General features: G+C 42.1%; 1 protein-coding gene across 1 annotated transcript; it reads left to right on the top strand.

The window, feature by feature from the left end:
- Nucleotides 1–67,980: 67,980 nt before the first annotated feature.
- WNK2 (WNK lysine deficient protein kinase 2) lies at nt 67,981–244,381 on the top strand. The gene is made up of 28 exons (XM_065407824.1): nt 67,981–68,652; nt 127,675–127,847; nt 128,896–129,116; nt 136,035–136,192; nt 154,099–154,187; nt 155,089–155,308; nt 157,846–158,134; nt 168,126–168,322; nt 171,065–171,217; nt 178,623–178,811; nt 181,403–181,942; nt 187,506–187,811; nt 191,781–191,830; nt 193,772–193,937; nt 194,022–194,138; nt 196,395–196,562; nt 196,775–196,820; nt 198,136–198,249; nt 199,471–200,687; nt 203,713–203,764; nt 208,999–209,054; nt 209,134–209,816; nt 212,645–212,859; nt 215,309–215,524; nt 216,417–216,515; nt 224,230–224,274; nt 225,623–225,882; nt 244,031–244,381. Exons 1-28 carry the CDS (start codon nt 67,981–67,983, stop codon nt 244,379–244,381), a joined length of 7,062 nt encoding a protein of 2,353 aa, XP_065263896.1.
- Nucleotides 244,382–245,388: the final 1,007 nt, after the last annotated feature.

The raw sequence follows: 245,388 nt of genomic DNA, 5'->3' as shown, positions 1-245,388 counted from the left end.
GGTGGCTTGTCAGGGGTGGGCCTGGCCATTCTGCCTATAGGGTTGCAATGGTCAATAGGGGCCACTGCAGCAGGGTAATTATTGGGGCAGTTTGCTGCAAACTACATCACAGGCTGAGCCAGCTCCAGGGCACAGGGGAGGCATATTGCTTCCCGTCTTGGACCCTGTACTAGGCTGTGTGCTAGCGGCCTCTGCTGGTAGAGGCCAGCCTAGCTGAGCACGCGGTCAACCACTCCGTCAATTGCTTTATCAGTCATCACGACAATGCCTGATTAAAACCCCAATTTTCTTGGCCTGTAATAGCTAGAGCACCCTTAAGGAGTAACACTGGTGAGTAGAACTGGTCAAAATTCTCTGAATTTAAATTTTTCTGTGATACTTTTATCAAAAATTCTGTTTTTGATTACCCATTTACCCCCCTCTCCTTCCCCCTACACACTCTTTTTGATAGATTTGTTGAAAACATCAGGGGTCAACAAGTATTAATGATGTCTAGCATTCTGGCTGTAATTCTAAAAGGTTTGGGGAGGTGAACTTCAGCTCTGTGTGTGTGAGGTACAGCAGTTCTAGATGGTTCTGGCATTATGCTGCCTATGATGTTTGCATGGAGCTGCCATACAAACAGATTTGTGGGATGTAGCCTGTTTTTGTAGTTTTATGGGGAAAGAGTACGTATTAAGAAGCACTTTGGTCTCTGGAGTTTGACATAAAAGGGCTGGGAGCCAGGATTCAAATGCAGGCTGAAACACTCAGTGCAGCGTGTGACCTGGGGCAAAGCACATTCTCTTCTCATGCTTCAATCAGTCCAACTGTTAGTCTGTAAAAGCAGAACTTTTACTTCTTACCCAAAAAGGAGCATCTGAGTTGAGAGTTATTCTGAGTAAATTTAAAAAAAAAAAGTTTTCTAGTTGACTGCTTAATTTCTAACAATAAAGAAAAGACCCAGTGCTCCCTGTAACGTAATATTTACAAACCGTTAGTCCTGACTGCCCATGATGGGAGGAGAGGTCATCAAGCTCTGACACAGAATTATAGAAATACAGGGCTCAAAAGGACCTGAAGAGGTCATCTAGTCCAACCCCCAGCACTGAGGCAAAACCCAAATACTGTATACCTAGACATGATCAATAGGAAAACTAGTAATGAACTAGTCACTTAATACTGTACTGGAAGTCATTCCGTTTTGTTTAGGAACTGAAAGTACAGTCATTACAAAGTAATGAGAACCTGTGTGGTGTCTGGATTTCCTTACGTGAGATCACCAGTCTAAGGAGAGAGCATGTGAGTGAGTGAGTGAGTGAGTGTTATGAAGAAGGATGGTGAATGTTGTTAGGACTACCACTCAGATCAGCCAGTGAAACCTCAGTTGCAGCCTTCAAGAGGCGCTGACCCCATTGCCCTACATCCTGGCATCTGAGTGAAATTCACTTTCAGATTGCACTGGTCTCCCAAACCAGCAGTGGATCATAATTAACCAGTTCTCCCAAGATGCTTATTTGGCGAGCATAAAACAGCACTGGTTTCTTAGTTATGGAAAATGAATGATCTGACTGAGGAATTATCATCATTTTTTTTGCTAAAATCTCAAGTTTCAGATTTCTTTGTATCTAGCAATTCATTTTCTTTAACACAGTGCAGTTTATGGGGATGCAGAGAGTGTCTGAAGAGATTCCCAAAATAAAAAGTATGTGGTAAAGGCTGACATTTGTGGTCAGTACAAGAGTCTGGTGCTTCCTAGCCAGAGCACAAATTTAAAGCAATAGAACGTGGTACACTATAATCTCTGTGTGGGAAAGGAGGGCGTCACTCATTCCTGCCAAAGAATAAAATAGGGAAAGTTTTATTTAAGAAAAGACCCAAATGGGGAGGAGGGGATTGAAATATGAATGTCTGATAGAGTTATTGTACCTGGGAATAGAGGCTGCAATTCCAAAACCAACACTTGGTGTCAGTAATAGCTGTAATCCTGTTTATAATCTCCTGTCCCCACAGCACATCCTTCTTTATTGTATTTGCTCCTACATTTATTATTTAAAAGATGGCTTTGGCTGGCCGCTACATTTGGAGCAAAAAATTTTCAGCACCTCAGTGGTAAGGTGTGTGCGCAGTTTGTTCACTTGTTTCTTTTTAGGTCTACATCTTACCACTGTACCTCCTTTTAAAATGTTCAAACCATGTTGTTCCACACTCTGTGCCTTCCTTTTTGGGTTTCCTGCTACTCCTCCCAGCCATGCATTGTACCTTCCAACAAGTGTGTTTTCACCTTAAATGAGAAACTCAGAATTGCTTCGCCTGTTGCTCCAAATACCTGTCCTTTTTTACTCTGGATTGAAAATAGTCCCACCCCACCATAGATGAGTATATGCAGAGGAGTAATATGGGTGCAATTCAGAAAAGCTTTAGGTAAGCTTTAGGTAAGAAAATCATTGAAACCAAAATGATTTGAGATTTGGAAAGAAATTGGATCAGCCCTCCTAATATAAGCAGCACGGTCAAAGATTCAGATCATAAAACAATGCCTAGGAAAATATAGACTGCTTGTAGAGTCCAAAAATTAGTTGCATACTTTATATAGCAAGTGGCAGAAAGTCAGTCAGCTGTGTTGCAAAGAGGCAAGATGCCACCACTTGAGTATCTTTTATAATGCAAAATGTCTCATTTTCTAATTTGGGATTTGGAGTAAACCTGTGAACAAGAAACTACTATTCCACTGGAGTAGGGTTACAGCTCAAATAATAACAAAATATATTCGACAAAGTTTGCATGTTCTTCTGTCCATGATTTGTCTGAGCAGGTAATGATTTTCCTCAGATTAGCTGAAATGTTTGCAATATAGTTGAAACTTTTGCAGCATAGATTACTTCACAAGCCATTAATTGAGTAGTCAAAATACTTGGTTATTTTGACTGCTCACATAGGTCACCTTGGCTGTGATCCTCCAAACACTTGCATGCATAACTTTACTACTGTGAGCGGCCTTATTGATTTTACTGAGACTACTTGTGGTAGTAAAATTAAGTGTGTATGAGTGTTTGTAGGATTGGGGCTCTGCTATGTTTTTGACACTTGAATGAAGAACTTTTAGAATAAGGTTTCTGGAGCAATTACTGCAGTTTACAAATCTAAAAGTTGTTTTCTATAAATATTCTCCAATATTAGCTTAAAAGAATTTTCAAATGAGTATTTTTCCCCCTCAGCTATAATTAACCACATGATGCCCTCTTTAAAAGAAAAAAAATCCCAAACTATTGCCATTATAAGATTTGGTTTTATCCTTAAAGGTCTTAATGAGACCCACTTTGTGCCATTAAAAACTGTAAAGTGGTGATTATTCTCTGGCAACAAGCTTCCCTTCTACTATTACACCGGCTGCGCTAAGAGACAAGCTTTGCTGATGGATTAAACACCCCCATTCTATCCTGGAGGTCATGGTCAATGGGAGTTTTGTCACTGATTTCAGCAGGGGCCCAGTCTAGCGATTATGGAGATTTATGAAGAATGCAGTCGTTACAGGACTTCATTTATACTGCTGCAGAGAAAGGGTTACATTTCTGTGTGAACTAAGGTTAGAAATCCTATGTCCTAATCAGTTAAAATTAATTTCCTACTTCTTGTTTAGAACCAAACCAATTAGCAAACAATTATTGCTGTGTAACACATTGGTGAAGAGTGTGTCACATGCCACTCTCTCTGGTCCACTAGATAACTGCATATGACAGTTACCAGTTACTGGAGTTATTCCTTTACTTTGAGTTGTTAAACCTGTGCTGCTGTATTGAAGGGCCTGGGATCAAACCCTACTGAGGATACATATGGAGGGTTGTTAAGCCTTAATGCTCTCAGGGTCAGGCCAGTGTTCTATCTAAATGATCTCTGTGTGCCTTTAAATACAAACAGACACACTCAGAAGGTGGGGAGGAGGATTAGTTTGTCCCACCTTTGCAGTCAGTATATTCTGAAAAGAATTCAAATGTTTTGCCTGTTCAGAGACTAATATAAAAGTAGCTATAGGCTTGATGCAGGAAATAGTTGGTGAAATTTGATGGCCTGTATTATTCAAGAGGTCAGACTAGAGTCACTAGATAATCATAAAGGTCTCTTATGGCTTTAATATCTATGAAAATTTATGTAGGTTAAAAATCAGTCATTTTTATTTAGGAAAGAATATTGTTCTCTCACTCAAGGCAGAAAAACTCCCAGTAAAGTCTTTAAAGAAAATAGGGGAGAAAGCTCTTGGCTTCCCCCTCTCAGCTTTCTTTCATCGATACCCACCAAGACTAGCCTTTCAGGCAGCCTTGGGCCTCTGCCAGACTTATCTATCATACATGCTGAAACGAAACAAATAGAGTTGCATATTTTTAGACCTACATCTAGATGAATTCTCCAGCATTGACACATGGATGTCTGGAGCTCCTGACAGTCAGCTGACCCAGCAATTGCAGCTTAAGAATATTTTATTTGATTTATTTAACAAGGCACTGTAATGCAGTTAGTTTTCCCAGAGAGTAGCTGGCATTACCCTAGGAAGTTGTCCTTACATAAACGACTCTTCCAGACTGTAGTGCTTGCATGGCTAGTCCCTTTCCCTTGGGCTTGCTGCCCTTTAAGCAGTAACACATTTCTCTATATTGCATCCTGTTCACAGTACACATCAAAACAGCCATACATCCAGAGCAACTCTCTTGACTGCACTGTGTTCTGTTTTTCACCGAGCGTTGTTGTAGCCATGTTGTTCCCAAGATCAGAGGCGTAGCGAGCGCCCTCCGTACCCTCCGACCGGAGGGGGCCCCGCAAGGAAGGGGGCCCCTAAAAGTGGCAAAATAAATACCGCATTCCAGTTTCTGCATTGTAAGGGGCCCCGCCCGGACATATGTTCGGAGGTGGCCACCGTTCGGAGGGGGCCACGTTCTTTGTTGCTACGGCCCTGCCCAAGATATAAGAGAGAGAAGGTGAGTGAGGTAATATCTTTATTAGGCCAACTTTTGTTGAAGAGAGACAAGCTTTCGAGCTTAGAAGAGCTCGATGTAAGATCGAAAGCTTGTTTCTCTCACCAACAGAAGTTGGTCCAATAAAAGATATTACCTCACCCACCTTGTCTTTCTTTTTTACAGGCAGGTATGCACACTGGAAAAAAACACTTGATATTGCTAAGAAGTTTTCTGTGTGTGTATGTGTGTACATATATATATATATATATACACACATATATATACAGGCATCTAACATAGCAGTGTTTCAGAGACAAGATTTCAATGTTAGCTGGAGACACCCTGCATCAGCTAAGGCCTTGGCTACACTTGGGAATTCACAGTGCTGCCGTGGCAGCGCTGTGAAGCGCAAGTGTAGTCACGCCGCCAGCGCTGCGAGTGAGCGTGCAGCACTGCAGGCTCTGATCACACTGGCGCTTTACAGCGCTGCACTCGCTGCGCTCGGGGGGGGGGCGTTTTCACACCCCTGAGCGCAGCAAGTTGCAGCGCTGTACAGCGCCAGTGTAGCCAAGGCCTGAGGTTACTTTGCCCCCTCCTCCCATGAAAGGAGAAGGGAGGGATCAAGTTAGTTAGTCTTAAAACAGAGAACTCTTTCAGAATCCTGCCAACAGAACGCCACACCAGTAAAAGAGAATCTAAAACAAAACCCCACCCTGAGCAATGCTGGAAACCAGACAAAGGAATCTGTATAACGGGACTACATTTCACACACTGATGGTGCTGTTTAGTTATAAACAATAGACAAAGACACAAACAACCAGCTTCTTAGTCCAAACTACAGTTCTGCTTTATAGAGATTATTCATATTCCTCTCCAGAGAGCCTGCTACTCCACAACCTTCTGTTAGCTGATTCCAGGCAGCCAGGTTGTCAGATGGTTCCACTTTATTCCTGGTACAGATTTCATACGGGCGTCTGGCGGTGTACAGCAGGGCTTTCTGTTAACCCTGTCCCAGCAAAGTCCTGTATGAGGCCTATTCACCTCATCACATCCCCTGCTTTCCGTAAGATAATAGCACTCACTGTTTTCTAGGTGTTACCACACCTTGCCATCTCAGATACCACAATCTTAACCCTCTACTTAAAATAGGAAATAACTGTGCTAGTGGTTTGAGAATCCTCTGGCAATCAATAACTTTTTTATGGCGATGACTGGATTAGAAGAGTAGATCACTGACTGCTGCTGTTAAGGAAGCATAACACTTTCCATACTTTCCTTATTTTTTAGACACTCATAACGTTCACATTTTCAGGTTGATGTTTTCTAAGCATGATCTCTTCCGAAAATTCATTCTTATTTTTTTTTAAGTTTCAACAAAATCATATCAGCTGCGTGTCTCTCTCTCTCTCTCTGAGTACCATGACTACATATAATATTAATGTATAACTTAATACACTTTCTCCATTAGAGAAGAATGTTGCCTTTTCTTGTGGAAAAACTCTACAGCTGAACCCTGTGAGAGTAGAAAGTTGAAGTTCAACATGAATATTGCCCTTACTGAGTGTTCCAGTGAAATTTAATATTGACTTCATGGACTTACGATCATATGAAATATTAACGCACAAGCACAGCACATTTCACATCCAAGCTCATAAAGTGACCAGCTAAGGAAAGCTGTGTTTGTGCCCACATGTGACTATCTTAGCTGCATAGTGGAGAGTATGCTAAAGGCATGCACTGATAGAGAGGGCTGCCATGGCCTTTGTAAAGTATGCAGGAGACTGATTCATTTTAGGAGTGCCGTAGCACCATTCTGCTAAAGGATGTGGGGCTAGGAATTTTGGTTGTGTCTAAAGAATTCCCCATTATGGAATAGCCACACTTCATTGCCATTTTATGCTAGCCAGCAAAGCATTCTCCTGAGAGGTGGAGTTCCTCAACCTGTTTTACCTTTTGGTTAAATTAATAACTGACAAGGTGGGTGAGGTAATATCTTTTATGGGACCAACTTCTGTTGGTGAGAGAGACAAGCTTGTAAACTACACAGAGCTCTTCTTCAGGTTTTCTTCAGCTACGTGTGGCTCCCAAACTTGTCTCATTCACCAACAGAAAGTCGGTCCCATAAGAGATATTACTTCACTGTGGTGGGTTGTACTCCCCACACCAGCCCTGAAGGAGTTGAATTAGGCTAGATGGATGCAATCAGCTAATTAAGCTGCAAAGGGGAGAGAAGTATGCTGAGTGCAGGGAGCTAATTAGAAGGAAGCTCACCTGTGAAGGAACAGGTAGGGTTTCTGTGAAGCCAGGAGGCTGGCAACACATGTGGGGTAGTAGGGAGGAAGTCTGGAGTGTTTTTCTCTGGGGTAAGGGAGAAGGAAGGGGAGATAGGAGCTCATGAGGAAGGGTTTACCTAGTAGGTCTAAGAGAGAGGGGTTTGACTAGGGAGTCTGATGAAGGAGGAACTTAAAGAAGCATGGTAGGAAGTAGTCCAGGAAAGAGAGTAGTAAGGTTGGTTTAGTCTCCAACCTTAACTGCTTGCTATAGAGCTCTGGAGTGGAACCCAGTGTAGAAGGCAGGCCTGGTCTCCCCTACTAGCCTCTGCAGAGTGCTATTGCTTGGAGCAGTGATGGGAAGACAGCCTGAGTCACTGAGAGTGACATAGTCAGGGCAGTGGGCATGAGGACTGTCTGCCGCTGCTTGTGCAGGGAGTCTTTGAAAGATTCCCCTTGAAGGGAAAAATCACAGCTGCCCTGGTCGGCAGGCTTGAGTCACAAAGCAGCCATACTGCAACTCTGTGAGTGGGAGGAAAGCTGCAACAGTGGAAGAGAAGGAAGAGGGTGCTGAACCAGGCAGATCTAATCCCCAGATTTGCTAGAAAGGGGTGCCACCCAGCGGTGAGTAGAGAGCACCCTGTGATGCTTGCCCACAACACTGCAAACAACTAACTAGGAGACTATTAAATTCTCCATACAAAAAACTGCTATGATAAAACTGTGGGTCCATGGTTAGGCTGTCAGAAAGTAGGAAATACTGCCCTTATTGTAGAAAGCCCAATCTTAACCCTGCTCCTTTTTGCATATGAACTGTGATCGTCTTCAGTGTGTTGATCACATTCTGTTTCTCAAGTAATACAATGTAATATAGTTTTCCTATGTTATATACATGTGCAGCATCTTGTCCTGTGTAATACTTTGTACCCCAAAAAGTTCATTACAGCATAGGTGCTGGATCTAAGGGTGCTGGGAGTGCTGCTGCACCCCCTGGCCTGATGTGGTTTCCATCATATCCAGGGTTTACAGTTTGGTTCAATGGCTCTCAGCGCCTCCACTATAAAAATTTTCCCAGCACCTCTGCATAACAGGCTACTACAGGAGAAGTAGGCTGGCTTTAGTTAACAGCTGCGGTCAGTGGAAGTGCCTGAGCTGAACTCCCCTCATGATAAAAGAGTGGGGGTGACTAGCAGGGTGTTCTCTGTGAGGGCAGTGGCATAATAAGCCAGGCCCGGATTATCTTCTCACTTACATAGCAGTGAATCAGGAGTACCTCCCCTTAAATCTCTAGTGTAAGTAAGAGAAAAATCAGGCCCTAAAAATCCAACCTATTGACAATGTACCAGTTCAAGGAATAGATCCGTTAAATGACAAGGTTTCTGTGTACAGAGCAAAACCAAAACATAATCAAACAATGAACTCTATTAATCTAATAAAAAATAAATAGACTTGGTCAAAGAATTCTTTTGTACAATGAGATGATGCTTTTAGGAGTAGTGCCCAGCTCAGGAGCAACCCAGGGGACAGGAATGAATGCTCCACACAAGATCAGAGCTGCTCCATAGCTACTATCACAGTCCTCAGGCCCTAAAGCATCCCTTCCACTGAAGGAGAGAGGAAGGTAAGAACTGAAGGACCAAATATGAGGATTCGATAGGTTGCCTAAACCTGTCCCCTGGCCGCCCATGCCCCCAAATCCTTGTGCACTTAATTTATTTTGAAAGCTGTTATCAATATTCTCTCGTTGCGTATCATGGAGCTATGGCACTAACTCTAGGTAGCTATGGCCCTGATCTTGCAATGGGGCTCAATAGTACACACAAAGCAGGAGTGGAGCCTATGTTTGTATTATTTATTTTTTCTTTATAACTTTTGGATGGATGGAAGCACAGGTACTTATCATCTCAGAACATTATGAACTAACGGCTACGGATGCCAAGTAGTCTACACACGGTCACAAGATGGGTCCAAGACACGCACACAGTCCATGAATGGATTCGTATAGCATAACATAAAAGAGTATACTATTGTAACTAATATACGCAACAGGGAAGACTATATTTCTTTACTGTGGCAACTGGTGAAGGTCCTCCCATTGTTTAGGGGACAGAGTGAAGGTGAGTGGAGGAGCCTTAACTGAGTATTTCCAGACCTTCAGATACCTAGAATCTTTTTTTAAGCGTTTGGGTTTTTTAACTATAACATTCTAATAATTAAAATTAATAGATACAGCTGGGAATTGATAAGTCTGTCTGTACCAAGTCTTTTTGACTGGGATTTTTATGTGCAATATGCTGTAAATGGGCTCTGGAAACTCACAGGAATTCTTAGAATGCAAGTAGCATTTTTGGTTTGAGGAATCCACATGAAATGGTACCCCCAGTTTATCCACACAACAAGTACGCTCTAGGCCTTGCTGTTATGCATCCATCCCTAAGCTAACAGGTCTACCTCTAGTGGGGAGAGGGTAACTCAGTCTCTGGCCCCTCCAAACATAGATTCAGAGGTTTCTGAAAAGGCTATTTATGATCATCTAGTCTGCCCTCCTGCATACCACAGGTCCACAGAATCTCACCCAGTGATTCCTGCATCAATCCCAGTAACTTGCGGTTGAACTAGAGCACATAGTTTAGAAACTGACCCCATGAATTATTCATTCTCCTCTGCATCTCTGCTACGAGAACCCAGTTTGAAGCCTAAGCTTTGCCAATGTTATTGGCAAGTTGTAAGATGCAACATTGTCCTGGTGTTTCACAAGGCGTTTGTGGCAGTCTGTCAGTAAAGTTTTCTTTCAGGAATAAGAAACCAAATGTCTTTCCCCTCTTCTTTAATATATTGTGTAAGCTATACATTACAGAGAGCTTCTATTGTCCTAGTAAGAGAGTCTAAAAGAAGGCAGCGCCCTCTAGCTTTTTCTACTTTCTATTGACTGAATAAACTGAAAAGATTTGATACAGTATATTGGGAACATTTCCAATAATGCTATTCTTTTAGCATTATGTTACTGTATTTTCACTTATAAGTACATACACTTTGAAGTATTGCCAGATGTTGGGTTTGGGTTTTCTTGTATTTGTTTGGTGTCTGTTACATTATCATTAAATATTGATGGCTGCACTAACTAAACTGTGTTCCCTAACTAAGCATATAAGCCAAGAATTGAATTGACTCAGCCACTGAAAGGTCACAAAACTAACAACAAAGCTTGAAAAAAACCCTAATATCACATACAGAAATAACACTTTCCCCAAGAGTTGGTTGCAATACACTTTTGCTGGCTTTCCCTAAATTTAGTGAAACAAAGTGGGTCACATAACAGAAGTGCATCATCCCATTGAAAGTTATTGCTATAGTAATGCAATTCTTTGCATTTATTGGTTAAAATTTTCAGACGTGTCGAAGGAGCCTAGGTCACTTAGGCACTCTTGAAAATTTTTCCCAGCATGCCTGTTATCAGAAGACCTCTAAAGTGCATTATAAATATTGCTGCTTCAATCCTCACATCCCTCCTGTGATGTAGAAAAGTATAAATCCTCTCTTGTCCTCTGTGCCTCAATATCCCCATTTGTTGGTGATGTTCAGAAAGGCAGTCTGTGGCTGAGCTGGGAAAAGAATCCAGGTTTCCTGAGTCTCAGTCCCATGCTAACATCATGGCCCAAGAAGGTTCCCAAGAATCCTGTTTGTGTTAATTCATTACTGCACAGATGCAGGTAGGATTTAAACCAGGGGTTCTCAAACTGGCGGTTGCGCCGCTCAGGTTCAGGGCGCTGCGAGGTTATTACGTGGGGGGGTCGTGAGCTGTCAGCCTCCAGCCCCAAACCCCACTTCGCCTCCAGCATTTATAATAGTGTTAAATATAAAAAAGTGTTTTTCATTTATAAGGGGGGGAGGGTCACACTCAGAGGCTTGCTGTGTGAAAGGGGTCACCAGTACAAAAGTTTGAGAACAACTGATTTAAACGTTATGGTTAACGTAGGACCATATGCAAATGACTTCTGCAGTGTGGCTGGCTGCCAGGAGCCTGAGGTGTCAAGCTCTAAATCCCCCAACAGTGGTTCTCAGTCTGTGGGTCCAGACCCCAAAGTGGATTGCAACCATGGGGTCGCCAAGGCCATTGTTAGACTTGCTGGGGCCCGGAGCTGAAGCCAAAGCCCGAGGGCTTCAGCCCCGGCCAGTGGGGTTGAGGCTCCGTCCCTCCTCCTCCCCCACACCCAGGGCCATGTAGTAATTTTTGTTATCAGAAGGGGGTCACAATGCAATGACGTTTGAGAACCATTGCGAGTAGGTCAGTGTGATGGAGAGTTATGAGTCCACTCTCCAGTGAAAGCTAGAATGAGGAGGAAGTCATTAGTTCCCTTACTTCCTAGAGGAGTGCCTCCAATTCTTTTTCTGTTACTCCCCGTATGGTCAACAGAGGATACGCTGGATTTTATCTTTCAGGGTTGCATTCACTTTCTGCAGTGACTGAAATGCAAATGAGAGTTAATTGATAGTGATGGGAGGCAGGAAGCATCCTAGTGCTGGGAAAGCAGCGATTCTGCTTTGGAAACTTCTGCACTGCTGCAGTTCTAGGGTCTCAATCCTTATTTTAGAACAGGAAATCTAATAAGCCATAAAAATAATGAATGCTGATGCCAAAGCTCTTTGGGCAGTCTCAGTGCCATTTTAAAGGGACTTCTTGCAGACACTCAGGGTGCTGAACAGAAACTTGCACTTCTAGAAAGGTGTGAAAAGAGCTGGACCATATGGGATTATTATGAAAAAAGTGATGATGATGATGATCAGGTTTTGACTTTTAGGAGAAGGAAACTCATAATCTCAACCCAAATTGGAAATGCTGCTTCATTGTTTCACATGGAATTTGTAGCCTATAAAGAGGATGTGTATTCTACGGGTTAGAGAAGGAAGCCTGCAATCTGGACTCTTTAATCCTAGGTTCTATACCCCAGTTTAACACAGACTTGGGTAACGTTATTCCATAAGGCTTAATGAGAAATTAACTGAAATCTAGGTCTGTTTCCCCATCCATAAGATGGGAGTGGTAACAATACTTCCTTTCCATAAGTGTTGTGATGCTTAATTCATTAATATTCATGTAACATGTTTTGAGACTCTTCTTTAGAAAGTGTTCTAGACATTCAGAGTGTTGGTAATAAACATTAATCACTTCATTACTGAATGACATTCCAGGTCTGCCCAGCAAGCACTTCTGCAATGTAGCTGGCTGTACACAAGGAGAGGAGAAATGTTCTGTTCAGTTGATTATATGGTTTCATATAAAGCTGCTGCTAGGATACATGCATAATGTGTGAAGTTAAATTGCTCTAAAGTATTTATTTGTTACTGAGCCAGTCATCTATTTAAAGAGACAACGTGGGGGAGGTAATATGTTATTGAGCCAACTTCTGTAATAAAAGATATTCATAAAATAATATTAAATACATTAGTATTAAAGATTTCACCTCACCCACCTTGTCTCTCTAATATCCTGGAACCAACATGGCTACAACAACAGCACATACATCTACTTAAAGATGCATTATTCTAAGGACTCGTCTGAGCACAAAAGCAATCCAATACTTAAAACCCATTCTGCTTACTAACTAAAATATTCTAATTACTATGTGGAAAGTAGAGAGAAAACTCACTTAAATTTTCAGAATGGCTTAGTCTTGATTAGAAATGTACAAGCACTAAGATGAATCCTGCCCAAATACTTTAAACAAATCAGAATTTAAATTGCAGTTGAATTCCTCTCTGAGACCATTGCACCTATGTAGATCCAATTGCAGGATCAAGGCCAATATGAGGCAAAACATAAGCTGAGCATTAATACTTCTGTTGAGTAAAGCAATAAACACATGCTTAATAGCAAATATGTCCCTTACTGAATAGAGATGGACTTAAATGTGAAGTTGAATTGAGACCTAAAAGAGGCTATATAACTACTAAGATAGATAATTTAAAATATATTAGAACAAGAAGGAGTCACATGCATCTGTTCATGAACTCACTGGTAGGGGGCATAGGAGGAAGATGACAAGGTTGCAAGAAAGCTAAATGAGCTATTTGCCTCCATCGTCACTGTGGAAAATGAGACAATTCCTTTTCAGAAGCTGCTTTTCACTGACCGGGCAGTGACCTTAGTGTAAGTCTCTAAAGATGAAGTTAGGACGTTAGCCACTCAAACAGCCTGTGACCAAATGGTTATTTATTCAAGTCACCAAGGGAATAAAACGTGAAGTAGGGGAGAGACTAACATTAGTATTACATGTACGGAATTATTGAAACTTGGGTGATTTTTTTCTGTATCCACATTGAAAATATTGCATTTCAGTAAACAAAATATAATCCAATCAGTATATGAAGCCAATATAACGTTAAAAACCCTAACAAATCATCAACTAATAAATGAAAAGGAAACGGCAGTTTTTCTGCAGTGGTAAGAGCTGCCTTAGATGTGATGCTGTCCAGAAGCATTTGTATATCACCATGTTGTGCTAAATCTCCCCAGAACTGGATTTGCATTGTTTTACAAAGGTGTCCATCACTACAGACTGTCTTTCCTGAATTGACCCAATTGACTGAAAGTGTAACTAAGGAGAAAGTAACACAAGACTTGAATAAGTAGAACCGGATGGAGCCAAAGCAGCATGCCGTAACTAAGGGTACATTGTGCTGCTTTAACCTATTAAAACGAATTGAAAGGATTTGAAAACATCTGAGAGCTTACTGGTGGATGTAGCTACATTCTATCTTTTTTTTCAAAGGCTTTTAACAAGCTGGTTCTTAAAGTTAAGTTACCTAAATAATCAGAGCAAGAGGTAAAAATCCTATTGTGGATTAAGAACTGGTTAAGTGGTAGGAAATAGAGAATCGTTCTAAAAGGCTGCTCCTCTAAACTGTGTTAATAGATGGGCACTTTAGCCATCGGTGTTGGGACCAGTATCGCTCAAGCGGGATTTGCCAGCCCAAGCAGGATATTTGAGTAGGCTTTTCCTGCAAGCAGAGGTTGTTGGGTTTTTTTCCTCTTGTACATCTGCTTGAGTGCTGTTGCTACTGCAGAGCAGGGCCCAGTTCCACAACAAAGAACTGTTCTGCTTTGTAGAAGGAAAATAAGGAACAAGAGATGCAGCATCCTGTACAAAGCTTTCCCTACTGCAGAACCTTTTGTGCCATCGCTTCAGATGGATTATAGATAACAAGCACAATACACTGTTTTTATGCAGGGGCCATCTGATACACTCTGACACAACTTCTCCTGTTGAAGAGCCTTCAGCTACACTGAAACAAGAAGCCACTCTCAATCATTCCTGTATAAGTGAGAAGCCTGAAATCAAGAATACATTGAAAGCTGCCTTCAGCCATAACTCAAGAGACAAAAATTGGCTGCTTAATAGAAGTGGCCTTCCGTTATGAAGGTGGATCATAACTGTAGTCAATAAGTTTGGGGATATTTTGGGGTAATCTCTTAAGGCATTGAGGTTTCTTTTCATGGGGGCTGTCTTGTATAGTTTTCCCTGTACTTATTACAGTGTCAGCTGTTTAATTCAAAAAAGCAAAAGAGGATAAAAGTACTTCTCTTCTTCATGCACCCATTGGATGAAGACCACTTCTTTCCCTCCCAAACCCAGGGATCTATGGACAGCTCCTACTCAAATAAGCTCTCGGGTATAACTACATGATACAGAAAATATCAGCACCAAGAGTGAAGAAGAAAGGTCTGAGTAATTATGAATTCCTACCTGTGACATCATCTGTTCTCTGCTTCATCATAACCTCATGGTGCTAGTAAATCACAGGTATAAGAAACAACCAGGCAAACCATACAACCATGCTTACTTCTGGCCCCCTTTATCTCCATGATGTATGTAGTAAGAAATACAGAGGAAAATGGACCTAGACAGTCCAACAGCCCACAACATTCATATCTTATCTAGATTTACTTCTATGCAGCAAGTAGCTGCACATGCTTGGGGCTATATATGCCTCTCAACTACACTGGAAATCAATTGGAGGAAGGTCCTAACTATCTTTGTGAATCTGGGCTATAGTGTCTAGCGCCATGGGGTCCCATTCCTGGTTGGGATCTGTGGGTGTTATTGTATAATTAAAAAAAAAAAATACTGTTACCCAGATGTTGCTGCTGCTTCTCCCTCTTGGCAGTCTTAGGACCCCACCAAAAGAAAAACATTATATGAGCCACATGTCCCATGCTGTGTTACATTTTTTTCATTGATTAGAAAGGAAGAGAGCTCGGTTTTGTATTGCAGGGCTCCCATTTGTCACAGGATGATAACACTTACGTATTGTATCTTTCTAGCTACTGGCATCTCTCTTCCCCACGTCTCATTCTTTTGTCTGTTCTGCCTTCCTGTGATCTTCCCCTTTCTGTCCCCAGTGTGCTAACTACTCCCAAATCCTGTACCGCATATTGAACTGCTTTAGCTGTGCAGAGTGAACTTTCCCTTTTGTTGGCCGCATGCAAATGTTTCCATCATGTGTGCATGCGTGCACATGCTGTCCTGACTGTGGAGGACAGACTCCTTTATCCCTTACAAAGTGCTGGTCATCTTAAGGTTAATGACCCCTGGACTAACATGAAAAGGCGACTTTGCATGCATGTGACTTGTGCTGACAGTTCTATAGCTCTCTGTCAAGCCTTGGTTGCATTTGGCCGTTTGTATTCTGGAATATTTATTTCATGATTTTATGGCAAGCAACACATCACCTGTTCTTTCATAGCTGCATCAATGAGTAGTTGTGTAAATAGGCCTATGAAAAAGGATTCATTGTACTGAAGTAGAGAATAAAGGCTCTCTCTGGGAAAAGAAATGGCAAACGCTGCAGCCAACAGGTATATCATGTTTACTCGGCAGTGTCTAATGTAAACTAACTTTAATATTCCAATGACAAATAGAAGTACAGCTGATCTTCATCACTGGGAAACAGTCATAAAACGCAGCACAAAGCAGTATCATAACTCTGAACCCAACAGCGTTTGTCATTTTTTATTCTGTATAATAACGTGTAAGGTATATAATATTGACATAATTTTCTACACTGGCATTGGTGCAAATGAAATTTTAAATATCCTGGCCTGAAATGGGGAAGACAAAAGAGGAGAGATGCATCCTTTATTTGTATAGAAAAATCAGGAGAGAAGTACTGGGGGGGAAATGAACATGCTGTCTTTCAGATTCTGAACCAGTGATGCTAACCTATCGAGGGGCAAACAGAGGAGGTAGACGTACACCTCAGGCTTCCAGCTAAATAACGAGCATGATGCAGTCTGTGCTGATAGAATCTAAAACTGCAGAAGAGTCATGGAAATGTGTGGTCATAAGTGGCATCCCAATGTCATATGGTCTCAGCTCCATGAAATGATGGCAAGAAGCAGGTGAAGAGACAGCACCTACACAGGAAGACTTAACTGCCTCTAGAGAGCTTGAGAGAAAAAGCCTTGGGGGCTGGGAATAGGTAATGCCACTGATGCTGCAGGCACTCACTGTGACCTGCCAGCTTAAGTTCCAGTGGTGCCTGTCTCTCTCCCCAGGCTGAAGAGAAGTGAAGCTTCTGCCTCCTCCCTCTTCATCCTTTTCCTTCATCCCTCCTGCCCTACCCCCACTATAGCAGTGAGGGTGGTTCCTGGGTTTTGGCAAAAGGGAGTAAAGATTTCCTGCTGACAGGGCTCTCTAATTCACTGCCTCTCACTCCATTGGTGGGGAGAGAGTCCAGGAGCTTAGGCAGACTTGACTGTGTGTGTGTGTGTGTGTGTGTGTGTATACATGCACACATGCAGGAGTGATATGGGGAGTAGATGCAGGAAGGGTTGATTAGTGATGGGAGTGATACGCACAGGGGACTGGGTACGTCCACCCCGAGCAATTCTCTCACATTTGACAAATATGTGCATGAAAGGCTTTGATTCATAGTGGGGTTAGGATGAGGTTTGGTGTTCATCCCAACTAGGACTGGGGGTTCAGATTCAGCTGAACCAAAATCTCAAGAGCTGCTATCAAGAGATTTTGAGTTTGGGGTCAGTGCAAACTATATCCAGAAAACAAGACTCTTGTAGGTCTGGATTTGACGTGAACAAATCTGTTAGGGCAAACTTGGATTGTGGATTAAAATTTAACCCTTGGCAATTCAAGGGCAAGGCTTGGACCTAAGCTTTTAGTTCAGTCCTATAGTTAATGAAAGCCATAACCTGCCATGGTCACTATTTAAAAAATCAAGCTTTGCCAACAGATAATCATTTCCTATACTAAGAGTTAGTATCTTGGGTACCACTGTTTGGAAACAGTGGGTAAATGAAAACTCTTGTTTAAAAATATCTTCCACTGTAAGTTTTGTATTATAGAGAATTATGCTGGCTGGATAACAGAAATGAAATAACAGAGTACTGAACATAAATGGAAATGGCCAATCACTTAGCACAGTATTAAGTCATGGTATTTCATTCCACTTTGCAATTACAACTCTTTTGCCAGGCTTCACTGCCCCGCAGATGGCCACTTTTTCAGCTATCAGCAATAAACCGTCAAATTACCTAAACTCAAAACAGTAAACCAGTGAAGTTTGTACAGTAGCTACTTTACATGGTTTGTTTTTCTTAAAAAATAATCTTAGTTCACCATTCACTAGAATAGAAATTACAGCAGTCTCATCATGACTGTGTCAAGACAAGCCTAGAAAGATCACATTATTATGCTGTATGCAACACAACTTGATGTCGCATTTGTGGAGACTCCTAGTTTACTGTATAGTACTCTCATTCCATGGAGATGATGTTTTGATACCACAATATTATTGCAAGTCTGAAGGCCATTTCAGGGTAGGATGATACATTTATATATATTCAAGACAATGAATACCTTATGCTGTTAAAGATTATGGCATAATAATGTCTATGGCAAACTCACTATGTAAAATTTAATATAAATGGAAGCCAGAAAACCAGACTTTACAAACGTTATTTTAGTAAAAAGGATTTTAATGCAAGTCTTCAGAGACAGTGCCTCAACAAACAACAAAAACCAATAGTAGGACATAACATGAGTTAAAGGTTTAATTCATTCTAAATACCAGTTTTTAAATGAAGTAAATATTAAAACACGCCTGGAATTCAGCTGCTTGCTTATACTCAGATCTTCAGACTCATCCATGGAACAACGTGACAAAGCTAATTTGTTCCTTTGCCTAGCAACAAGCCTTCTGGGGCTTGATACCCTGAAGAGTGACGGTCTCATTAACAACAAGGATCACGAAAGTGCTTCCTTCTTAGGTTTCCTGTGTCAGGATTTGTTCTCCAATGCTGCTAACAGTGGGAGGGGGTGATGGGAAGAAAATGTTTAATCAATCAATAATCTGTCTAGATATGTACATACACACAGCATACGTGTGGGCACAAACACCACACGTGCCTGCGTACTGCTTTGACATGAATGCAGAATTTAACTCTTTCAATCCATTCAACAAAAAAGACCCAGGGTGAAATCCTGACCACATTGAAATCAATTGCCAGTGACTTTAGTGGGGCCCGGATTTCACCCCCGGCATTTTGGCCCTCCGGCCTCTGTCAAGGGGAGAATAAAACCAAAATAGCAGCTTAAATAGGAACTCAAAAAGGAGGTTTAATGGGATCAGTTCACAGTGATTCCAGCTGACTCGTCTCCATTTTATCATCCTGCATTGGACAACCTTTATGGGAAATGCTTTCTTCCTTTACAAAAAAGTCAAAATGTGGATGACATTCTAGTACAGGCTGAATTTTCTGGAAACCAAGCCACATTTATTCTCTTGCCAGTGTGGGCAATGACCACTCCAGTACTTGCTCTAGCATGTCTAATTCTACATAAAGAGACAATAAATCTCCTGGGCAGGTAGACAGTTCAATTAAATACAGAACAAACAGCAATATTGTTGAAATCTTAACGTAGAAAATTCTGTCCTTGAAGATAAACTAAACTGGGCATAGAAGTGTGACCAGGGTAAATGACGTTAATTCTGACATCTCTAGGCAATTTTAGGAAGATTTCTTTAATGTTTATATCATTTAGGTTAACGAAGATTCAACCTGTTTAGTCATGCAGCTAAGGAGGAAATAGTCTACAATCTATGTAGAACTGGGATAATAGCACTGCTTATTTATTTGCGGGGGGACAATGTATACACAAGTGCATGTATAAGAGACTATATTTGTATTTTCACACTTCAAGGAGTGTTTTCCAGAGCCATTTGGCTTACACATAGCTTTTTGTGTTTGCTTTGTTCAGTGGCATCAAGTAATTTTGAACACAATATTACTGCTGAAGCAAGTATCTGATGCTTGACAGTCATACTTGTGACATGTTTATATGCTACGATGTCCATTTTTAATGAACTAAATGAAATTAGGGGCAGGGTATTTTAGCATAATTTTGCTGCATTAAGCAGTAGGAATAGCACATATGAAAAGAGGATGCTAGGAAAATGTAGTCCTTTTTTTACATTATTTATGTGTTAGAGGATAGCCTGCTGGGTTGACGTAAAAGAAAAAGTTACTGTCCAAATAAATAGAGATGGGGTGGAGAACTTGTTTTGATATTGCCTAGGTCTCTTAAAGGTACAGTAAAAATATTGGCATTGGCAAAAGCAGGTGTGACATAAGATTCTGTGTGGGTGGAGGGCAAGGAATGGTTTGGCAACTGATAAAGAAATAACTCTTCTTAAAAGCGAAGGTTTTTTTTCCATCTAACAACTTTCTTTTTTTTTTTTTAAGAAAAAGATTTCCAGTAATTAGGAACCCATACTCTATCCTGTTGCTCCATCAACCAATGCAGCCATGAGTATTTTCCAGTAAATAGCAAGGAAAGAAAATTCCACTGACACCATATTTTTCTGTGCTATAGTTTATTTTAAAAATCCAAATAGTTCATACATTTTAATCTGTTTAGTTATACACTGTCTTCCGGCTAGGAAATGACTCTTCAGAAATAAAGTTCAGTACGACCATTAGTCTATTCTACTCCCAGTGTGTAAAGGACAAGGGCAAATTCTTAGCTGGTGTAAACACAACTCCCTTGAAGCCAATGGAGCTATAACCGCTTACACCAGCTGAGCATCTGCCTCTCTCCCTGCAATGTGGAATTAAATTACACTGCCCTGGTTTGATGCCACAGCATCCTTCTTCATTGGCAACTATTCTGTGTAGTGTTTATCAAAATGTGAGCCTGTGGTGCCATAGCAGGTAGAAAAAAAGTAAAAGCCCAGGAAACCTAGTTCACCACGATGCTGCCACACTGAGAATATTGAGGAGGGACAGAAAATGATGCATGTGTTGTCCATCTCTTGTGCATGTTAGAAGACACAGTGGGCGTGGCATTTTGAAAAGAAGGTCTGATCAGTGTGAATCTCTTCCTCCAGAAGCAAGGTGAGTAACTTAGAGCTGACTAAGGCAGAAATGAAAGGCTTATTTTCCCACCACCAAATGCAGCTGTTAGAGGTGGTGCTAGGAGATCCTCTGTAGTTTTTGGTGGATGGATGATAATGCATTTGTAAGTAATCTATTCACCTTCGAGTTAGGGATCAAGACAGTGCCCCAGTACTTATTATGGATTATGCATTTCACATTTGACTTCTTTCTCTGTTACAAGTCTCTTCCTATTAGGCTTGCTCTGTTTTCCATTCATTGTTCACATTCCACATTTAAGCTGATCCAGTCTCCTGAGTTGTTCCACCAGTGAGACACAGTGATACGCTGCACCAGATAACCGTGCAGCATCAGAGTTTCATACTCTGCCGTGAAGGGACATCACTTCGAGTGGTGGGAGGCATAGCCTTCAAACTCCTGTTTAGTACTGCCATGATCTATATTTGTTAGCCATCTTGACCTCCACCTTCCCAATATATTAATAAACGTAAGTAGTCTCTGATGATCCTGGGGAGCTGGGCAAAGAATCTACACCGTGCTGTTGGTTTTTCTGTATGTACTATTTTTATGCATGCCTGAGACAATATTATTTGCTGCTTTGTACTCTTTGCTTAATGGATATATCTCATGCCAAAGTTATTTGCCGTAGTTGCATGCGTTCAGCTGTGTGTTGGGCTCCCAGGAATCACATATAGATGAGTGGACAGCATTAAATGTTACTTTTTCCTTATTTCATACTTCTCTTTTTGAACAACCCCCACTGACTGCTGTCTCACATGAACAATTTGGCTAGAGTTGCTGGGGTACCACGTTGTTGATAGGCTGCCCTGCCCTGTTTGGTGCCCTGCTTTAATTTAAGTGAGTGGTTCTCAACCTATTTACCATTGTGGGCAGGGCCGGCTCCAGGTTTTCTGCCGCCCCAAGCGGCGGCGGCGGGGGAGTGGGGGGGGGGAGCCAATCGTCAGCGCTTTGGCGGCAGCTTAATTGCGCCGCTCCATTCTTCAGCGGCAGTTCGGCGGTGGGTCCTTCACTCCCTCTCTTCCTGTTCGGCGGCACTTCGGCGGCAGCTCAAAGAGGAAGAGAGGGACTGAGGGACCCACCACCGAATTCCTGCCGAAGACCCGGACGTGCCACCCCAATAGCGGACGGAGTGCCGCCCCTTTGTATTGGCCGCCCCAAACACCTGCTTCCTTCGCTGGTGCCTGGAGCCGACCCTGATTGTGGGCCGCATCCAATACTATCTCTATGGCCCTGAGGATGTCACATGGGCCACAGCTCTGTGCTGATCAGGCAGCAAGCAGCCTGCAGGACGCAGGTTGAGAACCACTGATCTAAGCCATAAGAACATAAGAACGGCCATATTGGGTCAGACCAAAGGTCCATCTAGCCCAGTATCCTGGCTTCCGACAGTGGCCAATGCCAGGTGCCCCAGAGGGAATGAACAGAACAGGTAATCGTCAAGTCATCCATTCCCTGCTGCCCATTCCCTACTTCTGGCAAACAGAGGCTAGGGACACCATCCCTGGCCATCCTGGCTAATAGCCATTGATGGACCTATCCTCCGTGAATTTATCTAGTTCTTTTTTGAACCCTGTTATAGTCTTGGTCTTCACAACATCCTCTGGCAAGGAGTTCCACAGGTTGACTGTGCGTTGTGTGAAGAAATACTTCCTTTTATTTGTTTTAAACAGCTGCCTATTAATTTCATTTGGTGACCCCTGGTTCTTGTATTATGAGAAGTAGTAAACAACACTTCCTTATTTACTTTCTCCACACCAGTCATGATTTTATAGACCTCTATCATATCCCCCCTTAGTCGTCTCTTTTCCAAGCTGAAAAGTCCCAGTCTTATTAATCTCTCCTCATACGGTAGCCATTCCATACCCCTAATCATTTTTGTTGCCCTTTTCTGAACCTTTGCCATGTGTCCAAAGTATGTATCTTCCACCCCACCTGTTGGATTCACAGGTGGCCTTTAGTCATAATACTACATACCAGTGATTCCCAAACTTTTTTGTATTGGTGACCCCTGTCACACAGCAAGCCTTTGAGTGTGACCCCATGCCTGGCAGGGCTGACACCTGGAGCCCTGCCAGGCATGGGGCTAACAGCTTACGACCCCCAGGTAATAACCTGTGACCCCCAGTTTGAAGATCCCTGTTTATATACTGTAATGTTTAGTGTAGACAGCACCTCCACCAGTAGATGGTGCTATATCCTTATCTTAATGTTAAGTAGTTGATCTGACCTGGGGGGTTAGCCACAAGTTCAGTCCTGCCTGTGTGTACTGGAGTTGGCACTTGGGCTGTTCTAATAAATCCCTGTGATTCCATAAGCAAGTATTACAATACTTTGGGCCACCTCATAGACTTTAAGATCAGAAGGAACCATTGTGATCATCTAGTCTGACCTCCTGCACATCACAGGCCACAGAACTTCACCCACCCACTCCTGTAATAGACCCATAACCTCTGGCTGAGTTACTGAAGTTCTCAAATCATGATTTAAAGACTTCAAGTTACAGATAATCCACCATTTACTCCGCTTTAAACCAGCAAGTGACCTGTGTCCCACATTGCAGAAGAAGGCAAAAACCCACACCCCAGGATCTGTGTCAATCTGACATGGGGGGGAAATTCTTTCCCGACCACAAATATGGTACTCAGTTAGACCCTGAGCATGTGGGCAAGACCCATCAGCCAGACACCTGGGAAAGAATTCTCTGTAATAACTCATCCCTCCCCACCGAGTGTCCCCTCACGGCCATTGGGAATATTTACTCCTAGCAGTCACAGATTGCCTACAATGTCATGTGGCACATCTCATCATACCATCCCCTCCATAAACTTATGAAGCTCAGTTTTAAAACAAGTTAGGTTTTTTACCCCCACTAATCCTCGTGAAAGGCTGTTCCAGAGCTTCATTCTTCTGATGGTTAGAAACCTTTGTCTAATTTCAAGCCTAAACTTGTTGATGGCCAGTTTATACCTACTTGTTCTTGTGTCAACATTGGTGCTTAACTTAAATAACTCTCCCTCCCTGGCATTTGCTGTCTCTAAATATATCAGAGGGATATTCATATCTCCCCTCAGCCTTCATTTGGTTAGGCTAAACAAGCCAAGCTCCTTGAGTCTACTTTCATAAGGTAGGTTTTCCATTCCTCTGATCATCTTAGTAGCTTTTCTTTGCACCTGTTCCAGTTTGAATTCATCTTTCTTAAACATGGGAGACCAGAATTGCACACAGTATTCCAGTTGAGGTTTCACCAGTGCCTTGTACAATGGCAATAACACTTATCTCTCTCTGCTGGAAATACCTAACTTGATGCATCCTAGGATTGCATTTGTCTTTTTTTTCACAGTGGTATCACATTGGTGGCTCATCATTATCCAGATATCAACCAATATACCCAGGTCTTTTTCTTCCTCTGTTGCTTCCAATTGATATGTTTCCAGCTTATAGCAAAAATTCTTGTTGTTAGTCCCTAAGTGTGTGACCTTTCACTTTGCATTATTAAATTTCATCCCATTTCTATTACTACCGTTTTCAAGATCCTCCAGATCTCCTAGGATATTCCCGTCGTCCTCCATATTGGCAATACCTCCCAACTTTTGTCATCCACAAATTTTATTAGTACATTCCCACTTCTTGTGCCAAGGTCATGAATGAAAATGTTAAATAAAATTGATCCCTGAGGAATTCCACCAGTAACCTCCCTCCAGCCTGAGAGGTCACCTTTCAGCATGACCCAATGTAGTCTCCCATTTAACTAGTTCCTTGTACACCTTTCAATTCTTGTATTAATCCCTATCTTCTCCAGTTTAACTAATAACTTCCCATGTGGAACTGAATCAAATGCCTTACTGAAATCCAGGTAGATTTAGATCGACTGCATTTCCTTAGTCTAAAAAATGGGTTATCTTCTCAAAGAAAGAGATCGGGTTGGTCTGGCATGATCTACCTTTTTGTAAAACCATGTTGTATTTTATTCCAATTGCCATTTACCTCTCTGTCCTTAACTACTTTTCTCTTTCAAAATTTGTTCCAAGACTTTGCATACAATTGCAGTCAAACAGGCCTGTAGTTTCCTGGATCACCTTTTCCTCTTTCTTAAAAATAGGTACTATATTAGCAATTCTCCAGTCATGGGGTGTGACGACCCCCCCACCCCCTAAATTTACAGATTAAAAATCCTTGCTATTGGGCTTACAATTTCATGTGCCAGTTCCTTTAATATTTTTGGATGGAGATTATCCAGCCCCTGCCCCCCGCCCAGTTTGGTTCCATTAAGCTGTTTGATTTTTGACTTCCGCCTCAGATGTGCGATCTTCTACTTCCATAGCCTCCTTTCCATTAGCCATATTACCACTACCCCTAAGCTCCTGATTGCCTTTATTAAAAGCTGAGGCTAAGTGTTCATTTAGCTGTTGAGCCGTGCCTAGATTAATTGATCTCCACCCTATCCTCAGTGCTTAGTGATATCACTTTTTTCCTTGTTTTCTTCTTTATATGGCTATTGAACCTTCTACTATTGGTTTTCATGTCCTTTGCAATGTCCAACTCCACTGGCTTTTGCCAGTTGTCACTTTTCCCTACACTTTGACCTCTACGAGGTAGCTTTCCTTGCTGATCCTTCCCATTTTTTATTCCTTATAGGCTTTCTGCTTTCTCTTAATAACCTGTCTGAGATGTTTGGTCTGTGACCCTTCCCTATGAATTTGTCCCCTTGCTTGGGATGCAGGCTTCAGATAGCTTCTGCAACTTTGATTTAAAGTAATTCCAAACCTCCTCCACATAGTTCATTGCACCAGCTGAGAATCTGATCCTTTTATTTGTATTTTTGGGGTATAAAAACATGAGGTCCTTGGAGCAGACTAGCCACAAATGGTTTGGGGTCCTTTCCTTCTTTACCAGCTGAGCATCTAAACAAATATAAGTAGGGCCCTACCAAATTTATGGTCCATTTTGGTCAATTTCATGGTCATAGGATTTTAAAAATCATAAATGTCATGATTTCAGATATTTAAATCTGAAATTTCACTGTGTTGTAACTGTAGGGGTCCTGAACCAAAAGGAGGCCATGGGGTGGGGGTCGCAAAGTTATTGTAAGGGGGTTGCCGTATTGCCACCCTTACGTCTGTGCTCCTGCCTTCAAAGCTGGGCCCTCGGTTTGCAGCTGCCGCTCTCTGGTGAGCCAGCTCTGAAGGCAGCGCAGAAGTAAGGGTAGCAATACCGCGAGCCCCCTACAATAGCCGTGTGACACCCCCCAGCCTCCTTTTGGGTTGGGACCCCCAGTTTGAGAAACACTTGTCTCCCCCGTGAACTCTGTATAGTATAGGGTAAAAGCACACAAACGACCAGATTTAACAGGGGGAGACCAGATTTCACTGTCTGTGATGCGTTTTTCACAGCCATGAATTTGGTAGGGCCCTAAATATACATTTTTTATTTATTTTTATTTTTTTTAATTTCTTCCGGTGACTCACATTTCTGTGAAGGATGATCTGTAATTATGTTCTCCCTTGGCTTTCACAGTGTTCTCATACTATTTCACCCACCTCTTTTTAATTTTTATTTTAAACCAATGACTAAGGGAAGCAATTTTTAAATTTATTACAGTATTGTCTCTTACAATGTGTCCATAAGAAAATAGCTTGTGGTATTTTCCTAGGATTGAAATTATGGGGCATCTTCAAAGCGTAGCTGAAAGAAACTAGCTGATGCCACAGGTATTGTATGCACCCTCTTGTATTTGCCTAAAAGGTGCCATTGTTGGAGTGAGGCTCTTATCCTCTAAGTTTAACCTCTGATCACTGGCAGGCATTGCTGCCTTTGTTTCCACAGGCAATTTAAACTAAAAGCAAACAAACAAACAAAAATTCCATGAGCAAGCTGAGAAACATGGCTTCCTGCCAGAGCCAAAGACTCTCCCAGAAAGTTAGTTTAATACTAATAAAATAAGCATATGCATTATTTTCTGCAGTGAAAAAGCATTCTAACCCGAAAGTAGAAGGATAAAGGAATGAACCGCCTTCTGTTCTCTCTGTGCACAAAGTACAGCAGGTTGTGCCTGAATTGTTCCCAACTAAAAAGATCAAAATGGCTCTGATGTCTGCAGGTGTGAAGTAACAGCAAATGGGCTCCTGGCCCAGGGCTGCCAGTAGGTTTTGTGGAGCTACATGGTGTTCAGGACCCTCCACAGATGAATGCATTTTAATAATACTGAAGCTGCAAGGATGTGTGCATGTGAATGCAGTGCCCAGATAGCTGGCATGGGTCTATGAAGAGCTGAATGCATAATTCATAGCTTAATAGAAATACGGTCTCAGTTTCTGTTTGTAGAATGTTTGAAGAGTGATTTTTTTTTAATTGAATAATTTTGAACAAATCCAAGATCTCATGTGAGCTCTGTGTCTGTTCAGAATTTGATCTGCTATGTGGTTGGGATTGGTCACAAACCATAAATCACATGGTATCATTTCTGCTCCCTGAGTGAATAAACATAACTTCTTTTTATAATTGGGTTACTGGTGTGAATGAGCAAGGAAAGCAATTTTAAATTCACTTTCTAGAATTATTTGTGTGCAAGAGAGCTTAAATTCACATTTTAAGGGCATTTGTAACTCAGCTATGTGAGTGATGACAGCAGGTAATGTGGGTGAAGGGAATTCATGTTGAAATCCCAATTAATTTTAGCGGGGAAACTAATCCATTATTTGCCCAGCTCTATGCCTAATGCATCCACTGATCATGTTCATGCAAAGACTGTGTGGAGGCTGGAAATGGAGCTTTAGAAAGCTTCAATGACTTAACTAAGATAAAAATCCAGCTTTATATTTGTGAGACCTCAAATAAAAAAAAATTCCGGCAAGTCATAGAAGTACATCCCAGTCATGGAATCATGGTACTCCATAGTGAGTTACCATTAGGCCCTGCAAAATCACATTTATTTTCACTTGTTCCTGGGAAGTCTTGGGTTTGACAGGGACTAGTCAACATACGGAAGTTGAACCAGTTTAAGTTAAATTAGTTTTAAATCTATCTAGATAAATCTTGTGTAGATACGTGTAAGTCTACTTAAATGTGATTTTGTATTGATGACTTAAGAGTATTTACATAAGTCTTAAACTGGATCAGTTTAAATCAATTTAAAAACAGACTTTTAAACACTTGTGCCTTTAATTGCAGCAGCTCCCTACAGAACTGGCTATGTGTTTCAGACAAAAACATAGGAAAGTTATTCAATTAAAAAAATCAAAGTTAGACTAAGTTAAATTTGCCCTAAACCGAATGAAACCCTTACGGAAAGATTGTTTTGAGGTTCCAATGAATGTGATTAAGTTCTTGTTTTTCATGGAAAATATAACCTGTGAAGTGTCCACTGTTGTGCTACTGCTGTAGTTTCTTGTTCATATACATTCTGACTTGGGTGAACCAGGTTTAGTTATGATGCATCGGTGGGGAGAGAGAGCTTTTCTTTCTTTTTGCCGTGAACCACAATCAGAACAAGTTTATCTACCAAAACCCTCTTAGCTTATATGGCTCTGTTTGTTCATGATGCAAGAATCTGTCAGCGGCAAAATGAGATAATTGATGCTAATGCAAAGGAATGCTCTGCTCATGAAGCTCCAGACTGTGTGTTCTCTGTATGGCCTCTCAAGGTTCAGAGAATTAGCATAATAAGAGACCCCCAACTTATGAAAACATGAGTTTCCATTTAAGGTCTAATTATCTAACGAAGGATTTTCTGGATCAAAATCAGACAGTACTGGATCTTTGATGTGGTAGGTTTAGCGGCAATTAATCTGTTTTATCTACTTTTCTTTCTTCTTTTAAGTTAATACTCCATGTAAGATACCAAATTGACAACGCTTTCTCCACAACATGAATGGGAAGGTCAACTAGAGTAGAAACTTCTCCATGCCACTCAGCCTCTATGTGCAAACTAAACTCTGTCAGGATTGAGAGAAGAGAGTTCAGGCTATTCAGTCTTTGGCCTCTCTGGATGGGGACTATTAACAAAGATTCCAATTAGTGCCCATTGTGGTGATGGTTCTTGTGACTAGGATGCAGGTCCACTAGGAATTGAACTGAGGCCAGCTGCCCATTTCACACAGGCCATCAAACTAGCTGCTTGGCCCTGGTTCAGATCAATGTCTGTTGTCAGTACACTTTCCTTATTTTAGGGGGAACCCAGCTTACCCTTAGAAGCTACATGGCTGACATGCTGTATTAGAACACTGACAGTATGTTCTAATTTTTTTTCTTTTTAGCTAAACTTAGAAACAACCGAATAGTATGGCTGATGCCAGAGATGTTTTCATTTATCAGTCTGCTGGAAAATACATAGGCCTAGATTAATACCTCATTGTCCAGCTTCCGCCTGTTTAGCCCCAGGGGACAACTCTTAGGATTTGAAGCTACAGGAAGGGAGATTGCCATGGCTGAGTGTGTCCATATCCTTCCTCCTTCTAAGGAGTTCACAGACAAAGCTAGGATGGGTTGGCCAGTTCTGCCCAAGGATGAGTAGTGGCCAACATGATGTCCTGATTCAACAGCTTTTCTGGAGAGGTTGCTCTGGAGTCCTGCCTGGAACTCACAATTGTTCTTCCCCCACTAGGAATCCCCGAAGGATGATCTGCAGTGGTAGAGATGTGCCGTTTACACCACCTTTGTTCCTACTGGGGTAAATTTAGCCCAGTGACTTTTTTTTGCCAATGCAGTTTTTAGTTAATAAGGATACCACAAGCAATAGAGTTTCCATCCAGAGCCCATCTCTTGACTCAATAGGAGTACCTTGGAAATGTCATACCATCTAGAAGAAGCTTCATACAATCCATAATATCCTCTACAGGGTGTCCCATTTTTGTTTTTAAAACAGTGGAAAATAATGAAACAAAAATAGACAGACTCTCTCTGCTAGCCTTTTATCAATTGTGACAGACCCAGACCAGTGGGGTACAGGAGTCTGGTAGAGGGCAAATATACTGGTCACTGGATGAATAGTTTTCTGTTCCCTGAGTGACCAGAGCAGGGGCTGCACTAGAGTAATCAGGAACCTGCTAGAACCAGTTAAGGCAGGCTAATTAGGACACCTGGAGCCAATTAAGAAGAAGCTGCTAGAATCAATTAAGGCAGGCTAATCAGGGCACCTGGGTTTTAAAAAGGAGCTCACTTCAGTTTGTGGGGCGAGTGTGAGGAGCTGGGAGCAAGAGGCGCAAGGAGCTGAGAGTGAGAGGGTGTGCTGCTGGAGGACTGAGGAGCACAAGCGTTATCAGACACCAGGAGGAAGGTCCTGTGGTGAGAATAAGGAAGGTGTTTGGAGGAGGCCATGGGGAAGTAGCCCAGGGAGTTGTAGCTGTCATGCAGCTGTTACAGGAGGCACTATAGACAGCTGCAGTCCACAGGGCCCTGGGCTGGAACCCGGAGTAGAGGGCGAGCCCGGGTTCCCCCCAAACCTCCCAATTGACCTGGACTGTGGGTTCTTCCAGAGGGGAAGGTCTCTGGGCTGTTTCCCAACCCACATGGTGAATCTCTGAGGCAAGAAAATCCGCCAATAAGCGCAGGACCCACCAAGATAGAGGAGGAACTTTGTCACACAATGTAATAAAACAATCCTCACTAGCTTGTTAATCGAGATCGTTTTGCTCTGCCTGTCTCAGACATGCCAACCTAGACTCTTTAATAATGCAAAAGGCAAGTATGTTTTAAATTAATTTTTTTTCAGCAGTTAGTTGGTTAGAGACACAATGCTTGGCACAGCATTATTGGTCACAAGAGCAATAAAAGAGCTCTTCCAGCTTTCTGCCTGAGAGCAGTAAAATTGAGCAACCAGCATTGTTACACTTCTTTTATCCTTACATTTTAGTAATTGGAGAGTCAGTCTCTCTCTCTCTCTCTCTCTCTCTCTCATTTGTGAATAAAATGTTTGGGGCTGAATTCAGAACCACTGTAAGCAGCCCAGCACACCTGAAGGGCTGTGGGATCAATTTGTCACTGATGTCATTTTACTCCTGGGGTGTAAGCGGAGAACATAGGCTACCTTCCTGTAACTTGCCCCAATGTATTATTCAATGGGTGTGCAACTTTCTTCCATCTATCCTCTGAGAGCATCTACTGGTAGCAGGAAACACAGCTACCAGGAACCCTCCTAAGAAGGCCTGCTTTACTCCTCAGATACAATTTATGCCAATGACTCATCTATGCATTTGGCCCATTGATTCTTCACTGAGGTTGGCATGTGAAGGAAGAATGTTTTTGTTTTATTGCAGAAACAAGCGGAGACAGATTGGCAGCGAATAACGTAGGCCCTAGTCACAATGTACAGTCAACAGGAGAGGGTCAGAAGAATGTGGTGTGCCATTAACTTTGTTTACATTATTGACATGTATTATAAATTGTCCTGTGACCAGGCAAAGTTCTTACCCAGCTCCAGCAGAGAAAGTGCACGCTCTGCGGTAGGCTCCAAAATGTATCCCCTTTCTTATGGTACATCATTTACTGATAACTGAAATAACAAAACATCAAGCTCAGCCCAAGCTTTCTTCCCCTGGGCTAGGCATGATTTCTCTACCCTAATTCCTAGTTTCTTCTCCCTGGAGCCACTCCCACCTCCCATAATCCAGTCTGGAGTGAACTAGCCATACCTGCCTGAGAGCCAGCAGGAATCAGTGTTTCCATGCAGAATTCCAACACATGTGAATGAAGTGAGTCAACATAAGCCCCTGCCACCTATCATCTTCCTTTAATTGATAGTTCCTAATTATTTTATGAAGCAGTGAATATCATTTATTTGAGTGTTGTGGATTTGACAGACTCCAAGTTAATGGTTGAGGGTCAGATTGTGCTTTACAAAGACCTAATCTCGTGGTAGTTGTGTAATGAGTGTAAATAAATGGAGAGAGAGCCAAAGCCAGTCCACAGGTGGAGAAAATATGTATGGTTATGTATTGCTTTATACAGGCACCTTGCATTTTCCAAACTCTCATTTCACGATAGCAAATTTTGCACCTCATTTTAAAGGGCACCGATTTTAAACAAACTGCCTGATGCTAAAGCAACGTGGCTTATTACCAGGCTCAATTCAACAGGATATTAATGTTCAACAAATCAAGACTACTTAAATGATACCTCACAAGGCATACTTTGTACAAAACACATCATAATCACATCACAATGGTGAATATGGGGGTTCCAGGGTGCTGTTTTGAGATAGTGTCACAATGGTATCTAGTGGCTTAAGAGGTCTGTCTTTTCAAATACGCTGTGTATCTAAAAGTGCCCAATTAATTTTCAGCAAGACAGTTCATTGGCTTTGGGAGGCTAAACTACTCCTACTGTATTGTAGATCCGCTTTAGCCTGCTCTATTCTGAACCATTTTACTGCAACCTTATTTATTTCTACTTAGATCACAATTAGCGACAGCTAAACATCAAATATTTTAGTCCTTCTACAAAAATCCTTGGTCTAGAAATCAGGCAGAAACTTCCTGAAAACAAGCCCTTACTAGATTTCCAGTGAGTCCTAGCTCCTCACTGGTTAAAAATGTACCGTTTTTTTGCTGTGATAGTTTGGTATTTCTGCTTCAGTTACCTCACCCATCTCTACCTGGCTTTAAATGCCTTCATGAGAATCTGAACACTCTTTATAGAAAAGATAGTGTATTCTAAATCTATAAGCTTCCATTTGAGACTGGTTACTAATTAACTTCATGAATGGAACAAAATAAACTCTATAGAAACATCCAAAGAAGGAACAGAAAGTTCTACTTTATTTATCTTGTGGTACTTAAGAGGAAGCTTCTGTTTGAAGATAAATAACACACTTATTTCTAGATTTCTAAAATATATTATCAGACACAGAGCACATATCTGTGAGGATACTCTATAGTTCATCAGCTGATGAACCCTTTTTCAAAGCGCCTCCCAAGAAGCTGTTAAAGATAGTCATAAGGTGACAGGTAGAGAGTGTCATGGATTGGCCAACAGGCAGAAAACAATGAACAGGAGAAAGTGCCAATATGGCAAAAGGCTAATAGCAGAGTGCTCTAATGTTCCAAGCTAGAACCAATGTTTAACATATGCGTTAATGATCTACAAAAGAAAGGTGAACAGTGAGGTAGCAAAACATGAGGATGACACAGTTACCTGAGTACCTCTGAAGTCTCTTTCAGCCGTCTGTAGTCTTGGCTAATCTAACAATGAAAGGGGTGTATGACGGCAGCTGAAGTTCACTGTTGACAAATGCAAAATAATGCACAGTGGAAGGAATAACTTGACCTGCACATAAACGCTGGGACTTCTAACTCAACTGTAACTATGACGGGAAAAGACGTGAGTGTCCTTGTGATCATTTAAATGGACAGAAACCCTCTGTTTAATGCGCAGCTGCAGTCAGAAGAGCAAACAAAATGTTAGGCTGCATAAAGAATGGGATGGGAAATAATAGTGAAAATATTATGCCTCCCCTGGAACACGGTGTTGATTCTAGTTGTAAAAGGACACAGTAAGAATAGGGGTGGGAGGAGGGGCTCCGAGATGAGCCAGAAAAATGACATGTGGCATGGAAAGAGTTGCATATGAAGAAATACTGGAAATCTTATGAGAGTTTAGTTAATAGAGGAGATGAATAAGAGGGGACATGGTGGAGGTATTGAAAATAATGAATGGTCTGGAAAAGGTACTTCTTGCAGTTCTCTGGACCCTGTCTCATAATAAGAGAACAAGGGGATGTTCAATTCTGTGAGGCAGAACATGGTGGACAAACTTAAAAGGCCCCCTCCGCTTCAGTAACAGCTCTTTCACTTATAATTTCGCTCTGTGGGGAGGCATTATTCAAGTGGTAAAATACTCTTCTTTCCCAGCCTGTCTGTGGCTAAACTTACTGTAGAAAAGCAAAATCTGAAGGAGGTCAGATTAAATAAGCATGATGGGCCCTTCTGGCCTTAAAGTCTAAGTCGTGGTTTTCAGAACGTCTTTTATCTTAAGAGTTTTAAAAATTATGTTGGCTTTTTATTGGAACCCAGTGCCTTAGTTATGAGTAGTGATGTACAGGATTCAGAGCCAGACACTAAAAATGGCCCCAAATAACTTGTCTATATGTGAAAAACATCAGTGTTTTTAAAGTACATCATCAAAGCCGGAAGCAAGTACTGACTGTCCCATTGGGAAGCCGAGGCTCCTCACTTTCCAGTGCCATCAAGCACCCATTTCTGGCCCTGCAGGGGCCAGGACAACAGATTCTAAAGTAGTACTATCACTTTTATGTATAGAAAAGCTGTAATTAAATCTTGCCCATATTTAAGCCATGGCAGTGAGGGAAGAGGGAATTCCACATTTTGCAGAAAAGGGGGAAATGTTACTCTGTCAGACTGATCCAAAAACCATGCCAGCTGTCTGAAACTGCTCAGCGGTGTAGGTATGTCAGAATAACTTCTTGGGTAAATGAATTAGTTGGCAGAGGGGCAGGTAAAGTGGTCAAAGAAATTTATCACATGGCTCTGGAATTTATTACGTGGTGATCACCTACATATTTATATATAGTGCAAAAATATAAAAAGTCTTTATGCATGTGTGTAATATAAAATATACATGTGGCATTTATATAAATGTCACGTAAGTAATAAAACCAGAGGTAACAATTGTGTGTGTGTGTGTGTGTGTGTGTGTATATATATATTTTATACACCTCTACCCCGATATAACGCGACCCGATATAACATGAATTCGGATATAACGCAGTAAAGCAGTGCTCCGGGGGGGCGGGGCTGCGCACTCCGGCGGATCAAAGCAAGTTCGATATAACGCAGTTTCACCTATAACGCGGTAAGATTTTTTGGCTCCCGAGGACAGCGTTATATCGGGGTAGAGGTGTGTATGTATATATATGAGATATAAGTACATTTCCTTACTTATAAGGCCAGAGATTTAAATATCCAAGATTTTTGGGGAAATGATATTTTATTTTCACTGCAGTTGTGTTATTCTGAATTTATCTATGTAACGGATAGCAGAGCTCGGTCCATGCTCTCTAGTTCAGACTGCTGTAGTTCAGTCCGCAGGAAGAGCTACCTTTAGTGGCCAAAGAGATAAAAGATGCTGTCCGAGTTCACTGAAGTACATGAAGATATATTTTTTGTTCCCTTATGGTTTCTACCGGGTATGTTCAATCTTGAGAACATCCATTCTAACATGACCATTTAAGTTTCGTATGTAAGCTGACCTTTATTATTAGAATTAGTATAACAAGCTCCTCATTTTAGAAAATATCAATGCTTAAAACAAAGTTTACAGGAGTCACTTCCGCGATATTATATTACTGCCCTACACAGAGAAGTAGTGCACTGCAAATTAGAGCAATGAAAGACCACGTTGTAGCTAACACCCAAAGTGGAGAAATGGGTTTTGCTATAAAATACAAATATTGAGTACTTTACAACAGCTTCTTGGTTTAAATTCCTAGCAGACATGTTATGCGAGGCCCTGTGATGAAGGTTAAAGTCAGACAGCAATACTGTTTGGAACTCTTGTACAAAAAATATTATTTTAAAAGTCTGTGCAACCATCTTAGGAAATGGACGAATTAAAGTGATGTGCCCTGTTATCAGAAGCTTCCAAAATTTTAATTATATACCCCTTCAGTTCTCTCCAATCTGAAAAACTGTATTGACTTATGATCGTTCCGTGCCTTAACTACCTTCCTTCTAATGAGAGCTTCAGTTTTGCTGCAGTATGGCCTTATTTACTGCAGTATTCAAGGAAAAAAGTTCCACTTCAAAAAAACAAAGTGGATCATTTATAAAGTGAAAAATAAGTTGATTTAAACCCATCCAGAAATTGGAATAGTAGAAGCATTAATTAATCTGCTTCCTGTAGATATCAAACTATAAAGCTTCATAAATAGCCCATCTATTAAAAGAGAAAGAAAATTGAAGGTCAGGAGGAAGTCAGAAATCTCATTTAAATCCAGCCTGTCCTTTAAATTAACAATTGTTCCCCACAATATCTTCTTCCATTCAGATAGATGACAAGCTTACTGTATTTATACCTGCCGCTTATATTGGTGCTTTTGATAGTTATATATGATAAAGTTCTTTAAATGGTATGATTTTAAACAGACTGGCTAATATGTGGGACAGTAAGGGCCCAGTTCTGTGAGCTGCTGAGCTCCCGTTTCCTCACAGAAGGAACTCAGCACCTCGCAGGATTGTGCCTTCACTCTGAAATTCCCTGTGGCTAGCTGTTGAAATTGCATTACCCACTGGAAAAAGCAGGGAGGTTTTTTTAAATGCTCAGCTCCTAGTATCAGCAATGGCCGTAGTGCTGAGCAATTTCTGGAGACAGATGGCCGGTTGAGGTTAGTGGCTCTTGGAGGCCCAGCTGCTTTTCTGACTTTTATATCCTCAGTTTGTTATTAATCCTCAGGATCAGGAACTAGCCTTTGGTTTGATTGTTCTTGCCTTTAAGGAACCACTCTACATGGGTGAAGAAATTCTCCTCCAGGTATGGGCCATCCTTTGCGTCATTTTATTTCCCCATGTTCTTGTATCTGACACTAGCTCAAACCCCATTCTATCATCTGTTCTCTCTAAAATGTTCTATACCCCAGAGAGGTCCACTCTCAGATGCTGGTTTCTCTGACATGTGGCCTAGTGGATAGAGCATTGGGCTGGCACTCAGGAGTCTTGGGTTCTATTTGCAGCTCTGCCACTGACCTGCTGAGTGACCTTGGGCAAGCAACTTCACTGCTCTGTGCCTCAGTTTCCCCATCTGTAAACTGGGGATAATGCTTTCTCCTTTGTACAGAGCTTTGATCTACTGATGAAAAGCACTATATACAAGCTAGGCATATCAGGTGTTTACAGGATCAGGGCCTGAATCTCCTCATTTCCAAAGAACACAGACCTAGAGTCTGACACATTCCTATGCACACGAGTAATTTTACGGATGCAGTGACTTCATTGTCTTCAGTGGTAGTACTTGTATGAGTAAAGATACTCAGTCATCAGTGCTAATAACATGAAGCCTTAGTTTCTTTAAGTGTTCTGAATAACTATCATGAGTCCTACACTAATATCTTCTCTACATTTCAATATCTTTTACCAGGTGCTGAGGGAAGAGTCTTGTGATGAGGCTGTAACTCAGGTGATCTGGGCTCAATTCCCAGCTCTGCCACAGATTCTCAGGCTCCCTGTGTAACCTTGAACAAGTCACTTCATCTCTCTCTCTCTCTCTCTCGTCTATTTAGATGTTAAGATCTTTAGGACATGGATTATCCCTGATGTATTTGTACAGGACTGAGCACGATAGAGCCTCGATCTATTAGTTTGAGCCTCTAGGCACTACCGAAATGCAAATAATATGTAATAATAAGGTGACCGGAACTGTGCTAAATTTTCCACGGGTAGCTTTGCCAACTTCTAATGCAATATTAGAATAATTAACTATAGTGTTATATTTGTTCCTGCTAGACCAGTCTCCTGGAAATCTTTTCTTTTGTTTACTGCACTTTATCATGTCAAAGGTTTTAGAGCTGTGTCATAGACTCCTCTGGCCCTTTTATATTTTAATTCCTGTGACTGTGTGTGTGTTAATCCCTAGCTCAACAGCAAATTATTTCTCCATAGTGAATTGATCGAGCCACTTATGTGCTTATGTTGTACTCAAACTATTCTGAAGTTTATTATCTTCCTGTTTATATTGACCATCCCATTAGTTTTGTGCTGTCAACAGATTTTACCCCACTGTTCTGCCTGTTCATTCTTCCAGGTTACTTTTACATACAGTTCCATCCACTGAAATCCACCAGCCTCTTGTGAATTTTCAATGATCCTAACAGGTTTCTGCACATTTTCCCAGTTTCTCTCTAGAATTTTCTGTTATATTAAACTCTGTTCCATTACAATCCTGTCTCCCCACCCCCACCCCCTTCCATTCCAGTAAGCTTTGTCTTTGATGTCCAGTTCATTATCCAGTCAAAAGGGCAGATCCTCAGCTGGTGCAAATTGTCATAACTCTAGTTGGGATTCTACACTAAATAGTGGGTATTATACTAAAAATGCATGGAATAACCTTTAAATCCTCTAGGCCTAGGGGGAAACCCATGTTGCTTTAGTACACAGTGGGTATGATCCTACTGACCAGCATAATGATACACCTCTACCCCGATATAACGCTGTCCTCGGGAGCCAAAAAATCTTACTGCGTTGTAGGTGAAACCGCGTTATATCGAACTTGCTTTGATCCGCCGGAGTGCGCAGCCCCGCCCCCGCGGAGCGCTGCTTTACTGCATTATATCCGAATTCATGTTATATCGGGTCGCGTTATATCGGGGTAGAGGTGTATTTCGATTATAGTAGCATTGAAGGGGGATTACAGTCTTAGATCCTGATCCCGCAAACATGCCCACACTTAACTTTCATCATGTGAGTAGGGACTACTTGGATGTTTAAGTGTTTGCAGGATCAGAGCCTTATCAGGCATTCTGTTCAAGTTCTTTTCATGACAGTTTGTCAAAGGTAAGCTCCATGACTCTTGTTTTTTGGCCAGGGGGTGGGTAACTGTGTGGGTGCATGTGACAGAGAGGGAGAGATCTTTGAATCTGACTCATTTGGGAAGGCAGCCACTCTTCTAGTCGGCGAATGATAAAATACTGTGTACAGCATTTGAAATAATCAATGACTCAGCAGCTTGACTTGTCCCAGGATGACGGGCTCGCAAGTCATTGATCTATCATCCAATATACAATTAGATGTTTCCCTTTCTCCCTGGGGTTCCACCCATGATTAATATCTATTGATTTTATTTTTTTACACTAACTTGGAGATTGGCCTCTTGGCATATTTTCATATTTCAGTGGGTCCAGATATTTTGGTTTTCTACAGTCTGGACTTTTTCAGTCTTTAATAGAAGAAAGGGGCATTAGAGACACTCATAAATTCTAAGGCCAGGAGGGACCATTGTGATCATCTTGTCTGACACATAAGTATAGAGGGTCAGATTCTGAACACTGGTGTTATTTCTAAATCTAATTAATTGTGTAACGAAGGGTTATTAAGGCATCCAAAGAACAATAAAAAGATATTGTATGCAGAATCTAGCCTGCCTCAGCCAAAGAATCTAACACCATGGTCTTATCGCTGACCTAACCTTCTGCTGTTCCCATTCCTGTCAAATTCATTGCTACACAACTTAAATCATTCTGTGCTACTTTTTATGCTGATATTATCTTTGTGTCTGGAATCTGTTATTGGAATTTCATTTTCTAATATATTCATTCTGTTATACTGGCATTGTGTACTCCTTATGACCTTTTCAATATTCTGTCATTTGAGTGACTGCCTATTCTTTCTGCTATTTAGAGGGTTTTGCTCTGTAGGGAAGGAATAACCACATGGACAACTAATGAAAATGCAGACACTGAAATGATCAAAACAGTTTCTTAAACAGCTATAATGCAGTAAATTTATTAAGCTCTACAATTTTGATATGGCAGCCTTGCTGCAAAGATAGCGTTCAGTCCTACTCACATTGAAGTCAATGGGAGTTTTGCCATTGCCCTATTAATTTGTAATGAGAGCAGAAAACAATATAGCAGGGTTTTTGTAGCAAAACCTGTATTAGAATTGGAAATTATGGCTGCAAGTTATATTGTCTTATACTCAGATTCACCTCATCTTAGACAGCTTCTTACAGAGTATGCTTAATAAGGAAAAGAAACCAAAGCCATATGGCTTAACCATACGGCTTAATAAGAAGCAAAAATTATGGTCCTTATACAGGTAAACTCCATTGATTTCAAACATATGAAAAAAAATTTAGTTTCTGGAAAGCACAGCTGGAGAAGGAAGAAGCACAAGACGTTTAGGCTCTATGTACTCTTTATTTTAGAGATGGATAGAATTAAGGGGTCTAGATCTGAGTTTATTTCCCTGACCAGTAAAACTGAACCCAGTAAGGTAGAAAGAAACTATGACATCTTGGGCACAATCCTTGGATCTGTCTAAACTGTATTTGGTACAGGACCTAGTGGGGAGGAAGAAGGGTTGCTTTATGCCCCTCCTAATGCTAGAGCAGATCAGTGGTCAGTTTAGCCCTCATTGCAATTTAGAGTAACATCAAGGTTGCTATAAACTATTCCCATCTGCAACAGCCCCCAAGGGTTGGTAGGCAGCCAGAGATCACTGCCACACAGAGGAGAAATGGTATAGGACCAGCTACACTGGCTCTATGGTACTGAAAGATTCCCCTATTCAAGGGGAATTTTCAGCTGGCCACTCAAGCCATGATTGTCTGCTATGTGCTGCTGAAAGTTCTGGCCTTTTATGATGATTATTTAAAGGCTAAATGGTAGAAGCGATTGGGTAATAACTCAAAGCACAACTGATGGCCAGGTTATGGAAGTAGAGTAGAACTTTAATTCGCATGAATGAAAACAGACAGGGGGTTCTGAAGAGGCATTTCAAATCTCCTAGCTTGTATGAAATAAGATGGTGCATGTACTCTCACACCTTCGTGAAGGGGGCGGTACAAAAACTTACACAGATTAGAATAGAATTCAGTTTTGCTACCAGTCTTCCATGGAGCTTTGAATAGAATGAGGGAAGTGACACTTTCTTTTTCATATAGCATACATGACATGAAACTTGTAGCTGACAAATCTGGACACTATATTTGGAGTAACTTAATATGAGAGCGAACTTGTGCATTGGATGATGAGAATAAAAAATGCTAATACTTTTTAGAACTCACCAGCAGTCCCCATCTAGTTAGACTGTAATCTCTTTGGGACTGTAATCATCTTTAACTGGGTTTGTATAGTATCTGGCACATTGGGGTCCCAATTCTGATTGGGAACATTATGTCCTACCATAATCGGAAGACAGGATACAGGGCTAGATGGACCTTTGGTCTGACCTAGTATGACCGTTCTTGTGTTTGTATTATGAAATGACTCCCATTGACCTTCAATAGCGTTGGATTATTACCTACATGAAGGAACATCTGAAAGATGATAGTTTAATAAAATATACTCCATTACTGATTTATTCCTAGAAATGTAACTACCAAGATGGGGTATGCAGTGTAGCTGTATCTGTGTCGGTCCCAGGATATTAGCGAGACAAGGTGGATGAGGTAATATCTTTTATTGGACCAACTTCTGTTGATGAGCGAGAGATGCTTTTGAGCCACACAGAGCTCTTCTTCAGGTCTGGGAAAGGTACTCCAAGCATAGAGTGATAGGTGTTAACAGGCCACTCTGCCTTGAATGTTCCCTTGGAATATGTGTTAACTACTTATGCTAAACAAGCTGTTCCACCTTGCATTTAGTTGTGACGCTCTGAATACCTTTCCTAGAGCTGAAGAAAAGCTCTGTGTGGCTCAAAAGCTTGTCTCTGTCACCAGCAGAAGTTGGTCCAATAAAAGATATTCCCTCTCCCACCTTGTCTCTTTAAGATGGGCATGAGTGATTCATCATTTGTTGTATGAACTGCTTTTAGTAAACTGACAGCATTGCACCGTATGGGAAAATTTTCAGACAACCTCACATTGGCCTGCAATTTTTGTATGTATGCCCTTGCATATGTAAGTGTGACTGCACCTGAAAAAGCAGACATGTGACTGACTGGATAGCTGTCTGCCCAGTTTTTGTACTGAAAAAGTTGTCTGTGCATGCGAAATCAATGATCCAGTCAATAGCACACAAATGGACATGCAAAATCATGGGCTGGGCCTGAAAATGTGACCCTTATGGTTAAATGTGTAAGTTAGTCACCAGGGCTGTCGATTAATTGCAGTTAACTCATGAGGTTAACTCAAAAATATTAATCACGATTAAAAACATTTATAGCGATTAATCGCACTTTTAATCACACTGTTAAACAACAGAATACCAATAGAAATTTATTAAATATTTGTGGATGTTTTTCTACATTTTCAACTATATTGATTTCAGTTACAACACAGAATACAAAGTGTACAGTGCTCACTTTATATTATTTTTATTACAGATATTTGCACTGTAAAAAAAGATAAACAAAAGAAATAATATTTTTCAATTCACCTTATACAAGTACTGTAGTACAATCTGTTTATCATGAAAGTACAACTTACAAATGTGGATTTTTTGTGTTTGTTACATAACTGCACTCAAAACAAAACAATGTAAAACTTTAGAGCCTACAAGTCCACTCAGTTCTACTTCTTATTCAGCCAGTCGCTCAGATGAACAAGTTTGTTTACATTTATGGGAGATAATGCTGCCCGCTTATTATTTACAATGTCACCTGAAAGTAAGAACAGGCATTCACATGGCACTTTTGTAGCTGGCATTGCAAGGTATTTATGTGCCAGATATGCTAAACATTCCTATACCCCTTCATACTTCAACCACCATTCCAGAAGACATGTTTCCATGCTGATGATGCTTGTTTAAAAAAAAAAAATGTGTTAATTAAATTTGTGACTGAACTCCTTGGGGGAGAATTGCATGTTTCCTGCTCTGTTTTACCCGCATTCAGCCATATATTTCATATTATAGCAGTCTCGGATGATGACCCAGCACATGTTGTTCATTTTAAGAACACTTTCACTGCAAATTTGACAAAACACAAAGAAGGTACCAATGTGAGATTTCTAAAGATAGCTACAGCACTCGACCCAAGGTTTAAGAATCTGAAGTGCCTTCCAAAATCTGAGAGGGACAGAGTTTGGAGCATGCTTTCAGAACTCTTAAAAGAGCAACATTCTGATGCGGAAACTACAGAACCCGAATCACCAAAAAAGAAAATCAACCTTCCGCTAGTGGCATCTGACTCAGATAATGAAAATGAACGTGCATCGGTCCACACCGCTTTGGATTGTTATCGAACAGACTCCGTCATTGGCATGGGAGCATGTCCTCTGGAATGACGGTTGAAGCATGAAGGGACATATGAATCTTTAGTGCATCTGGTATATAAATATCTTGCGACTCTGGCTACAACAGTGCCATGCGAACGTCTGTTCTCACTTTCAGGTGACATTGTGAACAAGAAGCGGGCAGCATTATCTCCTGCAAATGTAAACAAACTTGTTTGAGCGATTGGCTGAACAAGAAGTAGGACCGAGTGGACTTGTAGGCTCTAAAGTTTTATTTTGTTTTATTTTTGAGTGCAGTTATTTTTTTGTACATAATTCTACATTTGTAAGTTCAACTTTGATAAAGGGATTGCACTAGAGTACTTGTATGAGGGGAATTGAAAAATACTATTTCTTTTGTTTTTTACAGTGCAAATATTTATAATAAAAATAATATAAAGTGAGCACTGTACACTTTGTATTCTGTGTTGTAATTGAAATCAATATATTTGAAAATGTAGAAAATATCCAAAACTATTTAAATAAATGGTATTCTATTATTAAGTGTGATGAATCGCACGATTAATCACAATTAATTTTTTTAATCGCTTGACAGCCCTATTAGTCACATAAGAAGTACGTTAGCTCTATAGCTTGGAGTCTGGCTACAGGGCAGGAAATAGCAGTTAGAGCTAGATGGAGAACGTGCAGGATTCACTTTTGGCAAGATTTTTAATATTTTTTATAGAGACAACATGGAAGATGGTGTTGAAAGTAACTGCTAAATTTGTAATGGGAATTAACTTGGGAGGAGCACTCCATATTAAACAATGGCATTCAGATACAGAATGATTTAGATCAGTGGTTCTCAACCTTTTATTTCGCAGACCACTTGAAAATTGCTGAGGGTCTTGGCAGACCACTTAATGATCTTTCCAAATGTTGTTTGTACTGTTAGCTAACTATTATAAAGTGCTTTGGATAAAAGCGCTATATTTAAAAAACAAACAATAATAATTAACATTTTTTGTTCTACAGATAAAAGCACACAACCCATATTTTAATATCAGTAGTCTTACCTTTCTAATGCGATGGATATGCCCTCTCTACCCCACCGTGGCAGCCCCCAAGCTGGGGCTGGGAAGGAGGGGGTCTCTTCCCGGCAGCTGCAGCTCTGGAGCTGGGGAAAGTCGCCTCTTTCTCTGGCTCTGCACATCACAAATTCCCCCCCCCCTTCTCACCCCACTGCCCCCTCCCACCTACCCCTTATTCCCCACAAGGCCACCACCTCACCTTACATGTGCATCTTCTCAGGGGCCAGGCACCTAATTAGTGGAGCCATGCCTGTGTGGCTCCAATAATTAGGTGGGTGGCCCTTCATTCTCTTGTGTGCGGCCGCCCAGAAGCGCACCTTAGAGGGAACGATCCGCAGACCACCTGAATGGAGCTTGTGGACCACTGGTGATCCACGGACCACAGTTTGAGAATCTCTAATTTAGATCCTTCTGTATTTCTAATCCTAGGCCTGTTTGATCTAATGTATAATGCAGGGTGACAATTGCAAGTGGAAATAAGATCTAGCTAAGACACCTATTGCCTCAATATCTGAGTGTCCAAGACAGAGTATTTGAGTCCAAACTAAAAATGGTGTGTGTGTGTGTGTGTGTGTGTGTGTGTAAGTGGAAGGGGCTGTGTTTTTTGTTTGTTGGATTTTTTACAAGCAACAGGAAACACACAATATATCATATCACTGGACTCTGGGGAAGTCAACCATGCTTTAGGAACCTTATCACTATGTCCAGCTAAGCCATGGTGGTTCAAAATCTCACCAAACCTTCCATTCTCTAGCAGTCTCCATCCTGCAAGACTATAACCATGAACTTACCAAATCAGCTGTTCCAAGACTGCATCACGTATATAACTGCAGTTTGTGGAGTAAATGGAAATAATTGATTCCAGGCGTTCTGGCTGGATTTCTCATTTTTTGACTGATCTGATGAATTGCTAGTTCTAGATTAAAGCACACTATGGAAGAGAGTTTAACTTAAAATTTCTAAGTAGTGTATTTCAAATTTCCACAGTGACCAAATTATCTAAACCCTAAATTTTTACTGTCCAAAGTGAAAATAAGAAAAGCTGACTAAAACCCCAACTGTGTGGTAGAACTAGTAGTTTTACTGCAGCAACTTGCCCTGGACAGGTATTAAATATATAGAACACATACCTCGCTGGCTAGTTCTTAGTAGTCTAAACAGTTATAGTATAACTTAATATTCAGAAATGTAAACCTTTTACAAGCATCTACCTACAACAAGCATATTCAACATAGCCCTCTGTCTATCACTACAGAGCAGACTGGGACATCTAAAGGAATGTCAGATAGATTCACTGCTCTACAGCCAAAATGCTTCTGAAATAAATGTAGTCAAACTTTACTAATTCTGGGTCACTGAGAACGAAAATGATGCTTAAAATTGTTGATTGGCTCTAGTTTTCAAGATCTGCTATTGGGTCAGTATATACGACCCTTGACTTGGGAATAGCGGAGGATAAGTGAGTTATAAAGGGAAGGGATCTCAATTTAAACCAGAAATGACTAAAATACATCTTTGACTGGATCTATGAATAAATCTATGACTGGGTTTGGACAGTACTTGCTTTTTAGGCAAAACAATGAATGATGCAATCTGAAGCTGGTATTGCGTCATACATGATATGAATTGCATCATGTTATTCCTAGAAGTCATGGATGATGCAATCATAACGAAGCTTACATCACTCTGCTGAACAAATTGCCCTATATCAGCTCTAGAAATCCTACAGTGTCGTGCTCTCTTATTTGTCAGTGTTTGATTTTGCAAAGGGACACATTTCTGTTTAGCCAAAGTGAGCAGAGATGCCTCGTACTTGTGTGAACAGTGCAGATAACTTCTGCTATGTTTGTGGTGAAGTGACTTTTGCATCACAAAAGCGCAGTATAACCACTATGGTTAAGAAAGCCTATCACCTTTATTTTGGCTGCAAAATTGGAGATCAGGACAAGAGGTGGGCCCCACACATATGCTGCAACACTTGTGCAACAAATCTTCGCCAGTGGTTGAACAGGAAAAGGAAATCTATGCCTTTTGCAGTGCCAATGATTTGGAGAGAGCCAACAGATCATACCAGCAATTGTTACTTCTGCATGGTGCCTCCAGTTGGGAAAGGTGTGTCAAAGAAGAAAAAGTGGACTGTGCATTATCCAAACATTCCATCAGCTATACGCCCAGTACCCCACGGAGAAGGACTGCCGGTTCCTGATGCACCAGAATCATTCTCACTTGAGTCAGACGAGGAAGAGGATGAAACTTCTGGTCCTGAACCATCAATGTCACAGGACCCACATTTTCTCCCATCCTCCTCCTCTGAACCACACCTCATAACACAAGGTGAACTGAATGACCTTGTCAGGGATTTGGAACTACCCAAGAGTAAGGCAGAGCTGTTGGGCTCCAGACTACAGCAGTGGAATCTCCTGGCAGGTGATGTTAGGGTTTCCATGTTCTGTGACCATCCAAAGAATCTTGTCCCATTCTTCTTCGTGGAAGGTGATCTTGTAGCCTGCAACAACATCGATGGTGTGATGGCAGCCCTCAACATCGTTCACGATCCAGATGAGTGGAGACTGTTCATTGATTCATCGAAGACGAGTCTTAAAGCTGTTTTACTGCATAATGGCAATGTTTTGCCATCAATTCCAGTTGGTCATGCAGTCCATATGAAGGAAACCTATGACAACATGAAACAACTTTTGAGGTGCATAAACTATGACCAACATCAGTGGCAGCTTTGTGGCGATTTGAAGGTTGTTGCTCTCTTGCTTGGTCTGCAGACTGGATACACAAAGTACTGCTGTTTTCTCTGCGAATGGGATAGTCGTGCAAGAGATTCCCACTACATCAAGAAAGATTGGCCACTCCGACAGTCATTGGAGCCTGGGAGGAAAAGTGTTCAGCATCCACCACTTGTTGAATCAAGGAAGATTTTGTTACCACCCTTACACATCAAGCTGGGTCTGATGAAGAACTTTGTCAAGGCCATTGACAAAACACAAGCAGCTTTCAAGTACCTCCGTGGAAAATTTCCAAGGTTAAGTGAAGCTAAGATAAAGGAAGGTGTCTTTTTTGGTCCTCAGATTCGTGAACTTCTTCGAGATGATGCATTTGACCATGCACTGCGTGGCAAGGAAAAGACGGCATGGAAAGCCTTCCAGTTAGTGGCAATAAATTTTTCTCGGAAACAACAAGGCAGACAACTACAGGTTGTTGGTGGAAAACCTCCTCAAGGCATACAAAAGCCTTGGTTGCAACATGTCACTAAAGATACATTTTTTGCACTCTCATCTAGATTTTTTTCCACCGAACTGCGGAGCAGTGAGCGACGAGCACGGCGAGCGATTTCACCAGGACATTGCAACAATGGAGAAACGCTATCAGGGCAAATGGAGCCCATCAATGCTTGCAGACTATTGCTGGACAGTGACAAGAGATGCTCCATTTAATGAATACAAGAGACAAGCCAAGAAGCGCCGAGTAGACACTGAATAGGACTAAACTATGTACATAATAGTTTTTTGCCTTTTGTTTCATAATAAATTTTATTTATATAACCCTTTTGCTGATTTTTAAAATGTTACATAAACAGGACAGGTGAAATATTATCATGTAAAGCAACCATAAACACATGAAAAGACCTAGGTTTACAATTTATGATTAAAACTCTACTATCTACACAATATACATAGACATAAAATGTAAAAACTTAAATATCTTAGAAACAGTAGCTAATCAGTTGTTTTAATTGTCATATTTGAATTCAGCACATCAAAATACATAATAAATAGCACATTTTATCTCTGAAGCAGACGACTTCTCAAAAATTGTAGACCAGTGTTATTCAATGCTTACTTTATAAGATTCAATAGTCTATTTGTTAACCAGATTGTACTGTAACACTTAGGCTAGGTCTACACTGCAGCGGGGTTCCGACCTAAGATACGCAACTTCAGCTACGTGAATACCATAGCTGAAGTTGCGTATTTTAGGTCGGCTTACCTAGCGGTGAGGATGCGGGAAAGTCGACCGCTGCCGCGCTGCCGCCGACTCCGCTGCCGCCTCCTGCCGAGGTGGATTTCCGGAGTCGACGGCAGAGCGATCAGGGATCGATTTTACCGCGTCTTGACTAGACGCGGTAAGTCGATCCCCGAAAAACCGATTGCTACCCGCCGGATCGGCGGGTAGTGAAGACAAAGCCTCAGAGATCCTCTTCACTAACTCAGAATGTCTCTAGACTCGCATCTTCAACTATTTTGTTCAAGAATATTTCACATTTGCCTGTAAAATGCTGCACAGCTTTCATCCCTCTAGTAGCTACAGGGTTTGGATGAATTCTTGGATAAAGCTAGGTATCAAGACGGAATGGTGGTGTAATTGGTATCATTCACTTTCTGGTTGTCTTTGTTGAAGGGCAGTGAGCCCATGGAGTATAAGGTAAAGGGGCAAATGTTACTGCATTGGAGACAGATGGCTGGAGTTAAAGCTGCTGCAGGCATATGGCTTAGTGAGGCAGGTGTGCTAAATAAGGAGCTCAGAAGGTGTGGAATGAGGTACATGTAGAGGATGATGACAGTGTGAACAGGATACTCTGTAATCCAGATAAATACATGGTTTAAACTATAGTCCTGTATGCTACAGTTCTCATTGCCACAGGTTATAGATTTTTTTCCCTGCAAATCTTACTTTCCATACACAGAGCAAAGTATCCACCCTCAGGTCAGATGACACTACATTACCGAAGTAAGTCGACCTAAGTTACACAACTCCAGCTAGGTGAATGATGCATCTTAGGTTGACTTACTGCAGTGTCTACACTGCGGTGGGTTGACGGGGGAGACTCTTCCGTCGACTTACCTTACTCTTCTCATTCCAGGTGGAGTACCGGGGGTCTACTGGAGAGCGCTCTGCCGTCAATTTAGTGGTTCTTTATTAGACCCGCTAAATTGATCCCCGGTGCATTACCGGAGCATCAATCCAGTGGTAGTGTAAACATAGCCTCAGATTAAAGGAAACAAGAAAAAGAACAAATATAAAATCTCCATGATTCTTCTCGCACTCCTGCTCTCTACCAGATAAACATACTTCCTACATTTAAAGGTGTACAACCATGGAGTTGTAGCTATGTACACCACAGGCTGACAAAATCCATAGTCTTGCAAGTATTACTGGGATGGGTCTTTCATTATTTTGGTAGTCAATAATGAGTATCTGTACTGGAGCTGGCAAGCATCTAGAAATCTACTTCCCAATAGGTGATTTTGTAAATTTGGGGGGGAGGGGAATTCATAGATATCTCGTCTTCACTAGCAGTGAAGATGAAGGAAACCTTTTCCCAAAGTTATTAATACTTCATACATCTCACAATCAGAGAGAAAGATATTGCAGTGCCATTATATAGCAAACTGAACAAATTGCCTCCATCACTTAGGACTTCGAGTTCTCAAAATCATTTGAGTGGGTTTATGTATCTTCTCAAAGCGTTTTTTTTTTTCTTGAGCAATTTTGACTCCTCCGTGTGACATCTTTCACTACATGAAATAGAGGTATTTCATCTGCTGCAAGTAAGAACAGCAGTACTAGGTAATAGAGCCCATTACCATGAAAGCAGGCTAAAGCTTTGTGGTACGACAGTAAAGGTTGCATCTTTTCATTCGTTTTATGTATGTATTTCCTAATGCATTGGGACCTTCCAACTAGTAGTCTGTCCCTAGTAAGGTCTCCTACCTTTGAGATGGTATTAGAGGGTGCCCAGGTTATTTTGGTGGCCTTTGCACTGAGCCCTAGGCTTCTGTGATTTCCAATTTTACATTTTCTGCAGGGCTTAGTTAGTGGACTCTGGAGCATGTAGCTTAGAGTATGTGTGTGTGCGTATGCGCACGTGCGCTAATGAACACATGTCCAAATGTGCACTTTATTTAAATAAAGAAATTAAAAGTGGGAAAAGTACATAGTTGCAGCTGAGTTTGTAAAGCCAAAAAGTTAAGAAACCAAGGTGATGCTCTTTAGAGTAATTGTAACTCAGCCCTATACCACCATACTCTGTACAATCTGTTAAAGCACATACATATTACAACACTACTACACACTGTGCACGGTCAGTCAGGTTATGCTTGTCAGGACTGGGGTGCGGGCAGTCATGCCTAGTGGTCGGGGCAGGACTGGAACAAGGTTGGGAACCAGGCAGGCACAGAGCAATTACAGCGGCAGACATAAGCGTTGAACCACCAGCAACCTGCTAGTGCTGCGTGGCTTATGAATATGCCTGCTGGCTCCCTTCCACTAGACCAGGGGTAGGCAACCTATGGCACGCGTGCCAAAGGCAGCACGTGAGCTGATTTTCAGTGGCATTCACACTGCCCGGGTCCTGGCTACCGGTCCGGGGGGCTCTGCATTTTAATTTAATTTTAAATGAAGCTTCTTAAACATTTTTAAAACCTTGTTTACTCTACATACAGCAATAGTTTAGTTATATATTATAGACTTATAGAAAGAGACCTTCTAAAAACGTTAAAATGTATGACTGGCATGCGAAACCTTAAATCAGAGTGAATAAATGAAGACTCGGCACACCACTTCTGAAAGGTTGCCGACCCCTGCACTAGACAGTTCTGCTATAGCCCATCTGGACTCATTAGTCTGCCTGGAGACTGAACAAGGAAGTCCCAAGATCAGCTGCAGGCCCTCACTCCTGATAGCATTTGCTGTGTGAGGCATAATTTTGATTACTGTGACCCATGGATTCCACATCTTAACCATTGCATTGCAATTACCCTTTTATTTTATTGCATGTGACACAAAATAAACTATCCTAGTAGCTCTGATTGTGGTCATTGCAGCACTTAGATTCATAGATTCTAGGACTGGAAGGGACCTCGAGAGGTCATCGAGTCCAGTCCCCTGCCCGCATGGCAGGACCAAATACTGTCTAGACCATCCCTGATAGACATTTATCTAACCTACTCTTAAATATCTCCAGAGATGGAGATTCCACAACCTCCCTAGGCAATTTATTCCAGTGTTTAACCACCCTGACAGTTAGGAACTTTTTCCTAATGTCCAACCTAGACCTCCCTTGCTGCAGTTTAAGCCCATTGCTTCTTGTTCTATCCTCAGAGGCTAAGGTGAACAAGTTTTCTCCCTCCTCCTTATGACACCCTTTTAGATACCTGAAAACTGCTATCATGTCCCCTCTCAGTCTTCTCTTTTCCAAACTAAACAAACCCAATTCTTTCAGCCTTCCTTCATAGGTCATGTTCTCAAGACCTTTAATCATTCTTGTTGCTCTTCTCTGGACCCTTTCCAATTTCTCCACATCTTTCTTGAAATGCGGTGTCCAGAACTGGACACAATACTCCAGCTGAGGCCTAACCAGAGCAGAGTAGAGCAGAAGAATGACTTCTCGTGTCTTGCTCACAACACACCTGTTAATACATCCCAGAATCATGTTTGCTTTTTTTGCAACAGCATCACACTGTTGACTCATATTTAGCTTGTGGTCTACTATAACCCCTAGATCCCTTTCTGCCGTACTCCTTCCTAGACAGTCTCTTCCCATTCTGTATGTGTGAAACTGATTTTTTCTTCCTAAGTGGAGCACTTTGCATTTGTCTTTGTTAAACTTCATCCTGTTTAACTCAGACCATTTCTCCAATTTGTCCAGATCATTTTGAATTATGACCCTGTCCTCCAAAGCAGTTGCAATCCCTCCCAGTTTGGTATCATCCGCAAACTTAATAAGCGTACTTTCTATGCCAATATCTAAGTCGTTAATGAAGATATTGAACAGAGCCGGTCCCAAAACAGACCCCTGCGGAACCCTACTCGTTATGCCTTTCCAGCAGGATTGGGAACCATTAATAACAACTCTCTGAGTACGGTTATCCAGCCAGTTATGCACCCACCTTATAGTAGCCCCATCTAAATTGTATTTGCCTAGTTTGTCGATAAGAATATCATGCGAGACCGTATCAAATGCCTTACTAAAGTCTAGGTATACCACATCCACAGCTTCTCCCTTATCCACAAGACTCGTTATCCTATCAAAGAAAGCTATCAGCTATCAAGCTACCACTTGCAGGTGGTCCATAAAGAACTGGTTGGTCACATGGTTTTGGCTTTCCTCCTTTCTTCCAGATGCTAAATGGTATTAAAAGAAGCTTTAAAAAAATACACTGCATGGTTTCCTAATACTGCTTTTCCTTGTAAACAATTGCTATAGGAGTGGAAGTGGTCTGTATACTCACAAATGTAAGAGAAGGTGGTCCATGAGACGAGAGAGGCTATTAAGATCATTGCCTAAAAAAGTTAAGAATTCCTGAAGTTGCCTTGTCCAGCCCTCTCCCCTTTCAAGAGAGTTAAGGGCTAGTAAGTGTAGATCTGGGTGCACATTATTATACAACAGGATGCTGCTGTACATGTTTGCTCCAATTGGGGTAGAAGGGAAGGGGAACTGGGTGTGCGGCTGTCACTCCTAGGCTGTGTTTGCCCTCTGGGGTACCCTTAATATTGCAACCAATTCCTCTGATGCTTCATTGTTGTGTAATAAGTATTTGTGCTTCAAGAAACTCTGCCAATCCCTTCTGTTTCCTTTTGTTCTACCCTGAGGCCACGAGGAAAATGGCTTGACAAAGCTTTTGCTGCTCTTATTCCTCTGAGTGCAAGATATTGTTCCTGTTGCATAAGAAACCCCTGTTGGGCACAAAGCACATTGGACAAGATGATCCTGCAGACTCAGATTACTGTGTTACTATTGTAGCACTGTTAATTGGCACATCACTTCCTGAACCCAGATAAAACATGGCCCATGCTCTGAAGAATTTATAATCTGAATAAGACAAGCCACGGGACAACAGTCCAGGATGCTCTGGGGATTATTAATGAGAAAGAGGAAGGGGTGTCTACAGGGATTTGAAGGAAGACAGAAAAGACACTGGTAGATAAGGACAGGAAGATGGTTCTGTGCATAGGACTAAAGTGAGAGAGAATGCAAAGCTGAGACTGGGAAAAGGAGACTGATGCTTTATGTCAGACTGTGGGATGTGAAGGCAAATACAGAGTAATACAGCATAGTCACTGTGGTTTAAACACTGAGTTACAGTTACAATTCTGAGAGCATCACCATTTTTGGAATAAATTCTAGCTAAGGAACACACGTTGCTAGGAAACTTTTGTATTAAAAGGCATTCATCTTTGAACCTCTTATTTGGAAACATTGCAATAGTGGGGTGGCTTTTTTTCTGTGCTGAGGAAGTTGTTTTAATGTCATTCCTGTACTTATTTAGACAATATAGCAGAGGAAGAAAACCCTGAATTGTTCTGTGCAAAGATTAAAATCTGAATATAACATTTCCACTTTTGTTATGGGTTTCACTTTGCTTCATCACAATTTTGATGTGGTTTATCAACATATGAATCACAGAACTGGAAAAGACCTCAATAGGTCATCTAGTCCATTCCCCTGCATTGAGGCCAATTAAGTATTATCTAGACCACCCCACCAGGTGTTTGTCTAACCTGCTCTTTAAAACCTCCAATGACAGAGATTCAAAAATATCTCTAGCTAACGTGTTCCAGTGCTTAACTACCTTACAGTTAGGAAGTATTTTTTCCTCATGTCTAGCCTAAATCTCCCCTGCTGGAATTAAGACTTCTTCTCCTGTCCCCGGGGGTTAAGGAGAACAAACCAATAGGGGTGGGCTCCTTTCATTTTGAAAGGCAATCTGGGGATTGCCATGTGATATGCCATCAGCTGGAAGTGGAAGGTAGAAATACTCATGCGTGCATCCTTGCTCTGAAATATCCAACCTTTGCCAGCTGATTTTACCCAATTCTTCAAAAGTTACATGTCCTGATGAACAGGGTTTCGTGGAGTATTAAGTCAGCCCTTGGTGGGGAGAGATGGCCTGGTATTTCACAATGTACTTACATAAACATTCTGCAGTGGGGAGACCCACAAATAGATTAGACAAGTTAGCCAGACAAATTCAAATTAGAAATAAGGGACCATTTTTTTAAACAGTGAGGCTAATTAACCATTGGCAGAAACTATCATAGGAAGTGGAGGGATTCTTCTTTTCTTGATGTTTTCAAATCAGGACTGGATTCCTTTCTGGAAAATGCATTAGTTATTTACAAGTTACTGTGCTCAATTCAGGGGTAACAGAGTGAAACATAATGGCCTGTTTTATACAGGAGATCAGACTACATGATCTCATGGTCCTTTCTGGCCTTAAACTCTATGGGTCTATGAACATTTTAAAATTAAAGATGCTGTTGTCTAATGTGGAATTCATGAGCTATGTTATAAGGACTGAGGAGCATAATATAGACTGTACAGAGGGCCATCTGGGACAGATGGCCTGCTCATGCTAAAAATGGATCTGACTTCCATTTGCTGAAAAAATGCCATGCTAAATTCAGAATTCAAAACCTGTTATGTGGCATGTAATAGTATATCTTTTATATGATTGATGATATTGGCAAGAACATAGGAAGGGCCATTCTGGGTCAGACCAATGGTCTATCTAGCCCAGTATCCTGTCTTCCGACAGTGATCAATGCTAGATGCTTCAGAGGGAATGAACATATCAGGCAAATTATCAAGTGATCCATCCCCTGTCGTCCACTTCCAGCTTCTGGCAAACAGAGGCTAGGGACACCCAGAGCATGGGATTGCATCCCTGACCATCTTGGCTAATAGCCATTGATGGACCTATCCTCCATGAACTTATCTAAATCTTTTTTGAACCCTGTTAAACTTTTGGCCTTCACAACATCCCCTGGCAACGAGTTCCACAGGTTGACTGTGTTGTGTGAAGAAGTACTTTCTTTTGTTTGTTTTAAACCTGCTGCCCCTTAATTTCATTGTGTGATGGCTGGTTCTTGTGTTATGAGAAGGAGTAAACAACACTTCCTTATTCACTTTTTCCACACCACTCATGATTTTATAGACCTCTATCATATCCCCTCTTAGTCATCTCTTTTCCAAGCTGAACAGGCCCAGTCTTTTTAATCTCCCCTCATATGGAAGCTGTTCTATACCCTTAATCATTTTTGTTCCCCTTCTCTGTACCTTTTCCAATTCCAATATATCTTTTTTGAGACGGGGTGACCAGAACTGCATGCAGTATTCAAAGTGTGGGCGTACGATGGATTTATATAGTGCCATTATGATATTTTCTGCCTTATTATCTACCCCTTTCCTAATGCTTCCTAACATTTCTGTTAGCTCTTTTGATTGCTGACGCACATTGAGCGGATGTTTTCAGAGAACTATCCACAATGACTCCAAGATCTTTCTTGAGTAATAACAGGTAACTTGGATCCCATCATTTTGTATGTATAATTGGGATTGTTTTTCAATGTGCAATACTTTGCATTTATCAACATTGAATTGCATCTCCCATTTTGTTGCCGTCACCCAGTTATTCCTAATAAAGAACTGATTTTTTTGTTTTGTTTTTAATTGTAAAGCAATGTGTGTCTCAAGTTACTCTCAGCCTTGCCTTCATGTATTAAAACACTTGAAGCTTTATTGACTAGATCTCTGGGTCTATCTACAAATCTTCACAACTTCTAAAATTTTCTTGTACTATGTATGGTTCAGCATAGTCCTGATGGAGTACTCAAAACAAATAATCATCTGATAAACTATTAACAAATAGTGACATTCATTAAAAGATTCAATATGATGCAATGTGTAATAAATAGTATTTAACTAGTTCTAGTTCCATATTATACCCTGGGATAGATTTTTCCAGGAAATGTCTCTATTTCAAAAATTTCAAAGTTCTACTCAGCAATAGGGCAGAGACCATTCCAAGAAATTTCTTTCTGGAGTGTTAAACATCTACTACCCCAGGATCACTGGTGACTGATTACACCAGCTTAAAAGTGATCTGTGAAGCAAAACCACACAAAGAACACTTCAGAGTTTTAAACTGAGAGGGGGAGGGGAGGTTCTCCTTGCTTCTTAAGACATTCCAAAAACTAGAGGGCAGATTCTAAGCTCCAGTGAAGTGGAGAGAGATGACAGTTTACATCAGCTGAGAATCTGGCCCCAGGTCCTCACTTCTCTGGTTTTTGCCAGACAACCTTGGTAAGATCTTTGGGGGCCTGACTAACAACGAGGTGGGAACAGAATGTGCAGGAAACACTGAGTAAGGCCATTTATGCAGAACAGGTGACTCCTAAAACATTTACATTATGGCCACCGTGACCTCCTGATAGATCTTTTTTTTTAATTTGTGATTCCTTCTTGTAAATGGGAATAATTCAAATTATTCAGCTGTTTTACACATTTTAATGACAGATTTCCTAAAAATATAATATTTGACTGTCAAATAAGGAAAAAGCACAGTGGCTAACATAAATACTTAGAGCAGCGGTTCTCAAACTTTAGTAACCCAATTTTGCCACGGACCCTCAAGACCCCCTGCTTGGCCCCAGGTCCCACCCTACCTCTTCCTGCCCCCGCTTCACCTCTGCCCCTCCTCTTCCCCGCCTCTTTCTGCCCTCTCCCCCGAGCACCCCCATTCTCCCCCTCCCTCCCAGCGCCTTCTGCACATCAGGGAACAGCTGCTCTCAAGCCCATTCCAGCCCCTGCGACCCACTCCTGTTCCAGGGTCTGATCCCAGGCCTCAGGGTGGCTGCCCCAGCCGCTCCAGGTCCTGCTCTCACCTCTGCCCATCCCCCAGATGCATGTGAATTTACATAGGGGTGGAGCGCCCTCAATCCTCCCCCATCCCATTCCCCTCCCCCTAGCTAAAAGGTTGCTAGTGCGCATTAATGTAGTCTTGTTTCAAACAGTACTACGCTAATGTACGCTAGGGAACTTTTAGTGTGTGCCAGCAGGGTCCACACAGGCCAATTATAGCACAACATGCTGGTGCGCACTAGAATTTACACTTATCTAGAGCGGACTAATGCAGAGTGTAGACAAGCCCTAAGTCGTTGCATATTCATGGTCTTATTGACCATCCAGACCTGGCTAGTGGAGCAAGAAATTCTTTTTAAAGATAAATCATGACTTTGGGGCTTTTGTTTAGTAAATTTAGTGTTTGTGACGAGTGCTAGATTGACGGACCTGAGCAACGGAAGTCCATTTATACCAAGTATGGCAGCAGCAGTCCAGACGCTTCCATGCTGTCCGACCAATTTGCTTCAAATCTGATCTAATTAAAACAGTAGATATTGAGAAGGTAGTTTGGATTTATGCACAGTCAGACCTTGGTGTGTCTGCTAACACTGACAGTTTTTGCCAGTTAAGATGATAGGTGTTCATTGCTGTGTATCATAAGCATGGTCCACTGGGAAGCAGTCTGTCCACCAAATAACAGTCACATGGCAATAGCTCAAGAGAAGGATGCTATGGGGATGCTTGTGTGATGACTATTCTTTGAAAGGCTCCACATAAACTAGAATCTATTTATTTTTCACTCACTTCTGTCCTTTCATTTTACATTTGATTATTTTGAAAACCTAAAATCATGGAACAAAAATTAGGTCTGGGGGCCTCTGAAGTTAATTTCCACTGCCCAAGTTCTGGCACTTCCTTTTTATTTAATTATTATTTTGATTTTTAAACTATCTGTGTAGGTCTCTTCTGAAAACTGCTGTGACAGCTGCTTTTAATGTGACCTTGATACAGGGTCTCACAAACTCCTTACCTTTTATTTGGAAAATACACCCACTAAAAATTAGGTTGACCTTGTATTTAAGAGAGAAACTATCAACATGAATGTCATATGTTTTGAAACGGATGCTGCCAGACTGATGATAGCAAGCATTTATAAACTCTGCTTCAAAGTGCTTTACAAGCAATAAATGATTATGATTATCACTAATTTATTTAGGAGCCCCACTCATGAACCAGGATCCCATTGTGCTATGCATTGTACAAACACAGAACAAAAAAAGGTGCGAACATTAAAATATTCTTTTCAATGATTGAATCTGAAACTTGTAAAATTAAACTTTTTATACTCCACTTGGACAATGGGAATAGATTGATCACTTTCCCTTTTGTTTATAATTACCAGTCACTTATACTTTCTGGTTCTCGATTAGTCAGATGCTGCAGTGTCTAAGTAGCAAATACTGTAGGGGAATGTGAAATCCAAATAAACTATTTGCACCAAAATTCAGATTTTCTCTCTCTCTCTCTCTCTTTTCATTGAAACAGTTCTGCTAATATCATTTAAAATTAAACCTAAATATTTGGACCTCTGCTAAGTATCTTTAAATTCTTGTCTGTTTACTTATAATCACTTATTCAGATTACTAACACTGAAAGTTTGAAAATTCTAACTTTGCTTCTCACCATTTGTTTGTTTTCTGCACATTACTCATTTTAGCTGGTAAGACTAAAATGAATAATTTCATTTGTTTTGTGTTAGTCTCTGGCTGGCATGAAACAAACACTGAAGGGGAATAATTACATTTAAATTGCCTTCATTGTAAAGGAAAAACTTGTATTCACTGGGATTTGTGAAGCTCTTTAAATAATGGAGCCTAAAAATACTGTTGTTTGTAAGTTCAGTAAGGAAAAAAAATGTCCAGGGCAAAGCACTCTAAATGTGTAATCTATTTGCATGTGATCTACTTTTCCTTTATTCAGAATACAATTTAGATTCCTAATTACTTAGGCTACGTGTGCTCTATGCGCTGGGTGATATTCCCCTACTCTCATCAAGCTAGTGCAAGTATAAATATCACTGTAGCTATGGCAGCACAGGTAGTGGCAGTGGAAGCAAGGCTGAGCTGTGCAGAGTACATATCCACCAGTTTCAGGCAGGATTGTTCTTGGCATGCCTCAGCCGTTCCTCCATTGCCGCTACCTGTGCTACCACGGCTGCATGGCTATTTATACTCGGGCTAGCTCACTGAGAACTGGCCCAAGTATGTGTACACAAGCATGGGAATCACACCCCAGCTCCTAGTGTAGACATAGCCTTTGACTGCAAGATCTTTGGAGCAGAGACCATCTTCTTGTTCTGTGTGTACAGTGCCTAGCACAATGGGGTCGTGGTCCATGACTAGGGCTCTTAGGTGCTACCACAATGCACATAAATAATAAGATGGCCTTGTTTGGCCTAAATGCACGCTCTAAAGCTGGAAACAACGTATGTGAGTAAGTTCACCCACACAGATAGCATCATAGGCAAAGGGGCTAATCTCATGAGTAAAGTTATTCATCTTTGCAAGATGAGGGCTTAACATGTTGCATACTCAAATGTTATTGCAGGGCCTTTGTCCTCTGTTTCCTGACATTACTCACCCATCATTATTCATCCTTCCATGCTCAAGAGATATGGGTGGGGGCGGGGAAATCATTTGGTTAATAAACCAAGAGGACACACATGCTTCATTGTGTTAGCCTAGTGCAAAGAGCACAAAGAGCCACTCATGAAGTCATTCTAAAGCACTGGCTTCTTGTTTCTCCAAGTTACACATTCTCTACTCTGCCACTTGGTGGAGTTTAGTGATTTAGGCTCCGATGAATGTTCTTTTTCAAACCAGTGTATGGATTCTACTTGTAAAATGATAGATTGTCCCTGTAACCTGAGAACAAAGAAACAAAGCTGGCATGTTACCGTAATGTGAGAACTAAGGAAAAGACACATCAAAGATTCAAAAACAAGAGTTTACTTTAAACTAGGCCTGATGAAGAAGGTGTCAGATCCCAAATATTAATATAATCCCTCCCTCTGAAAGTAAAGAAATAAACAGTATGTGCTCATTTTTTAAATAAGTGATGTTTTGAGATGAATATCTTAATATTTGTCAGATCGTCAGATGGGAGGTGTTATAGCAGTCCAAAGTATTATGTTTCATCCTGCAGATTGGAATTAATTTTAACAAGGAAGAACTTTTTTTTTCTGTTGAATCCTGTATTCTAGATTTTGCTCTATATTACTCAAAATTTGTGAGGGATTTGTTATGCTGTTTTTCCTCTAAGTAAAGCTTTCTCCCCCCACCCCAAATGAAAGAATTAAATAATGAACAGCTAGACTCAAGCTCCTCATTTATTTGACAATCAAATCCTGATCCTGCTTCCATTGAAATCAATAGCAAGTCTCTTCAAAGACAGGTGAATCTGGTCTTAGGCTAGATACATTTTCATCTGGGAAACTTGAACTCAGAGCCTTTTCCTAAGATCAAGCCTTGTATACTGTTCTGACCCTGCGTACCCTCTACAGCAGGGGTGGCCAACCTAAGCCTGAGAAGGAGCCAGAATTTACCAATGTACATTGCCAAAGAGCCACAGTAATATGTCAGCAGCCCCCCGTCAGCTCCCCCACCCCCACCGCCTCCCATCCACCGGCAGCCCCGCTGATCAGCGCCTCCCCCTCCCTCCTCACACCTCCCGATCAGCTATTTTGTGACGTGCAGGAGGCTCTGAGAGGGATGGGGGAGGAGCGAGGGCACGGCAGGCTCAGGGGAGGGGGTGGGAAGGGGTGGAGTGGGAGCAGGGCCTGTGGCAGAGCCAGGGATTGAGCAGTGAGCACCCCCCAGCACATTGGAAAGTTGGCGCCTGTAGCTCTAGACCCGGAGTCGGTGCCTATACAAGGAGACGCATATTAACTTCTGAAGAGCCGCATGTGTCTCCGGAGCCACAGGTTGGCCACCCCTGGTCTACACCTTGTTGTGTAATGCAGACTAATTGCTCTACAGATCTTATTAACTCCTGAGCTCTGTAGCTCTCATTAATTTCTGGTTTCTAATGCCTACCTAACACTTTTTTATTTGTGCTAAATCAATAAACAAATTAACATCAGCTGAGTTCTAACTGATCTAAAGAGGCTTGACCCCTGAAACTTGGTCTCCCCCAGTCTGTAGGTCCTTTGTGGTGTGTTAATGTCTCATTGATAATCAATGACCAGTAGTGATGATCCTCTAAACTCATTCCTGATGCAGTACGCCATCTGCACCTATGTCTTCTCAGCACATTCCTAGAGAAATAGAGGTTTCTATGTGCAGCTCTCTGTCCCAGTGGTCAAATGGAGGTAGAGGGGAAACAAAATGGAAAACATTCTGCAAGCAGTTGTGTGTGGGTGCAGGTATCTCCCACACATTGAGCTCATGGCAGGATCAAGGCCTTATCAGGCTCCGTCTCAGAAAGCAGAAGCAGAAGCTTTGCGATTTCTTTTTCAATTAAATGTTTCCCAAATAATTTTTAGTCCCTTCCTACCATGGAACGTATGATACTGGAAGTAAATGAGATACATTTACATGACAATGTGTGTTTGCCACATGCTAAAAATGGATGTTACATATTTTAAAGAATATCCAGAGCTGGCTATAGGTATCTGCAACACATTGGCATCAATTCCCAGTCTTTTCATACTTGAAATTATTGCGAGAAAAAAATAAAGCATTCATCGCTTGTCCAGAAGCATTACGATGGCATTTGATACTTTCTTCTTCTGACGTACGTGAGAGGGAGACATTCGAGACACGTATATGATCATATGAAGCAGTGGTTTGTAGAAATATAAATACTGCACATAAATGTTGATATGTGCACATTAATTGTCTTGTATAATTCAAATTTCTCTCTCGCTCATTTCTTGCAGCGATAGAACTCTTTCATCTAGGTGATATGCTACATAATTGTCTTCCACAAATTCAGATTCACAGTGGTAAAACTGCATGGCAGAAGAGCGTTCTATGGAGATAAAATGATGTGACAGACTGTGATAAACTGGGATTTTACCACGCCACAACTGCATTCAGCATTGAAAAGCCAAAGGCCACGTACTTCAATCATCCTGGGGATGCTGAAACTCCATTTTTACTTTCTTTCTGAATGCTTAACTTGGCTCAGTATCTCAACGAGTTTCTGGGGTGTGAGGTCTCTGTGTCAGGAAGTGATGCTACTGTGTGTATCCTCAGCACAAACAGAAGAGTTAAAGATGAAACTTTAATTATGAGTCTAGATCTTCAAACAGTGTTGTGCTTACACTTCATTTGTTTTTGTTTTCAGTTTGTGCCACAGTAATGTTTTTACTTCATTGTTTGCCTATGAATGCGTGTTGTGTTTAGTTAACCAAATATTGTTGCGGAAGTGCCTGAAAGTTAAGACCATAGATCATAATGGCATGTTTACAGTCACTGTACCCTAATAGATACTCTCTGTATAGCACACCCCTGGTTCCTTTTTCTTCCTAAAACAATGGAGTTTACTCATATGAATATTTACAGTGGTAAAGGAATGTTTTTGTGGAACAAGTTTATACAGTCTCGTCTCCTCCGTAAATCCTAAGAAAATACAATATCAATAGGCTAAATACTATAAGCAATATTGTGTGGAGAAAATATAAGCTATTGCTAGTTTTTAATTAAACATAGTAGAAATTATGCCTCATTTTCTACACCTGTCACAGGCAAAGAAGAATGATGGCTAGTGCTATTATATTCCTAGACAACCCTGTCATTTTTGTTCCACAATGAACCTCATTTCTTTAAGGCAGATGGGCTTGCTGATAAAGTATAATTCCATGGTCTAAAATAGAAGAGGCTATTTCCCTGCTCAAAACAATATTAACATATTCTGAGAGTCTCAAGTAACATAAAGAAGGGCCAAATACTTGCCCGCATGTGAATTTTGCCATTGAGTTCAATTGTATTATTTATCATAGCTGTGTAGGGTTATAATAGACTGCAAAAGGAAAATTGGAACTTTTTTAAAACAGATGGATTTTTTTTTTAACCAGGAACTTTAAAAATGGCTCTTTCACATAATTTTCCATGATAATAAATTATCATAGTTGCATGGGGTTGAAATGGGAGGTATTCTTTCAAGCCATTTTATCCTGTACCAAAGTGATGAGAGAGACAAGATGGTGAGGTGAGGTGAGGTGGACCAACTTCTGTTGGGAAGAGAAACAAGGTTTTGAGTTTATTAGAAATTGGTCCAATAAAATATATTACCTCACAGATTTTTTTCTCTGTAATATCCTGGGTCTGACACAGCTATAACAACAGTGCATATACCAAAGTGCATGTGTAAGTGAAACTTATTTTTGGACTCTGCTAGGAATACAGGCCCTGCTCCTGCAGCTGGAACCAAACAGGCAGATGCTTATGTCCACATGTAGCCCTATTGAAGTCAGTTTGGTAACCCATTTGGGTTCAATTGCAGGATCAGGACCACAAAGTCTTTCAGCTGGAAATCAAGGCAGAAAAATAACTAAATAGAAACTTTAACCCTAGCTATCAATTATAGGATAACTTAATCAAGGAGCAGATTTGGCAGAAAGAAATGTGGTGGTACTCTTCCAAGCTCCGTCTTACAAGGTAAGCTCTGCCCAGGTGAGTTGGCAATATGAGATGTCACTCATTGCATCCGAAGAAGTGGGATGTAGCCCACAAAAGCTTATGCTCAAATAAATTTGTTAGTCTCTAAGGTGCCACAAGTACTCCTGTTCTTTTTACTCATTGTAGAGTGTGCAGATATTCAATATATGATCGTGTTCATTGTTTGGCTCTACAGAGCTCCTTCAACTATACTCTCCTTCAGTGTGGTTTGAATACAGCTTCCTTGGGCCAGGCTGCTTCTTTTATAGTGGGGGGAAATAAGTTGTGGTATCTCCCAAAAGCCACCCATGTGTTCTGCAACCACCTTCTTATCCGCTTGGCTCCTGCAAATTGAACAGAGCAGTTCCTTTAATGAGGATATCTCCACTGAAGTTCCAGACTGTCTGGGGAGCAGTGGAAAGTCCTTCTACATCTTACATTTACTCTCAGATCTGGAAGCTCTTCATGGTCTGGTGTGGCATCAGGAGCATTACTGTCTTATCTTGCTCACCCTAGTATGCTTTGCATTTCTTTGTCCCTGTTCAAGAAGGGTTTCAAAGGCAAGTGATTCATCGAGCAATCCCTCAGCAGGACTTGATCCTCCTCTCCCAGTTTCTGATGTATCCCAAATTTGAGCCTTTATGGAAGACTTCTTTCCTTTAAGATGGCCCTACTTATTGCAGTGACCTAAGCCAAACGAGTGAGTAAATCAAATTCTCATAATCTCTCTCCCTTATTCTTCTCTCTTTACAGAAGGGCATTTTTGTTGTTTTGGCTTTCTCCAGAACTTGTTCCCAAGTGGATAGTCAATTTCACCTGAACAATTTAGTCTTAGCACTCCCTTTCTCTATCCAAATCTGGTATTTTCCCCACCACACAATGCCAAGAGGCTGCATTTGGTGGATGTAAGCAGGTTCTCAAGTTTTATCATCCCTGTTCTCAGAACTTCAAAAAATTAAGGTAACTGTTTCCTTGCTTTGAGGGTTACAAGAACAAGTAGCTGTTGCTATGAGGGTCAGAGACTGCATTCTCACAGGGTTTGACCAGTCTGGTAGCCTGTCAGATGCTGTTTGGCTAGAGAAGCTGCCCCTTTATAGACTGCATGCTAAGGCACTAATTTCCAAGGTTTGTAAAGCAGTGACCATGATCATCTCTTCATTCCTTTTTATGTCACTATCAACTGGTCCCCTCTGCTTCTCAGGGTGCCTTCTTTGGCTGCAGGTTCTTGTCAGCAGCAGAATTTGGCAGTTTTGCCTCCCAGAATTACTATTTGCTAATACACTGTCTGTCCTTTTAATCCACTGTCATAGGAGGAAAGAAAAAAGTATGTACAACAAGAGAAAATTTACTTATCATTAATTGTTTGTCTCACTCTCTCTCTTCTACCCTACATCATACCATCCTCCTTGTTGGCTGGTGTGTTGCTGCTTATTTTATTTTCTTGTAGGCTGTTTCTTTCTATATTTCTCTAGCTGGAGAGATTGTTCTTGGTCAATCTTATAATAACCAGCAATAGGGTTTCAGAGCTTTTCACACTCCTTGCTTCTCTAGTGGTAGCATTATAATACTCTGTTCTGTAATCTGCTGTCCATAGAGAAGAGATTGTGACATACAGAATTACCAGTAAGTAATTTTTCCTTTTCTTATATACATTTGCAAACTTCCAGTTGTAACACAATTTTAAGTCCTTCAAATATAATTATAAGTAATAAGTCTGAGCACTTCAGTAAAAAATTACAATGCACCAATTAACACTGAAATTATAATTATCAAAAACATTAAGCATATTTCTTAAAATGAAAGCACCACCATTCTTACATCATTTAAATACCATCTGTTTTCTTATAAAATATTACATTTTTTATAATCTTTGTCTGTCTTTTAATTATCTGTGATTTCCTAGGTAACCAGGTTCTTCATATTCTGAAATAACACCTGTAGGAGACTTATTGCTGGACCTTCTTTCTTCTTAGTTTTTTTAACTTAATTGCTTTGTTTGTGTGTTAATGTGATCTGAAAGCTTGACAATGCTGGAGCCTGAAACCCTTTTATTTACTTACAGAACAGCACCACCACAGCTACTGCTCATGCAAGCTTTGCTATTGGCTGTGCTTGTGTCTCAAACGTGACTTAAAGGGACCTCTGCCAGAGGGGAGAAGAGTTTAGACTTCAGCTCTGTTCAGGGCTTTGTATCTCTCCTGCCACTACCACTGTCAGGAGTAGTGACCTAGTTATATGATGTGGACATTATTCGTGAGGACTGAGAACACCAACTTATTTTACAGTCGCTTCTGACTTGCCAACAGCACGTAGAGATTTCAGTCATTTTTGACAGGTGGTGAATTCAAACTAGCAGCTCTGAGCAGAAAGGCTCTCTATCCCATTATCTATCCCTTCCATAAACTCCCATTTTATTCCTAATTCTTTTTTAGACTTAATGTGGCTCAAATAATGGTAAATAGACCTGGAGGGGTGTTATGGTCTCTCTTATGTGTCTCAATTATACACCAGAGTGCAGGGCCCGGGACAAATCAGCCTGTATGGGCCCCCCTTAACATTTTTTATACAGGTGAAATCTGGTGTGGGGAGGGGACACCAGTGCTGGGGGGTGAGAGACAATGCAGAGTCACAGGGTGGCACCTGTCCTAGGGACAAGGGGGTCCCCTGTGCTGGGGGGTCCCAGAAACGGAAGGGCAATGGATGGGGTGAGCCTGGCACTGGTGTGTTCTGGCCACAGTGGGATGCTGGTGGCTGGTGTGTCGGCGGGCGGGCTGGGGTCACTGCTGCCGTTGCTGGAGGCTGAGCCCAAGGCCGCAAAAGAAATACAACACGCGCTTCCTGTCGCTGAGTGTGGGCCTGACCTCTGCTGCTGGTGTCAGGCCCTCTGCTAGCCACCTGGGCCGGCCTGGCCCCCTAACCCCAGCCCCTGGGCTGGCCTGGCCCCCCAGGCACCCCTAAGCCCACTCCCCCTGAGCTGGCCTAGCACCCCCTGCACAACACATGCTGAGGCACGAGGCCCAGAACAGTTGCCACGATTTGCCATACCCAAAGGCTGGCTCTGGATATAGGGCCCATTTCTTTGTGTTTATACAGGCCTGCCACTGTAGAGTCATAGTCTAGTGACTGGGGTCCTCATCCCTACTCTATCTAAATAAAAATAATTGCTACTCTTCCAGCGAGAGGGGGAAGCCACCCATCTAGGCTGCAGGTGTGTTTGTAATTCTACAGTCATCCACACACACTGCAGGGCAATGTAACAAAAGTGCTCATCTGTTCCTCCACCCTCCCTTGCACTACAGCCTCTTTTATTTCCATTATGCTGATTATTTCATACCGGGGACAGCAGTTCACCAGCCGATTCTTTGGTGGGTGGTTGGGTTTTTTAAGAGAGGGGGAAGCTGCAAGTGGTTTGAGACTTACATCTAACAGGCTCAGTCAAGAGAGAAAAAATTCATTGTCCCTAGAGGCGGAGAGTCGGGGGTTGGGAGCATCATGCTGTGCACACGCTGCAGCAAGTTCCAACTACCTCTAGGAGTAGGCTGCTGCCTTGAATATGCTTTGATCGGCTTCTCCATCCAGCCTGCTCCCCTCTTCCATCTGCTCCCTCGCCCCCTTGGGCACCCCAACCTGCTCCGGCACCCCCCAAGTTAATCCTCCATCCCTTACCTCCGATCTATTCCTTTATGCCCCCCACCTGCTCCTCAGCGTCCCACCCCCAATCTGATCCTCCCTGCCCCTGAACGCCCGACGTCCGCTCCCCCCACGCTCGGGATAAGGGCACCGGGCAGGGCCGCAGCTTCCCTGGGCGTCGCTTCTCCACGGGTGGGGAGGTGGGGGCGCTGGACACGTGCTGCTCGCGGCCGCCCCAGGAGCCCGGGGTGAAGCCGGCTGGGGCCGGGTAGACGCGAGCCCGCTCATTGTTCCCCGAGGCGGGTCTAGCTGGCGACCCACGCCCCCGGCCCTCCTCATTGGCTGGCGGAGGCGCCCGGAGCTCGGGCTGCTCAGCAAAGAGCGAGGTCCATTGACAAAAGCGCCGGGCGGCCGGGCTGGGGGCGGCCGCCTGCAGAGGGAAAGTGCCTGCTACTGCTCAGGAGTGGAGGGGGCGTAGGCTGCTGGGGCGGCTCCACGGCTCTGTAACCCTCCAGTGATTGTTAGCGGGGATCAGGGGGAGCCGGCCCCAGGCTGCGCTGGGCAGGTGGAGGCTCGAGGCAGCGGCTGTAGGGAGGCGAGGGCTGCAGCGCCCGGGCTGCGAAGAGGGGGCGGCGGCGGCGGCGCTAGGCTACTGGAGCCGGAGCCCTGCGGCCGGGCGCGCCCGGTCCCTTTCCATGGCTGCGAGGAGGGGCGGCCCCCCCTTGGAAGGTGAGTAGCCGGCTGTGCAGCGAGGGGGGGTTGGGCCCTGCAGGTGAGGCAGCAGTTCCATTGTGCAGCTGGGGCACCTGCACCCGGCTGGCGCATTCGGCACGCGGGGACTGTGCGGACCCAGCTGGCAGGCAACAGCCGCCGCCTCCTGTTTGATGCCCCCCTCCCCCCGCTGCAGATGCGGCGCTTGTGCCATGCATGCCCCCCGCCGCCAAGGCGAAGGATTAACGGCACGAACCCCCTCGCTCCGACTGCTGCGGCAGTCGCGGCCTCTGTGGGCTGGTTCGGCGGTATTGGTCTCTGCTCCAGCCCATCACCCTCTCGCTCTGTGGAGTCCCAATATGGCTTTGCGGCGAGGAGCTCTCTGCCTGCAGCATCGCTGATGAGAGAGCCACAGCGGCGGGGGAGGGAAAGGGGGCAAGTCCGTGGGGGGTTGCAGTGCGCGTGGAGACCTAGGCGAGAAGGAGGAGGGGTAGCGTGGCTGCGGAAAGGGGCCAGCCGGCTGGGAGGGCGGGGCTGCGGGGGGAAAGGGGGTGCGCGCGTGGGGTGAACAGGTTTCCCCAGGGCCGGGCTCAGCAGGGCTCTGGGGAGCGCGGGGGCGGGGTGCGGGGCCGGCGCTCGCGGCGTGGGCTCGGGGCGCTGGTGGCCGCGGGTGCGTCAGTGCGCTGCGCTCTGCCCCGCAGGTGACTGGGCCGGGGCCCCGCACGCGGACGGACCATGGTGACTTCCCCGCTCCGGGGACAGCGGCGGCGGCGGCAGGAGCCGGAACCTCAGCGCTAATGGAAACTGGGTGCGCTGCCAGCTCGGCACCTCCGCGGGGGGGAGGCGGCGCGTCTCCAGCTGCTGCCCGGCCCCCGCCAGCGGACGGGAGCGCGGCCGTCGGTGGGCTCGGCAGCCGGAGCGGGGCGGGCATGGAGACCGCTGCGGTGCCGGAGAGGGGCCCGGCGCCTGTCCCCCCTCCCCGCGGGCCCGGCGCCAGGGAGCCCAGAGCCGGCCACCTGCGGTTCCTGCGGAGGAGCGTGGTGGACTCGGACCAGGAGGAGCCGCCTCTCGAGCTCTCCGAGGCCGAGCCGCGCAGGATCGTCCTGATCTCCAAAACCAGGAGGATCATTGCGGAGAGGGCTAAGGAGCGGCACGGGGAGGCCGAGCTCGAGCCCGCTGCGCCCGAGCCCGCAGCCGAGCCCGCAGGGGCCGCCCCCGGGGTGCCGGCCGCGGCCGAGGAGCAGAAGGAGCCGGGCAGGGATGCGGAGAGGAAAGAGCCGTCGGACAAAGACCAGAGCAAGTCCAAGAAGGAGGAGCCCGAGGAGGAGGCCGACATGAAAGCCGTCTCCACCTCCCCCGATGGCCGGTTCCTGAAGTTTGACATCGAGCTCGGCAGGGGGTCCTTCAAAACTGTCTACAAGGGGCTGGACACAGAGACCTGGGTGGAGGTCGCTTGGTGTGAACTTCAGGTAAGTTGGGCTGGTCCTGGCCACCTCTCTGCTCTGAGCCCTCCTGGCAGCTAAGGACACAGCCTGTGCCATCCAACGACCTGCAAACGCAGCCTTTAGAATCCCCACTGCTGATCCTCCTGCGTCTAACTATAGCTCGAGGTTTTCATTGGCTCAGAATCTGCCACCTTATGTAGGCTCCTGCCTGCCTTAACCCCCTGAGCACTGGGCTTGATCATTGAAATTTCTGGCAATGTAATGGGCTAAGGATGAGACTGATGAGAAGGTCAGGAGTTCTTCCCTTGACTGCCCAAAGATTGTCAGAAGAGGCTTCAGTGGGTAGTTATGTCTCTCAAACTGACACTTGAGACATCCGTAACTTGATTTAGCAGGAGTCTAGCTGTAACTTAAAAAATACATAAAAGATCTTAAAATACAATTGCAGAAAATAGATTTACTTCCTTTACAAATCTGAACACGGGGGGTTGGAGGTCTTGGGTCTCTTCCCACTGAAACCTCCTATTTTGAAAGGGTTATTAAGCTGTCACAAACTCATTCTGAATTGAAACTTGGGAAGCACTTTCTAATCAAACATGGCTTATATTTTTTTTGGCCATATCTGAGTTAGTCTTTCAGCAAAGTCAAAAATTTGTGGATTTGGATGTTTTTTAGAACAAATGCAACTGAAGTCCCCCCCCCCCCCCCTATATCTCTATTTTTTTTTTTTAAGCCTTTGAGCCCTGTAGGGTGAAATAGTACATTAATACAACTAATTAAAGGCCTGAGACTCTTCAGTTTCTGGGCATAGACACTACATTCTTTTAACTATTCCTGTAATTCTTTATATTTTTCATACAAACTTATATGCACCACAGACAATGTGGGTTATACAAATTGCAACATGATGTACCCCAGTTTTTTTGGTGAAGTTTTTGGTATCTGTTTCCTGACTCCACCTAGGTTATTAATATACATTGACATGAGACCTAAGCTGTTGTGACTTTTTCGATCCTTAGGTTTTTTTTCTTTTAGTGAGATCTTCTTTCTAGACTACCTCTTAAACTAGGTTGTGTTGTATAGATTTTGCTGGGGCACTGACATCTGTACCTCAAATTGAGCCATGGCACTAATCCTGCATTCCTTGTGCACCCCAAACTCCCACTGAATACAGGATCAATCCTCCTACTATAATAGTGTTTAAGTACAATTAGTAAAGGATAGAGAATGGAAGCCCTGATTCTGAAAATCAATGTAAACTCTACTTTGTCTCCTGTGGTAGGCAGACGAGTGGACATACAGCCTTACCACTTTGGTTGATTTTATTGTATGGTATCTTGTAATCCATTGCAACCCCATATTGTTTAATTAAAAGTATAGGGAATACTTATCTCAATTTTTTTCATTTGAATTTCTGCTTTTAAGAGCCAGTAAAATAAAAGCAACTTGCTTTACTTGTATTGCTGGGTTTTTTAAAGGGCTGCAGAGCCAGTATTGTGGTATATTGCAGCAAGAGAAGTAGGAAAAAAGGCAAGATAGAAAAGGTCCCAGTAGCATGTGGGAGACTGTACAAGAAACAGGGGAGAAGCTGCATAATTGACAATTGGAGAATTTGTCAAGCTGCATGCTGCTGGGAGGAAAAGAGAAAGCATCATCCCAAGCCAGCTTTGTCATTCCGGTTTGGGTTAGGTTGGAGGGTGCAAAATATTAGTGTGTGTAAGTTTTTATTCTAATAACTAAAGGTTAATTTAAAAATATTTTCTAGATGTTCTCTTTAAGTGAATGTTTGGATATAATGAAAGGCCAAGATCTGACGATCTTATTGTGGCCCATGTTGTGCAAATTCTGTCACAACAGAACAGTCACAGCAGTTTGGAATTCATTTTACTGTCAACTTTGCTTTAACTCTGCTTTATTAGAGTAATATTTAAATCTATAATAGATTGACTATCCATAGCTGCTTAGAAAGGTCATTATGTCAGAAAATAGATACTTTACAAATTGTAATCGTCTGGTAATCTAAATCCTCCATGAATCTTTACAATTGGGTACAGTAAGCTACACTGTGAAATTTCACTAGTCTGTTTTTACCCCTCATTTTATTTGGGTAGGAGAGCTTGAATGTGCTTCTTTTTTGGAGAAGGTGTTAAGAGGGTTAAAAGCCAGATTACCCGTATAGCTCAAAATGTCTTTTATGGAAGAATGATATGTAATCATTACTTTGCCTTCCATTATAAACCAGAGGTACCACTTGTTTCAAATCTGATGGAGCCACTAAACATTGTTTCACCTTTTTCCACAGACTTCTTTCTATAATTGAGAGGTCTAATTTTTGGACTAGACAAATACAGGAAAGGTGATAAGAATTCATCAGGGTATTTCTGGCTGCCACGTCTAACAAATCAGTGTCAATTAGTTGTATAGATTTGACGGTAATGTTGGAGAAGGGTCAGCTTCCAGGAGATGTCAGATTTTCAAGTTACTTTTGAAACTAGTTTTGGATTACTGAAGTGTAACTGAGTGGTGGCTGCAGGGTTTTGTTAAATATATTTTTTTAGTGTCAGGCCTATGTTCTCAGCCTTTATTTGCAAGAGAAGCAAATAGCTAGCATTATACATTGATGGAGTTATGTATTACATTTATAATCCTGAGTTACATGCAGTTTATGTCTAAGATCGACATTTCTAAGTAGTCATGCTTATTTACAACATTTTGAACATTTCTACATGTACCTGGTCAATTATACTTGGTTCTGTTTTTACTTCTCTATAGAAACATGGTCAGTTGCAAGTGGCAACCATCAATGATACAAAACCATCATTACCCTACAGTTGAAAACATAAAATGTCTATCCTGATATTTTCATAGCGCAGAAAGCAATTTTTACATTGCTGAATTTGAATGTTACATCTGTAGATTTCTTTTAGGGGAAATGCACACGTGTACTTGTCTTTTTTTCCCCAGTGAGATACCTACATTTCCATGCTGATCAGTTGCACTCCTTCAATCTTGGTTACAATACGTACAGTCAAAATCATAAATACCGGGAGGTTTTTAAAGGTATGATCATATCACAATTATACATGAAGCTTAGAGAATGAGAGCCAATGGAACACCTCTGCTATATGTAACTTGATTAGCTTTCAATGAAGATAAAGTAGGAAAGAGAAAAGTTCTGCTTTGGCAAAGTGATGCAGTAAATGATACTCTTCATGTCTCTAACTTGATTTTTCTAAGGCTGACCCACAAGCATGTACCCCTAATATATTTCAGTTTATCTTCTCATAGATTGAGTTTCCAAGCAGCCATCACTCCTTTGTCCTTGCTCAGCTTTTTTTCAGTCCAATCATGGTTTGTTTGTTTTTAAATCTAGATGAAAGCTTTGTGAGCCATTTTTGAGATCTCTGTATACTACACCACTGGAAATGTTTTTCAAGAAGTTGATTTTAAGTGAACTTTAACTCCAAAGAATTATATATTTATTTTGTAGTGTAACTATGATTGAAGAGATGGGCTAAAGATGTAGAATTGGAATCCTGGATAGGTTCAGGTTAAAAGTTGAATTGAAACTAGGGTTTCAGTTTGCCTGAGCAAGATATTAAGATTTTAGCCAAATCTTAACTAGAAAATAGACTTCTTTACTATGTTGAATCTAGCCTGGAACTTAAGTATTGGCGATGGTATTTGTGTGCTTGCTGAAGTTTGAAAGGGTTCAGGTTCTTGTTTTTGCCCTCCTCTAGTTAACTGGTGGCACATTGCAGCTGTATACTGAGAATTCAGAATAGCCATATTTCAAAATGCTGTGCCTTCTAACTATAATCTCCGTGTATGAGCAAGGAATGTTACAGTTTGCCAATACGCAGGTTAAACATTCTTTTTGGATAGATGCATGCCGACGAGCTTGAAAATATAAGTCCCTTTTTGGGACTTGTAGAAAAATTCTGGGGGAGGCCATGTACAGACCTACATCACTGAGTAGTCCTCACTAGTGCTCTTCAGTTCCTATTTTGATTCTGATCACTGAGGTTTCTACGTAGAGCTTCTTTTGTTTGTTGTGCCACTGTTGCAAAATTAGTAGGGAAAGAGGACATCCTTTGCTTGTCCTTCTTTCAAAGATGAAAGGATCAGAGAAGTGGCTCCTTATCACCAGTGAACATTATTAAAGCACCCCCCTCCCACTTAAAATGGTTGTCCAAGGCCAAAATCTTATTTTGACTCCCCCCTCTTAATTACATTTTGAAGACCTCCTGTACCTATATAAAAAAGTCCACTAACAGGCTTGGCAAGCTGGTCAGATAATGTCAGTTGACTACCAAATATTCCAGCAAGAATCCCCTACTGTAGGTGTCAACAACCTACCATTTTGGTTGCATCATGGTGCCATCTGTAGCAAGCCTACTTAAATGTTGTGATCACTCACTTTACTACATGCTAATGCCACTTGTGGGGGGAGGAGGGAAGGTAAATAAATTAATTGCAAGTTGAACATCTTGATTGGCTGGAATTTTCTAGAACAAACATTGTATGTATGTTTATTTGGCCTGGTATACAAAGTACATTGCTGTTTACAAAGCATATTAAACAAGATAAAAGAATGTACCAGCCCCAAAGAGTTTACAATCTAAACCGACTAGACAAATATACAGAAATTAATTCAGAAGGGAGTGGGAGAGGGAGAAGAGGGTTCAATCATTAAACCTCCACCCCAACACAAAGAAGAGATTCGCAGCCATTAAGCTGCTTGAAGAGTTGGCCTAATTATCATAAGTGCATTTAAAAATGACTTTCTTCTTTTATAGTTGTTATGTGTTTAATTTCATTTTTCTGTAGCTGTTCAGTCTGGAATAACTTACGTTTAAATGCTAAAAAGTAATCATTCTTTCTCGTATAATTTTGTTGCATTTTCTGAGCTGAAATAGTTCAGATAAGTACACTGCTTTTTGTAACTAGGCATTAGGATCTATCAAAGGCTAAGCCTATTGGTGAGTATAAAGTCTTTTTCTTTTATGTCACTGTTCTAATAAACTAGTGCTTTAAAATATTTCACGTACGTGTGTGTGTGTGTGTGTATATATATGTATGTGTGTGTGTGTATGTATGTGTGTGTGTATGTATGTATGTATGTATGTATGTATGTGTATATATATGTATATATAAAATATAATTTTTTTTTTTTTGACCAGTCAAACGCCCAACCCTCTCCACCAATGTGTCTGGACTGCATTGGATATATTCTAAAGGCTGATACATGCCTTACTGAAATAATTGACTTGATTAGAAATGTTTCAGAGTAGCAGCCGTGTTAGTCTGTATCCGCAAAAAGAACAGGAGTACTTGTGGCACCTTAGAGACTAACAAATTTATTTGAGCATAATCCGAAGAAGTGGGCTGTAGCCCACGAAAGTTTATGCTCAAATAAATTTGTTAGTCTCTAAAGTGCCACAAGTACTCCTGTTCTTTTTGATTAGAAACGCAACTCAGGTGATTCATGTTACCCTGAAAGGAAAGTCATGGCATTAGTCTGAATTAAAGAACTGTAAGCACAAGTTGCAATATTTTGAGAACCAACAATGTTGATTTTCTTTTATACATTTGTACTCCTTTGATATATTCTTTCCATAAGAAGCTCATGCCAGGTTAGCTGATGACTAACTGATTTTAATATTGTGTTTTTCAATATACTACTGTTGCACATGAGATTAGGTTTAAGATTTTAATTCAAAGCATTAACTCTGGATCCATGTGCATTTGCTAATCTTTGTTTCCAAGGGTGATATTTGTCTTTAAAGCTCAGCTTACAATTTGGAAACTGAAAATTACTTAAATGGAACAAATCACCTACAAGAACGATCATGTATTAATACCAGCTTCTTACTTTTTAATGAAAGGAAGACATAGGGTTTATCTTTCATTTAATTAAACATTTAATGCTGAGTAGTAGAAAATATTCAGCATGATGCTAAATGGGACCACTCTTGAATTATTAAAATGTAAGAGGAAAAAAGTTCAATACATGCAACGAAATGTCAGTGTTCCAATTAGTCTTCCAAATGCTAACGAAGGCCTTGATCCTGCAAGGTGATCATGTGGGTGGAATCTTGTGTTTGTGAGGAGCCCTATTCAAGGGAGGAGGTCACTGAATGGGCAACTTTAATAGTTGCAAGGTAATTCTTGTTTGTATATCATTGAAGGTGTGTTTATGATATCTCCAATTAATGAGCAGCCACAGATATAACTCAACAAACTGTTACATTATCTGAAAAGTGGTTGAAGTGCAACTGTCTATTCTGGATAGAATAGTTTTTCGTTGTTGCATTAGCTTGGTGTTCGTACAGCTCATAAAGGCTGACATCTATTTCATTTATTGACTCGGGGGGAAAGGCTGTAGATACTTAATAGGCTAATACTATCCATTAAAATGACTTCATAGTCTGAATTAGCAGGACTAGTTTAGAAAATGTTCTTAGTGGAAGGTAGGGAAACCTGCATCTTGGGGTTCTAAATCTGTATTAAGACTTTCTCAATAACATTACAGTAACTTTCAACCAGACTAGCTTTATCTGAACTTCACAATAACTCTTGAAAGGGTGACTTCTATTAAGTTCTGATTGTTAGTTAATTTAATGGAACTTCATTTTTGAAAGAAATAAGTCTAAATTTTATTTAGTATGTTAATATGAAAACAACACTCGAACCTGTACAGCATAAAGTGTTCACATGTTGGTATAGCTGTCAGTGCCGTTAGAAAGCTAGGTAAAAATGTGGTATTAAAATACCAATAAATTAGATTGTCTGTCTTTGCTGGGTTTGAGAAGCATTTAAATTGAAACCCATAGCAAGTAGAGCTGAGCCAAATCTCAGATACTTACTTAGAATTTAATTAAATTTGACTTATTATTTTCAAGTGCAAAAATAATTTTATATATTTTAAACAGCTAGATATATAGAGAGTGTGATTGAGCTGGAAACTTAAATTCATAACTTTGCTAGACACTAAAATTCATGGGCTTAATAGAGACCCTGGATTTATGGCTGATTACAACAATCTGTAACCCACTAACCCTCCTTTTTGTCTTACGACCACGAGGGTATAAACGGGCCACTTCACTTTGCATGGTCCCTTAGAATATGTACTATCTTTTCAACCTTGTATTTAGCTGTGACACGGAGTACCTTTCCCAGACCTGAGGAAGAGCTCTGTGTAGCTCGAAATCTTGTCTCTCACCAACAGAAGTTGGTCCAATAAAAGATATTGCCTCATCCTCCTTGTCTCTCTAATATCCTGGGACTGATGTGGTTACAACACCCCTACATACAGCTATATATTTGTCTAGTAAAAACATACACTGTGGATGTATCTGAGATTTAGTCTGGTGAAATATAGATAAGAGGAAAATGGGTGAAAGTTACTACAATTTTGTCTGCAATGAACTCTGCCTCCTTTGCTCATGTATTGTCCATAGTTGGTAGAGAAACATTTTTAGGCCTAAAGCATAGCTGCAAGGCTTGTTCTGCTCTATGTAAACTTTTATGCAAATATTTAATGTGCTAATTTGCGTATTTACAAATCTGCATATGACCTTAAGCTTATGGTCAATATGCTCTTCCTTGAGCAGTGGTGAGGATGGGACATGGGAACAAATCTTTGTAGCTTGGGCTAGGATAGCTACTTAAAGCGGGTGAAAGGGTCAGTCTGGGGAGTAACTGGATGAGTAGCTACTGGAACAGCTGGAGGTTAAGGAGCTCTAGATGAGGCTGCTGCATGGGGGGGCAGTAAATGCAGGGACTCCTGGATGATTTGGTGGGAATAGAGGGTCCTGGGTGCTACTGGAGGGAATGGTAGAGCTCCTGGGGTGCAGTTGACTGCTCATTCAGGGGTTGTGGGTTGGGGAAAGCCTAGTGTAGCGGCCTTCAGGGATCAGTGAGAGGCAACTTGAGGCTAGTATTGGGAGAGGGGCGGAGGGTGTCACCATCTTCTCCAGGCACCTTCCCCTTTCTCTCCAGCTGCCATTGGCATCTCTGGTCTACTCCTTGCTGGCACCAGCAGGAGCAGGGTGCCTGGTTGTCTGCTCGGTAGGTGCCAGTAGCTTCTAGCATCCAAAAAAGCAGAACTGTGGATGGGTGATATCTGAGCTGGGCTGTGGGAGTATGGACATAGCTGCCAAATGCTTGACTGTCAGGCAGGATGTGATGCTGGGCAGCCCTGCAGAAGGAGTGAGCTTCAGTGCTCTGAAATGTGAGTGGTTCAGTCAGTCGGTGTGTGGAGAATACTGGAAGTGTCCATTCAGGAATGTGGAGTTAGTATCTTGTTTTCCGTTTAATAACTAAGTTTGGAGGTAAAAGTGAAGCTAGAGTTGCAGACCCATCACTGCTTGGAGTGCTGTGCATACAGCTCTGTAAAGAATACTAGGGTTAAACAAGCGTGAGTGTGGCTTCCTTCCTATCTACCCCCTAATGTCTGGGGGCCTCTACCAAAGTCTGGACGAAACGTGGCTGCAACATGGGTTGGAGGCCTCCAGAGTTAGAGGAAGAATAATCCTGTCCATCTCTTGCTGCTGCTACCCACCTCTGAGACTGAGTTATAGGGCGTAATGAACCTCTGGCCTGTTGCTCCTTGGGCAAGGTGGGTTGATTACAGAGCAATTTAAATTGTGATTTAAAGGAGCAAGCAAGAAACCTTGGTTTAAAAAAAAAAATCAATTTTAATTGTGTTTTGCATTTGTACTTTATTTTCTGAAAGAGGTGGATTCTCAGTGATTGGTAACCATTAAATTGTGTTGATTTACAACTAAACATAGCTTTGCACTAAAGTGATGCTTCTTTTTGCTAGCCAGGATTATGCACTATATCTACATTTTTTTCATTTTATTCAGACTCTTAATTTTTTGTTTTTGTTATGGTAGAAAATTGTGAATGATGCATTTTTTATTCACTAGATTAATTTTTTTACCTGTAATTTGTGTCAAGCCCTATTTGGATGGAAATTCAAATTCAATTAATAAAGCACAAAAACAGCATTTATTAAAATTATGTATCCAGCACCTTTTCTCAAAACATGTTTTGCTTTTAAAACATATATTAAGCAATGGAAGTATTATTGGTAGTTAATTAATTGAACTGATTATTTGTGATCAACATGTCTTTCAAGGTTTTAGAACTAGTAGATCTCATCCCCTTGCACCTATATTTTATTAGTACGTTGGAAGAGGAAAATAAGATTTCCTGCTTTTTCAAATCCCACTTGGTTTCTTAGCTTAGAATGAACTAGTCTTTGAACTGGAACTAGCTGAATAGACTGGAATGCATATTCTCTCTGCACCTGCAGAAGAGGCTACTGCTGTCCAAAGCTGGTTTAGTATTTCAATAAGCTCTGATTCCAGGTCATTAGCCAATGACTTCCCCCAGTTCAGTGATTTGACTTCAAAACTTGGCAGCAGGTACGTACTACTTAATTTAATTTCTTTGTATTTAGTGTAAATTATTTTAATATTTTATAATAAATATGAGCCTTAACCTAGGTTGTCAATTTCAAATTTAGTATTTAAAAGGTTTATTTAAAAAAAAAATCTGATTTAAAAATTTGTATCCATGTTGTCCCTAGGCCTAGTTTGGGGTTACCAAGGAGTGTAGATTCTTCAGTGTCCACTCCTGCAAACCATAAAAGGCTCATCCGGCCTCACCTTGAAGGATGAGGCTAGTGGTTAAGGCACTAGCTTCAGACTCAGGAGACTTAGGTTCAAGTCTCAACTCCACCATAGCCTTCCTCTATGACCTTGGACATGTTGCTTAGTTCATGTGCCTCAGTCTCCCTCTCTGAAATGGGGATAATAGCACTTCCCAACCTTACCAGGGGTGTTGTCAAAGATTGTGAGGAACTCAGATACTACCCTAATGGGGGGCCATATGAGTACCGCAGATAGCAATATCCTTCCCTACACCCCCAGGTGGGCACTGTGAAGCTCTCCTGGGGCCTCTCAAAGCCAAACTCTCATGTAAACCTTTGGAGGAGAAACTGACAGTCCTGTGAAGCATTAGGATATTTGGAGGTAGGGGGTGGGGCCCAGTCTTCGAGTTGAGAAACTGACTCCCCGCAGTCTGAATAAAATAGGCTTGTGTACCACTTTCAGTCTAGTCAGGTCTCTGAACCAAAATAGGTTAATGGTGACTAGCAGACTTTAAGGCTTGTGGGAGTTCAGGGGTGCTGAGCCTCAGGAAAGGGGCTTATGAGCCTTTCGGGGGCTTAAGAGAATTCTCTCCTCCTGCAGATTTGTAAACCCACAGGAAGTGGGGGAAGGCCTGCTGATGGTCCTGGGTTGTGCTCTTGCAGACCATTTCTTCCTGCAGACCTCAGGATATGCATAGAGAAAGAAAAATGGCAAAAGCATAAATCTTGGAAGGAATCACGGGGTCTTCCTTCCCCACTTCCCGTGAACCTCCTTTGGTTTGCATCATGGAAGAAGCCCAAGCCTCATGACCCTTAAGTAGCTGTGACCCAGCGACCTCTTGGTGCCAACTGGCAGAGGGGGTGCATGGGGTTTTACAGGGATCCCCATGGTCAGATATATGCATAATCACATTCACTAAAGCAGGGGTCGGCAACGTTTGGCACGCGGCTCGCCAGGGTAAGCACCCTAGCGGGCTGGGCCAGTTTATTTACCTGCTGACGCGGCAGGTTCGGCTGATCGCGGCCCCCACTGGCCGCGGTTTGCCGTCCCGGACCAATGGGGGCGGCGGGAAGCCGCGGCCAGCACATCCCTCGCCCGCGCCACTTCCCACCACCCCCATTGGCCCGGGACGGCGAACCGCGGCCAGTAGTGGCCGCGATCGGCCGAACCTGCCCGTCAGCAGGTAAATAAACTGGCCCGGCCCGCTAGGGTGCTTACCTTGGCGAGCCGCGTGCCAAACGTTGCCGACCCCTGGACTAAAGGGTGGCATGTGAGGTCTCTATTGAGAGCCAATAGCCCAGTAGTGGTCATAATCACTGCAAAAGCATGTACGGATAAGATTAAGGAGTTGGGTGTCTATACTGGAAATTATGGTCTTAAGGTCTTCCAGGTGAGGCAGGTCACCAGGAGATGACACACCTTGGACAGTCTCCTTTCAGACAGCAGGCAGGAGACGCTTCTCACTCTTGTTGGATTGTGTGTGTTGTGCATTGTCTCTCTCACACTAGGCATATTTGTATACTGAGCCAGATGCTGATTGCAAAATCTACAAGAAAGGAATAGACAGGAAAAAACAACTAGCAGGGGGGTGTCGTGCTTATGACTAAGATCAAAGAATTAGTCTGATATATCAGAGGGTGCAAACAGACACAAGATTTTTCTCCTGGGAGGCATGACTTGTCTGATGAATGGAAGATCACAGCCAAGTCTGTCTGGAAGGACTTTGGGTGAGCATTACTCTGTAAGACAGGAAAGTAACTAGTTAAGTAAGCCTAGGTTCTAGAATGTGTTATGATTTTACTTTATTTGTAACCATTTGTTTCCAATACTTGTGCTTGCTGTCACTGGAATCTCTATATTTTGTGTTATAAACTTTCGCTTGTTTTCGCTATAAACATATCTAAGTGCTGTGTGTCAAGCAGAGTGGTGATTTGAGGTGGAACTGGTAAGCTGGGGTATATTGCTTCTTTGGGAGAAGCAGATCTGTGAGCACTGCCAGTGCTCAGTGGAACAGGGGCTGGACCCTCCAGGGAGAAGACACTCAGAGAGCTCAAGGACTGGAATGTGCCTATTGCTAACTTGTAGAGAGAACAAGACCTGGGGAGGTCTAGAGAGGTGTGCTTGTGTTGCCTGTGGCCGATAGCGTTGGTGACCTGACCCTAGGTAGGCACAGACAAGGCTTCCTCACACTAAGGGCAGATGGTAACATGGTGCTTCACTGTCCTGGGTACCCCCCGGGAAGCATCACAGAAGTGCTCGGGAGGGTGGGAGGGGAAACTCCCGTACCATTCTCTAGGAGGCTAAAGCGGCTTGTTGCTTCCACACGTAAGCCATGGGAACTTCGTTGCTTCCTGCCCTGCTCTGGTGTCTTTTGTAGAAAAACAGCCACTAACAAGCCTCCCCAAGGATTGGTCTATGTTTTGAGGTCTGACTCATCAAGAACTTGGACTACAGACTTTTTTAAATGGCTATTTAGGTCTCTAGCAGTCACTTGATTTGCTCCAAATAAGCACAGCTTTGAAGTCAATGGAACTGTGCCCTCTTAAACTCTGCTTGCCATGTAAAAATAGTCTGAGCGTATATATGTTCAGATTTAAAATACAAGTGGTGTATATATGGTGACATGACTTACAATAAATTTATTGCGTGCTGAACTGTACACTGTAATGTACCTCTTGGATCCTGGTTATTCGTAGGAATAATGGAAGACTCCTTTGACAGCCATTGTTGTGGGGATACACGTGTTACGGATTAAGCTACCAAGGAGAGAGTAACTGAAGTCCTAATGCCATCTGTTCTTCAGCTGTTTGTGCTATAGAGGGATACAAAACACTTATTCAGGAACTCGAGGAAGATAAGAGAGAGATGGACTCAAATAACATATTTTTGTCTACTTTCTGTAAACTTAGTTTGATCCATGTCCAAATTTGTTTTTATATGGAAAATTATACATTCTTAAAAAGGTATTTGATCCTTAGTGTCTTGTGACTTCAAACAAACAAACAAAACAGGCTACCAGAGTTAGTTTACTTTTCTTTTGAGCAAGATAAACTAATTCCTTAACAGGTCTAGTTCTGAGCATTTTACTCTAAGAAAATGGTTAAATAAGATGTCAAAAGGAAATGGGGCATCCCTCTGTTAAACTGTATTCTTCTTGCAACACCTTAAATCCGTTAACAGATGTACAGTTAACACAATTTCTGCTAACTTGTCTTTAATCCTATATTTTGAATTCTGAAAAACAGCTTTAGTTCAAACTGTTCTGGAAACCAATTGGTTAGAACTAGTTCTTTCTTTACTTGGAATAATTTTAACCTTCATGGATTTTACTAGAAACATACAAGTAAACTTTAATCTGTTGTACTAAAAATATACATAGTATACAGATATCAAAAAGCAATGACTTTTTTTGTTGTATTTTGCCTTTTCATTACCTCTTTGTATGCTGATGGCCTTGACACGATGTGATTCCTCAGTGTAGGCAGTTTCTGTCACTGGCTGCTGATCACCATTGTTTGTGCATCTCAAATACATTAGAATTCATCATGTAGTAGTGATGAAAGGACAGTTGAAGGCATTTTTTGCTTTAGCCAAAAGCAGCAGATTACTTACACTTTATGAAACAGAGAGCTTTAATAAAAAGGAACAAATGCCAGTTTGCCACTTCAGAAATGCAGAGAACTAAATCTTTATTTCCATAAAAAATGTGAAATGAGTATTGCTGTAGCGTGTCCTTGAAATGGATGTATTCCTTGCTCTTCTGGCATATGCTTTGGGGCTTATAATTATGATATTTTGACATATGAAGCAACTTTTAGCAAGGCTTTTCCAATTTGTTTAAATCTTTCAATCAAAGCAGCGTTTTGAGTTGACCTCTGCACTTGATGGAGTTAATACAGCTGAACTGGGTCTGCTAAGCTGAATCAATTTTGTCTATTAAAATAGAACTGTGTAGGAGAAAAACATGAAAGTCAGAGTTGACATACTATATTGTGCTGCAGAACTATACTGGTTTATTCCTTGTTGAAATATTTGGTAATGTCTAGATCTTGTAAAAGTACGTTGATTCCAAATGTTTGTTTGCATTGTTTTTGCTCTTCATTACTGAATTAAGGAAAATTGCCATTTTGCATGAATTTGAACTTGCTTTTCTTCCATTTCATAACAATGCTTCCTTTTGTCTTGGAAATTGCATTGCAGACAAAGCAAGTGTTGCATCAGTAAAACAGACTTGCTTTTCTCTCAATCAATCGCTATAAAAGCCTATACTGCCCTTGACTTCTAATGGAGGACAAGAGCATGTATCTTTCTGGCAAACAAAGCAATTCTACACAATTATGTTAATGTTTTTGCCATGTTTCTTTTGGGAAATTTTAAGATTATATGTAAAAATATGCATTAAACATACCAACCACTATTCCTTTGCTTTTATGGATGTGATCATTTGTCTCAGTATAATACTAGGTATGATACAAACCAGAGTGTGTGGGGAGGAGTAAAATGAGCTGGCAAGAGCTAGCTGGACTGCACATTTGTAGCCTGTTGGTGGTCTTGGATCTTCATTCTGTGTTCTGCCTTCTTTGTTACGTCCCTTTTGATATACAGTAACTCCTCACTTAACGTTGTAGTTATGTTCCTGAAAAATGCGACTTTAAGTGAAACGATGTTAAGCGAATCCAATTTCCCCCTAAGAATTAATATAAATGAGGGGGTTAGGTTCCAGGGAATTTTTTTCACCAGACAAAAGACTATATTATATTATATTTTATTTATTTTTATTACACACACACACACACACACACACACACACACACTACAAGTGTTAAACAAACAATTTAATACTGGTACACAGTGATGATGATTGTGAAGCTTGGTTGAGGTGGAGGAGTCAGAGGGTGGGATATTTCCCAGGGAATGCCTTACTGCTAAATGATGAATTAGCAATTGGCTGAGCCCTCAAGGGTTAACTCACACTCTACAAGGCAGTAGGAATGGAGGGAGGAGAGGCAGCATCTCAGAGGCATTTCCCCTCTAAGTACACTGCCTTGTTAATTAGATCAGCTTGCTGAGACCTCAGCTGCTGCAAGCTCCCTCCGTCCTGAGCCCTGTTGTGTGTCCCCTGCTCTATGGAAGATGGGGTAAGTGGGGTGCAGGAGCAGGGGGGAGGGGGGACACCCTGACATTAGCCCCCCTTTGTCCCCCCCCACATCAAGTAGGAGTCTCGGGGAACGGCTCCAAGGCAGAGGGCAGGAACAGCACATGGCAGTGGGGGTGGGAGGGACAGCTGCAATTGCTAGCCTGCTGGGCAGCTGCTGCACAGGGAACTTAGGGAAGTGGGGAGCTGATGGGGCAGGGGGGTGCTGCCAGTCCACCCTGGTTCCAAGCCCCCACCAGCTAGCTGCAACGGGCTGCTCTTCCTGCAAGCAGTGGACAAAGCAGGCAGCTGCCAAAGATGTTAGAAGGGAGCATTGCACAACTTTAAACGAGCATGTTCCCTAATTGATTAACAACATAACAATGTTAACTGGGATGACTTTAAGTGAGGAGTTACTGTACAAACATTCTTCCGCCCTACCCCTTCCAGTGTGTAATATGCACAATAACTCCATGCACCATCTTTCATGGATGTGGTAAGATTCCTGGCAAGTTGCACTCAGGGCTAGTCATAGCACGAGAGCTGTAGGTTAGAAACTTAAACATGCAGTGAAAGGAGGGCAAAAAGCAAAACAGTCCATTTTTTAAAAGATGTTTAATCTAAGGTCCCATGGGAAACGTGTTTAATTTGACTTATAAAATTCCAATATCAACTTCACAGGAAAGAAATGCACCTTTCTAAATCCCCTCATTCAGACAAGAGAGGGCTCTCACTGAAATCTAGCTCTCTGGTTTGTAGCAAGCTCCTGAACTGGACTAAACTCTCATGCCAAACCAAGCTTCTAAGCAATATGAAACTTCAGAGTTACAGTGAGTTTCTGAGCTATCCTGGCCCTCCCAGGTTGAAATGATGCTGAGTTATACAAAACTCCAAAACTGGAATTTTGGTCTGCTTCAGCCCTTAGGAGCCTTCTGATTAGACTGGGTTCCTAAACTGGAGTGAGTAACTCAGTGCTGGAGCAGGCTTTTAGTCCTTTTATCTACCTTAATAGTTTCTGGCCAATTGGGTCCCTCTATCCACTGATCTAAAATGGTCCCATAGTGAGCCATAAATACTGCTGTCTTTCCTGGGTCAAGACACTCAGCAAACGTTATCTGCAGATAGAATTACCTTAGTCTGTCTTTCAAAAGAAGGGCCATTAGAATGAGGATAGGAGAAAACAATCCTGTTATATGTATCCAGCAGTTGAGTTGTTTTTTCCAGTCTCTCTTCTAGGACTCGAGAGAATTTAACAGAAATAGTACCCATTGAACCCTTTCAAAGACCAGTCCCTTAGTCTTCCATTCCCTGACTGCTCCATCATACTGCTCTGTGAACAAATAGACTACAAAACCATACTGAGCAGCAGTCCGTGCATCCCACCTATAAAGAAGAAAAAACTCTGGCCATAGTCAGAGCACAGAAGGGGGTCATGGAGTGCAAGATTTCACAATAATGCTGATAACATTTGGCCTGAGATGGATTAAACTATTATTTAAAAATCTGTATTAAAATAAAAATCTCGTAAGTGGCCATCTGTTGGCTGTCAACTTGCCTAAATGAGGTGTGCATTTTTGCTTTTAAAGCTGAAACCTTCTAACTCTGAATTTATTTTTTACATAAATTACAGAAATAGTTGGGCTCATCTGCCATTGAATGACCTGCACACTGGAAAGTTATAGGGAATCATTGACGAACGTGCCTTTTAGTTTTCTTAGTCACATCTTTCACAGAGGAATGGGGGGCAGGGAGGGGGAATCTACTCTGATGCAGTGTCAAGTTTCCATTCTCACCCATGATTTTCTTCATCTGGTTTAAGAGAATATTTCTTCTAATGTCTTTGTCTCCAGTCCTACAGACACTTAAGCTGGTGCTTCCCTTAGCACATGTGAATAATCTATTGACATCAATGATCTTACACATGTGCATAAACATCTGACTGTTGCAAGACTGGGACTATGCATTCATTACTATTCAATTCAGTAACCCACCCACGTTCCCCTCCACCAAGGTTGTTAAGTTACTGGACAGCAACTCGCTTGATAAAAATACCAGCCTTCATGTTAAAAGATAACTTGTAGGCAGGAGGCACAAGGAAAAATGGGCAAGAGGGAAAGACTCTCCTGGTATGGGGGATGCTGGTAAAAGACATGTGACCAGATCTAAGTTTTTGAGTGAGGAGCATTAGTGCCACACCCACTGAGCATCACAGCAAATACACGGCTTGCTAGCCTGTTAATGAAATCCCTGTGAGATGGATGGTGGAGCACAAATGCCTTTGCACACAGGTGTGGAGAGGAGTGTGGCTTTAGTGGTGCAGAGTTGGGTTTGTTACAGACTCTGAAAGGGTTCCATGGTGACTCCATAAAGAGTGCGGGAATTGAAAAATGCATTAACAGGAAGGCTTAATTAAAAAAATTTACACCCCCTCTGTAATCTTTAATGGACTTAGATATTCATTAAAGAAATAGTTTTTGATTTCGACCAATATGGACATACCTCGCTATCTAATAGCAAGCACAAAAATAAATAAATTTAAATAATATCCTAGAATTTCTACAAGAACAGTGTGGACTGCTACACCACTACTTTTCTAACGGTCTCTTATATTTGTCACTTGCCTGTCTGTAGGTTTTTAAAAATTCCTTTTTTTATAAGATTCTTCCTATAATTTCATGAACTAATCCAACAAGATATTGCTTCACGTAACTGTAAGGTGACCATGTTTTCCCTAAGGGAAAATGGGACACCGCATGGGGCCAGCCTGAAGCCCCCCGTGCAAGCCCCTCCCTTCCTGCCTAGAAGCTCCAGTCATGCATCAGAACCCTATTGTGCTAAGCACTGTACAAAGATGATAAAAAGAGAGTCCTTTCCCCAAATAGCTGAGAGAACTCATGTTGCAAACATAAATCCTGTTTCTTTGCTCTGCCAGGATCAACTTGGTACAGGATGTGCATGGAGAACATGAGGGAGGCTGCCTGATGGCTAGGCCTGATCTGCACCAGTCCAGGCCCAGGCTAAATCAGAGAATAAATAAAAAAAGACTGGTTTCTTGTATCCTGTACATAAAGATTGAACAGGTGGCAGAGCATGAAGCCAAGAACGCTCAGCCTCTGTGCCAACAGCTTCAGTTCAAAGACTCCCCACAGATTCTGAACTAGACACAGCAGAGCCAATTAAAGTAATTCTCCATTAGCTGGTCAGATTGACAAACAAGGCTCTTATTCTAGAAGCTGCTATCTTTGTTTTTACTGACTCAAGGAAAATCATTGTCAAGTGTCCACAGCGATCTGGAGGGTAGGACTAGGGATGAGCCAAAACCAGAACCTTGAATCCAAGATCCTTTGAATTTTGAGGGTGGGAGGGAAGAAAGTTAAGATTTGGATTCCTGCATCCAAATCAGCTACTCTTGTTTTGGGTCCAGACCTTAGCTAAAACTGAAAGGGGACTGCATTCTTGTGCAGAGCGTGTGTCACAGAATTCATGAGGTTTCTGGACTGAAATCTCATAAGAACAGCCTTGAGTTGGCCTTAATCTCTGGCCGAAACAGAAGTCCGATTCAAAGCACTGCCTCCCCAGTACATCTTCAGCTAAGACACTTAACTTGTTTCATTTAACCAATTTTATGATTCCACTTTGTAGATATAAGATTTCAGTCTCTGTCACGCAGCCTAATAGTTTGAATATCTATGATGCCAAAGTTAACCTAAGATTAGGGCTGGAATGTGCAGGGAATTAGGGGTAAACTAAATGTAATTTGGTGGTATGAGGGGAAAAAGTGTTTCATGGCATATTGTTATGCAGCGACAGTTAGATTGCAGTAATTAAGGATCATGGCTAATGCTTGTTATGTTTGACTGCTCTATGTTTGCTTAGTCACTCAAATCTTCAGATGTTGTGGTTCATAATTCAGTAATGCACAGGCTGAATTTTTTTTTTTATAAACCAGTTTTACCTCACTTATTTCCCCTATTGTAGCATATGTATGTTCTTGCTGGTATTAGTCTTTTAGTTATAAAAGTAAATGTGAAGTTTAAGCAAGCTAAACTGAAGGCACAAAAAAATAAAGTAGTAGTATTAATCCTTTCATGGTTTTCTGCAGATTTGCAGGACAGAAACTGGAAGTTTATCTGGTGAAACTTTCTCTGTGATGTAATTATCATGAAATGTCCACTTAGAGGAAGGAAACAAAGCCACTACATTATTTCCAATAAACTAGTTATTGTTTGCAATGGGAGAGATCTCTGCTTTTTCCCATCCTCAACCTTAACTCCTGTTCCTATTCAATTAGGCCCCACAGAGGTCATATGGCATACATGCATGTACATTTAATAAAACGAGCAAACAAAAAAACCCAAACCAAAACAAAAAGCCTTTAAAAGTTTGGTTTGACAATGGATAAAATGCCAAGTGTGACAAGTGACCCTAAGGGCATGGCTACACTTGCAGATGTAGAGCGCTGTGAGTTAAACCCGCCTTCGGAGCGCGCAGTAGGGAAGCGCTGCAGTCTGTCCACACTGACAGCTGCTTGCGTACTGGCGTAGCCACATTTGTGGCACTTGCAGCGGCATTGGGAGCGGTGCATTATGGGCAGCTATCCCAGCATGCAAGTGACTGCATTATGCTTTTCAAATGGGTGGGTGGGGTGGAGTGTGACAGGGAGTGTGTTGTGTGTATGTAGGGGCAGAGAGAGTGGGTTTTTGGGGGGCTGAGAACATGACAGCATGCTGTCTTGTAAGTTCAGACAGCAGCAGACCTCTCCCTCCCCCCCCCCCGCCTTTCTCTCTCTCACAAACAGCATTCCCCGCAGTCAGAAACAGAGCTTTCAAAGGGCATATCTGCATTCCTACAGTGATTCAAAACAATGACAAGAGTGGCCACTTGATTTAAGGGAATTATGGGACGTTTCCGGAGGCTGATCAGAGCTCAGTAATGCGACACCTCGTCCACACTGGCGCCGCGGCGCTCCAGCGGGGGCGCAGCAAACGTTATTCCACTTGCCGAGGTGGAGTACCAGGAGCGCTCTAGCTGCGGAGTCAGAGCGCTCTACGTGCCTTGCTAGTGTGGACGGGGAGTGAGCTATGGCGCCCGGGGCTCCTTTATTGCGCTGTAACTCGCAAGAGTAGCCAAGCCCTTAGTTTGTCTCTTTCTCAAAGTGAATTTAGTCATTGGAGGCTGTTGGACTCCAAGGATTGGAGACTGAAGTCTGTTAGCAACAGATCCGGTACAGCACTGGGAGCATGTCTCTCTCAATAACTCCCCCTAATAGGCTTCCTCCATGACTTGGCGTGACCACACCAGGTTCAAAGTAGCATGGATATAGGTGCACTTAATATGTAGCCCACCAATTCATGTTACATGGGCCAGAAAGCTACTGAATCAGTTATCTAGAGGTGAGACTGTTGTACAGCCCATTGCTAATCTATTGAGAGCCAGATCCTCCACTGTAAACATTTCTTGTGCATATAATTGTGTATTTTAGAGGGAATAGGGATGTGTTAAATAGAAATCGAAATGTTTTTACAGATATCTGGCTACCTCACGTGGATAAACTGTGACAATTTCTACTTAGTTCATCCTTCTCTTGGATCTATGCTTAGGTAATTTCTAAGGCCAAGATCAGAAATAGATATAACCTACATGAGATAAATCAGAACACGTTTAGCTTGATATTATAAAATGGCTGTACAAAGTGCAAAACGGAAGCACTGGTACAAAGTCTACCTGGTGTAGAGTGTAACCAAGTATGTTGATATGTAACGATAGATCCTTTTAACATCCTTACTCCTGTCCATTACTTGTAGTACAGTGGTGCATAGAATCCAAGCTTGGGGGCCATTGTGCTGGGCACTGTTTTAAAAAAAAAAAAAAAAAAAAAACCCCAAAAACCCAAACAGAAACAATCCCTGCCTCGAGAAGCTTATAAGCTAAATAGACAAGACAGACAAAGGCTGGGAGAAGGGATGATCATACTCCCTCTCCTTACAGATGGGGGACTGAGGAACAGCAAGCGATTTGCCCAAGGCCACACAGGGTATAGCCAGCAATTGAACCTAGATCTCCATAGTACTAGACCAGGGCCTTAATCACAGGGCCACCTTTCCACATTAACATTGATATTTTTGGCTCAAACCCTACCTGCATTAGGCTGATTTCACCCACGTGATCAGATCAAATACCATGCAGTATTTAGTATGATATTTCAAGATTCAGTGTCCATCAGTGGCATCTAGAGGTATGCTTTTGTTGATGGCTATACTGGGTATGGTTTTTATTTCTTCTTCTTAGGCTAGGTCTACACTACCCACCTGAATCGGCGGGTAGAAATCGACCTCTCGGGGATCGAATTATCGCGTCTCGTCGGGACGCGACAATCGATCCCCGAATCGACGCTCTTACTCCACCAGCGGAGGTGGGAGTAAGCGCCGTCGACGGGAAGCCGCGGAGGTCGATTTTGCCGCCTTCCTTACAGCGGGGTAAGTCGGCTGCGATACGTCTAATTCAGCTACGCTATTCGCGTAGCTGAATTTGCGTATCTTAAATCGACTCCCCCCTGTAGTGAAGACCTGCCCTAAGACTTGTTTTATTTGAAAGGGACTCAGTCAATTTAAAATGGTCACTTTTCCAAAATGACTAAAATGTCCCTTCCGGTACTAGGCCTGTCCAGAATCACCCGACCGTCTTTTGTGGCTTTTAAAATAAGTTTCCTATTTTATTTTAGTTTTCTCCACTATGTTGGATAAAAGACCAAAACAAATAAGAGGGGAAACTGACTGGCTTTAGAGGGGAAATGGTGAAAATGACCATAGATGCCGTTCTGTCAAATATACACAGTAAACACAAAGAACGTACAGAATACTGTAAATGCTATTTATAGTTGCTTTTTCTAAAACCTCCTTATTGCAGTAAGGTGGCGGGTTAAGTTGACCCCGTTTATCTTGGATGTACAAGTACGTAAGTATAAGCTGAGGTGTTTGCAGAGTAATGTAGAATTACTGGCTTTTTCTTTCAGAACATACTTTGATGTCTTAGTTTAAAGAACATTGCACATACCGTGTGGTTTCATTTATATAGCATTAAATCTTGCAGATGACTGAAATTTTAAGCATGACTCTGTAGGCTGAATAGAATGTACAGTAAGTAATGGATATGCTTTGATTTCAGAATTGTGGTTCTCTCACCTTTTGTTTTTTCTGCCAAGTTTTCATCATCATAGCAACACTTGCTACTGCAAGAAGCCCATGACCTTCTAGGCTTGCTTGTAGGTAAATACATCTCTAATACTAGCATCCATTAGAATCTTTTTTTAATGGATGAAGTAACTAAATTAAAATAGGAAGGATAAAACATCTGTGCCAGTAAAATACAATTCAACCAATTAAAATTCCTGGAGTGGGTTTACTTCTAGCAAATGAGTATTTCTTTGTTAAAAGCTATATTAAGCTTATAGATTTTTCAAAATTAAACTGAATACATGGCATTCATATAATGGAAGCTGTTCAGAATATATAATTTCTCACTAGGCAACACAGCATAGTTAATACAACGAGCTTTCCAGTTTCAGTTGTGAATTCTCAGGGGGCCCCCTTCCAAGGGTGTAGGGAGAAAGGTTAACTTTAAACAAGACTCAAAAAGCAATATGAAACCTTAAAATGACTTTTGCAAAGTGATGGATAAAGAGCCACTCTTGGAAGAAATAGGTTTTGAAGATTGTGCACTTGGCAGTTAATTTCTCCCCTTTCCCTTGGGTGTTTATAAAAGATTGCGTTGATGCTCAGCTATTGGTTCATGGCAGTTCTTATCGTTTGTGGATATCTATAGTGAAACCAGGCTCCCCTGAAGACTGTCAAAACTCTCATTGACTTATCTGGAGTCAGGATTTCACCTCTAGTATTATGTTGTGTTTTTCAAAAGAAATTCATACTAGCATCAGTTTTCTAAGAGTGGGTCTTGAAAAATGTTGCAAGGGGAAAAAATCACTTTGAACCTGCTTCATAAAAAAAAATAAAAAATACTCTTCAATTTTAACTGCTGCTTTAATATGAGACATGGAAAAATACACTGGGGGGTTGATCCAGTGCTACTTGAAATCAATAAAAGTCTTTCCATTGCCTTCAGTGGGGTTGGGTTGGTCCAATGATGAGAATAGCCAAACCTACACTTTTTTAGGAGTAGATCCAGAGCAGAAGAATTGTTCAGTAAATTCTTGCTAGAAGTCCAGAATTCAGATATGACTATTTGATATTAATTTAATTTAGAGAATTATACAGGTGGTAGTAGTGTTCATGGTTGATCACAAGGGAAAACTGGTAGTGGAATAACAATAGAAGAGCTTCTTGAAGTCTTTCCATGTGTAAGCAAGGGAATGGTCCCGCTATTGTGGGCAACTTTCCTGGCTTATGCACTACCCCGGTGAAGTGGGCTAGTGAAAGGATCTGAGTCCTCGCTCCTATTTCCTGTACCCAGAGGCCTGCCTGAGGGCTTCCCTTCCACTCTCCTGTGTGGTAATCCCAACAAGGCTGGGCCCAGGATTCCTGGGGGGCTCGACCCCCAATCTTGTGGTCACTTAGGACAGGGCCTAGGGTGTCCCCACTCCAGAGTGCTCTCTCTGTACTGGATGCTTCCCTAACTCACTGATCATTACATATAGTTCAAAGCAAATACAATTTATTAAACAACAATCAATTAAAAAAAAAATAAGGAAAAAATGGGAAAGGTTAAAGGAAAACACGTCACGCTGTTCTGTGGCATGGGGAGATCACAACCAGCCGTAGCTGGAATGTAAGGGAAGTTCAATCTGTTCCTCACAAGTCCCAGGCCTCCTTCTCAGGCCCTGGCTGTGCTGCAGGGATGCCGTGGGTCTGACACTTGTTCCCGTGTGTGGCCATTCTAGGTGGCAGGGCCCTACTTCCCAGGGTTAGCCCCCTCTGTCAGGGTTACAATCCCCCTCAAGTCTGGCCTGCAAGGCGTCTTGGCTGGGGGCGTCTCCCTGTGCTGGGTTCGCTGCCCAGGGTCCCCCTCGCTCTCCCCAGCTGCTCACCGCACCCGACTCCGGATGGCCCCAGCCCCAGTTCCACTCTGCTTCAGCACTGCTGGTGCTCTGCCTCCAGCCCAGCTCCCTGGGCTGCTTCTCTGGCCCCTCTGGCTCTGGTTGCTGCAGTTCTCCTCCCAGCACAGGTCTGCTTTCAGGGCTGCTTTTGTGGCTGTGCTACCAGCACTGTCCTGCTCTTTGGGCTGCTTCTCTGGCTTTTGTTGCTGCAGCCCTGCTCCCAGCATGGATCTGCTCCCTGGGCTGCTTCTCTGGTTCTCTCTGGCAGAGACGGCTCTACTCCCCGGCTCAGCTCGGGCCCCTGCTCTCTCCTTAGCTCGGCCCACTCATTCCAGGCAATTCCAGCTCACATGGAGGACGGACACCCCCCCCCCCCCCGGCCTCCTGACTCCCTCATTAGCCTGCCCGCCCTGTCAATCAGGCTGACCTGGAGCATTCGCTTCTCCCCATTGCTCCTGGGGACTGTCAGTCTCAGGGTCCTGATTTCCCATCGACCCTTCCCCTTTCTTTTGGTACTGGGAGCTGGCCAACCAACCCCCCCCCCCCACTAAGTTTTAGTAAGGGGCCAACAGTCCCCTTACACGTGCAAAAGCCTGGTTAGAACAAAACTTGTATCTGATGCTGATGCTCACTATCTATAAGATGTTTAACATGTATCCTCAGAGAGGTTGTCCATCATTGTTGTCACTTATGGTGTAGCAATAAAATTTCCTACTTTGGAAAGGAAAGTGAATGGAAGAGTGATACATTGCTAATTATCTGGATGAAATGCAGCACACTTAACAGATCAGAACTGATGATATGCAGTGGTAGAGCACTTTCCTTTCTGCAGCGGTAGAGACGAAAGTACCAATGCTAGTAGCCTGATTGTGTGATTTTTTTTGTTTTTGTTTTTGTTTTTTTGCTTGTTCTTGCAGACAAAAAAGCTAACAGTGTTAGGAACCATTAGAAAAGGGATAGATAATAAGGAAGAAAATATCATAATACCACTATATAAATCCATGGTATGCCCACACTTTGAATACTGCATGCGGTTCTGGTCACACCATCTCAAAAAAAGATATGTTAGAATTGGAAAAGGTACAGAGAAGGGCAACAAAAATGATTAAGGGTATGGAACAGCTTCCATATGAGGAGAGATTAAAAAGACACGGCTTGCTCAGCTTGGAAAAGAGACAACTCAGAGGAGATATGATAGAGGTCTATAAAATCACGACTGGTGTCGAGAAAGTGAATAAAGAGTATTGCTTCTTCTCATAACGCAAGAACTAGGGTCACCCAATGAAATTAATAGGCAGCAGGTTTAAAACAAACAAAAGGAAGTACTTCTTCACACAACACACAGTCAACTTGTGGAACTCGTTGCCAGAGGATGTTGTGAAGGCCAATACTATAACAGGGTTCAAAAAAGATTTAGATAAGTTCATGGAGGATAGGTCCATCAATGGCTACTAGCCAAGATGGTCAGGGAGGCAACCCCATGGTCATGGAGGCAACCCACATGCTCTGTCCCTAGCCTGAAGCTGCCAAAAGCTGGGCGTGGACGACGGGATGGATCACTCTACAGTTGTCTGTTCTATTCCCTCTGAAGCACCTAGCGTTGGCCACTGTTGGAGACGAGATACTGGGCTAGGTTCACCATTGGTCTGACCCAATATGGACATTCTTACATTTTTGCTGCCACACGCTATTGGCAAGTTTGAGGGTCACACTCTTTCAGCATATTCCTTAGGATTCTTAAGAAAAGAACCTAACTTGAATGAAGCTGCATGCAGAATAATTAGTTTAGATGTTCGCGGAATACATAACAAACCTGTTACTAACTTGCCACATTTCTGAAGTAGAAGGTGAAGTAGAAGAGCTTGAAGGGATGAGAAGAAGTTTCTGAACTAAATCAAATGGATAGGGTGTGGAAGGAGAATGTCAGAATGGTATATAGTGCAGTGTGCTGTTTTTCTGAATAGAATATGCATCTGCTGTAGCAGGGGCTAAAGTTAGTCTGCTGTTTATATAGAACACCAGAACTTTAAATGCAGTCTTAATACCATTCTAATGTGTATATAAGTGGGGTGGGGATTTGCTCTTCCCGCACAGAGATCTTATGGTGATAATGGCTTGATCTCTAGCAAAGCTTTCCCACGTTGTTATGTAGGGAGATGGCAGGGTTTGCTCTCCCCTTAAATTCCTGTGTTCAGGACAGCTAGGGTTTCTCTTGCTCCAGCAATGAGTAAATGCATTTGAAATGAAAGAATTGACACTAGTCCTTTCTTCCAAATCAAATAGTATTTTTTTACTTTCATTTCCCCCCCCCCCCTTACCTCTGCCCTTTCTGCCTTCATTCAAAAGTATCAAATTGTGCAGTCTGTTCTCATGGCATACATGGTCAAAACCAGAAAGTACTTTTTAAAAAAATCCCACAAAAGCCTGATCCCAGGAGACTTTCAGAGAGCTTCCAGTTATGAGGGGTAAACATCAAGGTAAATGTTGCCTGTATGTGAAAACATCCTATTATTTTATTACCCTACTTCCTGCTTGTTTGTTTTCATCCATCCGCTATCTCGCCTTTTTGCGATGTAAGCTCTTTGAGACACAGAGTGGTTATTTGCTATGTTTATGCCTAGCACAATGGGGCCCTGACCTGGTTGAGGCCTGTGGGTTCTGCCGCAGTACAAATGTCAAAGAATAACTTTTTGTGGTTTGCATGTCAGGAATGGATGGGGCTCAAACGTGTGCAAATCTCCTTGGAAACTAGTTCTGAGGTCTATAGAAACATAGTATGGAAACCTATAGCAAAGATGCAATTAAAAACCAAATTTATAGGGCATAGATCTTAATTCTGAAGTGTGCACATCCTACTCTGTTCATTATATTTGAAACTATCTTTCGTCAGGGTATTGTTCAGGATGTCTGAGATCTTGCCTAATGTAGTTAACAGACCTAAAAAACCTATAGGGAATGAAAGGTTATTGTAAAGCTTTTAATTTTGGAGACCAATCAAACAGACGCAGTCTTTAATCCCCATTTCTTTTGAACTGTGGCCAACACACAAAAGCTATAATAAACAGCAAATTATTAGCTGCATCCTCTTTTCTTTTATCTAATACAATATCCTTTAAATTAACATGTGACCCTTTGGATAAAAAGTGGTGGGTTTCTGAAATGTAATCCCTCTCTTCTGGTGGAGAATGACAAGATAGGTATTTCTTGGCATCCAAATAATAATTGCTATAATCTACTGATCTCCTAGCAATTAAAGGATGGATTAAATCCTTTCACTTATTAATGCAACATTTGCTCATATTTCCTAGTGTTTTAGACTAATGGCGGAATATGGTAAGGTCATTAGTCCTTAGCAGCCATACGTAGAAGCTGCTTCCTTGCCTTGATTTCTTGTGACAAAGTTCTTGTTAGGGTCTGGGTTCACTTTTATTCAGGGGCAAATTGTTGTTGATTGATGTATTCCATAGACTGATGAATCCACTGAATGGATTGCCCTGACAATCTCTGTTGGATCTGAAACATGGATTCAATTTGTGTAGTAGCTATATTAAAGATAAAGTAGGACATTTTCAGGGTTTCATGTGCATGTGGTGTGAGACTGGGTTAGTTAACTGTACTGAGTCAACATCTGTTTATCTTTAAACTGTATGTTCTCCAAGATGGGTCTTTTGTGTTGCAACTGAACTGTGCTTTACAAAGTCCTTAATTTTCTTCTAGTTTTGTTTTATCTAACTAATTTGCAGTCTTCTACACACTTCTCCCTTGTAGGTATGGGTTTGTTATTCTGTTAAGTGGGTTCCTGGTACTCTGAATAGCAAGGTTTCCCACATCTGTGGCGTTGGTGAACGCTTTCGGATTAAAATGTTTTTACAAATACCTTTGACCTTAATTATGTGTAGTACAAGCTTTATGACTTTAGTTATCCCAGGAAAAACTCATTATGAAGTCTCAGAGCAAAGTTTCACTATAATAAATGAGATAAAGCACTTACAATAACACTTTGTTCCTCTGTGATGCATGAGCCAATCTTGCTGATGAAAGATGTTCCACGTGAGGATGGAATGGGGAAATAGTCTTAAATAAATTTCAGTTGAGAAGAGAAGGAAAGGTTTGCAGTCAATCACGGCCATTGAAGAGGAACCTGACTAGCAGAGATACGAGGGTTCAAATACCAGTTCTTGTCCTCAGTGCATTGGCTGAGTGTCTGTCTTTCAGGGATGGTCAATATCTGCTGAATTCCTAGTGAGAGTGTCACTTCCAAAAGCTTGTCTTGGGTGGGACTGTCTCTCTGTCTTGCAATGGCCTAATCCGTACCTTGGGTGTAGGAGTTGGTTATCTGCCTCTTTGTCCTCTGTGGGTCATCAGGAAAATGGTGCCACAGCTGATTTCATAGTTGCCTTGTTGATGTTTAAAACAAAAGGAAATCATTTGACATTTATGGTTGGAATTGGAAGTGTCTACATTTTGTGATGAATGCATTCATGTTCTGTTCCCAAATATGTAGCAAGGCATGGTAAGTTAGCGAGAAGGGATTGTGGATCGTTCAGGGAAACCTGCACTTCTGCTCTTAAGTAGGTTAGGATCCACTTTGATTCAGTGTAAAAGCGGGGTTGCTGATGAAGAGGCCCCCATGTAAACATAGAGCAATGCAAAAAGACAAGACTTTACTGGATGGTTTCTTATGAAGTTCATTACTTTAAAAGCTTCAGGAAGGACCTAGTACAGATTTTCATTCACTTTCTTAGGGCTCATAAAGCTGCAAAGCCACAATGCAGTCAGTGTGGTGTGTTTGGATCCATATGACAAGGCCTTTTCTCCCCTGTTGCTGCATTGGCACCATCCAGACAGATTGCAATCAATCCTACACGTGGAAAGCTTTAATTTTCTGTTGGGAGGAAAAAAACGTTCCAACTGCCTGAACTTTCAAAGTAAGAGAATCTCAGAAAGGTTGTTAGAATGCCGCTTTCCGACTTCCTGGCCTAGTTCCCTATCACCAAGACTTTTTAAAACTTCATTTCAAGTGTACTGTATCCTGAAAGAGCCTATCACCTTGGTTTCTAAAAGCCAGGACCGGCAAAAACAGGGAATACTATAGACCAGGAATGAGGGATATTAAAGTGGCTGTGTGGGAATGCTGCATAGCATTGGCCCATATTGTTCTAGCTCCAGTCAGAGGAAGCAGTCACACGTTGTGCTCCCACACTTTTTTTTCTGTAGGAAAAAACAGATTTATTTTTTTTTGGTGTGTGTTTTTATATTGTTCCACCATTTACTGGCCTTGTGTTTTGAGAACCTTTGTCATCACCATCTATTATTTCTCTGCTACTTGTTTCATGTTGGTCAGTGCCTTTAGTTGTTGGGTAGGGATCCGAACAGCTGTGGTTGTAGGCAGCTCTTCAGCCCCTGCAGGTTTGTCAGGGCTCCTGAATGTGCCACTATTTTGACAGATCATTGACTTTATTGTGGCTTTGTGTATGATGCTAGAAATATTTTAACCTGTCTCCTAGGGGAAAACTTTAAATCTAAAATAATTTATAAAAAGTGTTTCCAAACTAACTGTAACACAGCTCTAATACTGATAAGCAACTAAAACAAGGTTGCACACACAATGCAAACACCTGTGTTTTCCGTAGTGAATAGCTAAGCTGTGCTGTATGATATATTTAATAGAATATAGCTTCATAGAGTATATAAAAAACTTGGAAGTCCATTTTTTTTCATTTGGTATAAACGTAATACAATCTAATAATTAAAGCAATCACAGATATGAATCTGATCTCCAGAAAAAGAAAAAATTGTGACACTGAGTCAAGATAATGAATGAAGTCTCTGGCATATGGGATATTACTTTCCATGCCTCCAGGAAAAAAAGCTGTTCAATGACAGTAGTTCATGAATTCCTAATGTGAATTTATAGAAATATTCTTGAGAACTGTTAAGTGGAACTTGGCAGAGACCTGTATCTATATATGCTCATGTGCCCGTGTTGTGTTTACTGTTGACTAGGATATAAAGCAGTGACGTTATTTTGTCATTTAATATTTAGAGTGCCACTGTTTATATCGTGGGAGAGGGGATACAGAAATGGAGCTGAAACTTGCAGTGTTACATGCTACATTAGCAGTAATTTTAAAACAGGCTTTTAATAAAATGGAAAGGAAATGTTTTTAATCTTTGGAATCGGGAAGCAGTCAGCAAAGCACTGTAATGGGAAGCGTGCTAGCTTCTACCATCTAGCTCTTCCACATACCGGATAGTAACCAACAAATCATTGCAGTGAATGGTGTACTGAAGTACCAGACAAGCCAATCAATACCATTGACTTTGCCCAATCCTTTCACAGTTCAGACTATTATTAGGAGCTGGCTTATTTTTATCTGAGGGTTGTTTCTTTTGACGCGGTCTCATTTCAGTGAGTGTGAGGATTCACATTTGGTGCATTCCGAAAACAAGGCCTCTCGCTGTATTAGAATCAAGACAATGGTTCACAAAAGGTATACCTAATGTCATCCCTCCCTCCACCCCCCTGAAAACGGCTGTAAAGTGCATGTTTGGAAAACGTTGATGCTGACAATAGAGATGCTGGTCAGAATGCAGAGGAGCAGTTATAGAATCTGAATATAAAGGATGATGACCCATTGCTGATCTTTAGTACACCCCACAGCATTTGCCATCGAATATTGGCGTTATTAAAATATGCCTACTTAGAAATGCTATATTAAATGTTTAGTGCCATTAGTAATGGCCCTTTTTGACAAGTTTATGGTCGGTTTTGTTTTGTTTTGTTTTGTTTTTTTGTCCTTCGTGACATAACAGTGCTGCTGCTATTCATTTTCTCTTTATACACTAGCATCATACTATTTATTCGTCACAGAATTTACATAGTAGCTGCATTTGTAGCCCATATGGTTTCTAAAATAAACTTCAGAAGCTGAACATATGCAATATCATCTTCCTGGTGGCCTAAAACAATAGCTCAGAGATTTGAACTGTCCCAGTGACTACAAAGGATTACTTGACCATTTTAAATTGTATCTAGCTTTCAGATTTAACATCAATTGATATGTTAAAATGCTAAATGTTCACTCCACTTCTACCCACAAGAGTTAGGGAAAGATGACATGCGAATTCTCCCCACAGCTAAAAACTAGGCTCCTGGTTGCCCTGTTCTGAGAGCCAGAAGCCTCATTGCCAAAACTACCAACTTTCTGCCGACAGCTGGTACAATCTTATTTCATTTGGCGACCAACTCCTTTTTGAAACTTCTCAAAGCTGCTACAGAACTTGTGTGGCGCACTGTAAAAACTGAGGGCACATGCTGGGAGACTGCTGCAGAATGTACGTCTGGTTTGCAGCTGGGTGAGTGGGTGGGGATCCAACATGCTTGTCAAAATTAAGAGTGAAGCTGTTTTTTTCTTAATGGCTTCCAATTTTCTAAATAACACTTCCTGTTTTAAAAGTAAAATGAAAAAGTCTCCCTTTGCTTATACCCAGTGAATTGAAGCCAGTCAGGTTAAGAGTTTTTGTCACTGACTTGGTGACGTAAATTTGCCTTATGACTTGTCAGGCAATTGTCAGCAAGCTGGAGTTCCAATCAGCCTTGGAAGACCAGTCATTTTGATTGACATCAGTAAAATATTGAACTTCGGCGCAAGGATAATCTGATATAACTCAATGGTCACCTTCCTAACAAGGACTAGGAATTTGTATGTTCAGTTTCCATGCAAAACGCTGTGTGATGTGGAAGCTTAGAGACCATGCGCCTTGCTCAGAAGGACACTTAGCACTGGAATAGGGCTCTTCAACAGCTGAGCTATTGAAGCCTGTGAACTCAAAATTTCTGATAAGAAAGCAGCAGGAATATGAGCAGAGCAGGTTCTGGGTGTCGGGAGTATATGTTGTACCTGTGCAAAGAGCATATCAGTTCCTGTGCTCCTTCTGGCCCTTGTTGTTAGTGTTGTGGATCATATGTAGAATACGGATTTTGGTCTGTCATCCTTTAGTTGACCCAGCCTCAATTATGACTGTGAAACTGGTGATAAATATTTTCTGTTAGATCTTCCTGCAGTCTTACTCTTTCAATTAAGAGAATCTGAATTATTTTTATAGCCTATAATCCAAGTTGACAACTTCTGTGGCAAGCTTTGAAATAACTAAGAAACTTTAAACCTTAGTTTCCAAGACTTCAGTGGAAATGTCAACTCTATGCTAAGTGTGTCAGAAGTAGCAGTGCCACAGGGTAATGGTACCACCCATCAAGACACTTCAGAATGAACGAGCCTTTTCTCAGGGCTTGTCTTTACTGGGCTAAATCGGTGGTGCTGCGATCAATGCAGCGGGCATTGATTTAGTGGGTCTGGTGAAGAGGCGATAAGTTGATGAGAGAGCATCTCCTGTCGACATAGTGCGTGATGTATACACCGTTGTAAGTCGATCTAAGCTACATCGACTTAAGCTATGTATCTTACGTAACTTAATTACCGTAACTTACACTGACTTACCTCGTTAGTGTAGACCAGGCCTATGTATCATCCTGATGTGTATGTAGAAGTATTTGGTTTTAAAAGAGCCAACTGTGTTGAGGATGGCATATGTTATTCTCAGCCTTACCTGAAAACTTGCATCTGATGTAGACTTCATCAGCCAGAGTGGAAGGTGTTTGGGGAGCTAGGATACGGAAGTGTACAAGACTAGCAGATAAAGCTAGCTGCAACATGAAATGCTAAAATTATGGTGGAAAGTATGGAATAGCTTTGGATGGGTGGGGTAAAATACTGGGGTTTATTTTTTATTTACATTAAGATTTAACTGGTCCTGAAAGTGTAGGTCCCTCATGACTTGTTGGATATGTACTCAGTGAAGCAATCAAGTACAGTATGTAGACCAGCAGACATAGTTGCATATTAACTTAAAGATGGTTAAGAGTTACCATAGTAATAGTAAAAGAGGAAGGAATCTGATTGTTAAAGTGCTAACTTAGTTCTAAACTGCTTTCTCAAATGTCCATGTATTGATGGAATTGTTGTTATATAAAGGATGAACACTTTATATGATCATTCTTGTTCCTTCCTAGGTTATCAGTGTTTTTATTGGGCATTATTTTAAAACCACAAAATGTTTCTGTAAGGATACAAAATGATCATGCGTTGGCCATCCTCCCATACAGAAGGGCTTGCTGTCAGAGTTCTCTAACTATATTTCTCTCTTCCAAAATTGCTACTGATCTCCATAAAATGTTGATATAGCATGAGAATAAATAGAAATAATGCTCTTGCTGTGGTTAAGAGGGCATATGTGCACCAGCACATGAACTGTCTTGGACACACCTGCTTTCCTCATAAATGTTTCCTATGCCAAGAACATCTGTTTAGGAAAATATCACCAATCCCCAAGGCATTATTTTCAATATGCTTCCTTGTCAAAGTAGGACAAATTTAGTCCATTGAACCTTAACAGTGTTTCCTGAACCGAAAATGAGGGTTTTGTGCTTCTCATGTTGTAAGAGAATAGTATTTAGCAAATGCATAAATCATTTCCACTGGTGCTTTTCTGGAGAGTAATTCAGCATCAATATTATCTGCATTGTCCCATCATACATAAAGGCAGGTGGAGTTAAACAATCCAAATATGGATATATCGGAGCTGGTGCTACTCGGCGTACTAACAAAATACTGAGTCATAGGGTCAGAAGCATCGTCTTGTTGTTACAGCCAGAGGTGGGGTTCCGAGCTCCTGGGTTCTATTCCCAGTATTAGTCCAGGCTCACTGTGTCTGTCTGGTCACTCAATGATAGACCTGCAGGTGGCAATTTTGCAACAGAAAAGCTTCAAAAACAGACTCCAATGAGAAACTGCTGAGCTTGAATTGATATGCAAACTAGATACAATCAACTTAGGCTTGAATAGAGACTGGGAATGGCTAAGCCATTACAAACATTGAATCTATCTCCCCATGTAAGTATTCTCACACCTCTTATCAAACTGTCTGTACTGGGCTATCTTGATTATCACTTCAAAAGTTTTTTTTCTCTTAATTGGCCTCTCAGAGTTGGTAAGACAACTCCCACCTTTTCATGCTCTCTGTATGTGTATATATATCTCTTCAATATATGTTCCATTCTGTGCATCCGAAGAAGTGGGCTGTAGCCCACGAAAGCTTATGCTCAAATAAATTTGTTTGTCTCTAAGGGTACGTCTACACTTACCTCCGGGTCCGACGGCAGGCAATCGATGTTCTGGGATCGATTTATCGCGTCTTGTCTAGACGCGATAAATCGATCCCGGAAGTGCTCGCCGTCGACGCCGGTACTCCAGCTCGGCGAGAGGAGTACGCGGCATCGACGGGGGAGCCTGCCTGCTGCGTCTGGACCCGCGGTAAGTTCGGACTAAGGTACTTCGAATTCAGCTACGTTATTAACGTAGCTGAATTTGCGTACCTTAGTCCGAAGTGGGGGGGTATTGTGGACCAGGCCTAAGGTGCCACAAGTACTCCTGTTCTTTTTGCGGATACAGACTAACACGGCTGCTACTCTGAAATGTGTCTTCTAGAACACCACTAAGCTTTCACTGTATTAGGTTCCCCATCTGCAAAATGGGGTCACCTCCCTTACATTAAGACATAATTAACATCTCTAAAGTGCTTTGCGATCCTTAGGTGAAAGGTGGCTTTAAAAAATCACTACTGCACCACAAAGTATTTATATTAAAGCCTTCTCATAGAAATGTCTGCATTGGCTCCAACATAAACAAGATTAAAATCTGTGCTAGGACCCTAGTATAAACAGTTTCAATGTAAACTGTTAACTGAATAGAGATTTTTAGCAATTTTCTGACTTCCCTTCTTTTTAAAACAATGGCAATATTACTGTTGAACTTGCTTATTTATTGTAACTCCCCAACATGCACTGGAGTGAGCTGAAAAATAGAAGCTGGCTGGGCTGTCAAAGTGTTCTCCCTTTCAGAGGGACAATTGATGTGTCTGACTTCTACAGTGTGGACTGATAACGGCTTTAGAAATGTGTATAATCCATTGTGAATCAGAATGGTGCTTTTGATTTTAACACGCCGCATAGTTGTGTAGCCCTGCTCTCTTGTACAAGCTCTTAGGATAATTTCAGGCTTTATCTTTACTGTTTATCACTGCGGCTTCCCCAAATTCATTATGTAGTTGCTTGTTTGGGGTTGACTGATTTGAAAGAGATAGAGAAATAGCAGGGCCCATGGGCAAATGACTCAGTTTGTGGGACTTATTTGTCAGAGGGGAAATTTTAATAACAATTATTAATCTCTTGCCAAAATTTGGAAGTTAGGAAATTTAGTTTAACTGTAACTGGCAGAGTAGCGCCAAATGAGCATTAAGCTGTAAACTGAGCTCCAATTTTGAACTAGTTTAGCCTTGAAGACACTGGAAAGTATCTGTCCTTATCCTTTAAAGCATCTTTTCATTATATAAATGGCTTTATGACTTCTTGGAGAGCAGTGTCTGCTAACTAGGCCATGGTGGTTTGGGGAAATGTGTGCACAATTGGATGCAACTTGCTTGAAAAATGAGAGACATGCATGGATTTGGCTTTATCTCCAGTGTCTTTTCTACCAAGAATGCCCTGTAATCTGACTGTTGCAAACTCAAGATCCTTGGCTCTATATTCCAGAGCATCCCTGTGGAAAATGGACTGTGTTGGCTTGACATTGTGTGATATGAGATATTTTAGGACACATGTTGTTAATCAAAATTGTATGGCAGGATCAGTTGTTGGATGAAGACCAAAAGACCATCTACCACTGGGTGCAAACACAGAGACAGCGGCTTCAACTCCTGGATGGAAGCTGTAACCAAGCTGTTCATTTAGAACTTTGGGGGGTTGCATTCAATGCACTGTTGGTTGGGAGCAGGAATGTAGAGAGGGTCGGGGAGGGAGATTGTGATCAGGAAGGGAAGCACAGCTGGGCTCTTATAAGGTTAGGCCATCTGGCAGTGAGAAGTAGAAGGGTTAGTGAAAGCTGCTGCTGTTTATGTTCTATCTGGTTAAATAAAAGTTCAGTGGTTTTTCGAACTCAGAAGTTGGAGGTAGAGTCAATCAGTGGGATTGGGAGAGATCCAGAGGGCCCTTGAAATAGATTTAGGAGACACAGCCAGGATTGCCTGATATTCAGAGACAAGTGTCCTGAAAGGAAGCTCAGAGGGCTAAATTTAGAGGGCTGTACCAGCAGCCCACAGACACCAGCATTGAACAGTGCATGTGCACGGGAAGGGGCAGGTTGTGATAGTCTCCACTGAGTATAACAGCAGGCTGTGCAGAAGAAAGAAATGTGGTAACTTGGATGCAGGGATTAAAGGAAGGAGGAGCATGGAAGTCTTCTAAAAGCAGTTTGCGGGAAGTGAGCTCTTACTCCTCTTAGGGAAGCAGCGTTCCTTCTCTTTGGCTAGTGCAGCGTCTGTTTCAATCTACTTTAACCACTGGATGGGTGGGCCCTAGCCCATATAGGGCTTCCGAGATGAGGACAAGGACCTCAAATAGGCCCAACATTCAATGAGCACTTATTGAACTCTTTCAAGTGGTATATGTTTGTGCCAGTTAGGACCCTTAGACAGCAGATAGCTGCATGAGGCAGTTTCTGGGTGGTCTTTCTTGGCCACCTCCAGGAAAAACACCTTGCAGTAGTTTAGTCTCTAAGGGTATGTCTACACTACGGGATTACTCTGAATTTACAGAATTCGATTTTTGGCAACCGATTGTATAAAGTCGAGTGCATGCGGACACACTAAGCACATTAATTCAGCGGTGTGCGTCCATGTACCGAGGCTAGCGTCAACGTCCGGAGCGTTGCACTGTGGGTAGCTATCCCATAGCTATCCTATAGTTCCCGCAGTCTCCCCCGCCCATTGGAATTCTGGGTTGAGATCCCAATGCCTGATGGGGCCAAAAACATTGTCGCGGGTGGTTCTGGGTACATCTTCCCCCTCCCTCCGGGAAAGCAACGGCAGACAACCGTTTCGCGCCTTTTTTCCTGGGTGAACTGTGCAGACGCCATACCACGGCAAGCATGGAGCCCGCTCAGCTCAAGACAGCAGTCACGAACATTGTAAACACCTCGCGCATTATCGTGCAGTTTATGCTGAACCAGAACCTGGAAAACCAGGCGAGGAGGAGGCGGCGACTGCAGCGCGGCGACGAGAGTGATGAGGACATGGACACAGAATTCTCTCAAACCGCGGGCCCCGGCGCTTTGGAGATCATGTTGTTAATGGGGCAGGTTCTAGCTGTGGAACACCGATTCTGGGCCCGGGAAACAAGCACAGACTGGTGGGACCGAATAGTGTTGCAGGTGTGGGACGATTCCCAGTGGCTGCGAAACTTTCGCATGCGTAAGGGCACTGTCATGGAACTTTGTGACTTGCTTTCCCCTGCCCTGAAGCGCCAGAATACCAAGATGAGAGCAGCCCTCACAGTTGAGAAGCGAGTGGCGATAGCCCTGTGGAAGGTTGCAACGGCAGACAGCTACCGGTCAGTCGGTAATCAATTTGGAGTGGGCAAATCTCCTGTGGGGGCTGCTGTGATGCAAGTAGCCAAAGCAATCACTGAGCTGCTGCTACCAAAGGTAGTGACTCTGGGAAATGTGCAGGTCATAGTAGATGGCTTTGCTGCAATGGTATTCCCTAACTCTGGTTGGGCGATAGATGGAACCCATATCCCTATCTTGGCACCGGCGCACCAGGGCAGCTGGTACATAAACCTCAAGGGGTACTTTTCAATGGTGCTGCAAGCACTGGTGGATCACAAGGGACTTTTTACCAACATCAATGTGGGATGGCCGGGAAGGGTTCGTGACGCTCGCGTCTTCAGGAACACTAATCTGTTTAAATGGCTGCAGCAAGGGATTTACTTCCCAGACCAGAAAATAACCGTTGGGGATGTTAGTTATCCTTGGGGACCCAGCCTACCCCTTAATGCCATGGCTCATGAAGCCATACACAGGCAGCCTGGACAGTAGTCAGGAGTTGTTCAACTACAGGCTGAGCAAGTGCAGAATGGTGGTAGAGTTTGCCTTTGGACGTTTAAAGGGTCGCTGGCGCACTTTACTGACTCGCTCAGACCTCAGCCAAACCAATATTCCCATTGTTATTGCTGCTTGCTGTGTGCTCCACAATCTCTGTGAGAGTAAGGGGGAGATGTTTATGGCGGGGTGGGAGGTTGAGGCAAATTGCCTGGCCGCTGATTACGCGCAGCCAGACACCAGGGCGATTAGAAGAGCACACCAGGAAGCGCTGCGCATCAGAGAAGCTTTGAAAACCAGTTTCATGACTGGCCAGGCTATGGTGTGAAAGTTCTGTTTGTTTTGTCTTGGTGAAAACCCGCCCCCTTGATTGACTCATTCCCTGTAAGCAACCCACCCTCCCCCCTTCGATTACAGCTTGCTTTCAAAGGAAATAAAGTCACTATCGTTTAAAAATCATGTATTCTTTATTAATTGATTATAAACATAGGGAGAGAACTGACAAGGTAGCCCAGGTGGGGTTTGGGAGGAGGATAGGAGGGAAGGAAAAGGCCACTTCAAAAGTTCAAAATAATGACAGCCTTTTGCTTGGGCTGTCCACTGGGGTGGAGTGGGAGGGTGCACGGAGCCCCCCCCCCCCCCCCCCCGCGTTCTTGGGCGTCTGGGTGAGGAGGCTATGGAACATGGTGAGGGGGGAGGGCGGTTATACAGGGGCTGCAGCGGCAGTCTGTGATCCTGCTGCCGTTCCTGAAGCTCCACCAGACGCCAGAGCATGTCCGTTTGCTCACGCAACAGCCCCAGCGTTGCATCCCGCCACGTCTCCTCACGTTCGTCCCTCCTGGCCTCACGTTCGTCCCTCCTGGCCTCACGTTCGTTCCTCCTGGCCTCATGTTCACTGGCATCTTTCCTGTACTTTGATACCGTGTCCTTCCACTCATTCAGATGAGCTCTTTCATTGCAGGTCGATTGCATGATTTCCGAGAACATTTAATCTTGCGTGTGTTTTTTTTGCTGCCTTATCTGAGATAGCCTTTGGGACGGAGGAGGGAGGCTTGAAAAATTTGCAGCTGTGGGAGGAAAAAATGGGAGAGAAGTATTTAAAAAGATACATTTTACAGAACAATGCTTATACTCTTTCACAGTGAACAACACTATTCACATTACATAGCACATGTGATTTCGGTACAAAGTCGCATTTGCATCTTGTATTGAGTGCCTGCATCTTTGGTGTTAGAGATCATAGACGCAGGTCCGGGCAACAGAATTCGTCTTGAATGCAGCCATGGTAAGCCATTGTCTTTCGGCTTCTGCAACCTTCATAAAAGCAGCGCCCTCCTTTCCCATACCAAGCAAAGCCCGTTGAGTGCTGCAGTTTTCCTGTTAACGTGCAGCAGCAGAAACCAAACTAACCCCCCCACCACCACCCATCCAATTCTCTGGGATGATCGCTTGACCCCTCCCCCTACTGCATGGCTGGCATCAGGGAAGATCCCTGCTAGCCAAAAGCGAAAAGCTCAGCGCCAATGCCCCACTCCCACCGCCCTCCCCTACCTCTTGGCTAACTGCAGGGAAGGATTTCTTTTCAGCCACAAGCAAACAGCCCAGTAGGAACCGCCACCTCTGTCCCCTTAATTAAATTCCCGTATTTCAACCAGGTTACTATGAACGATATCACTCTCCTGAGGATAACACAGCGAGATAAAGAACAGATGTTGCTTGAATGCCAGCAAACACCGGGACCATACGCTGCCAGGCTTTGTCATGCAATGATACCAGATTACTTGCTACTAGCATGGCATGGTCAAGTGTCCTACCATGGAGGACGGAATAAGGCTGCACTGCCCAGAAACCTTCTGCAAAGGCTTTTGGAGTACCTCCAGGAGAGCTTCATGGAGATGTCCCTGGAGGATTTCCACTTCATCCCCAGACACGTTAACAGACTTTTCCAGTAGCTGTACTGGCCGCGAATGCATCCCAAGTCCTCAGGGCAAATTAATCATTAAAAAATGCTTGCTTTTAAACCATGTTTTATATTTACAAAGGTACACTCACCAGAGTTCCCTTCCATGGCTTCATGGTCTGGGATACCGCCTTGGGAGGGTTGGGAGGGTACTTCAATCAGCTGAGAAAAAGATCCCGGCTGTAGGGGAGAACGGAGTGCCGTGTGCTGTCCGCAACCTCGTCCTCATCCTCCTCCTTCTCATCTTCCCCGTCCGCGGAATCCACGGTCAGGGGTGGGGTAGTGGTGGCGGCCCCCCCTAGAATTGCATGCAGCTCAGCGTAGAAGCGGCATGTCTGCAGCTCTGCACCGGACCTTCCGTTTGCTTCTTTGGTTTTCTGGTCGGCTTGACTGAGCTCCTTAACTTTCACGCGGCACTGATATGAGTCCCTATTGTGGCCTCTCTCCATCATGCCCTTGGAGATTTTTTTCAAATGTTTTGGCATTTCGTCTTTTGGAATGTAGTTCTGCTAGCACGGAATCCTCTCCCCGTATAGCGATCAGATCCAGTACCTCCCGTACGGTCCATGCTGGTCGAAATCTTTTTCGATTCTCGGACTGCATGGTTATCTGTGCTGATGAGCTCTGAGTTGTCACCTGTGCTCTCCACGCTGGGCAAACAGGAAATGAAATTCAAAAGTTCGTGAGGCTTTTCCTGTCTACCTGGCCAGTGCATCCGAGTTCAGATTGCTGTCCAGAGCGGTCACAGTGGTACACTGTGGGATAGCTCCCGGAGGCCAATACCGTCAAATTTCGTCCACACTAACCCTAATTCGAACCGGCAATGTTGATTTCAGCACTACTCCACTCGTCGGAGAGGAGTACAGAAATCGATTTTAAGAGCTCTTTATGTCGAAGTAAATGGCTTCCTTGTGTGGACGGGTGCAGGGCTAATTCGATTTAACACTGCTAAATTCGACCTAAACTCATAGTGTAGACCAGGCCCAAGTGACAGAGGCATGAATCACTGTCAGTAGGTCTGCACTGGAGAGGAATGGGCGTAGTCATTTGTCCAGCTAGAGGTGGCAAGAAATTTCTGGTCACAGCAGCTATTAGCTAAATTAAGCTGTTTATTTGAGTTCATTTATCATGTCTAAATCTGTATTGCTTTGTCTTGCATTGACTCAGTTTGTGCTGGAGGCATGTTTGAAGCTATGCAATGGTTTGAAACAGAAGTACACTTAAAATTTAAACATATTTAAATTAAGTTTAAATAGAAGTTAAATATAGTTTAAATTTTCTTAACATTGTACATAAATGGGTCAAAATATTAAAGACGGTGTTCTTATGAGTCATAAAGACATATGCGAAGACTGCAAAACTTAGCACTGGTCTACACTACAAACGTGTGTCAGTATAACTACATTGCCCAGGGGTGTGGAAAATTCACACGCGGATGTGACAGTTATACCGAATGAACTCCTGGTGTAGACAGTGCTATGTGCACAGGAGGGCTTTTCCCTTCACCATAGCTACTGCCTCTCGGGGAGGTGGAGTATCTATGCCAATGAGAGAAGCTCTCCTGTTGGCATAGGTAACATCTTCACTAAGTGCTACAGTGTAGACAAGCCCTTAGTGAACTAGTGTAGCTGAGTACGTTGGAAGTGGGATCATTATGAGACAACTACCCTCTGGGGTAAGGAATCGAAACGACAAATGTGGTGGCTGGGTGGGTTGAAGGGACAAATGGATCTGGCCCTTCCATTTAATTTGAACAACAATCTCCTAAAGCCTTCTGCATGCATAAGCCCAAAGAGATACTTTAGATGTTCCAGGGCAAGGGCAATTACTGGAAATAAATACGGGCTGTCTTACAGAAACGCTGTATACTTCTCTCTTCAGTCCTTTTAATCTGCTCTATAGAGGTTTGTTGTTTAACTTTTCTACACAAGTAACTTTTCCCCCACAATGAAATGAGTTGTTTGGCCAGTGAAGCCCCTACAATATTTTACTGCACTCACCTGTCACTAATCTTAGGGAACGGGGAAAACTTATTTACAGGATGTACATTCTTTACATTGAACATCAGTTACCACTGTTGATTATAAAATGCTTTTCTTGAATTACTAGTTCTCCATCATTAGTAATTAAGTCATTTCATACTCCAAAAAAACTTTCATGCTGGGCAAGGTATAGGGACTTCAGAGAGGCAGGCATTTTGCAATTGTAGAAGGACATGTTGATCTGTCCACTTGAATAAGAAAGAACAGATTACCTGAATAATTCTGGAAATAACACACTTCTAAATTTGTATATAAACCACTGATTTCCTCCTACTAACTTAACCTATCCTCTAGCAGGATTTTTCAAAACAGTTTTTACTAGTTTGTTTTGTTTTATGTTTTGTTTATTGTCAAATAGCAAGGCTAATATTTACATAAATGATATCTTCACTGGACAAGTAGGAAAGCAGTCTCTTTTTATTAGTTTCTCCATTAAGTGTTTAACATTTTAATATAATCTGCAGTATAATGAATAACACTGTTTAATGTGCATGAATACGGAACTAACTGGATCTTTGTATTCACTGAATGCATAACCTTGTATTAAATTAATTACTCAGGACTTAAAATGCTGTCTTTAAGGAGTGAAACTTGTTAAGAGTCACTGATTTTTAATTAAACAAAATTCCTTATCTGTGCTATTGCAAGTGCTTTAGATTTTTAAAAATCCTTTTAAAATGATCCATTTTACTGTAGCTTTTATCATGTATTACACTTAATTTTTTTTGCATTTCAGTGAAGGTGGAGAATGAGCATAATTAGTTACTTCCATGTTCTGATCCTTGTTGTTCAGTCTCAAGCATGTGGCTGCAATGTTTAGGTTGCAAAAACAATGCAGGGAATATTTTAAATGCAAATCAACATACTGCATTAGCCCTTTTTGACTAATATGTTGAATGTTCCTGGGTCTATTTGTAAATTCCATCCCCCCCCCCCTTTTTGGCACGTTGCCAACTTTTTTCTTGACAAGTGCAAGTGAGAGTTGATAAACCTCAGCAGAATTTCCTGGTGGCAAAGAAAAGGTACTTCTCTGTCCCGTGGGCTTTCTGCTGCTGAATTTCAAAGGCCTGCTGCAAATAGTGGAGAAGAGTTGGAGATTCTCAAAGACAGGTCACAAAAGTATTTTATTGTGGATAACTTTTAAATCTAAATGTTGGGGTCACAACCAGCTCCTTCTATAATTACTAGAACTTCTGATAATAGCTGGGTGAAATTTTTCATCCAAGACTTTTTCTGGCAAAAAATACAAATTTGGCAACACTGAAAATTTTGAAAATTCATGTTGGTTTTCCTGAATTGTTGGGGAGCGGGGGGATTCAGAAAGTCAAAACATTTTGTTTTGGTAGTTTTGGAGTAAGACTTTGATTTTTGGGGAGAGGGGTTGTTTTTGTTTTTTGGGGTTTTTTTGTTAGAAACAATTTTTTATTCAAAATTTCCCCAAATTGTTTTAAAACAAAAATTTCAAAAATGTTTACAAATGGACAAAATCAAAATGAATCTTTTTGTTTGACATGAAAAGAGTTTATTTTACTCTTCAAAATTGCCAGGGAACCAAAAAATCCATTATTTGGCCAGCTCCTCTCCTGATATGCTATCCACTGTCCTGAGTTAAACCTTACTGTGCTTTGGGTATTTTAATGTTTTCAAACATTGTACTACATTAGATAGACAAGAGCAAGTGAGAGATGGCTTTTAGCTTTGAGTTTATGTGACACGTCAGAGGCATCTCTTGTGGGAAAGTAGTGGAATGAATGTTAGATGCAGTGCTCTTTATTACATAAGAACAACAATTTGCAGAGCACTCTGAAGATGTTGGTTGCTAGAACCTGCTATAATCAAGGTTACCAAACATTTTCTATTATAATCCCCTTTTTCACATTTATCATCTTCTGAAACCATTTGACTTTTAGGAGCTGAAATTCATGAAGTTCATGATATTGACATTAAAATAGAGACCAAGCTGAATATTTTATTTCCTCCTCAATAAGGAGGAAAGATCAGAGCTTGCCTGGTTTGGGGGAACATGTTTAAAAATAGTATGCAATTAAAAATTCATCTCTCTGTACACTCAGTGGGCATCTTCTAAGAGAGAGAGCGCCAACTAAACTCCACCCTTTGACTTCACTATACATTATCTGTACATGGGCACACCAAGAAGCTTAGTGTAGGGATTAAGCTATCTGATCTTGGGACATTTAGCAGGGGGCATATATACCTACAAACAAACAAAAGTCCTCATTCTCTCCCTCCCCCTCTTCCCCGCCCAGAGCTCCCAAAATCCCAAACAAAATTAAAACCTCTTAGTGCCTGGAGAAAGTCTGATACAAAAGATAATGGATCACAGCCCAGAGGCACAGAGTTTAATGCCAGAAGGAACCACCAGATCATCTAGTCTGACCTCCGGCCACCAACATGACCCAGCACAATCACACTAAACCCATCAACCAAAATTAGACCAAAGTATTACAGCCCACAGAAGATTTAACTGTTATGTGCCAGAGACGGACAATAGGAGGGACTGAGATGCACCAGTGCCCGAGGCCCCTCCAAGGGCAGGGAAATGGTTCAGTGAGAAATACCCAGATGATCCCAGTAAGTGACTCATACCCACACTGAAGAAGACAAAAAACTCTGACCTGGTGGGAAATTCCTTCCCGACCTCGCATACAGTGATCATTTAGACCCTGCATATGAGAGCATGAGCCAGCCAACCTGAGAGAGAGAATGCTTTCCTGCTGCCGTCCCATCTCAAGCTCTGGCCATCTCTGATGATTCAGAGAAAGGAGACCACTCCCCCTCGCCCCCAAAAAGGACCCAGAATACACTGGGGGAAATAATTCCTTCCTGATCCCTGTAGGTGACTGGCTGAAATCCCGACACATGAGAACATCAGACATGAACCAGAAGGCATCCCCAGGACTGCTGACCTGTGACCCTCGCCATTACAAGCAACCCCATTATATAATCCCATAAATTGGTCCAGGGCTCTCTTAAAACTAATCAAGTTGTTTGCCCCCACAACTCCTATTGAGAGGCTGTTCCAGAACCTCATTCCTCTGATGGTTAGAAACCTCCTTCTGATTTCCAGCCTGAATTTGTTCACAGCCAGTTTACCCATTTGTTCTTGTGCCAGCATTGCCCTTTAGCTTAAATAGCTCTTCACCTCCCTGGTATTTACCCCCCAGATGTATTTATAGAGAGCCATCATATCCCTTCACAGCCTTCATCATGTTAGGCTAAATGAGCTAAGCTCTTCTAGCCTCTTCTCATAAAATAGGCTCCCCCATTCCTCTGACCATCCAAGTAACGCTTCTCTGCACCTGTTCCAGTCTGAATTCATCGTTCTTGAACATGGGTGACCAGAATTGTACCCAGTGTTCCAGATGAGCGCTTACCAGTGCCTGGGACAATGACATTCAACTTCGCCCTCTCTTCTGGAAATGCCTCCTAGGATACATTCTAGGATTACATTTGCCTCTTTTTCAACCCCATCACATTGATGGCTCACAGTCCTCCTGTGATCGACCAACACACAGAGGTTGTTCTCCTCTGTTGATTCCAACTGTGGAGCCACCTGCTTATAGCAGGAGTTCTTATGATTAGATCCTAAGTGCATGACTATGCACTTTGTACTATTGAACATTTTAGAGTCTCTGCAGATACTGCAGAACTTTGTAACTTAAACTCACTTAAAAAAGACACTATTCTGCTACCCTGTTATCCTAGCCTTGCAGAAAGTTCCCCAGCTAAACAAATGGTGGCAACAAAGGTTGAAACTTCAAAACCTAAATGGGACATTTCAGCCTTGACTTTCATGAAGCATAAACTCACTACTGAACAAATGAAAACCCTCCATATAAACTCCCAACTATTTCAATACAACATTGAGGTGAAAAGTTGAAATTGCAGGTGGAAAATGCAAAAGTGTATGTTCCAACAATGTTAACTATGCCATGTTGCACGTGTCAATGTATTTTCCTGTTTCTAGCTTTTTTGGTTGAGTGGTTGCTCTCAAAGTAATCATTTCCTGTATCTCTACTTACCCCCAAATTACTAATAACAGATTAATAATACTATAATTTAAATAATTAAAAGTGAAAACTTTTAAAATCCAATTTACTTGCCATTCTTTGTTTTTTACTTTGCATATTTCTCAACCTGGGTAATGAAAACAAAGTTTTTCAAGTTTTTAGTGCTACAATATTTGGGCTCTAAATACTGCAATGGAATGTTTGTGAATTGATGAACTGTTTTCATTGGAATTTTAAAATTGTGCAAACATTGCCATTGGTTTCAGGTTTGTAACTTTATTATTCTTATAATAAAATTTAGATGGGGGCCACATTTAAGTTGACAGAACTTTAATATTGTTAGTAGTGTCGGCCAAAGCACTTATCAAATCATGGGAGATGTGCAATGCAGAAGAGTTAACATTACTGGTGGAAACTTTTTCTATTTCCTGACTCTTTGTGACTGTAAATATGCAGCCTTATTGTTGTTAGTGTAAAGTTTTGGATATAATTCACTTACTGGTGAGAACATCTATTCCTATGGAATAGACTCCCCAAGTGAAGTTCTGGTAGCCCTTATCACTTTGCATAATGTATTCACCAGTTTTAAATATCAATGTGCTATTGGGAGAATTCTGTATTTGCAAGGAGATGGACTGGATAATAGGTTTTATCCATCTCTACTTCTATTATTTTTATGACTCTGTGAAGAAAATGGACAGCTAAATATTCAAAATACTTAAAATGTATTTCAAATTATAGGATTCTATGAGGGAATAAAAAACTTCTCATTTCACACTTTATCCCATCAGTAGAATGGCATGCACTGTTAATGCATAAGACAGAAAGTATGTGACTTAGTAGCATGGGGTAAACAATGCTTGAATACTGCTTGATATTAGATCTAGTATAAAAGTATCTTTGTTCATATAACCTGCATTTGTTGAACTCTCTGGGTAATGGGTCAAAGGGCAGAGTGTCTATCCTGATAATACTTTATCGTGAGAAAAACCCATGTCCATTTCCAAAACAGATATGCGCCATAAAACTCACATCTTCAAGAATGATCCTCCTTATCATGGTGGCATGTGGCTACCACTTGTCACTTTGCCTCTCCATTATGGTGGAATACTGTCCAGAAAGCAGCAGACTTCATCCATGAAAGAGAGGTCTCAAGTCAGTGTCCACAACACAATTGATAGGTGTGAGGGGAAACCCACCATGGATTATTGATATTACATAAAAGTGAGTGTGAATCTAGAATGAGATCGTGTCCAGGAGCAGTTTCTTTATGTAAGACTATTACCTGTGTAATGCTGACCTTGTTAGAGAGACTGGATTATATGATGCAGAAGGCGCAGCCAAACTAAATTTGTCCAGGGACAAATCTAAATTAAGAAACTTAATTTATTTTGCCCATTCTTTGTGCAGTGTTTATTTTAGTTGGTGAACCTCATTGTATAAATGTTATGTTTAACATAAGGCTGAGTAGCAGAATGTTTACTTCATCTCCAAGTACTATGAAGCAGCGCTTCTCAATATGTGGTCCGTGGGCTGCAATGAGATAGTAGTACATGATCTTATTCTCCATAACTTGTTCAGTAAATAAAACCATACATTCAAACAGAAGGGGGGCAGACACACGAGGGGCTCTGCAACTTTAAAATAAGCCAGTTTAGAGATGCATTGGTGTGAGGAGGGAAACTCTCAGACAGGAAGAACAGATTAATCCTCCATGATAATAACTGGCTGTGTTGGAGTTGTGTAGTGGTACAAACAATGCTGAAGTGTGGGTGAAAGCAGAGGCCACCCCTCCTCCTCTATTACTCTGCCCCACAAGAAACCTTTCAGCCTAGTTGGGGACCGCAGTCTCTTACTCCAATCCCAAATCTGCTTTGGATAGTAGTAGTGCTCAAAACTCTCCTCTTTCCTCCTTCATGGTGTGGCTGGTTGAGGAGGAGCCAGCTGCAGTGCAACGTCCTGCCTCTAGGGGCATTCTGTCCCCTTCCCACAGTTTCTAATCCATCCCACTGATCGTTTCATGGTGAGTGTGACATGTAATTTAGCATAGCATCCAGTTAAGAATCCATTCTAGCTACACTGATGAGAATTAGAAGCTGACCTGCTGAGTGCTTTGGAGTCTTTATCTGTGACAAACTAGGTCTTAAAATCTGCATCTGTTGCTTTAAAGACTTTTGAAGCTGGAAATAGAGCTAGAATTGGCCATTACTCTGGTCTGGGATTCCTTATTGCCTCTAGGAATCGTGGGAGTTTGTTATGGAGATGTTATGGCTTGTGCCCAGATATTGTGGTAATGGGTGCTATAAAGATGCCTTTTGTAATACATGCAATGTGTTCTTAATATTTTATCAAACTGATAAGTGATCAGTAACCTGAAAAAGTGGTACAAACGTTTCTCTGAACTTTAACAAACGCTGCATTTCACAAGTAAATGACAGAAAATACCATGTGCATTTCAACCCCCAAAACATTTCTAATTTACGCATTTTAATTTTTTAGCTTCATTGAGATGCAAATGCTTGAAGATTGGTGATATATTGTGTCAGGGAGTATTAGCTATTGCAGACTGAAAATGGTATTTTTCTGTGAAAAATATTTGTAGGGTGGGGAGAGGGTCTAAAGTTAACTATTTCTGATATTCTGTCTAAATGTAATAATCTGCTGCACTAGTAATTTCAGCAAGTAATGTAGATGCTACTTGCAGCTCATTTAAAGATGATTGTGTTAAACAACACACACAGTTTTACATAGGATCGCTGTATAGTTTTGCTTAGATTAATGTTCACATCCTGAAAACATCTCTATATACAATATGTCTCTGTCACTTCAGTTCTAGTTGCCATAATACTGGGTCTGCTCTTTCTCCTTCTCTTTCCCCCAGTGATGTTGTTGGAAAAAAATCTTATGGATTCCAGTTGGAGGAGGATGGGGACTCGTAGTGAACAAAATATGTTTTCAAGTCAGTATGAAATGTGAGAAACTGATAGTGGATTATTGGTGTTTCTCTTTTCATAGTGGTGTCTCTTGACTTTGAAATCTTAAGGATGTGCCATTTTTCCCCCTGTAAAATGTCCTGCTATTTATGAACTTTATTTTTAAATCCCTTTTGAGTGTTAAGAAAAGTGATCGAACAATAACAAAGGAAAAGTAAATAAAGAGGTTGATAGTAAGTAATTCCAATTTTTGGACTTTAAGTTGACAGTTAATGTCTTTAATTGCTAACTAGAGAAGAACCACCACAATGATAAATGGGTTGGAGGAACTGACTCAGAAAAGATTCACGTAACAATGTGTGCACTGTATCTGAGGGAGAAGTATTTGTAAACTTGTATCCTCTCTCCCAGGCATTGCTTACTGAGGAATAGGATGCAAGTTTATAAATACTTCTCCCTCATTGTTTACAAACTAAAATAAACTTTGAAAAGGAGAACTTAGGTTTAACTTTAACTTTTTCCTGATATTTGATGGACGATTGTGAAGCTGTTATTGCTGGGAGAAAATGGGAGGATTTATTCCTAGAAACATTTAAAACTAGACTGAACAGAACACTAGAGTACACAGGGAACGGTTCTTCCTGGCAGGGTAGGTATAGTGGTGTTCTCCATCCTAACACAAAGGGAGCTTCTGTTAAACAAGTTCCTTTACTTGTAACTTTACATCCACCTAAGAGCACACAACCCAAAGCCTGATCCTAGCTGCAGCTGGCAGCTCTCCCTTCTGATTAGCATTCAGAGCCCAGAACTTCTATGTCAGGGTGATCATCTTCCACACTGTTACATAACCATCACAGCTGCTCCATACAGGTGTGCACTAGATTACTAATAGATCTTTCCAATTTGTTAGTTATTTTGAAAGCCTTTCTGAAACTGGTAACATATTTATTGGGGAGGAGAAAGTGAATCATCAGTGTAACAGTACAGTATTTCATCACATAGCAGTTAGCTTTTACTTTGGTTCACCTGACAGTCTTGGTGAATGAAGCCTCTGTTGTGCAGAGGAGCAGCAAAGCAAACTTCCCACGTACATTGCCTTGCTAATATGCTTCTACTGTGACCAGTTGACGGTGGGAGGCTTCCTCTGGGAGCTGAAGAAATGATTCAGCCGCTGAAGAAATGGTTCAGCCACTGATGCTCGTTCAGTTTTTGGCCTCTGCTGACACTGTCAATTACTTCAAAGTATGGTGGTGAGTTTGTAATGTGGGAGCTGTGCAGGGGCCTACCAAACATCCATTAAAAGGGAACAACTTTTAATACCTACTGAACTAAACTGGATTAAAACTTATTCCAGATGAAAGGTCCATAGTTCATTAGCAATACCCTGAAGCTCCCAGTCTCCCCAAATGGTAAGGTTTCCGCCTTCAAGAAGGAGGACAGTTGTCTGACATTGTTAAAATGTACACAGCCAGGGTTCTCTCTGGACAAATAGGTAAAATCTCTTTACACGCTTTGCAATCAAGTGCTTTGCCCTGTTAAATGAACAGCTCCCTAACTAAGACTGTGTCTACACTGCCACTTTCAGCGCTAAAACTTCAGTCGTTCAGGGGTGTGAGAAAACACACCCCTGAGCGACAAAAGTTTTAGCACTGAAAATCACCAGTATAGACAGTGCTTTATCTCCGGCGATAAAGCTACCACAGCTCATTCGGGGTGTGTTCTTTTTTTTTTTTTTTTTTTTTTTTTTTTTATTGCTGGGAGAGCTCTCCCCCGGCGATAAAGTGTGTCTACACTGCCCACATCACAGCACTGCTGCGGCCACACTGTAACATGGGCAGTGTAGACTTACCCTTAAATACAAACAAGAATAAAATTTAACTACATCCAAATTCACTTTTAAATGTTTTTCGATATAAAATCATGTAAGTAATTATAATTCCTGGGCCTTCCCACTAAAGATGAGGAATCTTATAAAATTACAGAAAAACACCCTTGCAAAGTCAAGTACTTTAAGTTTCCATGTGTAAAGATATGGGGAATTTTTTTTTAAAAAAAATACCTAAGTCACTTATCAGAGGGGTAGCCATGTTAGTCTGGATCTGTAAAAAGCGACAAAGAGTCCTGTGGCACCTTATAGACTAACAGACATATTGGAGCATAAGCTTTTGTGGATGAATACCCACTTCATCAGACGCATGTCACTTAGGAACTTTTGAGAACTTTACTCGGCTTTTAATTAGGGTTGGGGTTTTTTTTCCATTGTGTAGATAGTTCGCAGAGTTGGAACCCAAGTCCTGCAGTTCCAGAGCACAGATTTCTACCATTTGAGATGTAGCGGCAATGGCGCTAGTTTGGAATTTTTAGATGGAAATTCCACAAAATTGAAATTTTTTTGATTTTTCTAATTTTTTTATTTTTTTTACTTTGTCAGGAAAATCAAAACAAAATATTTAGTTTCAGGTTGATTCAACCCTCACTGAAATGCTTTGGCTTGTTGAACTGAAACATTTTGCTTTGAGATAGTTCAACATTAAATTGTATCTAGCAAGGATGCAGCAGTACCTCATGGGAGTTGTAGTTTGGGTGCTTTATGCCCCAGTTCTCTCCTGTGGGCTGGGCTCGGCTCCTTGGCTGGTTTATACCTCCCTTGATGTACCGCAATCTCCCCTCTGACCAAGCTGCATGGGGTATCGTAGAAGTCACATGACTGCCGTTCATCACATCAGTCTGGCCAAAGAATGAGAACATGAGGCAGGCACCTGAACTACATTTCCCATAAGCCACTGCAGTATCTGAGGCACATAAAGTTAAATGTTTTGAAACAAAATGTTCAACATCTCCAAACTGATATTTTTTTGGAACTTTGTTCCATAAAAAAATTAGGTATTTTGCACAAAAATGTCAAAATATCAGAATTTCCTTGGGATGGAAATTCCAATTTTCACCTAGCTCTAAGAATCAACCAGTAGCAGAAGTAAATTGTTATTATGTAGCTGAACTAGCCCTTAAAGGATGTGACAGACATTTGGCCAGTGCATTATGCAACTGGTTGAGAGACAATGGTGGGAATTGGGTTTCCTGGGTTCTCTTCATGGCTCTGGGAACAGCATGTGGTCTACAGGTTAGAGCAGTGGTTACAGAAGGCATATGGATTTGGCACATTCATTCTAAAAGGCAGTGTGACTGAGACTTGCTTCTGTCGTATTAGATACCTGATTTCTCGTCTCTGCCCTGCCTGATGGGACCTTGTGCAACCTCTGTTACCTTATTTGGAAAATGGGTGAAGGTTACTTGCTTATCTCCTAAGGTAGGGGTATGAGGCCTTGGTTATTAAGGATTGTGAATTATATAGAAACATTAACATTCAGTTTATGAGGAGACCAGAACTTGTGGCTTCCAGGTCAGTGAATGTCCTTTTGGTCTAAGGGTAGCTAACAAGGAGTCTTTCCTACTATACGGGCAGGCATGACACAGCTGCCAAATGCTTAGATGTCATACAAGTTGATGGTACTTAGCTGGTGGTTAAATGCTCCTTGAGCCATGGTTACATCTTAAGGCTGAGAAGAATACTTTGAACATTCTGTTTTAAACTAAGGCTTCCTTCAGTTTCTTAGGAGAACTTTATAGTTAATTGTTTAAATAACAGTATCTGCATCACAGCCTGAGTTCAGTCACTAGCAAGGTTGTGTTTAATTTGTCCTAAGTTAGCACAACTCTTCAAGTTGTCATAGTAGCTGTTTTTAATTAAAATGTCACTCAAAATACATTGTGCAGGAGTATTTCAGTGCATCTCCAGGTTCCTGTGCTGAAACACCCCATCTTTCTACTTTGAGACACAACTATTATAATTACCGTACGTTTGATAATATAATAAGTGGTAGTTCTTAAATGGATACATAGCATTATTAAACTGGAACTGAGCTAAAGTAAATATTTTGGATAAGTTATTTAGATCTTTTGTTTATCTTCAGTCCACTCCACTGGATAAGACTTGCAGTGAGTATAAATTGGAGACCTGTAGTTTATTCCCAAATCTGTGAATGACTCACAATGATCTTGGGCAAGTCACTTAAACTTTCTGTGGCACAGTTTTCCCATCTGTAAAAAGTGGATAATATGCCCACTTGTTTATATAGTGCTTTGATATATACGGAATTCTTATGATCATATTCATTTTCTAGGATAAGTATTAGACAGATACAGATAGGGACTCAATTTCACCATTGGATAATCTTTCTTTGGAAATTTTCCAAGGGCTCAGAATAAAGCGCTCTCCTGTTCCTGTATGACGTGTGAGGACTTTAGTCAGAGCTTATGTGTTCCAGATGGAGGAGATACTAGCAAAACAGGTTTCCTACTGTTAATTGGGGTGTCATTCTGAGAAATCTAATATATAAGGCTCAGCCTGTCCTTTAATTTTATTAATGGGGTTTCGGTACTAATTCCAACCATAGCCAGTGTTCAGCACTAGGAAATTTAGTGATGGTGAACATTATGTTGGCAAAGAGGGAGCCTGATTGGTGTGAAAGTTATTAGATTAGCCAGCATGATTGTCTGGGAGGAGGAGAGAGTAACTTATGTGTTCCAGATGAGTGACTGACTTTCACAAATCCAATTTACAAACAGGAAATGTAATTTAATTTTGTTTCCTACCTCAAACATCATTTTGTCTAACTCCCTGATAACCTACTCTGAAACAGCGCATACTCTGGCAAGTGCAACATGAGAAATAAAATAATAATTTGGGTATTTTATCAGAAATGTAAATAACTATCACTTGTTCAGTTGTATACCTTGCCAATGTAAATGCATTTGGTATATTCAGAATTAAAGGGAAAAGGGAAAAAAGAGGAATGAGAAAATGAATAGGGAAAAAGGTATTTATAACTTTTCCTTTCTAGCTTTTATTTTCTGCCTGCTAGGAACTATCTTTCATAGTGGAAGGATACATTGCATAACTCCAAAACCGTTCGCTTAAAAGAAATGTAAAATTTATGAGTGTACTCTAATAACAATAAACCACACTAGATCGTGTAGGCTCTTGTATCATGGCTGAGAGATTGATTGTAGACACTGCACCTGAGATATTCTAATAGCCTACTATGCACACCGTGTCATGGCTTACTGCTGTAGTGGCACTCCATAAATACTTATCAGCAGCAAACTAGACTAATAATAAAAATGTATACTTTAAAATTAATACAAATTGTGAACAGCGGGTAGGGTAGATAGTTATGGATTATTGTGACATCACTTGCAAAGATGTCTTAAATCATCCTGTACAATAGAATTTTGTATTTGTTTCCATCAACATGTCTGCTAAAAGTATAAATTTGCTTTTGCCTTGTGTTTTATAAGGCTGAGTATCTTCAGTGCAATTACCAGTTGTGGTCTTGGAGTCATGGTGGATATATTAAAACACAGCAAACTTGTTTCAAGATGGTGCATTTAGGATTTATTTTAAAACAGAGATGTCTTATATTATATGTGCAGGAAAACTTACTGTCCTTCAGAAAACAGATAATTTGTCTTATATCTGCTCTTGCTATGATACTGGAGCTCTGATCATGTAAACAAATTCTACTCTGAATCATTTTAAGTTTACCATTTAAAATAATCTGCTGGTAAATATGGGCGAAATGCCTCTCTTTAAGGCGTTCTTTATAGCCTATGAAAGAGAAGAAGCTAGCCAAATCCTTTTTAAAACAAATCTACAGTGAGCAGCTCTCTTACATCATTTTGCTTTATTGGTTCTGTTTAAATTTTGTCTAGAAATGTTGAACCAAGGTTTACGCTATGCAATAGCTTTGAACTTTTGATGGTTAAAGTTATTTTAGAACCATTAGTGCTATGCAGGAGTGTTGAAAGGCTTTCAATTATTTTAAACATCTGTCCTGCAGAGCCAAGATTTTTTGTCCCAGTAAAGTGAGATTCAAAGGAGCCAAGAAGCTCGGACACCTTATAAGGAGATGAAGTGTGTAGTCATCTGCAAAGTCATATTCGTGTCTCCCAATTCACACTGTAAACACTTTTTCAAAGTATTTTTGAGGCTCACGATTTGGTGGAAACTCAGTGCAAATCTATAGGATAAAACCAATAACGTGAAAATTGACTAAGCAGTGAGCTTGTATGTTAACTCAGAATGACTCTTCTATTTTGTTTGGTAACTGCGGACTGGCAGACAGCTGCTTGTCTCTCCGCAGCACAGTGCCTTGTCAGTACAGTGATTGTGGCAGCTGATGCTAAAGAAGTGAGCAGGAAGAGAAGGGATTTGAATAAAATGAAGCAAAGGGGAAATCGAGGGGCACATCCAGTTGCTTCACTTGTGTCTGCAGAGGATCCCTTTGGAAGATGAACTGGGGTGCAATGAGAGGCTGGCAGTATGGGATGTCATGCACCTCCTGTGCAGTGGTGTCCAGGGGCAGAGGAAGGGTGAGGCTGATCCTTACCTTGCAGTTAAAGGGGCACTTTGTAAGGGCCTGCTGAGGCCATTGCTGCTATTGGGCTGAAGTAGTGACTGCAGAGCGACTCCGAGGCTGATCCGTGGTTTGGGGAGAAGGATTACCCCCTTGCCTATCTGCTCAGCATTCTGCCCACCAACTTGGCCTGTGCGCTGGGCAGAGGGTTCCCCTAAAGACAGGATTGCAGTCTGGGAGGAAGTGCTGCATAGTCATTAAATGTGAGGCTCCTAGGTAGGAATAGACTATAACAAACTCATTGGCTAACCCTGGCTTAGTCACTTTACACCCAAATTGTCATAAATTCCCCCTGATTTTGGGCGCCCAACTTGAGAGACTTTAGGCATCATATTCCAGGGTTCCGTTAGCTTTTGTGATTTCCAAACACTTATTTTGTGGAATTGGTTTGCTCCCGTGTCACCTCAGCATAGGCTCTCCTGGCCTCCTAACATATGACTTTATCTTCATCTTAAAGCTTTTCCTTGTGTGCATTATACAGTCTGAGAATATGTGCTTACAACCTTAGTAAAGATTTTTGGTTTCCAAATGAACGTTGAGTGAGTTGTGTAGTTAAAACAGCAACCAGGATAGGTTTTTTCCTGCCTCAAAGCAGAAAACAGATTAATTTTTAAGCCCTCTTAAAAAGAGCCTATGCTTTGGCCAGCAATTTGTGGGTCAGGTTGAGCCTGATGGAATTTGAGCAGCTTGGTTATAAACTCTTACAAAGACTGTACACAATATCAGTTTGACTCTTTTGAAGTTTGCACAGTGGGACTGGTTGATCCAGACCTGGAACGTACTTTACCTACCCCTACGCTCGTCATTCAAGTGTTGGCAATTGGCACTGGCTCTCTTCTGAGGCTGATGCTCATCCTGTAAGCAGAAGAAACTGTGTTGCTGCTCTTTAGAACTTATTTATAGGTATTCTTTTGATTTAAAAATATGTTCTCTAAAGAAGTGGGTATGAAATATGAAGATGCTTTGAAAGGGGGGAGGAGGTGTCAGGTTCTGTTGTCCAATCCAAAATGTGTGTGGTTTTTGTTGTCATCCATTCCTGGATACTTTTGAGTCTTCAGTCCCAGTACACTTGGGCACATAATCTGCAGCCAGGGATATAGAATATAATTTGCCTATTGTATGTTCGCTTAACACTTTTAAAGTTACTCATGAACTACGGGTGGAAAATTCCCCAAGATGCTCAGAAACCTAAAAGTTAGAATCAAAGAGCACTGTGATATATTTTTTTAAAATTTAGAACGTTTTGTAAAATTGCCTACTTTATTGTTGTCCTCTTTCCTGCTCCTGTCTTGACTCCCCTCTCCCCCTTCCTCCCCCCAACAGTATGCTTTTCCCGACTCTCACAGGGAATTTCTCCCTTTCCTCTTTAATTGGAGTGTGTCTGATTTATTCCACAGGGCTTAAATTAAAAGGAAACTCAGCAGTAGGGGAAGGACTGATGGGGTTGAAAGCAGTTGTCAGACTCGTCAGTGCAGGCTCATTGGGCACCATTTTTTAGCTTTCTTAAAAGTGGTTTGATATAGAACAGCAGCAGTGGTGCCTCGTTACTGCCAATTGTAGTTACTGCCGTAGATGTCCGCCTGTGACTGGTAGAACGGCTGCAAGTGTATTGCTGCAAGCCTTGCCTTGTAATAAGGGATCTGCCCCCAACAAGGCAAGCAGCTGCTCAGATGGAGAAGATTGTTGCTGTTGCCCTGGGCAACCTTAGTATGAGTAGTAACATTGATGCTGCTCAGTAAAATGTAGAGAGAACTGAAAACTGCTGCTGAGCAGCAAAGCTGGCACGTCTAGCAATCCTTGGAAAACTTAAATGTCGCCTCCTTCCCCCTCACACCCCCCTCGAGGGTAGACTTTCTTCCCTCTAAGGCGATAAATATAAGTTAAAACATGTAGCAAATTTCGGCCTGGATTTTCTGAAAAATCTCTACCAATATAAAGCCAGTTTGTCTCCAGCCATGAGAATTCTTATTACCATGTGGAATTCTTTTCCCTGCAGATGCAGGGAGGCCGTATCAATATGGCAATAGCATTATCTCCTTCAGAGTCTCAGTTAAAAATAAGCCAAGTGACAATTTAATTCGCTAAGTGGATATTATTATCTACATCCCTCTAAGGTTGCTGAGAAAAGTAAAATGTCTGAGTTTGAAAAATGAACTAATTTTGGACCTGATAAATGCATGTGTTCCAAGTGATTTGTTAGCTCTGAGTTTGGTCAGTAAGAAACAGCTCTGCCTTTTAAAGAGCTAAGGAGCTTTATTTGTAGGGCAGTGGACTGGAGTGATCTTAAGCTGCTTTACTGTCCATGGGAGAGAGATTGACCACAGGTTATCATACAGTATTAAATGGATGCTCCTAATGAGAGTAAATATTTAGGCTTGTGGCTTTTCTATGATTTATGAAGAAGGCTTGAGGGATTTTTAAGGGCTTCTGTGACTGACCCTTGGGTGCACGGGAGCCAATGAGTTCCCTCCACCAACTGGCCAGTCAGGTAGGATGATGCTTCTCCTCTTCCCTCCCCTCCTTCCCCCCCCCCCCCCCCAGCTATCCATATCCCAAGACTCATGAGGGAGCTGGACTCCTGCAATGGGAGGTGGGGGGGAGATGGGTATCCTTAAAGGAGCCACAGTCCTCTTCCTCTGCCAATCCAGCCAAAGCCCATCTGCCTCTAAGGCTGCAGGAGTGCATTTTTCCCCCAACAGATTTTTCTTTAAAACTTTTTTCATTATACTTCTACTCTGTGGAAACTGGAAGGTTGACTGAAGAACTAGTGGATTGACACCATCCCAAGTGTCAAGAGGGGGACAGGTGAAAGGAAAAGATTTTAAGTCATTCCTTTAAACTCTTGCACCTGTCTATCTTCAGGGTCTAAACATTTGCTTATGATTAAACACCCTTGCCTCTTCAATTAAGGTGCAAGAGTTTAAATATCCCTGAGACCTTTCAGAGATTCTCCAGGAAAACCAGGAAGATGGAATTTGTCATTCCCGATATTTCTGATCTTAAAATCAGGCAAGAAACATTTTCAGGATGCCTTTTTACATCCTAGAGAAGACAAAAGCACAAAGTCAATTTTTAAATCTTTTTTTGGGGTCGAATTTAGTGTAAAATAGCTTGGAAGAACAGGCAAAATTGTAAACGAGCAGAAAAATTGGCACATTCTTTTTTGAGGTGGCATTGTCTAGATTGTTTCCATAGCAATGGAAAAGGCCATCCATGTAAGGAGGAGCTTACCCTTTATTCAGTAACGTGCAGCTTACAGGCCTGATCTGTTAAAGTGTTGAGCATCCTCAATTGTAAATGATATCCACAGGCGTTGTGGGGTACTCAGCACACCTGAAAATCAGGCCCTGCGTTTGTTTTTTCAGTCTTTCCAGTTAACTGTACTTTCAAGACCGAAAATGGTTCAAACCTAAATCTAATGAAATCATTTAGATATATGTGAATGCACCAAACCATTGACATGGTTCAATTGTGGGATTTTAGTGATGCTTCAGAAGGTGAAAATGGATACAGGGCTACTTGTCCTTCAGCTCAGCTCAGAGACACAACTTAATGATGACAAGAACTAAATTTGAGGCTAGTGCCCCTGTGAAGTTCTTGTTCCTCCACATTACTCATTTTTTATATAAGTAGTTTTTATAATAATCATGCTTGACCCGATCGTAAAAGAAAACTAGTACAGTCAAAACCATAGTAAATGACTTATAAAGTAATAAAAAAAAAGTTTTGTTCAATACTAATAATGCTTATTTTGGATTACAGGACAGAAAATTGACAAAAGTAGAGAGACAGAGATTTAAGGAGGAAGCAGAAATGTTGAAAGGTCTTCAGCATCCAAACATTGTTAGATTTTACGACTTCTGGGAGTCCTGTGTAAAAGGAAAAAAATGTATAGTGCTGGTTACTGAATTGATGACCTCTGGAACGCTAAAAACGTAAGTACTGTGCTCCTGGTGACGCATCTCAGAATAGCTGCAGAAATTCTTAGAAAAATACTAGTTATAGACTCTCTGGGGGGGAAAAGGCATCTCAGGACCAAAAAAATGATCTGTTCTCTCCCTTCAGTCATTTGTCCCCATGTTTGAACTCTGTTGATTTGAAAGCAGAATTTCAGCACCTTTTGCTTTTTCCCCTGAGCTACTGTTTCAGTTATGTAACTATCAGCAGTTCTCGCCTTTGTTTTCTATTCTGCACATGAAGCTGTCTGAATTTGTCGGGTTGTTGTTGGTAGTGGTTTTGTTTGCTTGTTTTGGTTTGTTTTTTTGGGGCGGTGGTTGGTATTTGTGGTTTGCATTACAAAACTGCAACAAAATAGTTCTTTAGCTGGAGGGGTTCATTTTTTGATGCAAGAGATGCTCCGGGTTATCTCCTAAACAGCACTAATTAATAGCTTATGGTACTGACACTTGTTCAGTTGGTTATAAAGCAGTTGGCACAAACTTCGGAACAGATTTTCATCCCCGATGGGAGTAATACACATCACTGCACATCTCCAACGTGCCACTCTGCAATTGCAAGAAGCAGGTTTTGAGTTCCTCCAAAACATACCCTCCATATCTACAGTCAAGATGTGTGTGTTAGGCTAATGGTATAAATGCAGGTCTGCAGTACAGAGATCAAAAGACTTCCATATTGTGCTAATCTGAATACATAAAACATTTATGTTCTAGCATAGGTTTCTGCATAAAATGAATTGCTTTACTATTAAACTTCCATACGTCTGAATATTGGTGGTATTCTTACCAGGGAAGCATGATACAATAATTAACTTCCTCCCAAAAAAATGAAATGTCTCAGTGCTTTCTTTAGAGAGCACAATTTACTTTCACCATGATGCTGTCTCTGAGCTGCTTGTGGTATTGGGGGGGGGGGGGGGGGGGAGTATTCAAAACAAGGTCATAGTTTTGCCCATTGTAAAACCTTTAGAGTTTTATATAACGCTTTTTTTCTTTATGCCTATTGCTCTGTGTGTTTTTGCGGCAGGTATCTGAAAAGATTTAAAGTGATGAAACCAAAAGTTCTTCGTAGCTGGTGCCGACAAATCCTGAAAGGTCTACTGTTCTTGCACACGAGAACTCCACCAATCATTCACAGAGACCTAAAATGTGACAATATTTTTATTACGGGACCGACTGGATCTGTGAAAATAGGAGACTTAGGTCTGGCAACCCTCAAAAGAGCTTCATTTGCCAAAAGTGTAATAGGTAATCATTCTGTTCTGCATTGTTGCCCTTCTTGTCCTGCTTTGGTGGTGAGCTGTTCTTATTCGCATTGTTCGTTTCATTTTAGTGTTTATACCCTTGTAGTTTGGCTGCAGAAATGAAGGTGGCTGTGTGTGGCTAAATCCTCTATACTGCTTAGGAAAATCTCAGTCTATGGTGCTATCTAGAAAATGTTACCATGGCATGGTAAATTCTCTTCTAAATCAAAACAGTAGAGGCCTCCCTATTTCTTCTTAAATGATTTGTAATGTCTTCTCACCATATCCTCAGTATAGGTAATGTTTGACTAAACCTTAATTATGTATGTCCTTTTCATTTCTTATCCTAAAAAAATGAGTTGCTAGTTCAGCATTTATTTTTGCCTTCAGAGACATACTCATTTGCTGCGGGCCTACATTAGCAGCACCCTTGCACTGCAGCTGTCTTTCACTTTACAGTGAGTACGTGTCTTAAAAAAAACAAACCAAAAAACCCCATGTAACCCAAGTACTCTGTATCCCAGGACTGCTATTTTACTGAAACCCAATAACACTTTAAAATCAAACCGATTTTCACCAGAACATTCAAAGGCCTTCTCCTCAGGAAAGCCCCAATTCAAGGAAGCACTCCTAGGCCAGACAGCAATTTTTATCTCCATTTTCAGTGGAATTTCAGCACATGCTTAAGTGCTTTCCTGAATCGAGGCCTAAGGGCAGTATTTCCCTGCCAAATGTTAACTTTTTAGCCCCAGCCACTTTGGCACCGACGAAGTTGTTGCAACACTTCTTTGAGTGGAGAAAGTGTGTGTGATGCCCCTTTTCCTCAATTCTAAATCAGTTCAACCCCTTTCACTCAAACTTCCCAAGCAAATTTACCCTTTGGAGACTTAAGACCATGAAAATTTCAGTTTTCTAGGTGAAAGTTTTAGAACGTTGTGATTGAAAATGAAGTAGCAAAGATGAGGGAAGTTATCATGGCAATGCTCATGTTCCAGCTACAGTATTTAAATACTCTAAAATTCAATTTCTATTCATAAAGAAGCTTTTAGGCTTCTGGAGGAGTGGATAATATCTTATCATAGCAAACTAATCCTGGTAACACCTATTCCCCAGTCAGCAAAACAGTATGCTCTTTTGAAAAGTAATTGCTTAAGTAATTCTTTTGCATCCTAAAGCTTAATAAAAGAATACCTTTATTTATACTGGTATATTTCGGTAACACCAGCATATAGGTGTTAGACTGATATCATTGAGATTAAAGTGGCTGAAATTTTGAGGCCAGATCCTCCGCTCATGTAAATCTGTCTAGCTCCATTGATTTTAATGAACCCATGCTGATTTACACCAGCTGAGGATCTGGCCCTGGATTTTGATATTTGAAGGTTCTGTCCACTCTAGGAGGCAAGTTTTCCATTCAAAAATTTTCCATCCTCACTATCACCACTAATACCAGTAGTGTAGTCGAGGCTTTTGTGGCTGTTAAAATTTTTACCACTGAGCTATCAAACCTGCTCAGAGCAGATCTAGACAAGACGTTAGCAAAAATACTGGTGGCTGCTGGCAACTTATCCGCTCTAGTGATGGTAGTAGTAGAGGGAAACTGTTGGGAAAAATCCTAGAGTAGGCAAGACTTAATGGAAGTTGAGAAAACCCCTTTATAGACTTGGCTACCTTTTGTAATTCACTTCAGAAAAGTGCTTACAAAAAACAGCAATGGATTGAGTAGCATTGGGCAGATCAGTGGTTCTGTGAATGAATACTGAGCCCATAGTTATTCCAGTTTTTAAGGACTATTAAGCACACAGAAAATCTTTTGAATCTGATTAGTTAAAAATTAATTGATACACAGACCAAATGAGGTTCTTGCCCCTTGGACAATATTTTTGGAATGCTACTATAGTATCTCCTGCTTTTTAGATTGCTCCCTCCTCAGGTTGGTGACCAAGTTACTTCAAATCCTGCATAATTCACCAGTTTCTCTTTGGTCTAGGCGGAATGGGATTCAGTGGCAATGTAGTGGCTCTGTAGAGCCTAGTCCACATCTGACACAGCCATGAACCATTTCGTAGTTGCAATGTAAGGTTCTGTCACAGGTGGCAGATAAAGGCCCAGTATCAGAATGCAGCACTTTTCTGTCAAGTCACCCTAAGCCAAGGTGTTAAAACTCTATATCAAGATTCAGGGTAATTACAGCTGAGTCTTGCTGACAGGTGGGTCCAACTAGGATATAAAGGGAGTGTCTTTGAGGCAGTGGCAACAAGAACAGAGGAGGGCCCGAGAGAGGCCCTAGGAGTATCAAACCTGGGAGAAGATTAGGCTGAGGCTTATTTTGTGTCTTAGGCCAGGTCTGTACCAGAAAAGGTTTGTGGGTATAGATATCCTGGCAAACCCTCCTACTGCAGATGCAGCTTATACCAGCAGAAAAGTGCTTTTACTGATACAGTTGATACCTGTTCCCCAGCAAAAGCACTTTTATGGTGGTATGACTGTGTCTACCCTAGGCTTTCTACCAGTATAGAAATATTTTTAAAAATCATACTCCTAACCAACATTGCTATACAGTAACTCCTCACTTAAAGTCGTCCCGGTTAACGTTGTTTCATTGTTATGTTGCTGATCAATTAGGGAATATGCTCATTTGAAGTTGAGCAATGCTCCCTTATAACGTTGTTTGGCAGCCACCTGCTTGCAGAAAGAGCAGCCTGTTGCAGCTAGCTGGTGGGGGCTTGGAACCAGGGTGGACCGGCAGCCCCCCATCAGCTCCCCACTCCCCTAAGTTCCCTGTGCGGCAACTGCCCAGCAGGCTACCAATTGCCAGCAGTTCAGCTGTCCCTCCTCCCACTGCCATGGGCTGCTCCTGCCCCCTGCCTTGGAGCTGCACCCAGGAGCCTCCTGCTTGCTGTGCAGGAGAGGGGGAAAGAGGGGGGTTAATGTCAGGGTGTCCCCCTCCCCACTACTCCTGCCCCCCGCTTACCTAGGGTTACCATATTTAAAAAAAACAAAAAGAGGACACTCCACGGGGCCCCGGCCCTGCCCCAACTCCGCCCCTTCCCCACCCCAGCCCCACCCCTTCCCCAAAGTCCCCGCCCCAACTCTGCCTCCTCCCCTGAATGCTCTGCCCCCCTGCTCCTCCTCCCCTGCTTCCCGTGAATCAAATGTTCGCGGGAAGCCTGAAACAGGCAGGAAGCAGGTAAGCTGGGGCTGGGGCGGTGGCGGGGGGGGCGCGAGGATGCGCGGCCCAGTCCAGCCCCCCCGGCCGAGCGGCTCGGCCCCGGCATCTCCGGCCTGGCTCGGCTCGGGCCCTCGGGGCCGGCCCCGGCCGAGCGGCTCCAGCCCACCCCGACCCCGGCGGCTCCGGCCCCGGCGACTCCAGCTCGGCTCGGGCCCCGGGGCTCCAGCCCCGGCCCTGGCCGAGCGGCTCCGACCCTGGCCGAGTGGCGCCGGCCAGCGGCCGAGCACCCCCAGTCCCGGTCCCAGCGGCTCCGGCCCGGCTCGGGCTACGGTTCTGGCCGAGCAGCCCCGGCCCAGCCCCGGCCCTGGGTGAGCGGCGGCAGCCGAGCACCCCCAGCCCCGGTCCCAGCGGCTCTGGCTCCAGCCTGGCCCCGGCCCCGGCCCTAGCCGAGTGGCGCTGGCTGGCGGCCGAGCACCGCCGGCCCCAGCGGCTCCAGCCTGGATCCAAGCCCCACGACCCCTCCCTATTTTCCCAGACATGTCCGGCTTTTTTGGAATTTCCTCCCGGACGGGGATTTGAGGACCAAAAAGCCGGACATGTCCGGGAAAATCCGGACGTATGGTAACCCTAGCTTACCCCTTCTCCATATAGAGCAGGGTGGGGACAGGACAGGGCTCAGGATGGAGAGAGCTTGCTGGCAGCAGCTGCTGTCTCAACTTCCTGGTCTTTTTAAAGGCAATGTACTTAGAGTGGTGTCAGCACACTTAAAGGGGCAATACGCATCTCTCTCTCTCTCCCACACACAGGGTGTGTGTCTCTGTCTGCCATGCTGTCTCCCCTCCCTCCAGTCGTGCTGCCTTGTAGAGTGTGAGGCTACGTTAACAAAATGTTAACCCTTGAGGGCTCAGCTGAATGCTAGTTCATCATTTAGCAGTAAGGCATTCCCCAGGAAATATCCCACCCTCTTCCACCCTCTAACTTCACCACCTCAACCAAGTTTCACAGTCATTGCTGTGTACAATATTAAATTGATTGTTTAAAACATATACTCTGTGTGTGTGTGTGTGTGTGTGTGTGTGTGTGTGTGTGTGTGTGTGTATATATATATATATTTTTTTTTTTTGTCTGGTGAAAAACATTTCCCTGGAATCTATCTCCCCTCACCCCCCCCCCCCATTTACATTAATTCTCATGGGGAAAATTGGATTTGCTTAACATCATTTTGCTTAAAGTTGCATTTTTCAGGAACATAACTACAACGTTAAGCGAGGAGTTACTGTATTGGCAAAAGTTTCTAATGTAGACCTGGCCTGAGATGCCAATAAAGCCAAATTCCAAGAAGGAAGTGAGTTTGGTTACTAACCCATAATCCATGCTTTGTTGAAGACTAGGGAATGACATGGGCCACTAGGAGTCCTTCAGAAACCAAAATCATTACTGTTAATGTAGCTAGAGAAAACAAATGTCCCTTTTTGCACCCTCTCATTGATATCCTAGCTGGTGGAAATACTCTTTCTTCCTTTAAGATCTGTGATGAGATCTAGATAATTCATGTTCAGCTTAAGCACTGCCTTATTCACTCCTTTTGCATCTTTCCTGGTATTCATTTGATAAGAACATTATATTTTATGTATAGACTCCCACCATCCAAGCATAAACCATTCCATGACTAGATGCAGTTCCTTGAATAAATTGTTTGAAGCAAGCACCAGTGCTAAAGGTATCAGTTCAGCTCTGTAGACCTCACTGTTCAAAGTAATTGTTTTTCAGAGGCTCTTTGACAAGAGTTAAACAACTGTTGTGACTGAATTTCCGAGTCTTGGCGCTTAGCGTGGGAGTTACTCATAGCAGTGATGTCATTACTACTTCTATTTGTTCTTGATTTGCTGTATAGAAAAGGGAACTTTTGAAGGGATTCTAGGTAGCGATTTGTAATGAGCTGCTAGTTCCAGTTATGATGGAGTTTTATTTCAGGTTTACCACAGTGTGTCCAATTTCTCCCACCCTAGCCCCCACTGAGAAGGACCTTACTCTGAGTAGTTCTGTTGATTTCTACTCACTGCAATGATGGTAAAATCAGTCTTAATGCTAGTGCTCTTCATGCATGACTTCATATAAGAACTTGGACTACCACACATCCCACCAAAAGTGCAACTTGCTAAGTAATTACTACTTGTATTGCTGGAAACAATCTGTAAACTGTCTAGACCAAACGTAAAGTTTCTTGTGTCTTTCTCTTTTTCTTCTCCTTCTCTCTCTCCCCATGTCCCATAAAAAAATCATTATGAAACTTTCAGTTTATTTCCAAGCCCTATACTGTGTTTGTGACAGGTTTGGTCACAGAGACCCCCTTGGGACTGTCACCTGATGTGCTGAGCTAACCTCCGAGCCCGTTTTCCCTGCCAGCTTGGGACTTCAGAACCCTGTCTTGCTGAGCCAGATATGCTATCCTGCTGCAACACAGACCCAGGTCTGGTCCATGCGCCCAAAGCTGCAGACTTTAACCAAAAACCGCTCAGCAGGTCACACCTATCTCCGGCACCCAGACATCCAGCTCCCAATGGGATCCAAACCCCAAATAAATCCGTTTTACTCTGTATAAAGCTTATACAGGGTAAACTCATAAATTGTCTGCCCTCTATAACATTGATAGAGAGAGATGCGCAGCTGTTTGCTCCCCCAGGTATTAGTCACTTACTCTGGGTTTACTAATAAACAAAAGTGATTTTATTAAGTATAAAAGGTAGGATTTAAATGGATTCAAGTAATAACAGGCAGAACAAAGTAAGTTACCAAACGAAATAAAACAAAAACACGCAAGTCTAAGCCTAATACATTAAGAAACTGATTACAGGTAAATCTCACCCTAAGAGATGTTCCAATAAGCTTCTTTCACAGACTAGACTCCTTCCTAGTCTGGGCCCAATCCTTTCCCCAGTACAGTCCTCGTTAGTTCCAGCAGGCATCTTAGGTGAAAAGCAGGGGCTTTCTCATGACTGGGGCCCCTTTGTCCTGCTCCACCCCCTTTTATAGCTTTGGTACAAGGCGGGAATCCTTTGTCTCTCTGGGTCCCCACCCCTTCTTCTGAATGGAAAAGTACCAGATTTAAGATGGATTCCAGTATCGGGTGACCTGTTCACATGTCCTGTTAGACCCCTAGTCTCCATTCTTCTAGGGCTGGCCCGCACATACCCAGGAAGGTTTGCAAGTAAACAGATCCATTTACAGGTCATTGATTCTGAAGCACTCTTAATGGCTTCCACTTAATATGTTTACATCAGTAATACAAGTTTATATCTTATTCTCCTAACTCCAGACATAGAAATAATACATACAAACAAATGGGATTAACACACTCAGTAGATCAGAAGCTTTGTAATGATACCTTACAAGAGATCTTTTGCATAAAGCATATTCCAGTTACATTATATTTACACTTATAAGCATATTTCCATAAAACATTATGGAGTGCAACGTCACAGTGTTTCACTTCAGGATTTGCTATTCACTTCTGGAATTCTTACACACAGCTGCATTTCTCACAACGTTACTGGTGAGGGTAGGGGCAGTTATGTGTGGGGTTGTTTTTTTGTTGGGGGGGGTTATTTTAGTTAACCTCGTTGTTTTAAAATAATCTTGCATTTACACAGACACAGCTGAAATGGGTACATTTTTATAGATCAGGAAAAAACTGCAGTGAAACATATTTACTGTTTGTGTCTAACTTAAATACTTCCCTTTTGTGTCTAGGTACTCCAGAATTTATGGCCCCAGAAATGTATGAAGAACACTATGATGAATCAGTTGACGTATATGCTTTTGGAATGTGCATGTTGGAAATGGCTACCTCAGAATACCCCTACTCAGAATGCCAGAATGCTGCTCAGATTTACCGGAAAGTAACCTGTGTAAGTGAGCTTTAATAGGTGTACTTACATTTTTCTTCAGATTTTTTTTTTAGCATGGGTCTTTATAATCTGAAGCCCTTTCTTAACCTTTTAAACAATATGCTATTTTGGACTCTGAATTGGTATGTATGTTGTGGTGGGATACTAATAGGGTAGAAATTACATGTCTCCTTTCTCTTCTTTGGGGAGGTAGAAGATGCTTGCAGGTTTATTTGGAATGTCTAAAATTCCACAGTTGCTTTACTACTATCTGGCATTTGGTTTTATTATAGCTGCATAAGGCGAATTTTAATAATCTCTCTCTGTGGTCTTGGGTGTTTTTATTATTGATTTTTATGTATAGAAGTCAAAGTAGATGGGAGTGCGGAGCGCTGTTCTTTTTGCAAATGGGGGCCTCCCAGTTCAGCCGGGCTTCCCACAGTTCAGAATTGTTCCACACACGTTATAGTGGAAGAAAAAGGTTAATGCCTATGTTGCAGCCTCTAGATACTCTCTTAATGTTCCTACATTGTGGCAAAGGATATAATCTGATTCAGACCTCTAGCACTAGAGCCTCCTGCCTTATAGCTTCCTCTGTGACAGCTCATCTGTGTAACAAGTTATCTGAAGGTCACTTGAGAGGAAGGAGTCCATGATTAATAGTGTTATAACTGCATTTGGGAACTCTGTAGGTCTACGAGTCTCCAAGTACACAACTGGGGAATGGCTCCACTGTACCTACAGGAGGGAGGCTAGGCTGGAGGAGAAGGTGGTCTGAAAGGGAGCCAGGAGTGATCGCTTATACCACTGTATATGATCCTGTGCTGGAGATCAAATCCCAAGTGTCCTTGTCTATGTGAGTTGATCTGGAACCTACCTAGGAAAGCTCTGTGGTTTTAATGGAGACCTAGAGATCAGTTGAAAATCACAACCTGCATGGAAACTGAAGTTGCCACTCTACCATTTTTTTATGCTGGGATGTTACCATTAGGTGAAATCACTAACACAATACTTTCTTCAGATTGTTGTTTGCACTGTTCGTTGTAGCTGAGGTGGTCCCAGGATATTAGAGAGACAAGGTGGGTGAGGTAGTATCTTTTATTGAACCAGCTTCTGTTGGGGGGGAGAGAGAAGCTTTTGAGTAGGGTCCCTTCCAGTTCTGAGATAGATATATCTCCATATATTTATATTACTAGCGGTAAATATGCCCAATGGCTTGTGATGGAATGTTAGATGGGGTGGGAGCTGAGTTACTACAGAGAATTCTTTCCTGGGTGTCTGGCTGGTGAGTCTTGCCCACATGCTCAGGGTTTAGCTGATCACCATATTTGGGGTCGGGAAGGAATTTTCCTCCAGGGAAGATTGGCAGAAGCCCTGGGGTTTTTTTGCCTTCCTCTGCAGCGTGGGGCACGGGTCACTTGCTGGAAGATTCTCTGCACCTTGAAGTCTTTAAACCATGATTCGAGGACTTCAATGGCTCAGACTCAGGTTTGATACGGGAGTGGGTGGATGAGATTCTGTGGCCTGCATTGTGCAGGAGGTCAGACTAGATGATCGTAATGGTCCCTTCTGACCTTAAAGTCTATGATTCTATGATACACAGAGTTCTTTTGGAGAACTCTGTGTAAACTCCAAAGCTTGTCTCTTTCACCAACAGAAATTGGTCCAATAAAAGATACTACCTCACCCACCATGACTTTCTTCACAGTGGCACACTTCAAACACACTGGCACATGAAACACCCCAGGCCTTTCTAGCCAGTTTACTCCCCCTGGGAATTGATGAGGTGGGTTCTGTTGTCTCCCTGAGACAGGTGCTTCACCTAGGTATAAAAAAGGTGGGAGTGGCTATGCACACCTCCTCTCAAGGACCTAGAATGGAGCTGCGAGGAAAAAGCAGCTACGCCTAGAGAGACGGCTCGAGCTGACCTACGGATAATGTTGCTTTGATTTCTAAAGCCAGACCCAAGCAAGGTGGTGAGTGTCTAACGCTACATGGTATATAGCAGGGGTGGCCAACCTGCGGCTCTGGAGCCGCATGCGGCTCTTTAGAAGTTAATATGCGGCTCCTTGCATAGGTGCTGACTCCGGGGCTAAAGCTACAAGTGCCAACTTTCCACTGCTCAACCCCAGGCCCTGCCCCCACTCCACCCCTTACCGGCAGGCCCCCGCCCATTCCTGCACTCCCCCTGAGCCTGCTGCACCCTTGCTCCTCCCCCCTCCATCCCAGAGCCTCCTGTACACTGCAAAACAGCTGATCGCAGCGGGCAGGAGGCACGGGGAGGAAGGGGAAAGTGCTGATCAGCAGGGCTCCCAGCAGGCAGTAGGTGGTGGGGCGGGTGAGGGGGGTGATGGGGGCTGCTGATGTATTACTGTGGGTCTTTGGCAATGTACATTGGTAAATTCTGGCTCCTTCTCAGGCTCAGGTTGGCCACCCCTGGTATACGGATGAGAAGATTGCTCACACCTTCTAAAGCAAGGTCCCGAAAGCACAGCTAGTCTCTCTCCATTTTCCTCTGATGAGAGGAGTATCCTGACAGTCACAGCTGCCCCAGTATAGAGACAGTTCATCCATTTGGCCAGGTCTTGGAAAGGCAGTTGGGGTCAGTAGCCTCATCCAAGAGGCTGTGGGTGATGTAGGTTTCAGTACAGTCCCATGAATGTGACGGTCACAGCCAATGAAGCTGGAGACCAAAATGGCAAATCAGGAGATGCCATCTAATAACCGTATTGCTTCACTTTCCTTAATCCCTGCCAGAGCAGAGGAGGCCTTCATCTGGTACCCAGCTATGCACCCTTGCCTGATAAAACTAGTGCTTGTATGGGCCTTTATAATTGAATCTCATATAGCTCAGTAACATAGAGCACCAGTCCCTAACTATTCCCCTGCCATTGCTGTCAGACTGGCAGGCAGAGACCCAGGTACTTCTGCTAGAGGGCCTTACGTTTATAGACCTATTTCTGCTCAGCTGGGTTGATGATGACCACAGGGACATTATGGGTGAGCCAGAATTCCTTGGTTGAAAAGTTGGCATTGGTGTCACCATAAGCAAAGTGACATTGGAGCTGTCTGTGGAATCCATGGCAATATGCTGACAGTATGAGGCCACCACTGAATAGCGAAGTAGTTCTTACTCACTCCTGTGTATTTGTAACTTAGCAAAGTGGGACCTCTGCTACTTGGACTCCCAGCCCAAAGTAGCTTAGAAACACCTTTTTCCTTACAGAGGTCTGCATCCCGTCCTCTGCTCTGCAGGAGGAGTATAATGGAGCTGCTTTGCGGTGCGAGCAGCAGAACAAAATCTCTAGCTAATGTTCTAATGGCAGGAGCAGGACCAGCACGTTTTAGCACCAAACAGTAGGGGGTATGTGCAGCCACACAGTCATCTAGCCCATCCGCTACTGTCTGGTCATCTTAACACACTCCTTAGCTGGCGGTGCATATTACCCCTTTCCAAAGAAGCAAAGTGCATCTGGTAGCTCACTGAAGCTGCTTGCCCTAAGTCCTAATGCTGGGAGTCCCTTGTACCTCAAACACAGCTAGCCTGGGAAGAACTTCCAGAAGGGTTAGCAAGGACTAGGTGCAGCCGGCATGATGTGATGGCCTATATGTACTTCTCAGCGCTGCTGGAAGCGATAGTAGCCGCTGAAGGAGTGTGAATGTATCAGAATTCCTTAGCTGAAAAAATGGACATCGGTGTCACCATGAGGAAGGGATTAGCTAACAGCTTGGGGAGGGAAAGAAAAGCCTTGCCAAACCTGGAGGCTGTGTGCAAACTGTCACAGAGGGAGGAGCAAGGAGCTGGTCCTCGTAATGTAAAGATATAAGAGGGAGGAGTAAGAGCCTTAGGAAGGGCTCTTGTTCCCACCCAGGTGAATCTTGCTCTCAGCCTGGACTTCCCCTGGAGAATAGCTGCTTCTGCAGCCCAGGGGGCTACCACAAAGGGCAACACATTGGCTTATCTTTGTGAATAACCAGACAGGACTGCAGTTTGTTCTCTAGACAGGATGTTACTCCAGTAAGACTGGGGCCTGCTTGGGAACTCTGGGAGGCAGGCAGCGGAACCCTGAGATTCCCGCCTCATATGAGGCCTTTACAGATGGGTTTGACAACCTGAGCAGAAAAAGTTAATTTATTTAAAGATTCACCTCATTAAAAAATCCATAAAAACAAACTTTGTTGATTATACAGGCTTTCCACAGTTAGTGCAGCTGGCATTTTCATTTGTCTCGTTAGATCAAAGTAGCTAAGAATGTGTAGAGAAATGAAGAGGCCAAATTCTACTCAGTTTTGCTCCTTACAGGGGCCTCAATAGGGCAGAATGTGTCCATAAACTTCTCAAATAAAGAATAAATTATGTAAATGTGGTTTGTTCATGAACACTACTAAATATTTCAACTTAGAACTGACATGGCTTCAACAACACTGCATACAGATATTTAAAGAAGTTTTGTATGAAACATTGGTTTGCAGGGCAGAGACCACTTTTTGTATTCTGTGTTTGTAGAGTACACGGTCAGGTCCTGGCCTCTGACTAGGGCTCCTAAGCGCTATGCTAATACAAATAATAATAGGAAAAACAATGCACCAGAAATATAACTGCATTCCTGTGTCCTTTAAATTGGAAGAGTGTGTCATTAATGATCTAGCCTTAGTGGACCATAGTGCATAGGAGAGTAACACGTTGATTACACTGTTTTTAATTCCTTATTCGTATTTCTCTCCTCCTCAAGCAGATGTTAAACTCTAACAGCAAAACAATATGTTGAGCTCTTCTCTGTTAAGAGTGTGTAAGATGCTGCTGAAATAACATATTTTACTGTTGCTCATAGTGATAGGAACTGTTGGCATGCAAAACTGTTAAATTACTTTCTGAAACTTTCCTCTTTTCACTCTTTTGTTTTTAGAGGATTATGCAGCCCTAGATTACTAGATTTTTGCAATTAAGGCCCTTTCCCCATCTGAGCTTCTTCACCCAACTGACCCATGGTGCAATTCCATTTTCTTTAATCATTCTCTGTTTGTCCTTTATGTGCGGAGATGTGAGCATGGTGTCCAGAGTAATAGCGCACTATGATTTCTTGAGTTATTTTCTCTTTCTTAGGCCTTTACAGAGTAGGTTGAAGATTCTTTGTGAGATTAAACTACTACTAGCCCATGCCCCTACCTGTACAGCCTTAGCATCTGAGTTAATCTAGAGAATAAAATGGCACTCTTCCAATTATAACTTTTCCCCCCCAAGGACTCTCATGAGGACTTTTTTTAGGCTTCTTGCCACAACCAAAAGAACAACGGAAAGACTAGAAACATGTCTGTGATCCTGTCTGTAGTGACAAAGTTAAATTCTCAGATTTTGCACTGGGGATCCAAAGCCTCAATATGCTGAGTATTGAGGGGAGGGCTAATGAAAATAGTAAAGTAAATTCTGGACTTGGTTCAGTTTAATGATGCACGATGCAAAAAGAAATAGGGGGAAATATAAAACACACCTTATTGCTGCAAACATTAACATTATTTTGTGGTCAGCATATTTCTGATGGCCTTAGTTCTGATGCTGTAATCTCATTTTTCATGCATAGCTTGTTTTTTTTCCCCCATAGTCAGATTTTCTTTGTGCTTAATCATTCTGCTAAGTAATTTTGATGTAGACAGTGGAGCATATTTTGTGATAAAATATCTGACTTGCTGCTCTTCCCTTGTAAGTCCAATCCAAATATTTGTTTTACTGGTGCACTGCAGAATTCACAGCAGACAAACTTCAGTTCCTGAATCCATTGGGATTTAATAGATTCCTTATTGGCTTTAGAGGCAGGAGCCTAAAGATCACAAACCTATCATTTTAAAACATCCCTCTGTGGAAGTCACTTTGTTCACATCCTTTCCCTTTTATGAGTCTTAATGGGTTTAATGTTCTTCCTGTATTTGCATTTGGTTTATACAAACTGAAGTAACCCATCTTTTGCAAGAGACTGCTGAAACAGACAAGTCGTGTTATAAATCTCATTAAATAGATTGTTCCTGTATATCAGAGACCTTCTTAGATCTGCAGATTAGCAGAATTGTCAACTGTTGTGCTTTGAAACAGAGATGAGTTTGTGATTGCATAGGTTCTCACTGCTTAAAATCCTGGGATGAAATTTGTCCTCATTGGGAATTTTGTCATTCTCTTCAGTGGGGGCCAGGATTTCACCCCCCCCCCCCCCCAGTCTTGACATTTCATCTGTTCTGCATGAAGAGAATATTTCCTTTTGCAGGAACTCTAACTCCATGCAATTCACCCTGCTGGAAAGGTGCGCCAACACCATATTCCCTACCTGTTTTTTATTTTGGGGGGCCAAGTAAAATAAAGTGCAGGCTTCAGTTGGCCCTGGATATGATTCTCAGACAGTACCCAACATATGGGCAAATCATATTTTTTTTTCTCAGTATCAAAATGAAAGCACCTCTTTCTGTTGGGAGACAAAGCAAGTTACCTTGTGCAGACAGCCTTTGCTTGCAACATGTAATGTGCCAACGTGAGATTAATAGTGCAGAACATACCCTCTATATTGGGATATCACTTCCATTGCTCTGCAGAGTGAACGGTGTTTTTTTTTTTTTTTTGCTTGTTTTTTTATTCCCAAACTCTTAATTATGCCACCACTAACCCACAGTAAACAAATACCTAAAGCAGCCTTCTAACCCAAGGAAAAGATTGTAGAAAAGGTACAGACTTTCAGGCTGATATGGTTTAGGTTTAACTTTGATTTGTCTGGCATCAGTTGTACATTTCTTAAAGTAGACTGTTGTTGTTTCAATAGAGTGATTCCTTCCCCTGGTGTAAAAATTGTATCTCTTTTTAGAGACAAGAAGCCATTTTTACATCTCTTAGAGTCTGGCTTGGAGATTCAATCTTCAATGCCCGAAATGTGCATGGCTGTGCAGGCTCAAAGACCTTTCACTGGAGTCCAGTGTATTTTCTTCTTCAAATCTGACCTGTGTTTGAAGAATGTGAGGAGGCTCTTTAAAAATTTCTCATTTTTCTTGTGTGTAGTCATGAGGCCTTGTGAAGTTTAGCAGCGGAGAACATCATTAGGAAATATCCCTATCCAGGAGGTAAAAAAAACTAACTCTCTCTTTCAGAGGTGGAGGAGCTGGGTCTGCTTTTGTTGACAAAGGCAGCTGTTCAGGTTTCATGCTGCTGTCTATAATGAGGAGTTCTCTAGTCGGTATACTTAAAACTTTGCTGCAGTGTTTCCTTGGAAAGATGCAGAAAAGACAGATGGCTTTTATATAGTGATGAATGAGATGGACCTTTTGATGTCAAATAAGAACGTGAACAGCAGTGTTTCAAGTGACTCTTATAGTAAAAGAAGCAAAAATAAGAGCAGAACGAGATGTGAGGAGGCTTTATATTTAACATTAATTATATGTAGCCCTGTTATGAAATGTGATTGATTACTTACTTCCCCAAATGCCTTCTCTTTTGTAGATCTACAGAAACTCAATTGATCTGGTCGAAAAAATCAAAGAATGTTAAACATGGATGAAACTATAGGTTCTGTCCAAAATCTTTGTCTAAATGTTTTGTTAGATAAAAATTTAACTCTTAAGAAGGAAAAACCAGGCACACTTCAGCCTAGGAAAAGAACATGAAAATGCACCTCATTTAAGAAACAATCTACTAATTTTAATAACAGGGCCATTAGCAGAGATCTGGACTCAAAAAAACCCTACCGGTTTGACTGTAACTGTATACTAGAAGACATGGGCTGGCGGGGGGAAATGAAACGAAACAATAGAATAGTAGTATACAAGCAAACAAAAATATTAGGAAGATTACTGCTTTTTTAAAACTGCACCAGGCATTGCACTGTGCTGTAATCCCTGCATGTTATAAGACAGGGGTCGGCAACCTTTCAGAAGTGGTGGGCCGAGTCTTCATTTATTCACTGTAATTTAAGGTTTCGCGTGCCAGTGATACATTTTAACGTTTTTTAGAAGGTCTCTCTCTGTGTCTATATTCTGTAACTAAGCTATTGTTGTATGTAAAGTAAACAAGGTTTTCAAAATGTTTAAGAAGCTTCATTTTAAAATTAAATTAAAATGCTGATCTTATGCCGCCAGCCTGCTCAGCCCGCTTCCAGCCTGGGGTTCTGTTAGGGGTACCATTCGTCCAGATTCTCCCGGACATGTCCGGCTTTTCTGAGTTAAAAATAGCGTCCGGGGGGGATTTGTACATGTCCGGATTTCCCCCCCCATGCAGAGCGCGTGCGGCTGACAGGGCAGCCGGACGGATCGTGCCACTTGCACGGGGCTCCGGCAGCCAGAGCCCCTCCTCCGCTTCCCCCTCCTCTCCCCTGCTGCTTGAGATCACTCCCCTCCTCCCCATCCCCCTCCCTGCATTCGCAGATCGCCGGACGTTCGCAACGGGCCTCCGGCAGTCTGGAGCTCCTCCCCCTCCCCTGCTGCCCAGCGCGCCGCTCCGCAGCACTCTGTAAGGGCGGGAACCAGGCTGTGCGCTCCACTGGGGAGCGCAGCAGCGTGTTGGGCTCCGCGTGGAGCCCGACACGCTGTTCTGAGCGGCACAGTAAGAGGGCCAGGGGGTCGGAGAAGGGGCAGGGGGGTTCTGGAGGGGGCAGTCAAGAGACAGGGAGTGGGGGGGGTTGGGAGTTCGGGGGGGGGCTTTCTGGGGGTGGGGGTGTGGATAAGGTTTTGGGCAGTCAGGGTACAGGTAGGGGGTAGGGCCTCAGGAGGGGGCAGTCAGGGGACAAGGAACAGGGAGGCTTAGGTAGGGGGTGGGGTTCTGGAGGGCAGTTAGGAGCAGGGGTCCCAGAAGGGGTAGTCAGGGGACAAGGAGCGGGGGGGGTTGGGAGTTCTGGGGGGGCTGTCAGGGGGCAGGGGTAGGGAGAGGGATTGGAGCAGTCAGGAGACATGGAGCAGAGGGGTTTAGATGGGTAGGGAGTTCTGGGGGGGGGCTGTCAGGGGGAGGGGAGTGGTTGGATGGGGCGTGGGAGTCCCGGGGGTCTGTCTGGGAGTGGGGGTGTGGATAAGGGTTGGGGCTGTCAGGGGACAGGTAGGGGGTAGGGTCCTAGGGGGCCAGTTAGGAGGGGGCAATCAGGGGACAAGGAGCAGGGAGGCTTAGGTAGGGGGTGGAGTCCTCGGGGGCAGTTAGGGGCAGGGGTCCCAGGAGGGGGCAGTCAGGGGACAAGGAGCAGGGGGAGGGTTGGGGATTCTGAGGGGGGCGGGAAGTGGGAGGGAGTGGAAGGGGCAGGGGCGGGGCTAGGGCAGGACGGGTCGGGGCTAGGACGGGGCTCCTCCCATCCTCTTTTTTGATTGTTGAAATATGGTAACCCTAGTTCTGTTCACCTAGGCTGGCAGCGGGCTGAGCGGGGCCTGCGGCCGGGACGCCGGCTGGCAAGGGGCCGGCAGCCGGGATCCCAGACCTGGGGGGGGTTCAGGGGTCAGGGCAGTGGGGATGTGGGGGGGTTCAGGGCAGAAGGCTGGGTGTGTGGGGGGGTTCAGGGCAGAGGGCTGGGTGTGTGTGGGGGTGCAGGGCAGAAGGCTGGGGGTGGGGGGGAGGTCAGGGCAGAGGGCTGGGGGTGCAGGGCAGAGGGCTGGGGGTGGGGGGGTTCAGGGGTCAGGGCAGAGGACAGTGGGGATGTGGGGGGGTTCAGGGCAGAAGGCTGGGGGTGGGGGAGTTCAGGGCTCAGGGCAGAGGGGTGTGGGGGTGCAGGGCAGAAGGCTGGGGGGAGTTCAGGGGTCAGGGCAGAGGGCTGGGGTGTGTGTGGAGGTGCAGGGCAGAAGGCTGGGGGTGGGGAGGATTCAGGGCAGAGGGCTGGGGTGCTCGGCTCATGGGGGTGCTCCCAGCCCCCTGCCCTGAGCGGCTCATGGCAGGGGGCTGGAAGGGATATGCCCCGTCCCTACCTCTTCCCCAAGGCCCCATCCCTACCTCTTCTCTGCTTCCTCTACGGAGCAAGGAGCACACTGCCACTCCTCTCTCTCCCCCTCGCAAGGGCCATCAGCTGATCGGCGCAGGGAAGGAGAGGAGGAGGGGCAGGAAAGCACCAAGCTGGGGGAAGAAGCGGGGGAAGGAGGAAGCTTGGCTGCCGCAGGACCAAGCTTCTGCCTCCCTGTCCCTGCAGGGGAGAGCAGTGGGCGGGGGGGCTGAGTGGGGCTGGGGGCCGGGACCCCCCACCACCACTCTCCCCTGCGGGGGCAGGAGGCAGAAGCTTGGTCCTGCGGCAGCCAAGCTTCCCCCCTCCCCCGCTTCTTCCCCCAGTGTGGCGCTTTCCTGCCCCTCCTCCTCCTCCTCTCACCGGGCAGGCAGCAGCGTGCCACTCAAAATCGGCTTGCGTGCCGTGTTTGGCACGCGTGCCGTAGGTTGCTGACCCCTGTTATAAGTCATGTTTTTAATTATTTCTAATTATTTAAATTTAACCATTTTTAAAAGCTGCACAAAAGCTCCAAGTGCACCCTAATAACAATCAAACTTCACCACCACCACTAACAGTAAAAGGCGAAAGATTTATATGATTTGAAGAGAAATACAAATAAACTCTGCCAGCCGTCAGCATTAAATAATGAAATGGAGAGAATTTACCACAGCCAGCCAATACATGAAGAAGAAGAAGCCCTTTATTTCTCTGTTTTTCCCCACCCACAACTTCTCCAGTTCTATCCAGGATCATTCCCTCATCCTTTCCCTAACCCCCCTGCAAAGTTAATGGCTTTTGCAAAGTGCCAAAAAATATTAAGTTAAATTATTTTGGACCAAAGAGAATTAGTGATTCTCAGTCCACCAACACATAACCTCTTGCCTAGGCATGGGAGGGTCCATTAGTGTCTCCACTGTGGAGCTTCTCACCAGTGTGGGAGTTTGAGAATATTTCCCTATTAAGGAGATGTAAGCAAAAGTGAAGTTTAGGTAAGGGCTGGCTGGCAGGGAAAGAACCACTAGAGCATACCCCAACTACTGAATTCAAGTCCTTAATTTAATTTAATTTTTTCAGCATGGGAAAATGGTCTTAGGTTTTTGTATATTTGCTAATCAGCAAATATTCAGTGAGACCATTTAGAGCAATTTCCCTGTCTTGGGAGCCCAGCTGCTTGCTGACTGGTTGTGGTTTCATCAATGTATTGTAGTTTTAATCAGTATCCAAACTTCTTTTTGAGATGCTGCACTTGTGGAAGAGATTTCAAGTCAGGTTCTTCTAAACGACAATGACATGAAAACCCAGCATCTAATGGCTGCTTTTTCCTGCTCCAAGTGTATGTTAGTGTGAACTTTTGCATAAATCATAGCACTAAGGTAGCATTCATTTGCTTGTAAATGGGTAATGCTCTTGTGTGGAAAAGGGATTGTTTTAAAAAACAGCTGGAGACATCTTGCCTGGTTGCTAACTTGGCATTGAGCTATTACTCGTTTACTTATTTATTGCTATTGCAGTAGTCCCTAGGAGCCCCAGGCATGGACCAGGACCCCCTTCTGCTAGGTACTGTAGAATCATAGAATCTCAGGGTTGGAAGGGACCTCAGGAGGTCATCTAGTCCAACCCCCTGCTCAAAGCAGGACCAATTCCCAACTAAATCATCCCAGCCAGGGCTTTGTCAACCCTGACCTTAAAAACCTCCAAGGAAGGAGATTCCACCATCTCCCTAGGTAACCCATTCCAGTGCTTCACCACCCTCCTAGTGAAAAAGTTTTTCCTAATATCCAACCTAAACCTCCCCCACTGCAACTTGAGACCATTACTCCTTGTTCTGTCAAAACAAACAGACTCTGCCCAAAAGAGCTTACAAACAAGAGATGACCGGTATAGACAGACGGGAGCAGAAGGAAACAATGAGACAACACTGACTGTTCTGTGAGCAGTCTGATGGGCAGTGGTCTCATCACGCCAGCTGCCTATCCAGTGTCGAGATTGTTGTAGGCATCATGATGGAAAGATTTGCAGTGGGACAACGAGGTGGCTTTGCAGATGTGTCTGGGGATCTCCTCCCACGCGCGAGGGGAACTAACATGTTATAGCATTTGGGAAGTTGCTGCTGCCTTTTTAAAATGCTGGTTTGAAAGAAGTATTGAATTAAATCAGTCACAGAGCTGCTCCTTGTTATTTGTTTTGTCATATACTCTGGGTCTAACACAGCAGATGTTTGCAGGGGAGTGGGCATGACTCCAAAGACCATTGAGAGTAATTTAGCAACCCCAGGAGCCACTCTTTTGCAATTAACGCAGTTGTAAGGTCAAAACTCTCAATCGGTCAACTGGGGCCTTCTGTCAAATGAGACTTTCCTTAATGCAGCAGATTTATTCTCTAGGTGACTAGCCCTGCCCTGCCCTGCCCTGCCCTGCTCCATCCAAATAATGTCCAAATGCAAGACAAATTGCATAAATGTAAAAAGCTCATGCATTCAGGAAAACCAGGCTAAAGTGAGATGTGATGTGGTTTACATTTCCTACGTGTTTAGTTCATGTCAAGATACTTATGAGATAATCTGGGATTATAAAAAGAAACAAGAATATTCTTGTGGAAGCACAACCACTGGATATGTAAGCAAAGTGTTTCTCTTGGGGAAGCTACACCAATTAATGAAAGGCTCCTTGGGTAATATGTTCAAAGTTGTCTCAACTGTCCGTTTCTTTTCATTTAATTGATAGGTGCACATGAGTTCTCCAGAAAGCATTAAGCTGTAACATGTTATGATTTTGATTACCCGTTCTTTCTGACAAGTATAATCAGGATGGAAATTGCTAACGGCCTTTAGCGAACTACAGTAGTTGAAAATGTGTAACGGTCTGTGTCACATTGCTTTCCACTATGAAATTGCAATGAAAAGATTTATCTAAACACAAGTTCCCTTACTAAGATAACAAGTCTCATCCTCTGGCTTTGGCCAGTTCTACAATTTGAGGGTCCAAACTTTTGGTGGGAGAGATTAGGCAGCGATTTTTCTTTCCTTCTGGCCAGGGGTGCAATTGTGGCAGGAAGAGGAAGAAATGGTCTCAGTCTCACCTGAAAAACTAAAATGAAATGCCACTTGCAAATTGTGCAGATCTTCATAATATGACTATACCCCTCTTCTCCCTTTGTGCACTTTGGTCAGCCCACACCCTGTCTATACCCTGTTGAGATGTATGGTAGTTGAGTTATGAGTTGTCAGGCTGTCTGGAGATACTCAGTTTGAGCTCTGTTCACACACTGAAGGATTTCTTAACAGTCTTAAGAGCTGGAGAATTAAGTTTGGTATAACAAAAGTTTAGATTCTGGAGCTTGAGTTGGCATACGCCACAAAAAAGTACTGCCTCATTGAACCACAGTAAACCGGCCAACTTTCATCCCTGCCCCTCCTCCCCCTCTTTTGGCCTTACTGCCAAAGGGATAGCACACAGGTTGAGAGCTCTTTGGGGGCCCCACACTGTTATTCAAGGCCCTGATCTTGGTATGAGTCTGGTCAAAGGGGCACATTTGACAAATAGCTACAAGGGTTGTTCTAGCACTTCTTCTCGTTCAGCTGGAAGTTGCACTGACACACCACGGTGGTGGTGGTGATTTAATATTCTCTTCCCAGTACAAGTCTCTTCTCATTAGCAGAGAACATAAACAAAATACTACTTCAGGGTGCTTCCCATTATGAAATACTAGTTGAATACCATCTAGGTCAGATAGCAGCATACTGTAATGAGACACTATTCTATCTGAAAAAGTGTTTCTCCCATAGATAGTTAAGACCATTCAGAAGCCACAACACTTAAAGATATTTGACATGTAGCTCTGTGTCTTGAGGGTTTGGTAATAGAAGAGACATTTTAAAGGAACACAGTCAACTTTGAACAAAACTTTTTCTCTGTTTTTTACCTTTTATTGTTGAAAGTAACATCGGACATTACTGTAACTAAGAGATTAGAATACCTTTTAAAAATGCATTTGGTGTATTTAGCAGCACTTTCCTTTAGCCAGTTTCTCTCTTCCTTTGTATAGTCAGCTATTTTCCTCTGTTTGGGTCTCCCACACCCCCGTAGAGGGGAGAGGAAACACTCCTGAAGTTATGGTGTAACCACAAAATTGGCAGAAGGAGTTAGGGGTAGATGCAGTAACTGTACAGATACTTTTAAACTCATTTATTTTAAAAATTAACTAAACATCAAGTTAAACAATGTCTCTCTTAATCTCCAGGTTACTGGTTCCAACAGTCCTCAGACCAGTTGTCACAGAGTTGTAGAAATAAAGAGTATTTATTAGATCTTCCAGCCCATCTTCTTCCCAGTGCAAAAATTTTCCCTACAGTGAACTTTCTAGTGTATTGCTCAATCTAGTTTTTATTGTTCCAATAATTCTACCACTTCATTTGGAAGCCTATTGAATACCCCATTACAGTATTGCCAACCCAAAGAGTTCAAAAATGGAGTCAGGCTCCCAAAATAATGAAATTAAATATTATATACAAATATATACTACTGGATTCATTTTATTTGTCTTCTGGTTTTTGAAGCTTTAGGACACACCGGGGAAACATTTTCAAGAATTTGTCCAATAACCATGAAGCCTAGAAACTTTTTCTTTTTTGTTTTTATGGAAAGCTGAGATTTTTTTTAAAAAACAGGAGCTGGAGCTTTAAGAGCAACAAATGTCATGAGGCATACAGTAAAACTGCAAGAATTGCTAACACTGTTATTGACTGACTTGCCGAAAGTCTTTCCAGATATTCAACCTCATCTTTGTTCGCTTGCAGCATATTAAATAATTCCTATCTTTAGTATTGACACATTTTAAGATGCATGTCTAGGCTGTTAAGTTTCTTCCTTCCTCCTCCCCAGCTCCTGATTATTATACTGTAGTCAAGTATCTTCACCCTCTGTGCTGAATCTACTATAATAAACTGTGTCTCGTGTTGTTAAGCTGCTACTCCTGTAGCCAGTGATTACTGATCCAGGGAGTTGGTACAGTTGCAGGCAGCTGTCTGGAAGGGAGCTTATAGCTGCCCATCATGGTAGTGTGGCTAGAACCACCCCTCAGCTCCAAATTGGTCTGGGGTCTTTCTAAAAACCAATAGCCCTATTATCATAGTGTTCGGTTCTCCAAAGCCAGTCCTCGGGCAGGACCATGAATATGTGACACACAGAGGGGGAGGGAAGATATCAAAGGTTGACAATCGGTTAGTCATTTTACACTGGTTGTCAAGGTTATCCTCACAAGAAAGTCTAGATACTGACTTGTACTTAACATAAGAGCTGATGGTTGCTTAATATAAGGATTTTCGGGCATAGAGGATTAATACTAAAAAAAATTTAGATTACTTTAAATTTTCTTTTATTGCCCAGTTGGAGCTCCTTCCAGGGAAAGTCCGGCAGAGATGCAGTAGTTTTTTTGTTTGTTTGTTTTTAAGTCAACTTTGACCCTTGATCAGATCAAGTATTGCATATCATTTTGGCACTTGCTTTTATTATGCAAAAAAAAAAAAAGGATCCCTAGTCTAATAATTAAAATTCAGATGTGATTAATCAAAGAGTGCGTTCATCCAGTCTATCCTTTTTTTGTTTTACGGTTGCCTCTAGAATGTTTTCCTTTCACCTGAATAGAAAATTCTTTCTCCTTTCTGTCTGGGCAAAGCTCTGGGAGGCTCGGTCTCATTGTATGTCCACTCCGTGATTTCTCAACATTCATAAATTACATGTCTGAATCTTTTGAGCTGAAGGCGAAAGTGAAGTAGCCAGGCTGAGAACAAAGGCAAGTCACAACCTGAATTTAAGGCTGACATGCTATCAGACCTTTAATAGAACTTCAAAATGAAGTCTAAGGCTGGGATTTTCATAGGCGTTTAAGGGAGATAGATGCCCAGCTCCCACTGAAATTCTGTCAGTACATTTATTGAAGGCCCCAATTCAGCAACATACTTAAAAATGCTTAAGTCCTATTGAAGTTGTGCATGCTTGCTTGCTTTGCTGTATCGGGGTTTAAGTGCAGAACTTTTCTGAAGAGCTGTACTGCTAATCTCAAAGGCAGCATAGCCTTGGATGGAGCCTGAAGTCCAATGTACTGTTTTTCTTGTCTAGCACAGTATTATTGTTCTTTTAGGATGAGATTTTAAAAGAAGCTGAAGGGGGTTAGGTGTCAACTCCACCGAATTTTGGGCTTCATGAGATGCTGTCTTTTAGGTAAATGGTACGATATGTAAGGACACGAGTTCTCCCATTGACTTCATTGGGAGTACTCACGTCTTGAGTACCTTACTGAAGTGGGGCCTAAATGCAGAAAACTTGCTTTCCTGAAATCTCCTTTGGCCCAATTTTATTCAGTAGACACCTTTTATGTATATATTTCATTGGCAGGCTTTTTTGTGTACACTGAGTCTAAGTGGAAGGGGTAAATAGAACTTCTTGTCTAGAACTGTAGACTTCTTATAACTGTTCTACTACCATCTTGCACTTGAAATAGTGATTATAGGAAAGCTTTTAATTGTGCTGCATGGGGACAAGTGGGCAGTGTCATAAATCCCGAGGGCCTGTTAGTACATTCTGCTTGATTTGACAAGGACATTAGAAGGGTGGGCTGTTATTTACTGGATCATTAGAAATGAGTCACATAAACAAGAATTAAAACATGATTTTTCTTACCTTACTGTAGTCTCTTCTCTATATCAGAAATGCCTGTCTACGCAGGTATTGGAAATGCATTGCTCTGTGTTACATATCACCTGTCCAGTTTTTCTTCTAATTATCTTGTTCCCACTTGGGACAGCAAGGAAAGACACAAGAGCATACAAACTGTACTGTAGCTTGCGACTTAGAGATTCTGCTTGTATGAGAAAATTCTATATGCAGGAAGATATAAAAGTCTTGTGAAGTGTGCATCCCATAAAGAGTGTTGCTTGACTAGAGACAGGTACCTGTGTTATCAGCAAGCAGGTGGAGATGATCTTTGACTGTCCTGGTATTTTTTTCACCATGCTCTCTTCCTGCCACAACTCATACTATTAAGCCTCTCTATTATCTCTCTCCAGTTTTTAGAGCTCTCTGTGTGTAGCAGCCTGCATCTCAGCTTTTACTGCCCTCTTTAGAGGCAGGGATTACATTAGCAATTTTTCTCTTAACTTGTCAACAGATGTTTTTTCATGAAGGCAGTTGTTTCTGCTCAGATATTCTATATCCATAAGAGTGAAAGGCATTCCTGGAAGGAATGTAAAATGTTTGAAGCTAATTAAGTTTATCCTGCATCAGGTTACAGTAGAGATTACACCCTTTCTCCCAAATGTCTCCACCGAGTTTCTACAGGGCACTGGATTTCCTCAACAGCTGGGAAATATGTGAACAATTTGGAGCTATTTGAGCAGATTCTCATTCTGCTGCCCTCCCTTTTTTATTTTCTTTTCCAGCTCACCCCCCACCCCACCCCTCTGCAATCTGAAAGATTACATGGAGAATAGCTTTCAGAATATTGTATTGATGTTTCATGTTTGCTGCTGCAATATTGTACCTATGTGAGAAAACACATTTTGTGACTCATCTTGCAAATGACCACCTGAAAAAAATGACTATTTTGTATCCATTTAGTGTTTAAAGAGTTAATGAAAACCTCCTTTTAAAAACTTACATTAAAACCAAATCTTCTCAAGGAAAAAAACTGAGAATTGAAACACTGTCATTCCTTAAATGTTGGCTGCAGAGTCCATCCAGGGTAAAAAAGCAAGGCTGCCAAGTGTTGGTAATAAAGACAAGGGAGATTTGCATGATGAATTGCAGAGTGACACACACAAACTAATCAGCTTGTTCCAAAGCACAGTGATACTTAGGTTTGGAAGTTGTTGAATTTCTTATTTCCATTCCAAATTAATCCTTAAAACCTAAACAAGTGGTTATCTTGGGTTTTAGTACAATTTTTCCACAATTAACATTCCTATAGACTTAATGCAATTTTCTATTGAGCTAATTACTTTTTCCCCCTTTTTAGGGTGTCAAGCCAGCAAGTTTTGAGAAAGTTACTGATCCTGAAATTAAGGAGATAATTGGAGAGTGTATTTGCAAAAATAAAGAAGAAAGGTTTGTTTCAAATGGCCAAGTTTTGTATGAAAATTTAACTTTATGTTTAGATTTATTAAAGCTTCTCTGGGTGTTCATTATATAAAAGAAAGTACACAAATGCTGTACACCATATGAAACATAAAGGACGACTTCCAGCACCACCAGTTAAGTTCAAGATAATAAAATAAACCCAACCTTCCCTCCCCTTTATAGACTAAGGTCCAAAATGACCATTCTGATCTTGTCTGACCTCCAGCCTAACACATTCCATAAAATTTCATCCAGCAATTCCTGCAATGAGCGCAATAATTTATGGTGAAACTAGAGGATGTCTTTCTAAAAAAGACATCCAGTGTTGCTTTAAATGCTTCATGTGATGGCGAATCCACCCCACACCTTGATAAGTTGTTCCAGTGATTATTTAGACTCTCTGTTTAAAAATACAAACAAACCACACCTTATTTGAATTTGTCTAGCTTCAGAGTCCAGTCTCAGGTCAGACTAGGTGATCACAGTGGTCCCTTCTGGCCTTCTAATCTATGAATCCTATAGACCAGAACTGTCTCCTTGATGAGGGGCCCCCTCTCACCTGTGTCGTATTGAATCTCAGATTTGTAAGCAGTCTTGGGAAGGGACTGCATTTCTGTTTCCCTCTGCACTTTGGAGCACTTGGTGCATAAATGAATAATGCTGAAGCTCTGCCAAATAGCAAATGTCTAATTCCCAAGGATTCCTAAAAATACTAGACATACTACTTCTATCTACTAAGAATACAAATTTCTTATGGCTGAATGCAAAGCGTACTGTTGTTGTTAGCCTTGCCTTTAGAGGGCCTTTCTATTTATGTTAATAAATACTTAATTGCAAGTGTTTAAATTATGCAGTATTTGATAATCTTTTTGGACATCTTCTGTTCCAGATATGAAATTAAAGACTTATTAAGCCATGCCTTTTTTGCTGAAGATACTGGGGTAAGAGTGGAACTTGCAGAAGAAGACCATGGTAGGAAATCCTCTATTGCCTTAAGACTCTGGGTAGAAGATCCTAAGAAACTGAAAGGAAAACCCAAAGATAATGGAGCCATTGAGTTTACTTTTGATCTGGAGAAGGAAACTCCTGATGATGTTGCACAAGAAATGGTAAAATAAATTTCTCCTGACAAAAATATGTATATAATTAGTACATAAATCTCAAAGGACAGCAGGAGCAAATCTGGTAAAGTAAATTCCACTCAAAAGGGTCAGGCTATCTAGTTTAAATAGGATGACATTAGTTTTAGAATGAATGCTGGAAGAAAACTCAAGTAGTAAAAGAGGAAAAACTAATAATCTGGCAAAACATGTTGTTTAATCCCAGGAACAGACAAAAGAAAACTATGTAACCCGTCTCTATCTGTTTTATGTCTTCAGAGATGATAGGAGACTTGCTTAAATCAAGGATAATTTCAGACTACAAGTGGAGTTGTTTGGAAGAGTTCAAAATTGCAAACAAAAATTGAAAAACATTTTCCATTATGCTTTTCACAAACACTTTTTCCATCTTTTCAAAAACTTCTTCTGGTATTGAAAAATTAGGAAGAATTTAGATAAGAAAAATGGTCTATAAAGAGCCATTGAGCTGATAAAATTAAGCAGGTAGCTGATATCAAAGTATAGTATAAAGAGTGATGGAAGAGGTTTTTTTTAATAGCGTTGGATATATCTAACTTAATGAATTTTTATATCTTCCTTTGTAAGATGTTTTCTGGTCTTTGTTTTAGAAAATTTTTATCTTCTAATGTCACTATGTTATTTTGAAAGAGTAATATTATTCAGGACCATACTTTAATGCAATTGATTTTTTTCCCCATCAAAAGTTTACTTTTAGATAAGATTGACGAGACCAAGAAAGTTGCTAACAAATGTGATCTGAAGTTAGACCAGTTAATTAGACACACAGTTAGTAAGTGTTAGGTGGCTGTGTCTGTTGGCCAACGTATAGTATAAAGCTGCATAGGGGAAAACAATCTTAAATTAATAATAAATATGTATCCTAATAGTAACAGTATCTTAAAACTAAAGCAACTTTTTTCTTGGACAAAAACATGGAAATAATTAAAAGTATGAGTTATTTATCTCATTTTGTAACAGGTTCAGAGGAGCAGATGATAAAACACGTTTATGTAATGCTTCATGAAAACAGGATGAGCAAAGAACACTTCATCTGGACTCTGAATTACTTTTATTTTTCCCCGTGGGATTTTATTTAGTGACAGTATCACCATCACTTCTGTTCTGCCGAGAAGGCAACCATTTTCAGAGTGTAATTTTTGCTTAGCTTTCACTTCTATCCATTACTTAGCGTTCTAAAATACATTGAAGGAAGAAAGTTGGCCTGCTCTATCTTCCTAACTCTGACATGAAATTGATATATAATGTTTCATGCAATATATTGTGACACAATTCACCTTATTAAAATTTGGCACGTGATAGTTACCATGTTTATGTAACCATATTTAAACATTTATGAAAATTGTTGACATTTAAAGTTCTGCAACTTACTTGTACTATCTATGCTAAATTTCTTTTAAGAGGGAAGGTGGTTTTGTTTTGTTTAGGCAGAATTACCCCAAAAGGATCACATCTAAATTGCTAAAATATCTTTACCTCCTCCAGACTGTATAAAAAATGTGTTTTATTCAAAACGATTAACAGATTTATATAAACACTATCTATTCCTAAACGATTTTTTAAAAAAGGAACATGTATTCCTGAAGTAAGTGGCTTTTTTGACCATTCTAAATTTTTGGCAAATGCGGAAACCCTATGCTTTGCCAATGTGTGTTGCCGTAGATGCTTGTGGAGAAGATAGTGTTGGGAATATGAAATTTGATGATAGTTAAGAGGTTTCAAAACTCATAAAGTTAAGTAACAAACCCATTTAAAGTATCTGTGTAGGCAAAGAAGGAAAGATCTGAAATAAGGCACATTCACAAGTGGGCTGACAACCTGTGGTTAAATTTCACAAATGATGGTATTGAAAGAAATCGTGCCTTTATTATAAGTTTAGCATTCTTTAGATGAAAGTGTGAAATAGGAATGAATATAATTTTAGAACTTGTTAACATGACAGATTTTCAGTTCTCTTCCTGTCTGGACTTGAATAGAAGAATCGACTTTACTTTTTGCCATAGAAGGCTCTGTGAGCATATGTGACTCATCACCTGAGCACGTTGTTAACTAGCTCCCCAGAAGCTCCTATTTTCACCATAAGGTTTTTACAAGTAGCACTTTCTACATCCCTAGTCCAGGGACATCAATTTATGGGCTGGGAGTCCATCAGAATGTCTGCAAGTGCCTAACCTTACACGGCACCTGTCTTCAGGTATCCTTCATGCTGCATTGTGCCTTTTTTCAAACAAGCAGCAAAAAAGTAAACTGCCAACCGTCTTGTGGTTGGGTGGGAGGGAAAAGGAATATGTCCAGGGTGCCTTTCTGAGGGTACAGGGCAAGCAATTATTATTTTTAAATACTTCAGTGCCAGACGTTTAACTCAAAACTGTATTGAATTCCTGATTCTGTGAGGAATAGCTGCACGGTTCCTGTTATTTCAAACCCATCCTTTCTTTGCTATGAAGAGATGCCAATTAAAATGCACATGTACATGCACTTGATAAGTTTATATGCCTTCCCTGCAGGTTGACTCTGGATTTTTTCATGAAAGTGATGTCAAGATAGTTGCAAAGTCAATACGTGACAGAGTAGCATTAATACAGTGGAGAAGAGAGAGAATTTGGCCTATGATACAATCAGAGGACCATCAAGTTTCTGAATGTTTGGAGAAATTGAAGGTGCCACAAGCACAACAGGTTCAAGTAACATACCTTTCACACACTGGTCAACAAACTCTGGCAGAGCTCGAGGAGCCAGAAGCTGACCAGCATCTATTTCAGCATAACCTCCCCACCAGCGTTACATCTGTTGCATGTAAGTCTCATGTTTGCATTGCTTCTTGTGTGAGCAGTTATGATTCTCCTAGCATAAAATGGATGAAATCCACAACTGTCAGTGCTCTGAGCTATACATTCAAAGCGTTGCATACAGTTTTGCCCACTAGAGGAAAGTCTAAATACTAGAGGTATTCTGAATTCAAGAGAGAAAACTTCTACAGAATCTACATTATCTATCAGTCATTGACTAACGTTACAGATATAGGGTGAGTAAACATATGAAAGGTTAAGGTATGATAAATTAGTGAATAAAATAGCAAGAAAATTGAAAGTACTTTTAACTGCATTAAAATACATTTTTTAAATAATCCAATATTAAAAATAAAACTTTCCATATTGATTCACGAGAAGGAAATTAATGTTATTTTGGAGAGGGGGCTGGGTTGAGTGTGTTTTTGTTTTGCTTTTTAATTTTTAGAAATCCCAACAAAATCAGTGTTGGAGGTATTATACGTACTTAGGCGCTGACAAGAGGTACTGGTTCCTAAATACGGACTTTTTTAAAGAGTCCTAGAAGGTTCAAAAAGAGAATTCTTACAGTAATTCATGTAAGTTTGTATGAGGTCTGCAAAAAGAGGCCAGTACTTCAGTTATGGAAAAGAGTATCTGAATGCTGTCTAGTCACATTGCCTATTAGATGTGAATCCAAAAATAATGTTTATTCAGAATAGTTTTAATGTTACCCTTTCTCTGTGGCATGATAAAGTCAACCTGATCTGCTCTTCAATACCACTTTTAAAATTAACTGTAAAATTTAACTTTTAAAAACAAACATGAAGATATTAGAAGTGCTCTCTGTGAAGCACACATGACGTGGCGGTATGAATGTGTGCAGGAGGGAGTGACACTCTCCCTAAAGAGAGAGAAAGTGTAAGTTACCCTTTCATGGCTGGTTTTTAAGGAGAGCCAATTAAATGTTCTATTGGGGTCCTCTGGCTTTAGCCAGTCCCTTGCCCTACTACAGAGCTGAGTGGGGTTGGCTGATACCATGTTGTCAGGTAAGCTAGCCCTTCTTGCAACCTAAGGTGACCAGACGTCCCTCATCTGGTCACCCTATTGCAACCCCTACAACTGTGCCCCTGCTGAGAGGACCAGGGTAAAATAATGTACACGAGTTTGCAATTTGTGATAAAGGTACAATAGTCCTTTAATATACTCAAAATAATACCAATGCTCCTTTTTCACTTTGTTATATTTTCTGAAAACAGGGCTTGTCCAAAATAGGGTTGCCAACTTTCTGATTTCAGAAAACCGAACACCCTTGCCCCGCTACCCCCACTCACTCCATCCCCCCTCCCTCGGTCACTCGCTCTCCACCACCTTCGCTCACTCACTCATTTTGATCGGGCTGGGACAGGGGGTTGGGGTGTGGAAGGGGGTGAGGGCTCCAGCTGGAGGTGCGGGTTCTGAGGTGCGGCCGGGGATAAAGGATTTGAGGTGCCGGAGGGGGTTGGGGGTGGGGCCGGAGATGAGAGGGCTGGGGTGCAGGAGGGGGCTTTGGATGGGGGCAGAGGGTTGGGGTGAGGACTCCGGCTGGAGGTGCAGGCTCTGGGGTGGGGCTGGGGATGAGGGGTTTGAGGTGCGGGAAGGAGTTTGGGTGCGGGAGGGGGCTCAGGGCTGGGGTAGGGGGTTGGGGTGTTGGAGGGGAGGGGGTGAAGGCTCCAGGCAGCGCTTATCTCAGGTGGCTCCCGGAAGCAGCCGGCATGTCCGGCTCCTAGGCGGAAGCGTCAGGGGGCTCTGTGCACTGCCCTCACCTGAAGGCGCCACCCCCACAGCTCCCATTGGCCACAGTTCCTGGCCAATGGGATCGGAACTGTCGCTTGGGGCGGGGGTAGCGCACAAGCCCCCCTGGCTGCCCCTGCGCCTAGGAGCCAGACGTGCCGGCCACTTCCAGGAGCCACGCAGAGCCAGGGCAGGCAGGGAGCCTGCCATAGCCCTGCTGTACTGTCAACCAGACCTTTAGCGGCCCAGTCAGCAGCGCTGACCGGAGCCACAGGTCCATTTTCGACCAGGCGTTCTGGTCAAAAACCGGACGCCTGACAACCCTAGTCCAAAACTATAAAATCATATATTTATTTATTTATTTGTAGTCACTGCATTTTTCCCATTATACTGTAATTTTTGTCTAGTCCAGGAGCCACTTTCATGGTTATCCTTAAGGGAAAAAACCTAAAACCAGGAAGATGCAATACTTGCTATAACTTTATCAACAAAAGGATAGTACAATACAGCTGCGTTAATGGCAAATCATTTTTATAGGGTAATTGGAGGATTTTCTAGTCTTGTTGAGCCCTCTTCTTTGATATACTTTAACTTTACTAGAGATGTAATCATTTTCTACATCACTTCTGCATTTTTGTAGTTCAGGGTTTCGCAATCTCTGGGTTGCATAGGATATCCAGGGTTTTACAGGAGATCATGCAGAAAATGTGGAGGAGGAGGATATTGGTGTGGGGGGGAGGGGGGAATTCAGTTCAGCTAAAAAATAGAAAAATAGATACACAACATAAACCCTTTAATTATTTGTTCCTTTATGGCCACCATATTGTTGTAACCTGAGATACCCAGATAGTAGCTTACTATAGACTACTGCAGAACATGAGAATGTGCATCCGGCTGCTAGAGACTCTGTTAACAAAATAGCATTGAATCTGTACCTTTGTATATGCCTGAATTTAACTTCATACAGAACAGCACACATCTATTTTTTTTTAAATTATGTACCACGTGAAATGAAAATATCCAAGCAAAATGTCATGACAAAAAGTCATTGAATTTGAACACTCAAGATGTTAGCTGTTGAATGTATTTACTATGGCATGAAGCCACTGCTTGAGCCTCTCGTGACATTATTGCCCACTTCTTTGAGTCTTTGCAGTTCACTTCTGCCCTGTGACATCATGTGACTTGAAAGCATGTCAGGTAGCATGTCCCGAAGCGCTGGCCGACGTCGGGACACTTTTAGATGCCAAACATCAGTTACTGAAAGATGAACTTGAGGCTTTTATTTCTGGAGTCAATGTCATGTCTTGAAAAAAGCAATGAGACTTGATTACTCAAACTGGCAATGTCAGCACAAATGCTCTTCAGGCCTCTTATTTGGCATTGACAAGAATGGCCCGGCAGTGAAAATTGTATAACATTGCAGAAGGTTGTTTCCTTCCCTGTGCAACTGATGTGATTTCAAAAGTTGCAGGGCTTGATTCAACTACCAAACTGAACAGCGTGGCTTGTCTGTCGTCACTGCTTCTCGCTCCATTAGTGACAGATAAGTTTGTCCAAGAGCAACTGTTCTGAAAACAAAGGTGTGGTGGTTTCTAGTAGTTTGTGTGTGATGTGTCTGATGGCTCTACTGAAGGCTTGTTCTTTTGCAAAGCTGTGCCAGGATGTACAACAGAAGAGAGCCGATACTGGACACATCAGGAACAGTCAAAGATTTCCACATTTAGTGGGAGTGGTGTATTGCAGTTGTCATGGAAGGTGCCAAGGAAATGACAGCTTAAGGTAGTGGCTTGGTCACATGGATCCTGAACATTACATCTAAAACCTCATGGCCCAACTGTTTCATACCCAGACAAGTTCTTGCTACTAAGAAAATGCCTGAAGACCTATGCCAGGTTCTTCATGATGCCGTTAAGTTGTGAAGTTCATTTAAATGCCATCCAAAGAATTCTTGACTTCTTGCATTGCTCTGTGATGACCCAGGTTTCCTTCACCTGCAGCCTTCTTTAAACTCAGTATGGAAGTGGCTCTCATGGTGAGGTGCTAACTCAACTCTTCTAATGAAGAGCAGAAGTGCAGGATTTCCCTTGCTGACTCTAATAACTTGTCGTGGGAGGCATACTGAGCCTCCCTTGCTGACATTTGGGCACTAAGGCCTGGTCTACACTATGAGTTGAGTTCGAATTTAGCAGCGTTAAATCGAATTAACCCTGCACCCGTCCACACAACGAAGCCATTTACTTCGACATAAAGGGCTCTTAAAATCGATTTCTGTACTCCTCCCCGACGAGGGGAGTAGCGCCGAAATCGACATTGCCATTTCGAATTAGGGTTAGTATGGCCGCAATTCAACGGTATTGGCCTCCGGGAGCTATCCCACAGTGCACCATTGTGACCGCTCTAGTCAGCAATCTGAACTCGGATGCACTGGCCAGGTAGACAGGAAAAGCCCCGCGAACTTTTGAATTTCATTTCCTGTTTGCCCAGCGTGGAGCGCTGATCAGCACAGGTGACCATGCAGAGCTCATCAGCACAGCCAGAATCAAAAGAGAGCTCCAGCATGGACCGTACGGGAGATACTGAATCTGATCTCTGTATGGGGAGATGAATCTGTTCTATCAGAACTCCGTTCCAAAAGACGAAATGCCAAAACATTTGAAAAAATCTCCAAGGCCATGATGGACAGAGGCCACAACAGGGACTCAACACAGGGCTGCGTGAAACTTAAGGAGCTGAGACAAGCATAACAGAAAGCCAAAGAATCAAATTGGACGCTCACGGAGGGAGGGGCGACTGACGACTGTAGCTATCCCACAGTTCCCGCACTCTTTGAATTCTGGGTTGAGCTCCCAATGCCTGAAGGGTCAAAAACATTGTCGCGGGTGGTTCAGGATATATGTCGTCAGGTGCCCCTCCTCGCCCCTCCCCCCCCCCCCCCGTGAAAGCAAAGGGGAAAAAATCGTTTCTCGCCTTTTTTCACTGTCACCGTATGTCTACTGGATGCTGCTGACAGACGCGGTGCTGCAGCGCTACACAGCAGCATCCCCTTGCCTTGCGGACGGCAGACAGTGCAGTATGACTGGTAACCATCATCGTTGTCCCGTGGGTGCTCCTGGCTGGCCTCGGTGAGGTCGGTCGGGGGCGCCTGTGCAGACATGGGTGCTCCTGGCTGGCCTTGGTGAGGTCGGTTGGGGGCGCCTGGACAAAAAAGGGAATGACTCTCTTTAAGTTTTGTGTAATGGAGATTCAGTCCTGCCTGGAATATCATGCCATCTGGAGGCTTCTGCCTCAGGCTGCTCTCCCAGTCGGCAGCACCGCACGGTCTCACCTACCCCAGCCTACCCCTTGCTCCCAGGGCTCACAATCGGATACTTAGATCTCTACATTTTGCTGCAAATAACAAAATAAAGCTGCCGTTTAGAACTGTCCCCCAACATACATATCCTGGGACATTTTGTATTTTACCAGTGTCAACCAAAGGCCCACACACAAATGGAGATTCAGTCCTGCCTGTGCTTCTATCCTAGTGCTTATCACAGATTCCCATTTTCAGCTATAGGCTGAGCAAGTGCAGAATTGAGGTTCACTCGACTTCGCTGTAAAGCCAACCGCCCTCCCCTCCCCCCTTTGATCTCTGCTTGCAGAGGCAATAAAGTCAGTGTTGTTTTAAATTCATGCATTCTTTATTACTTCATCACACAAATGGAGGGATAATTACCAAGATAGCCCGGGAGGGGTGGGGGAGGAGGGAAGCAATGGATGAGGTGGCTGTAGGGGCACCCCCTAGAATGGCATGCAGCTCATCATTTCTGCGGGATGTCTGGCGCTCTGACCCGGAGCGGCCGTTTGCCTCTCTGGTTCTTCAGTAGGCTTGCCTGATATTCTAGGCAGGACTGACTCTCCATTAGACAAAACTTAAAGAAGAGAATGACCTGGGGAGTCATTCCCATTTTTGTCCAGGTGCCCCCGACCGACCTCACCGAGGCCGGCCAGGAGCACCCATAACAGCAGCAGATGGTACAGTATGACTGGTAACCGTCTTTGCTAACTCGCAAAGGCAAGGGGATGCTGCTGTGTAGCGCTGCAGTACTGCGTCTGTCAGCAGCATCCAGTAGACATACGGTGACAGTGAAAAAAGGCTGAACGGGCTCCATGGTTGCCGTGCTATGGCGTCTGCCCGGGCAATCCAGGGAAAAGGGCATGAAATGATTGTCTACCGTTGCTTTCCTGGAGGGAGGATTGACTGACGACATTTACCCATAACCACCCGCGACAAATTTTTGGCCCCATCAAGCATTGGGATCTCAACCCAGAATTCCAATGGGCGGGGGAGACTGCGGGAACTATGGGATAGCTACCCACAGTGCAATGCTCTGGAAGTTGACGCTAGCCTCGGTACATGGACGCACACCACCGAATTAATGTGCTTAGTGTGGCCTCATGCACTCGACTTTATACAATCGGTTGCCAAAAATCGAATTCTGTAAATTCGGAGTAATCCCGTAGTGTAGACATACCCTAAGGGCTGGTCCACACTGGGGCGGGGGATCGATATAGGAAACGCAACTTCAGCTACGAGAATAGCGTAGCTGAAGTCGACGTTTCCTATATCGAACTAAAAGTACTTACTTCGGGTCCACGCGGCGCAGGCAGGCTCCCCCGTCGACAGCGCTTCCTCCTCTCGGCGAGCAGGAGTTCCGCAGTCGACGGGGGAGCACTTCTGGGATCGATCTATCGCGTCCAGATGAGACGCGATAAATCGATCCCAGAAGATCGATCTCTACCCGCCGAATTAGGCGGGTAGTGTGGACCAGCCCAAAGACAAGCTGAACTCTTTTCCAAAAGGGCGGAATATGAATGTCCTGTCCATGCAGATGAGTGTGGAAGCATTCATCAGAAAACTTGGCAAATGATCTTCCTGAGGATGGAAAGGAGATGCTCTCTTCTCTTTGTTTTAGATTTTAGAATCTGAGGAGCCAGTTGGGAACTCTCAGGAGCTCATAATGTCAGCGTCTGAAGAAACTTCAGACCCAGCTGTATTACTGTTTTACTTGCTGACCCTGGTTATAGGGGGGAAAGGTGGACCAGTAACCCTTCAACCAAGGTGCTGTTGGCTCAACAGCACTCACTGGTCCATTGTAAAACGAAATTGTGAGACATGTTACAAGTCCATGCAGCTGATTTTCTCTAATAGAAACTCAGCTGGTTTTTGGCTGTTTCTGAACGAGAAGGTACCCAGCTTTAGTTGCAAAGCCTTGGGAGTTTTTCATCCCATTTTAATTTTCCTATTTCTGAGCCTCAGGTTTCTTTTCAGTGATTTAGGGGGGCGGAAATTGCAGTCTCATGGTGATCAAAAATAATTTAAGACCATGCCCCCCTTTCCCCACCCCAGATCAACCTTCAGAACAAATTTTTCAGCAAGACAGGCTCCCCTATCACACTGAATTGTGAGTGTATTTACAATTTTGTTGGTGTACTTTTAAGTATTAGTGGTCTTCAGGTTGATATTGCAAAATATTTTAGACTGTAAGCTCAGAAAAAGTTTGGGGCAACCCTGTTCTAACCTGTTTTACTAAGGGCTTCTCTATGCCGAAGAGCGATGTGCTATGTGGGGGGTGTGATTTCTAAAGTACACTAATGAATTGTGCATTAATTGGTCCATGTAGACCCTGCTGGAGCGTGCTAATGGTTCCATAGCCCACTTTAATGTAGTATTATTCAAAATCTTTAGTGTACACCAGCAGGGTTTATACAGACCAATTAATGCATGAGACATTAATGTGCTTGAAAAATCACATCCCCGTAGGGTGCATTATCCCTTGGTTTAGACAAGGGTATATCCCAAGGTATACCCTTAGACAAACTGATGTACAGATTCTTCTGCTAAACTGTTAAGCCAATGCTATCTTTTTGTTGTTTTGGAATTTTGTTATAGACATTATTTGATTTAAATAGATATTATTTGGAGCACAGAGACGGCTTATTCCTTAATTCGGGTATTTTATAAATAAGTATACAAAATCCTTACCCATTTTGTAGTTCATGCATTGTGCTTGAGTTAGCTTTTGAGTATTGAAATAATAATAATTCAACAAGCTCAGCACAAAACAGCAAACTTTCAGACGATATAAAATTGTCTTACTGTTGCAATATTTTCAAAACTTTACAGAATGTTTATAGTACTTTCAAAACTTTTAGAAGATGATGATTTGGTCTGAGCTTAAATTTTTTTCTGACTACATACTTAACTCATATAAGCTGACTCCTTTGAGGAACCTTTTGCAAAAGACACTAAGTTAGTTAAAAATAATAGCTAACAGATATTAATTGTGCCTTTCTGTGACCTTTGAGCTGGCAATTTACTGGCTGTAAATATATATATTAAATACCCAATTTGTTTCCTGGTTCCTACTCGTAATTTATTTCTTGCTTTACTTTGGCAATTCCATGTCCCATGTCTTTGGATGCTTCTTTAGTGCTATTGAGTCTAAAAGCTCTATAAATCACTTTCCTATCTCTTCATGTGATATTGAGAGAGAGGATGCAGAGATGATATTAATAATTTATATCTATGTGCAACATGGTGTGCCAAGAAAATCTAGGTTTGACTCTCAGCTTCTGCTGTAGCTCTGTTCACTTACACTCTGTCTTCCTTTGTGGTCTTGAATAATTATTTATAATAAGATGAAACTTCATTTTCTATAAAAACACCTACATTGTTATAATAGGCAGCATCGGATTTTTAAACTAGCAATGCGGAAAATTAGAGGTGGGTTTTAGTTTTTTCAAAACATAATCGGGAGGTTAGTTTCTGAAAACTGAGTGGGGCTCACATCTGGGTCCCATTTTATTCAAACCTCTGTAGAGCAAGCCCTGTGGGGAGGTGAGGGGATGGGGAAGATGGAGGGTTTTAGATAAAGATATGGTAAAATCATACTCCTTTAATTTAAAATCCTTTTAACAATTATGGTTCAAGTCTGCTACAGTCCACTTTTAGTCCAGTTTGTTAACTCCTCCCTGTTGTGACAAGGTATTTTAACTTCACTACTACTGCTGCCTTGGTTATATCAAGGGTAAAAACAGCTATAGAAAAAGAAGCTAGTTAACGGTGCAGATATATTTTACTGGCGTCAGTAAACTTGAAAAGGCCTTTTTTTCAAGCCTTTAATATTTAACAATGCCATTATAAGCCTTATTTCCATTTGACAAAGAGGTCGCTCTTGCCCAGTTCCCAGAGTTGTGCAATTTTTCAGATTAATCAGGCTAACTCTCTGTATTATGAACACTGACAAAGTGGTGAATTGTGCTCCTAATCATTAAAAACTTGGATCAAGATGACTGCTTATATAAAGCAGTTTTATTTCATCCAGTTATTATGGTGTTGAGTCCAGGTATGTTAAAGCTTTCTGTTCGTAATAACAAAACCAGGAAAGAGTAAGATGTATTAAAATTGCTTAGAATTCAGTTGTAATTTCAGTGGATGTGTTCTTGTGTAGCTTTACTGTGCCTCAATGGCAAGCAATGTCTAAAATTGCAGGGCAAGTCAAAATCAAGTTAATGATTTATAGCGGTTTTTTAGGTATGCCTACTATTTTACTCACTGTCTTGCACCAATTAATATACAGCTGTCAAAAAGCCATGATTTGTTTTCCTACAGTTTCTCCATTGTACATTTTCCCCTATTTTTTTCTTGCTTTGTTAGTATTCCTCAACTAAGGTGGTACTACTTAGTGAAGCTGATTATAAATTTTATATTGGCTAATACATAGTAAATAATGTAATGTTTCATAACTTATTTGAAATTGAAATTTGCAACACTACTAACAAAAAGGGAATTAAAATAATCATTAAACCACTATATCTCCAAAGGAATTCATCCTGCAGGTGGCTGAGATCCCTCATCTCCCATTGAAGTCACAATCAGCTCACTGTTCTTTCATGCTATAAAATCCATAGAAGGTCTGCAATTCTTAACATCAATGTTGTGACCTCTAAAGGGAATATCAATGTGCCTAGCTCTGCACAAAATCCATAGGAGACTCTCTTCATTTCTGGCTTCAGGGAGGAATGATGAACCCATTCACAGAAAATAGCATTTGTATTATATAACTTATGTATATGGTAGAAATAGCTAGGGTAGTAAAAATGCCAATTGCATAAACCCCACTTAGGCCTCCCCATTAAGTCACTACTTGAACATTTTGTTTGATTTGTTAAGCTCTTAATAAAAAAGATTGTTCTTTCAGCTGACAGCACATTTGACAGCGGTCAGGGGTCCACAGTTTATTCAGACTCCCAGAGCAGCCAGCAAAGTGTCATCTACTCATCTCTGCCTGATTCAATACCTCCTGCTATTCAACGGGTTTACAGTCCACCTCTAAGTGAGAGCCAGGCTTTGCCCCAAGGCCTTCAGCAGCTGGGGCACTACCAGCAGCCTTCAGTAGTAAGTCTCATTTTTTTTTCAACAATGTTGAATATACTAGATCATGTTTAATGACTCGCCTTATATTCTGTCTTCAGTGAGTGTAGATCCCACGGCTCACCCTTTTTCTTCTCTGCCCATTTCTACCAATACTGATTTATTTAATACGTGTATTCATACTTTCACCCAAAAATGTGTTTGTTTTGCTATCAAAAGATAGGACATTTATAATTGTACTTCCTGTGCTCAAGGAAATGCTTTACTGCTTGCTATAGTACTTTAATTTAAACATCATAAAGTGAGCATTCATCTTTTTCATTTCACTGAGTTGTTTTTAATAGCTTTGCCATGATTAGACTTAACCTCATGAGCACATTCATTTGAGAATTATTTTTTGTTTTTTGTTTTTTGTTTGTTATTAATATAGCCACATATTGTTCCTTCATTTGTTCAAGAGCCTCTTGGGTCCGATGTGTCTTCCTGTTGTGCTAAAGGTCAAGCGTCTATTGAATGCCTTTCTAGCTCTTTGCTTAGATTTAATGTTGCACAGAGGCGAAGAAGCACTTCTGTTATTGAGGCTCCAAAACCCAACACTGGTAACCCAGACAGATATTCACACTTACTCTTGTGTTCATGTTACAATGACCTTGGCCAGCAAGAATTAATGGACTCGTCACTGCAAGAACAATTGTGTGCAATCGAACATAAACCTTCCGATCTCTCCAATGAAAGAATCAATATAGGCCTAGTGTGTCCTTCAGAAATTCCAGTGGCACACTGCTCCTGTGTTAGCCAGTACTTGTTACCCATGATTCACAGCACTCTCAGCAATTATCGTCGCCATAGCGATTCAGTAGTGGCTTTGACTCCAAATGTTACATCCTCTCTTCCAACAGAACTAATAGAGGAAAGCATAAAAATATCACCTGATACAGAAGAGGAAGCAGGTAAATCACAGTTAGTTGCATTAGAGATCTCTGCAAGTGCCACTGAGTTAATGATCATTAAACCCAGTTGTCAGGCATGCTTTGCCCATCTGCTTCATTCTGGAGAAGATCCAAAAAAGTCAGTGCCCCTTACATGTGCTACAGATACTCCTCGCTGCCTCTTTAACAAACTAAAGAAAAACTCAGTATCCCTACCTCTTCCTCAAGCGAGCAGGCCTTGCTGCAGAAGTTTAGACCTGCCTTTATTACATGAATCTCTGCAGCACATAATTAGCCAAAAGACCAGTTCTACTCCTGTGAGAACTGCAAGAGTCACAGAAAAAGTCCTGCATTCTGAGTCCTTCAATTATGGAGAAGCCAACATGCCTGGACTACCTCCGCCCTTCTATAAAGTTTGCACTGGCAAAGCATCACTAACAGAGAAGACCAATCCAGTGACTCCATCTGTGCAGAGCAGTAGAAACAGCCTAGCTAGTAAAAACATCACCAGTGATGTGGTAGGTTGAATCCGCCATTTCATCCCTAGTTGGTTTAGAAGAAGAAAAACCAAATCCAAGAATGACGACAAGTGTCTCCTGTTTGATCCAAAATTTCCCCAGATGCTTCAGAAATGCCACACTTACCCTGTTTCCCCCTTGTTTTCCAAAATGCCTGCGACAGAATGTAAAGTGTATTTAGTTGGAATGATCCTGTGAATGGCTTGAATCACCATCCTGTTTAACTTGGGCCTCTGTAACAAACTCCCTCAGTTGTTGAAACCATCTGCCCTATGAATGTAGTGGTGTTGGTTGCATCCTTTCTCTTGTATTTTTCACATGAAGAAATAACAGCTATGATTGAGTGTAGTAATACCTCTTCTGCAGAAAACATACAATTGAGCAGTGCAGTATAGTGCCTTAGAGCAGACACACTCTTTTTATTGATTTCATTGGTACAGTCTCAGTAACTGGACTTAAGTGTGATCTGTTTTTTTGGGTTTTTTTTAATTGGGGGCTGTGAAGGGTAAAACAGCAGAAAGTATTTCACTTGTTTATTTATTTTGTCATAAGCAATATTTTTTTCCTCGATATTTCATGTCAACTTAATTTTTGACTGCATTTTCATCTAACATAGGTAGATACTGTTACAAGCTTAAAAAGAACACTTAATTTTTAAGCAATGAATACTTCCTGACATATTTAAGTAGGAAATTGCTAAATATATTACTGCGGTAGGATAGCATCATGCAGCAAGAGGTGTAATTGGTGTTCCTTGTAGGTAAATAGGGTTTTAAGTCTATTGGCCCTTTCTTTAATATACATACCTATCCTTTTTCTTGAACAGGAGTTTGAGACTTTGCTTATTAAGAACCTTATTTCATTTTACTTCCATTCTCTATTGCTGGGTTGTTGTTTTTTTAAATCCTATATCAATCTCCTGGCCTCCAATTTAAGAAAATCACCTGTCAATAGAAGTTGTTTGTTTTTAAGTTACCAACTGGAGTTTACCCAGCTAATTGTTGTTTTTTAATGTATTTTGTGTGTGAGAGAGAGGGTGGAGGGAGGAAGAGAGAGAGAGCACTTTCAGTGACAGAGGATGGAGCTCATATAATGGTCCATGTCCAATAAAGAGAAATGCAATACAGTTTTTTTTTTTTTTTAAATCTCGCCTGGGAAAGCTGTCTTCCTGGAGATGCTACCTTCCTTTCCTTGTGTTTTTCATTTCTCTTTCCTTGTTTTGAATTGAATATTTCGTATCAAGCATGTTCTTAAAAATCAGTTGTAGACAACTTTTTATTGATGTTTCTTCTAAAGTAATTTATTTTCCTGTCCTCCAGCCTGGACTAACAGTGGCTCAGGTTCCACCTGCTGTTATCTCTCAGCGACCGCAACATTACCAAGAGCCAGCAATGACATTCCCAGTCATACAGCCAATCACAGTTGCTTCATCGCAGATGGGGCAATCTCAGCCTGTTTTAGCCAGCCAGCAGGTGAGAAGCTAAACTATCTGACCCCATCTCTTCCCTTTCTTTTCTTGTAAATGGTCTTTTTGCTAGCAAAACCACTGTCCGAGGTCAGTTCGAGGACTTCTGAGATATCAGGTCTGCTTATTGAATAGAACTACTGTGCTGAGAACCTGTTAAACCACCATTTAAATGCATTAGTTAGTTTTGAAACCTTGCTTTTGAACACAAGTCATAATATTCAGAAAGAAGTTACATTTATGAATATTATACATCAATGTTTCCACTTTCTTTCCCTGGCTCATCAGTGACTTAGTGGTTGGATGCTTTTCAGAGTAGACAGAACTTTGACATAAACTCTTTATCCAGAGTAATGGAGAGAATCCCAGTTTAATATTTGCTCTTAAATCACACGGTAGTTTGGCTTGCTAAATAGAAAAACTGATCACTCTTCCTTGATGCTGGTGGCTCTCTACCTTTTCATCATTGCAACCCCATGTTGCTCAGAGCAAATGATACCAAGCCCCACTTTCACATGTGCTAGAGACAACATTCACATTAATGAAATACTGTAGAAAACACATGCAATTATAACTGCCTTTTTGTGAATATAGTTCATTGAGGTAGATGAGCTTGTTCCCAGATCCCTGGCTTAGAGTCCTTGTCCTCTTCACCTCCTTACCAGGAGGCCCTGAGGCAATTGGTGGTTGCTATCCATCTCCCCTGTTGTCTCCTCCCAGGCAGCTCTGGGCTGGCTGAGCACTAGCAGAAGGGTTGTTGGGCAGAGGAAGAGAGAAAGTCTGTGTCAGCAACCCAGCAGGCCCCTGTAGTCTGGAAGGGTCACTGATGGGGAAACTCTGCTCAGCCTCTGCAGCCTGGGTCGCTGTGGGAGAGTTGAACTGGAGCTGAAGTAGGCACGCAGGAAACCCCAGGGAAAGCCCAGATAGCCATTTGTATTATTTAATTTTCAAGACAGCAAATAAATAAATAAATAAATAAAAATAGCTTGACTCAGTCAGAGAGTCCTAGCCCCATAGTTTGAGACCCTGCCATATCCTGTTGTACAGTTTCTCTACCACCATGTATTAACATGCTAGTTGCTTTAGTATCTGCTCTGATACCTGCTTTAGTACCTACAGGGGGATGCAGGTCTGAGAAAAGCATAACTTTGAAAAAAGCTAAGTGAGTGAACAACTTTGTTTTCTTGTTTTCATTTTATTGTTAGCACTTGAGATGTGCATGACTTGCTAATAAATTAATGTCGGAAAAACAAACTTTTGTCTATTCTAAACTGCGCTCAGATCCTCAGGAGGATTTTAGAGTGTTTTTTCCAAGGGAGCATGGGGGTCAGAGGCCCACTTTGAATTTAGGAATAATATATAATTTTTTAAAAACATAGTACAGTGTGTTCTTGATCCACCAAGTAACACTCTTCTAAAGGAAGAATCTGGCTGTCTCTAGACAGTCTCCAAAATGCTGATTCCTCCAATGTCTGTCTAGGATGCTCAGATAATTCTCTGAAATCTCCTGCATAGTAAAGGTATTTACAAAGCATCTATTGTATGCTGGAAAGTTGAGAGAGTCTCAAATGCTTCATTGCTTGGACAAGAGTCCAGTACTAACTGGTAGGAAAAAATTTATCTCAGGCCAACACAAATGTCATAAAGACCTGTCCTGATTCTGTGTTTCTACCAAAAACTCAGCTTCTGTGAGCGCAAGCTATGGTTTAAATGGGCTGAGGAGTGTTATGCTCTCTGTGCACAGGGCAGAGGAATGTAGTGCCTTACTAACAGATGTCTTTTTGTCTCACCAGCTCCCTCACACCATTTAGGCTGTCAAAATCTGCCATATTTCTAACACTAGCATAGTTGGCATAAATGGATGCTTATTTTTCTCTTGAACTTAGAGCTATCAAGATGAATTTCAAAATCTCTTTAGTCTTAGTAATATTCAGTGCTGGAATAGCTCAAGTCGTGTTATTGGATGAAGTATTCTCTTCTTTCTGAAAGCACTCTCATAGAAACAGCATAATCTGATCTGCCTGTTTAAAACCTATGATGTCTTGAACTATTGTCTCGTATCCCCGTTTTTCTAATGGGCAAAATAGTCTCATGTTCTCTCATTCAGCCAGAAATGTTACTGCCTCTTGGACAGAATTGGGACAAGCTCCAATTGCAGGAAACTGTATTGGCCTCATGGGCTTTCTACTGACACATCAGAATTTGCAGATTTTTCCATGTGCCAAATGCTGCTTTTACTTTTCTGGATTAGGGTCTTTTTTCACTTCCTAGCTCCTTTTCCTTCTCTTTCTCCTCCTTTCATGGAGGTATGGCTGTTGTTTGAAATACTAGTGTCACAGATGGAGCATGGGACTAAAATATAGTCAATATTTGTTTTTCTGATTAATCAAACACACAGTTTACTTCTCTTCATGTCTGTAGGTACATCAGCAATTCATTTTGCATATTATTTTAGGATACAACATACTATTGTAGCATGCACTCTAGATGTATAGGGCAAAATCCAGGGCAGGGGCATTTGTTCACTCAAATGGAACTGCTCCAGGCCTGGATTTGGACCAAAGAATGCAATTCCAGGTCAAAGTTACACTTGTAAAAACCTATTTTTGAAACTCAGAAACCTAGTTCGGCTAAGCAGTGCCATGTGAAGATGAGGTAGCCGGTTTGTAGCTTTCACTGTAGAAACACTAGACCTTCACACCAGGCAGCTGGAAGATTCAGTTTAATGGCTGTTTAGCATTATGTAATTGCAATTTACCAATTATAAGAACACTTAAGTTAAGTGTCTTTGTCCTGATTCCCTCTGTTCAATAGCCTTCTATACAGTTCATAATATGAATTAGATAAGTTATGTGAATAATGATTCCAACTGAATGACAGTAGACCCAAGACTTGTTCTTTAAGCCTGCAAATCAATAAAGCAATTAAGCATATGTTTTACGTGGGCTTAAGTTCTTTGCTGAATCAGGACCTAAATTGCCAGCAAGCTGCACACTAAATGAGATACCTATCATGTTTAGGTTAGAATGCTAAAAGCTATTTGAGTGGAATTTTCAAAAGCACCTAAGTCACTTGAGAGAGCAAGTCTCATTGAAAGTCAATGGGACGTGTGCCTCAAAATCATTTAGACCAGATTGAAAATCACTCATCTTGTCCATTTCAAAGCAACTGCTACAGGTACATGAATATACATGAATATATGAAATCAATATTAGGGCTGTCAAGTGATTTAAAAAATTAATTGCGCGATTAAACAATAATGAATACCATTTATTTAATTATTTTTTGATGTCTACATTTTCAAATATATTGATTTCAAATACAACAGAATACAAAGTATATAGTGCTCAATTTATATTGATTTTTTATTACAAATATTTGCACTGTAAAAAACAAAAGAAATAGTATTTTTCAAATAAACTTATATAAGTACTGTAGTGCAATCTCTTTATCATGGAAGTTGAACTTACAAATGTAGAATTATGTACAAAAAAAACTGCATTCAAAAATAAAACAATGTAAAATTTTAGAGCCTGCAAGTCCATTCAGTCCTACTTCTTGTTCAGTCAATCACTCAAGCAAGTTTGTTTACATTTGCAGGAGGTAATGCTACCTGCTTCTTGTTTACAATGTCACCTGAAAGTGAGAACAAGTATTCTCATGGCACTCTTGTAGCCGGTGTCACAAGATATTTACGTGCCAGATGCACTGAAGATTCATATGTCTCTTTATGCGTCAACCACCATTCCAGGGGACATGCATCCATGCTGATGACGGGTTCTGCTCCATAACAATCCAAAGCAGTGAGGACTGACGCATATTCATTTTCATTATCTGAGTCAGATGCCACTAGCAGAAGGTTGACTTTCTCTTTTGGTGGTTCGGGTTCCGTAGTTTCCACAGCGGAGTGTTACTCTTTTAAGACTTCTGAAAGCATACTCCACACCTCGTCCCTCTCAGATTTTGGAAGGCACTTCAGATTCTTAAGCCTTGGGTCGAGTGCTGTAGCTATCTTTAGAAATTTCATATTGGTATCTTCTTTGCATTTTGTCAAATTTGCAGTGAAAGTGTTCTTAAAATGAACATGTGCTGGGTCATCATCCGAGACTGCTATAACATGGAATGCATGTAAAACAGAGCAGGAGGCATACAATTCCCCTCCAAAGAGTTCAGTCACAAATTTAATTACTGCATTATCTTTTTAATGAGCGCCATCAGCATGGAAGCATGTCCTCTGGAAGATGGCCAAAGCATGAAGAGGCATATGAATCTTTTAGTGCATCTGGCACGTAAATATCTTGCAACGCCAGCTACAACAGTGCCATACGAACGCCAGTTCTCACTTTCAGGTGACATTGTAAATAAGAAGCCTGCAGCATTATCTCCCGTAAATGTAAACAAACTTGTTTCTCTTAGCGATTGGCTGAACAAGAAGTAGGACTGAGTGAACTTGTAGGCTCTAAAGTTTTACTTTGTTTTGGTTTTGAGTGCAGTTACGTAACAAAAAAAAACCATTTGTAAATTGCACTTCCATGATAAAGATTGCACTCAGTATTTGTATGAGGTGAATTGAAAAATACTACTCCTTTTGTTTATCATTTTTACAGTGCAAATATTTGTAATAAAAAATAATATAAAGCAAGCACTGTACACTTTGTATTCTGTGTTGTAATTGAAATCAATATATTTGAAAATATAGAAAAACATTCAAAATATTTTAAAAATTTCAATTGGTATTCTGTTGTTTAACAGTGCGATTAATCGCAAATCATTTTTTTTTTTTAAGTTAATCGTCTGAGTTAACTGCGATTAATCATCAGCCCTAATCAGTATATTTGAAAATGTAGAAAACATCCAAAAATATTTAAATAAATGGTATTCTGTTATTGTGTAACAGTGTGATTAATTGCGATTAATGTTTTTTAATCGCTTGACAGCCCTACTTGTTACTTTGAGACTTGCTGAGTAACCTGTGCTACCAGATGCAAGTAGCCAAACACACACCTGTTCACTGTGTTTGGAAGCCACCAAGCTGCTTCAGTCTTAATTGTTTCTAGATGGGCAAGCCCACTTGATTCCTTAATCCATTTCATCATCGTTCTTGTGTTTATATATTTAAAAAAAGGAAATAAGGGTACTTGTTGAAGCATTCTGTCACTGAAAACACACAAGATCAAACAGTGTAGAGCTGTCATTCCTCAGAAGCAGCAAAGATGAAAAGCAATGCTTACATTTCCCTATTATTTTTATCTTTAAGGTTTTAACATCAAGCATATTACCTCTTAAATTACATCCAGCATTCACTGAGACCCCTGAAGCAGGACAGATGGTTAGAGGTGAAAATGTGCTTATTAAGTCAGCCATGGAACAGTTATCTCGTTCTAATCAAATTTTTAGTAGTATGGCAGGCCAATGTAAAAGTGCCTCCCCTGTGCCTGTGAACCCGGAGCTTGGTTTCCGGGGCTGTCGCTATAGAATCTCTTGCGAGATCCAAAATTACTTACTGGGAGGGGTGCAGTAATGTTAGATTTGTGCCAGTCTGTTTGCTCACCAGCTGCTCTCCAATTGAACAAAATGGTAATCGTGTAAAACTTAATGAAAGGAACTGGGCAGAGTTCAGCTGAACTGAACATTTAGTCACATTTTGCTGTTAAATTATTGTCTTATACTGTGAATGTTTACAAAATTAGGTTATAATTTAGAAACTGTCACTTTTTGTATATGTTGTAGTGTAAACTTACAGTCAAAAAAGGTGGGGGCAAGAAGCATTTCATATGGGAAGATGGTGTAATTGTCTATTTCCTCTATCCAAAGAAAAGTTCTAAAACTGTTGTCACAACAACTAAACTTTCAACTCTAGAGTGTGGTCCCTGCAGGCGAGAGTTGAGATCATTCACAAAGATGAGTTGTCACTTGGTCAAAGCTTCCCTGCATGTTTAAAACAGGATTGCAAAACAAAAATATTGAACAAAAAACTTTGTTTTGCCCTTCAATGATTATTTAAAACATTCTCAAAGGGTCTTTTAAAGTGCTGCTTTTTATATAAGAAGTCAGGTCTTTACTTTCCCCTCTTGGCAAGTTTACTGGAGAATGCGAATTGTGATGTTACCTGAGTTTGTGAGCTTTTTGCTCTCCAGTCTCCTGACCAACAGAGAAGGGATGCTGAATATTCACTTATAATTAATTGGAATCCCATTCGCTTCATTTGGAAGCAGGGAGAGAGCCAGCTCTGGTCACATACTCTTTTGACATCACTGTTCAATTCTGAGAAGTGTCTTTATACATCACAAAAAGCATAAACGTGGGGAAGAGGGTTGCCTTTGCTTTGTAGTTCACTTTCAGATATTAAAGGGTTATGGGGTGGTCAGCGTAAGACCGGGGTTCTCAAACTGGGGGTTGTGACCCCTCAGGGGGTCACGAGGTTATTATATGGGGGGGTCACGAGCTGTCAGCCTCCACCCAGGGCTTGCTCCAGCATTTCTGCCGCCCCAAGCAAAAAAAAAAAAAAAGCCGCGATCGCGATCGGCAGCGGCAATTGGAAAAAAAAGCCGCGATCGGCGGCAGTTCAGCGGCAGGTCCTTCGCTCCTAGAGGGAGTGAGGGACCTGCTGCCCCCGAATTGCAGCAGGTGCCACCCCTCTCCCTTGGCCGCCCCAAGCACCTGCTTGTTAAGCTGGTGCCTGGAGCCGGCCCTGCCTCCACCCCAAACCCCTCTTTGCCTCCAGCATTTATAATGGTATTAAATATATTTAAAAGTGTTTTTAATTTATAAGGGGGGTCGCACTCAGAGGCTTGCTGTGTGAAAGGGGTCACCAGTACAAAAGTTTGAGAACCACTGGCATAAGACATGAGTTTCTTATGCTGTCAGTTCCCTAGCCTTTGCTTACATTCAGATCTGCCAGGATAGAGGGAAATACTCTTAGAATCTAGCTTTATTGCAATAAGAATGGTATATTCCTTGATTGGCCAGAGAGACGCATTATAAATTTGCAGTACATTTGAATGTCTAGGCTCTTTTATGGAGTGAATTTTTGAATGACAATATTGCCTTGGTTTGCTCTACATATAGCAATATTTGGGGTCCATAGTTGGGAGATTTTGCAGAGCTGGCTAGAAAATAGAGGTTCTTTTGTCCTTTGCCAAGCTTTAAAGAGCCTGCATGATTCATTAAAAATATCCTCTCCAAACAGCTCGAATCTGCCTTTTGTGGTAATGTAGGTTTTATTTCAATAAGACTTCAGTCTAGGCTCTTGTACAATGTTTGAACTGGAAGTGTCAGTCTTTTTTACCAGTGCTGCTCAGTATGAGTGACAGTTCTGTTTTGAGCATGCAGCTTTAATTGGGAAGAAAACAAGACTGGTGTCCAGTGAACTGATTCTTTCTTAATATGCAATTTTTTTGATTCTCTATCAGCAATCCATACCACAGCAAGCTCCTCTGCAGCAGGTTCTAGCCAGCCAGCCAGTTTGTCCATTGCAGCCCGCTGCCCATCTGCTGCCCCAATATCAAACCCAGACTTCTCAGGTGGCAGCTACCAGTACACAGCTAACACCACTACAGATTTCCACTGTGCAGCAACTTCCTCATGTCCCACCCTCCCAGGTAAAGTGTTGTGAGAATTCAGTGGTGTTTTAAATCATTTTAAAGGCACGTCCATTCAAGTAACATTTTCTAGCCAGTGATCACTGTCAGAATCATAGAATATCAGGGTTGGAAGGGACCTCAGGAGGTCATCTAGTCCAACCCCCTGCTCAAAGCAGGACCAATCCCCAACTAAATCATCCCAGCCAGGGCTTTGTCAAGCCTGACCTTAAAAACCTCCAAGGAAGGAGATTCCACCACCTCCCTAGGTAACCCATTCCAGTGCTTCACCACCCTCCTAGTGAAAAAGTTTTTCCTAATATCCAACCTAAATCTCCCCCACTGCAACTTGAGACCATTACTCCTTGTTCTGTCATCTGCTACCACTGAGAACAGTCTAGATCCATCCTCTTTGGAACCCCCTTTCAGGTAGTTGAAAGCAGCTATCAAATCCCCCCTCATTCTTCTCTTCTGCGGTCTGAACAATCCCAGTTCCCTCAGCCTCTCCTCATAAGTCATGTGCTCCAGCCCCCTAATCATTTTTGTTGCCCTCCGCTGGACTCTTTCCAATTTTTCCACATCCTTCTTGTAGTGTGGGGCCCAAAACTGGACACAGTACTCCAGATGAGGCCTCACCAATGTCGAATAGAAGGGAATGATCACATCTCTCGATCTGCTGGCAATGCCCCTACTTATACAGCCCAAAATGCCGTTAGCCTCCTTGGCAACAAGGGCACACTGTTGACTCATATCTTCTATAGGTCCTATACTGCAGAACTGCTGCCTAGCCATTTGGTCCCTAGTCTGCAGCAGTGCATGGGATTCTTCCGTCCTAAGTGCAGGACTCTGCACTTGTCCTTGTTGAACCTCATCAGATTTCTTTTGGCCCAATCCTCTAATTTGTCTAGGTCCTTCTGTATCCTATCCCTACCCTCCAGCATATCTACCACTCCTCCCAGTTTAGTGTCATCTGCAAACTTGCTGAGGGTGAAGTCCACACCATGTCATGTGCCCTGAAGTTTTCACCTGGCTACTGGGAATCCACACCAATGTATTTTAATTCATAAGACTGTAACTATTAAATGCTCTCTAGATTGTTTTCATTAATTTTTGGTGAGCTAAAAAAAATCCTGTTTGAATAATCCTGGGTTTTGCCTAGTTAATCCTGTTAATGCTAGTCACTGAATTGCAATAACTGTAATTCTGCATTTTTTTCCCCCTTCATGGTGGACCCTCTTCCCCATCCCAGGCTTAAGAGCATGAGCAATTGCCCACTTTATTGTTCTTGAGTTCTTATCTTCACCTTCCATCCCAATGCCTTCCCCCCTCCATCTCCCTTTCCAGATCTCTGGCCCCTTTCCATTAGCAGTAGCAGAGATGGAACCTTTTCTTTGGCCTGTAGTAGTAAAGCTCTTATTAGCACCATTTGGTAGATTGGCTGGTGAGGGTTCTTAAGATGTGAAGCAGCTTAAACGAAGGGGAAAAGAGCAAGCTGCTTCTGTGATGTATTCCTCTTCTGAAGTCTGTACCAAAGCAGATAGTGGGAGTCAGTGAAGAAAATTCTCAACATCTGCTTCTAAAAAATTGTCCAACCTCAAAATAAAATCGTTTCACTTCCAAAAGCCAAGTATCTGCCTAAATTTCCTCTGAAGATTAAAAGTGCATTTACTGTAAAAAATGTCTAGTGACTTAAGCGCAATATATTGCTGCTACTTGTTAACCTGATACATTATTTTAGCATGGCTTTCGATAAAATTACTGAAGTATCCAGTTTTTACATTTTTTCTTCTGGATTTTTATGCAAGATAAAGTGTTCTTTAGTAAAAGCGTGTATTGTGATCCACTTTTTCAGTCAGCACTGCCATTAACTTCATGAGAACTTACCCTTCAATTCCTTTGTGCGTGTATTAAAAAGGAAACTGTGAGATTACAGGAATTTAAAATGTAGGCCCTGAGCCTGCAAATACTTGTGCATAGAGTTGTACATATGCCTGTGAACAGGGGGACTGCTCACATATTTCCATATTTGCAGGAGCAGGGCCTTAGTATATAAGATCCCTATTGGCAGGTCAGAAAGCCTCGAGGCATGTTCTGTTTTCGGCATTCGAGGGAAATGTTAAACTGCAGACTGGCAAAGCAGGGTAGTTATGGTCTATCATGTCATTGGGAGTTTGTGTGTCTAAAAACTGTTCAGACAAATTTTTCTCTCCTGCATGTTTGCGGTATGAATTATTAAAATTGTCTCAACTCATTTTGCATGCACAGTGGTTACTTTTTGAAGCCTCTACCTCGTATGATTTTTAATTTGTTTCAAAATCAAAGTAATGATTATTTTTTTATTATTAGGTTGCTATATGGCTGCTAAATAGTTTTGGAAACCGTTGTGAATTCTTTGGCCTTAAAAATGGCCAGAAACTTTAAAATTCTTCTTTTGTATTCAATAAATCGATTGATCCAAGTGTTGCTATTTATAAAACCCTGGAAATGGAAGGAAGTGACTAATAAATAGACATAATTAGCATGGCACCAATAAGTTAATAGATGGCAGATAAAACTAATTTGTACCATCAATGAAAACATTTGCAATTTATGTGATATTATATTTTTTTCAGATTCCTCAGATTCCTGTCATTCCTGCAGTTACTCCTCTAACAGGACTTGATAATCTTCCTCCAAGCCTCTCTGATTTACCTGCTGCAAATGCGCCCCCCATACCTGCTCCTTCCCAGTATTTCACTCCAGCTGTGATTATACCAAGCCTTCCCATGAACCCTGCTCTGCCTCTGGCATCCAATCCCCCTGCCCTATCCATGCAGGCAGTCAACCTTCCTCACACTACCATGGCTTCTTTGGTCTTGCCCTGCCAAACAATAGTGCCAAATATGTCGGCTGCTACGATACCATTACTTGCTGTGGCTCCACCAGGAGTGTCGGCTTTGCCAACACATCACGCAATATCCCATCTCTCCCAGCAACAGATGTACCAGCCTACCTTCCAGCAGATAATTCAGAGTGATGCTCCCTCACCCCATCACACTCAGAGCATGCAAGCAGTTTCGCAGCAGCAGCTGCCTTCACTTCCTCAGTCACTGCAACCAAGCATAATTCATCCTTCAGAACAGACTATGTCTGCATCTGGAGTTGGTAACCAGGTAATCCTTTTGATGTTGGACTGTATCAGTACTAACGGTAGTAGATCTTGTACCTTGTTCCATTATAAACATGCAGGTGGGGTTTTTGTTCCTTGCACTTCAGATGTTTTACTCGTGCATATTGATGTCGGCCCAGTAATGCAGTATTAGTAGGGCCCTACCAAATTCACGGTCCATTTTGGTCAATTTGACGGTCATAGGAGTTTAAAAATCATAGATTTCATTATTTCATCTATTTAAATCAGAAATTTCATAGTGTTGTAATTGATGGGGTCCTGACCCAAAAAGGAGTTGTGGGGGGGGGTCTTAGGTTATTGTAGGGGGGGTTGCAGTACTGCTACCCTTACTTCTGTGCTGCTGCTGGCAGCGGTGCTGCCTTCAGAGCTGAGCAGCTGGAGAACGGTGGCTGCTGGCCAAGAGCCCAGCTCCGAAGGCAGCGCTGCTGCCAGCAGCGGCGCAGAAGTAGGGATGGCAGGTATGGTATTGCCACCCTAACTTCTGTGCTGCTGCCTGCAGAGCTGAGCCCTCAGTCAGCAGCTGCCACTCTCTGGCCACCCAGCTCTGAAGGCAACAGCGCAAAAGTAAGGGCGGGATGCTATGGTATTGCCGCCCTTACTTCTGCGCTGCTGCTACTGGTGGGGCGCTGCCTTCAGAGCTGGGCGCCCGGCTAACAGCTGCCCCTCTCCAGCAGCCCAGCTCTTAAGTCAGCAAAGAAGTAAGGGTGGAAATACCACAACCGCCCTAAAATAACCTTGTGACCCCCCTGCAACTCCCTTTTGGGTCAGGACCCCCAATTTGAGAAACGCTGGTCCGTCCGTCCCCGGTGAAATCTGAATAGTATAGGGTATAGATTTCACAGTCCATGATGCGTTTTTCATGGCCATGAATTTGGTAGGGCCCTAAGTATGAGGTAGCTATTGGTTGGACTAGGATTAAGCAATTGAATTTGTTGCTCAAAGTCTTGACCCAGTGTAGTGTACTTATACAATTGTCTAATAGATTTGAAGGAAGGAAGGATTAGGCTCACTTCTTGAGCACCCTGTTCCTTCTCTCCTTGTCCCAGCTAGAAGGGAAAATGGCCACACCAAAAGGATAATCATCCTGATTTCAATTACAAGGGAGAAAAGCAGTCCATAACAGTCAGATATAAAGGGATACTGTACCACTGATTTTAATATCTATAGTACAGTAGGTGCATGATCCTGTGTGAACTGTCGATACGTACGCATGTCGGAATATGGATGTACTGTGTCAGTTCTATTGATGTAGAACTGTTTATAAATAGTGTGTTTTTAAATTGAAGGGAAATGATTGCTGGAGAATACTTCTGGAAGGCTGGTTGGAGAATATCTACAAAAAAGAAATAAATACCAGTTGCAGGTCCTTTTTGTTAAAACCAATGAAGCATAAAATATGGCTTCTAATATTAGCACCATTTGCAAGATAAGTGGTTCATGAGTTACTAATGAGTCTGCAAATGATACTGTTGTCACCTTTATAATATGACAACATAAAGTATAATACGGCAAGACCCAAGGAGATAGTAGGAAGGGTCAAATCTGTTAAGAATGGCTTACTTCAAAAATGAAGGTTGGACAAGAAAGTGTTCTATTACATCTGTTTGCATGTGGATTGAAATTCATAACATCCCATTTCAATCTACTGTACCATGGTATTTCCAATTTACTACATCGTATCTAAATTTCAGTCTTCAGCCATATATTTGGTACCGAAATATTGTTTGTGAAGAATTCTAGCTCATTTTGGGCCTGATACAATTTCTGTTGAACTAATAAATGGTAATATTTCCATTGGCTTCAAAGAGCATTGAATCTGGCCCTTTATGCATAGTATGCATGGCAAACACCATGAATTGATATTCCCGCTTGTGACACAAAGGCATCATTTATCTGACACATCTGTGGTAGAGTCCTGAAATTGTTCCTTAGGACAAATAGCTAACTGAAATGAAATGGAAGACTAAACCTAGGCCAGAGAATATTCAGAAACATATTGTTCTGTCTTTAAAGTATTTTTAAGGGAGAGGTATTTCTATGAATAACTAAGCGTCCAATATGGTCACTGTCTCACTAATGTTGATGGCTAATATTTGTTTGCTCGCTATCTCCTGGGTCAAACATATGATTTGAAAATTATTCTGCTGTAATTTACTGTTTTTAAGTGACTACCTGTGCATTAAAGCAACATTCTACTCCCTTCCAGCAACGCACACCAAACTGTTATCCAGATAACCTCCATGATAGACTCCTCTGTAACCATGTTCCATGAGATAAGGATGCTGTGCCTTCATTTCTATCTTCAAATTAAATTAGATTAACTGTTACCACTCAAAAAAGAGTCATGGATATTTCTCTGAAAAAAAAAAAAAGTTCAGTGTGCAACGGCAGTCAAAAAAGCAAACAAAATGCTAGGAATCATTAGCTAAGGGATAGGTAATAAAACAAAAAAAATCATAATGCCACTATATAAATCATGGTATGCCCACAATTTGAATGTTGCGTGAAGCTCTGGCCAACCCATCTCGAAAAAAAAAAAAGTTAGAATTGGGAAAGGTAAACGGATGGGTAATAAAAATGATTGGGGGTATGGAACAGCTTCCATATGTGGAGAGATTAAACAGATTGGAACTGTTCAGATTAGAAAAGAGATAACTAAGGGGGGAATGATAGAGATCAATAAATTCATGAATGGTGTGGAAAAAGTGAATAGGAAGTGTTGTTTACCCTGTCCAAGAACTAAGGGTCACCTGATGAAATCAATAGGCAGCAGATTTAAAACAAACAAAAAGGAAGTTATACTTCAAACACTGCACAGTCAACCTGTGGAGCTCCCAGGAAGGGTCCGTTGAGACTGATCCCTGAAGGACTGGTGCACCTTTCGGTACTGCAGGCAGGAGCCCTTTCTGGTTCCATCTACACCCAAGGCTTTCAAGACATCCAGAGAGATGCTTAACCTGTCGGTGCCAGCTTCCCCTGCTAGTTTGGAATCTCACCTAGTATGGGGATTGGAAGTGCATGGTCACAGCTCCAGCCCCAGAGCACCGGTGACTTCTATAGTTCTTCAGCTACTCTCTCTATAGAGTTCCATCTAGAAGGAAACCAGCGATGATCTCGCCAGTTCCCCCATCTCCAGACTCTGAGCTGGTCTTCCTGGTCCCGAGTGGGTCAGCTCCACCATGGTCTGAGGAAGCAGACTCCCCATCAGACTGTGAGGCGAGATGCCTGTCCACTGTGGTACCAGCCACAGCCTCAGCACCCTAAAGACCAATGGCCTGCACACATCTGGGTCCCGTTTCCATATCAATGGCCCTTTTGGACTCCTTGGGGCTTCCCTTCACGTTCTAGAGCCTCTCTTCCCGCCCTTCTACATTGGCTAGGCACTGTCTTCCTCCCCCGGGACCAGGACTGGGACTGGTATCGTGCGGGGGGAACTACATGATCAGGACTCTCCTGTGGAGGAATTAGAGGCGGGCCTCCTCAACAACCTTTAGCCTCTTCTTCACTGCCTAAGGAGGCAGTAGTTACTGAGTCTACCTCACCTCGCCCCACCCCACCCCCGATGATTTCAGAGCTCATCAAGACTTGTTGAAGAGGGGGCTACAGCTCTGAATTTCCAACCAGAAGAGGTACAGAAAAGGTCACATGGACTGGTGGACATTTTAGTCTCTGCAGTACCCTCTAGGGTAGCTCTCCTTATTAATGAGGCTATCCTGGAACCTATCAAGGTTTTATGGCAAACCGCGTCTTTCCTGCCTCCCACTGCTAAAAGGGAGGACCGAAGATACTATGTGCCATCACAGGGATTTGAGCACTTCTATAACCACCTTCTTCCAGGCTCCCTGGGAGTCGCTGCTGCTGACAAAAGAGAGAGATGAGGACACCAGGCTTCTACCCCGAAAGGAAAAGAAGCAAAAAAGCTACACCTGTTTGGCAGGAAGCCTCATTCCACAGTAGGTTACACCTTGGGGTTGTGAACCTGCAGGCTCTGCTGGGTCGCTACAGTTTCAGCCTAGTGGATAATATCCTGAAGTTCAAAGACAAGCTTCCTGATGGGTCAAAGCAGGAGTTCACTGCTATGGTGGAGGGCAAATCACTCACCAAAACAGCATTGCGAGTGAGCCTGGATGCAGCGGACTCTGCGGCTCGAGCTATGGCTTCCGCCATCACTATGTGGCATTCCTCTTGGCTGCAGTCATCAAGTCTTCCCCCTAAAGGTGCAACAAACCGTTTGAGACCTCCCATTTGAAGGCCCCTCACATTTTTCCAATAAGACAGATGAGATTAAAGATTCCAGGGTGACCCTTAAATCTCTGGGGATTTATACACCGGCAGCAAAAACCAAACAGTTCCGCCCACACAGCAGGTCCCAATGGTTTCAGCCCTTCTTGCTGCATGCCCAGGACCTGTCCAAAACGAGGAGCAGAAGTGAATGAACAGAACGGGGCAATTATCAAGTGATCCAAGGCATTAATAAAAATATTGAATAGTATCAGACCCAGAACTGACCCCTGCAGGACCCCACTAGATACGCCCTCCCAGTTTGTCAGCAAACCATTGATTACTACTCTGAGTATGGCCTTACAACTAGTTGTGCAGTCACGTTCTAGTCATTTTATCTAGACCACATTTCCTTAGTTTGCTTATGAGAATGTCATTGGGACTGTGACAAAAGCTTTACTAAAATCAAGATAAATCACGTGTACAGCTTCCCCCCTCGCCCCATCCACTGGGTCAGTAACCCTGTCAAAGAAGGAAATTAGGTTCTTTAGCATGATTTGTTTTTGACAAATATATGCTGGCTAGTCCTTATAATCCAGTTATTCTCCACATGCTTATAAATTGATTGTTTAATTATTTGTTCCAGTATCTTTCCAGGTATTGAAGTTAGAGTGACTGTCTATAATTCCCCCGGTCCTCTTTGTTCCCCTTTTTAAAACAGGTAGTATGTTTGCCCTTCTCTAGTCTTCTGGGACATCCCCCATCCTCCAGCTGTTCTCAAAGATAATTGCTAACAGTTCTGAGGTTGCTTCAGCTAGTTCCTTAAGTACCCTTGGATGAATGTCATCAGACCCTGCCAACTTGAATATTGTTTACTCTGTTAAGTATTGTCATCTTTTTCTCCATGTACACACCCTAGGCTTATGGAAATAGAGCCAAGTGTTCAAGGAAATTGGATATAAGCAGAGTTTTGAAATTCTAAGCAGGATCCAGCTTAGTTTTGCATGATTTCTACAAATATCGTTAAGAAAGTAATCACCCATGTAGTATATGAATGCTCAGGCATGCATGCTCTTTGTTGTACCTTCAGAAATTATATAAGTAGCAGCCTTTCATTTTATTTTAACTCTGATTATTTTGAAAGCAAGTCTTTATGGCTCTCTTCTTTTCATGTCCCATAAACAAAAAACATACAGATATGTTCTCAGCATAGGTTTATAAAGGTTTGTTTAATTAGCAAAAACAACTTTTGCACCTTGACTTGAATGAGTCATGAACACCCTAAACAAAGGGTTTTTTAATAGGTCTCTATTGTATTACAACAGATCATGGGACATCCTCAATATGGTTTGGAACTTGGAGCCCAGATGCCTGTAATACCAATGCAGCCTTCGATAGTTATGCCACCACCTTTGCAGTTGCAACCTGAAATATTGCCTCCATGCCTTGGGCCAGAAAGTCTTTCACAACTTCATGGCAACCTTGCTGCAGCTAGTGCAACAGTGCCCATAGATCATTGTCTGCCTCTTCAGCCTACTGGTCTTCTGCAGCTTCAACCAGATCTTTCCCAGCCTATGAGGCAGCAGGCTCCATGTTCTGCTATCCAGTCGGTTACAGAGTCAACTCAAGAGGTAGAACATTTTTTCCTAAATGATTTACCACGCTTGTCACAAATCTCCTTTATAGATATAAAATTGTTTCACACGAGCCATTTTCCAAGCTCACTCTATGGAGCCACTTATCTTAGGTTATATTTTATTGGCTGAACCATCATCTTAGCAACTATTTCATATGTAGCTGGAGATTATATACTATACTTGTTAACCTGGGAAATGTCTCCTTAAAGTCATTTATTGGAGTAATAAGCCACCTGGACAACTCAACTCTCAAGTACTCCCTTCATCCTCAGTTGAACGGGTATGCAAAGATAGCGTAGAATTTGTATGGAAATTACACTTCTAGATCATTAGGTCATCGCCCCTGGGCTAGTGCAGGAGTGTTCCATACAGCTTCATCCAGTGTGTTGTCCAGTCTTGTTTTAAATGTCTCATTAATAGGGCTTCCACCATTTGCCTTGAGAAACTATTCCATAGTCTAATATCTCACTGTCTAAAAGTTCTTCATTATGTTCAGCCTAAATATTTTTTCCCCCATCCTGTTACTTTTTAGTATATCTTTCTGTACTGCCCTGAATTTCACTCCATTCCTGATGGTTTAGATTCTTCCAAAATTGGTAAATATTACCATGTCCCTTCTTAGCAGTCATGTAGCCAAGTTATATTTTGCTTTTTTGGTCTTTCTTTGTAACACAATTACTTTTTCCTGCCTGCTAATCACTATTTTGGCTTTTCTTTGAATGACCTCACTCAGTTGTTTAACTTTGAGGTTTGACACAGTTTTATAGAGGTATATATTGCCTTCCCTTCAGTGTTGTAATGCATATTAATATGCAAAGCAAAGCTGCATTGGCTTTTGGCTGTTATATCAGATTGCAAACCAATGTCTGACTTACTGTCCACTCCCAACCTGAAATCTCCCTCAGCACCATTGCTTTCCAGGTTTCTCTCCTGCATGGAGCATTTCTGGTTTGGAGTATCTCTTCCCCTGAAGCAATAGCTTTCATCTTTCCAGGCTCAATCTCTCTTTCTGCCCATGCTTCTAAACTCTTTAGCTGCCAATTTGTATTTCTATCCTCACTGGTATTTGCAGCTTCTTCCCAGTTGGGCACTGAACAGTCTGAGAATTTCATTAAGGTACAGTTAAGCCCCTTTTCCAGATCATCAGTGCAGATGTTAAATAAGACTGAATGTACAGCCAAACTTTATGGCACCCCCTTGGAGACCGCTGCCCATTTTGATAAATTTCCATTGCCCCTTCAAGCAGTTGAAGACCTTAAGGATTTGAAGTGTATGTGTTTCTTGTTAGAGAAATTAGCAACATGGAGACTTGTGGTATTTTCTCCAACCCAGTGCTTTCACACAAGTCCTGGATCTCAAACATTGGCAGCAAATCTGTGTACATGGAATTTCACCTGCAAAAAGACCATCTAAAATCCCAGCTGTATCCAACACCTCCCAGATTCTGGGTGTTTCTCCTCCTGCCCACTTTGGGTCCTGCATCATATGCCCAGAACCAGTATAGACAGTGCTGCTACACCTGCCGTCTCTGTTGGAGGGTCCTATACCATTCTTGGAGCTATGAAATATGGGTGTGATGTGTATTGCTGTAGTGTAACGTGATGTGAAGTACAAGCTTCTCTGAGAGAACTAAAATGGCAACTAGAGGCCCCTGAGGCACAAGGATATCTCTTCACTTTTTAATCATGTCCTTGGAAACCCCCATGCACTATTTCCCCAACTCCATCCACACACAGCAGCTCTGGATAAACTCCCTGTTCCCATTCTCACTTCATGGGATCAGCTCCCTTGGCCCTCCGTTCCCCACATGACGGAGAAGAGCGATTTGGAGGGAAGATTTGCATATTGATTCTTGAGGCTTGGAGGCCCAATTGAGTGACTGTAAAGGACCCCAGATTTGCTTGAACCCTCCTTGCCCTGTACTCTCAACTGAGAAATCCCCATCCTAAAGCCATACCTGCCCTTATCACATGGCTCCACTTTTCTCCATGCAGGGCACAGGTTTGTTCCAGTGAGCCTGTGTGCTAGCCCTTGTTGTCCATCTGCTCTGCAAGACAAAGGCACTCCTCATCTAGGTTGAACTATAACCATTGTCCACTGCAGCTGGATTGTTTGAGAGTCCCCGTCCACATAAGGGTCAAATTGTTCCAAGTACCCCTTGATGACTGTGCTGATGTCAGATACTGTGAAATACGTTTGTGATGAGTTTCTTAGGTATAACCCTTTGTAAGGAGAGTTTCATATCAGACTCATATATTGTAATTCAAAACAATTCATTTCATTATCATTTTGCCATAACACTTCCCTCTGGCATTATCTTTTGTTTGAATCCATATGACAGCGCTCATATCCCTGGCCATTTTGATTTGATCAGGCAAGTAAGATCTTTGTAAAACACTTGATCAAGTGCATTCCTAAAATCTAAATACGTTGTGTCTGTGATCTCATTGTTCATTCATTTTGTAATTCTGTTGAGAAAGCAATCAGGTTTGGCTTATAGAACCATGAGCAATAGCCAACATGAGCTTGGTATCCTTTAGAGGCTTACAGATTTTAACTTCGCTATGCAGATTCTCTTTCCACTAAAGGGCAGTCATAAAGGATTCAGGGAACTTGGATATGTCTACTCTGAATCCAAGCCCCCTTCTGTCCACACACATATCAATCTGACTCAGGTCAGCAAGCACTCATGACCCGGATCATAGGACCCTGTGAGGGAGGTGGATCAGAGCCCAATCCTGCTGTGACTTGAGTCCAAGCCCTATCATTTTGCACTATGGCTGCAAACCCAAGTCAGAAAGTCTGCATAGTGCCATATGGATGTGTTAGCCCGGCTATGAGGCCCAGGTCCAGCAATTGTAAACCAGGTTTACAATGCAGTGTGGACGCTCAATACAGACTTGGAAACACCAAATCTGCAAGCCTGGGGTCCACAGATCCAGGCTTACTGTGCAGACATAACCTTAGAGTCATAGAGTTTAAACCCAAAAGGGACAATTGGATCATCTGGTTTGACTTGATTCCTGAACATGTGGCTACACTAGGATTTTTGGTTAAAATGTCTTGCTGTTGCTACCACCAGTTTATCTCCGTTGATGGGAGTGCCAGAAGGCTCCAGCAACCATTGGTGCTTGAAGCATCATCTCCTCTAACTCTGCTCAGAATAGGCCTACAGCACATCATACGTAGAGCCCTGGTGACAGGTGGCACGGTGTCTTTACTAGCACTGCCACTGTGGAGCTGAAGCAGTGATAGCAACAGTGGGGAACTGTTTTTAAAGGAAAATCTATCTGTTATGGAGAAGGCAGAAGAGGTGGTAGGCAGCCCAGTATGTCAGTGTTTCTTTTCTCCTTTATTCCAAATTCATTATGCACTTTTCAAGAATAAGCAAAACATACTGGAAATATTAAATGTTGCTGCTGTATGCATTTCTTTACTGTGGGATACTGCAAAAAAAATAACAAGGTTAGGTCAAATTTTGGATCCATTTAAATAAGATCAGGTAGGTAATGACATATGGATTCCAAATTTACTAACACTGTTCTATTGCTGTGAGCTCTTTTTAAACTGCTGATTTATGTAAGATCTTCTCTGTTTTCTGCTTTTCTGCTGTCTAGTGAGCAATGGGAGAACTAAATTAACAAGCTCTATTCCAAAAGTGGGCTTTAATATCAGGACTTGTGTACAAACAGCCATGTTGGCTTGTGCTCCAAAAGAAATGCTAGCGACAAAAGCAACTTTAGATAGAAAAGAACAATTTAGTGGCATTCCAAGTTCTGAGAATGAGTTAAACAAAATGGTGTGGGATTAAAATCTTATTTTCAGAAAATATCCTTCTAAATGCCCCAAAACTGCTCTACCAAAAATCTTGATCTAAATAGTGTCCTGTTTCTTCATATGCAAATACAATATATTAAATGTTGTGTGATGTCTCTATTTAAATTACTTCTTTTTATATTTTAGGAGCATGCAATACAGGAAAAACAGCAGACACTAACACTGAGCTGTGAAAGGTATCCTTACAATCTCTCTAACATGTGAAAAATTTTTATTTCTGGAAGCTTTTTCATTCTCCCCCTTCACAAGCCTGAGCCTGAAGCTCTGTCTTTATAATGGGGTGGGGCAAGGTGTAGGGTGGGAGTGTTAGGTTGGTAGCACATGGACAGATTGGAGGTAGTAAGTGATAGGTCTGGGAAAAGTAACAAGTTGCATACATGAAGTTTAGCTATTTGGGTTGGTCTATCTTATCTGAATAGACCGTAAGTTCCTTGGAGCAGGGACTCTGTCTTAGGCCTGGTCTACGCACAACTGTGGTGCTCGTTAACGATTTTGGTTAGGTGTATGATTTTTTTTTCTCTATCAAAATAGGTAAAGTGGCACAATCCCTAGTGTGGGTGCAGTTATACTGGTATAAAGGTGCCTTACACCACTAGAGGTTATTCCCGTTTCCACCCAGCAAGAGCTAATACCAGTGTCAGGCACCTCTGTACTGATATAACTGCATTCATGCTAGGGGTGGACTGTCTTGCTTTACCTATACCAGTATAGCAAAAATTCTATCAATTTAATGTATAGACCAGGCCAGCTCTGTCTTTAGCATGGTTAGCACAATCCAGGTTGCAGCCTTAAGGTACTACCATAATACTACTGCTATTTGGCTGACTGCCATAATTAATGTTTTAATATCCAATCTTTTATGTCTATGAGCCTCAGGGAGGACCCAAACTCATGGGGTTGACATTTGTCTTTACCTTCAAACTCTTGTATTTTTAGGATTTGCAAAATGCAAGTTTGTAAATGTATTTTTGTTCTGTAACTTAAATTCGTGTCTCTGTTTCACCCCAAGACTGATTTGACTTAACCAGAACACATTTTCTAGATAAGGAGAATACCCTTGTGTATTCAGGGTTGAACATTTTCCTTTGCCCCCATTTCTACCTCACCAAAAGGCAGGTTGACACAAGTAGATACAGGCCGAGAGCTATAAAACTGCACCTGACTTGCAAGGAGTTTTCTGCTTTACAGGCTAAATGCCATTGGAAAAACCATGAAGGCCCTAGGGAAGGAAAATAAACTCAGTCTTCCCTTCATGCAGGAAAAGTAGTGTTTTTAAGGCTTCAGGACACTAACTCTGTGTCTGGTGGTTTTGTGGCGCTCTTCATTCTTTTCAGTGTATCATGGAAAGTGGAATTTACCTTTTCCAGGCTCCAGTAACTTTCAGACCTATAATTCTTGGATATGATTGAATTACGCAAAGTGAGCTCACTCATCCCTAGTGAGTATGCCATTCTACAGTCTCTTATAGGAAAGGAAGCCAAATATTTAGTGATTAATCTCTCTCAAATTTTGTTTTGCCTCGTTAGCTATGATATTTGAAAACCTAATTTTCCTAGCCGTGGCAACATTAAAAGCTGCTTGCATCAGAACACATCCAAGGGCAATTCCCTCAGGTCCTCTCTCCACATTAGAGTTTTGTTGCACCTTCATAGACTAAGAACAAGTGCCTGGTAGTAAAATGGCCCACAGCTGCAGAAGTTGTATTCTGTATCACATGTCACTCTCCTGTGTGACCCTTTCCCTGCACCACTGACTGACATAAGGTGATGGTTTCTAGAGAAGGCCACATATGTACCTTCACCACTAGAGAATAGAACCTGAAGAAGGGTAAGAAAATAAGTTTGGGGGACCATCGCAGTTCAAAGACAGATTGTAAGGGTCTCTGAAGAAAAGGGGCTATTCTCAGTAGAAATTAAGGCCCTGATTTCATTGTGCAAGGGACATCATGTGTTTTCTTATGCTCATGCTTAAGTACCTTGCTGAATTGGGGCCAGCCATGCTGCTCTCAAAAGTGTTACTACAAAGCAGATCCCCTGTTTTCCTGTAGTCACTGTTTTTCTTCTTCTCTTTCCGCATCCACATCCCGTGTGGGTATTTTTTCCTTCCCTGTTATAAAGCTACATGAGTCCCGATGTTGCTTCAGGTAAAGAGATGAGTGACAGCTTTGAAGGAGTGGTTGGAAGTGGAAAGCAAGAAGGGAAGCCTTCAAAGAAACATAAGAAATCTACACGCATTCGATCACGCCAGGAGAAGTCGAGCAGACCAAAGCTGACCATTCTAAATGCAAGTACAACCTCTTTGTCCGGGGCTGAACTTCTGTTCTTGGACATGCCAGAAATAATGATCAATGTTACTCTTTTCTTATAGGTGTGTAACACAGGGGATAAGATGGTGGAATGTCAGCTGGAAACACACAATCACAAAATGGTGACTTTTAAATTTGATTTAGATGGTGACGCGCCAGAAGAAATTGCTACTTACATGGTAAGACCTTATTTGCGAAGGAACTTTCAAAAGACACTTAAAATTTTGAGTTGCATAAACTATATGTATATTACACATGCACACAATGTGTTAAAAGAACATTATTGAGGTTGCAAAGTTAAGCATTCAAAAGCTAGCGAATGCGAAAATTAAGATTGCTATGAAAAAAATATGAGATCATGTAATTAAAGCCTGTGTCGTAATGCATTATGCATGTGGCACAGGCAGCCTTAATTCTGGCATTTCCTAACTGCTGAGGGCTTGACTTTGCAACCTTAATAATGTTCTTTTAACATAGTTTGTGTAATTTCCTAGGTTTTAAAAAGTGCAAACTGAAAAAACCAGTTCCGTCACGTGGCATCATATTGACACCCACATGGGTCATCAGCAGGGTTTACATCTTTAGATCAACCACACAGACCTTTGCCACTTGATCTACTAGAGTAACTGATAGCAGTAGTAGGTTGTCATCCTCTCTGTGGCTCGGCACTAAAGAGATATGAGAGAGACATTTTGCCAGTGGGTTTCACAGATATTTGCTAGCAGCAGAAGAAGGCTGGGACTCAGGAATCTTGGGTTCTAGTCCACGCTCTCGAAGGGAGTGTGCTCTAATGGGCACAGACTTTTCTGACTTGAATCCTCTCCAATCTGACCTTGTCGCAATCCTGGCCATTCCCCCAAACCTGGCTCCTCATCCAAGTCCCAGTCTCCTTGTCCGGAAACCATTGACCATTTTGGCTAAAATTTTCCAAAAGACACCCAGCTTGGAAAATTCAGTCAAATCAGTTAGTTTGGAAAAGCTATAAACACTCAAAGCAGGGTCTTATAAAAGGAAGTGTCATGCAACCTTAACAGGCGGTGCCACCAGCCCTGCTTAGCATCTGAAAAGTAAGCATGACCTTGATTGGCCAGGACACCACAGGAAGAAGGACAAGACCCCAGAAATGCGATTTATACAGGTCACAACTTTCCTTAGTAACACATCTGGGAACTATCAGACAATAACTCGTTCAGTGCAGACTCTCCTTCCTACTTTAATCCAGGTCACCTGAGGGGAGGCTGAGATCAGCCCCTCTCCTTGTTCACCTGTCCCGGCACCACTGCTGGAACCCCAGCGCCCTCTCATTGTAGGAGGATTAAGGGGGTGGAGAAGAGGGGTTGTCACCTTGCTGTACCAAAGATTAGGAGTCCCAGCTTCTTTAGGAGATGCTTTCTCCTAATCCTCTTCCAGTTCTGGTTTATCAGTGGACCAGACCCCTGTTGAACAATTACCTGCACTGGGTTCCTAACAGCTTGCAACAAAATTTTGCAACCAAACCTACCCGCCCAGTCCCTGGGCCACTGAGAGGAAGGTGAAATACCCCCTCTCCTCCTCCTCCTCCCTCCCTTCCCCCTCCCCCCGGGCCAGTCTGGCAGTGAGGAAGAATTTCTTCCCAGCTGCAAAAAGGTGGAATGTCAGCTGGAAACACACAATCATGATGCCCCCAGCAAGACCCCCCAAACCTGGTCCTGCTCTCATCCCAGAGAGGGCAAATGGGGAGGATGGTGCCCCAGGAGGGGCAAGGGCTTATAAGCCATCCCTTGGATGCGTGGGAACCAAGAGGCTTATGCTGCACCCTGTGCAACCAATCCGCCCCAGCGCCCTGCTCCTCAAGTCCACAAGCAGGGGTGGTAGGGGTGCCATCCTTAAAAGGGCCAAGAGTTTTCTCTCCCATGCTAGCCCCAACAAAACCTCCCCATTTCTGAGGTTGCACGGTTTGGGGAACTCGTCATTCCTGTACTATGTTCTGGTTTTGTTCTAGATCACAGGTGCAGTGAGCCTGATTTTTCAGAGAGGGCTGAGCTTCCAGAGTCCCAAATGAAATCCATGGGAGCTTTGGGCATTAAGCACACTTGAAAGCCAGGCTCTGTGTTTTGTAGGTGTGGGGCTCTGGGCAGCTTTTTTATGTCTATTTACTGTAACAAAGCCTTTCTTTTGGGGGGATGAGAAACAAGATGATGCATCTTACACACAGAAGCAAGGTGATCACTTCGCATCAAACCCACCAGGCCCAGAGAACGACTAATTTTTGTGTGAGAGGGGTGATTCAGTTTGGCCAGAGGCCAAATAAGAATACTGTCTCTTTAGGGTCTAGTTCCCATGAAGAATGATACACGTGCTCTCCGTACACAGATGCAAACTTCCAGCTAGTTAAGTCCACACAATGAGTACTGACCTACAGCCATTAGTGGTTTATCTTAATGTGCTCTTTACAGGTAGAGAAGGAATTCATATTGCAGACCGAGAAAGAGACATTCATTGAACAAATGAAAGATATTATTGATAAAGCAGAAGATATGCTCAGTGAAGATACAGAAGGAGAACGAAGTTCTGATCAGGGAACAAGTCCCCAGCAAGATGCGTCTAGACTAGAAATGAATGAAGTAAGAATCTTGTGTGTCAGGTCCTTTTTTTAAAAAAAATAAATAAATGGGGGTTTCTTGATATCAAATCCGATTTTTTTTTGTAATCTAGTTACTGTATTTTAAGTTTGTTTTACAGCCTCTGCTCAACTAAGATTTGCAACGTAAATATTCCTTAGAAAAATGTTCCTGCATTAGTGCTTGATTAAAAACATATTTTTTGTTTTAAACAGGAGAATCGGCAATCTCAAGTGAAGACACCCATGTATCAGCAGAATGGTAAAAGTGCTTTTGAATACAAATTGAATCTCGAACTGTCAGGGAATGAATAGGTAATATTAGACTGTCCAGAAGTTTAGCAGTCTCTAATAACTTCACCGGTCACAGGTGACTGGAATATGTCCTGAAAATATAGGCCTGGTAAAAAACACAGTTGCCGTTAGCAGCCTTGAAGTGCCAAGGCTAAAATAGATTAAACCAGCGTTTGGGTGCATCAGGAATATACAAATTTTACAAACTGGCAATGATCCCCGCTGCCTCCAAACTGGAAGTGGGGTTGAGCAGGAAGAGACGAGGCTTTCATAAATGTACTCTTTGTTCTCAACAATAACTACGCTTGCAAAAGGAAGTTAACAGAGATTGGCTCTTAATGTTTGCAGATGCAACTGAATTTGGTAACCAGGAAGTTTCAGCCAACTCTATCTTACCAGTGAGAAGTCTTATTCTTTTGGATATGTTTGGTATATTATCTCTTTCCCAGAGAAAGGGAAGGTATCAGTGTGGGCTTTCATTCCCTCTATAAACTGGAGAAGGGAATAAAACCATATTCTGTTTAAACCTCATTTCTAAGCTGCATTTGGTCATGTGTTGCACATACCTCTATTTGCCAGGCACTTCTCTGAGTTTTTGTGTGTGTGTAAAACCTATTTGGGGCCACACGACTTGCTTCGGTGACTGAAAACAATGGTGTCCCTCCCAAACAATGGTGTACGCAGTCTGCCTGGCTCCTCTTAGATAGTTCACACTTGCTGGCCACTCTTAAAGTATACTCTTCGCGTTTATTGGTTTGTAAATAGAATTTTGAAAACTCTGTAATTTGATACATGTAAATGAGGGAATAAAAGTTCAGGATGAATGTAGGAGAGCAGTAGTAAAACAATACCACCTATGTAGGAAAATAGATAAAGTAAGTTGCATAAAACATTACCAAAAAAACAGTTTTTCTATTACAAAAACCTTCTTTACAGTACAATTAGTTCACTTTAAGCCTAAGCCAAACATCATTTAAATCAAAGAGAGTCGTTCCAGCAACTTCAGTGAGCTTTGGATCTGGCTTTGTGTCCCGCTCTAGTACAGTCACTTGAAAGGCAGACTCTTTCCAACCCAAGAAGATCACTTTTTTGCTATGGGAGTCCAGTAAGAGCCATTATTTTTAATCTCTGTGAATACTGTAGAGGCTCGTGTTTCTTCCTAAAATGTGGGAGTTTCACATCAAGAATAAGTCTGATTTGGATCCTATCAGCTTCTTAAAGTACTGTATAGAAGCTCCAAAACAAATACGATGTTAACCCTTTATTTTGCTCTTCACAATTAGTTTTACATACTGGAAAAAGGTGGTTTATTATATGCCCTGTTGTGGAAAACCCTACTGAGGAGGTACCAGAATTCTCCCCAGCAGTTCCTCAGAGTAAACAGCCGGAAGGTCCAGGTATTTATGAACTTTAAAGCTTTCATTTATCTTAGGGAACAGGGGTGTGGGCCATCAACCTTGTCTTCTTAGAGGCAGCTCTGTCAGTTCTTCCTATATCCTCCCACGCTTTCATCATGATTGTTTTCTTTTAGCTGCAACGTGGTGGGAGGCAGAGGATGAAGAGTATTGTGTTAGTTGTTGCTTCACGAGCTGACCAGTAAAGGATACCAAAGATGCTAACACTGGCACTGTTAGTTCTCCTTTAATTACTTCCCTGCACCTCAAACTGCTGCAGTCCACAACGCCTGTGTGTGGGTAACCGGATAGGCTAATCTTGCAAAGGAAGTACAATGGCTTGAGTTTAGTTGTTAGCAAAGCTGTGTGGCCAAACAAATGCCTGCAATAAGTTTCTTCTTCTAAAAGTTATTCATAAATTACACATGGCGCCAAAATAATCAGCAAAAATGATGCTTGCTTCTGGTTTTGATCTTCGCCATCACCACTCACTCGGAGGCCACAGCCAAAGAGGGAATCATTCCAGAGTGTGTCTTCCTCAGCTTAGGGCAGCACTTACCTCAGTTGTTCATCAGCCATAGATTTTGGGGGAGCAAGTTGGGGAGCACCACTGCAGTCCAGAATAGCATGGGAGCCTTGCCCCAAAAGGTGCTTGAACTTTAAGAACTTTGTACAAGTGAAAAATGAGCCTGCAGTATCAGCCACATAATTTGCAGTCTAAAAAGTCATGTAGGATAGGGACCTTTTTAGTAACTTCAATTTACCACGCTGCTGAAACAAGAGAGTTCATAAATAGTGTATTATTACTATTAATAGCCAATGGGGTGCAATACACAATACCCATTCAAAATGGATATATCATATCCACCATGAAGAGTTTTTCTGTAGGATCACACATTTTATGTGAGCATATAGTTTTAAACTAAAATATGGACAGTCTTTTGATTATTTAGAGAAAAGTCCCAGTGTTCTTAAACTCTGTTAAGAGTTCGGCATGTAATTTAAGTTCTATTCATAGCTGTTTATCATAGGCTGCATCCTTTTTACAGCAATATTTTCTGTAGTCTGCAATTTGAATATTGGGTTAGTAGTTTTCTAATAGAAAACATTTAGCAGTTCAGGGCCTGCGGTATTTAAACTTGACTAAGAAATTTTGTGGTTACTTTATATGGTTCACTCTGTATAGCCTGTAAAAGGTGACATTGGTGTTTTTACTCCTTATAGATCCAGAACAGTCTGATGATCAGCAAATGAGCTCTGCGGTGACAGACACACCTAGTGTCTTGTTTTGTCACCAGCTTCCTAGTCAAACAAGTGTATACGACAGCCCCTGTGGAACACCTGCTCCTTTGGCACAAGTTCCTGCTGCAGTGTCTTCAGCTGTTTTACAGACCAAGGCAGAAATTTTAGCTGCAACACTGCTGGGAACTGCTCCATATGTCCCAGAACAGTTTGTTGCTAATGTAGGTCAACCAGAATATCCTCCACTACACCTGGTAATGCCCAGTCAGCCTGATGCTTCTGCCCACAATGCAGCTTCACTAGAGGAGCCTTCTGATGCTCCGCTTGCTCCAAAATCCTCCCTGCAAACGCTGCAGCAGACGGATGAAGACGCTTGTGTTCCCGATGTGGAGATCTCCTGCTGTACTGTGAGGCCACCCAGCTCGAGTCTAACAGTTCCTGCACCAGAAGCCGAATTCTGTCCCGTTCCTGCTCTCTCTGATGTCGTCGTCTTGGAACTCCAACCTGCGCCACAAATCCCCCATGTGTCAGAGGCCAGTCAGCCAGGTGTAATGCAGCATTCCTTGGTGAACCAGCTGCTTCCTGGGGGTGTTGTGTCTGACCCTCTAAATCTGACAGGCTCTCAGCTTCAAAGTCCTCCTCAGCTACCGGTAGCTGTGTCCCAGCAACATATAATGCTGACCCAGTCTCAGCCTGTCACCTGCGCTGGCCTTGGCGTCGGTCCGCTGCAGCCACCTTGTGCAGTAGAGTCAGATGGAGAAGGGCCACCCAGAGTTGATTTTGCTGACAACACAATAAAAAGCCTCGATGAGAAGTTGCGCAATTTACTGTACCAAGAGTGTGTTCCTACATCTGCTGCATCAGCAGGGACACCAGACAGCTTTGTACCTTTAGAGCAGGGTGAGAGCGAGTTGGCTAGCTTACCGCCTTTGAATGAAGAACTAATTCCCACACTTGTATTGGATTTAAGAGAACCAGGCCTTAATGTCCCAGACACCTGCCAGGAAGCTAATGCTGCTCAGGATCAATTTGTGTCACTTATACCTTCTGAAATGCCACCTTACCCTGTATTGGCTAGTCAGGCTATGACTGTGCCTTTTATACCCATAAATCCAGCAGCCATGGAAACGTCTGCCATGCTGAACAATGCTACAGCCACTGACCACAGCAGAACAGAATTCAGAATCCAAGAACCAATGGTAGGATATGCAGATACTTCTATCTATAAACATTTCTATATTGCTTGTTGCCCTGGTAGCTTACTTTCTGTCTGGGTTCCCTGTTTACTGCTTTCCATAGTACAGCACTGCTTTTGTTTTCAATTTGTCACATGTATTCTCACTCACACAAGTGTTTCACTAGCCATTCATTAGAGAAAACTAAACTTTGCTCTTGGGTTCAAAAATTGGTATAATCCTTCAATTCAGTCTTTTCCTTCTCTTTTTTTTTAAATCCTGTTTCTAAAGTGAGCGGGCTGAGACAGGTGGTAAGTCATGGTGGTTTAAGAATGTTAAATATATTCATAGTGATGTTGATAACTGAGGTTACTCCTTTTTGAGCATTTATCTAAGCCTTGATAGGGGAAAGAGGGTGATGTCTGCCTATTTGGCCTCTGTATATTATTCTCTGTTCCTCATTCATGCATAGAATCATAGAAATGTCAAGCTGGAAGGGACCTCAAGAAGTCAAGTCCAGCCCCCTGCACTGTGGTAGGACCAAGTAAACCTAGGCCATCCCTGACAGGGGTTTGTCCAACTTGTTTTTAAAAGCTTCCAATGATGGGGATGCCACAACCTCCCTTGGAAGCCTGTTCCAGAGCTTAACTACCTTATAGTTAGCAAGTTTTTTCTAATATCTAACCTAAATCTCTCTTGCTGCAGATTAAACCCATTATTTCTTGTCCTACCTTCAGTGGACATGGAGAACAATTGGTCATTGACCTTTTTATAACAGCCCTTAGCATATTAGAAGACTATTAGGTCACCCTGCAGTCGTCTTTTCTCAAGACTAAACATGCCCAGTTTTTTCAGCCTTTCCTCATAGGTCAGGTTTGCTAAACCTTTTGTCATTTTTGTTGATCTCCTCTGAACTCTTTTCCATTTGTCCACATCCTTCCTAAATTGTGCCCAGAATTGGACACACTGCTCCTGGTGGGGCCTCACCAGTGCCAAATAGAGAGGGACAGTTACCTCCTGTGTCTTACATACGACTCTCCTGTTAGTACAGCCCCAAATTGGGGGGAGGGATAGCCCAGGGTTGTGAGGGGGCCACGTAGGGATCTGGGGCAAAAATCAGTACTTGGTCCTGCTAGTGAAGGCAGGGGGCTGGACTCAATGACCTTTCAGGGTCCCTTCCAGTTCTATGAGATAGATATATCTCCATATATTAAATCATATTAGCCTTTTATGAAGCTGCATCACATTGCTGACTCCTATTCAGTTTGTGGTCCAGGATAACCCCCAGATTCTTTAGTGCCACATCAACAGTTCTTCCCCATTTTGTAGTTGGGAAGGAAAAATCCAATTCACAGTGCAGTACTTTGTGCTTGTCTGTACTGAATTTCATCATGTTGAATTCAGACCAATTCTCCAATTTGTCAAGACCATTTTGCATGTATTCATTTAAATTGACTACCTGCCCTCCATCACTTCTGCACACTTCTTTTTCAGCGAATGTAGATACTAGCAATATGGTTGTAACAGAAATGTCAGATTAATAGGTGAACTGGAACTGAAAAGCTATGTATAACTTAACTAGAGTCAGGTAAGTTATTGTGCCCCATAAATATAAATGTGCTTAGTATTCATTATCATGCTACTAGCTATGATAAACATCTTTCCTTGTCTTGCATTATGCCCCTGTGACTAATTCTGTGATTTCTAGCAGACTGCTAAAGTACTTTGGGTCTTAGACGTGGCCTATAGTGCCATCACTTTAAAAGTAAGTTGACCCCAGGGCACAGAACACAAGATTTGTATGCTTGCTTGCTTGCCTGTCAGTTGTGCAACTTTCATTCAAAGTGGTGACATTTGTGTAGAGCATCATAGCTACCTTCTTAAACCAGTCTTAATTTAAAACCCTAATTAAACATATTGTGGGCATTTGCTTTGCTCAAACACTCCAGCTAGTGCTGGAGACTCTATAGCATAAAGCTTATACCGCTTCCAGATGGGATCTTGCCTCCTTTCATAAGCTCAGCAGGGGAAGGCTATGTCACCACTTTGCTGGCAGACTGCTGTGGAAAAGCCTCAGTGCTGCAAGGTGATGGTGATTCCTTCCATAGGCGGTCTGAATTATTAATGATTCAGTGTCCCGACAAGGGACCCTGAGCAAAATGAGATGCAGTCATTCAGATGAGACTCTAAGGCCACGAACTCTCTAGGACAGTGGTTTTCAACATGGGGACCGCAGAGTATGGCTAAGATTTCCAAAGGGGTCCACAGCTCTATTTGAAATTTTTTAGGGGTCCGCAAATGAAAAAAGGTTGAAAAACACTGCTCTAGAATCATTACCAATTCCCTAGCACTTTCTGCTAGGTCAGAGATGCTTAACCTAGTTGGAAAGCAGTACTCTGGAGTTAGTTCTATTCCCCCAACCAAATATAAAGCTGCCCCCCATGTAGTTTTAATTGGATTCACTGTACAAAGTATTAAAACCATGCCACGTTTCAACAGAGAGGTGGTAGCAGTTAAGCAACTGTATGCTGTGTATGTTACTAAACCAGTTTCTAAAGTACTGAAGGCTTATTCTCTATAGAAAGGATTATAAATAACATTACAGTATTGAGTGCTCCCAATTAGATTGTCTGCCGTAGAATAAAACAGATACATAACACATTTGTATTGTAATTTACTTAACTTTTCATAGAAATTTCATATATATTAGGATGTAATCTGATTGAAAAAGCACAAGATACTCATTTATAAGTGTGTCCTTGAATAGCTAAACTCTGTGCGTATTTACAAATGTTCCATACTAGTATATGTTGCAGTCTTCTCCTAAAACCTTCCTCCTCGTTCACCCTCCCAGGAAAAAAATGGTGTGGCTGAAAAAGAAGATGTGTGGCAAATTTCGCTAGGAATGTAAAATACTTATTCCTATATCAAATAACTCTGTGCTAAGATATGCTGTAAATATGAAGCAAGTTCCAGAGACTGTATATCCCTGTTTGTGGGGTTGTTAAACTGAAATTCACTTTTATATTTTGTTTCCTTTTACTTAAAGTTGGAAATGTCCGAAACAACTAGCATCGGTGTCAGCTCCTCAGAAGTGAGAGGTGGGTCAATGAGTAGAAAAGGTAGTTACCAGTGACAGCTAGTTTGAATTGTTAACTTCAATGCTATTTCTGTACTATCCTGTGGACCTCTTTGCTCACGCACCCTTTTTACTAACTCTCCTTGGGAAACCTTCACAACCGCACCCAGCACAATGGGGACCTGAACCTGACTTGGACTGCTGGGTGCTGTCACAAAACAAAAAATAAATCTGGCTTTGCCGCCACTTTTGTCAAATTTACAAAAAGCAAACAGTCTCATGGACAGAATTAAACATAATACTGTAAATAAGCAATGCAGGTCTTTCCAGGCGGGTGATGTACAGAGGCCTTCCTGTGAGACGCTGTACTTTTCCCATAGTGTTTTGAAGTTTGCAGTTCACAGGCTGAGCAGAAAGCCAGCCAGATCTCCTTTACCCCACTGGATGGACTTCTTAAAGACAGCAGGATTTTGGGTGGGCTCCGCAGAGAAGAGTCGGTCCGTAGGGCTCTCGAGGAATTATTGAGGATGACTGTGGAGGCCTATCAAAGCAGGCATACTCCATTCCAACTAAGCTGTTGATAGATTCCATGACACTTTTCACAGCAGTCCATACTAAAATTGTTCAGAATGTGTAACTAATCTGATTTACCTGTCCAGGAAGATGTTGTCCCCTTTAAGGATGGAGTATTCTGGAGATTTAGCTCAGTTCCACATTTCCTGCTGCTGTTAGAGTAACACACGGTTCTTCGAATATGTGTCAGTGTGGATCCCGCTGTAGGTGCATATGCTCCTCATGCATGTGAGACTAGAGGATTTTTTAATTAGTGTCCTCTGGGGCCACGTATGCACCCTGTGCTTTCTCATGCTCCTCTATGAGGGTGTAAAGGGTGGGGTGACCACAACCCTCCCTCAGTACCTTCTTACCACCCGTGGCAGCAACATGGAACCAGTGAAGTGTTTGACCCCACCAGTTCTTAGCTTTGACTACATTTTCTACAAAAACTTACCACAAATCTTCACAACTCTTCTGACTCTGACATACAACTGTCATGATATATATCAACCAGTCTGGACTGAGCACTGACCGTTCGATTCCTCCTGTACAGTCCCCTTGAATGCAAACGCAAACAGAGCTGCTTGACATGGTGGCCTCAAAACCTACAGGCTCCAAGCCCTGTTGGACTGATTACCTTGAAAGATGGACACAGCTGGTGTGCCTGCTGTTCAGGTGAGTTCACTAGACTGAGCAGATGTTCAGTGTGCCTTGCATCCTCCATTAGGATGTGTAAGTCATGAGACATCAGGTTTAAGCTTCATCTCCTGGAGCAATCCATGAGGGTCTCCTCAGAACCTGAGGAGACCAGCTCCAGAGTTGGGCTAGCAACGAGCCAGTGTCATCCAGCGCCCTGTCTAGCAGACTTATCACACCAAAGACCGCTGTGGAGAAGACAGTGCAGAGAAAAGACCTGGCACCAATACCAACACCTCCAGAACCAAGAGGGGTAGCTCGAAACAGAAGCAGAAACTCCAAGCAGAGCTCGGTGTCCTCCCACAAGGACAGACCATGTAAAGCTTCTGCTTGTTGTCGAGAGCTGGCGATACAGAGCAGCCTATGACACGGAGTCCTCCGGCACCCAGCTCCAGTGATGCGCCTCTCAGTGTTGACCCCTACTTCAGAGGAGGCATCTCTGGCAAAGCCAAGACTGTCATTGGTGCTGAAGCACCTTATGGTACCGGAACGGATCCTGATACTGAGAGCACCCATATTCCTCAGCACCACACCTGGAGGAGGCATATTCCTTCTCACTATCACTGGGACATATGTTTTCCCCATCTTCAAGCAGAGAATCCCCTCCCCTGCGGTCAGTGGAGAGTCCGTTGACGTGGTCGTGGTAGCCTGTGTTGCTGAGGTAAGAGGTGCTTCAGCATTCTGAACTAGTTGGGGTTTCTTTAATGCTGACGTCTGCATGTTCCTGAATATAGCATTGCTGTAATCCTGGTATTTTCTAATTCTGAAAAAGAAATGGTGCCTTCGTCCTATCCTAGACCTGAAGAGACTCATTTAATACATACGCCATCTCTCCAAGTACAATTCTGGTTCATGGCTTTTGACTTGCAGGATATGTACTTCCATATAGCTATTCGTCCAGCCTACAGAAAGTACCTAAGATTCACAACGGGGCCCAACTATTAACAATGCAATGTTCTGTCCTTCGGACTCTCCACAGCACCAAGCGTATTCGCAAAATGCCTAGCAGTAGTGGTAGTGCATTTATGGAGGCATGGAATCCACATCTACCCATACCAGGATGACTCGCTGATCAGAAGCAGGTCCCAATAGGAGACTGTAACAGCCTTAGAATACATCCTGTCCCTGTTCTTTCAACTAGGACTCCTTAGGTATGTCTACACTGCAATTAAACACCCACGACTGTCTCATACCAGTTGACTGGGGCTAAAGGGCCCTGGCTAAGGGGCTGTTTAATTGCTGTGTAGAGACTCAGGCTGCAGCCTGAGCTCTGGGACCCTCCCACCTCTCAGGGATAACCCTGTAGGAACTTCACCTACCGGGGTCAGCAACAACCTGTCAGACTTCTTGAGCCAACACCTGATAACCAGCCATGAGTGTTCACTCTGGAAGTCCATCATATTCAGTCAATGGGGAACTCGCATCATGGACTTGTTTGCCACAGAGGACCACACCAAATGTTCAAACTTCTGTTTCAGAGAGTGCATGAACCTGGGCTTGTTACCAGATGCCTTTCTCCTCCACTGGTCTCGAGCACTGCTATATGCCTTTCCGCTGATTCCTAGATCAGGCAAGATGAGTCTATAATCACACTATTAGTCCTTTCCTGGCAGAGATAGTTTTGGCTGTCAGACCTATTGCAGATATCCAGGCAGTCTCCTATACACCTCCCAGTCTGCGCAGACATAGTATTTCAGAGCCAAGCTCAGATACTGCACCTGGTTGTTGCACCTGATGGCTTGGGGGTTGGCTGGTTGAACACTGCTGACAGAGACTGCTCCCTACAGATTCAGGAAATTCTTATACAGAGCAGGAAACCATCCACTAGGATGATCTCCCCTTCAGAAAGGAAGAGGTTCTCAATACAGGTAGCCCAGTGAGACCTAGAACCAGTAGACATTCTGATACCAAAGAGCCTAGACTATATGCTGTAGTTGAAACAGGCTGGATTGGCATTTAGCTCTCTCCAGGTCTGCCTTGTGGCAATGTAAGTGTGCCATGCTCCAGTACAATCATACTCTGTCTTCTCTCATCTAACTCTGTCAAACTTTCTCAAGGGCCTCCTGCATATTTGCCCTTTGGTTAGCGACCCGACTCCCATGTGGTACCTCAACACCATCCTCCTAAAACTCACAGAGCCTCCTTTTGAACCACTGTCAGCCTGCTCAGTACATCTCCTTACCATCAAGATGGATTTTCTGGTTGCTATCACCTTGGCACAGAGCGTTAGTGAGCTCCATGCCCTTGTAGCTCTTTACACATCCTTCCACAGGAACAAGGTGGTGTTGAGACCACACCGCATGTTCATCCCTAAGGTGGTTTCCAAATTCCACCTGAACCAATGAATCACCTTGCTGGCCTTTTCCCCAAAGTTGCACTCAATACCTGGAGAAAGAAGCGGCATACTTTAGATGTGTCTGGAGCTTTGTTCTGTTACTTTAACAAGACCAAGCCCTTTAGGCAGTCTCACCGCCTCTTTGTAACTATATCCAGCCCATTGAAATACCAAACCATCTCACCACGAACATCTCCAAATGCCCTCAGTTGGCTGGTGAGCCTCTCCATTGGCGCACAAGCAGCGTCTTCCATCCACTTCAGGAATGTTCCAGCCTCTGAGATCATTCAACATGGAGCAACCCACTGACTCTTGTGAAACATTTACCCTTCAGGTGGCAGGCGAGTCAGATGTTCTTCAATTGCCATTTGACTGATGCAGCTGTAATTCCTTGTTCCCACTGTCTGGGGGGATTCTGCTCACCAGTAGCCCACAGAGGGTTCCACACTGACATACGCAAAGAAAGACTGGTTACTTACCTTACAGTAGCCATGGTTCTTTGAGATGTTGGCACTATGGATCTGTGAATCCCACAATGCAGCCTTCATCTTAGCTTTTCAGAGTCCTCATGGTAACACAGCCCTTGAATTGTGAGGGAGCTGAGGAAGGGTCTATGCCCTTGCACAAGGAAGCACAAGGCACGTGCATGGCCCTGACAGACACTGCCATTTTTTAAAAAAAAACCTTCAGTTTCACATGCAGGAGGCATGTGTGCACCTTCAGTGGATTTACCGTGACTAACGCGTCTCAAAGAACCCCATCACTGTACAGTCAGTATCCCTTCCTAACTTAAATATTAAGGAGGCCTGATGCTATTCTTAGAATGCTGTCAATCATCAGAAATTTCATTTAAGTCACTGGAGTTGCCCCAGTATAAAACCAGGAGGAGAGGGGAATTTTGCCCTAGGTTTTAATATGAATTTCAATATGCCATAAAGAGATGCATATATTTCATGATTTCAGAACTGCGAAATTACATTCTTACCTTATGTTCACTCTGCATTCTTGAAAGATTTCCATTCATTGGTTTAACTTTGAAAAAGCATAATGGCCTGGAGGTTAAATTCTATTTTGTATGTCATCAAGAAAATATTTTTCTTCTCATATATTGCTATTGTGGGCCAAATGACCATTATTTGAGTCTGTAGTTACCACCTTCAGCAACATGTTGTTCAAATTTGATCCGAGTGAAAGATATGAAAAAAGACTCTCCGATTATGGTCAAATCCTGCTTGCCTTATGCACACTGCTCAATGACATGTTCAAACATCTATTTCTCTGTTGCAGACCTCAAAAGTACCTTTGTAACTTGAGCTCTGCATACAGTACACAATTAAATCTCCATCCGATTTTTGTCTTCAGAACCTTTTTCAGACCTATCTTTATCTGGACTGCCCAGATCATTGCATTGAGTCTGAATTTCTACTAAGGGATATTTTATAGTACCTGCATTATGGCTTTTAAAGTATCTTAAGTAAATCTTGCATTTGATATCCTAATTATGCTCTAAATTATATAGATTTGCTGTTGAATTATGCATTGTTCCAATGCAAATTTTATTTAATAATGGATATTGAATCTAGTGTTGCTTTCCCTTTTTTAGGCTAAAACCTTTCTCTCCAGACATGTAATCAGTACATTTTTTTTTTATTTTCCAATTTATGAAACAGATTCAGCTGCAAACATTTCTTCAACTTCTGCTGTTACAACAAAAGGTCTTCTTCAGGTAATGTGAAACTATAAATAGTTGTATGCCTGTCTGCTACACTTACACTCAAAATTAATCTCCCTCATTCTTTTTCCAGGTTGCTCCTGCATCATCAACCATACCTGAACAAATGGAAACTTCTAAAAGGAATGTGCAGGCAAAGATCAAAATTTCATCTGCACCTACAGAGAACTTAATACAGACTTCTACAACAGATAGGGAGATAAATAACCTTCAAAGGAATGACTTTGTAGACCCTGGTTCCTATGGAAAACAGTCTGAAGTGCATGATAATAGTACACCAGCCAAAACTATTGGCAGGTTTTCAGTGATCAGTACTCACGATGAATTAACTTTAACATCGCCACATCGCTTAAGGTACTCTGCACCACCAGATGTTTATTTGGATGAGCTTCCCTCGAGCCCTGACCTGAAAACATCAGTACGGCAAGTGCAACCGGCATCTTTTCTTGATGTCCTTTCTGACCATGGTTCCAGTGATTCTGGTGACGAGTCTCTCCGAAGGAAGTCTGTTGCTGCTCAGCTGTCCCCGCAGAGCAGTAGTGCAGCCAATGACATCACAAAAAAGTCAGCTTCTCTTCTGCAAAGATCTGGAAAGACTAGTTCACCAGGCCCTGATTCGCCGAATGGTCAGGGAACAAAAATCCCCACTATCAATATAACGTCCTTCCACTCGCAGTCATCCTACATGAGCAGCGACAATGACTCGGAATTTGAAGATGCAGATATGAAGAAAGAACTGCAGAACCTGAGAGAGAAGTATGTTGGATTTTAAAACAATTCCGGATACTTGACACATGTTTAGACTACCTAAAAAGCATCTCCACACATAGTAAAAAACTGTGTGTACAGCATCAATGAGTAAACCCATTCGGGGAAAAATACCACCCCTTCCTGCAAAATTCATACTGAACCCAAATCACATGGTGGCAGTAGAACCCAAACTTTTCTTAATCATTCGTTTCTTTTTATTCACCTTTGCATTTCTTAGGCCTGGTCTACACTTAAAAAATAGATTGGCCTTGCTGCACATTTCAGGGCTGTGAAAAATGTTGTGCCCTGAGCGCCATAGTTAGGTTGGCCTAACCCCGGTGTAGACACGGCTAGGTTGACGGAAGAATTCTTTTGTTGACCTAGCGACTCCCTCTCGGAGAGATGGGTTAACTACATTGATGGAAAACCCCATTCTGATGATGTAGGAAGTGTCTACACTGTAGCGGCAGAGCTGCAGCACCATAGATATGGCCTTAGTTCCAGTTAGACGTGAAAATACCAAAATACCTCAAAAGCCTATACGTGTGTGTTCTGAGCCAGAGAGAACCAATTCACTGAGGGGTCCAGCCCCAATTTCCTAATCAAAGAACTCAGTTAACTTCAGGGCAGGAAATGTCCCTATGTTTGTTCAGCACCCAGCCCAGTGAGGCCCCAATCTGAGAGCTCTAGATGTTACTTCAATGCAAATAGAAGATAATCAGGGGGACCTTTTGAGATTTCCCCATCCGAAAAGCAGATATTTTTTGTTGCTAAAGCCCATTCACTAAAAGTTTGTTTTTATAATAACTACAACTTCTGATTTAATTGGAAGAAATATTCATGATCCTGTCATAGAGGAGGGAGGAGTGTTTCTGAGCTGCAGAGTTTGGATCTGGATTCAAATTTACCTAAATTTTGGCAATGTCTGTAGCCAGGTTTGGATTTGGGTCTCTCCCTAAGCAAAATGTCTTTCTTTTTGTCAGGCACCTTCTTCTTCAGTCAGAGTCACCAATAACGGGATCCTCCTTTTTTAGTGTTCCTTGATTATCTCTGCTTGTTTTCTTTTCTAACTAGCTTTGAATGTCCCCTGCAAAATGAGTCTGCGGGAAGTGGCTTTTGTATCCTTTTTTGCTGCTTTATGAAATATTAAGACCTGAAAAGCTTTTTTTAATGAAATACATGTTAACAAAACAGACCACCAAGTTTTAAACAAGTGTAACCCAAAAAAAAAAAAAAAAACCTCCTGCACTCACATGCTAAGACATCAGTCTCTTGTGGTGTCATAAACCTACTAGATATACAGTGGTCTGTAGAGCCCTCTAGCAAAACCACGGTAAACAAGACCTGATTTTTCTAATGTAAACACAAGCAGAAGACCTGCTTTGGGGGGGGGGGGGAGTGTTAGGGTTGTGCATATCATAAGAAGCACAGGGGGTTATAAAAAATTGTGTTCTTTGCAGCTCACATCCTAAAGTAAAATAGAATTCACTCTCCTCATCCAAGCAGTTCGACGTATCCTTGTATAAAGTACTTCTTGCTATCAAAATGCATCTGGAATAGTGAATTAAATTACAATTAGCATCTCTTAGCATGCTGCTTATGGTGCTGTCTCCCAAAAGTAATTCCCACACTATAGAACATGATAGTATGTCACAGATAACATGACCTCTTCAGTGAGGTGGTTGCATGAGCAGTAAACTCCAGAAAGCCAGTTATTACTAAACTCATCTTTTGAGCACCTTTCAGTTTATTCAAGGTGGAGAAGTGCTTCATACCTGCTATGCTGTGCAAAATGGGTGCCATTTCCCTCTGTGGCATTGTTCTCTTTTAAAAGTAAATGCAATAATCCCTAAAGGTGCTGGATTGAAAACCCTAAAGAATGAATTCTCCTGGTATGGGATAGGTAGTAGTAGTGCAGCTCTTTCCCCACGTACCCTTTCCAGAGTGCCTCGGCCCTGGGTAATCTTTGGGGTTAGAGGCTAGTTCAGGCTTATTTCAATTCAACCATGACCTTTGGACTCCTTATTAAGTAGATATCCAGTAGGAACTGGATGGAGACATCCAGCTCATCTCACACTCGACCCCGGAGCAGTCAAATGTTAACAGCCCAACTACTGCCCTGGGTGTGAAGTGGTGAGCCTGAAATGAAATTCTGTCACATGGCTTGTCCTCAGACCTGTCCGTTTACTCACGATTCTTTTTCTCTAAGCATGTGATGAGAGAAAAATGGAAGCAGTGGTTCCCAATCTTACTGTAAAGTTAGAATTTAACTTGGAATATAAGGGTGTTATAGAAAACAATTCAATGTGTGTTCAAAGGGTATTTAGATACAATCTATCCTGCATTATAAGGAACGTGGCCATCCAGGTTCTTGTGTCACTGTTAATTTAAACACTTACTTTTGCTTTTTTTCGTGCAGCACTTCTCCCAGTTAATTTAACTATACTTCTAGAGACAATTTTTTGTTGGCACTGGTTTGAAGGGACAGAAGTACTGGAAGCATTTGAGTTAAATTCAGATCTTGTATCCAAACCAATCACGTTCACTTTGGATTCTAAAAATCCTCTTTCTACAGGAGTCTCTGTATAACCTAATACTTGAAGAGCAAATTTAGAGCAGAGGATTGAAACTCATTTTCTTCATGTCTGTGCATACAGGATTAGATGTCTTTTCCTATATAGAGTGTTTACACATGTACATGCTCTTGGATGAGGAATAGCTTGCTGTATAACATGTTGTTGTTTTTTTGTAACTGTAAATGCCATCTGGGTCTGGCATTTTCTCAGACAAGTAGCTAGCATAATGTCCTTTTATTTTATTTTATTTTTTATTAGGCACATGAAAGAAATTGCTGAACTGCAGACTCAACAGAAGAATGAGATAGAGGCTTTGTTCGTCCGGCTGGGCAAACCATTGCCACCCAACGTGGGTTTTCTTCACTCAGCCCCACCAAGTGGCCGCCGGCGAAGAACCAGCAAAAATAAATTAAAAGCTGGGAAACTATTGAATCCTCTGGTTCAGCAGCTCAAAACTGCACCTTCCAACACAAGTAGGTCCCACTGTTTTAAAACCTTGTATCCCATTAAATATAAGGAGCGCCTTTATTTTATTTTCTGCCCCTGACCTGCTAGGTAATTATACTGAATTCGGGTGAAGGCAATGAAAGGTTCAATAATAATAAATTTATTACAGTGATTGAAACATCATACTGTAGACAACTTTTAAGAGATCTTTCTGTGATCTCCTCTTATTGTAGCTGCCCTTTCTGATCCCCTGGCTTCCCTGCATTAACTGTAGTGCTTGGTTACATGAAAAGGTAATATTCTGCCAGCAATAATGCGATAAGAAGAAAACAAAATAGCTGTAATGTGTGGTTACTTGGATATAATCCACCACCACCCCCTCAGGATTCCAAAAAAAGCATTGTACATTTATATGGGTAAAAAACAACGCCCAGCATTAAAATAGGAAGAATTGAAAACAAACAAAGAAAAAATAATCAAGAGTTTTGAGGTGATATAAACCCTCATGCTTCAGGGCATAAGCTGACCTGTGACTCAGGTTTGGAAAGAAATGTTTTCCCTATTCATGAGCTGTTCCATAACCACCTAGTGCAGATTTCTTCCGCTGAAGCAGTTAGTATTTTGTGTGTAGGTATCGAGCACACTGTCAGTGCTTGACAAATAAAATAACAATGTCACAATTCAGTTTTAGTTTGGGATAGAACCTAAATCCATTTGTTTTCCCGTCTTTCTCCCTAAGGTAATTTATCCATGTTTGTATTCACCGTTTAGATACTGTTAGTCTGCATTGAGTGTATAGCATTTTGTGATTTTTCTTTTGTAAAAGATGCTCTAAGATTGGATTGGACTTGCCAAAAAACAATTTAAAGCTGTGAGTGATGCCTTGCACTTCAGATCGGTGTTGAGAGGTTTTCTAATACTTGTTAATATGGATGTGAAATCTGTGATCAGGATTGCATGACCGACAGCAGTCAGTCTTTGGCATTATCTGCTTGGAAAAGTAATAAAATAGTAATTGAGATGGGGAACTTAGATAGGCAGTGCCCAATTCTCCCGCTGCAGAATGCGAGTTATTCCTGCTGAACTTCGTTCATTTGAAGTTTGTGATGGCAGACTAGCTCTTCTTCTCTTAGTGGTGTCCTTCAAATCCTACAGAGCTTCTTTCCACTGATTGCAGTTCTGTACCAATGTGAATGGCATTATGTCCGTTTTAATTAACTTTTTTTTTCTTTTACAAAAAAACAGAATCTAAATTAAGATAGCAAAAGCAAGGACATTCAGAGTTAAGACTGACACGCCACAATCCACTTTATATCAGTCAGTGTCTCCAGCAAACTCCTCTTCTGTTTTAAACCTTCCCATTCTAGCGACTCCTTTGCTTATTTCTGGTGGATGCCTTACCTCCTCCTTCCTTCCGATATGGAGTTCCCTGTGATGGTATCTAACCCTTCTGTCCATCTGTTTTTGGTGTGTAGGCCATCTCCTGGCTGTCTCTACCCTTTCCCCTTCCTTCTGTGCCGACAACACCCCTCTCTCTGTCTTGGCCCACTCTGACCTCTCCCTTAACTTGGCTCACATCAGCATACCACCTCTCACTACCTGAATGTTTCAGAAAGTCAGAGCTGCTTTCTGCCTAAAATGTCTTGTCACGTAATTCTGTCTCCACTATCACTCATCTTTAAGCTTCTCTGCTGCACACTTTCCCTCATGCCTCTCCCTTTCTAGTCATTCTCCCTTTTCCTGCTAAGCTGTAGGAAGCTGACCAGCTTCCCTGACTTTGAATAAATCCTTTATTTGTGCCTTAATCACTCTCCTTCATGACTATTGAAATTGCTGCTTCTTTGGCCCTCTTAAATCCTTTTGCAGCTTCAGGAGGTCTCTAATATTACTACTGACGTACTCTGATTATATCACTCCCATCCTCAGTCACCTTTGCTAGCTTCCATTCCATCTCCCAAGTGAATTTCAAAGTTCTTCTGGTTTTAAAACCTGATATTTTTTCGCAGTCCTGCCTTTCTAGCTTTCTGTTCATCTCCCTTTGCTTCTCACTCACTCGTTCTCCACTTTTGTCCACTCCCTTTCACATTCCATAGTTGAGTGTAGGGTCTCACTAATCCCACGCCATCTTTCTAGAACGTCTTCCATCTCCTATTGAGGCACTTCTGCAACTCTCACCTTTTAGAACAATGCTTTTCTTGAGTTCACAACCGTCTCTGAAAAGTGCACCAAGTACATTGCATAAAAATTATCCCTATTGGATGGGCTGGCTTATCATCTTGCAGATGCTGGGCAGGTATGGGGGGGTATGTAAATTATTTTCAGATGCAGTTTTACCCATAAAGATGTATGTTTCTACCAGTTCTTTAGAATTTTATGTTGCTGCTCCTCTCAGTGGCAAACTACCAGTTACACAAGGTTGATTTTTCTGTAGTAGTTTCCTTATGGTGGCATTTGCAATTTTGTTTGTTTCTTTAGGTAATCTGTCAGACTGCAAAGAGTCTCTCCCCAAAGAAACAACTAAAACTCATGCTGGTTCAACTGAAGCAACAGCAGTAACTTCCTCCACATCAGCCACATTTGGAAATTCAGTTCAGACACAGCAACCCTGCTCAGTCAAGGCCTCTTTGTCTTCTGACATCTGCTCCGGCTTAGCCACCGAAGGAGGCAATGCGCATGGAAGTTCTGGCCAAGGTGATTTTATGTACCTACAGTTCAGCATGTCTTCCAGCATGTGCCAAAATTAGTGCATACCACTTAAATGATTTAGGAGGAACTTTACTTTACTAATAATGTAGGCATGTAAGCCTTATAAATGCAAGTTACTGACTTACCTTTAAAAAATTAGGCGTAGCAGAAGGTTAGGTGAGCAAAAATAAAGAGGAGACTTTCCAAAGCATAAAATAAATCAATACTGCAGAAGAATCCCTTGTTCTTAGGGAACAATATGCCTTTTCTTTTACGAACAGTAACTTACCCAGATTTAACCTTTTGTGGAATCTGACTTATTGAGATCTGGAAAAAAATGACAATAGACAGAAGACTAACTTTGTTTCCCCTGGTTCATACTATTTTCTCTTAACCCCTTGATACTGGTGGGCCCAAAGCTCCCCATTATGAAGTACTAATTCATCTGGGTCAATACAAATATAATGATGTGGGGGGAGCTAAGCTACCAGCATCAGAGGGGTTAATTCTTGCATGATTTTGGCATCATGTCTAAGGTATAGAGGTGTCAGTCAAGGCTGCATTATTATCCAGCAGTTCCGACAGCTCTATAGCAGTGCACAGCTCCCTAGACTCTGACTGAACGTGTTGCCATATGTATTGAAAGTTATAATGATTAAAATACCTTGCTCAACATTGCACATCCTGCCAAACTAATCTACAAAATATCTATTCTCTTCTGCTGTTATTGCATCCTTTTGCATATGGTCAATTAACTTACTCCTCCTTGGCAAGGCTAAAATGGAGATGTGGATGATTAACTAACAAAGTTGATTTGACTGATGGTATAGGACATCTGATCACAGTTATTTGTACTTTATAAGTGTCTTTGTTTTCTTCCCTTTATATTCATTTGCAGGCTGGACGGTTTTCCACCAAACGTCTGAGAGAGTGACCTATAAATCTAGTAGCAAACCTCGTACCAGATTCCTCAGTGGACCTGTGTCTTTGTCCATCTGTTTGTATTTGTTCTTTTGTATTTTATCACAACCCATCTTTCTTTTGTCCCCCTTTTTCCAAGCTCATCCTTTATATCTCTAATATGTTTGGCAGGATGCCTTTCCTTCTACACCATCTTTTCTTTCTTTCTTTTAAGTAATCATCATTGACACTCCTTAGTTTATTTTCATTTTTCATATGAAGGCTTTTGTGCACTGCTTTTGGCTCATGCCTGGGTACCAAAAGCATGTGTGGAAGATCTCATCATTTATTATATAGCCTTACGGTAAATTTTACCCTGGACGTATCAAAGCTTTTGTCCTTTATGTGATTTATGTTGAAGTAATATTTTTATTTGCAATGTGGCAAATATACATGTCTGCTGTCCCAGTTCCAGCGACAACAAAAAGAAATTCTACCTTCTGTAGACGAATGGTCTCTTTCACACATGTTTGGACTACGAAGACATGCATGTAGCAAGCTGATACAATACTAGAAGGTCACTGAAGGGTATAACTTCCATACAAGGGCTGTATTAAAACAATATACAGTACTGTTTATATCCACTCTTTTTTTCCCCTGCTCCTTGCATGTGGAAATGCTGAGATGACAGTGCTCCAGCTAGTTCTTTCAAAGTGTGTTTTCTAGGTGGTGTGTTTTTCCACATTAAGAGCTTTTAATTAGTTTAAGTGAGCTCTTGTTAATATAATCATTAGTAGTGGAAAGATCTGGTTACTCCAAATAAGAGTTCCATTTACCTTTTCGTATAAACTAATCTGGCTGGAGCACTTTACTCAGTTTATTTTCTTCTGACCTTATGTGACCTCAGAGATGAAGTCAATTAGCAGTTCATCAAAGCACAATAAGTAAAAAGCTTTATCAGACTTTCTTATGATACTTTGAAATGGATTGTCAGGATCCAGTACTTTTTTTATTTCAAATAACTGTGCACCAGCTCACGTATTTTATTTGCATGGTCTCTAAAGTAATTGGCAGTTCAGCAAAACTTAATAGAACTTTTTCATTTTAAAATACAATCTTTTTTCACCAAACAAATATGCTGCTTTTTGGACAAACAGATTTTGCTTGTACAATAAAGATATGTTGTACTGATCAGGTACTATAGGCCACTTACATATAATGTTAGTAAGGCTAATGTTCTTGAAGAAATATTCAGTCAACTCAGTGTTCATTTGCATTGATATCGAACTTTCCCCATTGTAGTTATACATTGCTCATCATTATCCAGGTAATGCAGATCAAAGGCACAAGACCACTCAAATACATTTTTCCAATTTTCTAAGTAAACCATATTTTTCAAATAGATTTTTTTTTCATTTATTTTGAGATCCCCAGAACTCTACTCATCCAAATTGGTGAAAAGTGATGTTTACCTCTCAGCCTATGGTATGCAAGGTTTTAACAATCATTGATGTTCTAAGATACTCTGAATAGAGGGACTTTTATCCTAAGAACCTGAGGAATTCTCCGTATACTGATTTTTTCCATCCAGCAGTAGTATAATGGACATGGCTGTGGCCTTATCTGCACAAGTAATTCCCAGAAATGGTTTAATTCTTCTATCGCAGGTTTACTATTCAATATGCTGCAAAAATAGTGGGGAGAATTTCTACCTAAACCAAAGAAAAAACAATCTTGTTTTTAATTTCTTTGGGCATATGGCAGCCATGGCTGAAGTTGATAGAGAAAACATGTCAGTACTTAATTATTTTAAGTTTCCCAATGCCTAAATAACGAATTGCTTGGGTGGATGAACCTTCTGTTTCTCAGTCCACATGGTCTCTTCTGTGTCTCGTTTGTATGAAGTGTATTGAGACAAGCCGTTACTACCCCATCTCTGAATCGTACTAGGTGAGGGCAGCGTTCCAAACACTTAGCACAAGTACATCCATCTAGAACCATTCCAGTTCAGAAAACAGACCTTTTATTTTTAAATTTTAGAAATGGTCTCTCGCTTGATCTGTTCCACAGACTCCCACAGTTGAAGCTGTCTAAACTTTCTGCTGCCCTGAATTTTTCAGTTTCTTTTCTTTTAAATCATTCTTCTGGTGGGTCTAGCAGGTCAGTAGCAGAAAACCATGTTGTTAAGTGTGCAAGATCAATTTGGATCTAGTCCTGAACCGCCAGCAAGGCCAGCAGGAGGGGAGATTGCTGTGCACTCAATCCATGAGAGGAAAGGACATTTCTCTAGTGGCTCCGTATAGTCCTTATTCCCATGACAAGGAAACTGCCTCTTCTTGATCTAAAAGACACTTTCAGGCCTTTCAGTTTGAGTTGGTCCAGTAGACAAATTACAAAGGTTTGGGCCGAATTCTAAATGTGCTGTACGTATGCATCTCTGTTGTATGCTTGTGGGAGGATAGTGAGATCAGAATCTGGCCTTTGAGTGGAACAATTTGCTGCAGCTTTTGGGTGTAAATCTTACAGTTCAGACCCCATCTTTTTTAAACAAAAGTAAACTCAAGTCAGGATTCCATTGATATGCAGAAGCAATCTTTACTGAAAATATATAACCCCTTTAATCAATTTCCTAGTATACCTTTTGGTTTTAGAATTTACTGACAAGAACAGACATGTATCAGAGGGGTAGCCGTGTTAGTCTGGATCTGTAAAAAGCAACAGAGGGTCCTGTGGCAACTTTAAGACTAACAGATGTATTGGAGCATAAGCTTTAATGCGTCTGACGAAGTGGGCATTCACCCACGAAAGCTTATGCTCCAATACATCTGTTAGTCTTAAAGTTGCCACAGGACCCTCTGTTGCTAAGAACAGACATGTATGTCAGGAAACTACTGTGAGTACTCTGGCATATTTAACTCTTCAACATTTTCCCTCCAGGTTAGAAATTGGTACATTGATCCTTGCCTGCTAGTGTTTAGGTATGAAACACTTATAAGATTCCCACTCTTCACTCATAATTGCTAAATAATTTAGTAACATGGATGGTCTGTGTATAAGAAAAGATTATTTCAGCTGGAGAAAGAAGTTGTGTTACGGAATAGAAAGGAATCTATTTAGCAACTGTATTTCATAAAATGGCTAATGTTAACTGAGTTCATGCTTTGTGGTTTATTAATTCATTTGTGTCACTGCCAGTATATAGCATATCTTAATTGTTTATACTAAAAAGAAAAGTCACATGTTAAGAATTTATATTTTTATAGCACTAGTTAAAATCCGTCATAATCAGGACTCTTTAAAACAACTTTGGCCCATTCCAGTAGACAAAATAACCACAGAAGGTCAAAAGGAATTTCCATCTTACTTCACCAGGCAGACAGCTAATGCAGAGTCCTGTTCTGCAAGGCTCTGAGTGCTTGTTGCACAATATTGAACACACACGCCTGCCCACCCTCCCATTGACTTAATTAAGAGTTTGGAGCTCTAAGCACCTTGCAGGATCATGCCCTTAGATTACGTCAGTGCAACTTTCTTCTACAAACAAGCCCTTGTGCACGGGCTTGTTCTGTGGATTCAATGAGCTAAGCATTCGTCACTGCTGTGTCTATGCTAAGGGCTTGTCTACACTACCGGCTGGATCAACAGGCAGTGATCGATCCAGCGGGGGTCGATTTATCGTGTCTAATATAGATGCAATAAATCGACCGCCTGTCGCTCTAGTGTCGACTCCGGTACTCCACCTCAATGAAAAGCACAAGGGGAATCGATGGGAGAGCATCTCCCGTCAACACACCGCAGTGAAGACACCGCCGTAAGTAGATCTAAGTACGTTGACGTAGCTGAAGTTGCGTAACTTAGATCGATCTCCCCTCTGTAGCGTAGACCAGCACTTAGAGTTGTTACTACTTATACTTCAGATCTACAAATTCTGCCCCCAATCCTGCAATTTACATATGGGTGGAGGTCTGTACCCTCACAGAGCCCCCATTGAAGTTAATGGGGTTCTGTGCAGGCATAGCGGTCTGCTTCCATAATGTAAATTGCTGGATCAAGGCCAATTAGAATGTAACTCCCTGTGCCTCCTATTTAACGATAGACAATGATACTTCAAGACAATTGACCAAAACGGCCAAATGGCCACTTATTTTCGGTACCTTCATTTTTGGATCTCTAACTTCTGAGGAAACTTGGGCCAGATTTTCAGAAATGCTGAGAATCCATAACTTCAGTTGAGGCCAGAAGCAGTTCTGGGAGCTCAACGGTTCTGAAAATCAGGCACCAAGTGTCTCAATGGGGGCACCCAAAATCAAGGGCTGCTTTTGAAAATTGTGGCTAATTATTTCCCCCCATTTTTCTTCCTCCTCCACTGTTTACATGACCCCAAAGCCTGAACACTTCCACAGTGTCTTTCCCAGACCGCTTTTTGATCTGTTAACTTTGTTCAGTGTTGGATCTTTCTTTGCATTTCTAATAGAATGGGATGTTTTTGGCATAATCAATGTCAGAGCAGTTACAGAATTATTGTTAACCTGTGCTCCCTCTGGTGGTTATATATAGGTTTGGAAGGATTCAATTTTTATCGGTAAATGTCAGTTCATGTCGATTTTCACTGTACATATGCAAACTGAGGAGAAAATATTTCCATCGATGATGATCAAAATTTACAGATGGGCAAAGTAAGACAAACGTTGCTTTTTAACTGATTAGCGTTTGGTTTAAGGCTATTTGTTTTGTTTATTTTGACATACGATGTTGACAGCTTATGTTTTCATGGTTATAAAGCTTAAACTTTTTGAATCTCAACATCTACTGTCATTAAATAATTGTCTGACCATGCCGCCCCTGAATTTTTGACCCTCCACAATTTCCCACAGCTGCAAAATTTTAAATTGATGAAAATATAAAAAATGCTTAAAAATAACCATTGACGTTATTTGTCAAATTATTTTTAAAAAAATCCAATTCTGCCAAGCCTACTTATGTACCACGAGAATCAGACATTCAATGAAAGATCTTGCATAGACTTTGGGAAGGGTTTTCAAAAGCGCCATTGGAGCGTGTGCTCTTAAATTTGGCACTTTTATGAATTCCTCCCAAAATGTTTTTTCTCAAGTGTCTATATAGCAATGAATTAAAATACTTGAGCATCTGATGGAAAATGGTCCAACAGTTTATAAAAATTTGATACGTTTTTTTTTTTTTTTTTTTTTTAAGCTTACAGGCTTCTTGGTAACTGTTGATGAACAAGTAGGACAGTAGACTTTGTGGGTCCTGGAAAATATGGTAGCTGCCTAATTTCTCAGTGATGATATCTAAAATCTGAGGGACTCCCTTCCACTTTACTGTTACCACCCTAGGGTAGGGCAGACTTCAAATCTTAATTACTTGCATCCTGTTCATAGCTTTCCATCTCCTATACTCCTTTGCATTTATTTTATCACTTCTGAAACAAATAGGATTTACCTTTATAAATAAAGTGCCTGAATTTATGTTCAGCAGCTGTAGATATTACCAGGGCCGGCTTTAGGCCAATTCCACCAATTCCCCCGAATCGGGCCCCGCGTCTAAGAGGGCCCCGCGCCCAGTGGCAGGGCCGCCCAGAGTGGGGGGCAAGTGGCAGAGAATCCCTTCCCTGGCTAGAGGCGCCTTTTTAATTTTTACTCACCCGGCGGCGCTCCGGGTCTTTGGCGGCACTTTGGCGGCGGGTCCTTCAGTGCCGCCAAAGACCCAGAGTGAGTGAAGGACCCGCCGCCAAAGACTAGGAGCGCGGCCCGGTGAGTACAAGCCCCACGTGTTTTTTTACGGTTTGTTTTTTTTTAGTCATCCCTGTCGGGGCCCCGTCGAAACTGTTCGAATCGGGCCCTGCACTTCCTAAAGCCGGCCCTGGATATTACCTGAAGGTATTTTAAAAATAAACATATCAGACTGTTTCAGTGCTCTGCTTCATGTGTTATCTCAGTCAAGGTCATATTTCCCGTCTTCCAAGCAATGTTCTGCAGAGGTATTGTTTGAAAAAGTAAGCCCTATTTTTGGTGAGTCGCTTGCCTAATGGTTTTTGTTTAATAGGCTCCTTTCTTATAGACCCTTACATGGCTGAGTAACTTTACACACTAATCATACCATTAAACTCAGTGAGCCTACTCACCTGCCTAGCCACTCATATGCTGAAGTGCTTATAGCTTTGGGGCCCTAGTTGACATGGTGCACAAGTTTGTGTGTTTGTTTTGCAGGGTGTTTTTAAACTTAGTGATCTGAGCGTGGGCAGTAATCTGCTGCCTGCTTTTATATTTTCCAGGCACTAATACAAAAGTTCTTTTCACTGTGTACATTAGCTGTGGAGCCAAATGCATTCTGCAGTATTGCAAGATAGTTAGCAAAATGACAACCTAATTTTAGTCCCACTGAGACATTTGTAATAAGGACTGTGACTGTAGGGTGGGGAAAGGCAGGGTAAGGTATGTCGGAGGTGTTGAAGAGCAAAAGGACAAAAAAAATCAATCAAATGCAACCCAAACTCAGTTTCAGTTATTATTGTGTGTGCTTGTATCTGCCTTTTAAATGTAAAGAGCTGAGTACTAAAATACTGGGATTTGCTTACGTACAAATCAAGCATGACACTACCTCAGTAATGTCCTTCTGTTTATTTACAGGGTGAATAGCATCACTCAGCTGTGTGTAGAGAATAAAAATAATCTCTTTCAGATCCCTTTTTCCCTTGTGCCACCCAAGCCAAAACAGTTTCTCTTTTTTCTTTTTCCTCTCGTTCTAACTCTGAATTGTCTCCCTTCTCTCTGCTTCTAAGACTCATTCAGAGTCCCCATTAAACTTGGAACCAAGCCCCCTGAGCTTAAACCTGGCTCTCTTCCATAGTACCATAGTGTGTTGGTGCCATGCTGCTAGGCAGGGGAACCACACTCTCTTGGGTTCTGCTGTGCCCTCTGATTTGCTGATATGTTGAAGTGCGCCTAGACACCCCTGCCCATACCATCATGAGACTTTTTTCTCACCAAAGTCCAAAATATCTTTCAGGAAATTTGATATTCTGATAGGGAATGATGGTCCTGCCAGGCAAGACCTTGCACTCAGACAGGGTAATCTGGACGTCTGGCATCGTAAGAGCATATATTCTGCTGAACTTGTAAAATAATGATGGAGAATGTAACAATAAGGCAATACTGAAAAATACACAGTATGGTTAAAAATGAGACCTCTGTTGTTGGTGCCTGGACTGTCTTTGTGCACCTTGAAAAGACATGAAAGGGAAACTAGTTTGTGGCTTTTTTTAGTTTAGAATTTTGCATTTAGACACACATCTTATTACAGAAGCAGTTAAAAAATTGGCCTCAGACCTGCAGAACAATCTATCTTTTTGGACTGGTAAAACAAGACGTTTGGGGTTGTTTTACAGTTAGTCTTTGCAGCCAGACTAGCTTTACTTGTTACTGAAATCATTTTTGGCATCCTATCATGAACTGAATTAACATCATTTCCTGCAGAAATAGAGTAGGAATCAAAAAAAGCTCTATTTGGAAGCCAAGGTGATTTTTAAAAAAATCTTCAAGTTTACTGAATCTTGTTCTTGGCACACAGTTATATCCTTTAAAGCTTTTGTATGGTTGCACATTAACATAGGTTTGGGCTGCCCAATTATTTAGATTTCCTTTACTCACCTGAACTGCTGACTTTCTGTCTGCTCCTCCTTGCATAATGACTACTTTTTGATTGCCTAAAAGTACAGAAGCTTGTCCATCAAACCTGTTGTGTTTAGTCTTGCCTAACTCTGTGTGTCTTTGTATTGTTCTACCTTGTAGGGTCCACCCTGAAACGACTATGTCTAGGCAAAGATCACAGTAGTAGTAACTATCCCATTTTTGTTTCTCAGTATTTCCTTCATAGCATGGGATGTTTTATTTATTTTTGACTAAAATCTAGTTGTTTACTTAATAGCAGCTGTTGTACCTTTGCTGACTTTAAATTAGGCTGCATATGAATTGTGAGCAGGTATCTCTTTAGTTACAGTGCATGTCCTGTGACGCTTTGGGAAGCATGCATGCTGCAAGATCATTGTGATTTTTCTGTGTGTGTGATGTGAGAGAGTGCTTGTGTCTAATCTTCTATGTACAGTTTTTATAAAACTGCCATTTTGCTGCTGGCTGAACCTATAGCTTGACGCGACCTCATTCCTGTTGAGATGCATGAAATATTGAACACTATTTGAAGAGCTTTATCTTCAAAATACATATCTTCTCACTGGTCCCTTTCCCAAAAGAATGAGAGCAGGAGTCACATAGAAGCCACACCAGAGGTTGAATGCATGATCATTTAAAAGAGGATGCAGGTATTTTATGTGACTAGAGGAACATCAGTAGGTTTACTCCCAATGCACTTTATTGGCTGGAAAATTCACGTTAGCAGAAAAAGAAGACTCTGTGTTGATGTTTATAAATAAATCATTTCACTCCAATTCGCTGAACTTTTTGCTTGAAGAGATGGTCTTTGCTTAAAATTATATTTTGAATATATCCAAGTGTATTTGTTAAAACTGTTTCACTTAATCTTTTCCCTGGAAATTGAAATCCGCACCTTTCATCACTTCCCGTTCGGTGCTAATTTTGACATAGTACTAAATTGCCAGGAAGTGGAGCTCCAGCACAGATATGGGACAAATATTTCCATAACTCTGTGTGAGAGAGAAAGAGAGAGTGAAAGCTTCTGTAGCCTTTGAAGCATCACCAACTCAACAGTGTCCTCTCTTAACACTAGAAACCTACATTATACTTTCTAAGCTTATTTTTCTTGTGTGAACTCACATAAATATTAACAGAAGTGCATATCATCTGTGCATTTCATTTCGATCTGGTAAAATCCTGATTCACAGAAGCTAACAGTAGCTGCATCAAATTGTATTCCAGTGGTAATGATCTGTGGAGATACTTTTATAAGTGGTGTTACATCAACACTACTAAATAACTTCGTCCAGGGGGAAGGTACTGCTGGGGCATAGATGATGCACAGTAACATAACTATCAGTGTGGGTACAGGGACCATTTTTTGAAGCAAAGATGTTCTTTAGAAAGGGATGAGGACATTAAAGGACAAAAAATACCAACTTTTGAATCCTAGTGCGGGAGAAACATAAATCAAGCAGCAAAGTGGTGCACTAACAATGACGTAGCTGACCTTTCTCTGTGTGTGACTTTCTAGGATCATCTACAAACAGTCTTGTAACGTGTCCTGAGCCTCTACCACCACCAAATCTGCAGGTCCAGGTGCAAGCGAACAACAGTAACAACAAGAAAGGAACATTCACAGATGATCTTCACAAACTGGTGGATCAGTGGACAAGCAAAACTGTTGGCGCGGCACAGTCAAAACCTTCTTTAAACCAACTGAAGCAGAACCAAAAAAGGCAAGACATGGAGCCGAAGGCTAATCCCATGCAGGCACAGAATGAGACATGTGGAGTAAGTGGCGCTCCTTGAAGAACATACATTTTGCCATGTATCTGACAGCCATTGCAGAACTCATATGAGGAGGAGGACATAAATTAACATATACTGCAATGTCCATTTCACTTCACTAAGTACTAAAATAGCTTACGTTTTTTGGTCTTCTGGAGTTAATTTTGGCAACCTATGGGCCAATATATATTTTTAAAATTAAGAACTGCTAATTAATAGAGTTGATAAACAGCAACACGCTGACTGGTGATCCATATGTTGCTTGACTTAAACAAGGTTTTACTTTTGCTAAAATCCCTCTCCTTTTTTAATGTTAATCTTCCTCATATAGAATGGTTGCTGGACTAGTGGCTTGGAGGTAGTATGTTGTGGGCTCTTGTTCTGCCAGATGCTTTGTGAATACTCTGTCTTGAAGAGGCGATGGGTGTCAACTGGGTAGTTAGCTTGCCCTTGCTGGTTGAGCAGTGCCGTACTAGTCACATCTACCTTACAGACACTTTTAAAAAGTCACGAAGGTGACCCTGAATACAGTGAGGAGTGGAAGCACTAGCATCTCCTACCCATTACTCCTCTGTTCAGTGGCACAGCTGAATATCCTGAGATGTGCGTGCATCTATGTGCACGCACACACACTTGACTTCATGGCTGAGCTGACGGTGTTGAGAATAAGAGCTTATGCCAAATCTCTGCAGGCACAGAAACGAAGGAGAGAGACAAACAATGAATCCCAGTTACACCTCACATAAGCCCCACAATTCTTCCTGGCCTACAGTGTCTTCTTCTGGACTTAATGACTCCTTGCCCAGTCTTTTTTTTTTTTTGCCTTGTTTCATTTTTCAGGAGGCTGAAAATTGAGTCTAGAAGAAATAAAATAGCAATAAAGATGAGAGGGGGGAAAAAACACTGTGGCAATTGTACAATGATCGTTTCCAATCGAAATAACTAAATCTTGATGGGGAAACGTTGCTTTTTTTTAACATAAACAAATCTCCAAGCAAACAAACAATAAAAAAAAACTAGAAAAACCCTATTTTTAAAAAAATGTGCATTGCAGTCATGGTGGGAGATTCACCCCCATTGAATTAGGTGCTGCAAACACATGCTTAGGAGCTTGCTGACTTCCCTTCCTGGGACACAGTGAAAATGGGTATCACTGCAACATGACGGCAGATTTAATGGGGAAAACAAACGTACAGTACAGTGAAACTGTTTAAAACGTAACTTTTCTATTGAGTGGCCAGAGCTTAACGGGGGGGGGGGGGGGGTCATAACCCCTCTCTACATAATGATGATGCAGTTTTGTTGCCCAGAGACGTAATAAATGAGCACATCGTTTCACAACAATACCCATATCTGTCTGTAGATCCTGTCAGTTATTGCAAGCTAACCGTACTTTTGCTTGGTCAGTTCTTGGATGGGAGATCCCCAAAGGTGCTTCAGAAAGTGATTTGGGGGATACAATAGCTGTCATTCTGCCCATTCCTAACCTACACACCACGACAGGGGTTTGGCAGTTGGAAAGCCGCCTTTGCTAAGACTTCAGCAAGTTAGAGCTGTTAGTCCAGGTCTCCTGCCCAAGTTCCAGTTTGGGTAATGACAGTGTATTTTGCCTAACTCTCTTTATAATAGCCATTGAGCAGTTGTCTTTATTTCCTATCCTAAACTGTTCAGTGATGTATGCAGTGCTTAACAGCTCCCATAGTCCATCCCGGGTGTGGCAGAATATTGTGGGGGAGGGGAGATGGAGGGAGATACTCCACATATACTCTGCAAAGTGTTTGGGGATATATTTCACCCTACAGTAAGGTTATTGTCCCAGGAAGTAACAGAGATAGTTGAGTTTTTAGAAGAAATGACTTACAAGGAAAGGTTAAAATCCAAACACCCAGGACCCCATATGCCACTGTACTGATATACAGGAGCTGTAAAAGCCCCACTGCTGACGACCAGGATGATTTCTCCAGTGCAAGCAGCCCTGTGCGCTCAGCCTGGCAGGGACCATGCTGGAGGCAGGGCCAGGGCAGGTGGCGAGTCCCCACAGCACTACAGGGATTTCTGGATGTTGCATCTGCAGAGCAGGCCACAGGCAGCCCTGGGACACTATCATTAACGAGAGCATCCTTTGATCACTCTGGTTTACACTGGAGCCCACACTGGCCTGTAGAGCAGCCCTGAATCCTGCGGGTGCAAAGGTAGTTCACAGCCACCTTACCCCCACTTGCCCTTGGTTCTGCTCTTCTGGCCTATGCCAGTTGAGAGGCACAACTCAGAACTCCAGCCCTTGCTGGCAAAACCAGGGCAACAGATGTGATTTAAGGGGGAGATTTCCAGTGGCACTGGGCGTTAAAATCTTCCCTGAGTCTACAGATGTTTGGATGGATTTCAAATTAAGGGAGACAAAAATGGTTTATGATGATCACAGAGGAATAACCAGAAGAAACAGGATGAAGCTGAGCCAAGAAACACTTAACTTGGACAACAGGAAAAATTGCCCACTGGTGTCACAGTAGTAAGTGGGAGCAGGAAGTTGATTACACTTCTGTGTATGGCACTGGGGAGTCCAATCCTGGAATAGTGTTTCCAGACCTGCTGTCAGTATTTTAAAAAAGGATGCTGGGAAATTGGAGAGAATGCAGTAAAGAGCCACAAAAATTATGAGGGCTGGTGGAGAAAATGTTGTATAGGGAGAGACTTAAAAACTCTATCTGTTTAGCTTACCAAAAAGAAGATTGAGAGTTGACTTGATTACAGTGGCTAAGTACCTTCACTGGGAGAAAATATAAAATGCTAAATGGATCTTTAACCTAGCAGAGAAAAGTATAACAAGAACCCTGGGCTGGGAATTCAATCCAGATAAATTCGTATTAGAAGGAGGCTCATGTTTTGAAGAGTGAGGATTATTAACCATTGGAACAAACTCCCAGGGGAAGGGATGTGGATTCTACATCTCTTGACATCCTCCATTCAAGACTGAATGCCTTTCTTGCTTTAGTCAAACACAAGTCATTTGGCTCAATGCATGGATAAATGGGTGACATTCCCTAGCCTGTGATATACAGGAGATTGACTAGATGATCCAATGGCCTCTTCTGGCTTTAAAATATATAACTCTGTATCAAATCTCTTACAGAAAAAAAAAAAAAAAAGAGGACCCCCCCTCCCCCCAAAAAGGCACCATGGCTAAACAACAGAGTAAAAGAGGCTGTTGGAAGCAAAAAGACATCTTTTAAAAAGTGGAAGTCAAATCCTACAAAGGAGAACAGACAGGAGCATAAACTCTGGCAAGTCAAGTGTAAAAGTGCAATTAGTCAGGCCAAAAAAGAATTTGATGAGCAACTAGCAAAAGACTCCAAAACTAACCATAAAAAATTAAGTACATCAGAAGCAGAAACCCTTCCAAAAATCAGTGGGGCCACTGGACGATCGAGGTTCTAAAGGAGCACTCAAGGAAGACCAGGCCATTGCAGAGAAGCTAGATGAATTCTGTGCATCAGTCTTCGATGCAGAGGGCATCAGTGAGATTCCCACCCTGAGCCATTCTTTTTAGGTGACAAATCTGAGGAACGGTCCCAGATTGAAGTGTCCGTAGAGGAGATTTGGGAACAAATTGATACATTAAACAGTAATAAGTCACCAGGACCAGATGGTATTCACCCAAGAGTTCTGAAGAACTCAAATATGAAATTGCAGAACTACTAGCTGTGGTATGTAACCCATCACTTAAATCAGCCTCTGTACCAGATGACTGGAGGATAGCTAATGTGACACCAATTTTTTTTAAAAGGTTCCAGAGGGGATTCTGGCAACTACAGGCCAGTAAGCGTAACTTCATTACCAGGCAAATTGGTTGAAACTATAGTGAAGAACAGAATTATAAGCCACATAGATGAACATGATTAGTTAGGGAAGAATCAACACAGCATTTGTAAAGGGAAATCTTGTCTCACCAATCTATTAAAATTCTTTGAGGGGGTCAACAAACACGTGGTCAAGGGTGATCCAGTGGATATAGTGTACCTGGACTTTCAGAAAGCCTTTGACAAGGCTCCTCACCAAAGGCTCTTAAGCAAACTAAGCAGTCATAGGATAAGGGGGAAAGTCCTCTCATGGATCCAGAACTAGTTAAAAGACAGGAAACAAAGAGTAGGAGTAAATGGTCAGTTTTCACATTGAAGAGAGGTATATAGCGGTGTCCCTCAAGGATCTGTACTGGGACCAGCACTGTTCAACATATTCATAAATGTTCTGGAAAAAAGGTGTAAACAGTGAGGTGGCAAAGTTTGCAGATGATACAAAATTACTCAAGATAGCAGACTGAAGAACTACAAAAGGCTCTCACAAAACTGGGTGATTGGGCAACAAAATGGCAGATGAAATTCAATGCAAAGTAATGCACATTGGAAAACATAATCCCAACAATACATAAAAATGATGGGGTCTAAATTAGCTGTTACCACTCAAGAAAGAGATCTTGGAGTCACTGGATAGTTCTCTGAAAACATCTGTTCAATGTGCAACGGCAGTCAAAAACGCTAGCAGAATGTTAGGAAGCAATAGGAAACAGATAAGAGAAAATATCATAATGCTACAGAATAAAACCATGGTACACCCACACCTTGAATACTGCATGCAATTCTGGCCATCTCATCTAAAAAAAGATATATTAGAAACAGAAACAGTAAACAGAAGGACCACATAAATGATTAAGGATATGAAACAACTTCCATATGAGGAGAGATTAAAAAAACTGGTACTGTTCTGCTTGGAAAAGAGATGACTAAGGGGGGATAGGATAGAGGTCTATAAAATCATGAATAGTGTGGAGAAAATGAATAAGGAAGTGTTATTTACGCCTTCACATAATACAAGATGCAGTGGTCACCCAATGAATTTAATAGGCAGCACGTTTAAAACAAGCAAAAGGAAGTACTTCACACAACGTACAGTCAACCTGTGGAACTCATTGCCAGGGGATGTTGTGAAAGTCAAAAATATAACTGGGTTCAAAAAAGAATTAGATATGTTTATGGAGGATAGGTCCATCAATGGCTATTAGCCAAGATGGTCAGAGACGCAACCCCATTACGGGGTGTCCCTAACCCTCTGACTGCCAGATGCTGAGACTGGACAACAGGGGGTGGATCTCTTGATTATTGCCTGTTCATTCCCTCTGAAGCATCTGGCACTGACCACCGTCAGAGACAGGATACTGGGCTAGATGGGCTATTGGTCTGACCCAGTATGGCCGTTTTTAGGTTCTAAAGACGTCTGCGGCAGTCCTACCACCGGAGTCAGTCTAGTATTTTTTTAACTAGGCAAAGCAATCGTGATGTAACATTGGGACAAACTTGCACTGGCAGAGGATAGACTAGATGGGCTGGAAAGTCTCTTCCATCTAAATCTGTACATCTTCATTGTGCCTGTTTTCTATTCAGAACCTCCATTAATATTAATAGGAGTTGCACACATGAACCCAGAGCTCAGCCTATAACACGGTCAGCAAACTCTGTATTTTTTCTGAGAGAACATTTCTGTTGCCCTTAAGGTCCTTTTATTGCTGTAGGCAAATTGTTTGCTGTGTGAGTGCAAGATATTACAGGTAACTTTTTAAAGTGAGAGCTGCTCTTTTAAGGGGAAGTCAACTAACAGCTCTTTGAAATGTTGGTGGATGTGCTTGACCAATTGCATACAGACGTATAGTGTTTTTCTCATTCTTAATTTCCCTCTCTCCATAGTTGGAAGCATAGTAGGCAATACATGAGACTGGGCTGGCAAAGGAGGACTTTAACTTTCCCTTCCAAGGGGGAAAAGGGAACAGCTTTCTGTTTTGTTCCTACTGAAATGAGAATTCCTACAGTAGACCACACCATGTTGCCTGGCACTTTGAGCATGAAATATAGTCACTACCCTTTACCTTCTTTTAAAAAATACCTTCCAGTTTTCAGTAGTGTTATGGAACACTCAAACACCGGTAGAGTGTCTTCATCTGAGCTTTCATGTGACTTATTCCCTTTCAGACAGGAAATATGCATGAAAACTTATCATCCAACAGTATATGTAGAAATGTAAAGGGAGATAATTAGTAGGTATTGATGTCAAACCACCTAATAAGAAAATTTTCACTACTGCTAATCCATGCTGGACAAGTATTGAAATAACCAACTCTTATAGGTAGTTGTGGGCACCACAAAAACATAGGAAATGCAGAAAGTAACATAAAAACTGCCTTATGTATAAAGTGCATTGAATGTTCTTTGGATAAACGTATTACCTGAAGATGACAGGGAAACCAAGGGATTCACTAACTTGGGGCTTTCCTTCCTGCCACTACGTGAGCTCTAAATGGCTATAAAAGAAACAACCACAAAGGAAAGCTGTGAGCAGAAAAAAATGTTTTGAGTCGGTGATGTGATTGCTCTATAAAAGGTGCAGCCTCATTTCCGTCACTGGCATGGGATGTGTCATAAAGCTGGTCTGTTACCAAAACTTCATACATCTGTTTGAGCTTTGGTTTAGCTAGTTGACTGTCTAGGAAGCAAGAATTCTGAAGTAGGCATAGGGGCAAGGACAGGGAAGGGAGATTGTCAGCACTTGTTTTGCTGTGTTCCATATCGGTTGGCTTGGAAGAATAATGGAACTGTAATTAAATCTGTGCTTGAACAGAATCCACTACTCACTATCCTCCCCCGTCTGTCCGACTGGCTTTCCCTACATCTCGCTTGTCTAGATGCCAAGTAAGTGGGCATTGACAGGACCATCTGATGCCAGTTCTCAATTGTTTCATACCCCTTGGTATTTTGATCTCTTGTCCAATGACAGGAGGAAAGAGGACTCTGTTCTACTCATTTTAGCCACCAGCACTAGCCGTATCCTGTTTGGTGGTGGTTATACTAGATTATTACTGTTAGTAGTATTGTAGCTAATACAGCGATCATACTCACCCCACCAAGTTGGGTTGAAGTAAAAATCTTCTCGGGCTGCACTGTGAGAACTGACCAGACTTAATCTCTCTCAAATAGGATATATACACCAATCTATCACACACTAGGTGTGACTGGCACATTAGACCTAGCCTGGCGAGAAAAGACGAGGCAAAAGAGGTGGAGCAGAAAAAAGACAACTGTTTCCTACTTACCGTCACTTGTCTCCATTTTGTTTGTTTTACTGTTGTTTGTGTGTTGATGTATTTGGTAAGTTAATGTTTAGGAGTATACCGGGCACAGAAGAGGATAGCAGTGGAGAAGGGGAAGGATGGCAGTAAAAGGCTAAGGAAGGATCTGAAGGGGAGGGAGGTGATCCGGTGCTCAGGAGTGTGACTGTTCTTCCTGGTGTAAGCAGGAGTGTGAAAAAGCCACGGGAGAGACCTAGGGGTTCTGGGACAGGGGGTGCTGATGATGGAAACCATGTCTTTGGTGTTTGTACAGGGAGTGTGGCAACACCCCTAGATCCCACACCACTGGAGAGACCAGAGGTTTATAAAGGTCAGAAGAGTTGGGAAGGTGTAGTACGCAAAGGGGGGGGATATGTGGAAAGAAAGGTTGAGAGGTGGCAGGAGTGGAGCTGTACACAGCCTTGAGGTGTAGCTAGACAGGAAGTGATTGAGGGGATTAGAGCAGAGGGATGCTGGCAGAGCCAACACACCAGGAAAGGAAGATCTGTTTAGCTGTAGCATTGTGAGTGGATTGCAGTTGTGAGTGGTGGGGAAGCTGGAGAGAGGAGGAGCTTCCATTACTCCATTTGAGAGAACCAGGGCATGACATGTTCCAGCAGAATGGGTGGACTTTGGATAGAAGCCTGCATCAGTTTTTTCACTCTGTTCTCTATGGCTTGGTTGCATTGGCCGCATAGGCGTGCGCAGCCCATTTCATTAGGGTGTGCACCCAGGGAGCCCCACCCCTGCCCTGCCCTAGTCCTGCCCCCATCCACTCCCTCCTACTTCCCGCCCCCTGACTTCCCCCCTCAGAACCCCCAACCCCCCCTGCTCCTTGTCCCCTGACTACCCCCTCCTGGGACCCCTGCCCCTAACTGCCCCCCCAGGACTCCACCCCCTATTTATGTACAGGCGTGACTACCTGCCCTTTCCTGGTTATTATACGCGGCCAGTCCACATCCACATCCAGTAATTAAAAATAAATAAATAAATAAAAATAAACTAATAATTTAAATTGGAATTTCATCCATTAATAAGTATTTATTATATAATTAAAACCATTCTATTGAAGGACAGATATTAAATAACACTAAATAAATTAATGTTCAAAACAATATTAAAAATTTGAAAATTTAGAGCATGGAAACCAAAATAGCTAAAATTTAGTTTTGGCAAGATACACGGAATGGAAACTCCGGGATCTTTACCTGTCACTGAATATAGCCACCATACCAATAGTGGAATATAAAACAAGTCTACATATACTCTCCTTAAAATTTTTACTTCTGTCCATTCCCAATAATTGTAACAAATCATTATTACCTTCACTCCACTTGCCATGCGCCCCAAGCACAAAACCAAAGAATTGAATATTTTTACCTCCCGTTAAGTTTTTAATTTCTTCCTCTAACTCAAGATAATAAGCCACCTTCTCACTGTGGGCTTGTTCCAAACTTCCGGCATTATCCTCCCATCGCACTGTAACATCAACCACCACTGCTGTATCTCCTTTTATAAATATAATATCCGGCTTTCTTAACTCACCCTTACTATTTCTCAAATGGGGCTCTATCATTGCCTTCCACCCTAATTTACCAACCTTATCTACAACTGCAGACACTACTCTATTATGCCTTTTTATCCTAGCATTCTTAGTCTTATAACATTGTCCTGAGATATGGGGAACAGTCTCCCGCACTTTACCGCACCATCTACAAAGAGCATTCACACCTCCTCTTCCTCTTGCTAATGTCTCCCTAGTAGGATAAATATTTGCCCTAAGCTGCAATGCTGCGATATACGCTGACGATTTAACTTTACTAGAGTTTCTAAAAATCGAATTACTAATTAAATCATTTTTAAAATATTTTATCCCTATTCCCTGACATCTCAGTTCCGACCATCTTAAAAATTCCTCTTCCCTCCATTTCTTGGGATGAGATGTTACTGCACTAAATGACAATATTTTATCCACAAGATTTTCTCCTGCATATAGATAAGATAGGTCCATCCAATCATCTCTCGAGACAATATGTCTCCTCCATTTACGAATTAACATATTTGGGATTTGCACACTAAACTTAGTGAGAGCTAAACCACCATCCCTACCTCTAGAATAAAATATCCCATCTGTGGTACACTGAGGTAAATGTAAAATCTCTCTAACTATTTTTCTAACTAACACATCAAGATCGTCTAAAAGATTAAAAGGGGGTTCTATTAAAAGAAGATTATAAAATAGCTTCGGTAAAATATATGTCTGTAAAATTAATATTTTTTGGGCCGGTTTTAATGGGGCCTTAATTAAATTCTCACTCCAATCTTTCAATTTTTCTTTAAGTACCGGTCCCCCTACACCTATCCAGGGATCTATTCTAGCTCCTAAATATTTTTCAAAATCCCCTGGTTGAACATATTCAATCTCCTCTGACCCTATCTGCCAATTATCCTTAGGATTAACTACATAGGTTTTATGTTTAGTTAAAATATGAAAGCCTTTCGTTTTCTTCACATTAACAGAGAGATTAGTATTTTTACAAAACTCCTCTAAGATACCCAAACTTTTAATCATTCCTTTATATGAGCTACTTAAAATTGCCACATCATCGGCAAAAGCCAATGACGTGACACCATTACCCTTAACATAAAAACCACTTCCTTCTACTTCTAATCTAGTTAAAAGGGGATCCATAGCAATATTAAACAAAATTGGGGACAACGGGTCACCCTGCTTGATCCCCCTCCTAATTAAAATAGACTCAGTAACTTCATCACCCACCCATACCCTAGTTGTGCAATTATCATAAAGGTTCCTAATAATATCTATAAAATGTTCATCTATACCAAATCTTCTCAACCCGGCTATTATATGTCCGTGTCCCACAGAATCAAAAGCTTTAGCCAGATCTACGAACACTATTGCAATTTCATTCCCATTTCGTTTAGCCCCTTTAATCAAATTATCTAATATAGCAATATTTTCCTCACACCCAGGAGCGGATATAAACCCTTTTTGTCTACTACATATCTTAACTGTTTCCACCAGTCTTTTTGCTAATATTTTGGTATAGATTCTAATCCAAACTGACCCAATTGTCAATGGTCTCCAAGATGTTAACTTCTTCATTTCCTCCTCATCTTGTGTCTTTGGTATTAAAATCATTCTATTTTTCTTAAATTCATCTGGTACCTGTCTATTTAGAAACCATATATTAAAAATTTTTGTAAGTATTAAGGAGTCTAAATTAAAAATATCCCACAAATTGCTCACTTTTACTTTATCTGGGCCAGGAGCACTATCTTTTCTTATTTCTCTTAAAGCTATTCTAATCTCATCCACAGAGATCGGACTCATTAATATATCATTATCCGCATTCTCTGTGGATGATGGCCACCCTATCATATTACCATGTCCAATTGTTCCCAAAATATTCACATAGTATTCCTCAATTTCTTTCATAGGGATAGCACACTTAGCCTTATCTGGCTCTCCCGTTATAATGCGAGTCAATCTTCTTCTATCCTTATCAAATAATTGTTGATAAAATTTATACTTAGCTTTCTTTGTAGCATATCTCCTAATTGCATTAAATTGCTTCCTTCTCCCCTCCTTTCTCATCTTCCCTTTTCCTTTATTCCTCAACTCTATTTGACTTTCATTTCTAGGGTCCTTTCCCTCTACTAATGAATAACATAATTTTTCCAACATTGCCCATCCGAGAGCTTTTGTTAAATCCTCCTTTAATAATCCTTCAATTTCCCCTAAACTATTTATTATTTCTCTTCCCTCCCTACTTTGTTTTCCCCGTTTACATATTTTCTTCACTAAATCCACTTCTGGATGTCCTTTTAGTGGGAAAATCCTCTCTCTTGGGGGCGGAATTTCTAATATATTTACTCTAATGTCCTCTACCTCAGTCACTTCCTCCCTATCTCCTGTTACCACTAACTTCTTCTTTGCTAATTCTCGTCTTTTATCTGATATTTGTTTATTCGTTTTGGTCCTCATCTCGCTCTCAATACATTTATTTATATTCCTTTTCCCAATATATTTCCTTTCCAACTGTATAAGCTGCGCAACCTCATCTTTGGTCCATATACGAGATCTAGTCGATCCCTCTTTGATCTTACTTTTAGCAGCCATATCTTCTTTTCTTTGCTCATTCCTCACAGCAGGGTGTCTATGTCTACAGTGTTGGCTCAATCCAGATCTAGTATGAAAACCAAGCCCACAGACCGAGCACGTATGGCTCTTCATTGGGGTATCCGCCTTCTTGGGTATGCACTTGGGGTAGTGGCAAGCTATATTATGATATTGAGAAGATTTTCCACATTTACTACATACAACTCATATGGCTTTACTTTTATGAACCACATTAATGTGTTTGGCCCATTTACCAAATGTTGGTAATATCTGGGGACATATTGGACAATTAAAACTATCAACGGGATACTCTAAATAAAAAACCCCATCCTTCCACGAACTACTTTCTAATATATTTATATTACTACCAGTACTGTTAAGATCCTTATTACGATCCCTATTAAAATCAGTACTTGGTCTAAAACTATTTAATAAACTAGACCCATTAACTAAATGAGCATTAAGATATCCCGATTCGCTAACATATGGATCATCAAATGTACTTAAATACTTAAAATCTGGATTAAAACTTTCCATAGTTAAATCATTAAAAGTGTCCCTTGTAAAAACCATCGGTAAGATAGATAAAATCTCCTCACCATGATCATCACAAACAGTCTCCTCTACCTCCTCTCCATGCTCCACTGGGAGGACTTGATTCTCACTCTCATGCTCATGAGACTTCATTATAGTCCACACCATTTTATCCATTGGTCCAGCGACCCTAATCACACCCCTAATATATTTAACACTGTCAGCCGGGGCATCAAAGCCAACAGCGGGGGCGTTATTAACCCGGTCCAGCGCCAATCCGGTATAAAAATATAAATTACTTTTTTCCATAGCTAAAAGATTTACCCTTCTCAGGGGGAAACTAACCCTTTCCAGGGGGAAACTAACCCGTACCTGGGGGAAACTTACCCTTTCCAGGGGGAAACTAACCCGTGCCTGGGGGAGACTACCCTTACCAGGGGGAATCTAACCCTTACCAGGGGGAGTCAACCCGTACCTGGGGGAGGCTACCCTTACCAGGGGGGCATCCATGTGGCACCATATGGGGCTGCCCAACCCCATCCCACACCCCACTGAATGTGGGATGTGGGTTCGTCCTCCGCAATCCGCCTGGCTATCCAAGCCAGTTACCGACTCTCACCACGAGGAGGTAGCGGTTGGACTTGCAATCCAGAGGCTTTCCTCAAAGAGGGGTCCCAAACAGCATAATGTCGAGCTCTAACGGGCGTGTGAGAAAAGGCTCAGATCTTGGTAGGGGTTGCCCCTATTGACCGGGCTCACGCCCACCCCCACCTCACCGATAACCCATTCTCTCACTACCCTCAGGCAATGTTTCCGTCCAAGCCCGACAGCTGAGAGGGTCCAGAGACGCATGGAGAGCCATTAAGAGAGCCTCCCTGCTCCTTGTTCCCTGACTGCCCCCCTAGGACCCTACCCCCTACCTGTCCCCTGACTTCCCTAACCCTTATCCACACCCCTGCCCCCAGACAGACCCCCAAGACTCCCACACCTATCCAACTGCTCCCCATCCCCTGACAGGACCCCCAGAACTCCCGAACCATACAACCCCACCCCCCCATCCAACCCACCCTGTCCCCTGACTGCCCCCACCCCTTATCCAACCCCCCTGGCCCCGGACCCCTTACCATGAGATGAGGCGCCTAGCCTCCCTGCGGAGCCAAACACTGCCCCGCGGGAGCGCGCAGCCCCGGTCCCCAGATCACTGCACATGTGGCGGCATGGCTCCTGGGGAGGGGGGAGTGTGTCTGACTTCCCGCGGAGCCCTGGCCCCCAGAGCGCTGCGCGCGGTGGCATGGCTCCAGGGGAGGGGGGAGCATGTCTGCCTCACTGCAGAGCCAAACACTGCCCCACGGGAGCACGCAGCCCCGGCCCCCAGAGCACTGCGCGCGCAGCAGTATGGCTCCAGGGAAGGCGGGGAGGGGCCGGCGGCTTGCTGCGTTCGGCCGGGCGCTCCGGCCCGGGAGTGGAGCCATTTGCCCACCTGTGCATTAGCGTGTGCCTGGGCACACCCGGCACACCCCGTGCGCACGCCTACGATTGGCCGTGGTGGTTTCTTAAGGTTTGTCCTATGTTCACTTCAGCTACTGCATGTCCGGTAGCTTTATGTATCATAGAGACATGTCATCTGTGTTGACTCTGTTTCCTAATGTATAATTATGCATTGTTTGCGTAGTTATGAATGTTGTTAAAGTAAGATAAGTACAGTGTATGTGATGGGGAAGGATTATCAAGGGAGGAAGAAAAAAAATGACTTGCTCACCTCCTTCCCTCTCAATAATATTTTATTTATAAAATGCTTTTTAGCATGTCTAAAAACTTCATTAGGGCTTGTCTATATGAGCCACTCAGGAAAATTAATCTGAGCCAACTAAAGGTGTGAATTTAAAGTGAATTAATTAAACTGCATTAAACCCCTGTGTGGACATTCTTGTTCGGAATTGAAGAGGCCTTAATTCGGTTTAGCATAATTCACTTCTTTCTAAATTTCTCTACCAGGGAAGTTATTTGTATCGCGTGTGACTTTAGATGCAATTTTCAACGCATCTGGTGGAGCCATTCATTGTGAGAACTATGTGTTTGTTTATCCAGCATGGTTAAGCCCAGGCTAGCTTAATAAACAAAATGTCTAGAACAAAAAGCAGAAAGAAACCTAAAATGAAACCGATAGGGAAACACTGTGACTTATGTAAAATCCATTCAGAATAGGATTAGCCATGTGACTCTGTACCACTGACCACTTGTCATGGTATGGTGTATAAGAATCAGACAGAAAGTAAAGACACAGCTCTACTTCTTTCTCATCCCAGAGCTTTTTTGGAAACATTGTCAATGAGCTAGGAGACACAACTCCAAAATATTCTGCAAAGACTGTTACGGTTCTCACGCGCACATTCTCACACTTCTTAACCGAATGAATGAAACACAAAGTTCTGGTGTTTGTACCATTTGCACCAGGACACCAACATCTGATAGTCCTACACCTCCCAAGACAACTTCAGTATAAAATATATGATCCATGCCAACCAGAAGTATTTCAAGGTATGTTGCAGATGCTGGTATCAGGAAATGCTATTGCAAATAAAAAGACTCCCTGTAGTTACACAGTGCCTTCTGTTTTAGCATCACACACTCATCATTGATGAGCAATGCATATCCAGGAGTCATCAGGACAGGGTAAAAATGAGCCTGCATCAGAACTTCCTTCCAAATGAGTAACTGGCACGAATGGATGTAGCCAGCTTTGCTGACAATAAATTAGCCAACAGAATAGGACATCTGGTCCAGCAGGTATCTAATGATTTGAAAATGGCTTCTATCAGCATGGAGTTGGCCATCTCAGGAGGTGAGGGGGAAAATAGTGACATAATTCAACCTCAGCTGTGAATCCAACTCTGAAATTGACACTGGAACGATAAGTTATGGGGTCCGCCAACTCTTATTTGGAACTATTGGTGGATGTTTACAGTTCACTGGGTGGCTTACCTGATAAAACCCCAGCAGTGCCTTGCTATGTCTTGAGCCTGGCAAAATTCCTCAAGTGTGCATCAGTGGGAATATCTGCCTGGTCCTCAGATGTAATGAAATACCCAGCTGATCCTCAGACTGCATGAAATACCCAGCTGACCTGGTTTACAGCCCTACCTTTCCTCATGACACAGATATTCAAGCTGCTGGTCAGTATTTGGACAAGGATTTCAGATTTGGCCAGGTTTTGCCTTGAACTTTATGCACTAAGTGAGCACAGAGAATGAAAGTCCATGGCTTCACTGAAACTAGAATCACCTGCTCCACTCCATGGCATGGTTCTGAAGGCCCTGGCAGGGGTGTTGGTTGTGACATCACACTCAGAATATGCTGAGAGATGCAAGAGTACTGCTGAAAACATTTGAGGATTATCGATGAAGATATTATTTCGAGGTTCAGCTGGAGAATCACAAAAAGGTTGCTGAAAAATAGTTTGACAGTCAACCTCCTATACATGGAGAAAGAGGCAATAGCTGGAGTGCAGCCATAATTAATAAAGTGTTCATTTGGTCATTTTCTGGCAGCATGTACTAAGCAGTAGAGAAGTCCTCGAAATGTTAACATTAATCTGTCACGACTTTACAAGATATAGCCTGCGTGTGTGGGGTTTATTTTTTGGGAACAAGATAATGTTATGTCCACCTCTATGGGTATAATCTATAAGAAGCAGCTGTGACCAAGAGTGATGTAGTTGAGAGAGAGCAAGAAACATACACACACCAAGGTAGAACCATACTTCTCAGTATCTAAAAAGAGCTGTATCACAGCTGACAATAAGCATTTCTTCAAGTTCTGATTCTTATACATTCAGGTAAACAGAGGTAGCAAAACCATCTGCAATAGTGCCATTTAGTGACTTCCAGTAATGTTATATAGTCTATTGCTTATTGGGGCAGTATAATCAATTGTAAATTGGAGTGAAGCATATACGCAGTAAAACTGTTGTCAGTTACTTAGAACAATCTAGTTTGCTTGAAAACACCATTTTTAGTATCTTAAAATATGGACTTAAATAACATTTTTTTAAAATCATCCTGTCCTATAGATATGTTCTCAGTTCGTGTTGTTTTGTTGTTGCTTTTCAATTGGCTATATTCTGACTGCTATAAAATATACCAATAGTTTTGACAAAATTAACAATGTAAAAGAATCAAAAAAGTTAAAAGAACCCTGGTTCATGCCATTATTTTTAGTGGGGGAGTTTGCTGCATCCCTGATTTTAAAACCCACCATACAGGTGTCATATATATTTTAATATATTGATAACACACAGTCAGACTCAAACTTCACTTGAGATATGAAGTTAAACAAACAAAAAGCCATTAAATATTTCTGCACTGGTTACAAATCAGGGTTTTGTTTTACAACTAGATGTTCCAGCCCCAAAAGCAAAAAGTCGCTCGATGACATCACTGATACTTTAAAAATAAAATATAAAAAACTAACCCACCACCACACACACACCCTTATGTCTTACTCATACTTGCTTTTTGTCCTTAAAAATTCCCCACTTGAGCCAATCTTATCCATTTGACCTGTTCCATATTGAGATTTCCAAATTAAAAGGAACACTGGTATCTCTGTTTCAGGAATAGGAGTACTTGTGGCACCTTAGAGACTAACAAATTTATTAGAGCATAAGCTTTCGTGGGCTACAGCCCACTTCTTCGCATGCATATAGAGTGAAACATATATTGAGGAGATATATATACACACATACAGAGAGCATGAACAGCTGGGAGTTGTCTTACCAACTCTGAGAGGCCAATTAAGTAAGAGAAAAAAACTTTTGAAGTGATAATCAAGATAGCTCAGTACAGACAGTTTGATAAGAAGTGTGAGAATACTTACAAGGGGAGATAGATTCAATGTTTGTAATGGCTCAGCCATTCCCAGTCCTTATTCAATCCTGAGTTAATTGTATCTAGTTTGCATATCAATTCCAGCTCAGCAGTCTCTCGTTGGAGTCTGTTTCTGAAGTTTTTCTGTTGTAAGATAGCCACCCGCAGGTCTGTCATTGAATGGCCAGACAGGTTAAAGTGTTCTCCCACTGGTTTTTGAGTATTATGATTCCTGATGTCAGATTTGTGTCCATTAATTCTTTTGCGTAGAGACTGTCCAGTTTGGCCAATGTACATGGCAGAGGGGCATTGCTGGCACATGATGGCATATATCACATTGGTAGATGTGCAGGTGAACGAGCCCCTGATGGTATGGCTGATGCATCCGAAGAAGTGGGCTGTAGCCCACGAAAGCTTATGCTCTAATAAATTTGTTAGTCTCTAAGGTGCCACAAGTACTCCTGTTCTTTTTGCGGATACAGACTAACACGGCTGCTACTCTGAAACCTGTTTCAGGAATAGGTGCTGATTTGGTGCAAATACTGCAGGAAGTTATATGAAATTAAAAACTAACCCAGTCCACAGGGAGACCAGATTGTCTTGCACCATAATCGTTCCTGTGATATTTGCTCTATTGTTAATCTTATAATTCCCAGAAAAGAAAGCCCTTTCTGTCACCCCACCATGCAAACTCCAAATACCCTTGTTTCAGTGAGCAATGAAGGTGAACTACTGAGGGCTAAACCCCCCCTCCTTGGAAAAGTTGTGCTGGGATTTTAAAGAACTGAGGAAGTTTAACATGAGATTGGGCTACGGTTTTGTTTGTCTCGGGCAGGCATAAGTGCCAGCTGGAGTTGGGGGATCTTACAGATCACCTTTTACAACAAATTGCTTTTGTGGCTTTGTGTTGAGTTCTCCCCCTGGTTCAGTGGCATACCCTGGCCTGCCTGCCCCTTTTAGGCTAGGGAGTTGACACAGCTATTATGTATACAGGCATCTGCATTTTTTCCCACATCAAAATTAATTTATTTCCCAAACTGACCCTGTCCTTAGAGTTGGAGGGTGAATAGAACCTACCTGGTTCTTGCACGGGCTGAGAGAGAGCAAAGTTTACTATTTCGGAGGCTACCAGAAGAGTCTAATGGCAGCTGTTTAATAGTGGAGAGGCCAAGGAACTTGGTGCAAAGTTATTCTTTGCATTCCTTTCCGATCTCTGTCTCACACAGAGGGGGTTTCTGTTAGAAAGGGTCAGTGGAGTGTGGTGGTATGCACCCTGTCATTCAAAGCCTTTACCACTTGAGGGAGTGAGACTAACGTCAGAGCTGAATCACTTGCCACCGCTGAGCTGAAAATGACCAATTCTACACAACTTTTATCGTTCAGAAAATATAATGCTGCATTGGTCAGTGCGGAGAAGATCGGCTTAATAGCTTTGCTTTTTTATTTGTCTTTCTATAGGTTAATTCAGTAAGAACAGGAGTGGGGGAAAAGTGCATTGTTCCAGTGTCTTGTCCTATGTCAGCCGCGTTAGCTCCTGGAGTTTCGCCAGCCATGCCAGTGCCTATGCCAGGTACTACCCTTTCTGGCACAGTAACACCTTATGTGATGCCTCTTTGTCAATATGGAGGAGTTTTCCCTACGCCAGTTTATGGAGTACAGTGGTCGGGCACAACAGCACAACCTGGGATTGTAGGAGCTCAGAGCATTGCACAGTTTCCAGCTCTTGGCAAAACTGGCTTGCAGATGTTTCCAGTGTCACTGCAGCAGCCTGCTGTCAATCCACCTGGCCCTAACATGAAAATAACATAGCTTTGTTGCCTTTTGATAGATAATGATGATTTCAAAATTGGAATGCTGAGTGTTTTGAGCCTATAGATGCCATATGTGTTTTGAAGAGGTATGGTTCTACTGCTGGCACTCAGTTCAGGCCTAATAGCACACACAGCCATACACTGCATCAAGCAATCACTGTGAAATGTTTTCACGAAAGGTAGTTTGTTTGTGATGGCAATATTTGCTTAAATTTCATTGCTAAAGACACTTTATTCTCTTGTGTTCCCGTGTTCTACACTTGCAATCTTTAAAGTTAATATACTTGAATTGAAGGTTACAAAATTGTATTAACCCTTGCAGGAGTACAGTGCCTTGAATTTAAGCTTTTCAGTCCCAGCTGGAAAGAGATGTAAAAATATTTGAAAGGTGTATTTTATTTACAATCTGCTTGTGAGTTTAAATTGTTGTGTTTTTTTTATTTGCAAAAATACTGAAGGTTTACAATTGAAGCTCTTGATTAGTTTCGTTCCATTTTCTACTGTAAATGCTTTTATTTTAATTAGTGGGTTGAATTTAAATTTTTAAGGCTTTTCAGAAGTTTGCAAGGTGAGATTGGTTTGACTGAGATGCTGATCTAAATCCATTTGCATTTGTACAATGAGTAGTGAAATATATGCATTTTAAAATACAAGCATTTACGAGAGCGATGAAAGTACGTTGTACATAAGTATAGGGAATAGCTTTGGGCCGTGCATTTCCTTCCGTTATGCTGTTGTTGGTATATTTGTTGCAGATGACAACTCATTTTTGTTACAGGGAGCAGGCAGGCAAATACTGCTTTGTTTTAGTTCAGCAGCAAATTGATTACATTTTATTTCCCCCAATGGGCTTGTTTAATTCAGTTAAATTACAAATCCGTGCATGTTTCATCACTGAAAAATCTAACTGAAATCTTGATTATAGGAGAACCCATCTCCAGGTTACTGTAAGAAGTATGTAAGTATAGTACTTGCATGTACTCTCCCTTCAATTCTGTCAGCAGT

The sequence above is a fragment of the Emys orbicularis genome, chromosome 7, assembly GCF_028017835.1.
Source record: "Emys orbicularis isolate rEmyOrb1 chromosome 7, rEmyOrb1.hap1, whole genome shotgun sequence".
In the NCBI taxonomy this organism is placed as follows: Eukaryota; Metazoa; Chordata; order Testudines; family Emydidae; genus Emys; species Emys orbicularis.
Note: the sequence above shows the minus strand (reverse complement) of the source record. Positions and strands in the feature narration are given on the sequence as shown.

Excerpts from the sequence above, each read along its gene's own strand:
- WNK2 (XM_065407824.1), top strand. The coding sequence starts at position 67,981 with ATGGAAACTGGGTGCGCTGCCAGCTCGGCACCTCCGCGGGGGGGAGGC. Across the intron at positions 181,943-187,505 it reads CATCTGGAGTTGGTAACCAG|ATCATGGGACATCCTCAATA; the intron begins GTAATCCTTTTG and ends GTATTACAACAG. Across the intron at positions 200,688-203,712 it reads TCAGAATCCAAGAACCAATG|TTGGAAATGTCCGAAACAAC; the intron begins GTAGGATATGCA and ends TTTTACTTAAAG.